The 247,970-nt window shown below is 55.2% G+C and overlaps 19 protein-coding genes, 1 long non-coding RNA gene, 1 other non-coding gene and 3 pseudogenes across 59 annotated transcripts; 9 read left to right on the top strand and 15 right to left on the bottom strand.

Moving 5' to 3' along the window:
- Positions 1-6,805: 6,805 nt before the first annotated feature.
- Positions 6,806-11,083, bottom strand: VPS28 (VPS28 subunit of ESCRT-I). Of its 2 annotated transcripts, none has more exons than XM_061122962.1 (10): positions 11,010-11,083; positions 9,755-9,856; positions 9,239-9,267; positions 9,083-9,120; positions 8,786-8,875; positions 8,056-8,161; positions 7,852-7,953; positions 7,518-7,571; positions 7,337-7,428; positions 6,806-7,054 (listed from the first exon to the last, which is right to left on the bottom strand). In XM_061122962.1, exons 2-10 carry the CDS (start codon positions 9,789-9,791, stop codon positions 6,937-6,939), a joined length of 666 nt encoding a protein of 221 aa, XP_060978945.1. In that variant the 5' UTR covers positions 9,792-9,856; positions 11,010-11,083; the 3' UTR covers positions 6,806-6,936. The 2 variants fall into 2 exon arrangements, with proteins under 2 accessions (XP_060978945.1, XP_060978944.1); XM_061122961.1 differs by lacking the exon at positions 11,010-11,083 and adding an exon at positions 10,051-10,223.
- On the top strand, positions 7,517-9,248 carry LOC133042426 (uncharacterized). Its single transcript, XR_009689495.1, has 3 exons — positions 7,517-7,633; positions 8,827-8,976; positions 9,112-9,248. It is a non-coding gene; the product is annotated as an uncharacterized LOC133042426 (long non-coding RNA).
- A 1,112-nt stretch (positions 11,084-12,195) lies between the features above and the next one.
- On the bottom strand, positions 12,196-23,188 carry TONSL (tonsoku like, DNA repair protein). Of its 2 annotated transcripts, XM_061122918.1 has the most exons (26): positions 23,073-23,188; positions 22,877-22,972; positions 22,594-22,736; positions 21,860-22,043; positions 21,403-21,532; positions 21,010-21,181; positions 20,822-20,936; positions 20,158-20,303; positions 19,917-20,069; positions 19,625-19,750; positions 19,334-19,511; positions 18,888-18,967; positions 18,710-18,799; positions 18,405-18,477; positions 18,145-18,308; positions 17,940-18,063; positions 17,064-17,824; positions 16,882-16,958; positions 16,415-16,565; positions 16,258-16,336; positions 15,605-15,906; positions 15,288-15,459; positions 14,497-14,672; positions 14,023-14,096; positions 13,619-13,752; positions 12,196-12,451 (listed from the first exon to the last, which is right to left on the bottom strand). In XM_061122918.1, exons 1-26 carry the CDS (start codon positions 23,095-23,097, stop codon positions 12,258-12,260), a joined length of 4,119 nt encoding a protein of 1,372 aa, XP_060978901.1. In that variant the 5' UTR covers positions 23,098-23,188; the 3' UTR covers positions 12,196-12,257. The 2 variants fall into 2 exon arrangements, with proteins under 2 accessions (XP_060978901.1, XP_060978902.1); XM_061122919.1 differs by lacking the exon at positions 12,196-12,451 and having other exon boundaries at positions 14,023-14,092.
- Positions 23,189-26,704: 3,516 nt separating this feature from the next.
- LOC133042419 (zinc finger TRAF-type-containing protein 1) lies at positions 26,705-40,440 on the bottom strand. 6 transcript variants are annotated; one of them, XM_061122947.1, is made up of 5 exons: positions 37,621-38,013; positions 29,728-29,966; positions 28,965-29,176; positions 27,567-27,649; positions 27,319-27,457 (listed from the first exon to the last, which is right to left on the bottom strand). In XM_061122947.1, exons 1-4 carry the CDS (start codon positions 37,996-37,998, stop codon positions 27,582-27,584), a joined length of 897 nt encoding a protein of 298 aa, XP_060978930.1. In that variant the 5' UTR covers positions 37,999-38,013; the 3' UTR covers positions 27,319-27,457; positions 27,567-27,581. The 6 variants fall into 6 exon arrangements, with proteins under 6 accessions (XP_060978935.1, XP_060978931.1, XP_060978929.1 ...); XM_061122952.1 differs by lacking the exons at positions 27,567-27,649; positions 37,621-38,013 and adding an exon at positions 39,963-40,383 and having other exon boundaries at positions 26,705-27,457; XM_061122948.1 differs by lacking the exons at positions 27,567-27,649; positions 37,621-38,013 and adding an exon at positions 38,184-38,247 and having other exon boundaries at positions 26,705-27,457.
- Positions 40,441-41,150: 710 nt separating this feature from the next.
- On the top strand, positions 41,151-48,406 carry KIFC2 (kinesin family member C2). Of its 2 annotated transcripts, XM_061122928.1 has the most exons (18): positions 41,151-41,264; positions 41,483-41,564; positions 41,675-41,826; positions 41,952-42,090; positions 42,227-42,351; positions 42,458-42,523; positions 42,609-42,737; positions 43,302-43,379; positions 43,495-43,609; positions 43,683-43,792; positions 44,196-44,304; positions 44,415-44,572; positions 46,275-46,379; positions 46,460-46,581; positions 46,679-46,802; positions 46,909-47,038; positions 47,122-47,378; positions 47,462-47,835. In XM_061122928.1, exons 1-18 carry the CDS (start codon positions 41,166-41,168, stop codon positions 47,714-47,716), a joined length of 2,355 nt encoding a protein of 784 aa, XP_060978911.1. In that variant the 5' UTR covers positions 41,151-41,165; the 3' UTR covers positions 47,717-47,835. The 2 variants fall into 2 exon arrangements, with proteins under 2 accessions (XP_060978911.1, XP_060978912.1); XM_061122929.1 differs by lacking the exons at positions 41,151-41,264; positions 41,483-41,564; positions 43,495-43,609 and having other exon boundaries at positions 41,686-41,826; positions 44,376-44,572; positions 46,679-47,038; positions 47,462-48,406.
- A 5-nt stretch (positions 48,407-48,411) lies between these two features.
- FOXH1 (forkhead box H1) lies at positions 48,412-52,315 on the bottom strand. 6 transcript variants are annotated; one of them, XM_061122953.1, is made up of 4 exons: positions 50,378-52,315; positions 49,833-50,233; positions 49,439-49,543; positions 48,412-49,335 (listed from the first exon to the last, which is right to left on the bottom strand). In XM_061122953.1, exons 2-4 carry the CDS (start codon positions 50,004-50,006, stop codon positions 48,532-48,534), a joined length of 1,083 nt encoding a protein of 360 aa, XP_060978936.1. In that variant the 5' UTR covers positions 50,007-50,233; positions 50,378-52,315; the 3' UTR covers positions 48,412-48,531. The 6 variants fall into 6 exon arrangements, 5 of the variants coding, with proteins under 5 accessions (XP_060978936.1, XP_060978940.1, XP_060978938.1 ...); XM_061122957.1 differs by having other exon boundaries at positions 49,833-49,938; XM_061122955.1 differs by having other exon boundaries at positions 49,833-50,527; positions 51,607-52,315.
- Positions 52,316-52,319: 4 nt separating this feature from the next.
- On the top strand, positions 52,320-90,989 carry LOC133042410 (alanine aminotransferase 1). Of its 7 annotated transcripts, XM_061122923.1 has the most exons (23): positions 52,464-52,642; positions 78,079-78,199; positions 78,371-81,890; positions 82,946-83,016; positions 83,093-83,238; positions 84,126-84,229; positions 84,308-84,432; positions 84,516-84,641; positions 84,720-84,795; positions 84,867-84,996; positions 85,157-85,322; positions 85,505-85,875; positions 88,099-88,264; positions 88,502-88,591; positions 88,666-88,774; positions 88,966-89,099; positions 89,188-89,431; positions 89,587-89,666; positions 89,755-89,891; positions 90,007-90,181; positions 90,257-90,412; positions 90,507-90,619; positions 90,690-90,989. In XM_061122923.1, exons 3-23 carry the CDS (start codon positions 81,647-81,649, stop codon positions 90,778-90,780), a joined length of 3,054 nt encoding a protein of 1,017 aa, XP_060978906.1. In that variant the 5' UTR covers positions 52,464-52,642; positions 78,079-78,199; positions 78,371-81,646; the 3' UTR covers positions 90,781-90,989. The 7 variants fall into 7 exon arrangements, with proteins under 7 accessions (XP_060978905.1, XP_060978906.1, XP_060978904.1 ...); XM_061122922.1 differs by lacking the exon at positions 52,464-52,642 and adding an exon at positions 52,320-52,440 and having other exon boundaries at positions 78,079-81,890; XM_061122921.1 differs by having other exon boundaries at positions 78,079-81,890.
- On the bottom strand, positions 62,427-65,311 carry LOC133042423 (zinc finger protein 829-like). Its single transcript, XM_061122959.1, has one exon. The coding sequence runs from the start codon at positions 65,172-65,174 to the stop codon at positions 64,206-64,208; it is 969 nt and encodes a 322-aa protein (XP_060978942.1). The 5' UTR covers positions 65,175-65,311; the 3' UTR covers positions 62,427-64,205.
- LOC133042938 (U6 spliceosomal RNA) lies at positions 76,688-76,794 on the bottom strand. Its single transcript, XR_009689634.1, has one exon. It is a non-coding gene; the product is annotated as a U6 spliceosomal RNA (small nuclear RNA).
- Positions 90,990-92,147: 1,158 nt separating the features above from the next.
- On the top strand, positions 92,148-94,406 carry MFSD3 (major facilitator superfamily domain containing 3). Of its 5 annotated transcripts, none has more exons than XM_061122937.1 (5): positions 92,152-93,254; positions 93,571-93,718; positions 93,802-93,926; positions 93,991-94,100; positions 94,303-94,406. In XM_061122937.1, exons 1-5 carry the CDS (start codon positions 92,279-92,281, stop codon positions 94,381-94,383), a joined length of 1,440 nt encoding a protein of 479 aa, XP_060978920.1. In that variant the 5' UTR covers positions 92,152-92,278; the 3' UTR covers positions 94,384-94,406. The 5 variants fall into 5 exon arrangements, with proteins under 5 accessions (XP_060978922.1, XP_060978920.1, XP_060978919.1 ...); XM_061122935.1 differs by having other exon boundaries at positions 92,157-93,254; positions 94,185-94,406; XM_061122939.1 differs by lacking the exon at positions 93,802-93,926 and having other exon boundaries at positions 92,148-93,254.
- A 58-nt stretch (positions 94,407-94,464) lies between these two features.
- Positions 94,465-101,039, bottom strand: RECQL4 (RecQ like helicase 4). Its single transcript, XM_061122920.1, has 23 exons — positions 100,903-101,039; positions 100,805-100,838; positions 100,583-100,683; positions 100,224-100,364; positions 99,321-99,922; positions 99,129-99,228; positions 98,933-99,059; positions 98,711-98,824; positions 98,481-98,612; positions 98,305-98,397; positions 98,091-98,227; positions 97,616-97,699; positions 97,363-97,536; positions 97,009-97,188; positions 96,796-96,937; positions 96,456-96,718; positions 96,090-96,375; positions 95,887-96,016; positions 95,641-95,807; positions 95,387-95,567; positions 95,152-95,305; positions 94,901-95,009; positions 94,465-94,813 (listed from the first exon to the last, which is right to left on the bottom strand). Exons 1-23 carry the CDS (start codon positions 100,984-100,986, stop codon positions 94,689-94,691), a joined length of 3,660 nt encoding a protein of 1,219 aa, XP_060978903.1. The 5' UTR covers positions 100,987-101,039; the 3' UTR covers positions 94,465-94,688.
- A 146-nt stretch (positions 101,040-101,185) lies between these two features.
- LRRC14 (leucine rich repeat containing 14) lies at positions 101,186-105,263 on the top strand. 4 transcript variants are annotated; one of them, XM_061122912.1, is made up of 5 exons: positions 101,186-101,236; positions 101,646-101,676; positions 102,961-103,314; positions 103,499-104,083; positions 104,179-105,263. In XM_061122912.1, exons 3-5 carry the CDS (start codon positions 102,986-102,988, stop codon positions 104,744-104,746), a joined length of 1,482 nt encoding a protein of 493 aa, XP_060978895.1. In that variant the 5' UTR covers positions 101,186-101,236; positions 101,646-101,676; positions 102,961-102,985; the 3' UTR covers positions 104,747-105,263. The 4 variants fall into 4 exon arrangements, with proteins under 4 accessions (XP_060978895.1, XP_060978893.1, XP_060978896.1 ...); XM_061122910.1 differs by having other exon boundaries at positions 101,646-101,777; XM_061122913.1 differs by having other exon boundaries at positions 101,220-101,310.
- Positions 105,264-105,644: 381 nt separating this feature from the next.
- On the bottom strand, positions 105,645-110,438 carry LRRC24 (leucine rich repeat containing 24). The gene is made up of 5 exons (XM_061122908.1): positions 110,334-110,438; positions 108,097-108,347; positions 107,666-107,944; positions 107,333-107,501; positions 105,645-106,658 (listed from the first exon to the last, which is right to left on the bottom strand). The coding sequence occupies exons 2-5, from the start codon at positions 108,262-108,264 to the stop codon at positions 105,742-105,744; spliced, it is 1,533 nt and encodes a 510-aa protein (XP_060978891.1). The 5' UTR covers positions 108,265-108,347; positions 110,334-110,438; the 3' UTR covers positions 105,645-105,741.
- A 252-nt stretch (positions 110,439-110,690) lies between these two features.
- C21H8orf82 (chromosome 21 C8orf82 homolog) lies at positions 110,691-112,275 on the bottom strand. Its single transcript, XM_061122909.1, has 3 exons — positions 112,024-112,275; positions 111,447-111,495; positions 110,691-111,167 (listed from the first exon to the last, which is right to left on the bottom strand). Exons 1-3 carry the CDS (start codon positions 112,258-112,260, stop codon positions 110,722-110,724), a joined length of 732 nt encoding a protein of 243 aa, XP_060978892.1. The 5' UTR covers positions 112,261-112,275; the 3' UTR covers positions 110,691-110,721.
- A 657-nt stretch (positions 112,276-112,932) lies between these two features.
- ARHGAP39 (Rho GTPase activating protein 39) lies at positions 112,933-168,523 on the bottom strand. 3 transcript variants are annotated; one of them, XM_061122906.1, is made up of 12 exons: positions 168,409-168,523; positions 149,444-149,607; positions 145,109-145,543; positions 139,783-139,866; positions 130,650-132,006; positions 128,163-128,724; positions 119,416-119,508; positions 116,408-116,481; positions 115,854-116,053; positions 115,149-115,240; positions 114,577-114,746; positions 112,933-114,500 (listed from the first exon to the last, which is right to left on the bottom strand). In XM_061122906.1, the coding sequence occupies exons 1-12, from the start codon at positions 168,436-168,438 to the stop codon at positions 114,306-114,308; spliced, it is 3,456 nt and encodes a 1,151-aa protein (XP_060978889.1). In that variant the 5' UTR covers positions 168,439-168,523; the 3' UTR covers positions 112,933-114,305. The 3 variants fall into 3 exon arrangements, with proteins under 3 accessions (XP_060978889.1, XP_060978887.1, XP_060978890.1); XM_061122904.1 differs by lacking the exon at positions 168,409-168,523 and adding an exon at positions 157,618-157,693; XM_061122907.1 differs by lacking the exons at positions 119,416-119,508; positions 168,409-168,523 and adding an exon at positions 157,618-157,695.
- Positions 119,526-127,697, bottom strand: LOC133042385 (nascent polypeptide-associated complex subunit alpha-like; annotated as a pseudogene).
- Positions 168,524-177,350: 8,827 nt separating the features above from the next.
- Positions 177,351-184,151, top strand: COMMD5 (COMM domain containing 5). Of its 2 annotated transcripts, none has more exons than XM_061122902.1 (2): positions 177,351-177,480; positions 178,538-184,151. In XM_061122902.1, the coding sequence occupies exon 2, from the start codon at positions 178,590-178,592 to the stop codon at positions 179,262-179,264; it is 675 nt and encodes a 224-aa protein (XP_060978885.1). In that variant the 5' UTR covers positions 177,351-177,480; positions 178,538-178,589; the 3' UTR covers positions 179,265-184,151. The 2 variants fall into 2 exon arrangements, with proteins under 2 accessions (XP_060978885.1, XP_060978886.1); XM_061122903.1 differs by lacking the exon at positions 177,351-177,480 and adding an exon at positions 177,508-177,803.
- Positions 184,152-184,572: 421 nt separating this feature from the next.
- On the bottom strand, positions 184,573-193,792 carry ZNF7 (zinc finger protein 7). 6 transcript variants are annotated; one of them, XM_061122899.1, is made up of 6 exons: positions 193,601-193,792; positions 193,076-193,128; positions 192,174-192,406; positions 191,570-191,696; positions 190,144-190,260; positions 184,573-188,844 (listed from the first exon to the last, which is right to left on the bottom strand). In XM_061122899.1, exons 3-6 carry the CDS (start codon positions 192,174-192,176, stop codon positions 187,061-187,063), a joined length of 2,031 nt encoding a protein of 676 aa, XP_060978882.1. In that variant the 5' UTR covers positions 192,177-192,406; positions 193,076-193,128; positions 193,601-193,792; the 3' UTR covers positions 184,573-187,060. The 6 variants fall into 6 exon arrangements, 5 of the variants coding, with proteins under 5 accessions (XP_060978882.1, XP_060978881.1, XP_060978880.1 ...); XR_009689493.1 differs by lacking the exon at positions 193,601-193,792 and having other exon boundaries at positions 184,573-186,485; positions 186,718-188,844; positions 192,174-193,594; XM_061122898.1 differs by having other exon boundaries at positions 192,174-193,128.
- Positions 193,793-199,542: 5,750 nt separating this feature from the next.
- LOC133042932 (U4 spliceosomal RNA) lies at positions 199,543-199,621 on the top strand (annotated as a pseudogene).
- Positions 199,622-201,571: 1,950 nt separating this feature from the next.
- Positions 201,572-212,448, bottom strand: LOC133042240 (endogenous retrovirus group K member 8 Env polyprotein-like). The gene is made up of 3 exons (XM_061122774.1): positions 212,376-212,448; positions 207,713-207,829; positions 201,572-204,413 (listed from the first exon to the last, which is right to left on the bottom strand). Exon 3 carries the CDS (start codon positions 203,353-203,355, stop codon positions 202,348-202,350), a length of 1,008 nt encoding a protein of 335 aa, XP_060978757.1. The 5' UTR covers positions 203,356-204,413; positions 207,713-207,829; positions 212,376-212,448; the 3' UTR covers positions 201,572-202,347.
- A 677-nt stretch (positions 212,449-213,125) lies between these two features.
- Positions 213,126-215,797, top strand: RPL8 (ribosomal protein L8). Its single transcript, XM_061122896.1, has 6 exons — positions 213,126-213,238; positions 213,462-213,608; positions 213,691-213,832; positions 214,062-214,280; positions 215,263-215,378; positions 215,606-215,797. The coding sequence occupies exons 2-6, from the start codon at positions 213,471-213,473 to the stop codon at positions 215,762-215,764; spliced, it is 774 nt and encodes a 257-aa protein (XP_060978879.1). The 5' UTR covers positions 213,126-213,238; positions 213,462-213,470; the 3' UTR covers positions 215,765-215,797.
- Positions 215,798-218,287: 2,490 nt separating this feature from the next.
- Positions 218,288-238,391, top strand: ZNF34 (zinc finger protein 34). 5 transcript variants are annotated; one of them, XM_061123067.1, is made up of 7 exons: positions 218,292-218,378; positions 218,997-219,112; positions 231,726-231,778; positions 232,043-232,179; positions 232,491-232,617; positions 232,986-233,096; positions 234,980-238,391. In XM_061123067.1, exons 4-7 carry the CDS (start codon positions 232,147-232,149, stop codon positions 236,341-236,343), a joined length of 1,635 nt encoding a protein of 544 aa, XP_060979050.1. In that variant the 5' UTR covers positions 218,292-218,378; positions 218,997-219,112; positions 231,726-231,778; positions 232,043-232,146; the 3' UTR covers positions 236,344-238,391. The 5 variants fall into 5 exon arrangements, with proteins under 5 accessions (XP_060979048.1, XP_060979050.1, XP_060979046.1 ...); XM_061123063.1 differs by lacking the exon at positions 231,726-231,778; XM_061123066.1 differs by lacking the exon at positions 231,726-231,778 and having other exon boundaries at positions 218,997-219,122.
- Positions 222,241-226,363, bottom strand: LOC133042466 (uncharacterized; annotated as a pseudogene).
- Positions 238,392-238,623: 232 nt separating the features above from the next.
- Positions 238,624-242,073, bottom strand: C21H8orf33 (chromosome 21 C8orf33 homolog). Its single transcript, XM_061123069.1, has 6 exons — positions 241,947-242,073; positions 241,813-241,858; positions 241,569-241,711; positions 241,295-241,379; positions 241,006-241,152; positions 238,624-240,648 (listed from the first exon to the last, which is right to left on the bottom strand). Exons 1-6 carry the CDS (start codon positions 241,950-241,952, stop codon positions 240,509-240,511), a joined length of 567 nt encoding a protein of 188 aa, XP_060979052.1. The 5' UTR covers positions 241,953-242,073; the 3' UTR covers positions 238,624-240,508.
- Between the last annotated feature and the right edge of the window lie 5,897 nt (positions 242,074-247,970).

The raw sequence follows: 247,970 nt of genomic DNA, 5'->3' as shown, positions 1-247,970 counted from the left end.
CCTAGGCCTTATCTCTGCCTAGTTGGCAATCTGGGGAAAGGGGCAGACCCCAGGGAGCCAGTCGCCTCTGCCCAGGCAGGTCTCGGGGCAGCCTTGCCTTCTAGAGGGAGTGTTTAGGTGGCCCCTTCCATACCTGATTGGACAGACCCCTGACTGACCCTGTGGGGTGTGGTTGGGGTGGGGGAGGAGAAGCTCCAAGGGAGCTGGGAGCCCAGGCCTCGGGACTCTGTCCCAGCGTTCCGTGCCACCCGGGCCAGGGCACCTGGCCAAGCAGGAGCCATGGGCGCAGTCCTGCCCCTCCCACACCGCAGGGTGACCTTGGTGGGCCCTGAGGGGGTATGGGGAAGTGGTGGGCTTGGGAAGAGCCTGAGGGTTCCTGGACCTCCGGTTCAATGAGGAAGGAAGCTGGAAAGATTCGAGTCCCCCTCACACAGTTGTGAAGTCCATGGGCTCAAAGTGTCCCTTTTCCTACCCCACCTTGCCACGGCCATTGGGCCGGCTGGAGCTGAGCCCACCTCATCCTGCACGCTTCAGGCCTGGAGAGCTTCAGGGAAGAGGTCTCAGCTCAGACATCTGGTCAGCCCCCCAGGTCCCATGTGCAGGCCTGACCCCACCAGCAGGCCCCCGGACCTCAGCGCCCGTCTGTGCGGGCCCACGTTTCTCTGCTTCATGTCTGCCCCAGCCCCTCCTTCCTAGCCCAGGGCTGCCAGAGCTTGTCAGCAGCTTCCCTGCATACCTGCCTATCCCCGCCCCGCCCCCAGTGCTGGGCAGACCCCCAGGTCCCTCCTGCATCAGCCCATCCAGCAAGCACCAGACGCCTTTGTTCACTGCATGATATTCACAGCAGCCCTAGAGCCCATCCCTGGGTGGAGATAAAATGTGCTCTAGACATTTTTAAAATATGGTCTGGATCATCATTCTCCATCTTTGGCTGCAAAGAATATAATCAATCAGGTTTCGGTGTTGACCATCTGGTGATGTCCATGTGTAGTTTTCTCTTGTGTTGTTGGAAGAGGGTGTTTGCTATGACCAGTGTGTTCTCTTGGCAAAAGTCTATTAGCCTTTGCCCTGCTTCTTTCTGTACTCCAAGGCCAAAATTTGCCTGTTACTCCAGGTGTTTCTTGACTTTCTACTGTTGCATTCCAGTCCCCTATAATGAAAAGGATATCTTTTTTTGAGTGTTAGTTCTATAGGGTCTTGTAGGTCTTCATAGAACCGTTCAACTTCAGCTTCTTCAGCATTATTGGTTGGGGCATAGGCTTGAATTACTGTAATATTGAATGGTTTGCCTTGGAAATGAACAGAGAGCATTCTGTCATTTTTGAGATTGCATCCAAGTACTGCATTTTGGACTCTAGTTGACTATGAGGGCTACTCCATTTCTTCTAAGGGATTCTTGCCCACAGTAGTAGATATAATGGTCATCTGAGTTAAATTCACACATTCCAGTCCATTTTAGTTCACTGATTCCTAAAATGTCAACGTTCACTCTTGCCATTTCCTGTTTGACCACTTCCAATTTGCCTTGATTCATGGACCTAACATTCCAGGTTCACAAGACCAGGAGCTGACTGTGGCTCGGATCACGAACTCCTTATTGCCAAATTCAGACTTACAAATGAAGAAAGTAGGGAAAACCACTAGACAATTCAGGTATGACCTAAATCAAATCCCTTACGATTATACAGTGGAAGTGAGAAGTAGATTTAAAGGACTAGATCTGATAGAGAAAGTGCCTGATGAACTATGGATGGAGGTTCGTGACATTATACAGGAGACAGGGATCAAGACCATCCCCAAGAAAAATGCAAAAAAGCAAAATGGCTGTCTGAGGAGGCCTTAAAAATAGCTGTGAAAAGAGGAGAAGCAAAAAGCAAAGGAGAAAAGGAAAGATAAACCCATTTGAATGCAGAGTTCCAAAGAACAGCAAGGAGAAATAAGAAAGCCTTCCTCAGTGATCAGTGCAAAGAAATAGAGGAAAACAATAGAATGGGAAAGACTAGAGAGCTCTTCAAGAAAATTAGAGATACCAAGGGGACATTTCATGCAAAGATGGACAGAAATGCTATGGACCTAACAGTAGCAGAAGATATTAAGAAGAGGTAGCAAGAATACACAGAAGAACTACCCCCAAAAATCTTCATGACCCAGAAAGTCACGATGGTGTGATCATTTGCCGGGGTCCAGCCTCGGCAGGATCCAGGGGATACCCTCAGGATGAACAGCATCGGCGAGAGAGAGAGAGAGAGAGAGAGAGAGAGAGAGAGAGAGAGAGCTCAGACAGGGGGTGTGCAGCTGGCAGAGTCTGGCAATGCTTTATTTTTTACCGTAGTTTTTATACTCTAAATTAGTACATTTCTAAGGGGAAGATAGTTTAACATTACATCAGCTTGTTCTTCACGAAACCAGGGTGTTCTCTGCATACTTCTTTGTTTATGAGGGTCTTGTACATTATCGTCTGGCCTTGGGGCCTATTAACATTTTATGCAAGTCAGGTGAATGTAAACCTATTTTCTGTTTCTCTGGTGACCTTACTGAAAGGTAGCAGTCTCATAGGGCAACAGTACAGAGTAGAAGTATAACCTTGTTAACACAAAAATTAATCCTTCTGCAGAAGTTGTCAGTTGCATTTATCTAAGAAGTTTACCCCACACAGACTCTGCGGCTTCAGTGAGGCAGCCTCTGCCTAGCATTCCTGGCTGACAATTAGCAACCATCTCATTGTTACCACACTAGGGCTAAGTTCTTATTTCTCTAGATCTTTAACTATATTAACAATGGTTTCTATAACACAACCATAGCACATTAAAAGCAAAAACACAGCGAGCAAAACACAGCAAGCAAATGTCAACCCAATAACCACCTTTAGAATAATTTTTCTTATGTTTTCTAATAGGACTCCTTCACCCCTCAAAAATGCTCTATGTCTATTAGGGCTTTTATATAATCAGGTTCTTTATGCTATTTTATGATTAGGATATTATAAGCAATCATGCATATTAGTACCAAGGGCATAAATGCATTTGGCTAACAAACTACCAGCAAAGGAGTTTAAATTAAAACATTCCTTTCACCCTGGATAATCTCATAAAATACCACCACCTGGGAAACTTATTGATTAAAGTTCTAAATTGATTCTTATTTGGAAAGAGATTGGGAAAGGCCTTCTGCCTGTGTCACAGAAATTAGGGAGTAGTCTATTGAGGCAGGCATCAGAAAGACAGATATCATCTTTAAGGTGAGCGCCGGGGGCAGCTTTTCGAAATCCCTGAAAACCTGATCTGCCTTCCCTGTCAGGCTTTCTCCTCGTGACCTTGTCATGGGTGGGATCTCGTGAGTTGGCCTTTTCAAAACCCCTGAAAACCTGACTTGCCTTGCCCGTCAGGTTTTCTCCCTCATGGCCTTGTCATGGGTAGGGTCTTGTGTGTTGGCTCCCGGCAATCATTCACCTAGAGCCAGACATCCTGGAATGTGAAGTCTGGTGGGCCTTAGGAGGCATCACTACGAACAAAGCTAGCGGAGGTGATGGAATTCCAATTCAGCTATTTCAAATCCTAAAAGATGATGCTGTGAAAGTGCTGCACTCAATATGTCAGCAAATTTGGAAAACTCAGCAGTGGCCACAGGGCTGGAAAGGGTCAGTTTTCATTCCAATCCCAAAGAAAGGTAATGCCAAAGAATGCTCAAGTGAGTGAGTGAGTGAAAGTCACTCAGTCGTGTCTGACTCTTTGCAACCCAATGGACTATACAGTCCATGGAATTCTCCAGGCCAGAATACTGGAGTGGGTTGCCTTTTCCTTCTTCAAAGAGTGCTCAGACTACTCAATTGCACTTATCTCACACCCTAGTAAAGTAATGCTCAATATTCTCCAAGTCAGGCTTCAACAATACGTGAACCGTGAACTTCCAGATGTTCAAGCTGGATTTAGAAAAGACAGAGGAACCAGAGATCAGATTGCCAACATCTGTTGAATCATTGAAAAAGCAAGAGAGTTCCAGAAAAACATCTACTTCTGCTTTATTGACTATGCCAAAGCCTTTGACTGTGTGGAGCACAACAAACTGGAAAATTCTGAAAGAGATGGGAATTCCAGACCACCTGTCCTGCCTCTTGAGAAACCTGTATGCAGGTCAGGAAGCAACAGTTAGAACTGGACATGGAACAATAGACTGGTTCCAAATAGGAAAAGGAGTATGCCAAGGCTGTATATTGTCACCCTGCTTATTTAACTTATATGGAGTACATCATGAGAAACGTTGGGCTGGATGAAGCACAAGCTGGAATCACGACTGCCGGGAGAAATATCAATAACCTCAGATATGCAGATGACACCACCCTTATGGCAGAAAGTGGAAGAACTAAAGAGCCTCTTGATGAAATCAAAGAGGAGAGTGAAAAAGTTGGCTTAAAGCTCAACATTGAGAAAAGTAAGATCATAGCATCCGTTCCCATCTCTTCATGGCAAATAGATGGGGAAACAGTGACAGACTTTATTTCAGTGGCAGACTTTATTTTTCTGGACTCCAAAATCACTGCAGATGGTGACTGCAGCCATGAAATTAAAAGACACTTACTCCTCGGAAGAAAAGTTATGACCAAACTAGGCAGGATATTAAAAAGCAGAGACATTACTTTGCCAAAAAAGGTCAAGGCCATGGTTTTTCCAGTGGTCATGTATGGATGTCCGAGTTGGGACTACAAAGAAAGCTGAGCGCTGAATTGATGCTTTTGAACTGTGGTGTTGGAGAAGACTCTTGAGTGTCCCTTGGAGTGCGAAGAGATCCAACCAGTCCATCCTAAAGGAGATCAGTCCTGAATATTCATTGGAAGGACTGATGCTGAAATTCCAATACTTTGGCCACCTGATGTGAAGAACTGACTCATTGGAAAAGACCCTGATGCTGGGAAAGATTGAAGGCAGGAGGAGAAGGGGATGACAGAGGATGAGATGGTTAGATGTCATCACCAACTCAATGGACATGAGTTTGAGTAAACTCTGGGAGTTGGTGATAGACAGGGAGGCCTGGTGTGCTGCAGTCTGTTGACTATAAAAAAAAAAAAAAAAAGATGTACAACTTGAGAGTTGCGAGTTAAGTTTTATTTGGGGTAAAATGAGGAATGCACCCCGGGAGGCAGCATCTCAGCTCTGAGAAACTGCTCCAAAGTGGCAGTGGGGGAAAGTCAATAAATAAGGTTTTGGTGAAGGGGGAGTTCAATACCATGAAGCACTCATTTTACAAAACATTTTTTGTTAGTCATGAGGATCTGATGTCACCATGAAGGGATTTATTTGGTGCTTCTCTAGATGTGAGGAGATGCAAGGATTGAGATCATAAAATCTGTTTCTAAAAACATACATGTAAAGAGCTGTCCCACCAGATTCCCTGGAGCTCAGAGTGCCTCACTCCACCCTGAATTCCTTCAGGGATTGTTGAAGGTCAACAGCTATAGCAGCATGGGGTTCAATCTCTGTAGAGGCAGATGGCAAATGCCTTTGTTGTTCAGTCGTTGGCAAGGCTCTTGGTAAGCACCAATTTGTAGTTAACAAGTCCATTTGGTCACAAAGAGTTGGACAAGACTGAGCGACCAAACCGAACTGATTCTTCATACTTAGAGGTCTCTAGAGTTTTCAGAATCCAGAATGGTAGGTGGAGGCGGCAGGAGCAGTGGGGGCCCATGAGAAGGGTTCTGGAGATGGGTGGAGGCAATGAAACCCCAAGGACCCTCCCTGGCCCTCTGCCCCTTGGGCTCCCTAGATAGCAGGGCTTTGGGGCTCAGCCCCACCCACTCTCTCAAGGTCACTGGGAGGAGCCCTGAGGGCCAAAGGAGCCTCGGGCCTCCCCAAGCTCAAGCCTGAGTGCAATTCCTGAGTTCTCTGGACCAGCGGCCGAGACTGTGGGCACCACACACAGCACAGTCCACACTCACAAGGTCAGCCACCAGCGGCCACCCTGCTCTCACAGACACATGGACACACACGCGTGAGCTCTGCTCCCTCTAACACACACACACAGCTCTGAGAGCCTCGCTGGCATCCAGGACTGCTGGGTTCAATCCTAAGCCCTCACCAGCCAGTCCCCACCCCCGCCCATCTTCCTGCACCCCTCTCCTCCTTTTCCAGCAGCCCCGCTCATTCCCCTCATCCTCTGCTCATGCTGAGTCCACAGGAAGCGCACCTCCTCACTGCCCCCTTGAAACACCACACTTTACCTTGTTGCCTTTAGAAGCCAGATACGAAGAACCACTAAGAAAATGTTACAGGGAAACTCTGGCTTGCCCCTCGTCCCAACACCATAGCTGCTGAGACTAACCCACCTTGGCACCCAGAGCCTTGGTCTCTGGTTTGCTGCTGTCTGCCTGAAGGGCACGGATGTGAACAGCACGGGCCTGAGGCCCTGGAGCGGGCACAGGAAGCAGGGGGTGCTTCCCCACCAGGCGTTGGGCAAGGCCAGGCCAGGGGTTCCGAGCTGTCCACTGGCTCTGCTCCTGGGTGAGGACCACCCTTGGCGGCTATCAGCTGGGTCTCCAGGGAGGCCTGTGCGAGGACGGGCCCTGCTGCAAAGGCATAAGCCTGCCCCAGCTGCCCGTCTCCAGGGCCGAGAGATGCTGCTGGGGCTGTGGCCACACTGCCAAGCCCAGGCAGCACAGCCTCCTGCTCTCAACTGGGGGTGGCTGTGGCTGGCAGATTTAGTCACCCCTGCCTGTTTGTCAGACTGTGCCCACCAGGGAGGCCAATGCCTGCTCCCAGGGCCCAGAGGACAGACAGGGAAGGGCTGGAGGGGGAGGAGTGCCCTCAGCAGCAGAGAGATCAGAAAACAGCTTTATTGGGAAGAGGGGACTCCAGACGCATGAAGAGACACAGACGGGTGGTCGTGGACAGCAGGTGTCCGGGGAAGTGGGACCCAAGGTGGAAGGCGGGTCTGGGGGGCCAGGGCTCAGGCGTGCAGGAAGCGGTTGAAGGCGTTATAGGCTGATTCCAGGTCGAAGAGCATCTGGCGCACCTGGGAGTCGTCCAGCTCATCTGAGGCCGACATGCCACTCAGGGTCTGCAGCCTGCAGGGCACAGGGTATAGTGTCTGTGTATGTGTGTGGTGCTGGAGGGTGCAGGCTATGGGGCTGGGGTGTGTGTGTGTGTAGGGCCTGGAGTGTGTGTGTTTATGTATATATGTGTGTGTGGAGGGCTATAGGACTCAGGTGTGTGTGGGGGGGGAGGGCCTATGGGGCCAGAGCATACGTGCATGCGTGTGTGTGTGTGTGTATAGCTATAGACCCAGGGGGCTGGGGCTAGAGTGTGGGGGGGTGGAGCTGGGGGGCTGGCAGGCGACAGGCACTCACCACTGGCTGACCGTCTGGCGGCCCTCAAAGTCAGGGGGCAGGTGGCTCATGCGGTGCATGGTCTCCATCAGCTCCCGCAGGTCAGGCTGGATCTGAAGGAACAGAGCCCACTGGGACCCGCTCCCCCGAGCCTGGCTCCTTGGACCTCCCCCTTCCCCCTTCCCCCTGCCCAGGGCCGCACCTCATCCATGGCTCGGATCTCCAGGCGCAGCTTGTCCATCACCGTGATAAAGAGCTGGGAGCAAGTGTGTGTGCGTCTGATGACCTCGACCGCCGGCTGAGACCCCCGACACCCTGGTTCCTCGCCCCACCCCACCCCTTGCCCGCCTCAGCTGAAGGGTCACGTGGCCCTCCCCCCCGCCCCCGCACCCATTCCTGCAGCCAGGGGGCTACTGGGTGGGAATGCAGGACACGTCCCACGTGGGCCTGGGACAGGGTGGGGCCTCGGGGTGGCCCCCCAGCCCCCATGCCGGAGACCCCCGCTGCAGTTCGGCACACGCGCACAGGGCCCGCACCGAGACCACGTCAGCGATGCAGCGGTTCAGGTTGCCTTTGTCATCCTTGATGGTGATGGGCCGGTCCTCCTTGATCCTCTCCATGGCCAGCGGGCAGTCCAGCTGAGGGGGGGATCACGGCTGGGCCTCACAGGGCAGCCCGGCCACAGTTGCAGGCCCCCATGCCTGCCCTTGTCCCTCGGGGTGAAGGAGTCGCTCACTCACGCGAAACTTGCGGCAGAATTCATCAATGGAGCTGATTTCTGAGCCCTGTACCTGCCGGAAGGCCGCCTTATACTGGACCAGGAGTCGGGAGCAGGCTGCAGTGTACCTGGGGGAAGAGGCCAGGCTGCTGCCCGCAGTGCCAGGCCAGCGCCTCCGGGTCCCTCCTGCTTATCCTCCGCCCTTCCAGACATGGGGCAGCTCGCATGGACAAGATGTGAAGGGCCAGAGACCAGCCATCGGGGGGGGGAGGCTTCCTGATGAAGCTTTGAAAAGTGCAGGAGGTGGGATGGAGGGGGGTAATGCCCCAAGTATGGCTGCCACAGAGGACCAGCCTGGATTATGCAAGTTGGCACCCAGCGCAGAGCCCCGCAGGTCCCAGAGCCTGTTTCCTGGGCTGTATTGGCTGTGCCCCCACATGGTCAGGTCACAGTGCTGCTGGGGGGCACAACCGCACTAGACAAAGGCCCCACATACCTCCAAGCTGCCAGGCCTGGCCAGCAGCTCCCCACGGACTGTCTGAGCCCCCAGCTCCCCTTCAAAGCGTTCTCACTGATGAAACTCCGGGGAGCGGGGTGGGGGCAAAACCCTGGAGAGAGCTAGGCTCAGCCCTGCCCGTGCGTGGGCACTGCCCCCGGACTGCCCGGCCTCCCTCCCCACTGAGCACCTGGCCCTGGAGGCCAGAGACAAGCTTCCGAGGGTAGGCCAGTGGTGTGGGGAAGTGGGCTCTCACTCGTTGGGGGTGACGCAGTCCTTGATATATGCCTTCTCCAGGGCCTGCATTGTCTTCACAACTGCAAACAGCTCTGCCATGTTGTCGTACCTGAGGGGGCGCAGACTTCAGGCGCGGCTGCCCAGGCAGGAAGCCGAGGGCCCGAGCACACCTGCCAGCCCTGCCTGGGTGCCACTGAGGCAGAACTCCTGGTATGGCCGCCTCCTCACCCCACCCTGAACAGAGGCTTCTGGGGATCTGTTTTCCTGGGCAGACCCTCAGGATGGGGGAGGCAGGCAGCCTGGGGGCCAGACTCACTTCTCTCGCTCACGGGCATTCTTGTACAGCTTCACTTCCTGTCAGGAGACCAGGAGGAGGATCAGCCAGCAACACGAGGGAGGCTGCGGGGCCCCAGTGAGGACCATGCAGATGAGAATCACAGCTGATGTGACCAGGAGGGTGCCCACTACTCACCTCATACAGCTCCGGCTTGTTTCCAGGGGCTGTGACAGAAAAGGCAGAGTGGAAGGTCACCCCAGCGAGCCTGGCCACCACCCTGGCCCCAGGAACTTCAGTCCCAGCCCCCCTCAGTTTGTGGGGGACCCAAGCAGAGGACAGGCCTCTGGGTCCAGGGGCTGCACGCCAGGCCTGGTGCTCCATTCCACCCCTGTTGCTCAGCTACTGCCCCTACAGCTGAGTGACCACAACTTGCTTATGATGTAGTTGTGGGCACACAATGTCTGTCACATGCTTTGCAACCATCCCCTTGACTTGGGGACTCCGGGATACTTGAGACACCCTGAAGTCCAGCCACACTACAGCTGTCATCTCTGCATCCAGCTGACCCCACTTGGAGGAGGTCTTTGGGCCCCTGGCTACCCCCTTGGACCTTGCCATGTCGGACCTTATAGCCTGCCAGCAACCCCTGGCCTCTGGAGGTTGAAAGCTTTGGCACTCTGGGTCCCTGGGCCCGGCATGCACCACACTCACCTCCCATACCAGGAGTGGCTGGGATCCCGTGAAACATCCTACCGGCTCTGAGTCAGGTGACCGGGAGAGAGAGGAAGATGCTGCAGCCACTGGAGGAGTCACCTGGGGAAGAGAACATACAATACAACCTCTTAAAAAACAACCCCGAGCATGTCTTCACACAGGAATAAATTTGGAGGAACAGACCAATGGGCCTTGGGGTGAACTTTCTGAGTGAGGACAGTCCAGGGGATGAGGACAGAGGCAGAGGGGGATGTGTGTGGGGGTGGTGGTTTGTCAAAGGATGCACCACTCACAGCCCAAGAGGAGTCTGGACTTATCCTGGCACAGCGAGCTGGAGTCACTGGAAGATTGGCGACAAGTCCTCGGGGATCCAGATGGGCAGTGAGCTGAGCAGACCGTGGAAGCAGGAGCCCTGCCCACTTGAGAAGCTGATGCAGTGGCTGGGGCCAGTTTGAGACGTGCTTTGGAGATGGACCCACCAGGTGCAATGGAGAATTTAAAAATGGGTAAAAAAACGACACCCTTATTTTCGGACCAAAGGCACCATGACCATGAGATGAGATGACACGAAGAAGGTGAACAGAGTAGGTGTGGAGAGTAGGTGGGTGTACTACGGCTTGGACGTGTGGGCTTTGGGAGGCTCCTTAGGCTCCAAGGAGGCTGCAGAGGCGCGTGGTCAGGGGAGAAGCCTAGACGGGCAGGCTGAACCAGTGGCACTGAGAGGGTGGGTGGCGCCCCACAGGAAATGGCTGAGGGTGAACCAAGGTAGCGGGAAGGCAGCCCGTGCTGAGCCCCGAGACCGGCGCGGAGGCAGTGCAGCGGAAAGGCGGGATGAGGCCTGCGGGACGAGGCTGTGAGTTCAGCAGGGCGCGGCGGGGGCGGGGTAGGGACACGGAGACCGCTCAGCAACCGTGAGGCGGTGGGACGGCCAGGAGCAATCAGGGACTCGGCTGTGGCCCTACAGCGGGACCCCACGCAGCCACGAAACGGGAGGCCCGCGGCCACACGCTGAGCATCGTCACCCTGCACGAGCAGGGCGGCGAGCTCCCAGAGGAAGCCCAGCAAGCGCCGGGCGCGCAGGCCCGGGAGACGGCCCCAGAGCCCCGGGCGGAGCCAGGAGACCCGGGGGCCCGGGACACAGAACTCTAAGACGCGGACCGAGGAGCAGGGGCGCAGAGGACCCTCCGCGGCGTGGCGAAGACCGCGGGTTTTGGTCAGACCGCCTTTTCCGCCCGTCCCTGGCCCGGAGTACCTGGACCGCCTCGCAGGTCCCAGCGACGGCGCGGGGGCGGGGCGCGTCAGACGTCTGCTCCCGCGCCTGCGCGCCAGGCCCCGCCGTCTGCGCCTGCGCACGCTACTCCTACGTCAGGCCCCGCTGTGTGCGCCTGCGCGCTAGCTACGCCCCGCCTCCTGAGAGCTCAGCCGTCGGGTGAGTCTGTCTTTGGGAGAGGGAAGGAAGCTGCAGAGTTGGCTTTGCGTTCCCCTGGAGGACCTCTAAGCGGCCAGCTCTTCCCTTGAAACTGCCCCGCAGGGTTAATAGAAACCTTAGAGCTTGTCTTACCGCTTGTTAAGAACCCCGCGGTAAACAAGGACCTACTGTATAGCGTGGGGAATTATATTCAGTCTCTTGTAATAACCTATAGTGGAAAAGAATCTGAAAATGAATGTGCACACACACATATATGAAACTGAAGTAACAATGCAAGTAAACTGTGTGAAGGTTTGCCGCCTCACGGACTATATACAGCCCACGGGATTCTCCAGGCCAGAATACTGGAGTGGGTAGCCCTTCCCTCAGGCCCTCCATTTGTAACCTGTCTTCACGAATCGAGCTTGTTTTAATTGTTGATACAAAAGCTTGCATGTCTGACGCTAAAACTGGCCCTGCTCCTGGGTCCAGTGAATGACCTCTTGCCTTCAGAGCCCCACCCCATCATGTGCCACCATTTTTAATGTGTCCCATGAAGAAGCAAGTAATTCAGATGTGCCTCTGCAGAACAGATGACCTCACCTCTTCCCTGCCTCCAAGGTTCTCTCCCCACACCTAAGACCATCCTGCTTTTTTGGAGTGGGGTGGTGGTGGTGGTTACTGAGGCTTGTAGGATCGAACCTAGGCCATTGGCAGTGAAAGTGCGGAGTCCTAAGCACTGGACCACCAGGGAATTCCAACCGGCTTCTTTATACTGTAATGTCACAAGCCCCTCGCCTTTGAGGAAGCAAATATGAAACCTGTCCTCTCATCACCTCACTTGGCTGCCTTGTGAATAAATCCTTCCTCTGCTGCAAACCTTGGTGTCTCTGGGTTTTGGCTCGCTGTTTGCTGGGCAGAGGAACCTGCTCCAGTAACATCCTCAGTTCCAGAGGGCTCTAAGCTTCACAACCCTGCCTTCCACCTCCCACTTGCCTTCCAAGGAGCAGCAGCAGAGAGGGGTGGAGGCAGCATTGGCTTTTTTATTAGAGGCCTGGGTGGGTGGGGAGGGCACACCATGGGGCTGGCCAGTCAGAGGTGCCTGAAGAAGAGCTTGGGGCCCTGGTCCAGGGTGCACACTCTGGGGCCCAGCTGGTTGGGCAGCAGCTGATGCAGGGCATCCCGGTCCTCAGAAGAGAGATGTCTGGTGCACAGCTGCAGCTCCTGCAGCTGCGCCACAACCTTGTCCCAGAGGTCCAGGCCCAGGGGGCCCTGGACAGCACAGCCTGCAGAGGGGAGGCAGGAGTCAGCCTTGGGGAGCTGCTCCTGGCAGGATGCAGTTTCTCGGGTCTCACAGGACTTTTCTCTTTACCAGCTTGGCCCTAGGGACGACACGCACTTCCCCTGAGGCCCCGAGGGCTGCAGTGAGGGGCATGAGCAAAGCCCAGGAGAGGCCAGATCATTCTCGAGGATGGAGGGTGCTCTCCCAGAGGCTGCCTAGGACCACAGACCCCTCCCACAGCCAGTGGTCAGGCAAGAGGGAGGTCGGCTGTAGGAGACACTGCATTCACATCTGTGCCTCTGACACTGTCTGATGATGTCTCGGTCCTTAAGATGGACCCAGCGTGGTTTCTTGGGAGTCTCAGGACACTGAATTGCCAATGCTCAATCCTCAGAGACCACAGAGTACCCAGCAGGGGGCTTGGTGAGAACATGCAGGTGCCAGCAAGCCAGATGTGTGAGGAGCAGCCCCACATCTGAGTGACGGTAGATTGCCTACCAGCCTGCCTTCAGGAGGGCCTTCCTGGAGGAGCCAGCCTGGCCCTGTGGGGCAGGGGGCGAGAAGCAGGAAGAACCCAGGGGTCCCCAGTGTGCACACCCACTCCCAGCCCTGGTTCTCCTGGAGGGTCCAGTCTGGCCTGCCCTGCCCGCAGCCCCAGCAGGACGCGCCAGTTCACCAAATGCACCTCCCTGGGGTTGTTCTCAAGACGGGGTCCTGCACCACGTGTGGCCAGAGAACCACCTAAGTCAGGCCACAGGCCTAGACGGTACAGTCAGGGCGCCCTGGCCAGAAGCGGGAGGGGCCCTCAGAGGCAGGTATCCACTCTAGGCTGACCTCCACTCCCTCCCTCCCTCTGGACAACAGGAACGAAAAAGTCCCTGCGGCAGTGGGTCCCCAAGCCATGGTCTTGAGGGTCAGGCTGACCAGGCTGGAGGCAGAGGCCCATGCTCCTCCCGCCCTGTGGTTTGAGGGCTGAGGCTCGCACCTGCATCTGGGCATGCTGGGCACTGTCCTCCACTCAAGCACCCAGGGGCCCAGCTCCACCCTGAAGCCTGGCTAGTGGCAGGACGGCCCCTTCAGAGGAGGCACCTGGGCCTCAGGCAGGTCCCTGAGCAGGGGCTGTGTCACCAGCTCCAGTTGGGCAGGTGTGGCTGCCACACCCAGAGCTCACCTGACAGGCCCAGGAAGCTGAGGCCTTGGGGCCGCTTTTGGAGGGTAGCCAGGAGCTCCTCCAGGCCAGCACCGCTGACCTCAGGGTTGGCAGACAGGTCCAGCGAGACCAGTGAGGGGCAGAGAGGGAGACATCTGAGACAGGGCAGAAGCCTGGGGGTCAGTTTCTGCCATGAGGGGAAGCTGCCCCATGTGACCCCACGGCTCGGGATGCACCAGACACTCCTGAGAGCCACTGAAGCTGGAGGCCATGGAGCAGTGGCCCTGGCATGGGCCGTGGCACACGGGTGACAGGAGAGGACCCAGCAGAGGGACGTGAGAGCCCGAGGGAGGCAGGTCGTGAGGCCCCAGCCTCCCCAGGCGCCCAGGTATGAGACCAGATCCGCAGGGTAGTAGTGGCGTTACCTGCTCAGAGCTCTCACGTCTGTGTCGCCCAGGTGGTTTGCCGACAGGCTCAGGTGCTCCAGGACGCAGCCTTCCTAGACAACGGAGGGGGACACACCTGCCCTCCCTGCCTCCCAGTAGAGGCCCTGCACCCAGGGCACCAGACACCACCCCCGTCCCTTGAGAATGATGGAGTGAAGCCTGCCCAGCCCCCGAAGCCAGAGTGGGTGGCATCTCCCCAAGTCTGCAGGTCAGAAGAACATGCTTCTCCCCAGAGGAGTGGGTCATACTTGGCACATCACGAAGTGATCTCAGGAGACCCGCCCTACCCAGGTACCTTTCCTGCTGGCCAGGACCTCAGAGCCCCAGGCAAGCAGGTCTGTAGAAAGCGTTCCCCACCCCTGTTCTCTGCCAACTTGCACCCTCTCCCAGCTCCCCCACTCCCAGTCCTGGGGGCTGAGGTGCCTCTGGCTCAGTGCCCCCTTGAATGCATACCTGGCTCAGGTAGCGAACCACGGGCTCCGTGAGACCTAGGCCACTTTTGCCGGTGGCCACAGAGCTCAGCTCCAGGCGCAGGAGGCTGTGAGCCGGCAGGCTCCCCAGGACCTGGGCCAGGGCAGTGGGGCCCAGGCCATTGTAGGACAGGGACAGTGTCTTCAGGCGCTTGGTGTCTATATGGAGGCCAGAACCTCCATCAGGTTCCTCCCCGCCCCCAGGCCTGGGCCCAGAGCCCCCGTAACCCTCGGGAGGCCGTCACTGTCCCGATGGTCTGTGCGCTGGGAGACGGGGTCTCCAGCCCGGGGCCTCCGCGGGGGAGGGGCAGCACAGGCTCATGAGCTCAGTCTCCTCCCGCCACTCTGGGGACCCAGCCTGTCCCTGCTTGTGACAGGGCGGCCCAAAGACTGGGACACCCAGCATGGTAGGGCAGGGGTGGGTGGGGGCACTCCGTCTACCAGCCAAGTCCCAGCCCTTCCTCCCCTCTGCTGCACTCCCAGCTCTGAGCCCCACTTCCTAGCTGGGCCTCTGTGGAAAACCCCCTGGAGGATGCCCAGTTTCCTGTCTCTCGGTGCTGGGACTATGGGTAGAATCGTCTCCCACAAACAGAATGCTGAGCTGGGGAGCCACAAGGCTGGACCTGCAGTGTAGCTGGGACTGGGTCTGGGTCCTGCCCAGGCCAGGCAAGCCACACCCATGTCCACCCACGTGCTCCCGAGGGCCAAGCTGGTGCCCTGGCTCAAGGCTCTCTGAACCCCTGGGGCCGGGAAGTGGACATGCCGGCAGCTCACCTTGGAAGGCGCTGCCCACAGCCGCCTGATGGCTCAGGAAGAAGCTGGGGCCAAAGCCACAGGCCTGGAGGTGCAGGGTGCAAAGCACAGGACAAGCCCGCAGGACGGAGGCCAGGGCCTGGCCACAGCCATCCCCGAGGGGGTTCATGCTCAAGTTCAGCTCTTCTAAGTTCTGTGGGAGACACAGGGCCCCCAGAGGATCTCGTGTTCGCCACCTGGACCTGGGTGCCGGCCAATGCTCTCAACCACACCTCCCCACCAGGGATGGGTTGGATGTGGACACTCAGATGCTGCCCGCTGTCCCCCACGCCTCTTACCTGCAAGGTGGTCTGCCCCAGGAGGCCCGCAGCAAGCTGGCGCAGGCCTTCAGGGCCCAGGTGGTTAGAGGACAGGTCGAGGAGGGTCAGGGCGGGCACAGTGTCCAAGGTGGCCAGTAGCTCAGCAACACACCCATCCCCCAGCCGGTTCCCGGCCAGGCGAAGCTCCCGGAGCGCTGAATGCAGCTTCAGGGCCCGCAGCAGCGGCGTGAGCTGGGCTTGGCGCAGTGCCAGGGAGCAGGCGCTGAATGCGGGGGCTGAGCCCTGGTGCTCCACGGCCTGCAGCACCTGCTCGTGCTCCCCTGGGGAGGAACATGGTGTCACCAGGACAGGCTCTGCCTGTCCCGCCCTGGGAGTCAGCGGTGGCCAGTCAGGCAGCACTCTGCCCCCCCACTCCAGCATGAGCTCCAGGGCAGCTCCCGGGGCCCCGAGGCATGCTGCAGAACCAGGGTGGGTGGTGCTGACCCCCCTCCGGATGGGGCCACCTCCTGCCCCCACTGCCCACACACTAGGGGGCCGCTAGGTAGGGGAGGAAACCCTGAGGCCAGGTGTGGTGGGGGGACCCTGGTCAATGCCTGGGGCCCTGGGACTGAAGGCCATGGGCCTGGCCTAGTTCTCTGCCCAGGCCCCCGTAGGGCCGTCTGGACCCTTACCTTGCTCCAGGCTCTGGCAGGCCCGGCGGTAACGGTCCCTCAGTGGGGGGAGGTCCCACGAAGTCACCTCAGCCAACACCTGGTGAGCAGCAGCGGTGAGCAGCCCTGACCCCAGTCCTGGAGGACCCAGCTCAGGGCCCTGGCTCTGGTCACTCACCTCCTCGTTGCTCTGCAGCACGTCGGGGATAGGGTCCTGAGGGGCCAGCAGGGCCCCCTCTTTTTGAAGGGAGAGCCGAGGCAGCAGCCCGGAGGCCTGGTAGTGACGCTGGGCGGCCTGCTCAGCCAGCCAGGCCACGGAGTGGGCCTCCCTGTGCGGGCACACACATGAGCTGAGTACTGGACCCAGCCAGGTTCCTGCCCTGCCACCCGGGGCTGTGTAGCCTTCCCTGTCCTCCTGCCCGCCTGCAACGTGCACACCGGAGCACCTCCGGGCCACTCCCAGGGACCCCAGGGCCTGGGGCACCTCCCCATGAGCAGTCCCCCAGGGGCGAGGGATAGGGCCAGGCGGGCTCTCATCACACGTCTCATCGCGACAACGAGGGCCCTCTACTGCCCCCGGGCACCACCCCTAGCACCGAGCCCACAGAGGCACAGCGAGCCGGGCGCCAGGAGGAGACACCTTACCGGTGTGGAACGGGAATGAGGAAGAGGTTATCCTGAACTCGGACTCGGACTCGGATGGGAGGGGGCAGGGCCTGGCCCTAGGGGTGGGGGCAGGGAAGAAGGGGCTGAGCTGGGAGAGACAGGCCCTTGCCTGTCCTCTCCCGCAGCCTGGGTGGCACTCTGCCCCAGGCGTGAGCACTCACCGAGAGCTGGCCTGCTGTGGGGTTTTCTCCAGCGGGCGCCACAGCCCTGGGGACGTCGGGGCTCCGTGCGGGCTCTGTGGCCGGGCTGTCGGCTCTGTCTGCTCTGACTGGCGTGCTCCGGCTCTCGAGACAGGGCAGCCGGCTCTGCCAGGCACGAACCCGGGCCCGGGGCCTGCGTGCCATGTCACTGCCTGGGCCAGAGGCATGGTGTCTGCCGCCATCTCCACCGCTCTGGGGGCGGGCTGGACGGCGGCCCCGGTGACCGGGGCTCATCGGGAAGTCTTCCTCCAGCCAGTCCCCAGCCAAACACTCCTCCTTAGGGATGAGTGCTGCTTGGGGGATGGGGGCCTCGCTGGGCCCTCGCAGTGGACTGGGGCCCAGGCGGCAGGTCTGGGCACTGCCCACTCCGCGGATGGCCGCCCGGTAGGCTGCCCAGCTGGCACTTGTGGCTGCCTCCCTATCGCTGGTGGGCCTGGCCATCGGGGCCTTGGTCTGCGGTGATGAGCCTGTGTGCCTGGGCCTCTTCTGGGTGGGCTGGGACGGGCTGGAGCTGTCCTCGCCTTCTGAGCTGCTACTGCTGGCCAATTTGTGCCTGCTCCTCCGCGGTCTGGCCACAGCGGACACTGCCAGCCCCTGGGACACCCTGGGGCTGGCTTCACAGACCTCTGGGGTTCCTGGGCAAGGACTTGAGGGAGGAGAGGTCTCAGGGTCAAACAGATGGTTACTTGGGAGGGTCTGCGGAGCCCAGGAGCTGTGGGGAGCTGCAGAAAGAGCAATCTCTTGTGAGACAGTGCCTGGCACGTGACCGCCACCCAGGGCCCAAGACTCTCAGGCTAAGGAGCGGAATTGCCAGGGGCAGAGGAGGCCCCCGCTTACCTTGACCCAAGGAGGCTGCTTGGAGCAGCCTCCCCATGGCAGCCGCCTTTTCCCGCGTCTCACTGTCCAGATCCTTGCCGTACAGCTTTACCCACTGCTGCAGTGTCTCCAGTGGGCTGTGGCCCTGGGGGTACCAGTTGGGCAGGGCTGGCGGCAGCAGCTTCACCCACCACCGCCCATGCCCACCTGGCTTGCGTACACTCACCTTCCTGGTGCGGAGGGTGACAGATGCTCCTCGCTTGATGAGCAGCTCAGCCACCTCAAAGTGGCCACAGTTGAGGGCATCATGCAGGGGCGTGATGCCGTCACAGCCCTGGCCGCCTGGGTCATCCACCGCAGCCCCATGGTCCAGCAGGAAACGGACGATGTCTGCGGACAGGCGCGTGAGCTGGCTTCCAGGCCCTCTCTCGGGAGGGACTCATCCCCTCTCCCCATCACAGGCCAGAAACCCCGTCCCATGCTCACCCAGATGCCCGTAGTTGCAGGCCTCGTGCAGGGGTGTCCAGCCACAGTAGTCCCGAGGGTTTAGGGGGTGGCCCTATGACCAAGAATGGGAAGGAGCCTGGCCCCGAGTGCCCCCACCAGCCTGGCCTTTCCCTGGCACTGAAGCCTGCGGAGGGCCCCACGGGCGCACCCCTCAGCCTGGCCTGGCCCAGATCACAGCAGTGAGATGCTCCCCACCAGGAGGGATGGGACCCCCAGTTCTGGCTCTGGCCCTCAAACCCTGCCCTCTCCCTTGGGGAGGCAGCCCGGCCTGCGGGGACGCCTACCTGCCTCACGAGGTCCTGGACACGGCCCAGCCGGCCCTCGATGCAGGCTCGGTGCAGCGCTGTCTCGCCCACGTCGTTGCGCCGGCCCCACTGTGGGCACAGCCCAGGGTGGGGGCAGGGGCATGAGGGCACTAGTGACCACAGGAGGGCGTTGCCGCTGTCCCTGGCCCATACTCACCTTGTTTACCCTCTGCCGGCCCAGGCAGCCTCGTAGCTCCTCGTCCTCCTCCGGCAGTGGGCCTGTGTCGGCCTCGTCCTCTGCAGCAGAGCCAAGCCCGCCGCCCCACATGAGCCAGTCCCCGTGCCGAGGCTGCTCTGTGGGTCAGTCTCCCCCAGCCCCAGACCTCCGCTCTTTCCCGGGTCCTGCCCTCGGTGAGAGCAGCTGGCCTGGGGCTCAGGGGTCCTCCACTGCACGACGCCCGCCCGCGCCCGCCCAGCCCCATTGCCTCCGGGGCACCCACCCTCCCAGCACCTGCTTCTCCACCGTGGGTTCCTCTCACCCAACTGCCTAGTGGAGAGTGTCCCTCTTTCCCCTGCCGGGTGCCCAATGTTCCCTCCTCAGGAGTCAGAAGCCTGTGAGCTGGCCCTAGCCACCCCAAACAGGCACCAGGGAGCGAGCCTCACCACTCTCGGAGAGCTCCAGCTCCACAGCTTCCAGAGCATCATCGTCCTCCTCGCCCTCCCTGTCCCCCTCATCCTCGTCTCCAGCCACTCGCAGCTCCTGCAGCCTGGCTTCGGTGCTGGGGGCCTCCTGGGGCTGCAGCCGCAGCTGCACAGCATGGAAGTGCCGCAAGATCTGCCTCTGAGGAGAGGGGGCACCCAGCTCAGGGCCACGGGCAAGACAGGGCCGTGGACAGTCGGGCTCCAGGGAAGCTGTGTGCGGGATCCCAGCGCGGGCGGGCGGGCGCTCCCCACCTGAAGCTGGGGCTGCCCGGCCAGCTGGGCGCAGCCAAGAGCCTCCTGGAAGCACGGCGCCAGCACCTCGTAGGCGTCGCCTGCCTCCTCACGGGACAGCGCAATGTTCAACCAGGTCTTGGCCTCCTGGAGGAGAAGCACGAACTTGATGGCTGCGGCCCCCTCTCCCAAACACGAGATGGAAGGTGGCCCCCCTGGGAGGGGCAAGGTGCCCCGGTGCCCCGGTGCCCCACCCCCGAGAGTGGCGGTCCTGCAATGGAGCCTCGGGCGGGACGGGGCCGTGACCGCTCACCTCCAGGGGGTTGCCCTCCTGCAGCCTCAGTTCTGCTTCATAGTGGTGCACTGCCTGGCGGTGGTCCTTCATGTCCCCCAGGGTGGCAGCCAGGGACACGTGGATGACGGCCAGCTCGGGCCCCGGCCTGCTGAGCAGCTCCGCAAAGCGCAGCTGCGGAGCAGCCGCCGTGAGATCAGGGCCGTGCCACCCCCCCGCCCCCCGTAGCCCCCGCCATCTGCCACGCCCGCTTGGCACACACCTGCTTCTGGTAGGCTGCAGCGGCCTTGGGGAAGTCGCCTGCCTTGGAGAACAGGTCCCCCAGCTGCTCACAGATGCCCATGGCGACCTCGGGGTCACTCTCCTCGGACTCCTCCAGCCGCTGCTGCAGCTGGACCACCGCCAGCACTGCCGGAAAGAGCCTTATGCAGGCATGGCCGGCCCGGGCCTGACCCAGCTCCACCACCCACCAGACCCAGCCTCCGCTCACCCCCAGTAAGGGGGTGGTAGGAGGGGCTACCTCGTGGGGTCGCAGCAAGAGAACCAACTAAGGTCAGCACAGGGTAGGGACTGGCCTGTGGCACAGACATGGGCAGGGGCCCTTGTGACCATTACTTATCAATGGAGAACACCAGGTCATACTCCCGCCATTAAGCAGGATGGCTTTTGTCTCGGGTCTGCCAGTGAAGATGCTGGTTTATGAGCAGACACTAGCCTCCTGACCACCCAGCGTGCCTCCTCCACTCCTTGCTGAATGGAAGCTCAGAGAACAGTGAGACCCCTCCCAACAGGAAGTGGGGGGGATGGGCCCCTCCCGATGGTGCCCCCTCCCCAAGGACGCATGCCCAGGCCTCCTCTGCTGAAGGAAGGAGCCCTCCCTACACTGTCTTGGGGGATCGAGCCCCCGGGGCCCCTCCTAGGCTCACCATACTTCAGGGTCCGGCAGACCGAAGCTTTCTGCAAAGGCTTCTGAGAGCCGAGCCGATAGGCCTTCTTCAAGGCTCTCTTGGCAGCCAGGAAGTCCCCGAGGTCTAGGAGGACCTAGGGGGCAAGGAAAGGTAAGCCCGCACGCCCCAGAAGGCCCAAGCCCACCCGAAGGCCGAGCCCAGGGCACCTGCGAGAGCAGCAGGCAGCACTCGCTCTCCAGGAAGCCCTGCTTCAGGACGCGCGCGCACTCCCGTGCCCCCTCCAGACAGCGCATGGCCTGCGAGTGCTGCCCCCGCCGCCAGTGGATGGCCCCCAGGTTGTAGCGGGCTCGAAACAGGTCTTCATACAGGTGGTTCTGCCTGTGGGGGGACAGGGCTGTCGGTGCCCAGGGCTCCTGCGCAGGGACAGCAGAGCAGGCACCCACTGACCCCACCGAGGGCTCCAGCCCACAAAGCCAAGCCAAGCCTCTGCTCCCAGGAGACTGATGGGGCACAGGGGTGAGCCAGCTGGCTACCCTCGCCTTGGCCACTTCCTCCAGGGGCAGGAACCCAGCTCCCTCTGGGGCCTGGTGGGGCCTTACTCAGCCAGGAAGATGCTTTTCTTGAAGTAGGCACTGCACAGGGCCACCTGCTGCAGGCTCTCGCAGGTGAGGCCCAGGTTGAGGTAGATTCGGGTCCTCATCTCACTCAGCTCTCGCTTGGGCAGTGAACCTGGAAGACACCCCTGCAGACACTCAGTGTCCCACCCCCATTCCAGGTCTCTGGCCTCTCCCTGTAGGTGCCAGGGATTCTGCTGCAGATAGAGTGGCGGGAATAGAGCAAAGGCAGCCAGATCTGAGGTCAGGAGTCAGGAGGAGCACGGGCTCTGCAGGGTCACAAAGTGGGGGGGTATGGGGGGGTTCTGAGAGCCAGGCTCAGCCTCACAAAGAGAGGAAGCTAGACAGGGGACCCGCCACATGGGTAGTGAGGCTGTAGCCTCTTCTCCCTGCAGAGCACAGGAGGCCAAAGTCAGGGAGGGCCAGGCCCAAGGGCAGTCACCCTGCAGCTTCTCATCCAGGATAGCCAAGCTTTTCTCGAAGGCATCCTGTGCCTGCTGCAAGGTGTCCTGGGACTGGTCGTGGTCATAGATGTCCAGGTGGGTGCGGCCAATGGTGGCCCAGGCCCTCTGCTGCTCAACGTGGTTGGAGAGGGCACATGCCAGCTCCAGGTAGCGGTGCTGGTGCTGGGGGCAAAGAAGTATGGCCGCTGTGAGCCAACCCCCACCGCAAGCAAGCCCCCCATGTCCCCCAAGCCCCCAGGTGCAGGCCGAAGCCGGGCTGCACACACACTGTTTCCTCTATGCCAAGCGCTGCCTGCGGGGACGGTGGCACCACATGCTAACCAAACAATCATGCGAGGAGAAACTGACTGGGAGTCATTGGTGCTGTGGGAACACAGAAGCCAGGGCAGCTCTGTGTGGATAAAGGGTCTGGAATCCCACCCAGCCAGCCCCCAGTGATTTCAGCTCCAGTAACATATTCATCAGTGGTTTCTGGAGCCACATTCCCAGGAGAGGCTGTGGTGCGTGCATTCAAGGACCAGGTGACCACTGCTGATGCAGGGCTCTCTGAACCATTTCAGAGAGCCATTTCAGGCTCTCATCGCACCATTTCCCACTCTTCCCTCCAGCCAGAGGCCTGGACGGCAGAGACCGGGCAGGCTCTGCCCCCAGGAGATGCGAGCCTGGGAGAGTAGACTGTAGCCAGCGTTGGGGTGGGCCGGTCTCCGCCCACCTGCAGGGCAGCCGAGTAGTCCTCCATCTCCGCCAGCCGTTCTCCGATCTTGCGGTGGGCCACGGCGCAGCCCAGGGGGTCGTCGGTGGTCTCCAGGAGCTGCAGCTCGTGCTGGTGCTCTCGCAGGGCCTCCGCGTAGCAGCCTGGGTGGGCGGGACAGGTTTCCGTCCGACTGGGCAGTGGGCCAGGGGCAGCAAGGCCAATGGGGTGGCGGCCGGCCGGTACTCAGGAAGCCCCTGCCCCCGGTCCCATGCCCCTACGGCCCCTACTCCACCCCACGCACCATGGCTGGCCAGGAGCTCCCCTAGCTGGTGGCAGACGGAGGCCTCCTCCCGCAGCCGCCCGCTCCTCTGGGCCTTAGCTTTGGCCTTGCTCAGCTCTGCAGAGAGAGAGACGAGGCCTGAGCGCTGAGCCTCTCCGCCCGGGAGGGCCAGGGCCGTCTCCAGCCCCCGAGCTCGGGCGCTTTTCCCTGGACTCACGGCGAAGCTCGCGCTCCAGGTTCATCCTGCACTAGGGGTTCCGGACTTCGCGCGCTCTCTGCTGGCGCGGCGGCCCCGCCCTCCCCGGCCCCGCGCTCAGGCCCGGTCCTGCCGCGGAGCATCTCGGGAAGTGTAGTCCAGGTGCCCAAAGCATCCTGGGAGTTGTAGTAGGGCTGCGCTGGGTCCCGAATCGCGGAAGCCGTCCTCAGCACCCGGGTCTTCCGCGCGCGGAGCCCGGGCCCCGCCCCATCAACGCAGCCGCCCTTGGGGTGAGGTCTCCCGGGCTCCGGCCGCTTGCTGCCGCTGTTCTGGACACCCGCGCGACCTGCCCTGAGGAACGCACTGCCCTCGCAGGGGAGGAGAGGAAAGCCTCGGGGACCACGGGCACTTGGGCGCTCGGATCTGTGTCCCCGCAGAAACTGCATCAGCCGCGAACGCGCCGCAGTCTTCACACGCGGGGACTCCGACCCCCAGTCCTGCCGGCGGGAGGGGGGTGTTGAGTTCCAAAATGAATTGAACTTCTCGGTGTGCTCGACCGTTGTATTCCTGGAAAACTCCGCGTGCGCTCGATAAAACTGCAAAACCGTCATGTGCTGAGAGGTAAAGGGGGCAGGATTCGAGCCTGGAGCGCTGTGGCCTCAGAGCCGGGAGATCCGGGGCGTGGGGAGCCCTGGCGGCCTCTACGTGCCCGTCCTCTACCCACGCCTGGAGAACCAAACACCTGCTAGGCCGTGTGGCTCTCTGTCCCCGCTGCCACTGCGGGCCCCTGGGCCCTAGGTGCCAGGGCTGACGCCCCAAAGGCCCTAGAGGAGGCCTGGAAGGACTGGGAGGCAAATGTAATGAAATGGGGCTTCCCTGAGACCATAAGGAATCTGCCTGCAATGCAGGAGAACTGAGTTTGATCCCTGGGTCAGGAAGATCCCCTGGAGAAGGGAATGCCTATCCATTCCAGTATTCTTGCCTGAAGAATCCCATAGACAGAGGAGCCTGGCGGGCTCCCCAAACAATCAGAAATGGAATCACACCCAATGGGGTAAAACTCTCAGTCAGTGGATGGGCAGCAAGGCCTGTTGGGGAGGGAGCTGTATGGAGGGCAGCTGGTCTGCAGGTCCAGGGAAGGTTGCCCAGGGCCAGTGGGTGGCTACAGGGCTGGGTTGAGGCTGAGCTTGAGGAGCTGCAGGAGGGCCTCCTCTCAGCCTCCTCTAAGGGTGTGCTGCTCTTCCCTGCCCCCTACCCTCCCCAACGTGGATCCCAGGGGGGCAGGAAACCAAGGTGGATGCTTGGCAGGTGGGCTGTGAGGTTCCAGGGGCACAGTGAGATGCAGGATGGGGATGGGGGGAGTCAAGCCGTGGGAACAGACTGCCCCAGCTGAACAGGCTGAGCGTGGAGGGCACCTCCTGACCCCTCTGTGCCTCCAGCCCTCCAGCACCAGCATCCTCAGGGCAGCTCAGGTTCTGGGCCTGATCCCATTTGAGAGAGGACCCAGCTTCTCTAGCCTTGGCCTTCCCCACCCATCAGACAGGGATGCGCATCCAAGGCACTGCCAGCAAGAGCTGGGGGCCTGGGGTGGGGAGACTGAGGGTTGTGGCCAGCCTCAGCCCCTGGCTGGGAGGCCCACTGGTGAGCCTGTCTTGTAAGGAAATACAAACAAAACTTGGCTTGGAACTTTTTAAAAACTATAGATACAGACAGAAAATATCGAGAGATTATAGACCACAAAAGCAACATAGTATGTTGTAAAAACACCTCTTGACTCCTCTTTTTAAAAAATTATTTTTTATTATTTTTGTAAATGTCTTACTTTGGGCTGAGAAATGTAGTGTTTAAAAGGAAGTGGGGTGAGAGGGGGAAGTGGGGCTTGACCTGTGCCCCCAGGCCTGCCCCCACATCTGCTGAGGTTGCACCCCCACCCTCACCAGCTCAGGATACTAAGATGGACTGGGATCCTGGAGACAGACCGCTGGTGCCTTCTCCTTTCTAACATGACTCGGACACCCTCCAGTAAACCAGTGACTCCGGGCGAGATGCCACAAGCAGGCACCAGCCTCTGTCGGTGGCCAAGAACACACTACAGTGTCCCAGGGTGCCCTGCTCCATAGGCTGTAAGGCTCAGCTGCTGAGGTGACTGTCACAGGGTGGGGCCGTGGGGTAGATTAGTAGTCTCGGGCATCCCCAGACACCCCTACAGGGAGGGCCTTGCCTGGGCACCAGCCCCCCACCAGTGCTGGCTCTCAGGCCGCTGGAGCTCCTGGGCTGTGCCCCTCCGTGCACAGCTGACCTGGGGCGGCAGAGTGCCGCTCCTCCCGGCCCTCTCCACATACACAGCGCGGCTCGCCCAGCCCTGGTTTCGCCTCCGTCACACACCTTCACCTGCCCACCCAGGAGAGCTGCCAGGCGGCCTGACCCTCTGCTGCCTCAGCTTCACACAGGCACCCAAACACACACGGACCAGGCAAGCCCGCCCTGTCCTCCCCCCACTCCCCATATGGTCACTTTGGAACCCACAGAGAGGGTGTTTGGCCCCAAAAGACCTGATATGGTGTCATGGCACCATTCCACACACAGGAGACGCAGCCTGCATGGACCTGAATGTCCTCGCCTGTGCCCACTGGCAGGTGGGGGCCGGCCCTGGAGGGCAGTGGGACCACAGCAGGGTGTGACTGGGGTGGAGTCTTTCTTTGTGGAGGGGAGGCAAGGCTGAGTTGGCCTTGCAGGAGTCATCTCCTGCCAGCACCATGCCCTGGGTGGGGAACAGGGGAGCCCTGGGTCTGGGAGAACTGCCTCAGCCACTAGGAACTGGGCTCAAGCTGTATGCCACAGCTCCTTCACCCCTCTGCTCAGCTCCCACCAGAGGGCCAGGAGAGAGCAGCCCCCAGAGACAGGCCAGGGCAGCCCTGCCCACCAAGCCTGCAGCGGGGGCCAGGCCAGCAGGCTCTGCTCCAGGCCCGGGTGGGCTGGCCTGGGGGGAGGGAACCAGCTCTTTGGTACTGAAGCCACGAGTGCGGGGAGCCTGGTCTCAGCAGGGCCCGCGCCCCCTTCACAAACAGGTCTTGGGGTCTCAGGCAGGGTTCCTCCCTCCGAGAGGGCCACAGGCCTGTGCCCCAGGGGACCACCTCCCTGGGGGAGGGACCACCTCCCTGGGGGAGGGACCACCCTGCCCAGCACTGACTTCCACTGGACACAGGACCAGCGGATGGTCCCTGAGAGCAGCCTGGGGGCAGCTGGACCACTCAGACCTTCAGCCAGCCAGGCTTACTCGCTGCCAGCACACCCCAAAACTCTCCTCATGGCCTGGAGACACTGAGTCCTTGAGACTGAATACAGAAGATAGATTCTCTTTTGCTAAATTTGTGTAATTTAGACAAGAACCCGTAAAGGGTTTATTTTCCTGGGAAGAGACAAAATCACCCTGCAATCCGAAGAGCCTGCTGAGCCCTGTGGCTAAGTCTTGCCTCCCTGGAGCAGCTGGGGGTGGGTGTGCTGGGGAAACTGACTGCTCACTCCCCCAAGCCTATGACAGAGCAGGCAGTGACTCCAAGTCTCTCCTGGGGGGTGGGCTCTGACCCTGGCCAAACTGAAGACCCCGTCCTGTCCAACTATAGCCACGCCTTCCTCTTGAACAAAACAGAAAGTAGGAAACAAGGGTGCCTTTTTAATTGCAATCAAATACGCTGTCTGTGGTCAGTGCCCCCGAGCCCGGCCCAGGAGCTGTGGGTGGCCTGCCATGCAGCCCAGAGCAGGCGTGGGGCCCACTGCACGCTGGGGGCTGGGGCCAGGCAGCTGAGCCACGCCACACCCCTTGGGTCCCCGAGCAGTGTCTCCTCTTCAGGGGCCCAGCCTCTGGCGCCCAGGACAGAGGAGGTGGGGCAGAGGGCGAGGGGGCTCCCACCTTCGCACACGCATGCAGACGTCCCAGGGTTCGCTTCCATCCCTTCTCCACTGAGATGGGCAATGGTGCGGTGCAGCCACGGCAGTGGGCGTGGGCAGGGCCGCCTACTTCTGAATCTGGAACAGGAAGAGCCGCAGGTTGATGTTCTTGGCGGCCAGCAGCTTGTTGCACTCCACAGAGTCGACGATGGGCAGCGGTACGTAGTCCGTCTCGTTGCTCTCGTTGGTGAACACGAAGTGGTAGATGACGGGGCTGATCTTCACATCGTCGTACGGGCCCTTGAGCAGCAGGAAGGAGCACTCCAGAGGTGCGGTGACCTTGCTCTTGAGCAGGAGCTGGAAGGAGAGGGTGCGCTTGCACGAAAGGTTGGGGTTGCGCTCCGAGTCGTTCACGCGTGCCTTCAGGACCCACGTCTGGTTCAGCACCGTGAACCGAGGCGTCTCATAGTACAGACGCGTGATGAAGTCGTCCGTGCGGTACGGCCGGAACTGGACCTCTGTGGAGACAGACAGGCCGGGGGCCGGCGGTCAGAGGGGGCAGGGCCAGGGTGGCGCCTTCCCGGCCGGCCGAGGAGAAGGGCTCGGCCAGGGAGGAAGGCAACTTACCCAGACACGGCAGCTCTACTTGTCACAAGGCAAATCAAACCCATTGGGGCAAACGAAGGCGCACGCAAGCTTTGGGGGAACAACTACAAACAGAAGTGACACTCGTTAGCGGCAGGGAGCCCAGAGGCTGCGAGGGGAGAGTGGCCGACGTGGCCGGACCCCCACTGGCCCCTCCTCTCCTCCCCGGGGCCCTGCAGGGGAAGCGGCCCCACCCAGGGGGCTGGGGTAAGCAGACACACAGACAGGATGCAGTTCTGTGAAAAAGTGCACTTTATTGGTTCCGATACAGAGCTGCCAGAAAAGCCAGCGGCCGGGCTGGCACATGGCCCCCAAGCCCATGCTGGGCCTCGAGGCGCAGCCCCGTGGCGGGCCCAGTCCTGGCTCCGCCAGCTGGCCGCAGGGCCCCCGGTCGGCGGTGACCGCCGCCACAGTCCTCACGGCAGAGCCCGCGGCCGGCAAGTCCCTTTGCAGAGGCGGCCAGTCCTCCCTTCCCGGCCACGCCGCAGTCACGCCGCCTCGGTCCACAGCGACTCTCCAGGCCTGGCCTGGGTGGTCTGGGACACGGTGCCCACCACGGCAGCCGAGGCTATGACTAACCAGGACCACAGCCTTCTGCTGCTGAGGCCAGGCCCTTGGCTCCCTGGGCCTCCGCAGGCCCGCACGGAGGCAGGCCCGGCCCAGGCAGCACGGTCTGACTGCTGCCTGACTGCCCTTGACGTGGAGCTGGCCGCCTGGCGTGAGCTCCAGCAAGCACAGGCTTCCTGCCATCCTCTGTCTAGAGCGAGCTCTGGCCTGACTCCTGCTCCCCAGAGTGTCCAAACGCAGTGGTGGTGACCGGGAGAGCCCAGGAGATCCAGCCGGCCTGGGCGCAGTCCAGCCTGCCCATCCCTGGGCGTCCACTCCCGGCTCTGCGGTTTGAGTTGGGCCCCCTCAGCTCGCTCTGGAGCCCTGGCCCTGCCCATCTTCTCACTGGCCTCAGGAAGCCTGCGGCCATTGCAGTAACTGCCTGTCGGCAGGACCCGACGTGACGACTGCTCTTCTTGCCCCTGGCTCCGCAGGGCAGGCCCTCAGCTCCCAGAGCCACCCAGACACACCCACCTTCCAGTGAGACCCCACCTGTCCCAAGGCCGTGCAGCCCCCCTCAGTGAGGACACCACGTTGCCAGGGTCATGGGACCAGGGTGGGGACGCCAGGGAGAGGGACCTCTGCAGAGCCATGCAAGGGCCCCTGGGGTCCTGCCCAGCCCCCCTGCTCGGCCTCCAGCCCTCTTCCCCAAGGCATCCTCCCACGCGCCAGGAGCTCGTCCAGAGCCTGGCCACCGGGTGCATCTGCCCCGGCTCCTGGCTGCCGGCCCTGCCCCAGCCCGTGTGGGGTGCAGCGGGTGGCAGGGCGCCTCACCTGTATAGCCGATCTTTTCGAAGCTGAGCAGGCTGAAGATGCTGTTGTAGAGCTGCATCTCCTTGCGGTGGCTTTGGTCCATCTCATCCAGGATCTCCATCAGCTCGTTGCCTGTCTTGGTTGGGTGGGCACAGGCGGCCTCGTGCACCGTCAGCTCGTGAAAAGGGCCATGCCACGGGCAGCCGATGCGCTTGTACTTGCACTGTGTCACCCTGGGGAGGCGGTGAACACTGTGGTCACACCCTGCCCATGCAAGGTGGCCATCCCAGGGGGCACCTCCACCCAGCCCTGCTCACGCAAACTGGCCCCTGGACAAATACCCTGTGTGCCGGCCCCAAGAAGGGGTCAGAGCTCAGGAATGCCTGGGAAGGAGCAGGGCATGTGTGAATTGTGGGTGTGCATACCACCTACACCCACCGGGGTGGGCCCCCCACGGTGGTCCTGAGCCCTGCATTGCTCCGCTCCAGGGAGGCTCAGTGGCCTGGCCCCCTAGGGGACTGGGGAACCAGTACCCCCTCACACCACGATCCCAGAGCCCTTGGGCTGGCCACACTCTACTGGCCCAGGAACACCAAGGACAGGCTCCAAGAAAGAAGTCACCACACGGCCATGAGGAACCCTGGAGGACCAGGGTGACTCCAGAGGCTGCCGGATGCAGATCTAAGCCCCGTCTGTGGGGCCTCCTGCCTGTCCCAGCAGCTTCCCACTGACCCCGCCCTGCCAGGGCCTGGAGGTGGGCAGGCCAGCCTGTCCAGATGCTCACCTGTCCTGGCACTCCTCTTTCTGGTGCCTCTCCAGGATGGAGCGGGGGAACTGGCACAGGCAGAAGCCACACTCGGAGGGCAGCTCGCTCACGGCCTTCTCCACGGCCAGGTTGCGGCAGCAGAGGCTCTTACTGATCTCGCAACGACAGTTGGGGCACGTGGCCTGCTCCTCCTTCAGCCGGGCATCTGCTAGTAGGTGGATAAAACAGCCAGCGCACATCAAGTGACCGTTAGTACACTGCGGAGAAGGAAAGGGAGATGAAGCTCACGGACCTGCGGGACCAGGCAGAGGCACACCCGCCCCACGGCCGGCCCCTCCCAGGGCTGCACCTGCAGGGGCTGTGGGCAGGCAGCGGTCTGACAAGCACAGGGCTGGCCTCTGGAGCCCACGCAGCCCCGTGGGGAGGGCGGGTCTCGAGGAGGCCCTTGCCGCCAGCAGAGCCTGACTCGGGGACGCCTTGAGAGCATGTGCTCTCGGTGAGCTTCCCACCCTCAGCAGGTGTGCCCTCACCCAGGCCCCGCCATACTGGCCTCCTGGGCCAGCACAGGTGGCAAGGCAGTTGCCGCCCCCTCGAGGGGCTGGCTCCTGCCAGCGGCTTTCTTGATGGCTGGCAGCACAGCCTGGGCAGATGGGGAGGCCCTCAGTCTGGGCTAGGCACAAGGGCAGCGCGTCTGCAGGGGGTTGCTGGCTTTCGGCCTCGGAGCTGGCCCCTCCCTTTCTGAGCCTGTGGATCCAAGGCCCAAACGCTGCGGTTGTCCACCCCCCCTCCAGCCTGGGGGCCTGGTGTGTGGACAGAGGGCTGTGGCTCAGCTCCCTCACTGAGGGAGGGTGCTCCACATATCCCCAGAGCACCCACTTGGTGCCGCTGACACACACAGGCTGTGGGCTGAGGTCTGCAGGGATTCACAGGGTTGGGGTAGAAGAGGCCCACAAGGGAACCAGAGGTGCAGGAGCAGACAAGCCATGTCCTCTGGGGCACAATGGGTGGTCGCTGAGCCTGGGAGGGAGTGTGGTGCCCCCGCCACCGCGCACCCACCTCCCCTGCGAGATGCCCAGGGCAGAGGATGAGCAGGTGGACAGTGTGCCCACCAGCTCCCCTGGGGCCCAGGACCCTTCTCCAAGTGGGATGCAACGCAGTTGAGACAACTGGGGCTACTACCAGGCCAGGCCCACAAAAGATGGGTCTTCAGTGAACACCAGCCTCCATCCCACCGCTCCAGGGTCCAGGCACGGAGCTGAGGCCTGCAGGAGGCTGAGTGAGCTCTCAGCACCCGCAGGCCATGTTTGGGGTCTAGTGGGTGAGGGGACTATGTGCTGAGGGCTGACAGAGGGCCAGGGACAAAGGCCTCAGACACAGAACTCAGGTCCACACAAGTGCCGTAGATCAGCCGCACTCAAATCTCAATTTCTAAGTCAGGTGAAAGGTTAAAGTGTGTGAGATGATGGGGGAGCCTGGCAGGGTCTGCTCTGGATATGCGGACTGGCTGAGGGTGGGGGTGAGGCTGGTGCCAAGAACAGACAGGGCAGAAAAGGAATCTGTTCCGTCCACCCCGAGTCGTGGAGAAGCCAAAGAGATCTGAGTGGAGAGAACAGTGGGGTCCGGGCACCACAGGCTGTTGCCGCCAAGCCCAGGTCGGGAGTGTTCTCCACGCCCCCACGCGGGTGGGCCCAAGGGCCTGGCTGCACTGAGCCACATCCACACAGACAGTCGCTGTGGCCTCCAGAGGCAGAGAGGCAAACAGGACCTGCTAACCTGACCGCTGACTCACGGGAGGAAGTGCCAGGCAAGGCAGCACACACCTGCCCAGCAACTCAGGGAGGGAGCCAGGCCAGCCGCTGAGACCCCAGGGCCTGGGTCCCCACAATACTTTGTGTGGCCAACGTTAGTTCTAGATGCCCTGAGGCAGAGCCCAAGGGTCTGAGTGGAGAGCAACAGCTGCTGCTAGGCCCGGCCCAGCTGACTTTTCTGGTCTCTGGTGGTCCAGCCAGGGCGTGGGCCTGAGGGCAAGAGACTCGGGATGGGGTCCAGGGACCTCGTGAGGGACGCAAGGCTGCCCAGTGTGTGACCGCTCACTCCCGGCCCTGCCCTGAAAGCCCACTGCTCGGGAGCAGACAGGGTGACCTGCAGGCCTCCCCTTAGAACCCGGGGGTTACAGGAGCAACCCTGTTCCAGGCCAGCTCCCGTCCGGCCCCCAGGAGCCTCCAGACCTAACACAGGCACCAGGCCTCTCCTGGCCTCTGGGGAGATGGGGTGACGGCCCCTCCAGCCCTAAGAGCTCAGCTCTCAGATGGAACACAGCACACCAGCGCTGCTGGCCTGGCTGAGGAAGAAGCACACACCCAGAGGTAGTCCCTTACCAGCCACCCGAGGGACACTCTCTGGGGGGACAACGGGTGACCTGCCTGCTGGTCTGTCTGCAGTTACCACACTTGAGCCCTCCCCACATCCAGGACCCCCTGGACCCCCGAGCAAGACCCGACTCTGAACACAGGCCTGGCCGAGGCAGCGGGCCTCTTGCCCAGCCAGAAGTTGGGCTTCAGAGGGCTCAGCCCAGCACTGGCTGTGTGCCAAGCCTCTGATGGACAGCACCAGCCAGGGCAGGCCGGAGTGCCCCACACAACTGCCAGGGCCAAGCCCCGGAGAGCCTGGGCCCGCCACAGAGCAGCTCCTGCCGCACCCAGCCTGGGCTGCTTGCCCACCACCTGCCAGGAAGACTTGAGAGACAGGAAGGGTTGGGGAGGGGGCTCCAGGCTGGCCAGACCCCACAGACCACCGGCAGGACGACCATAGACTGGTCACCTCCCTTTCTGGGCCTCAATTTTCTCAAGCACATAAGGCAAAGGAACTTCCCTGGAGATCCAGTGGTTAAGACTGTGCTTCCACTGCAGGGGGCACAGGTTTGACCCCCGGTCGGGGAACTAGATCCCATAAGCTTGTGCCACCCGCCCCACCGCAAAGAAAAACTGCAATGAGAACAAGCTGGTCTTACCATGTGCAGCAGAGGTATGACAAGACCACACGAGGGCACAGAACTAACTCTGCCACCACCAGCAGGCCTCTGCACACCCCTGCCCAGGAGCCTCAGGAAGGGCTCCAGGCACAAGCCTGCCTCAACAAAGGCCCTCCCTCCCGCTGGGTTCTGCAGCCAAGTTCCTCTGCAACAGCCCTGAAGGGGGGCGTTAGCACCTGCCCCCTAGGTCATCACCTGGCCAGTGCACCCAGGCCGTGTAGGTCAGGCCTCTGCTTGAACCACTCTTCCCGGGGGGAGCTGGAGGTAGTGTCTGCACTCCTGAGGAAAAGCCCTGGGCCCTGGGCCTTGGGACAAAAGCAGGTCTTACAAAGTGCCCTCAGTACTTGATCAAGTCCTTGATCAGTAGCCCTTATAGCCTGGAATGCATGGTCCCCTCAAACCCTTGGGTGCCCCCTAAACGCCACTGCTTACCAGTAAAGGCAGGCTCAGAACCCAGACTCACGAGACCAGCCCACCCTCCAAGCAGTGGAGGCATCAACCATCTAAGTGCCCCTCAGCTCAGCTGGAGCCTCACCACTGCCCCGCCCCCATCACCTGGCCCAGTAGGGCCTCATGGCCCCTCACACCCCTGCATACTCCATCCAAGGTCTCCTTGACCTCTCTCATCAAAAAACACAGAAGGCCCCTTCTCAGGGCAAGCCAGGACTCCAACCTTCCCCCAGGTTTCGGGGCTGAAGCTCTGGGCCAGCAGCCCCTGGACCCCCACCCCAAGGCTCGGGGACCTGGGTGGGGACCAGGAGTGCTGCCTGGACCAAATGGTAACTCAAGTGACAGCCAGCTCAAGCAAGCACAACTTCTTGTGTCCACAGACTGGCTCTTCCCCTGGTGTGGACGGCTAAGCAGACAGGGTCTCAAAGTGGGAGCTAGCAGTTTCGGCACTGGGCAAGAGGACCCCCAGCCACGTGGGTGGGCAGCCCCGTTGGAGACCCCTTCAACATCACCACGAACAGAGTCTGTGGCACCGGGCAGGTCAACAGGCGCTGAGGCAAGGCACTCACAAGATCCCCAAGGCAGGTACCCATGCTGGCCAGGACCCGGGCAGAGATGGAGCCACCCCTGCCTGACAGGCCTCTCACCCACACAACCGCCCACCAGGTGGCCGAGGCCCTGGGCTGACCTGAGGCCTGCTGGGGACAGAAGGCACAGCAGCACAGCCTCAGCCCTCCCCCGGGGCAGATGGTGCCACTGGCCGGGCAGGTGGGGCGGGAGAGGCATCCCGCAGCAGGGAGAGGATGGCCTCGGCCCGGGGTGCTGCCTCAGCAGGGCCCGCAGGAGCGGGAGGGGAAGGACCAGAGAGAGCCCCAGGCAGAAGGGGCGCCAGAGGAAAGGACTGGAGGGAACTCAGGCCGGAGGTAGTGGACTAGGCACCAGGCCAGCTGGCACCACAGCCCGTGACAGAGGCCCCAACTCCTCCACCCTGATGGGGGCACAGGTGTTCTCCTGGCTGAGAACTGAGTCAGGGTGGCAGAGCCTCTTGGGCCCATCCTCCAGAGGCCGGTCTGTGGCTCAGGGCCTTCGCTGACATCAGTGGGGTCAGGGACAGGTCTGCCTTGCGTGAAGGGTTGGGGAGAGCCGGGATGGGGGTCAGGGGTCAGCTGTGGGGGCAGCACCCCAGGCCCACCTGCTGAAGCTGTGTTTCCCCCGAAGATGGCAGAGGAGCCGGGTCACAGCGCCCTGGGGTCCCAGAACTGCACGCAGAGCAGGCGCAGCACCGCTGCCCACCGCACCCAGCGCAGAGCTCCTGTCCTGTCCCAGCTGCACCCCAGGCCTCCTACCCCCCACCTGGCTGCCCGCTGCTGTGCCTACCCGAGAGCCTGGAAAGCGGCTGCACGCCTTGTCAGGATGCATCTAACACCCACATAAGAACAGCAAAGCCAGCACCTGTCATACCTGCTGCAATCCTGACCTGACCCCACCTAACAAAGGCCACGGTAGAACAAGTTGCATGAGCGCCCTGGTCTGACTCCAGAGCAAGATTCCCAAGCCAGGTGGTGTGGCGGGCTGGGTGTGAGCAAGGGGCTCCCATCAGGGACAGGTGACCAGGCCCACGCATGCCACCGTGTCTATTCTCCGCACTACCCAGGCTTCCCCAGAAACACGGAGGTAGGAGCTGGCGGCCAGAGAGCATGCTCTCGAGTTCCTGTTTGCCCAGCCATATCCAGAGGCCTATGGAGACACAGTCACTCCAGCACCGGGCACTGCATGAGGGCTCAGCACGGTCACTGGCTCTTCTCCTCACCCCCAGAACTGGGCACCAACTGCAACAGCCCTCAGATGCATGGCACGGCTGGTGCCGGCCCCAAGGCATGTATCCTGGTGAGGTCAGGCTAAATGTTGCCTGTAGGAACAGAGAGCAAAATATACCACAAGACCAGAGGTGAGCACACCAGACAGCCCATCAATGTAACTCACCAAGACGGCCAGCAGAAGTGGAGAGGCTGAGCCCAGGCCAGGAAGACATGGCAAGCAGTGGGCCCCAACCAGGGACACGCAGAGAGCTCTGCGTCCACTCATTTCAAGGTAGTACATGCAGGACCCATGCCATCCTTGCCCAGATCCTCCCAGGAGAAAATGGCACAGGGCTCCAGGTCCATTTCAACCTCTCCCCCATCAATGACCCCATCCAGGGTGGCTGTGAAGGTGACCTGGAACACTGCTCGCAGCAAGGAGCGATCAAGAAACCTTATCTCAGGGCCCCACTCACCCCAGGCTCCAGTGTGGGCACAGCTGGGCATCCACACCAGGGGCCCCCATCCCACAGCAAGTCTTCGAGGAGCCAAAGTGAGTTCTGATCTGTTGCAGGGCTCTGGCCAACTCTTCCATAGCCAATGGCTCTCCCACTGACCACATGCTCTAAAGCTTTCTCAAGCCTCTAGAGATGAAAGGAAATTCACTCCCTGCCAAGGCCCGGTGTCACTGGGGAAGGATGGAGGTGGGGCAGAGGGCCAGCGCAGGCACCATCCGTGGCTCTCCTTGCTCAGCAGGCCCATTCCTGGGGAAGCACTGAGCAGAGCCCATGAGGTCATGGGTAAGGCCACCGCCCACAAGGCCGCAGTGCCTTCACCCTGCATCAGAGCTACTCAGCCGCCTGCCTCCAGCCGGGCCAGGACAGACCTCAGCTCCCGGCACAGTGTGGGCCGGTTTGAACCGGCCAGGCTCAGAGGCCCGGTCACCAGCAGCTCTAGCCAGAGGCAGAAATGCAGCTCTCTACACTGAGGGGACCAAGAGCCAGCACCGCATGGTCTGCTCTCACGCCAGGTCCAGCTCCAGCCACTCACATGACAAGAGACGATGCACCCCCAAACTCCCCTGGGACTCTGCACCATTGACTTGGCTTCCCAGTGTCTCACTCAAGGCCCAGGGAAGAGTCCTTCTGGAAGAATCAAAAGGTCACGGGCAACCAAAAAGGGTAAGAGGAAGGACAGGTCCTCAGGTGCACCCCGAAGCCTGAGGGGGTTATGAGAAGCACTACCCCCATTTGTACTTAGCCAGGAGGCCTGTGGTACCCGTGAGCTAGGACCTCTGGCCAGGAGCTTCCTAAAGCCCAGGAAGGTGAGTGGAAAACCAGTGTCCTCTCCCAAGGAACTCAATCCACTTCCCCACCAATGCCTCCTCTTTTCTCTCTCCATGATCCGGGCACACTGGGGTCATCCCAAGCAGCCACCTGCCAGAGCAAGAAGGAGCTGGAGATCCAGAGGCTGGGAAATGACAATCCACACTAGCCCTGCGTTATTTTAGCACAAAAATGGCCTTCTCACCACAGCCCCCAATTTGAGCGCAAGCAGGGGGCAAGGCCTCATCAGTCATGTCCAGCTCCTGTAAATGCAAACAAAGGTGACAAGAGTTCCTCAAAGCAGTTGTAGGAGGGAAATCAGAGATGGGGGTTGGAGTGTGGAAAAGACAGACAGCGGAGAGAGGACACTGCACAGTGACCCTGGGACGAGAGTGTGACCCTGTTGCTGCGTGTTGCATGAATAGGATCCCCCTGGGACAAGGACCCTCTCTGGTAGGCTTGAGCTGGTTAAGGATTCTGAGTCCAGCCACTAGGCTGCCTCTTCAGATGATATAAAGAAAGTCAACAGACCTCCTGGAGCGCCCGTAGCCTAGGAAGCCAGGCATGTTGTGGGTGAGGAGGGACCGGGCAGGAGCCCAGTCTGAGGCAAAGAAGGTCCAGAAGGCGCTGGGCTGGGCTGGGGAAGAGGCCCAGGCTGTGGGGCTTGAGGTAGGCAGTTCATCCATATCAGGAGTGAGGGTAGGGGTGGGCGAAGGCAAGGACGTGAGCCCTTCCCTTCTCAAAGTTTTTCCAGAAATAAATGACAGGGGAAGGGGATTTTTCCACTGCAAAGGGTAAAGGGATACAAGGCGAGCATGAGGACAAGTTTGTGGGCGGGCGGGGCGGGGGGGGGGGGGTGGTGTCTGCAAAGAAAGTGACAAGAAATCTTGAGGAAGAGCCAAGACCAGGGGCTCCTGGAGCCTACGGAGCTCAGGGCTGCGGGGAGCAGGCCGGGAAGTGGGGAGGAGCCCGCATCTGTCGCCAGCTTTCTCTGGGGTCAGTTTGAAGGTGGGCTGGGGAGTGCTGAAGAGAACAGGGGAAGCGGGAAAGAGAAGGGGCGTCTAAGTCGGAGACAGGAGGTTCCCATCAAGGTATAAGGGCAGTCACAACAAGGAGGAAAAAAAGGGGTTCTGAACAGGAAACAAAAAAGTTGCCAGAGGACAAGAAAGGAGCTTCCGAACAGGCGCCAGAGTCCCACCTCTGGGCCCCAGGGCTCCGGCCTGGCCTCCTAGGAGACGCGGTGCCGGGGGGCCGGCCGCGGCGGGGCTGGAGCCGAGCCGGGTCGGGGTCGGGCCGGCGGCCCTACCTGGTACACGGAGGCCTTGGGCAGGTCCAGGCAGACCGTGCAGCACAGAACCGAGTAGAGCCGCTCCTCCAGCTTCCCGCTGCCCGCCGCCGCCGCTGCCGCCGCCGCCTCGGCTGCCTCGGCCGCCCGTAGCCGCTTCTTGGGCGGCGCGTCGGGGTCGCCCGCCGCCTCCTGCAGCTGCCGGGCGCCGGCTAGGCCCGCCTCGTCTGGGAGCCCGGGCCCCGCCGCCTCACCCAGCGCCGCCGCCGCCGCCGGCCCCGCGGCCGCCCCGGGCCCGGCCCCGACCCCGACCCCGGCCCCGGTCCCGACCCCGGCCGGCACGGAGCCGGCTGGCCCCGCGGCCGGGCCGCCTCCGCCAGCCTCCTCGGCGCCGGACATCGCGGCCGGCCGGCCCGGCGGGCGGGTGCCGGCGCGCTCCCGCGGCTGGAGGTTAGGGGCGCCGCGCGCTCCCTCTGCCCTCTCGCCGCCGCCGCCGCCGCCGAGACCCCGCAGCCCCGCTCCCTGCGCCGCCGCCTCAGTGGGTCTGGCCCGCGCGTAGCCCCGCAGCCGCCGCGGCCACCGACCCCGGCGCGGTCGCCATCTTTGTTTTCGCTGCGCTCTCCCCCACCTTCCTCCACCGCCTACGCCCCCTCGTTCTCCCAGTCACGTGAGCTGCGTGAGACCAATGGGAAGGCCTCTCGGGCGAGACAGCGAGTCGTCCAGAGCCAATAGGCGCGCGAGGACCCACCCCTGCAGAAAGTGGGCGGGGTCTCGGGCGACTAGCAAAGGGGTGCTCACCAGGGCGGGGAAGTCCTGGCGTCAAGTACCAGGTGAACAAGATACTTTCCGCCACTCCAGGTCCGGACCACACGCTTTGGGTGCCCGGGCACGGAAGGCAACCTTGGACTCCCACGTCTACATGTCTCTGCGCTTTTGTCCCCAGACACCCAGGCTTGCGTGCGCCGGGCTCTAGCCTAGCTCACCGGAGTGAGAAACTGCCGGCCACCTCTCCCTCTGCCCAATCCTGTCTCCTAACCCGGGGGTTCGGAGGTGCAGAGCGGTCTACTAAGGAAAGCGAGGGTCTTAGGAAATCAGGACTTGACTTGTACAGGCCGAAGGGCAAACGGGTAGAGGTTGAGTCAGCCCTGGGAAGGGATGTACATTTCTGTGAACAGCTATGGACCTTGTTTGCCTTCATCCCAGCCGGCGGCCAGTGAAGGTCACTGCCTCAGAGGACCACCAGCCAGACCTTGTAAGGTCCCAGGAGAGCAAGGGCTGTATCTTCTCAGTCCAGGGGCCCTCCTGACAACAGTGCCGTCAGGCCAAGTTGAGGGAGACCCCCAGAGCTGGTTCCCGCACATTGCCTTCTTTTGCTCAGGAAAACCAGTTGCTGCCCTGGGAGCCTTACGAAGTTCACTGCAGGACTCCTCAACCTGGCTAAAGAAGAGGCAGAGTCCATATTCCTGCTAAATCCCTAAGGTTTATTGGAGACCAAGCCTCTCTCTGGATCCACAACCATGGCCTGCCCAAAATCAAGCCTGAGAACGTGCCTGGGACCCGGTCCCCCTCATTTTTGTTTTGGGCAAGTCCTCACACTGAGCCAGAGAGGGAGACAGTCAATCTGCAGAAAGCTGGCATTAGGAAGGAGAGTTTATCACTCGCAAGAAGGTGGTAGCTGGGCAGAAGCCTCGCCTTGCAGTCTCCAGCCATCACTCCCACTGTAGGCGCTGTGTGTGCAGGGCCCGGTGGTAGGCCCAGCTGCCCGCGGCCAGGGCCCAGCGACAGATGTCCTCCTTTGGCAGGAGCAGCAGCAGTCTGTCCTCCTCCAGCCGGCTCAGAAGACCTGCAGCACCCAGCATCACACCCCCCCACATTCCATAAGAGTTGGTTGTGAAAACGGCCACAATGAGGATAGTCACTGCGACCACCAGCACCACTGCCTGACCAGCCACAGAGCGGCCCTCAGCACCAAGGTGGTCGCCAGCCACTGCCAGCACCATGCCTCCTCCCAGAAGCAGGTTGGCGGAGGAGCAGTCCCCATTCACCCAGTGGAAGTCGAAGGCCAGAAGGGGCAGGCCAATGACAGTGGCCACCCAGGCTCCAGCAAGACAGTCTTCATCCGTGCCCAGCCCTGAAGCCAGCATGGTGGCAGCGGCCAGGGCCTGGAGCAAGAAACCAGCAGCGGCCCCTCGATTTGCCTGTCAACACAGGGAAGGGAAATGTGGGTAAAAGAGGTCAGGACCTCCCTTTAAGCAGGGGAGGGTCTGGGGGTCTCACAGAAGCCTGGCCCACACACTTACCTCCCACCACCCTCTAGGAATTTGGGAATAGGCTACGCCCCTGCCCTGCCCCAATGTACTCACCTGGGCAGTGCTCAGGGCTGCGTGCAGAGACACTGCTCCCAGCGCCAGGTGGGACAGGGTGGAGCTCCACTCGCCCCCTGGCCTGGGGGCCATGACACCTCAGGCGGTAGTGAGTTTAAGGGGACAGGAAAGGGATCCTCAACTTTGGAGAAGAATGTAGAAGCCGGCAACGGGGAGCCCTAAGGGTGTCTCTTCAGGACTCCCAGGTTCCAGAGTCCCATTTCTGAGTTATAAGCTCATCCGAAACTCGAGGGAGCCCTGACGCCACAACCTTGGGGAAGAAGGGCCTAAATCGGCCGGGAAGGGAAAATGCGGTGAGGAGCCGGGGCTGGGTGGGCGTTATCTCTGGCGTCCTGGAACCCAAGCCAGGGTGCAGGGCCCTGCGCTCTGGGAGGCGCCGTCCTCGGAACCCGGTCGGGAATGAGCGACAGCCCAGCCCTCAGGCCGCTGAGCCGCGCGACCAAGACGCAGCGGCGAGCTGGAGGCCCAGACCAGCCCACCGCACCGCCCTCGGGCTGCTGCTCCGCCTCTCGCGCCCGGCCTGCGGCGACCGAGCGCCGACCAACGAGAAGAGCGGCGGCTAGAGCGGTTGGGGGGGGGGCGGGGCCATGGAGTCTGGCCCCGGGGAGAGATGGGGCCAGATGGACGTGAGAGAAGGGCGGGGCTGGGAGGAAGTGGGTCTCAGCTTGGGAAGGGACGCGCAAGTCCATGGTTTGGGGGGAGGGAAGGGGCTCGAGGAAGGAGCAGTGAAGTGAGGGCCGGTAAGGTGGGGTTGAAGGAAGGGGCGGGGAGGGGCGGTGAGAGGAGGGGCTGAGGAAGCGGCGGTGAGGGGAGGGGCTGAAGAAGGGGCGGTGAGGGGCGGGGCTGAGGAAGGGGCAGGGGTGGGGGTGGGACCTTCGGGGGCGGGGCTAAGGAAGGGCGGGGGCGGGGCCTGGACCGGGCATAGGACGGGCCTTGAGGGGAGGGGCCGAGCAGGGGCTTCGCGGGTAGGGAGGTTGGATGCCTGCGGGAAGCAGCCTCGGAGGGTTGACGCCGCGCGTGGTCCTTCGCGGAGGAGTGGTAGGGATGCTGGAAGAGGGTGCGGGGCTGCGCCGAGGGGGCGGCCCCTGGAGCATGCGCGCGGGCTCTGCGGCGGGCGGGCACGGTGTCGGCGTGGGGACGCGGGGCGGCGTGAAGCCGGGCCCTCTGCCGCCCCGCGCTCCCATGTACGCCTTCTACTCGCTGCTCATCTACATCTTCTACAGCCTCTTCCGTAGGGATGGCGGGGCCGCGGCGGCCGCCGACGCTGAAAACCCGGCCCAGGTGAGCGGGGCAGCGCTCAGCTCGGCCGGCTACCCTCTTCCCGAGAACGGTTCTCAGGTCCCAGGGCGCTGACGCGGGAGAGGGCCCGTGCCGAAGATCCCTTCTCTGGTGTTGGAGGCTGACAGCCCGGCGCCAGCCCCCGGGCTCAGTCCCCAGAGGCAGGGACCCCACGGGCTGCCTGGCCTCTCCTCAGGGCCTCTCCCCTGCTGCCTCCCTAGAGCGCCCGCTGTAAGCCCGAGAGTCGCCGCCGCGCCGACCAGCCAACCGCAGAGCTGTGGACCGAGCTGACCGGCTTGGTCGGTAGGTACTGTTGGTGCATCGGGAACACTACTGAGAGATGCAGGGAGGGACCTGGCATGCGCCAGCTGGTGGCCCAGCGCGCCTCCCCATCCTGCTCCCTGGCTTCGCAGGCTCTTCGGAGGCCGAGGATGGGTCGGGAGGGGGAGCCGAGCGCTGTCTGGCGGAGGTCTCTCTGGAAGAGGCTCTCGTGCGTCTTGCCGAGTTCCTGTCAGTCCAGCTGGGGGCGGAAGAGAGCTTTGGGACTCCTCCCGACCTGAGCAAGGTGAGCAGTTGAAACTCCTCCAGCAACCTGTTCTGTCCCCGCAGGTCCTCTGACCACCATCCATTCCTGTTTTCCCTCCACCCGGCCCCCATTCTTCTCCACTTTGATATCTGTTTCTTTCCTAGCCCGGTGATGTTCCCCCACTGTTGACGGTGACTGGTCAACTCTTGGCTCTCCTGGCATGGATTCGAAGTCCCAGGGGCAGGCAGGCCCTGTCCCAGGGGATGCAGCCTGTCTCAGGGGTGCAGCACCCTCCTCCTGCTGGTGCGTAAGGAGTAGTGAGCTGAAGAGGGAATCTATCCAGGGGTTGATGCCCCCCAGAACCCGTGCGGCCAGATCTGAGGTGCCCCCTTTCAGGCCACAGAGCTCTTCTGTTCTAACTGGGTCCACCCCACCCCAGGATCCCCATTGCAAGAAGAAAGCCCTTCCCTTTCACCAAGGGGCGAGGCCCAGGGGCAGCAGCCTCCTCAGCTGGAAGAGGACCAGAGGGCTTGGCAGCGGCTGGAACAGCTCATCCTTGGACAGGTGAGGAGTCCAGAGCAGCTGGGGCCTGGGCGTCTGGGAAGGGCCTGGGAGTCTGGGAGGGGACTGGAAGAAGGTGTTCCACCCAGTGCCCCTCCCTCCTTTCCAGTTGGAAGAGCTGAAGCAGCAGCTGGAACATCAGGAGGAGGAGCTGGGCCAGCTGCGCCTGGGAGTGGTGAGGCTGCTGGATGGGGGCTGGACAAAGGCCCACAGAGGGTCCCAGCCTCCAGGGGAGTCCTGAGGGCTTCCTTCTCTCCCAGGGAGCAACAGACTCAGAGAAAAGGGTTCAGCATCTGACTCTGGAGAACAAAGCCCTGAAACAGAGCTTGAGCCTTACTCGGGACCTCTTGCTGCACTGGGGCCCTGCCCCCCACACCAGGGCCCCCCAGGTATCCTGCTTCTCAGCTGTGACCATCGCTGCAGCCTGGGGCTCCCGCACACCTGGTCTCTAGCACCACTGCCCGTGCTTTCTCAGGACTCCCCCTCTGACCCTTCAGACCTTGGCCCAGACTGTGGGCAGCAAGTGCATGGTAGCCCTGTTCAGGAGACAGATGCTGGGACCTTCTTGGTGTTCCCAGGGCTGAGCCTCTGCACTTGCCATGCAGGAGGCCCATTTCCATCCCTGGGCAGGGAATTAGATCCCACGTGTCTCACTAAGAGTTTGAATGCTGCAAATGAAGACCCCACACACCCTAATAAATATTTTTTAAAAAGGGGCGGGGGGAGGGACTTGAGAATCCCCTCACTTCACTCCAAGGCTCCTCCCAGTGGCTGACCCCAGGGGAGCAGAAGGACTTGGGGAATGGACCCTTGCATGGAATTGGGAGGCACGGATGTGTGACCAGCTTTACAACCCTCTCTTAACTTTCTCATCCGTAAAATGGGGCAGCTGGAGTGCACCCCCCAGTTGCCTCCTGCCTCCACAGTTTGACTGGCTCCCACTCCCCTTGCAGGAGAAGGCAGAAGCCCTGCTGGAGCTCCGGGGGCGGCTTCAAGAAGCCCAGGACACCACGGAAGCCCTCCGAGTCCAGGTGGGCACGGGGCCCAGGGGCTGGGAAGTCTGGGGCGCTGGGAAGGGGGTGTCTGAGGCAGAGCCTGGTAAGTGCCTGCTTCCTCAGTGACAGGGGTGGGGTTGGGTGGGGGCAGCTAGGGGTGCAGGAGGTGCAGCTGCAGGGCCTTCAGGGGGCCCTCCGGCAGCTCCAGCAGGAGACTGAGCAGAACTGCAGGAGGGAGCTGCAGCAGATGCGAGGGCAGCTGGCAGGTAAGCTCCGGGGCTGTGGAGCGCATGGCCAGGCATGGGGTCTCGCCTCCCCTCACCACGGCCTCCCCCACAGGACTTCGTGCTCGCATGGCCAGCTTGCGTCAGGGCTGTGGGGACCTCCGGGGACTCGTCAGCACCTTTACCCAGAGCTGCCAGGGTTCTCTGAGCGAAGCCCAGGGACAGGTCAGGACCGTTTGCTCCCTCCCTCGCGCTTGCTCTCTGGCAGCCTTTTCACTGGCCTTCCCTTGGGGAGCCCCTGTCCCTGCCTCCTTTCCAGTCCCAGGGTGTTATCTGCTCTGATGGAGACTAGGGGCTCTGGAGCCAGAGTGATTGTGTCCTGTGCAGACTGGGGTGACAGTGGATCTCTCACAGGGTTGCCAGGAGCCAGCATTCTCTTCAGGTCCCTGAGCTCCATCCCAGGTCACTGAGAGATCCCCCCCGCCCCCGGGGCCTGAAGCCACAGAAAGCAGTAGATCACTGCAGCTGGGCCTCGTAGTAGATCCTGCCCTCAGCACCGTATCCCCCAGCTGTTTCCACTGCCTCCCCTCCCTGTGCCAGCCCCTCCCTCACGTCTCTGTTCCCCCAGGTTTCCTGGGCTCTGGGGGCACTGTCAGCTGATGGGGCTGGGACTCAACTCGCGGAGGCGCCGCAGGGGCCTCTCCCCGGATGCCCAGGGCGGCTGCTGGAGCTCAAAGGTACAGCAGGTCTGGGGAGCAAAGGGCTGGAGTGGCAGAGGTTGGGGACGTGGAGGCTCTTCACACTTCAGGACCCAGGAGGCAGCGCCTGGACCTGATCTCCACCCCAGGAAACATCCGTGTGCTGTGTCGCCTGAGGCCAGGGACACCCTCCAGCCTGGTGAGCCTAGAGCCTGGCCCAGGTGGCACTGTTACTACCTGCTATCGAGGGCACCAGCGTCGCTTCCGCCTAGACTGGGTCTTCCCTCCGCACGCCAGCCAGGAGGAGGTGATGCTCCACACTTGGATCTGTGTCGACTGTCTCTCAGATCCCCTGGAGTCCTGAGGAGGCTCCTGTCTGTCCGCCCTCCTAGGAGAGAGGGTGGTTGGACTCCAGCAAGGAAGGGAGGGGAGCCAGGGGGCTTGGGAGCAGGGCCGGCATCCTAGCTGGGCACCTGCTTTCCTCCCAGGGTTTTTCCTTTGCATCTGCCCACCAAGCTCTTGCAGGCTGGGGAAGACAGATTATGGCTTAAAGGAAGATTAACATTTTCAAAAGTAACTTTGTGCCAGGAGAGCATGCGTGAGGTGACAGTCCCACGGGGCTGCAGGGCACAGCTGTGGCCCTGCTGCGCCCAGGTACCTCCGTCCCCCAGGCTTCCCTGGCTGTCCACTTCCCTGGCCCAGCATTCAGCTTGGCCCGCTCTGAGGAGGGTACCCCTCCTTGCTTTGTGGTTGTGGGAGTGTGGAGCACAGGTGAGCTTCCAGCACCAGGGCTCTCCCAATGCCCTGCTCAGATCCTGCCCTCCTCCCCTTTCCTGCCAGACCCAGGGAGCTGGAAAGCAGAGGCTAAAGTCCCAGCGCCTGCCACCTTGCTCCCCACACACCCTCTCCGATGCACACACCCTGTGCAGCTGGAGCTTCCCAGTAGCTCAGGAACGAGGCTGAGAGCCGGGAGGGCGAGGTGAGAGGCAGAGCTGTCAGACATCAGACTGTGGTGGCCTCACAGGGACAGACGGTGATGAGAGTGCCTGGCAGGTGGCCAGGGCTCCCTCTTCACTATTTGGGGCACCACAGCTGTTTGCCACCTACGTCCATTTACCTCACACCACCCCTACCCTGTCTTCAGCCTCCAAGCCATCTGCAGCCCTCAGGGGCCCCTTTGTGCACTGTCTTCCGGGTGGACAGGGCCCTCCGGTTCTGGAGGAGAGTTAAAGGCATCTGGCGCTGAGCCCCCTCACTTGTGTGCCCTGCCTCTGCAGGAGCACCCACAGGGCTCCTTTCTAGCCATGGAGTCTGAGCCACCTCACTGGCTGTTCTGGGTTCTGCTCTAGCGTCTGGCAGTCAACATTTCAGACAGCACTGGCTCCCCACTCAGTTATCAGATGCCTTCTGGGCATGGAAGCTGACCATGTCATTGCTCAGGAGGCTGCTGCTGATGTCCAGCTGCCAGCAGGATGCCAAGTCCCAGCTCCATGTCCCCTTCACTTGTCTCTCTGCATCCGTCCAGGGCCCGGCTTCAGGATCCTGGCTGCCGCCACCCCCCAGCCATGGGCCCTCTGGGTTCATCCTTCACATGCCACGTGCTGCACTAGCCCTCTTTCCACGTTCTCACTTAATCCTCACAACAGGTGCCACTACAGTCCCCACCTTGCAGAGGAAAAGATGAGTGATTTGCCTCCAATCCCACCTAGGGTTTGAACCTGGCGGTTGAGCCCAGGGTCTGGACCCTTGACTGCTACACCCCCAAGTCTCCCAAGCAGTCAGTCGTCAGGACCGTATTACTCTGTTCCTGCTATTTGTCATGTTCCTTCCCTCTTTGGCTGGCAAATTCTTGCAAATGCCACCTTGTCCAGGGAGCCTCCTCTGTTGGTTGGGAGATCCTCGCTTCCCCCACATTCCCCTAAAGCCAGTCTCCTCCCAGGAGAATCAAGTTATGGTCACATCTTAAGGGCCCCAGGCTTAGGGCCCTTCCAAACCCCTTGCACCCCTAGGTCTTCAGGGAGCTGGAGTCTGCTGTGCTGTCCTGCCTCGGGGGCTACAGTGTCTGCATTTTCACCTACGGTCAGACAGGGACGGGGAAGACCTACAGCATGGAGGTGGGAAAGGGTGCAGTTGGGGAGCTCTGGAGCCAGGGGCTGGGATGTGAGCTTGCTGAGGCACCCCACGCTGTCCCCAGGGCCCGCCTGAGGACCCCGGCATCACTCCTAGGGCACTGCAGTCACTGTTCCGGGAGATGGGCACAGGCGGGCAGCACCGCGTGACCCTCAGCATGGTGGAGATCTACAACGAGGCTGTCAGGTCAGGGGCACCTGGTGCCTCCCGCCTTGCCCCCAGCCCCAACCCCTTCTGTCTCCACCCCCAGGCCCCCCAACGGAGCCCTGCCCTTTCTCACCAGGGACCTCCTTGCCCCAGGGCCTCCCCAGCGCCTGACAGTGAGGCAGGGCCCAGCAGGCCAGGGGGGAGTCCAGGTGGCTGGCCTCACCCACTGGGACGTGCCCAGCCTGGAGTCTCTGCACCAGGTGAGGCTGCCCAGTGGGGCCCCGCAGCTCTCCAAGCCCCCGCCCTTACCCGCACCGGGGGGCGCGGGCCCCGCCGCAGGCCAGCCCTTGTCCGCCCGTCCTGCAGATGCTGAGCCTGGGGAGGAGCAACCGGGCCACCGCCGCCACAGCCATGAACCAGCGCAGCTCTCGCTCGCACGCCCTGGTCACGCTGACACTGCGCACAGCGTCCCCATCGCGCGGTCCCGGCACCGCAGGTACCTCGGTGCCTGAGCCCTGCGGGGGCCTTGCTGCACCCACGCCGGGCCTCCGTCCACGCCCGGCTCGCTCGCCCCTGCAGGCACGCTGCACCTCGTCGACCTGGCGGGGTCCGAGCGCGCCTGGAAGGCGGGGGCGGCCGGCACATCGCAGGAAGACCGGGACGGCGCCCAGCGTCTACGGGAGGCTCGGACCATCAACCGCTCGCTGCTGGCGCTGGGAGGCGTGATGGCCGCGCTGCGGGCCCGCCGGCCCCACGTGCCCTTCCGCGACTCGCAGCTCACACGCCTACTGCAGCCGGCCCTGGGCCCAGGCGCCAAGGCGGTGCTGCTGCTGCAGGTGGGCGGGACAGCCTGCGGGGGTGTGATTTGCATGCCAGGCGCCACCCACTAGGGCATGCCTACCAGCGCTGCTACCCGCAGATCTCCACGCGGCCCGAGGATCTCGGCGAGACGGTGTGCTCGCTCAAGTTCGCCGAGCGTGTGAGCCGAGTGGAGCTGGGGCCGGCGAGGCCCCGCAGGGCCCCCCGCTCTGGGACACCCTCCTCCTTGAGCACCGACACACCACTCTCCGGGACCCCCTGCACCCCCACGACGTCGCCCGGCAGCCCTCCAAGCCCCGGCTTAGACAGCGGCTCCAGCTCGGCCCTGGTACCGCCGGAGGACCTGCCTTCCTAGTCCTGCCCAAGGAGCCTGGGTCACATCTCTGCGGGCAGAGGCAGCAAAATCCCTATTCCCTCATGACTTCCTTGATCTCTGGGGGCCGCTGCCCCCCCCGTCCCCCCCCCCCCCCCCACTGCCGGAGCCCACCCTCCTCTCCCACCCTGGAGGAGTGCTCTGCCTGGGGTAATGATCACACCTCCCCCGCCCCGTTATCACCATCTGCTGTTATCGCAGCGCACAGCAGGGGATCCCAGGGCCGCAGATGCAGACCGCGGCCAAGTGGTCACCAGAGTCACCATCCCGTCACCACATTAGACTTGGGTTGAAATGTCTATTCCTTTACTGTTACCTCCCCACCACCATCACCAAAGCCAAGTAGTCTCCATTCTCGATCCCCTTCCCCCCAAAGGTGCTTCCTCTTTCCCAGGCAACAGCTGAGGGAGGACAGGGCTTTAGGCTGGAGCCCCATTAGGTTTCCCTCCCCCAGCCCAAGCCAGGGAGGGGAGGTGACAGCTGGTGATGGATGGATGGATGGATTGATAGATGGAAGGAGAGTTGGAGAAGGTGGGGCCAGGAAGGGGAAAGGAAGGGCTACTCCAGGTAGAGCCCTGCTCCATCCAGCCTTGCCTCTAGGGGTAGGAGAGGCTCGACTAACCACCAGGGCCGGGTGATGCCCTGCTGGGCCATAGCTCTTCTGGGGCAGCCAATAAACATGTGGACTCTCAGCGTGGTTGGTGCCTCTGTCTCAGGCTGCCAGAGTCACACAGACCTTGGTTTCTCCTCAACAAGCCTAAGGGTGGCAGAGGAAAGCAGCCCCTGCCCTGGGAGCATCACAGGCCATACCAGGAGAGCAGCCAGCCTGGGGTGGGGGTAGCCAGGTCTCGGGGGTGGCTAACCCAAACATCATAGATGCTTTTGTTGGGTGGCACCCCCTGGAAGAGAGCATCTAGATCCCAGAGCAGCCTTGTGGGGCCATGGGTTTCTGGGGCCACCCCCCAATAGCCTGTGCTGGTGGAGGGAGGGCACCGGGGGCAGGAGGTGGGTGGCAGTGGGGCCAAAGGCATCACCACGTTGGGAGTGTAAATGGGCAAGTAGGAGGTGGGCAGCTGCCCCCACAGCGAGGCCCTGTGACCTCCACCAGAGAGAACCCCGGGGTCTGGGGTGCCCTGCAGTAAGTGGAGAGGCCAGGCCCTGGGCTCAGGGGACAGGACGGAGGGTCTGCTGTTTTCCCCCTGGGAAGTCTTCCCCTCTTCCCTGATGGGCCTTGGGCGGGGGCAGACGGGCCACAGAGGCTTCTCAGAGGGCGGGAGTGCAGCAGGTACCTCTCCCTCCCCTGAGCGCTCTGAGCCTGACCGACTGGGGCTGCTCCGCGGCGTCCCCTCCCCGGAGCCCCCTAGCAGAGACTTGATGCTGAAGTCCTCGCAGGGCGGCGACTGGGGACTGGGCGGCTGGTAGGGCCGGCCGTGCAGCACGTAGGGGCCGAGGTCCTTGGCGAAGGCTCCCCTCGCGCCCCTGCTCTGCCAGCGCCGGCACAGGGCCGTGTTCTGCAGCCGCAGCGCCTCGGCCGGGATCAGGCTCACATCGACCGCCCAGAAGTTGCCCTTGGCCTGGGGCTTCGCGGGATCCTTGGGCACCTGGTGGGGGAGGGGAGCAGGCTTGGGTGGGGCCGCACGACCCCGGATATCAGGATTTCCGCCGGCGTCCCGCTCCCAGGCTCTGACCCTCGCCCAGCCCCACCTTGCGGAAGCACCGGTTGGAGGAGAGGTTGTGGCGGATGGAGTCTTTCCAGCCTTCGTAATCGTCCCTGAAGAAGGGGAACGCGGCCTGGACCTGACGGATGATCTGAAACCATCGGGTGGGCGGTGGGCGCCGTGAGCCCGGGCGCACAGGCGGGGGGGGCAACGCTGCCCTTCCCTTCGCCACTGTGTGTCCTGCCTCGCCAGGAAGGGGTCTGCCCGAGTACCTTAGCTCTCTCCCTGGGTGCCCAGGCCTGGACTGGCCCCCCCTGGTATGGCTGGGGACGGCCAGGTCGGGGTGGAGGCCGGAGCCTGAGCCTCAGGTCATTGGAGGACGCGTAGGGGCACAGGTCCGATCACCGAGTGCGAGGGAGAGCGGGCGAGGGTCCTCTCACCTGGGCCAGCTTCAGCCTGCGGGAGGGTGCAGCCTGGATCACAAGGGCGATCATGGCCAAGTAGGTGTAGGGGGGCTTGTCATGCCGCAGGTATCTCTTCTTCCTCCTTTTGGGGGGCTGGGAGGGTGAATCCCCCTCGGGGAGCCCCAGGCGGGGGTTGCTGCAGGGCCCCATGCAGGGGAAGCAGGAAACGTGGGCAGGGGCCCAGACGGGCAGAGGGTGCTGGGCACGGAGTAGTGTGGTAGTGTGGGGAGGCAGAGCTGGGACCTGAGGCCAGGCGGGGGCTGGCGGGCCAAGCCCTTTATCATTCGGATGGAAGGGGGAGGGGAGGGGAGGCAGAAATACGCGATGGGGGAGGGGAGCGTGCTGAGGGCAGCCACAATTAGCAGGTTTCGGTTAATCTGGAAGGGAGGGAAAGGGCAGGGAAGATTCCAGCGGGGGCTGCGGCGGCCACCCAGGCCCCATTCCTCACCCCTGGGCTGCCCTGGGCACCCCGCTAGAGCTGGAAAGAAAAGTCCGTGGAAGGGCTTATGACACACACTTACTTTATCCCACCCAGATCTCAGGCTCCCATTTAACAGAGGAGTGATTGGTCCAAGATGAGCTGCCAAGAAGGGGTGGGTCCTGCCCAGGGTTCAAGACCAAGCAGCTAGCAGGACTTGGATGGTGGTCTGGGAGGGCTTCCTGGAGGAAAACTCATAAATAAAAGACAGATACAGTTGACTCAAGGAATTTTCCCACAGGCTGCTGCAGGGCCCTAGCAGGCTCCCCAGGTCCTGGAGGCCATTTTCCTTCCCTCCTTGGTGCTGGTCAACAGTGGGTCCTCATTGTGCACTCAGTCTGCACCTCAGTGGCCCTGGGACAGCTGGACCTCCCTGGCCTGAGAGAACTTCATGGAAGCACGTTTGTCTTTCTCCCCCTCTTCTGGGCCTCTGGGTCCAGATCCTTTGGAAGTTTTCCAGAGGAGGAGGTCACTTCGTCCCCTGGGGCACTCAGGCAGTGCCCCTGGGTGGGTGTGCATGGAAGGGAAGGCCTTCTAGCCGTAGGGGTTTACTGGATACCTCTTGGGGCCACGCCTTGAGAATACATCCCTGTGGATCATGGTTCCTGCCCAGGGGAGCCTGGGAGGACCACTTGGCATCACCCTGGGCAGGAGTGAGGTCAGCTGTGTTATGTGTGGGTACACAGGGCTTCCCAGTGCCCTGCAGCTTAGGCTAGAAGGAGGGAGATGCTCCCCAGGCTGGTGGGGTCTGGCCTGAGTGGAGAAGGGGCACTCTGGGAGGAGTGGAGGCTGAGCCCCATGAAGCCTGTGGTGCCAGCACCCCCTGCTCAGGCCTGGCTAGAGCCTCTAAGTGCTTTAGCAGGCACAGGGCCTGGCCCAAAGGTGCAGCCCTGGAAAAGTGTGTTTGGCAGCAGCCCTGAGACATGGTTCTTCTGGTCCCAGACCCTTCTGTCCCCTCACCTCCTCCCTGGCCCGATCTGTGGCTCTGCCTCTCAAGTGCTCTGTACCCTGCTCTGTATGCTACCCCAAAGCCTCCCCCACCCCCAGCCCCCCGGAGGACTGGGCAAATTTGCACAAGGGATTTATCAGGCCCAGGACACCAGCAGTGGTGGGATGTTGCTATTAGAACCCCCAGACCCAAGGGAAGCCATGGAAGCACGGGGACACACTTTATATAACTTCACTCAAGATTTTTCTTGGGCAGGAGCAGCACTCCCCCTGCCCAGTCTGCCCCCAATTATACCCTTAGAGGGCTGAAAATCTGGAGCATACAGTGGGTGCGCAGCTCTCACTGAGGTGCTAAGAGAAGGGATGGGTGATGGGTGCTCTGGAGGAGGAAGCCTGGGGCCGAGATGCTGCTGTTGGGGTGCTACCACACTGCTACCTCCATTATCAGATTCTTCATATTTCATCTGGCTTCCTCTGGACTCCCATGTCACCTCTTCAAGTCCTGTTCGTTTCCAGGGCTCTAGCTGAGAGGTTCTTGTGTCTCCTAGCCCAGTTCAGTCATTGAGAGGTCTTTTTCTCCAACGGGTCTAAGGCACCGCTTCTCCTCCACTGTCCCTTCCTTGTTTGCAGGATAAAGCCCAGCTCTTGGTTTGGCGTTCAAGGCTCCTCACGTCCTGACGACTCATCGCTGACCGCACATACCCCACAGAGCGGGCCCCGCCCTCCTAAACCACCACCTTAACTGTTCCACCTTGGCGCATGCTCTCCCCGCGTAATGCCCCTGCTTTGTCGAGTGAACTCGGACCCTTCCTGAAAAGATCAGCGTAATCAGACGACCACCCTCCTGGTAAACTTGTGACTACTTGCGCTTCTCGCCCCGGCAGGCTTTCCCCTTGCCGGCCGGCCATCTCTGTCCCCTGCTCAGGCAGCGGTCCGCAGCCTCCCCAGTCGCTCTGGGCAAGCCCCGCCCCCACGCGCTTCGACTCCGCCCCCGCGCGGCGACTTCCGGTCCTGGAACTCGCGGGCCGGAAGTTTCGCGTTGCCATGGCAAGGGCCGGGCGCGGGCCCGCCCCCGCGGCGCCAGGAGGAGCGCTCGGCAAAAGGACCCGCGGACTGGCTCGGATCGGCTGCGAGGTGGCTGCTGGCGCGAGGCGGAAGGTAAGGCGCGGACTTCCGGGGCCTGCGGGCGGGCGGGGAGACCGGGAGGCTGGGATCCCGGCGGGAGGCCGCCCAGGCCCCGCTCGGCGCCGGTGCTGAGGGTCGGGAAGGCTCCTGGATTGGCGGCCGTGAAGGCCGGCCCGGGGCGCTGTTCGCGGCTGAGCCGAATGCAGGGTTTTCAGCCATGTAACCTGTTGGCCAGGTAGGCAGCACCGGAGTTACCTCCGTTTCAGCCGAGGACATTCGGGCCTGCAGAGAAGGTACTTGCCAGGCTTCGTGTGTGCTTTGGAGCGATGCCAGAGGAAAAACCTGAGCCTTTCTGGGCCAAATTCCTAAACTTCCAGGGGTTCTAGTGACCCTCTGTGGGGATACTGGGCTCCAGCCCACCGATGGGTGTCCGGACTGGAATAGCCACCGCTGTTCGGCGAGCGCTGGCCGGCGCGGCTTCGGAGGCGCTCGGGCCTGGGCGGGAAGGTCCGCGCCGGCGGGGCCCCTCCCTGTCCTGCAGTGGAAGCTGCGGCGACTGTGGGGTTAGTTTCTGTGGGTGCGGAGGCGTTCCAGGTGTGGGGGAGCGGGAGCCAGGGCCGAGCTCTGGCTAGCCCTCTCCAGAGCTCTGGGCCTTCCTTCCCCTCCCCCGTCCTTAGCTTGGGGGTGGAGTGGGGGCCCGCACTGCTCTTCTCAGCCCCTCTGCTCCCTGAGATGCAGCTCCCTGGGAGAGCTGTGAAGGGCCTCTGTGCCCCTGGCTGGCCTCCTGGCTTACTTCAGGGGCAGCGAGGGGAACCCTAGGTTGGAGAGAGTCGCCTTATGGGCGGATGGCTCCCTGACGGATCCTGGACCGCGTTGGCCCCGCGAGCAGCCAGCTCCCTGCCGGCCTCCGGTGTGCCGGCGGCTCTTGCTCAGAGCTGGGATGGAGCAGCATCAGCAGGTCTATCCCTCCTTCCTTGTGGGCTCTCCGCGGACCTGCCCTGGCTTCATCCCTCACCTGCCTGGACTCTGCTCTCCCAGAAGGTTCCTGGGCTGGCAGGAGCCCAGCAAGAGGCCCTTGGTACCTGTGGGCTCCACACTGGTATCTGTTTTCTAGGGATTTCTGAATCTCACTGGGCGCAGCTTTGGAACCTCAGTCTCAGATGAGCTTGTGGTGACCCAGCACAGCACCTGCGCCCCAAGAGTTCCCCACTCCAGTGCCTCTGCCCCGGTCCACCTGTTAGCCAAAGCAAGATGTCTGGGTGGTAGCGTCTTCTCTCAGACTTTCTGCTCAGTTGCCCAGATCCTGGCTGTCCTGTCCATCTCTTGTACCAGCAGCCTGCACCTCCTTCTGTGATGGGAGCCTTTGCTCCTGGCCACTCTTCTGGGCTCCGACTCAGCGCTTTGACTCCATTCTTCTCACCGTAGGCAGAGTGATGGGTCCGAGATGCAGATCTGATCCTTGTCCCTCCTGAACATCCTTCCTCAGAGACTGCAGGACAACATGCCTGTCTTTGCACACTCGCCCCCTCCTCTGCCCCTACCCCACTCCTAATCACCTTGCCCTGTGTGTCGGGTCTCCACCCTCCTGAACCCCTGCAGTAGTGGTGGAGGAGGCGGGGAGGGGTGAGAGTGAGCTTCCATCTCCCTTCCCAAGCTCTGTGTTCTCAGGAACGGCCCTGCCAGCACATCGGATTGAGAAAAAAGGACAGAGGGACAGTCAAGTCTAATTCCACAGACGTCTGGGACGACGGGTCAGGGAGGAGGAGGCGCTCGGCTGCCAGGCCCTGTACTGGCCATGTGGTGAGGCCCAGCGGCAGACAGCAAGTCTGGGCTGCGTGCTTCCTGGGGGGCTGTGCCAGATACAGATTGCCGGGACTGCCCGAGACTTTGGTCACTCTTTGATCTGACCACTGCTGTTGGGTGGGTTTTGTGTGGGGTGCTTTGTAAGACTCACCCCCACCCACCCCCAGAACCTCCTCCTGTTTTGGAAGGAGGAGCGGGTGAGCCCTGGGAGCCTCCAGGCCTCAGGTGAAGCTCCTGCAGACCGTCCGGTAGGTCTGGATGGCCCTTCTGCGCTGGCAGGGCATGCAGCCAGCCTCGCTGTGGCCGCGGGCCTCCTGCTTTTGCTCCGGGCTGCGCTCAGGGCGCGTGGGCACTGCATGTGTCACCATTGCAGGCTCTGCATCCCAGAGCCCAGCCCTGGCACAGCTGCACTCACAGCTGAGTGACAGTTCATCCACCCAGCGGCTCTGTCCTGGGCTGGGCTTCACCTGCGTCCACTTCTGCGCCATCCCTCAGTGTCGGGAACCCATCAGCTCCTGCGGTCGTGTGTACTTCCTCCAGGTCAGGCCCGGGGCTCGGGGAAGAAAACAGTGACTAGTGCCAACAATGGAAGCAGGGTGAAGACACAGCAGAGTGACGGGTTGACCGCAGGGGACCTGAGGAGGCAATGTTTAAGCTGGGATCTGAGCTGCAGGAAGGAGGAGCTATGCTGAGATCTTGCGAAGAACTTTCCAGACAGCTGACAGAAAGGGGCACGACGATGGGGTGGCAGATCGGGGTCGGCAGAGCTTTTCTGTGAAGGGCCAGAGAGTCACTGTTTCATGCTTTGCAGGCCACGTGATCCCTGTGGCAGCTATTCTGCTGTTTTGTGGAAGAGAAGCCACAGACAATATGCAAGTTAATGTGCTCTGTTTCCACAAAACTTTACATGACAGATGCTGACACTTGAATTTCACATAATACTCAGGTGTCACCAAATATTCTTTTTCTTTTTTTGCCAATCATTAAAGTCAGAACCATTTTCACCTCATGGGCCATAACAAAGCAGACAGTGGGTCAGTTTGCCAGCCCCTGGGCCAGACACCGAAAAGTGCTGTGTCGTAGCTCATTGAGCCCTCGTAAGAGCCTTATAAGGAAGGTGCTACCACTCCATTTACAGAGGAGGAGACTGATTCCCTCAGAGGCCAACAAACTTGACCAGTGCCCTCAGCTCCTGGCACTTTAAACACAGAGTGTGCTTTCTGAGCTCAACTCCCGGCCTCTGTGGTTTGGAGCCGAGGTCCCCAAGGTGCAGAAAGCAGGAAGCAGGCCAGTGCTGAGTAGGTAGTGGAAAGAGGTGTGGGAGGAGACAAGGCCAGGAGGGGCCAGATCACGTGGAGTTAGAGGCCAGGGGAAGACTTAGGTTGTATGCTTTTATTTTTTTACATCCAACTTTATTGAGGTGTAGTTTACATATAATAAAAGGCACCTATATAAAATAATTTGGTGGGTTTTGATAGATGTATGCTCCTTGTAAATGCCACCATAATCCAGACACAGAGCATTTCCCTCATCCCTGAAAGTCCCTTTCCCTGTGCTCAGTCCACTGTCTTCCCTGTCCCAGGCAACCACTGATCTGCTTTTGTTTTTATAGATTCATTGTCCCTGTTTTCTTTTCCTAGAATTTCACATAAGTGGATGCATAAAGGATGAAGACTTTTGTGTCTGACTTCCTTTCGCCAGACAGAATGTTTTGGAAATTCAGATTGCTGCATGTCTCCATAGTTCATTGTTTTTCTTGCTGGATGGTTTGGTATTCCATTGTATAGGTACACTGTTTACTCCATACACACACACGTGCTGATGGACATTTCGGTTCCTTCCAGTTTTCGGCTATTATGAATAAAACTGCTGTGAATATTCATGTTTACCAGTCTTTGTATGGACATACACTTTATTTCTCTTGGGTTGAGATGACAGAAATGATGGTTGTATTTCACTCTATACAAAAAGTGCCACAACTATTTTGTAAAATGGGAAATCATGTTACAGTCCCAGTTGTTCTGTGTCCTTTTGTCATTCTTTGAAAGTTTAACCCTTCTTGTGAGTGTTGATGGCTTGTTGTGCCTTGAGTTGGCATTTCCTAATGATGAATGGTGTTACACATCTTTTCATTTGCCTGCTCGGTCATTTGTATATCTTATTTTGTGACGTGTCCAGATGTTTTACCCATAAAAAATGGGTCGTCTCATCAAGCTTTAAGAATTCCTTATATGTTTAGGGTGCAAGTCCTTTGCCAAATACAAGTATTGAAAAAATGTCCTCAGTCTGTGGCTTGACTTTTAATTTTGTCACCAGTGTCTTAAACAGACAAATACTTATAATTTTGATGAAGTTCAATTTGTTATTTTTTTTCTTTATGGTTTATGCTTTCTTTAATGGTCAAGAGGTCAGGGGTCATTGTTTTCCTTTGGTAACTGGGCATTCCAACACCATTTTGAAAGGCCACCCTCTCCCCATTGTGTTACCTTAACTCCATTGCTGACAGTATGTGTGGGTGGACTTCTGGATTCTCCATTCATTGATCGTATTGCTCATATCCTGCAGATTTGATTATCTTAGCTTTAAAATAAGTCTTAAGGTCAAGTATAAGTACTTTTCCAACTTGGTTTTTCTTTTTCAAATCATTTTGGCTCTTCAAGATATGATGTAGTTCTATGTAAATGTGAGAATTGGCTTGTCAGTTTCTCAAAAAGAGCTTACTGGCATTTTGACTGGGATTGTACCGAAGCTAGGGATATGTCAGGGGAAGAATTGACATTGTAAGAATGTAGAGCATGGTACATATTACTCCATTTATGTAGGTCTCTGTATTAATTATCTATTGCTGTATAACAAATTACCCTTAAACATTATGATTTAAAACAATGAATTTTTGTTCTCTCACAGCTGCCATGGGTCAGGAATTGTACAGTGGCTTGGCTGAGTGGTTCTGGTTGCAGGTCTCACGGGCGTTGGGGATACTCCACTGGGCCGCTCCCGGAGGGCCAGCCAGGCTCTTGGTCCTGCCCTCCCAGCCGCTGGGCAGCCTCACCCCCAGGCCCGCGGTCCAGGAGAGAGCCCGCAAGCAAGAGGCTGCACCGCCCTCCAGGACCTGGTCCCGAGCTGGCGCCACCTGGCTTCAGGCTTTGTTTCCGTCTGTTCCTTAGAAGTGATTGATTAACTGCGTTCAAGCCGTATTGAGGGGGAAGTAGACCAGGCTCTGCCCTCAGCAACCAGTGTCAGCGCCCGTTCTGTTTGGAGACACAAATTTTGCAAATGATATATTTAACATTTTACATGTTCCAATCCTTTGTTACTAGTTCAGAGACATAAATTTGATTTTGGTGTACTGTCCTTTGTATCCTGCAACCTTGCTAAATATAGTCATTTGTTCGAGTAGCCCTACTGTAGATTTCTAAGGATTTTCTACAAATCTTTCTACATGCCTCCTGCATCTAAGGTGTTATCTTCCTTTCCATCTGTATGTCTTTTATTTCGTGCCTTAGTGCACTGCCTGGGGGTTGCAGTGTTGAGGAGGAGTGGTAGGAGTCGATGCTCTTACCTTGCTCTCAGTCCCAAGGGTTTTACCAGATTGAGGGGTTTTCCTTTTATTCCTAGTTTTCTAAGGTTTTTTTTTTTTTTTTTTAATCATGAATGGAAAAAAATAAAGAAAAGCAAAAATCATGAATGGGTACTGAATTTTTCCAAGTCTTTTCCTGCTTCTGTTGATTTTCTTGTTTAAATAGCAAACTATGGAGTTTCTTTGTGGGAAAGTTTTTAATTAGAAATTTAATTCCTTTAATAGTTATAGGACTGTTCAGGTTTTCTATTTCTTCTTGACTCCATTTTGATAATTTGTTTCATTCAGATAATTTGCCCATTTATCTAAGTCAAACATGGCAGTTTTTTAAAATATACGTATAAAGGGCCAAATAGTAAATATTTTAGGCTTTTCAGGCCATATGGTCTCTGTTGTGATTGCTCAGTTCTTTATCTAACACACAACAGCCACAGACAATACCTGAACAATTGAGCATGTTTTTTTCTAATAAAACTTTATTTACAAAAGAGATGGTAAGCTGATTTGGTCCATAGGCTGTAGTTTGTTGATCCCTGACTTAAGTTGTTAAGTTTATGATCATAAATTGTTCAGAACGTTCCCATTTAGTTGTCTGTAGGATCTGTAGTGAGCCTGTATTTCTTTCACGATTTTGGTCATTTTTGTCTTCATTTCTTGATCAGTTTGGTGAGAGTCTTATTGATTTTATTAATATTTTCAAAGGAACAACTTTTAGTTTTAGTATTCTCTTTTTGTCTGTTTTCTTTCTCTTTTTTTTGGTCCACAAGGCATGTGGGATCTTAGTTCCTCGACCAGGGGTTGAATCTGTGGCCCCTGCAGTGGAAGCATGGTGTCCCAACCACTGGACCACCAGGGAATTCCCCACTTATTCTGTTTCATTATTTTTTGTTCTTATTATTAATTCCCTTCACTTAGTTTGGGTTGAATTTTCTCCTTTTTTTCTAGCTTCTTATTAAGTTGGAAGCTTTGGTGATTGATTTGACCATCCCTGTTATTTATGCATTCAAAATTAGAAGTTTTCTTCTAAACCCTGCTTTGTTTTATTTATTTATTTTTGGTCGCTCTGGGTCTTTATTGCTGAGCGGGGGCTATTGTCTAGTTGTGGTGTGTGGGCTTCAGGAGTTGCAGCTTGAGGGTTCCAGAGCACAGGCTCAGTAGTCAGGGCTTACAGGCTTACTTGCCCCTTGGCATGTGGGATCTTGCCGGACTAGGGACCAAACCTGTGTCCTCTGCAGGGGCAGGTGGATTCTTACAGTAAGGGAGTGCTAAGCCCTGCTTTAAATGCATCTACTGTATTTGATGTGTTTTCATTTTCATTCAGTTCAAAATATCTTCTACTTCCCATTTTGATTCCTTCCTTAGCCTGTAGGTTATTTAGAAGTATGCTTTAAAGTTTCCAAATATTTGGGAATTTTTCCAGATATTTTTATGTTACTGAGTTCTAGATTAATTCTGTTGTGGTCAGTGAACATTCTCTATACGCTTTCTTTCCATGTAAACTCACTGAATCTTGTGTTGCATTCCAGCATATGGTCTGTTTACTTGAATAATACATTTGCAGTCTTGTGCAGCTATCATCATTCTTAATTTCCAGAACTTTTGAATGACCTGAAACAGAAACTCTGTCCATTCAACACTATTTCCTTACACCAGCTGCCCCAGCCCCTGCTTTCTATGTCTGAATTTACCTATTATATAAAAGGAAATCATACATGTGTCCTTTTATTTGATACATTTCTGGCATATGTCAGGATTTCATTCCTTTGTATGGCTGAATATTCCATTGTGTATGTATATGTACCACATCTTATTTCTTTATCTGTCCATTGGCATTGGGCCCTGGAGTTGTTTCTGCTTTGTAGCAATTGTGAACAGTTTTTCTGTGAACATGGGTGTTCAAATAGCTGAGTCCCGGCCTCCAGTTCTTCTGTTTATACAGCTGGAAGTGGAGCACGCCTTTGGTGTCACGCTGCATGGCTGGCAGAGTGACGTTTACTCTGCACGCGAGTGCACGGCCCCGTGGCGCAGAAGCTGGAGACATGTCAGTCTCTCTGTCTGCAGAGCCAGACACTGAGCACCGGCTGTCCCCTCACGGGACACCTAGATGAGCACTCAGGCTCACAGGGTTGGCAGCGTCGTGTTTCAGGTCTGCTGGAGAGTCTCTGGCCTCAGGCCGCTCCAGACGCCTCTCCCTGCCATGGCCCCCAGCCACGGGGCTCTCACCATTCTTCCCTCTCATGTCAGGCACCTGTAAACGGACCATCAGCTTGCCTTGGTTCGTGGGGACACGTGTGTGCACCCGTGGTCATGCAGAGCCTGTGCACCCATTCTTCTCAGGCCGAGCGTCCCAACGCTGCCCTCTCCAAATCCCGCTTCCAGTATTCTGGTTTGGACACTGCTGAATTGACAAGCCTTCGTTTCCAGACTGCACGGGAATCATGAGGCTCGCATGGCTGTGGGTGGCGGGGCGTCGAGCCTGGAACCTGGCCGCTGGGAAGGTGTGGTGCTCAGGCCTCTGGAAGCCGTCCTTTCTCCTCTTAGCTGAGAGAGGGCTGGGCTTTTCCCCCTCTGTTCTCTGTGGCTTGTGGGATCTTAGTTCCCCAACCAAGGATGGAACCCAGGCCCTCGGCAGTGAGAGTGGCCAGGGCTGGCATCTGTCCTTGGTTCTCCGAGACTCTTGACATGCAGGTGCCTCCAGTTGCCTAACTTTCATTTGGCCGTCTAGACTTCTCATACCTTGCTGTGAGTTGGGCTTTAGATTTCCTTAGGGGTGGGTGGCTGATGGAAAGGCAGTGGAGGAGGGAGCTTTGGGGCTCCCCTGGTTTCTGGTGAGGGACCCTTCCAGATTTTCCAGCCCTCACAACACTGCTGCTGAGCTTGCAGCCCCTTCCTCACATGGTCCAAATGGCCTCCAGTGCGTGCTCTGGCCCTGGGCCAAGGCAGCTGCCAGCATCATGTGTACACGTGTGCCAGCATCCTGGGTTCATCGTCCCTCACAGGATAGAGGCTGGGCAGTTGTAGCTAAGCCAAAGGAAATGTCACATTTATAGGTCACAGCTTTGAAAGGGCTTCACTTTCCTGTGGTTCTACTGTGGAGGGGAGTCTGAGAAAGGACTCAGATCTCACGGGTGGGTCAGAAGGGCAGCAGAGGCCAGAACGGGAGCAGGACTTAGCGCCCCCAGCAAGAAAGAGGGCTGGGGAGCCAGAGAGGAGACTCATTACAAAGTCACAGCGGGTAGGGTGTTGTAGGGACTGGTGGGATGGAGTCAGAAGTCTTGGGCTCACATGTATGTTGTCGTTCTGTCATTAAGTCGTGTCCGACTCTTTGCGACCCTATGAACTGCAGCATGCCAGGCTTCCCTGTCCTTTACTGTCTCCCGGAGTTTGCTCAAACTCATGTCCATTGAATCACATGTACGTATAGGAACTTAATTTATTACCAAAGTGGCACTGCAGAACAACATGGAGAGAAGCAACTTTTAAATGATGGTGCTGGGACAATTGGATATAAATACAGAATAAAAAGGGGCTTCCCTGGTGGCTCAGACGGTAAAGAATCTGCCTGCAATGAAGGAGACCTGGGTTCAGTACCTGAGTCAGGAAGATCCCCTGGAGAAGGGAAGGGCAACCCACTCCAGTATTCTTGCTGGAAAACCCCACAGACAGAGGAGCCTGGTGGGCTACAGCCCATGGGGTTGCAAAGAGTTGGACACGATGGAGTGACTAACACTTTATCACTTTTATGGAACAAACATGAAATTGGAGCCTGTACTAGTTATATACTGATGTCCAACAACTGCCCCCAAACACAGCGCTTCTCTCCCACATCTGCAGGCTTGACTCGGGGGAAGGGTCTGCTTCCGGGTGCCTGGCTTCCCCTGAGTGAGTAGCCTGGAGGAGAGCAGGGGTGCAGTCAGGGCGCCTTTCACACTCTGACCATAGGCATTGAGCAAGTGTGGAAGTGCCGCCACCCACACTAAAGGTGGGGGGAGGACTAGGTCTACCTTTTGAAGGGAGGCGTGTCGGTTACTCTGCAGGCATATTTTACAACTCCACAGATTTCCTTCTTCACACCAGACACAAACATTAGCTCCAGGTGGACTGCAGAACTAAATGTGATGCAGACTAACCTCCCTTTAGAAGATAATATAGGAGACTTGTTTTCAGAAAGATGTCTCATCTCATTAATACTCAGACAACTGCAAACTGAGCACTGCGCAAAGAGTGACAAAAAGAATAAAACCAACTGGACTGTTTCCCCTTCGCTGTTGGCAGGAGAAACTGGTATAGCTTTGGAGAGCAGTGGTACTGTCTGTTGACTCACGTCACAGCCTGTGGTTGGCGGCTGCACACCAGTGTCAGTGGATAGGGTGTTCACAGGCCCACACCCATCAGAGTGTGCCCTGGGCTGTGCAGACCGGCTCCTAGTGGGCTGTTACTCAGCCAAAGGGAGAAAGCCTGGAGTTACACGCTTTGGAGTGGGTGAATCCCACACAGTGGGGGTGAGGCAGCCCAGAGCATGGGGCACGGCTCCATGTGGAGCTCCGGCCTGTCAGCACCAGATTGAGCTCAGGAGGGGCGTGGAGGGTGTTGGCATGAAGAAAGGTGAGGTGGTGGTCACTACATGGAGGAGTGTAGGAGGGCTCTGAGCTGCTTGGTGCCATCCTGATGGGGTGGAGCTCACATGGGTTTGCATCTCCATTTTTTGTGCATTGTGATTTTTGCACTTTCAGGACTTGTATTACTGATTTAAAACAACCAGTTATTTTATCAGGGAAATGGATTTATTTCAGAGGAGCAAACAACTGCAAATCAGGACCTGTAGCCCATGGGGAACCACAGGCAAGCACCGAGGACACAGGAGGGGAAACTTAAGGAGGAGAAGGGGGGTGTGAGGAGCTGTTATGAACAGAGAGCCCTTTGGAGGAAACTGAGTGTGGTGCTTCTCACTGGCTGCGCTGTTGCCAGATGGGGAGAAAATCTGCTTTTGTTCTGCCAGGTAGTGTTGTAGTAGCCTTGCCCCTGTGGGACCTGCAGTTGAAGTGACAGGGTGTGAGAGTGCTCCCTTCTGGCTGCTGGACTCCCTCTTATTTCATTTGCTTTATTTATTTATTTATTTTTTTGCATGTAAAAAACTTTTTTAAAAAGGTTTCAAAGCATAAAAATAAGTTCATAATAGTGATTATGAGGGAATTGGGGATTATTGGCAATTTTTTACAGGGAGAAAATATTCATTAGTTATTTCAGCATTGAAATTAAATGTTTTGAAATTTCAAACAAAAAAGTACTAAAGTTGCATTTAGAATGCAACTTCTATAACTGCAAAAGTTTAAACAGGCACCAAAATGTTTATCAGTAGTTATTTAGCAAAATGAGAATCAACCACAGAAAAGATTATGACACCGTTAAAAATAATAATACATAAACACCTTTACTTAAACAGTAGCATAAAAGCAGGTTATGGTACAACATGTATGTCATGATTACATTAAGTAAAGCCTGCAAGGATATACTATGATAATCTGAAAGAAGTCATTTCTGTTTCACAGGCTTATAAATCTTTTTTTCTTTGTGCCCCGTTTTTTTAACAACAAGAAAATATTAACCTAACAAAAGAATAGAGCTGCCTTCAAATACAAATTTATAATTCCACCATGAATTCAAAGACAGCCTATGCAACACAATTTACAGTATAGTATTATGTAGGCCACGAAAATAGAAAAGATGGTCCTAAAACATAGAATTTGGGGGATAGAATTTTTTGAGGGAAAAGGGGGTTTAATTTAGACCTTGAATTCACATTATTAAATACATTTAAAAAATACATTTGATTAATGTTATCTATAAAATTACAAACACATTAGAAAAAATAGTGTTAACAGTGTAACGGGTTAAACTATGTTGGAAGTCCAAACCCCTGGTATGTTAATGTGATAGTACCTGGAAATAAGGTCTTTGCAGATAAAATCAAGTTAAGATGAGGTCCTTACTGTGAGCCCTAATCCAATATGACCTGTGTCTGTACAACAGAACAGATGCAGAGACACACAGAGAACGTAGTGTGAAGATGGAGGCAGAGATAGCAGCAATGCTTCTATAAGCCTAGGCATGTCAAAAATTGCTGCTATAAGAAGCTAGGAGAAGGGTGTGGAACAGATTCTTCCTGAGTCCCTGGAAGGAACCAAACTTGCCAACAACTTTGATTTTGGGTTTCAAGTCTCAAAAACTATGAGAGAATAAGTTCTGTTGTTTTAATCCACCTTGTTTTGTGGTACTTGGTACTTCATTACAGCAGCCCTAGGAAACTATTACACAGAAGAACCTTCAGTTTTTTTTCCTTGCTTTTTTTTTTTTTTTTTTTTGCATCACTTGTTTTAAAAATATTACTATCAAGTTTATCAAAAGGAACTATCACTTATCCATTATGAGTTCCTTCATGGCGGATGAGGTTAGAGCGACTACCAAAGGACTTTCCACATTCTTTGCAGTCATAAGGTTTCTCACCAGTGTGAATTCTTTGATGACGAGTAAGGTTTGAGCCTTTATTAAAAGCCTTTCCACACTCATTACATTCATATGGTTTTTCATCTGTATGGATTCTCTGATGTTGAATAAGTTCAGAGCTCTGAATAAAGGCCTTTCCACATTCTTTACATTCATAGAGTTTCTTGCCAGTGTGAATTCTGTGAGGGTTGGTAAGTGTTGAGGCACTACTAAAGGCCTTCCCACATTCCTTACACTCATAAGGTTTCTCACCAGTGTGCATTCTGTGATGTTGAATAAGCCTTGACTGTTGAGTAAAGGTTTTCCCACATTCCTTACATTCATAAGGTTTCTCACCAGTATGAATTCTCAGGTGTGGAAAAAGTTGTGAACTCTTAGTAAAGGCTTTTCCACATACTTTACATTCATAGGGTTTTTCACCAGTGTGAATTCTCTGATGATCATTAAGGTTTGAGCAATAATTAAAGGCCTTTCCACATTCCTTACATTCATAGGGTTTCTCACCAGTGTGAATCCTCTGATGTTGAGAAAAATACGAACTACAACTAAAAGCCTTGCCACATTCTTTACATTCATAGGGTTTTTCACCAGTGTGAATCCTCTGATGTCGAGTAACAAGTGAGCCACAACTAAAGGATTTCCCACACTCCTTACATTCATAATTTTTTTCAGCAGAACGAATTCTTTGATGTTGAATAAACTGTGAGTTTTGATTAAAGGCCTTTCCACATATTTTACATTCACAGGATTTCTCTTCATTAATAGTTTCTTGATGTGGAATGAGAAATGTGGGCTGAAAAAAAGTGGGTAGGTCTTCATGGGTAAATATTATTTGACTAAAATGTCTCTTCTTTAGAGATAATAACTTGGTCTCACACATGGATTCCAGATTTGTGATATAAAAAAATGTATCTGGTCTTTGTTCCCAGTTCTTCGAAGAGCTTCAAAAACCACTGGATTATCTTTCATTATTCACAACAAGTGTCTTCTGATCATATCTGACTTTATGATAAGGAGGTGATTCACAGCGGATCCTTTGTTTCAAGGGATGGGGCTGGTCACACTTGCCTGAACAAAGGCCTCTGGTCAGTTCTCTGTCAATCATCCAGGGCTCTTTTCCTTGTTCCAATAAGGAGATCACAGCCGGTTTAGAACTGGAAAGTCCCACTGAAACCAGGTTGCTGAAATTCTCCAACATCACTTCTTTGTATAAATTCATCTGACCAGAGTCCAGGCATTCCCATTCCTCCTGAGAGAAGTTTACAGACACGTCCCTGAACATCATTGACCCCTTGGACACTGCTTGCACAAGTTCATCATGCATTCTTTCCTTCTCTTTTGAGCCTCACCTGGAGAAGGGTATAACCGAAACGACTGCTCCTTCAATTCAGAGGTTAGCCAGGTCTCGGAGTTGCAAAATTCGCGATATCTCAGCACACTGGGGCTCAGCCACCCGATAGGACCTGGTTCACCCCCTCCCTCACACAGGAAGCGCCTGCTCCTTTCTCCATTTGCTTTATTTTTGTTTGTCTTTTTGGCCCCACCCGATGACTTGTGGGATCTTAGTTCCCCAACCAGGGATTGAGCCTGGGCCCCATGCAGTGGAAGTGTGGAGTCCTAACCACTGGGGAGATCCCCTGCCTGGATTTGCAAATGAGGTTTCTGTTTATTCATTTTCATAGTATCACACTTCACAATAAACAGATTTTAAGAGGGCACCCCGATACCCTGCAGGAGGCTGTATGCCCATCCCGGATACAGGCCCGATAGTGGGGCAGTGGGCAGGGCCGCTGAGGGCTGGGCTGGGAGCGGGCCTGGCCCGGGATTCGATGGGCTGGCTGAGCTGCACGGACCTCACGGGGCCAGCAGGGCTTTTGGACCATTTCAGGCGAGGGGTGACTGGGTTGAGGCTTGTGTTTTCAATGCCCCGGGGCTGAGTGTGGAGAGAGCTGGACCCCTGACCAGGGGCAGGGCAGCGGGCAGGGGCCTGTGAGGTGCAGGCCCAGTGGGGCTGGGGCAGGAACGGGCTGGAGGGAGCAGCCTGGGCTGGTACCCCAGCTTCACCTTCAGTGTGGTCACCACCCCTCCTGGAGGTGAGGGCCGGCCATGCCCTGCGCCTCCCTACACCTGCCTGCCTGCCCACCCCCCCCGCCCCCAGACCCGCCGGGAGTCTTTCTCTGGGCCTCTGTGCCCACACTTCACTTGGCCTGGGTGCTCCTTCCTTCCTGGAGGTGGGCAGCGGGTGGCTGTGTGGGTCTCCCCGCCCATCCCTCAGAGGTCCGCCTGGGGGGAGCGGCGGCGGTGGCGCTGTGGGTGGTGGCTGTGGGGGGAAGGGGCAGGCGCAGCGGGAGGCCCCGCCGCGGGGGTCCGTCACCGTTTGCTCCCTGGTCTACAGCCTGTCTCCTCCTCTGTCCCCGCAGGACAGAACACTGCAGTTGTGCTGAGACCTGTCTCATTCATCGAGTAGACTGTGCTTTTGGCGTCAGGTCTTTGTGGTCCCGGCTTCACCAGTCACATGTGGACGCCCAGCTTGGGTGGGGGTGAAGGTGAGCATCTCCTTGCACCGTGGGCCAGCCTGCCGCGTTCAGTGAGACAGCCTGCTCTGCCGCAGGGCACTGTCGTAGGCGAGTGTCTGTTTCTGGACTCCCTTCTGTCCCCTGGCTCTGTTCTCTAAGTACTGCGTGTTGTCCTTTTTTTACGGTTTTACTGACAAGTCTTGCTCTTTGGCATTCCCTGTTAAATGGAGAATTGTTTGAGTTTCAAATAGAACTAGTGGGATTTTAACTGGGATTGCGTTGAGTCTTGGGTAAATTTGGGGAGAAATGGCATCATTATGGTTCATAGTCTTTTGATCCCTACGTGCGGTCTGTCCCTTTTGGTTGTTCTCTTGTGAACTCCTTAAGAAGTTTCAGTGGTCTTCTGTGTGGAGGTCTTGCACATCTTTTATTAGATTTATTCATACAAATTGATGCTTTTGGACATAAATAGCGTCGTTACAATTTTATCTTCTAACTGTTGCTGGCATTTACAAATATAATTTATTTTTGTACGTTAGCCTGGTATCTATCACTATTGCTGTGTTCTCATATTCTCATAGTTTTTTAGGACTTTGCAGGTTTTTATGGTACACAATATGTCATTTTCAAATACTGAGTTTTTTCCTCCCCTTCCTGTTCTTTTATATACATGTGTGTGTGTGTCTTTTGGCTGCAGCATCTGGCTTGTGGAATCTTAGTTCTGCAACCAGTGACTGAACCTGGGCCCCATCGGTGAAAGCACCGAGTCCTAACCACTGGACTGTCAGGACGTCCCTCACCCTGCCCAGTCTTACTGCTTTTATTGCTTTTTCTTGCCCTGTTGCGTTGGCTAGAACCTTCAATACAGTATGAACAGAGTTAGTGGTAGCAAGCATCCTCGTCTCCTCCAGTGGGATTTGTTGTTTCTTGAATTATGTTGAGATCATCACTCTGCTGATAGGAAGGGGCTGGAGCAGGGAGCTGGTGCTGGGAGCCCGGGTCCTGGGTCCTCCCCAGGGTGCTGGAGGCCCGGGGGTGAGGGGCCTTCGATGCCCGGGAAGGCCCTGTGGTGGGCTCCGTGGTTGCTGGCTTTTTCATGGAGGTGGATGTCCTCTTCTGATGGCTTCTGTCTTGTCAGGAAACATGTCAGCAGCTGAATGTGAGGATGAGGAAGAAGGGAGTGGAAGGCTTTGGGGCTGTCAAGTCTGAGTGTGGTCTTCAGTCAGCAGCTTGGCTGGTATATTCCACCTCGAAGCCATTATGTTGGGCCAGGCAGGACTTTCCCACAAGCTCAGGGCCTGGGAGCCTGTGAGGCTGAGCTCGAAGCTGTTGTTTGAGGACAAGACAGGCTGGGGCTCTGGGGTGCTGCGGTCAGGAGTGAGCTGGGAGAGGGTGGTGGCAGAGAACCCGGCTGTGGAACTGAAATGCCAGGGCGGGTTTAGGGGAGTTCCTGGAGGTGATGGAGTCCAAGTTACCGCTGAGGCCGAGGATGAGGTCATCACCGAGGAGGGGCAGGGGCTGAAGGGTAGTCCACAGGGATATTGAGACCACCAGGAATTGGACCTGACACAGCGATGGGGCACAATGCCCATGGCAAGGGATGGGGTGGGTGGTTGGCGCAGCCAACGGACGTGTCAGCCAGGACTCAGGGGCTTGCAGGCTGCAGCAGGAACAGGGGGTGGCACTTCCAGGCCTGGGGGCGAAGTGGGGAGAGAAAAAGCAGCCCCCAGAGAAGGCTGGCCGGAAGCGGGAGAGCAGACTGAGCTGTACTTGGCTCTGGGGGGTGTCAGGGCGGGGAGCGGGGCCGCTTCTCTCCTGCAGCTTGCATGCTGCCTGCCTCGCGTGCCAGGAGAGGCTCTAGGGTGGCAGGGCCCTGCCTCGGGACTGCAGCCGAGTCACGTGAGGAGACCTCCTGCATGCCAGGCGGGCTGCCTGCAGGGCGGCACCTTGGCTGAGCAGGTCGAAGGCTCTCTACACTTCAGTAGGCACTCAGTAGGTATATCCTCCTGGCTGATGCCCTCAGTCTTTGTGACCCAGCCATGGATGCTGTCCACAAGTGGGCAGGGTCTCCCCGAGCTGGCGTGTCCTGCTTCCCGCTTGCCTGGATTGAGTGTCGGCCAGGTGTTTGCAGTGGAGTCCGTGCTCCATCTGTGTGCAGCTGTCATAACTGATGTAAGGACCACTTCGTCCTGTTTACTGCAGATGTTTTGCCCAGTTGCCCATCTGTCTTTTGATTTTATAGGCTTTGTTTTGTTTTCACAGTGCGGGCATTAAAAAAACCTAGCAGGATGGGATTTGTTTGGTTTTTTTTTTTGCTAACATTTGTTGAACATTTTTGTGTCTATGTTTATAGCAATACTGATTAGTAGTTTTCTTTTTTCTTTTTCTTCAATTATTTTTATTAGTTGGAGGCTAATTACTTCGCAACATTGCAGTGGGTTTTGTCATACATTGACATGAATCAGCCATGGAGTTACATGTATTTGTTGCAGGAAGGGGGACCCCTTCCAGGGTCCGAAACTGGGCTCTTGTCTAACACTCGGAAAAGAATTGTCCGAGGAGACACGTGCTGACAAAGCAAGAGATTTTATTGGGAAAGGGCACCCGGGTGGAGAGCAGTAGGTAAGGGAACCCAGGAGAACTGCTCTGCCGCGTGGCTCGCAGTCTTGGGTTTTATGGTGATGGGATTAGTTTCCGGGTGGTCTTTGGCCAATCATTCTAATTCAGAGTCTTTCCTGGTGGCGCACGCATCGCTCAGCCAAGATGGATGCTAGCAAGAGGGATTCTGGGAAGTGGACGGACAGGTAGTGTCTCCTCTCGATCTTTCCCGAACTCTTCCGGCTGGTGGTGGCCTATTAGTTCCGTATTCCTTATCAGGATCTCCTGCCATAAAACAACTCATGCAAATGGTTACTATGGTACCTGACCAGGGTGGGCGGTTTCAATCAGTGTGCTTCCCCTAACAACTCCCCCCTGAGAGACTTCATACTCAAGATGCTTCTTGGGAATTGGGGCGGAGGTCTCTTTCTTCTGTAACTTCTTCCTGCTGTGTCGGGGCGTAGGCCTGCCTAGCAGAGCAGAAGTCTCTCTCTACCTTTCCTGAAGCTTGAGGCCTCCAGGATGAGTGGAGCCGGTATTTTATGCCTAAGCATGCGGCTAGGTTTTGGGATATCGTGGCTGTAAATGAGGGCCCATTGTCACTCTGAAGTGACTGAGGCAGCCCAAACCTAGGCACTATCTCCTTCAGCAGAGCCTTACAGACTTCTGTAGCTCTCTCTGTCTCAGTAGGGAACGCTTCGATCCATCCTGTGAATGTGTCAATAAAGACTAGCAAATAAGAAAACCCTTGGGTCTTTGGCATGGCTGTAAAATCTACTTGCCAGTCCTCTCCTGGGTATGATCCCCGATGTTGGACAGGTTTAATTAGAGGAGGTGGCAAGGGTCTGGTTTTTGAATTATTTCTTAGACAGGTATCACAATTCTGTGTGACCTGTCTAACAACCTTAGCTAACTGGGGATGGTAGAGAATAGACTTAAGCAAGATTTCTAGATTATCTCTTCCAAAATGGATGCTCTTATGTAAGGGGTTAGTAATTTTCCAAACCTGAGAATCAGGGAGTATTATTTGGGCCTGATCAGTCTGAAACCACCCATGTGACCCAATCTCCCACCCCCGCTCAGCATATCGGGAATGTTCCTCTGGGGTATAATCTGGAGTCAGGGTTTCCTTGGGGAAAAGGGGGCAGATAGCAGTGGCAGAGGTAGCTTTCCTGGCAGCTCGTTTTGCCTCTTGATCAGCTTTCTTATTTCCCTGGGCCTCTTTTTCTTGCCCCTTTTGGTGACTCTTGCAGTGGATGACAGCTAATTTTGCAGGAAGTTTGACTGCCTCCAGGAGCCTGAGAATGAGCTCTTTGTGTTTAATAGGAGAGCTTCCGGCACTGAGCATCCCTCTTTCTTTCCAAATTGCTGCATGGGCATGCAGAATGAGGAAAGCATACTTAGAGTCCGTATACACATTAATCCTCTTTCCTTCTCCTAACTCCAAAGCTCTTGTCAGGGCAAAAAGTTCAGCTTTCTGGGCTGAGGTGTCTGGGGGAAGAGACCCACTTTCTTTAGTTTCTTTTAGGCTCACTACTGCATATCCTGCTTTCCTCTCTCCTTTTTCTACAAAACTGCTGCCATCTGTGTACCAGTTTTCCTCTGGGTCAGATAAAGGTGTCTCTGATAGGTCCGGGCGAGAAGAGTATAACTCGTCTATGATTTGTATGCATTGGTGATCCAGAGGGGAAGTAGGGGGATCTGGCAGTAAGGTTGCTGGATTTAAAGTCTGGCAGACCCTCAACCTTATTTCTGGAGTGTCAAGGAGGAGGGCTTGGTATTGGGTGATCCTTCCCCCTGTCATCCACCTGTCTCCTTTAGTTTCCAAGACTGCTTGCACCTGGTGAGGCGTATACACTGTGGTGGGCTGACCCAGGGTCAGCCTAGATGCCTCCTTAACCATAAGAGCGGTGGCTGCTACTGCCCGGAGGCAAGTGGGCCACCCTCTGGCCACCTCATCTAGTTGTTTTGAGAGATAAGCCACGGGTTGTAATACGGGCCCCATCATCTGCCCTAACATTCCAAGAGCAGTTTTTATCCTTTCAGAAACATAGAGTCTAAAAGGCTTTTCCAGGTTTGGGAGGCCTAAAGCTGGGGCTGTAGTGATGGACTCTTTTAGGGCATTAAAGGCCACCTTGCAGGTCTCATCCCAGTCGAGTGGCTCTTTTTCTTTTCCCCTTAACTTTTCATATAGGGGTTTGGCCAGATTGCCATAATTAGGAATCCAGATCCTGCAAAACCCGGTCATTCCTAAAAATCCCCTAAGCTGTTTTTTTGTTTGGGGGTACGGGGTATTTAAGATGAGGGATTTCCTCTCGGGGGTCAAGCATTTTTTTTTTCTTTTGTAATTATAAATCCAAGGTATTTTACTTGGGTTAAGCTAATCTGAGCCTTCTTGGGGGATACTCGATAACCCTTTTTATATAGGAAATTTAGAGTTTTAATAGTGTCCATTTGAGAGCTGGTAAAATCTGGACTAGCTATGAGCAAGTCATCTACATACTGTATTAGACTACTGTTCATTAAAGTTAATTCCCTTAGTTCTCTCCCCAAGGAAGTCCCAAAGATATGAGGGCTATCCCTAAACCCTTGTGGTAGTCGAGTCCAGCAGAGTTGTATGGTCTCTCTCGTTTCCAAGTCCCGCCACTCAAAAGCAAAGAGTTTTTGGGATTCAGGATGGAGAGGAATGCAAAAGAAAGCATCTTTAAGATCCAAGACTGAGAAGTACTTGGCTTTTCCTGGGACTTGGGATAGGAGGGTATACGGGTTTGGGACTATGGGGTGGATGGGAACCACAGCTTCATTAACAGCTCTTAGATCCTGGACGAATCGATAAGATCTATCTGGTTTTTTAACGGGCAAGATTGGAGTATTGCAGGGGGACTCACAGCTGATTAGAATTCCGGTATCTCGGTATTTGTTAACTAATGGTCTAAGACCCTCAAGAGCTTCTGGTTTTAAGGGATATTGTCTTTTCCAGGGGTAGGGAGCATTTGGCCTCAGAGAAATCTTTACCGGTGGAACATTTATGGCTAAACCAGGGCTGGAGACATCCCACACCTGGGGATTGACCTCATCTAGGAAAGGGACAGACTCTTCCTTTTTTACCTCTGACTGTAAATATTTAGACACTAGGCAAAGAAAATTATCGACTTCTACCTTTCTCCAAGTCACTTTGGTTTGGAGGCGGCAAAGAAGGTCTCTCCCCAGTAGGGGAGCAGGGCAACCAGGGATGTATAAGAAAGGGTGGGTTCCTTGCCAATTTTCCACCTTACAAGGGAGGGGCTTAGTAAAATTCCGGCTTTGGGGTTTTTCATCTACCCCTATCACCATTTTAGTCTGGGAGTCTAAAGGTCCTAATCGGAAAGGAAGAACGGAGAAGGCAGCCCCCGTGTCTAGAAGAAAGTTCACATCCTTACCTTCTATTTGTAGAGTCACCCAAGGGTCGAGAGGAGTGATCTGGATCTCACCATTCGCGGGGGTTTCTCGAGCCGCTGGGCACCGTCAGTCCTGGTCGCCCAGAACTAACACAGAGGGAGCAGGTGTAGGGGTCGCCATACGCCTTCTCTTAGGGCGATATGGACACTCCCTTTTCCAATGTCCATCCTCTCTGCAGTAGGCACATTGGGTGCGGCTCAGCCGCGGTGGATTGTTAAGATCTTTTTTTTCCTTGCTCTCCCCGGGACTCTCGCATAGTGGCAGGATGAATCAAGGCCAGGATTTTAGCCTGTTGTTGGGCCAAGGCCTGGGTCTGCCTCTCTATTTTCCTATCTTTTTGGACTTCTTTTTGCTCCCTTCTTGCTTCCTCCTCCCGGTCCCTGTTCAAAAACACCCTATTTGCCTCCTCCACCAAATCGGAAATTGGGGTCTCTGGTCCTTTTCCTAGTTTTTGTAATTTTTTCCTTATGTCTGGGGCTGCCTGGGTTATGAAGGAATGGGCCAACAGGACTCGTCCTTCCATACTTGTTAAATCTGTCTCGGTAAAGTTTTTAAAGGCTTCTGTGAGTCTGCCCAAAAAAAGAGCTGGATTTTCATTCTCTCCCTGTGTAACCTCTTTTATCTTATTATAATTAACAACCTTTTGCACACCCTGGGTCATTCCCTGTAGTAGGCAAGTAATGAGGTGTCTTAAGGATTTCTTTCCTGCCCTTGTATTAGGATCCCAGTCTGGCTCTGTCGAGGGAATTGCCTCTTCGGCAGGGGCCAGACTGACATCTACCCGCTGTCTTTCATCAGCCACTTTTTTAGCCTGATCTAGGATTCGAGCTTTTTTCTCATCATTACAACACCGGGTGAGGATGACCATTATATCCCTCCAGGTGAGGGAGAAGTTAAGGCTAAGACGCTCAAATTCATCTTTAAATTTTTGGGGGTTCTCGGAATATGAACCCAATTGTTCCTTGCATTGGGTAATGTCTTGCATAGAGAACGGAACATGAACGTGCATAGTTCCCCCCTCCCCATCTGGTACCTCTCTTAGGGGGCAGATTTTGTCTGAGGATGACCTTTCCTTCTGTAGAGGACAAAGCTTACTTCCTGATCGTAACCCCATGGGGGAGGGGACATATGGAGGAGGAGCCGAGGCGACTGGGAGTGACTCCCCTTCTGATCTCATGTCTTCCGGCCCCGGGCTCCTGACTTTCGGGCGTGTCTGACCCTCCCTTCCTCGTGGCCTCTCTGCTGAAGCAGGGGAGGTCAAGAGAAGGTCAAGGGGATCTTCTGTTTCAGGCCTTGCTAAAAGGATTTTGGAAGAGCATTTATCGAAGTCCTCAAGCTTATATTTTCCCTTTTTTTCAGAATCCTGGTAGAGGGCCATAAAGGCCTGAACATAGGGAACTTTCTTGTATTTACCCACACGTTTGCAGTATAGACTGAGCTGTAAAATGGTGTTGTGTCCAAGTGATCCTGACTGGGGCCATTTTTCCCCTCCTCCCAGGGAGTAAGTAGGCCAGTACTGAGTACAGTATTTGATAAGTTTTTTTTTTTTTAAACCCTCCCAGTTGGCCAAAAGACAACCGAGCGGGGTGTCTAGAGGGAAGCTAGGCTTATTTCCCATTTTAGCGATGGTATAGCCTATATCTCGTTCCCAAGGGACCAGTACTGGGGCGGATGCCTCTATATCTGACTCTAGAGAGATTGTAAGCTCTCTCCTGGTCCCAAAGGGCCTGATTGTATAAGCGCCAAAGGAAATGTTCGGTAGTAAGCACAATCAATGGGGCTGTAGGGCTGGCCCCAAAAGGTAAATTAACCCCTAAGGATGTATCTAGGGTGTTAATTTTCACCCAGGACCAGGTGCGACTATACTGAACCCCGTCAATCACTTCCACGTGGAAGCACTCAGCCAAATGCGCAATTAAATGGCTGAATTTATAGAAACAGGGCACCCGATGGAGGGCTTTTAACGCCCGATCGTCTCCCCAGGAACAGAAAGCACAGTTGATGGGGAGCAGAGGGCGTAGCCTCTCTGAAAATCTCTTACAAAGACCCAGAACTTCAGGCCCAAGTATTGACAGACAGAGTAAGCGGAAATAACTTGGGTCTTCAAAGAGAGGGAAGAGGGCCAGGTTGAGAGAAGAGGAGTGGGACGAGACAGGAGGTCTAGGAGTGGAGGAGAGAAAGAGAAAAAAGGGGTGGCCTTACAGACGTCTCCTGCCACCTGCAGACACCCAGGCGTTACGGGACTTTTCCCTGGGCTTCCAGAGAAGGGAGGACTGGAACTCGGCCCCACCAGAACCAGAATTCGAGTTCTCTGCCAAGAGGAGGTGATCAGTCTCCAATCCTCAGCTTAAGCTGAGGCCCTTCGACCAGATTCCTGCGTCCAGGACCGGGGGACTAGAAAAACGGGAAGGATAGGAAGGGCTAAGGAGAGGAAAGAGAGAGGGGAGGGGAGGGAGGTCAATAAAGTCTCTTGTTCCTTACCGGTTGGGGCACTCTGGCCAGTTGTCCGCGTCAGGAGGAGACCAGGGACAAAAGGGTCCCAGTTGCGGCCGCTGGGTCTGGTCCATTGGCAGGCAAGCTGGCCCCTGAGTACCCCGAGTGGTCAGGATGTCAGTCTCAGCGAAGAAGATGTCCCTTCGTGGTCGCCATTTGTTGCAGGAAGGGGGACCCCTTCCAGGGTCCGAAACTGGGCTCTTGTCTAACACTCGGAAAAGAATTGTCCGAGGAGACACGTGCTGACAAAGCAAGAGATTTTATTGGGAAAGGGCACCCGGGTGGAGAGCAGTAGGTAAGGGAACCCAGGAGAACTGCTCTGCCGCGTGGCTCGCAGTCTTGGGTTTTATGGTGATGGGATTAGTTTCCGGGTGGTCTTTGGCCAATCATTCTAATTCAGAGTCTTTCCTGGTGGCGCACGCATCGCTCAGCCAAGATGGATGCTAGCAAGAGGGATTCTGGGAAGTGGACGGACAGGTAGTGTCTCCTCTCGATCTTTCCCGAACTCTTCCGGCTGGTGGTGGCCTATTAGTTCCGTATTCCTTATCAGGATCTCCTGCCATAAAACAACTCATGCAAATGGTTACTATGGTACCTGACCAGGGTGGGCGGTTTCAATCAGTGTGCTTCCCCTAACATATTCCCCATCCCGATCCCCCCTCCCACCCACCCCCACCCCCCCCACCCCCCACCCGATTCCCCTGGGTCCTCCCAGTGCACCTGGCCCGAGCACTTGTCTCATGCATCCCACCTGGGCCGGTGGTCTGTTTCACCATAGATAATATACATGCTGTTCTCTCGAAACATCCCACCCTCGCCTTCTCCCACAGAGTCCAAAAGTCTGTTCTGTACATCTGTGTCTCTTTTTCTGTTTTGCATATAGGGTTATCATTACCATCTTTCTAAATTCCATATATATGTGTTAGTATGCTGTAATGTTCTTTATCTTTCTGGCTTACTTCACTCTGTATAATGGGCTCCAGTTTCATCCATCTCATTAGAAACTGATTCAAATGAATTCTTTTTAACGGCTGAGTAATATTCCATGGTGTATATGTACCACAGCTTCCTTATCCATTCGTCTGCTGATGGGCATCTAGGTTGCTTCCATGTCCTGGCTATTATAAACAATGCTGCGATGAACACTGGGGTGCACGTGTCTCTTTCAGATCTGGTTTCCTCAGTGTGTATACCCAAGAGTGGTATTGCTGGGTCATATGGCAGTTCTATTTCCAGTTTTTTAAGAAATCTCCACACTGTTTTCCATAGTGGCTGTACTAGTTTGCATTCCCACCAACAGTGTAAGAGGGTTCCCTTTTCTCCACACCCTCTCCAGCATTTATTGCTTAAAAATATGGAACGCTTCATGAATTTGCGTGTCATCCTTGCGCAGGGGCCATGCTAATCTTCTCTGTATCGTTCCAATTTTAGTATATGTGCTGCCGAAGCGAGCACAGGATGGGATTTGTTAATCTCCCTTTTGGTTTCTGGGTTTTGTCAGGCTAGAAAGGCCCACCCCTTACTGGGGTCACACGGATGGTCCGGGCCTCCTGCGGTTGTCCCTCCGCACAGCTGTGTCTGCGATGCGTCCCGCCCCGCGTGCCTCCTGCAGACCCCTCCCCAGCCCTGCATGACTCCTGCGCCTCCGCAGACCCTTCCCTTCCAGACCCTCTTTCAGGGGCGTCTGTGGCCCTGCTCACCTTGGATGCTCCCTGTCCCAGTTCTCAGGGGTCTCCCTCCTCCGTCTGCCTCTTGCTGGCCCTCCTCCCGAGGCGCTCCCCCCATCCCCACCGTCAGGTGGGGCTGTGGGTCCCCTCGTGTCTCCTGCCAGGGCCCTCTGCTCCCTGGATCTGATCACATCTCTCATGCATCTGGAAGCCTCTGTGGCTCCCACAGCCTGTTGGGCCTGTTACGTCCCCGCCCCCCAGGCTGACCGGATACCTGGCAGCCGTGCTCACACCTGCCCTCCCCAGACAGAGCACTTAACATTGTTTCGAGGAGATCTGCCCTCACGCGGCTCAGAAGCTGAACGGCAGGAGTGGCCCGAGCTCTCAGCCACCTGCCCCACAGCCCCCGGGCCTGCCTGTGCATCTCAGGTTTACAGGCGTGTTCGCAGCGAAGCCGTGTCTCGTGTTCAGAGTGTGAGTCCCTGGTTCTTCGCTGAACACTGCTTCTTAGTGACCTTTGCATGATGGCGTATAGGTAGCTCCCTCATACAGCCCTCAGGGCCTCACGTCATGACCCTGAAGTGGACGAGGAGGGCTGAGCGCTGCTGCGGCAGCAGGCCTGACACGTGTGCTGCGGCTGTAGCTCCTGGAGCCTTCCAGAGCAGGCCTGCTGGGGGCTGCCCTGCACGCGTGTTGTGATGATGGTGCCCTTGGCAGCACCCCCAGATCACGGAAGGTGAGCAGGCCTTCCAAGCTCGCCACGCCAGCCATCCAGCTGCTCGGCCCGGCCCCTGCCTTCAGCCGCTCACGGCTCCGCAGCCTGTCCCCCCGCGGCCAGCGCCACCCGTGCCCCCTGGGCCCGCCAGGTGGACCCATCACGGGGCCAACACAGGGTCCGGGCACCATGCCCTCTTCCTCGCAGAGCCCAGCCTGTGCCTGCACTAAGGCCTGTGCCCCTCGCCCCACCCAGGGCCCCCCAGAGCTGTACGGCCAGACAAGGGTTAGGAGTCAGGCCCTGTCTTGGGGCCTCGGCCCCGTGCCCGAGCAGCACTGACCCGAGGCCTCCCTCCAGGTTCCGGCTGTCGCCCTGGAAACAGACCCGGCGGGTGTGCAGAGGGCGGGGACGAGCGGCACCCCCGGCAGACTCGTGCCCTCGGCAGCTGGCCGTGAGGCGGGGATTGGCGGTGTCCCAGGTGAGCTGAGCAGGGGGCCGGGAGGCCAGAGCTGGGGTGGGATCGGGGGAGTCCTGCCTCCCAGTCCCTGCCTGCAACCGGGAGGGGTCAGCTCTGTCTCAGGGTTTTTTCCATGGAGCCCTGGCCCCACGGCCTCCCCTGCTGAGGGCGCGTCTCTGTGTGACTCTGCAGGTGGTGCCTCACACCTCACCCTTCCCAGAGCCAGGAGCACGCCTGCCCCACCATTTGCTCTTGTCGATAAAGCCACAGGGACCAGCCCCAGCAGCCAGAATGTGAAGCCCCAGAACCTGAGGGAAGGTGGGCACCCTCCCTCCCCAACTTCTCCTTCTCTGCAGGTCACGCACCCCCGCAGGTCATGCCCCCGCCGCCCACTCTGGCACTGGGCTCTTGCTGTGACCCTGATTCTCACACAGATGCTGGGCATGCACGTGAGGCAGCCTGGGGGAGTCTCAGCAGGACACCAGGGTTCAGGCCTGGCCTCAGTTTCCCAGGTGGAGGGTGGAGACACTGGAGCAGGGTGTCTGTGGGTGTGGAGGGGCCCCTGAGGCACTCAGGCTGGGCGTGGATCTGTCCACGCTGAGGGCCCAGGGCCACTCCCAACAGACTCTGAGGCCTTCCGGTGGTGCTGGCTCAGAGGAGGGGGGCATTCTCCGTGGTCCTTCCAGAAAGCTCCTCCCACCTCGTCCCACACCCCAGGCGTGGAGCTGAGAACTGGAAAAATTGTGCAGATTATCTCTGACATTCCAGGGAGGCTTGGGGCAGGATTTGTGGATGGAGGCTGCAGCTGCCCTGCTCAGCCCCCCTCAGCCTGGGTGTCGTGAGGTGGTCAGTTGCCGGGACTCTGCTGAGCTGTGCTGGCCTCTGTGGCTCAGTCAGGAGTAAGTCTTCGGCTCCAGGGGGCTGTTCCTGGACTATGGCTGGGGGAGGTGGCAGAGAGGGCAGAAGCTGTGTGGGGGAGTGGGCAGAGAGCTCAGACTCAGCCCGGGCGGGGCTGGGCACTGTGCTGCCCTCCTGGAGATGCTCCCAGGATGGACACCCACTGCCCGGGGTCCCTGGACGCCAATGGGTCATCTTTCTCTCTGGGGAGGCCGCCCAGAGGCCCAAGGTCACACTGAGACTGGCCTCAGGCAGCTTCCTGCAAGGAGCACTGCTGAAGGAACCCAGAGGGGACCTGGGGATTCAGGCAGGTGGGCCCCCAGAGTGGGGTGAGTGCCCAGCTCCACCACTGCAGCCCAGCAGGCCGACAGCATCTCCAGCACGCACTGCCTGGCGAGGGTGTGGGGCCCACAGAGAGCGGGTCTCTGTCGAGCCCCCGTCCTTCCTGCCCCCCTGGGCAGTAGGGGTAGGGCGGGGGCGAGGCCCAGGCAGAAGGCAGCCAGCCTTGCTCCTTCCTATGGTCTCGTGGGGCAGGCTCTTGAGGCTGGCCTCCCTGGCAGGCCCCGAGGCCAACTCCAGAGAGATGCACGTCCCACAGGTGGGCAGGAGGGGGTGCTCAGTCTCTCCAGGGAAGCATGAGGGACCTGTAAGTGGCCAGCAGGGAGGCAGAAAGCCCTGCCACACCTGGGTCTGGCTGGGGCCTCATGGGCGGGGAGCAGGCAGAGGCAGGACACGGGGCACCAGGAGACCCAGGCAGGCAGTCTGGGCCTGGGCAGCTTCTGTGCCGGCCCTGCAGTCGGCAGAGCTGGCCAGCAGGGGGCGGGCTGCCCGGAGCAGGGGTGCTACCTGGAAAGCTCTTTCCTGGCCTCACTGGTCCCCCATCCTGTCCCCAGGAAGCCTCTGAGGCCAGGCTAGCAGAGGGAATAGTGGAGTGCCAGCCAAGTCCAGGGCCAGGTTGACCCAAGAAGTGAGGCTCTGGGTACACTGGGGGTCCCCAGGCTGGAGAGGCCTGACCTGACCTGACCTGGCCCAGGACGGTTTCCTTCCAGAAGGAAGTGGCACTCAGTAGTACAAGTCTGGTCAAAGGAAGGCTGGTCAGTCTCCAGATGGCCATGAGGTCTGTCCGAGTGGGAAGGGGGCCTCTTGGTGGGCAGGCTGAGCTGCGGGGGCACCTTCTAGGTGGGGCCTGGCCACGGCCTCCTGAGCAGTGTCCTGAGACCATGCCCTGTGACCACACTAGGCGTGCTGGGCAAGACAGTCCATGGTGGGGACTGTGGGGCTGTGCCGCAGCCCAGCTGCTTGCCCGGCTATCTGTCCCGACAGCTCCCAGATCAGGCAGGCCACTGTGCTCATGTTCACCCAAGCAAGGCTTGCATGTAGCCCAGGACAGCTGAGGGGGGATTGAGTGGCCTGAACTAGAAAGCCTGGCAAGGAAGAGGCCCAGACTCGGGCGGTGAGCAGCTCATGGCCAGCACAGGCCATGCCCTCCACCCTCTGCAGCCAAGGAGCAGGGTGGCCTGGGCGCCCTCAGGAGTCTGGCAGAGCTGCAGGAGAAAGTGAGCTTGCCTAGCCCAGCCCGAGGGCAGACGGGTCAAGGGCCAACATGGGGACTTGAGGGGCCGCCTGGCCAGAGGCCTGCTGTGAGCGGGTGTGCTGTCTGTCTGCTCTTTTCTCTGAGCTGCAGAGAAATGCTGAGTGTGGGGCCAGAAAGTGGGCCGCACAAGGTTTTCTTGCAGGGTGGGGCTCTGGGGGGCGGGGTGGCCTGTCCCCATCCAGCCCTGATGACTTCCTACTTCCTCCTCTCAGGCCGGCAGGAGGGAGCACCTGCGTGTGCAGCTCGGCCGCTGGCTACTCCAAAGGGGGCCCTTCCTGAAGACAGTTGCCGGGCCCTGGGTGCCCTGCCTGCCTAGAGAGCATCAGCCCCAGGCGCCGGGGACCAGGACACCCGGACTCTGGACACACACCCGCCCAGCCCTCCCTCCTGCCGCACCTCCTCTTAGCACTGACACCCGGAAGGCTGGGGGTGCTGGGGGGTGGCGGGGGAGGAAGGCCCGGCCATGGCTGCCCCTGGACCCCACCTGGTCTCCTAAGACTGGAAGGCAAGGGCTCTCTGGGCTCCCAGGGGTGTGTGCCCTGCCCTGCCCTGCCCTGCCCCGCCCCTGCGTGAGGAGCCGGGAGCTGCAGCCTTGTCATCTAGGTGATTAGCTTCAGACCCTGGACTGACACTGGCCAGGTCCCGCCTGCTTCCTGCAGGGTGTCCTCCTGACCCCACGCGGGTGGAAGGCCCTGCCCATCGAGCAGCCAAGGTGCTCGGGCCCCGGGAGGCGGGCTGTAGGTGCCCTCCCACGCCGCCTTTCTGCCTGGGGCCCGTGGCCCTCACACCTGTCCTGGCCTGGTCACAGCGTGGGGCCTCCTGACCCAGCCTTGCCAGGCACAGAGGCCACGAACCTCGGGAGGGGATGCCCCTGAGGGAGCCAGTCCAGCCAGCTGCCCCCCACCTCAGGCCCAGCCTGGCCCCTGTGCTGCCCCGGTTGGTGCCCCCCGCACCCCCCCTGGCAGGCAGCCCCCGCCATGGCCGAGCACCTGGAACTGCTGGCAGAGATGCCCATGGTGGGCAGGATGAGCACGCAGGAGCGGCTGAAGCACGCCCAGAAGCGACGGGCCCAGCAGGTGAAGGCGTGGGCCCAGGCTGAGAAGGAGGCCCAGAGCCGCAGGGGCCCGGGGCAGCCGCCACAGGGCGCGGTGCGAAAGCGCGTGCTCTTCCCGCCCAGCGTCACCCTCCTCGAGGCGGCTGCCCGGAATGACCTGGAAGAAGGTGAGTGTGGCTGAAGGCCGGGCCTGCTTGGCCGGCAGCCCTGTCCCCATTACTCACGCAAGCCTCAGGAGCTGCAGCCTCCTGGTGGGAGTCCAGGGCAGCCTGCAGAGGGCCCTGCTGGGCCGGGGGCCAAGGCGGGGTGGGCTGGGAGCCGCTGTCTTCTCTGCCTCTGGCCAGGGTGCTGGGAGTTGCCCACGACGCCTGCCTGTCTGGGTTCTGAGCCTTCGCCTCCATAAAAGACATGTGCCACCGCCCCTGGCAGATTAGACCCAGGGTGCGGGGCTGCCCAGCAGGCCCCCCTCGACACCCATCCTCAGCTCTGCCTCTGACTTCTTCCTTCCCCCTCGGAGCCTTCCCGGAGGACAGGCTAGGCAGGACCCCCTTCCTGCTGCTGCCGTGTGCCTGCTCTCAGCCCCTCTGCCCTCCCAGGGAGGCTCCCGAGGGCTCCTTCTGTCTCCCTCCAGGGCGGGGCCTCTGCTGTGGCAGCTCGGGTGCAGAGGGCGAGGAGGGGCAGGGTGTGCCCAGAGCAGGGAAGCGGGGCTGGGCACGGTGGCTGTGGGTCAGACAGCAAACAGGAGCTGTGGGGCAGGGGGTGCAGCTGGGGAGGGCCAGGCCTGGGTACCCTGGGTCTTCAGTCTTGGCCACTGAGGTGCGGGGGGAGCTGCAAGTACCAGGGGAGGGGTGCGTGTGAGTGTGTGTGCGTGTAAAGCTGGGGGAACATGGGACCTGACCGAGGGGTGTCTGAGGGTGCATGCCGGCCCCCAGGCCTGGGGGGCCCTTTCTGGGAGGAGTTGGAAGGCTGGAAGGCCCTAACTGGGGAGGCATTCTGAGGCTGAGGCTGAGGCAGGGGGCTGCGTCTACACCCTGCCTGGGGGCCCAGCCCCGAGCCCTCAGCCTGGGCTCTGGGGTCCCTCTTGCCTTCCATGTGCTCTTCTGCTGTCCTGGCTACAGCACAGCACGCGACCCAGGTGCCCCGGGCAGGGGCCTGAGCAGGACGCAGAGGCCGCGGGCCAACTTCTGCTCCCAAGCCCTGACTGCCTTTGTCCTCCCCGCAGTCCGCCAGTTCCTCGAGAGCGGGGTCAGCCCTGACCTGGCCAATGAAGATGGCCTGACGGCCCTGCATCAGGTCAGCCCCGCTGGCGGTGGGAGGGGAGGCCAGGGCCGCGGCGGGGGCTTGGACACTCAGGCTGCACGCTCCGCAGAGCTGCATCGACGACTTCCGGGAGATGGTGCAGCAGCTCCTGGAGGCTGGGGCCCGGGTCAACGCCCGCGACAGCGAGTGCTGGACACCGTTGCACGCCGCAGCCACCTGTGGCCACCTGCGCCTGGTGGAGCTGCTCATTGCTCGGTAGGGCCCGCTGGGAGCGTGGGTAGTCGGAGTGGGCATCTCTCTCAGGCCGGGGCAGGCAGGACCTTCCCCGCAGGGGGGCAGCTCATGTGGAGACAGCCCAGGCTTCTCCCCTGGGTCTCCGTCTCCACTTGCACTGGTGTGCCCTGCCTGCACCCCATTGCGCACAGCTGGGGCCTGGCAGAGGCCACGGTGCTGCCTCCACAGGGAACTGGCACGCCTCAGGGCAGTGTGGCCCTCTGCCTGCGGGAGTTCCCTGAGGGCAGGCTTTGACCTCCCGCTTTGGTTGTCTGACCTTCCCAGGTTCTGCACAGAAATGCCACTCTGGTCAGAGTCACAAGGGAGGAATTGGCAAGGGGATACTTGAACACTGGTGGGGCTGTTAATGGGGAGGGCAGAGCAGGGCTGGGCTCCTGAACACCTGCCTTGGTGAATGGAAAAGGTGGTCAGCTTCGCCAGGATCCAGGAGCCCCCCCTCGGCTGGCCTTGGAGGGCGTCAGTGGTGGGTGTGCGGGTGAATGACTGTCCCCCCGTTCACACACAGATGCCTGGGCATGGGGAGGTGTGGGTGTGTAGGCCCCAGCCCCACTCCACTCCACTCCATAGAGGACACCCCGCTCCTTGCAGACAGCCCGGGGCATCCAGAATCCTGGCACCCCTTGGGGCAGGTGGACCCACTGGACACATTCATGGGAGCCAGGGGCTGGGAGCTCAGACCGCCTGACAGTCCAGCAGCCCAAGGACAGATGCAGGGGCATCCAGCAGGGCTGCCTCTCAGCAGAGGCCTGGGCCCCATGGACACAGCCCCACAGTGTGCTGCCCGAGGCGGGGACATCCCTCCTGGCACAGAGGCCCCGTGACCAGCACCCTGTCCGTCCTCTCCACAGCGGTGCCGACCTCCTGGCAGTCAACACGGATGGGAACATGCCCTATGACTTGTGTGAGGATGAGCAGACACTAGACTGCCTGGAGACAGCCATGGCCAGCCGCGGTGAGTGTACCCGCCCCCCCCCCCCCCCATGGGGGAGGCTGCATTGGGAGAGTGAGCGCTGAGTGCCCCGCCCCGCAGGCATCACCCAGGACAGCATTGAGCAGGCCCGGGCCCTGCCGGAGCTGCACATGCTGGAGGACATCCGGAACCTGCTTCAGGCGGGGGCCGACCTCGACGTCCCCCAGGACCACGGGGCCACGCTGGTGAGGACGCAGCACTGGACCGGGCGGGGGAGGGCGCTCCCCCAAGTGGAGCCGGGACTGAGGTGCAGGTGGTGTGCCTGCAGCTACACATCGCTGCAGCCAACGGGTTCAGCGAGGCGGCCGCCCTGCTGCTGGACCACCAGGCCAGCCTGAGCGCCAAGGACCGTGACGGCTGGGAGCCACTGCATGCGGCAGCCTACTGGGGCCAGGTGAGCGCCTGTGGGTGGTAGGGCTGACGAGCCCGCAGGCTCCGCAGGCCTCAGCAGCCTTGTCGCTCCGGCCCACAGGTGCGCCTGGTGGAGCTGCTTGTGGCACACGGGGCTGACCTGAACAGCAAGTCCTTGATGGACGAGACGCCTCTCGGTGAGCCAGGGGCCACGTCCTCGTGGTGTAGGGGGCGCGTGGCGGGGCCCATGACCCTTGCTCCTCCGCAGACGTGTGCGGGGACGAGGAGGTGCGCGCCAAGCTGCTGGAGCTGAAGCACAAGCATGATGCCCTCCTGCGTGCCCAGGGCCGCCAGCGCTCCCTGCTGCGCCGCCGCACCTCCAGCGCCGGCAGCCGCGGGTGAGTGCCCACCCCTCCCGCCAGGCCCCCGTGGCCCCGCCCCGTGGGCTGGGCCTGGGGCTTTGTCCCCGCTGAGGTCAGCTGGCAGCCCAGGGTGCCAGCGTGGGCAGAGTCCGCAGGGAAGGTGATGTCTTCCCCCACCCTCTCCTTGCGCTCCCAGGAAGGTGGTGAGGCGGGTGAGCCTGACCCAGCGCACCAGCCTGTACCGCAGGGAGCACGCCCAGGAGGCCATCGTGTGGCAGCAGCCCCCGCCTGCCAGCCCCGAGCCGTGGGAAGAGGATGAGGACCGCCAGACCGACACAGAGCTCCAGCCGCCGCCCCTGGAGGTGAGCCAGGCCCGCCCTCACACCCTGGTGGGGCCAGTAACCCTGTCCTCAAACACAAGAGCCACACGCTTGGGGGTCAGCTCCGCCCCCACCCTTGTTTTGGCTCCTGGACCACCGTGCTGCCTGGGGCCCCAGGCCAGAGGGCGCCTGCTGATGGCCTCCGGGCCGTGCTCCCCCCACAGGAGGAGGACCCTGAGGAGGCCAGGCCGCACAATGGCCGAGTGGGGGGCCCCCCGGGACGGCACCTGTACTCCAAGCGGCTGGACCGGAGCGTCTCCTACCAGCTGAGCCCCCTGGAGAGCGCCTCCCCCGATGCCCTGGTGCGCGCCAAGGCCCACCACACCCTGGCAGAGCTCAAGCGGCAGCGGGCAGCTGCGAAGCTGCAACGACCCCCAGCTGAGGGGCCCGAGGCTGCTGAGGCTGGCCTGCCTGTGGACACTGAGACCCCCCAGCCGGAGAGTGGCTGTGGGGCGAGTGGAGACCCGCCCCTGCTGAAACTCACAGCCCCCTCAGAGGCGGCCCCTGTGGAGAAGAGACCGTGCTGCCTGCTCATGTGAGGGCCTGGCGGCTGGGGCGGCCCCACTGCCCAGCCCCGGGCCCCCGCTCTGCGTGCCCAGTGCGCGTCCCGGGCCAGGCTGCCAGCCTCCCTGAGGAACAGCCCCGAGGCAGAAGCTGTGCCTGGGAGGCAGAGACCTAGTGTTGTCCTGTGACCCTCGATAAAGGGCTGTTCTGCCACTGCCTTGTGTGTCTCAGCAGGGCCTCTGTTGCCAGCAGGGAGCGGCTGTGTTGCTGGGCCTGGGTGCGCCTGCCCTGGGAGCACCCGAGGCCCATAGTGCACGCTGGGGCTCGCTCGGGGTGCCCAGCCCCGCGCAGGTGTGGGGCCCATGCCCGTCAGGCAAGAAACCTGGCCCTTCAGCACCCCGCCTCCCAGGCTCCTGGAGGCCCCTCTGTAATACTTTGCTTTCTTGAGCAGAAAAAGTAGCTTCGGAAGGACACTCCTTGGGGGCCAGGGCTGAGGGTGTCCTCGTTGGAGGGCAAGGACCCTGGCTTAGAAGAGAAGAGGGTATTTCCTGTAAGGCTCTTGGCCAGAGCCAGCAGGGCAAAGCGGTTCAAGGCTTGTGTCAGAAGCCTCCCTGTCGGGGGTGGGTTCCCCGTTCCTGGCATGCAGCCCCGGGGCCCTGGCTGCCAGCTTCCGCTTGGGCTGGCAAACAGGCTCTGAGCTGGCCAGGCATAATGCGTTGGGGTGACAGGGCCACTTAGGGGCCTCACTTGGGAGGGCTGGGGCCCTGCCAGCTTGTCTGTCCCCAGCAGGTTGCTTGGCCTGGCCATGAGTGCTGGGTGCCATGGGCTGGGGGTCACCCTCTCTGCTGGACACTTACTTACCTGGTCAGCCCAGAGTCCACGGTCCCTTCCCTGAGCATGAGTGGTTGGAGGGGTGTCCCCAGCAGAGTTGGGGGAGGCTGCCGGTTAAATTTAGCGTGTGGGCCGGGGCGGCTGCCCAGGGTCTGCTTGCCACAGCTGCCACTTGGGCCCTGCTGCCAGGGGGCGGGCAGAGGCGGGCTCTGCCTGAGGCTGGGGCCCTATCAGCCTGCGCTTCTGCCTCGGGGCCAGAGAGGCCTGCGCTCTGGGAGGCAGCGGTGGCCGCGGAGCAAGAGGCGCCAGGTGAGAGGCCAGCTGCCTGGGCTCCGGTTTCCTCTCCCGCCCGCGGGAGCCAAGGGGCCGGCGCGCCGCAGGCCTGCCCAGCTCCGCTGAGAAGGGCGCTCCCTGACCCTCAGTGTGGTGTCGGAGCCTGGGGCTGGGCAGGCCACACGGGGCCTATCGCTCCCTGCAGGGCCTGCAGAGGTGGGCCCCGAGGCTTATCACAGCTCCCTTCCCACTCTCTGCACCAATCAGAAGCTTCAGGGAGGGGGCGCTTAGGTCACCCTGCCCCTGGTGCAGCCCCAAGGGCAGCTCCAGGCTGGTACATGTTTGGCAAAAGGGCAAGACAGCAGCCCGGAACTGCAGAGGTGTCCCAAAGGCCCTGCGAAGGCCCAGAGCTGCCCTGCCCCTGCCCCTCCCAGCACCCCAACCCAGAGACTCCAGCCTTGCAGCACTGATGGGCGACCAAGGTCCAAACACAGGGCTCTTGCTGGCCCAGGCCTGGTCCCCAGCGCAGGAGGGCCAAGTGGAACCCGTGTCTGAAGCCTCGCTCCCCTCCCACAGCCCCAAGATTCCTGAGGCCTGGCTCAGTTACCCGGGAGACAGGCCTGCTCTGCTGGCCGGGAGCAAAGATGGGGGGTCCAAGAGGGCTGGGCCTCGGCCGAGCCCTACTGGGGTAACTATGCTGAGGCCCCGGGCCTCACTCCCGCTCGCTCGGGGCCCAGTCCTCCCAGCTCTGTGGACCCCTCAGGGTGCTCAGCCCCTTCCCCACCCCCAGGCCTCATCCCGCGGAGCCGCTGGCATGTTCCGCCTGTCCCTGCCCCATGTGGGTCTCCTGCCCCCTGTCCTGGGGACGCTGGGCGGGCACCGGGCCTCACCCCAAGCCCCGCCTGCCTTCTCACCCACTCCCTGTGGCTCCCAGGGCAGAACTGTGCCCAGGCGGGTGGGGCCTGGCAGCCCGGCTCCTTCTTCAGCCTCTTCTGTACTCTCAGTGGGGCCAGCAGGCTGCAGCCAACAGGGCGCCCCCTTCCCAGGCTTCCCCTTCCCAGCCCTGGCCCACCGAACCTCCACCGGCTGACCTCACCCCCACTTCTGGATCCTGCTGCCTCCTAAGCCTCCTTCCTGCCCATCTGAGCAGAGTCATGGCCCTGAGGGCAGGTGAGCACAGCCAGGAGGCAGCAAATGGGCTGAAGGAGAAAGTGCTGACACTGGACTCCATGAATCCTTGTGTCCGGAGGGTGGAGTACGCGGTGCGAGGCCCCATCGTGCAGCGGGCGCTGGAGCTGGAGCAGGAGCTGCGCCAGGTATGTTCCCACCCCCTGGGCCTGGCGAGAGGACCCCAGGCAGTCCCCTGCGCCCCTGCCCCCCAACCCCCCCCCCGGGCCTGGCAAGAGGGGCCCAGGCAGGTCCCCCAACCCCTTCCTGTCCCCTGGGCCTGGTGAGAGGGCCCCAGATGGGTCCCTCCCCACCCCCCACCTTAGGAGACAAGGCCTGTGGGAGTGATAAGCTCCCCCCTCACTGCACTCCCCGCCTCCCTCCAGGGCGTAAAGAAGCCCTTCACTGAGGTCATCCGTGCCAATATCGGGGACGCACAGGCCATGGGGCAGATCCCTATCACCTTCCCGCGCCAGGTAAGGCTCAGTGCTGCCCTGCACCCTCCCCCAATCAGCCCGTGGACCCTGGCCCCAGCACTCGCTCCTCCCAGGTCCTGGCCCTCTGCGTCCACCCTGATCTCCTGAACAGCCCTGATTTCCCCGAGGACGCCAAGAGGAAGGCAGAACACATCTTGCAGGCCTGTGGGGGCCACAGCCTGGGTGAGCACCAGAACCCACCCAACCCTGGGGGAGTTGGGGGGCGGGGGGTGAGCAGGAGCTGGAGGGGGGCTGTCCCGGGAGAGGGGTGGGCCTGCCGCTGGAAGGGGGTTGGGTTTTCTCACGTGGGCAGCGAGGGGACCTCACTTGTCCCACCCCGGCTGTCCTGCCCCGGCCCCCCCCCCCCGTCTCAGGGGCCTACAGCATCAGCGCTGGTGTCCAGATGATCCGCGAGGACGTGGCGCGGTACATTGAGCGGCGCGATGGAGGCATTCCCGCTGACCCCAATAACATCTTCCTGTCCACGGGGGCCAGCGATGCCATTGTGGTAGGCCGGGGCCAGTGCGGGAAGCCACCGCGGCTCCTAGTGCGCAGCCGGGAGGGTCTGCCAACCCCACTTCCCATCCCTTCCGCAGACGGTGCTGAAATTGCTGGTAACCGGCGAGGGTCGCACGCGCACGGGCGTGCTCATCCCCATCCCTCAGTATCCACTCTACTCCGCCGCGCTGGCCGAGCTCAACGCGGTGCAGGTGGACTACTACCTGGACGAGGAGCGTGCCTGGTCGCTCGACGTGGCCGAGCTGCGGCGTGCGCTGGGCCAGGCGCGTGACCACTGCCGCCCCCGCGCGCTCTGTGTCATCAACCCCGGGAACCCCACCGGTGCGCGACCCCACCCGTCCCCGCCCCGCCGCCCCGGCCCGAACAGGCATGCCTGTCCGCCGCGCCTGGGTCAGCCTTCCCCTCCGCCCGCCGCCCTGCGCAGAGCAGAGCGCCCCCTCCGCTGACCCCGGACCTGTCGCACCCCCGTGCCCCAGGGCAAGTGCAGACCCGCGAGTGCATCGAGGACGTGATCCGCTTCGCTTTTGAGGAAAGGCTTTTCCTACTGGCCGATGAGGTGCTGGCGGGGCGCCCGCGGGGAGGGGCGGCGGGCGTCGGCGCGCGCCCCAGTGACGTGGCCCGCCGTCTCCCGGCCGCCCGTCCAGGTGTACCAAGACAATGTGTACGCCGAGGGCTCGCAGTTCCACTCGTTCAAGAAGGTGCTCACGGAGATGGGGCCACCGTACGCGGCGCGACAAGAGCTCGCCTCCTTCCACTCGATCTCCAAGGGCTACATGGGCGAGTGCGTGCGGGTTGGGCGGGCGGGGCCCAGAACTCGGGCGGCGGCTGGGCTCTCGTCGCCGCCAGGCTGGCCCCTCCTTGCCAGCCCTGCCTCGACGCCCGCCTTCGCGTCGCAGGTGCGGCTTCCGTGGCGGCTACGTGGAGGTGGTGAACATGGACGCCGCGGTGAAGCAGCAGATGCAGAAGCTGCGGAGCGTGCGGCTGTGCCCGCCCACCCCGGGCCAGGTCCTGCTCGACGTGGCTGTCAGCCCGCCCGCGCCCTCCGACCCCTCCTTCGCGCAGTTCCAGGCGGTGAGTGGGCGGGGCCACGGGCGTCGGGGCGCCGCGCCCGGCCTGGCTTGACCAACCCTCCCTCCTCGGCCACAGGAGAGGCGGGCGGTGCTGGCCGAGCTAGCGGCCAAGGCCAAGCTCACGGAGCAGGTCTTCAACGAAGCTCCCGGCATCCGCTGCAACCCGGTTCAGGGCGCCATGTATTCCTTCCCGCGCGTGCAGCTGCCCCCGCGTGCGGTGCAGCGCGCTCAGGTCCGACGTGCGGGACGGGCAGGCCGGGCAGGGCCCGTGGGGCCGGGGACGTCCTCCCTGATCGTCCCTTCCCATCCTCCTCCCGAACCCCCAGGAGCTCGGCCTGGCTCCCGACATGTTCTTCTGCCTGCGCCTCCTAGAGGAGACTGGCATCTGCGTGGTGCCTGGGAGTGGCTTCGGACAACGGGAAGGCACCTACCACTTTCGGTGAGGCCCTGCTTGCGCAGCCCCTCCCCTTGACCCCCACCGCATTCGCTTACTTTCTTCCCCCTTTTAGGATGACTATTCTGCCCCCCATGGAGAAGCTGCGGCCCCTGCTGGAGAAGCTGAGCCAGTTCCATGCCAAGTTCACCCGCGAGTACTCCTGAGGACCCGTCAGAAGCCAGGGCCGGCCAGAAGGGATGACCTCCGACTGAGGGCACTTGGCCCTGGGGCCTCTGGAGCCTCTGGACTTGCTGCTGCTGCCTGTGTGGCAGAGCCCCTGCCCCTCCGCAGGCCCTAATAAAGCAATGGGCTGGCCGGGCTGCTTGGAGGCCATGTGTGTGCACCTTCGCAGCCTCGTCCACTCCTGACTGCCTGTCTGTCTGGGTTCTGTGCAGGCCTGGGGGCCAGGGCATGGTCAAGGAGGGCTTCCTGAGGAGCAGACATTCTTACAGGATGGAGTTGGCTGGATGGGAACTGGCGGAGTTGGCAGAGGGAAACCGAGCAGCCCTGAGAGGGCAAGGAGGGCGTCTTGGTTTCCAGACGGGGCAGGTGACAGCGGTTCTGCCGCTTTGACAGCTGGCGGAAGAGCAATGTCGGCCAAGGGGTGGGGGTGGAAGGGCACGTGGGTCACCTTTGTCATGCTCGTGTGGTGTGACATCCACGTGCAAATGTAGTCCTTGGGCTGGAAAACAGAGAGGAGGGCCCCCAGAGCTGGGGCAGGTTTGGGTGAAGAGAGCTCAGAAAATGGTGAAGAGGTGCCCTTTGGAGCACCAGCCTAAAGGACCCAGGCTGGGGGCTGACCCAGATGGACAGCCAACCGTATGTCCTTGACACTGGCCCTCAAGGACGAGCACCTACTGTCACTGTTGTGGGTCCTCTGTGGTGGGCACTTTAGTCCCCATTTCACAGAAGAGGAGACCTGGGCCCCTGAAATGCCTAGAAATGACAGGAAACTCACTCCATGTGGCCTTGGTAGCTGACCAAGGGTCTTGGCTCAAATGCCTATGAGTTGGTTTAAGGGTTGGCTGGCTTCAGAGACCCACGGGCTTGGGGAAACTACTGGCCAAGGTCCCAGCTCAGCTCGGGAGGGGGTTCTTAACCACAGTGCGGGTTTCACTGGCTCCCCTGGGCCTCAGGTGTCCTCAGGCATCAGCATAGCTCTGGGCCCGAGAGGCTGTGTGAGACCCTTGGTGGGGTGGGGACTCCCCCCACCACCACCACCGCTGAGGCCACCTGGAGCCTAGACAGGATCTCAGGGCCTCCTCCTCACTGGACACAAGAGCCTGTGGGGCAGCAGCCGGAAGTGTGCGTGGGATGAACGGGGCTCAGGCCTTTCCCACGACCCTCTTCAGCCACCGGCCTCCAGAGGGCGCTGAGACGAGTTCAAGGAGCTGAAGGGTACCGGAGCCAAGGAAGCAGCAGCGGACAGCGGAGGCTTGAGAGGACAGCTGCTCTGTGGAGCCGCTAGGCGACCCAGCGGAACCGGTAGCCACCAGGCCCCAGGTGGGACACCTGCTGCACTTCCGGAGGCTGAGGGGCGTCTGGGAGCCGGTCAGACGGCGGGGGAGGGACCTGGATGGGCCCCGGTTTCCGACGTTCGAAGCCAGTCGGCCACCGGGGGCGCGCGCGGGCTGTCGGCGCTCTAGCCCGCCCACGTCCTCTATGGCCACCGCGTTTCCGGGCTGCGCTGTGGCGCGCGAGGGCTGCCCAGCTCCGCCGCCGAGACGTCCAGCTCCTCGGGTGCTGAGCCCGCGGGACCCGAAGGCGCGGTCGCGGATGCCAGCTTGGCCACCCCTGACCCAGCCCCAGTCGTGCCTCTGTGTGACCCCTAACCCCATCGCAACTGGACGGATCGGACCCCCTGGGAACCGCCCTGCCCCTGCTCTGAGCGGGACCCCTCATCCTGCCCGTCTGGCCCTGAACGCGGCCCCCGCCCCAGGGCCGCGCCCCCTGGCCATGCGCGGGAAGCTGCTGCCCCTGGCCGGCCTCTACCTAGTGCAGGGCCTGCCCTACGGCCTGCAGTCAGGCCTGCTGCCCGTGCTGCTGCGCGCCCGTGGCCTTTCCCTGACGCGCGTGGGGCTGGCCAAGGCGCTGTACGCGCCGTGGCTGCTCAAGCTCTTTTGGGCCCCGCTAGTAGACACGTGGGGCTCCCCAAGGGGCTGGCTGGCACTCAGCACGGCTGCCTTGGGCCTGGTGTGCGGGCTGTTGGCAGCCCTGCCTCCTGCCGGCGCCGGCGGGGCCGCGCTGCCTGTCTCGGTGGCGGCGCTGCTCCTGCTGCTGAATCTGGCTGCGGCCGTGCAGGACGTGGCCCTGGACATGCTGGCCGTGCGGCTCCTGGAGCCGGCTGAGCTGGGGCCCGGCAATACCGTGCAGGTGGTTGCTTACAAGCTGGGGGCCGCCCTGGCCGGCGGTGGGCTGCTGGCCCTCCTGCCCGCGCTCTCCTGGACGCTGCTCTTCCTGCTCTTGGCCGCCACCTACTGGCTGGCTGCAGCCGCGGCCTGGGTGGTGCCCGCCCTGCGACAGCTGCCCACACCCCCGCCCTCAGCGCACCCCCGCCCCAGCCTGCACCTTCAGCAGGACTTGCTGGCAGTGCCTGGGACCCTGTGGACAGCGGGCTTCGTGCTCACCTACAAGCTGGGTGAGTCAGGCAGTAGCACGGGTGGGTCTCCAGGAACTGGCGCAGGACTGCCTTCCCTCTGTGGGGTCTGACCTGAGGCCTGGAGCACCCCCCACCCCCAACTGTGCGGCTGGGCCTTGTTTCCTGTGTGCAGGTCTAGCCCCAGCCACACCCCTGCAGGCCTCTCTGAGCTGCTTCGTGCTGACCCTGAATTTGGCCAAAGCCTAGCCCCACTTGTCTGCTGGTGCCTGTGGCCCAGCAGAAGGGCTGGGGGAGCGTGACTGAGGCCGAAGTGGAGAAGCAGGGCAAGCTGCCCCTACTGACTGTCTCTCCACAGGTGAGCAGGGTGCCAGTGGTCTGTTCCCACTGCTCTTGCTGGACGGCGGCATCTCCACCCCAGAGCTGGGGCTGTGGAACGGTGTGGGTGCTGTGCTCTGCTCCATTGCTGGCTCATCCCTGGGTGGGGTCCTGCTGGCCAGGCGTTGGTGAGTCCCCCCCTCAGCACACCCTACCCACCTGCTCCCCTCTCCTTCCCCGTGCCCTCTGACCTGCCCTGTCTCCCCCTCAGGCAGCCACTGCCCCTCCTGAGGTCAGTGCTTCGGTTCCGTCTTGGGGGCCTGGCCTACCAGACTGTCCTGCTCTTTCAGCTGAACAGCCCCAGAGCCAACCCCGTCCCTGGCACAGTCCTGAGAGGTGAGGGTGGGCCATGGGGGGCAGAGCCTGGGGCCCTGGGCCTTGCTGACCCTCACCCTCCCAGGGGCAGCCCTGCTGAGTCTGTGTCTGCAGCACCTCCTGGGGGGCTTGGTCACAACCACCACCTTCACCATGATGATGCGCTGCAGTCAGCTGGCACCCAGTGCCCTGCAGGTGAGAACCATGGTTGCAACATTGGGGGCCGTGGGCCTGGAGTCCAAGCAGGTCCTGACGTGACATCCTCCATCCACCCCGCAGGCCACACACTACAGTCTCCTGGCCACTCTGGAGCTGCTGGGGAAGCTGCTGGTGGGCACACTGGCGGGAGCCCTGGCTGATAGCCTGGGGCCACACCTCTGCTTCTCTCTCTTCTTAGCTCTCTCAGCCACCCCCATGCTGTACCTGGGCTTTGCACCCAACGCCCTGGCCTGAGCTGAAAGGCTGGACTCATCAATAAAGTGGAGTGTGCTTCTGGGACAAGTGTGCAGAGTCATCCCCAGACTATGGGGCTGTTCCCAGTGGAAGGAAGGATCCTGAAAACAACTCGAGCAACTTTTATTCTGCACTTTGGGGCCTCTCTGCCCCCATGCTCCTGGTGGTGGGCTGTGTTTGGGGTGGTGGGTCACTGTCCTGATCACTGCATCCCCTTCCATCTGTACCCTGAGGACCCACTACACCTGACACCCCCACGCTGTGGCCTTGCAGCCCCACTTAGGCCCCTGTCTGGGACAAGGGGGTGCTGGGTCCTCTGCAGAAGGGTGGTCAGCGGCCCCACAGCAGGAGCTCCTGCGTGGCCAGGTGCATGAGGGCAGGGAAGCTCAGGTGCAGGTACTTCCTCCAGAAGCGCTGGTCTCGCCCGAACACCTGGGCTGGATAGCAGGGGCTCCCTGGAGGGGGAGATGAGACTGAGAACTCCAGGCCAGGTGTGACCCCAGCCCCCACCTCCCTCAGGGCCAGGCCTCCCAGGTCCGCACCGATGCCATGGAAGACCCGGGCCACAGCCCTGCCCGAGAATCGCTGCTCTGGCCACGAGGACAGGAGCTGGCGGATGTCCCGGCGGATCTGGTCTTCCCAGTCCTGGAGCTGGGGGGGGGGGGACAGTCAGGCCAGCCTGGCGTCCACTGCTGGCTCTTCTGCATGGCCCTCCGCAACGCCAGCAGGAGGCGGTGTGTGCCCGCAGACAGGTGCACCCTCTGCAGCCACACCTCCGGGCCCTGACACTCACCCTGTCCTGTCCCAGCTTGGGGTCGTCCTCTGGCTCCAGGCCCCCCGGTTGCTCTGACTCTTCCTCAAAATACTGACTGAGCACGGCCTTGAGCCTGCTGCTGTGCTCCCAGGCGGGCTGCTCCAGGCACGGCCCGCAGCTGGGGAATGCCACGCTGCGGAGGGGAGAGCCTGTCAAGAGGGGCCTGCCTGGAGCAGGGTGGGGTGGCCCATGCCCTGCCGACCTCCTCTTGCACCTGTGAAAAGCCCGGAAGGTGTGGTGGAGGCGGGTCAGGGCCTCTTGCTCTCGGGCCTGCACACGGCCGTGCAGGAAGTCGCAGATCTGGTCCATCTCCTGGGCCGTCAGGTCCCCCGGGCTGTGCAGGTGGAAGGCCGTCTCCCTGAACTCCACCAGTACCCCCGTGCCCTGGGGCACACCTGCCAGATAGGGTGTCAATAACTGGCGGAGGGGCAGGGAGAGGGGGGCAAGCGGGGCTAGGGGTGGGCCCACCTGTCCCAGGCTCTCGGTCCCACTGCAGCTGGAGGAGAGCCCGCCGCACAGGGCCCAGCTCCCAGCTCGTAGAGTCCACCAGCTCGACCAGATCTAGCTCCACAGAACTGCACCCCCGCCTCATGTTGGGGTGCTGCTGGGCCAAGCACAGAGCCAGTGGGGGGCACCTGTGCCAGGGGGGGCGGCATGTGATTGACAGACCTGTCCTCTGTCCCCGTCGACGGCTCGGGTGGGACGTGTGCTCACCTGCGGGCCAAGGCCTGGAGCTGGGTGGGGCCCCCAGGCCAGCGCAGGTGGCAGCGGGCATGGGTGGGTGCGAGCAGCTTCAGCCAACGCCGTGGGTGCAGCTCCAGGTAGCACAGCAGCGTCTCAATGGCTGCGGGCAGAGCAGAGCTCACTTGGGGCCTGTGGGACCCCCTAGCCCCGCCACGCATGCCCCTGCTCCTCACCCTCCTCCGGCATGTCCAGGGCCTGCACAGTTGGCTGCACTGGGAGCACCCGCTCATGGCCTGGGCACCGGGGTGTGTGTGGGATGCTGGGCTGGCCAGGATCCTGGGCGCTCGCAGCTACAGGGGCCCCGGCCAAGCGCCCTTTCCCGCTCCCGCTGCCCTCCTGTTCTGGGGGCTGCCGGGGACAAGTGCAGGGAGAGAACACACGCTGCACCAGCCTCTTCACAGCGAGGAAATCCACGGCGTCGGCGTGCACGTGTCTGCGCAGCTCCCGCAAGTCCTGGCCCTGGGGCAGAGCGGTGTGAACGTGGGGCACAGCCCCGGGTGGGGCTGGGGGAACTGCTGGGGGCGGGGGTGGGCACCCACCTGGGGCCGAAGGAAGAGGTGGCAGTGTGCCGGCTGCCCGTCACGCCCCGCACGGCCCACTGCCTGCACGTAGCTCTCGAAGCTGGGGGGCAGGCCCAGGTGCAGCACAGCCCGCACATCCGGCCGGTCCAGCCCCATCCCGAAGGCCACCGTGGCCACCACCATGCGCAGCCGGCCCTCCATGAAGGCCCGCTGCACCCGCCGCCGCTCTCGGCTGCACAGGCCAGCGTGGTAGGCCTCAGCCACAGCCTCCGGTGCTCGGCCTACAGAGAAGACCAGGGCGGTCAGGTAGGGCGCGTGCCCGGGGTGCGTCCGCGGGCGCAGGCCTGCCTCGCCTCACCCTGGGGCCCTGGGGCCCGGGCCTCGCGCAGGCAGGTGCGCAGCAGGGCGGCAACACGCTCTGTGTCCTCTCGCCTGTGGCAGTAGATGATGACGGAGTCCAGAGCCCGGAAACGGTCACTCCGCAGCAGCGTCACCAGTGCCTATGGGGACAAGGGTCACTGCAGAGAGCTGGGAGGCAGGGCCGCCGCCAGGCCCACTCACGCACGCTTACCTGGTCTGGGTCCCTGTCCGAGGACACAGAGAGGTGCAGGTTGGCAGGGATGGTAGCTGGCCCTCTGAGCACGGACTCCTCTGTCACGCCCAGGTGCCAGGCCACGTCGAGGGCAGTGCTGCGTGTGGCCGTGGCTGTAAGGCCCAAGAAGCAGTGGACGCCCGTCTGGTCCCGCAGCGTCTGTGAGGGGGCCGTGAGCCAGCACCACCCCCTACTCTGCGCACTGCCCCACCCGCCCAGGCTCACCTGACAGGCATGCAGTGGACGCCCGGCCGGTCCCGCAGCGTCTGTGAGGGGGCCGTGAGCCAGCGCCACCGCCCTGTTCTGCATGCTCCCCCACCCACCCAGGCTCACCTGACAGACACGCAAGTAACACGGCCGGAAGTTGTGGGACCACTGAGAGAGACAGTGGGCCTCGTCGAGGCAGGCAAAGGCGATCGGCGGCAGCTGAGAGAGGAGGGTGCCAGCACCAGCCCCGACCAGCGCCTCTGGGGACAGCATCAGCACCTGCACTCTGGCCTCACGAGCCTGAGGAGGCCCGCTGGTCAGCAGCAGCACCTGGCTCCGCCCGCTGCTCCGCCCATCTGGCCCTGGGAGGCCCCCTCACCTTCTGCAGGGCAGAGTCCCGCTGCTTCTTGGTCATCCCCGAGTGAATGCAGGCCCCCTTCAAGCCGGGGGGCAGGCCAGAGAGCTGCAGGGACAGGAGCACAGCCTGTTGCATGCCCTGGCCCTTTCCCAAAGGCCTTCCAGCATGGTTTCACCTGACAACTGTTGGCTCCCTTCCAGGCCCTTTAGGGAGAAGAGGCCAGAGCTGCCTGTGGGCCTTGACTGAGGCGCACTGGGGACGGGTCCCAGTGGGGGCGCTCCTACCAAGCTGTTCCTCTGATGGGTGGGACTGGGTCTAAGCAGCCGTGTCCCTGTGCCTTTGGGCCACTGCCAACTTGTGGACAGAGTGGAAAGGGCCTGATAACTTGCAGCTCTGGGGTGGGGGTGGGGCAAGAAACAGCAGCCCAAGTGGGTCGGCAGAGCCATGGATACCAGTCCTTGCCTTCTGCGTGTGTCCACGGGCCCTGCCCACCTACCTGGTCATCCATGAGTGACATGAGAGGAGAGATGACCAGGGTGAGGCAGGGGCTTCTCCGGAAGTAGAGCAGCGCTGGGAGCTGGTAGCACAGGGACTTACCAGCCCCCGTGGGCAGCACCAGCAGGGTGGACACACCTGAGTGTGATCTACAGTCAAGACAGCCGTCCTGCAGCCTGGCCTCAGCCCCACCACTCTCCTGCCAGCCAACTCACCAGACAGGATCCGCATGACCACACGCTCCTGCCCAGGGTAGAAGGCTTGGTGCCCCAGTTGCTCCAGGGCCTGAAACACCTCAGCCGGTGTGTCTGTGGACACAGGTGTCAGTCAGCTTTGCTCTGAGTCATCCTAACCCTTCCATCCAGGCCTGGGCTGTTAGGCATCTGCTGACCTGCCACCTGACCCGAGGGCCCCAGTGGGTAGAGTGGAGGCACGGAAAGAGGTGAACAGGGCGTCCTGGACACAGACTGCCCCGTGGGCATCAGCAGCTCAGGTGCCCCAGGCTCAGCGTCTTCTTCATCTGCTGAGAACAGATGAACAGAACAGGAGCCCTGGGCTGGTCTGGCGTCATAGTACCAAGAAAGCAACTTGCTACAGCCTCTCCTTCACCTCTTAACTCACCAGAGAGTTGGCAGCAGGCTGGACCGGTCCTCAGGGACTCTTCCTGTAACGTGGGCTGGGTCTGTGCGCCATTCGCAGCCTTGACATCCTCCTTCTGAGGGGCCAGGAGAGGTTCTGGACCAGAAGCAGGAAATTAGTAGGGCCTTTACTTGAGCCAGAATTGCCTCCCCAAAGAGCACGACACCCCTGTAAGCAGGCTGGCATCCAGGGCAGAGGCCTCACCAGGCTGAGGGCATCGGGACGCCCAGTGGCTGAGCTGCCCATGCTGGGAGCAAGAATCCTGGGCTGGGGCTCTGGGCTGACCACCCCCAAAACACTCTCCTTTTTTCTGCCACTTCTGCTTCCATGCCTGGTTGGGGACACAAAGAAGGATCACAGGGCAAGCAACTGGGGGGAGCACCTGGTACCACCATCTCACCTGCTTGCGAAGGAGCCTGCCCCGCAGGGCCCGGCCCCGCACATAGCATCGCTGCTTCATGTTGAGCCGCACATAGTTCCCCCTGTCCTGGATGGCAGATCTGGAAGAAACGCACAGATCGGCAATGCCCACAGACCTCCCCACACTGGCTCAACTGAGGGCAGCCCTGCTGGGAGATTAGAGCAGTGATACCTGGAGGCTGGGGTCCTGCCTGGGGGCTGTGCCTTCACAGGCTGCTCTGGACAGTCCTCTGCAGGCCCTGCAGCCCCAGCTCCCTCAGGCAGGGGTCCTGCTTGGTCAGTGCCCTGCTGGGTCTGTGCAAGACTTCCCTCCAGCTCCCCACTCCGTCTCCGCTTCTTGCCTTGATGGTCACCAGGCTGACACTTCCCGGCACTGACACCAGCTGCTGGTAAGGCTGGAACCTCTGCGCCCTGCAAAGGCACCTCACGACCAGCACTGGGGCTGAGAACAGATGCAATAGCTGGAGTCAGAAGCTGTGAATCCTCTGCACCCAGGCCAGGGTGGCAGGTCCTGGGAACCTCCAGAAAATCGGGGGTCCTGTTGTGACAGCGCTGCAGCCAATCAGGGTCGAGGGAGCCCAGTCGCAGGCTCAGGGATGCCCTCAGCTGCTGGAGCCGGCCTGGCCTCAGCTGGGGCCTGGGAGGCTGAGGGAGCACCTCATTGACATTTTCTGGAAAGATGGGGGCAGCTGCTGTGCCTGGTGGCTCCGGTGAAGGGATCTTGGCAGAGGATCTTTGTGCAAGCCGGGGTATCCGGCCCAGGGCTGACCTAGCCTGGGAGGGAGACAAGCAAGCAGGAACTCAGGCCCTTGGGGTGCTACAGACTCATACGTGCTGGAGGCCCCACCTGTAACAGCTAGGTAAGGTGAGAAGCAAAAGGCTGGGACTTTAGGAAGCTGAGGACAGAGGCTGACCTTGAGCTCCTCTGTGGAGATGCGCTGGCTGTGTGCGCACAGGTGAACATGACTACCTCTGAGACACTTGACAGGGATGAGTATCTGGTAATTCTGCCTGGGGCCACCTGCAGCTCTGGACCCACGCTGGATGCACTGTCTGCCCGGCCCTCGCCCCTCACCTGCAGACTGCCCTTTAGGTTGGCCTTAAGCCTCTTCCCATAGTCCTGCGCAGACTCCTGAGGGTTCCACCCTGAGGAAGGACGGGGACTCTGGGTCGCAGCCCGATTCAAGTGGTGCCCCCAGCAACTAGGCTCCAACATCTGCAGGAGACAGTAGAGACCTAAACCACGGAGAAGCTGGTGTGTGAGGGGGAACCGAGATGTCTACACTCCCGAGAAACCCGAGGAGGGGCTGTCCTTCCTCCACCCTCTCACCCTTCCCCCTCTGCCCCCCGCTCCCGCCGAGGTTAGGAAACGACTCCTCCCGGCTCCGGCATACAGGATGTTGACCCAGGGATTGGGATGTCAAGCCCACGTACCTGCTCGGCCGCCGCGGGAAGCGACTGCTTCGAGCCGTGAGGCTCGACGCTGCCGGCCTGGCCCAGTGCTTCCTTCAGGGAGCGGTACTCTCGGTACAGCGCTGAGAGCGGGGTCGGGGGATCTGAATTGGAGTCAAGATTCCCCTGGGAGGGGGCGTGGAGGCCTCCCGCCTCCGGCCCACTGCCTTGGCCACTCCCTCCGCCCCACGCCCGCGGGCTCACCGCGGGTCTCCTCGGGCGCCGCTTCCACGTCTTCCTGTAAAGGGAACGCGTCAGGCGGATGCCGCGCCCTCAGCTCCCCGCCCACGGTCAGCCCGCACCTTGCCCGGCCGCCGTCCGCTCCGCCGCCGAAAAGCGAGCTCCCACGCCTGCAGCCGCTCCCGCACTTCCCGCAGCCGATCCATGGTCGCCGGAAGCTTGGCACCCCGCGAATTTCCCGCCTAGAGGGCGATGCCGGTCGCCAGCCAATGGGGACGCTCGGCAGCGTTTGAGGCGTAACACCGCGGCGGCCCCTGGGCTGGGGCAGCCAATCCGCGGGGCCCTGCTGCGGCAACCAATGAGGTGCGTTTACGACATCGCGGCGCGCGACGGCGCAGGCGGAGCGCGACGTACGGCGAGGCGGGGCCGGCGGCGGTGGCGGCGGCTTGGGTCCGGGTGAGCGCGGGCTGCCTGGTGGGGACGGAGCACGGCGGCTTGTTGCTCCTTCTCTGCCTGGCCGCACAAGGAGGGTGCGGGCTCTCGGGGCGGCGCCGCACCGGAGGCGGGGGCGGGGGCGGGAGCCCGGGCGGGGCGGCCGCGGGAAGGGGAAGACCCGCATCGGGTGCCGGGCTGAGCGGCCTCGGGTCCTGGGGGACGACGCTCCGTCTTCGAGAGGCAGGCCCTGCCGGAGAGACGGAGGGCGTCGAATTGACGGGCTCCCGCCGCTGGAGGCCCGGAGGAGCCGTGCGGGGGCGTCTTCAGGGAAACACTGGAGCCGTGGGCCGGTGGGAGGGGGCGGTGGCTACCACGCCGAGACTCCTTCCATAGTGACCACACTGGCTGCTTTCATTTTTTCTCGTGACAGGTGCTCGGTTGGTCTGTCGTCTCACAGCGAGGTATGAATCGTCCTCGCGAGATTTATCCTCAGGCAGAGCGAGACGGAGGGTTGACGTCCCGGGCTTCTCAGGAACCAGCGCCCTTAGGACTTGTGTATGAGGTCCGCAAGAGCTGGGGCTCTGGGGCCAGGCTGCCACCCTTCCCAAGCTCGTTACCTGGGCTGTGACCTTGAAATGGCAACCCACTCCAGTATTCTTGCCTGAAGAATCCCAGGGACAGGAGCCTGGGGGGCTGCCGTCTATGGGGTCGCAAAGAGTCGGACACGACTGACGTGACTTAGCAGCAGCAGGTCTTAGTTTCCTAACATTTTCAGGGAAGTGGCCCGGAGGCAGCTTTGAGTATGAGGTGCCTGGCACACAGTAAGTCAGCAGCAGAGCTGTCACGCACGTACCTTGTGGTCTCAGGCATCTCTTTTGTGCTCCTTGTCGGCTTGGATATACCTTTGACAGCCGCCTCTACCTATCTCAGAAAAGGCCCCTAGTTTGGGGTCTTTGAATCCCATGGGTTTGTTACTTGTTCTTTTATCATGGTTCTCCAGGGAAGAGAGACATTTACACAGGTGGCAAGGACCCTGATGGGTGAGGCATTCTTTCTTTGTAAATCTCCAGGGGTCTCCATGCCTGACAGTGCTTCTGGACAATAGTGGTTAGAACACGTTGAGGGCTTGGGATACTCTAGCTCTTCAGACTCAGAGTTCACTGGGTTCTGGTGCTTTCTACTTGTCCTGCTGTTCATTAAATTGTATCTATAGTTTCCACTCCTCTTTGCTGTGATGTGCAGAATCCAAGGGCAGCCTTCAGGAGCTTGTGAGGCGGCTGAGAGAGGGTGCTGTGATGCACCTTCCAGCCCCTGGGATTATCTCATCCTTCTAGTGCTTGGCCAGGGGTGGGGGTGGTGGGTGGGGGTTGGCTTTTTTCTATGTTTAAGAAGGGGAGGATCTCTTGATAAGTGGAAGGCCTGAAAAACAGATGGTGTGCCCTGCAGAGCAGCAGCCATCAAAAGCATACCTACACAGGCTGGTTGTCTCTGGTGCCATTGCTGTTTATATGCTGCTTGGTGGCTTTGTCTCCCTAGAGAGGCCCCCGTGCTTCTCAGGGGCCAAGACAGGGGTGGCCTTTTTCTCCTTTCTCCTTTTTTCAGCCTGTTGCGAAGTATCTGGCACTTGCTTGTCAGAGCCATGGTTCTCTGCTCTGTGCCAAGCACCAGGCTGAGCTTTCCCACTACCAGCATGGAGGGGGTAGGACTGGAGTCTGTCCTCCCCACTGAAGGGCACCTCCCTGCAGGTGGCCTCCTGCCTGGCCCAGCGCCATGCACACCCTCGTGTTCCTGAGCACACGGCAGGTGCTCCAGTGCCAGCCGGCCGCCTGCCAGGCCCTGCCCCTGCTGCCGCGAGAGCTCTTCCCCTTGCTGTTCAAAGTGGCCTTCATGGACAAGAAGACGGTAGTGCTGCGTGAGCTGGTGCACACTTGGCCTTTCCCGCTGCTCAGCTTCCAGCAGCTGCTGCAGGAGTGTGCCCACTGCAGCCGGGCCCTGCTGCAGGAGCGGCCCAGCACAGAGAGCATGCAAGCTGTGATCCTGGGCCTGACTGCCCGGCTCCACACCCCGGAGACTGAGGCTGGCACACAGCCCCTCTGCAGGTATGGGCTCACTGGAGGGACCTTCACGCCTGGTGGGGGGGATGCAGAGCGGGTCCCCCAAGAGGTTCCAGGTGGTGCAAGAGCTCAGTGCAGAAATAGGCATGTTGCTTCTGTCCCAAGGTGGCTGGGTGTGGGTGTGGGCTCTGTCCCCTTGTCTCCTGCCTCAGCCCACCCATGCTCCCAGGAAGCATGCGCTGCGGGTGCTGGATATGACGGGCCTTCTGGATGACGGCGTGGAGCAGGACCCTGGCACCATGAGCATGTGGGATTGCACGGCAGCTGTGGCCCGCACGTGCATCGCACAGCAGCAGGGCAGGACTGCAGAGCCTGGCCTGGCGCCTGTTCCTGTGGAGGTGCGTGTGGACCTGCGCGTGAACCGGGCTTCCTATGCATTCTTGCGGGAGGCACTCCGCAGCAGCGTAGGCAGCCCGCTGCGGCTCTGCTGTCGGGACCTGCGGGCTGAGGACCTGCCCATGCGCAATACCGTGGCCCTGCTGCAGCTTCTGGATGCAGGCTGCTTGCGCCGCGTGGACCTGCGCTTCAACAACTTGGGCCTGCGTGGCCTGTCCGTCATCATCCCACACGTGGCCCGCTTCCAGCACCTGGCCAGCCTGCGGCTGCACTATGTGCATGGGGACTCTCGGCAGCCCTCCGTGGATGGTGAGGATAACTTCCGCTACTTTCTGGCCCAGATGGGCCGCTTCACCTGTCTGCGGGAGCTCAGCATGGGTTCCTCTCTCCTCTCAGGGCGGCTGGACCAGCTGCTCAGGTGAGTGGACTCTGCTATGGCCCTGCCTTTCCCTTCCCCTCCAGCAGACCCTCCCCTGGCTCCCCTATTTGTGACCCCTTATGTTCTCACCCCAGCACCCTGCAGAGCCCCCTCGAGAGCCTGGAGCTAGCCTTCTGTGCCCTGCTGCCTGAGGACCTGCGTTTTCTGGCACAGAGCTCCCATGCTGTCCACCTCAAGAAGTTGGACCTGAGTGGCAACGACCTGTCTGGGAGCCAGCTGGAGCCCTTCCAGGGTCTATTGCAGGCAGCAGCAGCCACACTGTTGCACCTCGAGCTGACCGAGTGCCAGCTTGCTGATACCCAGCTGCTGGCCACACTCCCTGTGCTGACTCGTTGTGCCAGCCTCCGCTACCTCGGCCTCTACGGCAACCCGCTGTCCGTGGCAGGGCTCAGGGAGCTACTGCGGGACTCAGTGGTGCAGGCTGAGCTGCGCACAGTGGTGCACCCTTTCCCCGTGGACTGCTATGAGGGCCTGCCCTGGCCCCCGCCTGCCTCTGTCCTCCTGGAAGCCTCCATCAATGAGGAGAAGTTTGCCCGTGTGGAGGCCGAGTTGCACCAGTTGCTATTGGCCTCAGGCCGTGCACACGTGCTCTGGACCACAGACATCTATGGGCGCCTGGCTGCAGACTACTTCAGCCTGTGACCTCCAAGCTCTGGGTGAGAGACTGTCCTGGGGTCCAGGGCTGCCAGAGGCCCCTTGCCCCTTGGGTAGGCAGAGCCTATCCTGGAACCCTGCTGCAGGCCTGACACAATGGCAGTGGCCTGATTTCTTTGCTCCAGGGCTCGCCTTGAGCCTCCCCATGCTTTCTGCAGCACCGTGTGCAGTTTGTCCTGCGCCTGCTCCCCTGGCTCGCTGACCATCTGTGGGCCCAAGGGCTGGATTCCAGGCCTACATGGCCCTGCTTGGTTTGGCTGCACTTAGCTGCCCTTCAGTGTCCTGGGGTCTTCAAGCTGAGAGATGATCTTTTCCTCTAGGCCCTCCCCAAGAGCAGATTTCTCTGGGTTGGAAGTTGGGACAGGGGCCTACTTCACAGAGCGTTGGGAACCCAGGCACTCTGGGGCCTCTTACCTCTTCTGGGTTTTGGTGCCAGAGGGTGTCTTAAAAGGTACAAATGTGCAGTGTGCTTAGAACTTAAATCTGTGACTTTTTTCTGCCCTAACTGGTTAGAATGACTCGTCTCCTATTCTGTCATCCCCAGCCTGGTCACTGGGGACCATGTCTTTGGTTTGCTGCCCCTCCGTTTTTTTGGGCATCTCCGCAATCTGTCCCCTCTCCCCCACATCTCAGAGGTCCAGGCCTACAAAAGGCGGTGGGACCAGACGCAGACCCACAGAGCTGGAGGTCGGGTTAATTTGGGAAGTGGGGGGATCGTTTCTGGAGGGTCTCAGTGGGGTGTTGGGAGCCTATCCCCCGCACCCTGCGTTCACGTCCCAGGACTTTAATTTGCAGGGGTCCACAGATGCTCCCGTCCCGCCCCGCCCCGCCCCGCCCCGCGCCGCGCCCCGCCCCCTAAACCCGCATACACAGCTCGCTACACTGCGCAGCTTCCACCCTTTACTGACCACGCTGGGGCATGTGCTGGGTGAGTCGGAGCGCCCAATCCGCGGGACCTACGTCATCAGCCCGCGCCCCACCCCTCAGCAGTGGATCTCGTAGGCGGAGGGGGGCTGCAGCGGGAGGCCCTGCGCGACTCCAGGCGCTTCAGCCGCTTCCGCCGGGCCCTCGGCGAAGAGCGGTTTGGAGCGGTCAATGACGAACATCTCGTGGCCCCGCTCGTCGCGGAGCTCCTCGAGCTGCGCGAAGGTGCAGGGCCCGTCGGAGTAGTCGTTGACGAAGAGCGCTCCCTCCCCGGGAGGCCCCGGCGCCTTCTTACGCCTGCGCCGCCGGCGGCAGATCATGGTCGCCAGTAACAGAGCCGTGAGCGCCAGGAGCGCGATGGCAGCCGCGATGGCCGTCTGTGTGGCCAGGCCCAGGGCACGGAAGGCCATGCTGCCCGCCTCAGGCAGGGGCTCGTGACTGACTGGGCCGCCGGCCGGGGGTGGCGCGGGCGCCAGATGCTGCTGCCGGGACACGTTGACCAAGAGCTGGAAGGGTACGCGGGCAGCGCCGCCGGCGTTGGAGGCCTCACACTCGTACTTTCCAGCGTGGGCTAGGGTGATGTTGGTGAGGAAGAGCATGCCGCTGCCGGTGTCGGAGGCCCCGAGACCTCCTGGGCCCCGCCACCCAACTTCTGGCTGGGCCTCGGCGCGCGGCGCGCCCTCGCGAGGCTGCGCCACCTTTCTCCAGGTCACCAGGGGCTGCGGGTAGCCTGAAGCCTGGCAGGCCACCCGCAGGTCTTCACCCAGGTTGGCTGTCACCTCCAGCGGCTCCACGTGCACAGACGGTGGGATGCAGATGAGGCTACTTCCAGATACTTCCAGGAGACTCTGAAGTGCCAGGCGCGGGGGCTCTGCACACAGGATCTTCTTGTCCCTGGAGCTGAGCAGTCGCTGGCCTCCTTCTTTGATCCAGGCTCCCAGCCAGTGCAGGGCACAGTCACAGCGCCATGGGTTCTCTGTGGGTAGAGCAGCATTAGGCATGTAGCTCACGGGTGGCTCTGGAACACAGCCTGTGCGGTTGGGGTTGTTGGCAAGAGCAGGAGCCCCTTTCTTACCTAACACTGTGGGGGACCCCTGCCACCTCTCTCTGACGGGGCTCCTTAGAGTGGGCAGCATTCACCCACCCCACACACACAACCCAAATTCCGTTCTGTGATGCATGTCCAATTCATTTCACCAGTCTCTGAGAAAGCTCCTGTTCCTGGCGTCTCTCCCTGCCACAAGTTTTGCTATTTGAGGGGAGCCTCTGTGTCCACATAGGCATCCCACCAGCACTAAGACCTTGCACATCCTGCCAGCTTTGTCGTCAGGCGCTGTCTGGAGGGAATGTCCCCAGTACTGGTCATGTTTCCGTTTTTTTCGTGCAGGCCCTCTCCTGGCTCAAAAATGTGGAGGCTGCTTAGCTCTGTCTGGCTTGTTCATGGCCTTGTAAATGTTCTGTCTCCCTTAGGCAACTATGACCCTACCCTTGTTCCTAGCAGCTTTCTATCATGGCTGTGGGTAGGTAGTGCTGCCCCGCCCCCTAGAGCTGCCACTGGAGCCCTCTCCAGCTGGCTGGCTTCCTACTGCCACCACTGTGGCCAAGGAAGCTACCTTTGCACGAGAGCCCCTTGCCCCCAGAAAGAGCTACCTGTGAGGCGCAAGACCTGCAGGCTGGCCAGTGGCTGCAGGGCCTCCCGGCTGATGGTGCCCAGCTGGTTCCTGCTGAGGTCCAGCAGCGCCAGTGAGGAGAGCCCAGCCAGGGCCTGGTCCTCCAGCAGCTCAATGCTGTTTTCCTGCAGGTGCAGCTCCTGCAGTCGCTGAAGCAGGGACAGATCATCAGAGAAAGGGGCCCTGGGGGACAGGTCCCCTTCTTACCAGACTAGCCTGGGCTGCCTTTTCTCCCCTTCACTACTCCAGCCCAGTAGGGCAGGTGGCAGTTTAGGAGGACCTCTACCCTTCTTGCACACTCCTCCCACCTCACCTGCAAGTGTAGGAAGGTGAAATCCAGCAGCTGTACCAGCTGGTTGCCAGCTAGGTAGAGCACGCGCAGTTGGGCCAGGCCTGTGAAAGCGCCGACGCGCAAGCCGCGCAGCCGGTTGCCAGTGAGCGCCAGTTCCAGCAGGCGCGACTGCGCACGGAAGGCGCCCGACTCTAGGGTGTGTAGGCTGTTGTTGTGCAGGTAGAGATGGCGCAGGGAGGCGAGGGGCGCCAGGATGCCCGGCTCCAGGCGCGCGATGCTATTGTCCTGCAGGAACAGCGTCTGTGTCGGAGGGAGAGACGGCGCTTACCCCACTGAAGGCGTCTTTCTTTTCCCTAGGGCTCCCCATTCACCCACGGGGAGGCTCACACACCCGTCCCTCCGTTTTGCTGGCACCCCTTGTCCGCAGCCCGGCAGCCCCACGCGGTGCCCACCTGCGTCCCGGGTGGGATTCCAGGCGGGACCACGCGCAGCCGCAGAGCACCGCACTCCACCGTGGCGCTGTAGCAGCGGCAGGCGGCGGGGCAGCCGGCAGCGCGAGGCGGGAGACCCGGCAGTGACAGCAGCGACAATAGCAGCAGTGCAGGCGCCCCTGGGGCCATCTCCCGCGGGACCGGCCGCAGGCCACGAACCTGCAGCCTTTTCAGCAGCCTCCCTACAGTCCGGCCCCGATGGGATGCAACTCCTGAAACACAGGTTGGCAGGCCTGTCCCTAACATTTGAGAGCCAGCGAAAAGCATGAATGGAGGCACACACCGTGTCTGCATTTTGAAGCTTGAAATCGGTTTAAGAAACTGGTAAAATAAAATTTCATTGCCTTCCTTTATAAAAAGCTTAAAAAAAAAAGTCAAAGATCTGGAGCATCAGGTTTCAATTTAGAATTTTTGTCTTCAGAGTCTTGCCACGTAGGCCACAGGAGAGAAGCCTATGCCACCCCAACACTTTTCTCTCCCCATCCCCCATCTGCCTGGGACTGAAGGGTTTCCTGCTCATGCATGTGGACACATGGACTGAAGTGCCCTCTACAACCCAACATCCAGTCACTCCTTGGATCTTGGGTGCAAGAGGCTGGTATGGGCTTGGGAACACGTGGGAGAAGTTCAGGGTCAGTCACCAAAGCATGGACTAGAAGGGAAAAAACAGGCTCTGAGCAGACACGTCCCCTGGTCTGCATGAACTCACTCTTGAGCACTGGCATGAGACCTCAAGAAACACAGCCCAGACCAGGGGTCCTTTGCGTAACCTCAGGACAGGGCCCAAGTCTCCCTGCTGCTAGTGTTTGTCCTTGTCCTCACCTAATTTTGACCCAGAATTTATTCTCGTCATTTTTATCCCTAGAACTCATGCTGTGGCCCCTACACTCAGATTTTCCTGCTGTGACAAGGACATGGGCACAACTGGTCTCGGGGGGCACCAGCCACAGGAAAATGGAGGCATACTTTGGTCCAGCCTCTGGCCCTGCCCTACTTGGTGTGGGAGTGAGTAGAACAGCTTAGCTATAATTAGAGCTTTTTCCAGGGAACTTGCCAGGGTATTGGATGAGACAAATAGGAAAGCCAGTTCAGCTGTGGGGTCTATGTTCTCCATGCTGACTCCTAGAAAGATGCATCCATCTTTGGGGGTAGGTGGGTCCTTGGGATGACTGGGCTGTGAAAGAAGGAACCTTGGGTCACCAACTGAGTTTCTAGGGTAGTTTGCCAAGTAGGTTCTGTGCTCAGTGACCTCCTGGACTTTGAAGGAGTGTGTAGTGTTTTGTTTTGGGGGTTATACACATGCAGCTGTGATCCTAGAAAGAGAAGACCTGAGTCTAGTTCAAGGCACGATGAGTCCAGTTGGATGGTGGGGCTGAGGTGTGCCATCAGCTAGCCTCCACTTCAAATGGTCTCTGCTCTGAACACCTGCCTGTTCACCAGGTCTCCTACTAGGAAGAGTGTGTCACGTGGAAAGTTACCAAGTGGCCTTGGTATTTATTTAAATCTTGCTCTAAATTTAACTCACATGGTTATTTAAAATTACTGAAAAGAAGCAGGCACAGTGAAAGTTTTAATGTAATTGCTTTGGTCTAGGCAGAGGCAAGTTCCAGATGTCTCAGAATGTGTGTGAACCCCAAGAAGTTGGGGGGCATTCTCAGCCCCTGGGACCCAGTTCCCTCAGCAAAGGGGCTGGCCTAGGGTGCCCACCCATCTTTCAGCGGCAGGGCCTCTCAGAGAAGATTCTTGGCCTCCTCTTAAGGACTTAAGAGGATTGCTGCTCACGTGGACACCCCCTAGATGTTGATACGTGTGGAAGAGCTGGCCTGGGCATGAGGACTCAAGTAGGAAGAGGTCAGAAATACTTTAACCCAGCGGAAACCCTCCTAATCTGACTGGGTAGGAGGTGGGGTGTAACATACTGGATTTGGCAACAGCTGTCAGTCTCCAGGGGGCCCATCTGTGCGAGGAGGGCTGAGTGAAGAGATAATGGAGGAAGCCCCGCTTCGCTCTTCCACGCAGTGCGAGGCCCGAACCTTGATCTCCCGAGGCGCCCCCTGCATCCCCTCCGGCGCGGTCTGTCCAGGGCAGGGCGTGGTCCCCGTCAGGTCGCACGCCCTTCTCGGTAGTCGCCAGAGAGAGCCGGGATGGGCCCTGATCCCGCCCCATGCCCGCTGACCTTGGGCCGGGCGCCCCCTCACCTGACGCTCCCGCGGCGCGGCTCCCCCGCCGAACCCCGGCCCACAGAGCAGCACCCGGCGGGCGAGGGACGGGCGCCGCTCGGGCTCGCGCACTGGAGCCCCCGCGCCTCCCGCCCGGCCGTCCCGATCCGCCGTCGCGAGCGCCCGGCAGACCAGAGGACGAAAACGCCCCAGGCCGGGGGTGTGTGGAGGGAGTAGGGCCCCCGAGACCCCGCCCCTGCCGGCGTCGGGACACGGTCCGCGGCGCCACCTCGGACAGCGCCGGCGGGGCGGGGCCGCGGCGCACCTTCGCCGCGCACGCGCACTCGGCCAGCGCGCTCTCCGGGTGGCGCGTGCGCAGCGAGGCGGCCCGGGGCGCCGCGGGTGCCAGCGGCTGCTGGCCCGCGGCTCAGGGCGGCGGGGCAGCAAGCAGGAGCGGGGCCAGGTCCATGGTGAGTGCGAAACGGCGGCCCTGCCAGCGCACGTGCGAAGGCAGCTCGGGCGCGCCTGGCGCGTACTCGAAGCAAGCGCTGAGCTCGAAGGCCAGAGCCGATCGCACCAGGCCCACGCCGCCCGCGCGCTCCGGCGCTGGGTGGTAGAGACGCCCATTCGTGGCCAGCGGCAGCAGGCGCGCAGGCTCGAAGGGCACAGCCAGGGCCTCGCCGCCGCCGCAGTAGGAGAGGCGCTGGAGCGCGGGGCCCGCGGCCAGCAGGTGCGTGAAGACCACGGGCCGGTCTTCGCAGCGTAGGAAGTTGCGTTCCCTGCCGCAGAGCGAGAGGAAGGGGAAGGAGGCCTCGTAGCGCCCGCTGCGGTTGGGTGTCAGGCGGGAGAAAAACATGACCAGGAACTGCGGGTCTGTGGGGAGGAGGGGGAAAGGGCGTGACTGCTCAGCACGCCAGACCCCGAGTCCCCCGGACCCTATTGCCCCAGGCAGGCGGCTCGCCCTGGGTCACACCAAGGGCTTGCGCTGGCTGTCGGACAGCCGCCTAGTCCTCACTTTAGTTAGCGGGCTTTTAGGCACAGTACAGCCAGCCTCCTAATGCGGGCAGGACGGCTGGCAGGTTGGGCAACGCGAACCCTTAAGAGCCTTTCCCGAAGGAAGAGGGAAGGTGGGGGTGGAAGGAGTATCGGTACCTTTGAAGCAAGTGGTAAAGTTCTTCATTCTGGAGTCGTCCAGGAAAAGCTGCAGAGAAGCAGACCGTGAACCTTGAGTAGCAGCCCGAGAGAGCTGTCACAGGGCGAGAAGGCGCTGGTGGGCCTAAGCCCGGGCTAATGTCAGCTTTCTTTGCTCGTCTGTGCACACCATGTGCAGGGAGGCGCGTGGAAGATAAACCTGGGAGCCCTGCCGACCTCCCCACATCTATCCCTCGCCCCCCGCCTTACTTCCTCAAGCACAGATTCTCTCAGCTGGCAGGCCCTTCCCGCGCCTCTTCCCCCCTCCCTTCTAGTTGCTAATGAGATGTGCCACTTCCTCCGCAGAGCTGAGTTGTTTCCTTGTGTGTATGGTGGATGCCACCGCCAGGGCTTCCAAATCAGGCGCGGCGGCGTGGGACGCAGGACCGGGGGATGCAAAGCCCGCAGGGCGCAGCCACGAGTGGGACGTTGTCCGCTGGGGGCCTAACCCTTTGGGGCCATAGCCGCGCGTCCCAGTGTTTCCAGCGCGACCCGGGAGGCCGGGTTGTCTTACTGTAAAGACCCCGCCCCCGCCCACCTGGCCCTGATGATCCACATAGTAAAAGTACTCGCGCGTCCGAGGCTCTGGGCTCTGGCCCTGCGTGTAGGAGACGCCCCCGCCCCCAGCGTAGGTCCGGGCTCCCGGGGACCGGGCCAAGATTAGAGCCCAGGGCCGCAGCACCCCGCTCATCGCCCACATCCTCCTCCAGCGCCGGAAACGGCCGGAGGTCATGCGGAGCAGGTGCTGTGGGAACACCGGTCCCCCGGCGGTCATGGCCTGGTGCTTTGGGTTCCGTCGGCGGCCACGGAGCTCGGCCCACGCCCACCCCTACCCCCTTCCTCTCTCCTCCCAACCCCAGGCGTTCCCGACACTCTCCCTTCTCTGTGGCACGCCGCCCAGCGTTCCGGCTGGGGAAAAGGGTGGTGGGCGGGATCGCCCGACGTTGGGCTTCTAGTGTGAGACGCAGGTGCGGTCGGTTTCGGGAACAGGGACATCGGCTGGGCCTGGACTTCGCTGGGCATGCAGGCCCTGTCCCTCCGCCCGCAGAGACTGGCTGTCCTCACGTGAGCCAGGTACGTGCAGTGTACCCCCACCCTCAGGAAGCCGGCCCGGCTAGGCAGCCTGCATGTGAGGGTGGCTGCTAAGACAGGTGGTGAATAAACGCCGCCCAGAAAGCCTGTGCCAGCTTGGGCCGTAAGATGGGTCAGAACCCCGCCTGTGGTCCCCACCCCACCCTCAGGCAATCAAGCAGAGCTTACGGACTCAAGTGGAGTATCTCAGGTGCCTCGCCCCATCCCCAGGAGGTAACTTCCTCTCCTCCCCGAACCCCTCCCTGCTCCCCCTATTCTCCCTTGACCTTACGTCCACCCCGGTGCCCACACCGGCAACCGACTGGCTGCTGATAGCTGCCTCTGCCACTGGAAGAAATGGGAGGCGACAGACTCGCAAGTGTCCACACGTACTTTATTCACACCAAGTGTTTTCATCTCTCGAGTCCATGCGTCAGAGCGAGTCTTTGGCCGGGCTGGCGGTACCCAAGCCTCGAGACCACCGGACCGAGGACCTTCTCCCAGGGGGACACCGGGCCTCGGCAGGGCTGGGCTTTTTTGTTTTTAATAATAAATAAAAACTCAACTCTAAAAAATATATATATATATAAACTGGGGGTAAATTAGGTTTTACAACGATTGGAACTCAAAATTCCAAAATGGAAAATGTAGAGTCTAGGTACCTCCGCCTCCCTATCCTCACCCTGCCGGCACGCGCTCTGGCCTCGAGGAAGGACAGTCTCTGGTTCCCCTCTGGTCCCCCGCTCTGGGCTCCTGCCCTCTCATCTGCTGCAGGTCTTGGACAGGGGTAGGGCAGGATTCGCTTTTTGGTCAAAGCCAAGAAGGTGGAGAAGAAAATGAAGGAATGATAGCAACTTGTCTGCAGAGGATGGGGGAGGACGACTCAGAAATAAATAGCATTTGGGTTAAGATTATGTCATTAGCAAATTTAGTTCTTGTATCTTTCGCTCTATTTATATCTCTATACACAGGCGGGTTGGGATGCGGGATAGATTCTGAATTTATAGTTACACGAAGAAAAAATATTCTCGCCCCTCCCCCACCCTGCCCCAAGAATGCCTGCCCAACCCTGCCCCCCACCCCGGAGGACTTTGGCTTGGAGGCTCCTTCCCACCCAGAGAGCCTACTGGGCCCTGGACCGGCCGGACTCTGCTCTGGTGGTGGACAGCCCAGAGCCCTGGAGACCCAAAATTCCTGTGCAGTCACCACGCTGAAGCCACAGGAGGCGGGGGGTAGGGTAGAGGGGAGGGAGAAATTGGGGAGGGTGAAAGTCGCAGACCAGGAGACCCCCAGGTCAGAGAGAGGGCAGAGGAAGGGAGGGGTAGCCGGGATGGGCCCGGGCCAGGACCAGGTTGAGCGCAGCACCCCAGCGAGACAGCTTGCCCCAGGGAGGGCGGCTTGTGCTCTGGGGCCGGCCGGGAGGGGCAGTGTCACTTGGCTCCAGGAAACAGAAGGCACTTTCTCGCGGCCGACCGGCGGCTGGCGATGGGCGGGGCCGCGCCTAACGAACCAGCCAGAGGCCGGGGGCGGGGCGGAGGCGCCCTTCCCTCCGCCCCTCAGCCCCGGCTGCGCCTTCAGGCCGAGGGCCCAGGTAGGGGCGATGGGGGTTCCAGGGCTGGGGCGGGCATGGGCGGAGCCGGCATGCTACCTCCGCGTCTGGGGCATCCCCTCCCCCCTCCCCGCGTGACCCCTGCCCAGGCGCGCCCGGGCAGGCTCTGTCCCCACCCTCGGTCCCTCGGTGCCCGCGCGCTATAGCACGCCCTCCATGAAGCTGGTGTCCAGGTGCTGGATGAGCACGCGCAGGAAGGACATCTCCTTGCGAGTGTTCTCAAAGATGACCCGTGGGTCATCTGAGCGGCAGCGCAGGCAGTTGGGCGCCATCACCATGGCCAGGTTGCTGACGTCCATCTTGGTGATGGCCACATTGGCAGGCTGCACGAACACCTGCGGGGGAGCGGCGGGTGGGCACGAGCCGGGCACAGGGGGCGGGGCGTGGAGGGGGCGGGGCGCCACCGCCTACCTGGAGGAAGCGGATGAGGTAGCACAGCACCAGGCGGTTGATGCGGGGCAGCGCGTGCACCACGGCCACGGCGGCCTCCGGGCTCTCGTAGTGCGCGATGCACTGCTCGTAGAACTCGTGCGGGATCAGGGGCTCCTCCAGCTCCCGGTACCACAGCTTCAGCAGCGACGCTGGGAACGCAGTGCGGGGTGTTCGGCCGTGCGGGGCCGTCGGGGACCAGCAGCAGCAAGGGGTGAACGGGGCCGTGGGGGCAGTGTGTGTGTGTTGGCGCCGAGGGGGCAGGACCAGACTGGAGGTGTCCACACAGAGGTGTGGGCCGCCTGACTGGAAGCCAGTGGGCTCCTAGCCCTGACTGCCAGGACTGACCCCGAGCGTGGGGACACTGTCCTGAAGGACATGCAAATGTTCTAGAGAGGACTTATCAAGAGAGCTGTGCAGCCACTGTGAGCCACGGAGACTGACCAACGGCAGCGGATCTCTGCGCTGGAAATGGATCAGAGGGCTGCCCCTTCTCCATGGGAAGGGCTGAACCATTCCAGCTGCTCCTGCTGCTGAGGGGGCTGGGGGCTCACCTGGGACGTGGGGGTCCTCCAGGCCTGTAGGCACCTTCCACTGGTCCACTTGTAGCTTCAGGGCATTCACTTCATCGATGTCCCCAGGTACTCTGCCAAGCACATGGCAGGTCTCAGGGAGGAGGAGCTGGGCTTGCTCCAGGTCAGGGCTTCATGACCCCTCTCTGCCTGAATGACCTTCCTACCGGAGGGGAGGTGTGGCTGGGGTCCCCTGCCCCAGGCCCTCATCCTGCTGCTGACTACCCCCATGCAGATCCTTTTCTCGGAATGATCCCTGAGGCCCAAACCCACAAGCTTGTTTCCCCACCTGTCCTGGGCAGGTGAGTCATGACGGCAGGTGACTGGCCATGTGCCACCCCCTTGGGGCAGGTATCATCTCCACTCACAGGTGAGGACCCTTTGCTTAGAGTTGCTGCATTTTTCCAGACCCTGCTGTTGTCCAAGTGCCCTCTGGGGCCCTGGTGGCCATTTCTGCAGGATTACTGTCCCAGACCAGCTCCCCTGCCTGGGTTCGGGCATGATGTAGTTCAGGGGGAACAGTCCTGTGCCCAGCCTCTCCATTTGCTCCAAGGTGCCTCTCTCCATCATGCTGGCCTCTCGGAAGTGCTCCTCTGAGGCAGGGACCCAGTGCCCAGTGGCCCTGACTGCCCAAGACTGGTGGAGATACCCAAGGCTCCCACACCCAGGGCCCAGGTTGCAGGGCACCTGAAGATGCCTTCCGTCTGGTCACCGTTGAGTGCGAGCACTTCCTCTGACAGCCGGGTCTGCACCCAGGGCAGCTGCCGATCAGGGTAGCGCTCCTTCTGCATGCTCATGACCTCCTGCAGCGCGCTGCCAAACATGGACGGGCTGAAGACCGCGTTCTTGGCATGTCGGATCTCCTCCACGTTGGGCTTCTTCAGCCCCTGCAAAGGCAGCCCAGCGCTCTGTGCCAGTGTGGCCAAGCACCCAGCCCTCCGTCCCCTGACACCCCAGCAAGGCCTACCCCGGTTCACCTGCCTCTCCTGTGAGCCCCAGGCCTCTGCCTAGCCAGAGCCAGGGTACCCCAACTTCCTGGCCCTCAAGTCAACATGGTGGCTTCCTTCTGGGCCACCTACAGCACCAGAAGCTCCAAGTGGTGCCCTATGCCTTGTGAGCCATTCATTTCACCACCTGCCCCCTTCCCAAGTCTGCAGCCCCACCTCCCACTGGACTCTGTCTGGGCCTCATGAGCACAGGGTGCCCACCCACCTCTGCCCGGCGGTGCAGGGAGTTCATACCTTCTTGGCCCCGGTCAGGGCTGCCTTCTGCAGCTTGTGGTAACAGTACTTGGCATATGTGCTTATTGCCACCCCTAGAAAAGAATGGTACACTTGGCTTGGTGTGGACATGTAAGAGCAGGGGCTGCAGGCCAACCAGTGACTAAAAGAGTAAGCAGCAAGAGGGGCGAGGAAAGGTGGCTCTTGCAAGAACGTGGGCACCCAGGGCCTTACTCTCCTGGGCTGTGCTTTGAAGTAAACCTATGTGGAAGGGAAGGAGGCACCACCCTCCCCTCCGGAGGAGCCAGACTGCAGAAGGAAGCCCTCTGCCAACCCACCCAACCCTCCCCCTAGCAAGTAAGGGCAGTCTGGGGGTGCGGTGTTTCCCCAGAGAAGTGGCAGGCCAGATAGGGCAGGGCCTGGGGAGCCCCCGAGAAGGGGGATTTCTGTGTGCAGCAGGCCTGCAGGCACTCGGCACCCACTGCCCAGGGCCACAGGATGGAGCTCTGGGTTGGCTGGACTGCAGGCCTTCTTGTAGCCCTGATTCCAGCAGGAGGCCCTGGGCAGCCCAGGCAGAGGCCTTAGCCCGCAGGATCCCATGCCCATGTGGCTGAAGGCTGCCTGGGCGGGAGTCAGGGAGAGGGAGGCGCAGGGCCTGGCCCATGTAGGAGGGGGATAGTGTGGAGTGGATGCCTCAAGTCCTAAACCTGGGTTTCACTGGGAGGGTAATGCTGGGGAAGAACCACTCAGGACTCTGCCTGAGGGCTAAAGGTGATGGGAGGACGGGTCTTTTTTCTCAAGGAGGGAGGCTTTCTAACACCCCATCCCTGGCAGCAGAGAAGCCCTTGCCTAGCTGGTGGTCAAGGAGGGCGGCAGAGCAAGGCCTCAAGCACCTTGGCCAGGGGTCTTTCCAGATTTGAGGGGAGAGGGGCTAGGAAGAGACCTAGTCCAGGGACGGTCTGAAATGTGGGCACATCCTTCCTGGCCTAGGCAGGCAAGGGAAGGAGCAACAGGACAGTGGAGCCACCTGGGCCGGGCTGTCCCGGGCCACGAACAGAGGGGCTGGACCATGTGCCTCCAGGCTCAGGTCAGGCCCCTTCCCTGTAAGACTCTGCCTCTGCTGAGTGCCACCTGCCTAGGGGGCTCCGGACCCAAACCTCAAATCCAAACACAGAGTCTTTTTCAAAGGAAGCAGTTTCTTGAGATGTCGGAGGACATGGGGCTCCTTGAACCTCAGTGTGAAGAACACAAACATGTCTCATCCATGAAAACCTTTTCATTTCTAGTTATCACAGAACAGCTGCCATAACTGGTGACGGTGGTCTATTTTAGAGGAACCAAAATGAAAAATGTTTCTTCTAGATGTTTAAACCCTGAAGAATCTGTTTCAGGTCCCTGGGGACTCACAGACCCCTGGCAGAGATCCTAGCTGCTGCCTCCCATTAGTCCACTTGGGACACAGCGCTGGGGAACCTCCTACCCATGGCCCATGTGGCCCACGTGGGCAAACTCTGGGCTCAGGGAGAGGAGATAGTGCTTAAGCAAAAGGAACCTGGGCTGCACCCTGAGCACTGGGAGCACTTGGCAGCAGGCAGCAGCGCTCCCTTCCCCGTCCTGGGTGCAAGCCCCCCCACTCCCTTGGGCGACTGCTTCTGTCCCTGGGCTTGGGGCCCATGGGCAGACTTGCCCTGACCTTCTGCCATAGGGTCTCATGGGGCTTCCTGCACCTCTCACATGGTGGTGGTGGTGCAGCCTTTTCCAGCCTGATTCCCTATCCATAGGACGGGGACGGGTGCCCATTAAGGGCCGACCTCAGAATCTGGCACAGTGAGGACTTAGCTCAGAGCCACCACTGCTGGAGTCCCAGGGCACATCCTCCTGGGCCAGGACTATGGGGTGTTTGCTGAGTGCCCAGCATCCAGCCCAGGGAACCCTCTGGCAGTGTGGGGGACCCTGCTCTGAGCCCAGGGAACCCTCTGGCGGTGTAAGGGACCCTGCCCTGAGCCCAGGGAACCCTCTGGCGGTGTGGGGGACCCTGCTCTGAGCCCCGCATCCAGTGTCCAGGCCAGGGAACCCTCTGGAAGCATGGGGGACTCTGCTCTGAGCCCCGCATCCAGAGGCTGACAAAGCAGTTCTCCCAGGGCCTTGCTGCTGTGCCAGAGCCCAGGCCATGAACCTCAAAGACCACTAAGTATGGTCAGAACCTGCTGCCTCTTGGCACATGCTCTGCGGGGTCCCAAGGGTCTGGCTCCCTTCTCCGACCCACTCAGGGCTCCGATCACCCCCGCCCCCGCTCATGGCTGCATTGCTCTTGCGGACTGGCTCAGGCAGGAACTCAGAACCCCTCCTGCTCCTACCCCCGATGACAGTGGCCCAAGGGTGCCCTGGGATCCCAGAGGGCAGCTGCCCCCTTTCTCCTGGCATGGGCAGCAGACAGCCAGGCACTTCCCAGAGGAAGAAGAGTGAGGCAAGTGTGGGTAACTGGGTGTAGGTGGGCTGGAAGCTGGTCCCAGGATCTTGGTGCCAAGAGGGGCAGTTCACGGCACAGCAATGGACCACTGGCTCTCCTGGTGGGGGAGGCACAGCCTTGGGCTAACAGGGCTTCCCTGGAGCTTGGGCAGGGGTGGGGTTCCTGAGCCAGGGCCCGGGAGAACGGCAGGGATGGGAATGCTGGGGGAGGGAGGCTGGGGAACCCTTGAGTGTGCTGGGGGCCCTGCCAGGGAACTGAGGCCCGGCTTGGCCCCCAGGGCACTCCCGCACCAGGGGATGCCTCCAGCAGGCCCTCCGCACTGCGCGCCCAGCATGCACACCGGAGAGTGTACTGAGCACCGCGGAGGCCGGGACAGGGCGGCGCGGCCTCTCCCAGGAAGCCCTGTCGACAAGCAGGCTTTAGCCGCCTCCGGAGGAGGCCTGGCAGTTAGTGACCCCCGCGCCCCAGCCCAGAAGTGGTTAGAGAGAGGGGGCCAGGCGGCCGAGCCGGAGAGCAGAGCTGTGCAGCGCAGCACCCGGGGCTGCGGGAGAGGCCCTACCATCCGGCTCCTCAACATAAGGCTTGGGTTTCTTTCTCAACTTGGACTTCTTCTTAGTGTTCCTTTCCAGGAGCGCTTTCATGTGCTGGGTCACTGGGGAGCAAACAGAGGGTGAGGCCACAGAACACAGAGGAACACGAGCCCGCACGGCCCCACGCGGGGCTGACCCCGGGTGGCTGGGGTGACGGCCCAGCCTGCGGGGCTCCTCGAGGGGTGGAGGCGAGTGTCCTGCTCACACTCCTGGGACAGGGGTGGGTGTGAGGCCTGTCCTGGCCATGTGGCTGGGGAGGCGCCAGCAAGATGCCCGCGGGCAGTGGGGAGGGACTGTGGTCAGTTTCTGACCCTCTGGCCGACAGGACGGAAGGGGTGGGGAGAACCCTGAGGAGGCCCCAGGCCAGCCGTGGGGTTCCTGCATGGCTGAGGGGGCACTGAGCAGGAGGTGGGGCCGGGCTCCCCTCTCTGGCCGGTCAGGGCGCCTCCCACTTGGCACCGCTGACACAGCCCCTCCTCCCCGGTCCCACGCTCCGGAAGGAAGTTGGGGTACACAGTCCACACTGAGGTGGGAGCTCCCTCCTGTCACAGTGGACCCCCTTACCTACATAAATTATTTGTAATTCCCCTGGATGGGGAAGCCGTTATTTACCTAATTACACTTTGGGTTATAATCCAGTATGCTTTATTCTGCTGTTCAGTGCTCCAGCTTTGGCCCCGGGAGCTATGTTCTGTAACACAGCCCTGTGTCAACCCTCATCCCTTCCAGCACTTCCTCCCCCCAATGGACATCAGTGTGAGCAAACTCCCGGAGATGGTGAAGGGCAGGGAAGCCTGGCGTGCGTGCTGCAGCCCACGGGGTCACAAAGAGTCGGACACGACTTAGCAACCTAACAACAATATGTACATTCCCAACCCCAGCCTTAGAATCAGTTGCTTCTCTGAAGAGCTCTGGTTCCTTCTCATGGAAAATGCTAGAGACCAAGAGCTGTCGGTCAGGTGTGCTCAGTTCTATGGGGTGGCACTGCCCTTGCTGACAGGGCTTGGGCAGATAAACAGGTAGCTAGGTGGGAGAGGCTGCCTTCTCTTCCCAGTTCAGAGTTTTTGTCAGGAATGGAATGCTGGATTTTGTCAAGTGTTTTTTTCTCCACTAATTGATACGCTCATATGATTTTTTTTTATTCTGCTAATATGACGAATCACACTGATTTTTAGAATGTTAAACCAACTTTTCCTTTCTTAGATAAATCCCACTTACTCAAGATGCGTTATTGTTTTACTATATTATTGAATTCAATTAGCTAAAAATACTGTTAAGTTTTTGTACTATGTTCATGAGGGATACTATCCGTGCTTTTTTTTTTTTTCAAATTTTTGGTAATGTTACTAATTTTGATACAGAGAGAACTGGGAGACAGTCCCTCCACTTCTGTTTTCTGAGTTGGTAAAGAACTGCTGCACAAGCAAGCATTTGATAATTCTCTAGTGAGGCCATTTGGGCCTGGAATTTTCTTTGTGGGAGAGTTTTAAAGTCCTAATTTAATTTCTTTAGTAGATATATGATTTTTATGGTTATCTATTTCTTACTAAGTGATCTTTGGTAGTCTGTGTTCTTAGAGGAATTTGTCCATTTCCTCTAAATTGTCAAATATACTGACATAAAAGTTGTTCACAGTATTTTCTTATTATCCTTTCAACATCTGTTGAATCTGTAGTGATATCATCTCTCATTCTTGATACTGGTAATTTGTGTCTTTTCGTCCTGGTTAGTCCATATGGAGGTTTGTTAATTTTGTTGACCTTCTCAAGGAATCAGGTTTTTGTTTCACTGATTTTCCACATTGTTTTTTCTGTTTTCTCTTTCATTGATTTCTACTCTAATCATCATTTCTTCTCCTTACTTTTGGCATAATCTCCTCTCTCTCTTTTCTGAAGTTTCTCAATGTAGGAGCTACGTGATTTGAGATATTTCCTAGTACAGACATTAGGTGCTGTAAGTTTCCCTCTAAGAACTGCTTTAGCTCCATCACACTAATTTTAACATGTTTTGTTTCTATTTTCTTTCAGTTCAAAATACTTTCTGCATTCTCTTTTCATTTTTATTTGACTCATGAATTGTTCAATATCATGTTTAGTTTCCAAATACTCAAGGATTTTCCAGATATCTCTGTGCTGCTGATTGTCAGTTTAATTCCATTGTGGTTAGAGGACACACTTTCTTTGACTCATATTCTTTAACTTTTATTGAGACTTGCTTCATGGCTCAGCATATGGATTATTTTTAGTATTATTTTCATCCAACAAGAAGCCATAATTTTGTACTGTTTCTATCATTAATAAATTTCAAACCCAGCGGCAGTTACTCTTTTGAAACACCAAAAAAAGGTCCTCTTTTCAGATGGTTACATTGTTAATTCCATAATAGCATTTACAATATCATTACTGTTGTTCTTCAGGGCTCGGACTACATTTGCTCTGGACACATGTGCTTGTGACATGACGAATTCTATGTCCTTAACTTCCACACCTGTTTCATCAACCTCCTCCTTTTCACTCTCCTCTTGTACAGTTGGAGTCTGTGTGTTTTCTTGGATGTTTGAGACAGCTTCACCTTTAACTTTGAATTTCTCAGCAGCTGCTAACTGTGCTTGCTGAGATAAATCCTCAATCCTGGCTTCCCCCAAAACAACGTAGTTATCTAAAGCTGGGCTCTTGTACACATCTGGTTTTGTGATGACAAAAAGGATATTCTTAGATTTCTGGACAGTGACTCTAGTAGCCCCTGTAACCTGTCGATGACCCAGTTTGGACACAGCCTTCCGTGCCTTCTTTTCACTCCGGCTGTTTTGCTTTACTGACTGGCTCTTCATCGATTTCAGGCGCTGCCGCCAGCTGAGCTTGCTGTGTGGTTGCCTGTGTAGAATCCTGCTCCTCAAGCTCTGGGACTGAGTCATCACTATCAGATTCTGTTCCAGACCCTGTCTCAGCCTGCCGCTGTGGCAACTCCTGCTCTGCAGCAGGGACGGCTTCTGGCGCTTCACCCGGCAGTTTGTGCGGGGAACGCGGAACCAAGATGGCGGCAGAAAGAGAGCGAGCGAGCGAGCTGGATTACTTTTAAAAAGGGGCTGAGATGTGAGTCCAGATACTCTAGGCCTCTCTGGTGGTTCAGAGAGAACCTCTCCTGCAATGCAGGAGACCTGGGTTCGACCCCTGGGTTGGGAAGATCCCCTGGAGAAGGCAATGGCCACGCATTCTAGTATTCTTGCCTGGAGAATCCCAGGGACAGAGGAGCCGGGCGGGCTTCTGTCCATGGGGTCCCAGAGTCGGACACGACTGATCAAATAACACACCTGCTCTGGGGTCCAGAGTCTTTAACTTTGTCTGCGTGGTTGTAGGTGCTTTGTTTCTTAAACAGACCTTCAACTAGTCCCTCTGTTTTCCTTCCATGGTCACTCCCCCTTTCATACCACTGCTGGAGGATGCTTGCCCCTACTGCTGAACTTTTCAGGGTTTACCAACTGCTTCAACTTTTCAGCTTCCCAACCACCGGCTTGGGATCCACGTTTCTTGGTCTGCCAAGTGAGTTTCCAGCCACTTGTCCATTTGCTTTTCAGCTTCCAAAACATGATTGTTTTTCCTCTTCCCTTGCCTTTGTCCTGGTGGGTTTTAGTATTTTTTTATGAATATATATATATATATATAAATAAATATACACATACCATAAAACTTGCCATTCTAACAATTTCAATTGTACAGTTCAGGTTATTAACCACATTCGTGTCACTGTGTCATCACCACCACCCACCTCCAGTACTTCTTCCCCAAGTGGAAACTACAACTCAAACAACCCTCCATTTCTACTTCCCTATAACCCACGGCACCCCCGTTCTGTCTCTCTGAATTTGACTGCTCCAGGGACATGTGGCGCTAGTGGTAAAGAATCCGCCTGAAATGCAGGAGAGGCAGATTCGGTCTCTGGGTTGGGAACAGCCCCTGGAGTAGAAAATGGCAACCCACTCCAGGATTCTTGCCTGGAAAATTCCAAGGACAGAGGAGCCTGGTGAGCTACAGTCCACAGGGTCGCAAAGAGTCAGACACGACTGAGCGACTGAACACATGCAGGGAAGGACCTCATGGGTAGATTCACATAATATTTGTCTTTTGGGGTCTGGCTTATTTCACTCAGCCTGTTTTCAAGGTTCATCTATACTGTAACCTGTGCCAGAATTTCCTTCCCTATTTAAGCTGAGGAAGGCTTTCTTATCTCTCCTTGCTATTCTTTGGAACTCTGCATTCAAATGGGTATATCTTTCCTTTTCTCCTTTGCTTTTCGCTTCTCTTCTTTTCACAGCTATTTGTAAGGCCTCCTCAGACAGCCATTTTGCTTTTTTGCATTTCTTTTCCTTGGGGATGGTGTTGATCACAGCCTCCTGTACAATGTCACGAACCTCCGTCCATAGTTCATCACAGACAAGAAAGCCTTCTTCAGTGATCAGTGCAAAGAAATAGAGGGAAATAATAGAATGGGAAAAACTAGAGATCTCTGCAAAAAAAGTAGAGATACCAAGGGAACATTTCATGCAAAGATGGGCTCAATAAAGGACAGAAATGGTATGGACCTAACAGAAGCAGAAGATATTAAGAAGAGGTGGCAAGGCTCAGAGCTTGGAGTGTTAAGTCCTCTGGGCCCGCTGGCATAATAAACCTGAGCTCTCCAGCTCTCTGGAAAAAAAAAAAAGAAGAGGTGGCAAGAATACAGAAGAACCGTACAAAAAAAGATCTTCACAACCCTGATAATCACAATGGTGTGATCACTCACCTAGAGCCAGACATCCTGGCATGTGAAGTCAAGTGGGCCTTAGGAAGCATCACTACAAACAAAGCTAGTGGAGGTGATGGAATTCCAGTTGAACTATTTCAAATCCTAAAAGATGATGCTGTGAAAGTGCTGCACACAATATGCCAGCAAATTTGGAAAAATCAGCAGTGGCCACGGGACTGGAAAAGGTCAGTTTTCATTCCAATTCCAAAGAAAGGCAATGCCAAAGAATGCTCAAACTACCACACAATTGTACTCATCTCACACACTAGCAAGGTAATGCTCAAAATTCTCCAGGCCAGGCTTCAGCAATACGTGAACCGGGAACTTCCAGATGTTCAAGCTGGTTTTTAGAAAAGGCAGAGGAACCAGAGATCAAATTGCCAACATCCGCTGGATCATCGAAAAAGCAAGAGAGTTCCAGAAAAACACCTGCTTCTGCTTTATTGACTATGCCAAAGCCTTTGACTATGTGGATCACAATAAACTGTGGAAAATTCTTCAAGAGATGGGAATACCAGACCACCTGACCTGCCTCCTGAGAAACCTGTATGCAGGTCAGGAAGCAAGAGAACTGGACATGGAACAACAGACTAGTTCCAAATAGGAAAAGGAGTACGTCAAGGCTGTATATTGTCACCCTGCTTATTTAGCTTACATGCAGAGTACATTATGAGAAACGCTGGGCTGGAGGAAGCACAAGCTGGAATCAAGACTGCCGGGAGAAATATCAATAACCTCAGATATGCAGATGACACCACCCTTATGGCAGAAAGTGAAGAGGAACTATAAAGCCTCTTGATGAAAATGAAAGAGGAGAGTGAAAAAGTTGGCTTAAAGCTCAACATTCAGAAAAGATCATGGCATCTGGTCCCATCACTTCATGGCAAATAGATGGGGAAACAGTGGAAACAGTGGCTGACTTTATTTTTCTGGGTTCCAAAATCACTGCAGATGGTGCTTGCAGCCATGAAATTAAAAGACACTTACTGCTTGGAAGGAAAGTTATGATCAACCTAGACAGCATATTAAAAGCAGAGACATTACTTTGCCAACAAAGGTCCGTCTAGTCAAGGCTATGGTTTTTCCAGTGGTCATGTATGGATGTGAGAGTTGGACCGTGAAGAAAGCTGAGTGCCGAAGAATTGATGCTTTTGAACTGTGGTGTTGGAGAAGACTCTTGAGAGTCCCTTGGACTGCAAGGAGATCCAACCAGTCCATCCTAAAGGAGATCAGTCCTGGGTGTTCACTGGAAGGACTGATGCTGAAGCTGAAACTCCAATACGCTGGCTATCTGATATGAAGAGCTGACTCATTTGAAAAGACCCTGATGCTGGGAAAGATTGAAGGCAGGAGGAGAAGGGGATGACAGAGGATGAGATGGCTGGATGGCATCACTGACTCAATGGACATGAGTTTGGGTAAACTCTGGGAGTTGGTGATGGACAGGGAGGCCTGGCGTGCTGCAGTTCATGTGGTCACAGAGTCGGACACAACTGAGCGACTGAACTGAACTGAACTGATTTAGGCTGAATAATACTCCACCATATGTACAGATGACATTCTATTTTATCTGTTCATCCATCAATGGATACCTGGCTGCTTTCTACCTCTTGGCTGTTGTGAACATGGTGGTATGAACACAGGTGTGCAAATACCTATTCACGTCTCTGCTTTCAATTATTTGGGGTATATACTCACAAGTGGAATTGTGGGGTCCTATGCTAATTCTATTTTTAATCTTTTGAGGAACTGCCATTCTATTTTCCATAGTGACTGCAGTATTTCACGTTTCCTTGTGAGGTTTCTTTTTTTGTCTTTAAAAGATTCCTTCACTGTTTTTACCATGAACTCAAGGTGGGATGCAAGTAAATGCATGTGTTCAGCCTGCCATCTTTACCCGGAGGATAAATACCTGCTGCAGGCATGAGGCGCTTGCACTGAGCATCCCTCAGGGTACTCCTGCAGGAGCTGCAGTCAGTGTGCTGTCGCCAAACCCCTGGGACGCCTGTGCTGACAGCATGCTCAGGGGGGTCCAGGGCACACAAGCTGTGAGTCACCTGGGGGTGGTTGGCACAAAGGTGTGACCACGTCAGACGAAGTTAAGCCAAGGGGAGGGAGCTCACATGAACCTGGGTTCACTGCGGGATACCTTGGTCCCTCGAGGTCGTGACCACACAGCAGATGTCACACACATGCTGGCAGATGAACCTCAGCTTCTGAGGCCAAGGCAGGGTGCGGCTGGGGTGAGTCCCCGCGTGTGGGAGCCAGCTCAGCTCTGCCCTCACCACTGCTCCTGGGACAGACTGCATGTCCTTCCAGGCACAGGCTCGTCCCCCTGGGCTGAGGGGGCCTGTCTTCCTGACCAGCAGCCAGCACCCACATTCTCTCGAGGATGCTCTTCTGGGCTGGTGACGAGCAGCAGCTGCTCACCCAGGAGTGGGTCTCATAGCTGGAGACAGGGCTCTGACGGGAGGGCAACCCTGTGCTACTGATGTAAGACCAGACCCCACAGCCCAGACACAGGACCCAGCTGACAGAACCACACAGACCCAGTGTGGTCTGCGGACAGAGACCACCGGGGCTGGGAAGCCATGGCTGCTAGGCTGAGCCTCGATTCCACCCGGCTCCCATAGCACAGACATCAGGACAGAGGCTCAGTGACCTCAGAGCCAGCGGCAGTGTCCTATTGGACACGAGTGCCCCGGCGAGAGAGGGGCCGGCCTGCAGTCTCTGGCCTCCATCCACCGCTCACTCACCTGTCACTCAGCAGCACTGCTGGAGCCCCGCGGGCTGTGTGCTAAGCAGTGGGCACACACTTCCAAACCTCCAGCTCACAGCAGGGACATTTCAAGGCCTTTTTGGAAGAGGCTGAGGTGAACCATGAAGCTACTGAGGGCCCATCTGCTCCTGGGAAGGTCTGAGAGGACAGAGACAGACCCAGGCTGCCTGCCTCACCCCGGGAGCAACCTGGGGAGACCTGTCTGTGGTGTTCAGGGATCCTGCCTCCAAAGGCGCACACCTGAGTGAAAATGTCAAGGCTTCTGAGATCTGCTTCCGAACAGCTGGCATGCTGGACGGTCCCTGTGCTTCACGCGCCTCCCAGGACCCACACTGCCTGCAGCCCTCCCCACTGTGTGCATGTGCCTCGGCACCCACACCTCGTCAGGGGCAAGGCCCCAGCCAGACCAGGACAGGTGACATACTCCCAAGCCACCTACAGCACGGAGGACACTCAGGAGCACAGGGTGGCTGACAGCCACTGCACGGGGCCGCTGGCCCAGGCCCAGGACATGCACCACCCGGCTGGCAGGACTGTGGCCCAGCGTCCTCCCCACGCGGGTCAAGTCAGGGCCACACAGACCAGACACATGGCCTCCAGACGCAGCTTGGACTCAGCCCCAGGCAGCCGTCGGCAGGTCACTGTCTGTGACAGTCCCAGCCTCTGACCCCTGACGCAGCTCGGGGCCATCTCAGCTCACAGCACCACAACAGCCTGCTGGTCACCTCAGACCTGGTGCTGGGCTGAGTGCCCGGCTCCTTGCTGCTCTCAGAAGCCCTCCTGAAATGGCCTCAAGGGACAGCGTGAGCCTGGCCAGGGTGGATGCAGTAAGTGCCTTCATCAGGCAGGGCAACTGGGATGGGGCCTCAGAGGGAGCGGACGCTGGTTGGTGGGGATGCAGGTGCGACACGCAGCCACACTTGTCAGCCAGCGGCCGGGATGGCGGCACGCCTGCCGCAGCTCTCCTCAGAGCCTCCGTGCCGAGAGGGGCTCCCTGAGGACCCTGCATCCCCGCGGAGGCCAAGGGTGTGCCCTCAAGAGGCGGTGCCTCTGTGCACCTGCTGCCTGTGGGCCCAGCACTGAGCCCAGGCAGGGGCCCCGCCACAGCCGCCCCGAGCAGAAGGCAGAGCCAGTGCCCGCCTGGGCCGTCCTCACCTTTGGTGTCGTTGACAGGGTCCATGTGCCGGTAGATGTAGCCCTCCAGGTAGGAGTGGAACTTGGGCGTGGGTGGGAAGAAGGCCAGGCAGATGGCCATGAGCTCCCAGCCGCGGGCCAGGCTCTCGAGGCGAAAGTTCTCGGTGGTCTGCCGGCACAGCTGGATATAGAGCTCGTCCCGCAGGCCCTGCACGCTCCAGCCTTTGGTGGCGATCTCCAGGGCCACATGCAGCGGGTCTGCCTTGGCACGCCGGTCGCCCATGTACATCTGGATCAACTTGAAGACCTCACAGGCCTCTTTCTTCACATGGCGGTCGCTGGTCACAATCATGGGCTTCTTGATGGACTCGCTGCTCCAGGCCAGCATGTTGGCGATGGACACCTTCCGCCGGAAGAGGCCCTGTGTGTGGGTGTTGAAGTGCTTGGAGGCCCAGTTCTCAATGTCTGTCTCCGAGGATGGCTTGCGGAGCGTGAAGGTGGGGAACACGCAGCTGGCGCTGGGCATCACACTCCGGGCCTGCCGGCTGCTCTCGAACTGGGCACAGGTGCCAAGGTCCTCAGACTGGGGGACAGAGGGGCCCACATGAGCCAGCCAGTGGAGAGGTGTGGCCCCCGCCCCACACGGGCCCCAACACTGCTGGAGGAGAGAGGCCTGGGACTCAGCTCTGCCCGCCTCACCCCGTGTCTGTCCACCTCACCCTTGTCCACCCTCCTCACCCCCATCTGCCTGCCTCAGTCCATCTCCGCTTTCCTCACCCGTCTGCCTGCCTCAGTCCATGTCTGCCTTCCTCACCCGTCTGCCCTCCTCGCCCTTGTCTGCAAGCCTCAGTCCGTGTCTGCCCACCTCACCCCATCTGCCCACCTCTCCCGCCTGCCTGCCTCAGTCCATGTCCGCCCTCCTCACCCATCCGCCCACCTCACCCCTGTCCACCTGCCTCATCCGTCTGCCCACCTCATCCCTGTCTGCTCGCCCCAGTCCATGTCCGCCCTCCTCACCCGTCTGCCCACCTCGCCTGTCTGCCCGCCTCAGTCCATGTCCACTGTCCTCACCCCGTCCACCCCCTCACCCGTCTGCCCGCCTCAGTCCATGTACACCCTCCTCGCCCCTGTCCACCCGCCTCACCCGTCTGCCCGCCTCAGTCCATGTCCGCCCTCCTCACCCCTGTCCACCCGCCTCACCCATCTGCCTGCTTCAGTCCATGTCCGCCCACCTCGCCCGTCTGCCCACTTCGCCCCTGTCTGCCTGCCTCAGTCCATGTCCGCCCTCCTCACTCCTATGTGCCCACCTCACCCATCTGCCCGCGTCAGCCATGTCCGCTGTCCTCACCTGTCTGCCCACCCGCCCAGGGTCCGCCCTCCTCACCCTGGTCTAAGTGCCTCACGAGGCTGAGACGGGACCAACTTTTCCCTGGGGGCTCGGCCTCCGGGAGGCGCCCGCCCTGGTCCAGAGACCGAGGGTTGAGGGGCCAGCACAGTCTGGGAGTGGGAGGTGCTCGTGCGGCCCAGTGGGGAGGCCTAGGGGACACTGTGTCCCGGACTCACACGGCCCGCCAGGCAGGGGGCCGACCGTGCATGAGGGTAGGCTGGGAGGAAGGCGCTGTGGCTTCTGCTGGTTCAAGTGGGAAGGGCAGCCCCTCAAGGACAGAGAAAGCCCCAGATGCCAACCATGCTTGACAGGAACACAACCTTCTCTGGGCCGCCACTGCCGCACCCCTCTCCCCAACAAAGACACAACAAGGATTCCCAGGCATCAGAGGCAGGGCCGGGATGCCCATGGCCCCCCCCTGCTCTGCACAGCGCACTCACTCGGTACTCTGGGGGGGCCCCTGGCAGGTCGTGCCCACACCTGCATAGCTTCAGGCCCTCAGTCAGGCCCTCAGAGCCCACGTGTCCTTCCGTCCAGATCAGGCTAGGGGCTGGGTGCCGCAGGACGCAGCTGCCCACACTCCACCAACCACCCGCCCCTGCCCTGCCCATCTGTCCTGATGCCCTCCTGTGTTACAAGCCACAGACAGAGACGCGGCTCTGAACTCTCCAGTCTGGAGGGCACTAAGGTGGCCCTGCCCCAGGGCACACTGGCCACCTAAGATGTCCTGGTTCCTGGGCATGGCGTGTCTTCCACATTAGGGCTGGGGGTGCATCTGAGGAGCCAGGCCCCGGGAATCTCTGGCCACCAGGGAGCGTCCGGCACCCCACCTGCACAGCTCCTCACTGTGCCTGTTCACAGGTGGCAGGCAGGGGCTCAGGGAGCAGAGGGCGGGTGACCACCTCTGCACCCTGGTATCGGGACCTGCCTTAGGCCCCTGCTGGCCAGGCAGCGCCGGCTGGGCCGCACTGGGAGCTGAGGGGAGAGGCCTCTGTGCTGGCGGAGACCCCGACAGCCATCTACCATCTGTCCTCAGGCCTGCCAGGAACCGTGAGGCCACACCACATCTCAGGGTGCTGACCTGCCCCACCCCTGCCCAGGACCCACCTGTGAGCGCCTACCTGAGAGGGGTGCAGGTAGGGCTCCGGGGAGGCCAGGCTGGTCTGCACAGAGACGCTCTTCTCGAGCAGGACCTGCGGGAAGGCGAGCCTGTCCAAGGCACCCCTCTGCCAGTGCTTGCTCTCCTGCTGGGCCAGCGCCTCATCCTCACTGAAGGCACGCACCACGGGCCCAGGCATGGGCAGCGGCACTGCCCCGTCACTCTCGTAGCCCGAGCCGTCCTGCTGCGAGTCCCAGCTGCCCCTCTGCTTCATGTGCAAATGGGCTTGCTGTGCCTCCCAGGCCAGCCGGGCCTGCGCCAAGAAGGGCTCAGCCGGGCCCCGGGGGCCCTCCCCGTCCCCCGCCTCCCCCTCCGTGCGCTTCGTGGGCATCAGGCCGGGTCCACACAGAGGCCGCTCCTCCGTCAGGGGCTGCTGGCCTAGCGGGTCGCAGTCCCCGGGGCCCTCGGCAGGCGGGGCGCTGGGAGCATGGCACACGGAGGGGTTCCTGCTCTTCCTCTTGCGCGTGCCGGGGGAGTAGCCCGTAGAAGACATGGTGTCCTGCTGGCTAGACCAGGACATGGCATCATCCTGGGCCTGGGGCAGGGGCGTGGGCGGCAGGGCGGGCCGCAGCTCAGGCCCCTCCATGCTGCTGTAGTCCCCAGACATGACCCCCAGCGAGGACGTGGCCCCCAGGCGCTGGTCGCGCAACAGGCAGGGGCTGGGCTGCAGGGACAGGGAGCCGCCCCCCGGGTGAGGCGTGTACTTGTGCCGCGGACCTGCCCGCAGCTTGGGGCTGGAGCCGGCCTGCTCCACATACACCAGCTGCCGCACGTACTCCTTGCCAGCAGGGCTGTACTCCAGGCTCAGGTAGCGCTCAGGGCACTTCTGCCTGGTGAGCACCAGCTGCTGGTAGGGCGACGCGGAGGCTGGCTTGGGTGGCTTGCGGCCAGGAGACCGCCGGGGCGAGCCGGCCTCAAACTGCACATCCATAGGGGGTTCGTCGTAGAGCGGGGCCTGGTACTCCACAGGGGGCTCCTCATAGAGGGGAGGCTCGTAGGCGTAGCGTGGTGAGGAAGGCTGCGAGTCTCCGGCTGGCCGGCGGGGCTGGGCCAGGAGCGGGGAGCAGCTCCCTAGCTCAGCCCTCTTAGGGAAAGGCGACGGCCTCCTCTCTGGGAAGAAGACGGGGCTGTCCGCGTCAGGGGTGAAGGTCTGCAGGCTGGGCGAGTGCTGTCCTCCAGAGGGTCTGCGGGAGCGACCCCCAGGCTGGCTGTCCAGGGTGTAGCCGTTGCCCTGGGGGGAGAGGAAGCTGGGCTCCCTGTCGGCAACTTTGATGAGCATGCGCTCCTTGGTGCCCGAGTTCCAGCGGAGAGAGGAAGTCCTGGTAGGGGGTGGGGAGCAGGTTACCTGAGAAGGTCCTGGGGGGGCAGGTGACCTGGGGAGTTGGCCAGGGGGCAGGTGACCTGGAGGGAGCCCTGGGGGGAGCAGGTTACCTGGGGGGGTCCCGGGGGGCAGGTTACCTGAGGGGGGGTCCTGGTGAGAGGTTACCTGGGGGAGCAGGTTACCTGGGGGGGATCTTGGAGAAGGTTACCTGGGGGGGGTCCTGGGGAGAGGTTATCTGGGGGGATCCTGGGGGGAGCAGGTTACCTGGGGGGCAGGGGGTCCTGAGGGCAGGTTACCTGGGGAGCTGGCCAGAGGGCAGGTTACCTGGAGGGAGCCCTGGGGGTAGAAGGTTTCCTGGGGGGTACCTGGAGGGGGTTCTTGGGGGGAGCAGGTTACCTGGGGGGGGTCCTGGGGGGAGCAGGTTACCTGGGGGGCGGGGGGTCCTGAGGGCAGGTAACCTGGGGAGCTAGCCAGAGGGCAGGTTACCTGGAGGGAGCCCTGGGGGTAGAAGGTTACCTGGGGGGTACCTGGGGGGGGTTCTTGGGGGGAGCAGGTTACCTGGGGGGGCTCCTGGGGGGAGGTTACCTGGTGGGGGTCCTGGGGGGAGCAGGTTATGTGGGGGCGGTCCTGGGGGTAGCAGGTTATGTGGGGGGGCCTGGGGGGAGGTTACCTGGGGGGGGTCCTGGGGGTAGTAGGTTATATGGGGGGTCCTGGGGGGAGTTCTGGAGGGAACAGGTTACCTGAGAAGGTCCTGGGGGGGCAGGTTACCTGAGGGGAGTCTGGTGGGGGCAGGTTCCTGGGTTGGGGTGGAAATCTGACCCCTTCGCCAGCCTGGACCCATGACCACCCCCCTTGACCTCACAGGTGTGTGAGGTCAGGCCCAGAAGGCCTGGTCGTTTCTCACTGTCCTCTTCACAGCCACCCCAGGGGCTGTAGGCTGTGGGCCCTGGTACTGCCGGGTGCTATAATGAGCTATTAACCTTTCACTGCTGAGGCCCTGACCCCGGGTCGTGCAGCCTGGAGCAGCTGCCCCCTGGCCTGGGAGCCCCCCTCACACTTCCCGGGTCTGCCCGGCAGCCCTCCAAGGGCTCTCCTGCTGCTGCCCACGGGGACGCTCCTCCAGGGCCCCTGTGAGAGGCTCTGTTCTGTTCCCAGGCCAGAACCGGGCACAGAACTACTCCTGGACGGAAGTGCCGGGGGCCGGGGGAGCTCCCAGAGGCCTCTGTGGCTTTGGAATCCTGGGCTCAGCACCCACCCTGCTCCCGCAACACAGCCGATCATCCCGCAGCGCAGCACTTCTCAGGGCCTGGACTCCAACCACAGGCCCCTGTGAGTCCAGAAGGGCTGGCTGCCCTGCTGGCACTGCCCACCGCCGGGCTCAGCACTCCACACCTGGACCAAGATGGTAAAACCGCTCCCCGTTCCTAAGGGTGCCCGTGGCCCTGGGGAGCTGTGTGCCCAGATCCCGGCCCCCCACCTAGCAGGGGGCACTGGGGGCATTCAGGCTCTTCTGAGTCTTACTTGCCTGATGACAACACAGAGACACTGCCCCTGGAGATACAGGGACTTGATCACACACCATGCCCACCAACTAATGGTCAGCCCCATGTCCCATGGCTGTACCAGCCACGACAGGGCAGACCAAGAGGCCCAGAGCAGTGCGTGAGGCGCCCCGCTTCCGCCTGCCCCCTCAAGAAACTCCCCAGCTGCTTTAAAGATTTCCTTCTAAGAATCCACCTGCAATGCGGAAGACCTGGGTTCAATCCCTGGGTTGGGAAGATCCCCTGGGGAAGGCAAAGTATTCTGGCCTGGAGAATTCCATGGACTGTATAGTCCACCGGGTCGCAAAGAGTCAGACATGACTGAGCGGCTTTCACTTTCTACATTTAGTATCTGGAACATTTGTGTCAGTGTCTCTGCTTCATAGCACTTCTTCAGTCTGTGGTCTGGCCTATTTTATGATTTCTGGAAACTCCTGACCATATCTTTTAAAATATTACTTCCATCCCGTTTCCTCTCTCCTTCTCTGGGAGTCCGGTGCTGTCTCCTGCACTGAGCTCCACAAGGTCTTGGGCTGTGTCCTGTACTTTCCATCCCCTGGCCTCTCCACACTGTTGACTTTTTTCTGATATACCGTCTAATTTACTAACCTTTTAAGAACCCATCTACTGAGTTCTTAGTTTATTATGTTTTTTTCAGTTCTAGAATATCTATTGGTATTTAACTTTTTTTTAAACAGTACTTTGAGGTTCACAGCAAAACCGAGGAGAAAAAAATGTACATTTCCCACGTGCACCTACATTTTCCCTGCACCTACTCACACGCAGCTTCCCCGATTATCAGCCCCGATTATCAGCATTTCGGAAGAGACAGAACATCTGCTGTCAGCTGATGGACCAGCACTGACACATTGTAATCAACCAAAGTTCTTAGTTGATATTAGGGCTCACTCTTACTGTTGTACATTCTGTGGGTTTGCATAAATGTAGAGACACGTATCCACCATTGTAGTGTCGTACAGAGCATTTTCTTTGCCCCCAAAACCCACACGCTATGTCTGTTCATCCCCCTCCCCAAATCCCTGGCAACCACTGATCTTTTCACTGTCTCCATAGGAGGCAAATCTGAAGCCAAATCAATGAGCAAATCTTTGGCCTCCAAAGAAGGCAATCTGAAAACCTGCACGCTCTTGACTCCAGAATGTCAGGAGTGGAATCACACAGTGTGCAGGCTCTCAGGCTGGTGTCTTCGCTTTGTGACATGCTTTTCTGTGACTCTTCACGGCTGACAGCTCATTTCTTTTTAGTGTTGTATAAGCCATTGTCTGGATGGACCACAGTTTTCTTCTCTATTCACCTACTGAAGGACATCTTATTTTGGCAACTATGAATAAAGATACTATAAACATCTGTGTGCAGGATTTGATACGAACATAAAATGTCAACTCCTTTTGGTAAATACCAAGGAGCAGTACTGCCAAATCATTTAGACTATATTCAGGTTTTAAAAAAATATATTTATTATTTATGGGCGAGTCGGGTCTTAGTTGCAGCACATGAAATCTGCATTGCATCATGCTGGATCTTTCCCTGCAGTGCGAAGGCGTCTCTCCAGTCGTGGCACACGGGCTCAAGTATGGGTGCACTTGGGCTGCATGGGCTTAGTTGCTCTGTGGCATGTGGAATCTTAGTTTCCCAACCAGACACTGAACCTGATTCCCCTTGCCTTGGAAGGGGGGATTCTTAACCACTGAACCCCAAGGAAGTCCCTGTGTTCAGTCTTAGGGGCTACACCCTCCTGCACTCCCACCAGCACTGACTGTGGGTTCCCCTACCCCGCACCCTCGCCAGTGCCTGGTGTCAGAGTGTCCGCCTTCTGGCTCCTCTAATAGGCGTGCAGAGGTATCTCACTCTTGTTTTACTTTGCATTTCCTGCTGACAGGTGATGTGGAGCATCTTTCACATGCTTTCTGTGCCAACAGTATAGGTTCTTTGGTGAGGTGTCTGTTCAGCTCTTTTGCCTATTTTAAAAGAAGGTTGTTTTCTTACTGTTCCATTTTAAGAATTCTTTGTATATTTCATATTACAGTCCTTTATCATTTGTGTCTATTGCAAACATTTTCTCCTAGTTCGTCTTTCACAGAGCAGAAATTTTTAATTTTAACACAGTCCAGCTTATCAATTGTTTCTTTCATGACTCGTGCCTTTAATGTTGTACCTAAAAAGTCACTGCCAAACCCAAAGTCAACTGGGTTTTCTCCTCTGCTACCTTCTAGGAGTCAGTTTTGTTTCACATTCAGGTCTGTGACCCATCTTGAGTTAATTTCCATGAAGGGTGTAAGGTCCGTATCCAGATTCACTTTCTTGTGTGTGGACGTCCAGGTGTTCCAGCAGTGTCTCTTAAGAGACCATCTTGGCTCCACTGCATTGATTTTACCCCTTCATCAAAGGTCAGCTGATGATATTTATGGTGGTCCATTGGTTGTCTCTCCATTCTATTCCATTAATTGATCTATCCTCTACCAATACCACCCTGTCTTGCTTACAACAGAGTTATAGTGAGTCTTGGGACTCAGGTAGTATTATTCCTTCAACTTTGTCCTCCTTGAGTATTGTGTTGGTTGTCTTCTGCCTCTCTGGAGAAATCTTATTATCACTTTGTCAGTATCCACAAAACAACCTGCTGGAATTCTGGCTGAGACTGCATGGAATCTATAGGTCAGGTTGCAAAGAGTGGAGTCCTTCCTCCACTTGTTCAATGCTTCTGTGATATCTTTCATCAGAATTTTAAGTTTTCCTTATACAGATTTTGTACATATTTTGTCACATTTACACCTAAGTATTTCATTCTGGGTGATACTAATGTAAATGCTACTGTTTCTAACTTCATATTCCACTTGTTCATTGCTAGTATATATGAAAGCAATGGACTTTTGCATATTTAGCTTATGTCTTAAGCTTATACCTACCTAGCTATACAACCACTTAGTTCTAGAAGTTTGTTAGTTCTTTAACATTTTTTACATAGGTGATCAAGTCATCTGCAGGCAAAGACAGCTTTATGTTTTCCTCCCCAACCTGTATACCCTGCATTTCCTTTTCTTCTGTTACTGCATTAGCAAAGAGCTCCAATATGATGCTGAGCACCAGAGGTGAGAAGAGAAACCCTTGCCTTGCTTCTGATCTTAGTGGAAAAGCTTTGAGCGTCTCACTACTAAGTGTGATGCTAGCTGTAAATTTTTTGTAGATGTTCTTCATCAATATTCTTTATCAAGTTAAGGGAGTTCCTCTCTTTTTGGGTGGCACTATTGGTAAAGCACCCGCCTGCCAATGCAGGAGATGTAAAAAACACAGATTTGATCCCTGAGTTGGGAAGAGCCCCTGGAGGAGGGCATGGCAACCCACTCCAACGTTCTTGCCTGGAGAATCCCATGGACAGAGGAACCTGGTGGGCTACAGTTCATGAGGTTGCAAGGAGTCAGACAGGACTAAAGCGATTTTTTTTAGGACTGAAGCGATTAAGCACACATATATTCCTCCTTTACTAAGTTTGTTTGTAAATTATGATTGGCTGTTGGATTTTACCAAATGCTTTTTTTGCAACTGTTGATATGATCATGTGAAAGTGAAAGTCGCTCAGTTGTGTCCAACTCTTTGCGACCCCATGGACTGTACAGTCCATGGAATTCTCCAGGCCAGAATATTGGAGTGGGTAGTCCTTCTCTTCTCCAGGGGATCTTCCCAAGCTAGGGATCAAACCCAGGTATTCCGCATTGCAGGTGGATTCTTTACCAGCTGAGCCACAAGGGAAGCCCAAGGATACTGGAGTGGGTAGCCTATCCCTTCGCCAGCAGATCTTCCCTATGCAGGAATTGAACTGGGGTCTCCTGCATTGCAGGTGGATTCTTTACCAACTGAGCTATGATTTTTCACCTTTGGTCTACTGATGTAATGGATTATATTGACTCTCAAATGCTGAACCAACCTTGCATACCTAGGATAAATCTCACTTGGTCATGATATATAATTCTTTTTATACAGCGGTGATTTCCTAATTTTTTTTTGAGGACTTTTACATCTATGTTCATGAGAGAGACAGGTCTGTAGTATTCTTTTGTGTTTTTCTGATTTTGATATTAGGGTAATACTGGCTTCACAGAATGAGAAAGTATTCCCTATGCATCTATCTTCTGAAAGAGATTGCAGGGAACTCAAAAAATTTCTTCCATGTATGTTTGGTAGAACTCACCAGTGAACCCATTCAGAACTTCTGCTTTCTTTTTTGGAAGATCATTAATTATTGATTCAATCTCTTTTAACAGATACACACCTGTTCAGATTGTGTATTTCTTCTTCTATGAGTTTTGGCATACTATATCTTTTACAGAACTGGTTTATTTTGCTGAGGTTAACAAGCTTGTGTGCACAGCCTTGTTCAGAGCCTTCCTGGCCCCTCTGAGACTCCTGAGGGAGTCTTCTGGACTGCACCGACTGTCAGACCACGGTCACAGGTCTTGGCTCCTCTGTGGATCTCTGATGCCTACAGAAATTTGGTCTATTTTGTTCTTGTACAGGCTGGTCTCAGGTAAGTGAATCCACCATCACAGAAAGTAGAAATCCCAAGCGTCCTAAGAAACCAATTGTGCAGTCTGGTCCTGTGCCTCTGTCCTCTGATTGAGCCACGAGTCCTAATTGTTGGCCGTGGGTAAGGCAAGACTGAGAGAACCAGGGTGAGAGTGAGCAGGGCTCGGGAGGCAGGCTCCCTTTGGGATTTCAGCTCCTGGTTGCCCAAGGCTGCTCCTGGCCAGCCGCACAGACCAGCCAAGCAGAGCGGAGGACGGCAGGCAGCATGCCTGCAGACCTGAAGAACCAACTCTGGAATCTGAGAGATCTGGGACTGAACAGAGAATGTGGTTCCTGGGCTGTGGGGCATCACCTCCCACTTCCACCCTGGTCCTCAGGAGTTCTCACGAGGACTAAAAGCAGGACACGTGGAAAATCACAGCCTTGGTTCAGAGGGGCACACAGGAGACACTGCACATGGTCCACTGCCCAGCAAATGCAGGCAGGGCTGCAGCAGCCAGATAGGAGGGTGGGGTGGTGTCCCGACCCAGAGCACTCCAGGAGCCGGGGCAGAGGCAGGCACGGGGCAGCAGGAAGGCGGGTGCCGGCCCGTCTCAGGGAAATGCACCCCCAGCAGCACAGAGACGGCCTAGGTCATAGAGAGCCGATGCCCCTCAGCGCCCCCAGGCCCAGCCAGAGTCCTGTCCTTCTCTCCCAGCCCCTGATCACCTCCCCTCCCACAGGACGACCCCCACAGCCCCTCACCACCACCTGCAGACCCAGGAGGAGGTCTAGCCTTCTCTCTCAGCCCCAATTCCTTGTCGGCTCTGCTGGGGAGGAGGCACTCTGGGGAAAGACTCCCTCCCACCGCCTCCTGCCTGTTTCTGGAGGCGCCTCATCAGGGAAGCGTTGCCCCATGCTCAGTGCCCTGGAAGAGCGGCAGGAAATGGGACGTGGACTAGCTCGGAGGGAAGCCTCTGCCCCCAACATGGGCCCCGCTCACAGGCCGCAAGACCACATCAGCTCTCTGCCCATAAACCCCAGTCAAACCCGAGTCTCCCAGTGACCAGCGAGGACGCCCGTGAACACAGCCACACTGCTGGCCTAGGCAGGCTTAGATCCCTCCCTGTATCAACAAACCCAGTCTCGATCTCTAAACTGAGCAAACCGCCAAAGGCCCCTTGCGCTCCAAATCCCTCTCCCCAGGGGCCCAGCACCCCGTCCGGCCCCCATCAGCTACAGGACGAGGTGCCTGCTCCAGCCTGGACACATGAGCTGACCCAGGGGACGCCCCTGCTCAGCCTGCTGCTGCTGTGCCCAGGGTCCTGGGCGTCATATCTGGAAACCCCAATGCCCAACGAGGCCAACCCAGGCCCGAGGGCGGCCAGCCTCCCCGCCCCACTTGGCGGGCACCAGTCTTCCCGACATGGCCTGGAAAACACTCCGATGCGCCTGGAGCTCCGGGGGGGACCACAGGCTAAGGAACCTCCAAGGGATCCATCAGGGCCAGTACCGTGGATACAACAGTACCTCACACCACACAGCGGCCCGACAGCCTCTCCTTGTGTCCCACAGGCCAGGGCAGGGCCTGGCGCGCTCTGCACATCCAGCTGGTCACTTCCTGCTGGGCCAGACCCTTCTCCAGCTCACCCGAGAACTGCCAGGAAAACCACCCCCGGCCGGGAGAGGGCCAGGCCTGAGGCAGGGCCTACCTGCAGTGGAGAAGGTGGCCGTCCGCGCTGTAGTCCCGGTAAACCTCGTAGTCCTTCTCGAGGAGCGCTCCTGACGGTGAGGAGCTGAAGTGCAGCAGAGTGAGTAGGAGACATGAACAGAAGTACAGCCACTTAGAGACACTCCTCGGAACAAGGTGCGGCCCTCTGGTTCCCACCACAGCTCCTGCGCGGGTCTGCCTGCACTAGGGCAGGGTTTCTCGCACCCTCACCACCCCCTCCCACGGTGCCCCGATGGAACCCACTGTCCTCACCTGGGACAGCCCCAGGCCCAGCGAGGAGCTGGAGCTCTGGCCAGTGGCCTCCGGGCTGGGCTCCAGGCTGGGCTGGGACCCAGGGGACACGGAGTGGGGCGCAGAAGGGCTTGGGCCTGGTTGCCAGGCCCCCTGGGCTGGCCATGGTGGGGAGCCCACACTCCACTTCAGGCTGGAGAGCAGCTGACTACAGCCAGTGGGCCTCATCCAGCTCCAGTGCCTGGTGTTGCACAGCAGGTGGGCAATGAATGGTTTATACACTGAAATTTATTTGTGTGTGAAATTTACATGCGATTCAAATTCCAGTGTCTGTCAGCAGCACGTCATGGGAACACAGTCCTGTGTGGCCACAACAGAGGCCAGAGACGGTGGCTGCACCACTCAGCACACCGCAGGTCCCAGGTGTAGCCACAACTCAGTGACCTGAGTGCCCCCACACAGCTGATCTGCCAGCCACAGACGGAGGCCTGGATGGCTCTGCCTCTGGCAGTGTGCAGGCTCTGTGCCGCTGGGCCAGGCAGACACACGGCCCTGCTGGAGTGTTGCAAGGTGCACAGTGATCAGAGCCCAAGACAGGAATCCCGTCGCAGCAGAATTACTTCAATGAAAACGGAAGGGGCCTTCACACCACACGTGCTTCCCAGCGGCTCATCTGTGAGCCCAGCAGGGAGAGCAGCCACACTGTTCACAGGCAAGAAGCATTAACCTGTGCCGACAACAGCAGCTGAGGGCACATGTCCTGAGGAAGCAAGCCTGCTCGACCAGCAGCCTCGAGGCACAGACAGTGAGAGCCGCTCGGCAGCGGGGCCTGGGGGGTGCCAGGGCTCCTGGCACTACTCCACGCTGTCACTGCACTAAGGAGTCACAGCTGAGCTTGACAGGACTGGGCAAGTGGCCTTCACGAGTCATCTCTGCAGAACGACTACAGGTGAAACTACTACCAAAGAAAATGAGGAAACACCTAATTCAGTCCAGCCCGAGTGCAGCTGAGATGTGTCACGACGGCCCGTGCCTAAAACATGCGCCGGGGACCAGCACGGGGCGTGGGCTGGCGCCGCGGGGGTGCAGCGGGCCCCGGCAGCAGGCCGGTGCTCAGCAGCCGCCCAGGCCACCAACAGCCTCCGCCCTCCTGGATTCAGCCGCTACTGGTCCCGCAGGTCTGTGTCAGAAACAGAAGGGAAGTATCCCAACTTGACCCACTACACAGCAGTTTAAAAGCTTGAAAACAGAAAGCTTTGCTGCAATTTTTTTAAAACTCACAGCCTAGGTGGAAATTTTCTGTTTGAGAAAAGATTCTACTCAACTACTATCATCAAACATTGTGAGGGGTTTTTAGATTTGACAAGGTTTCTCAATGAATTCAACCTAAAATTATAAGGCAAACAGTGCTTATATGAGACACTGAGACTGCAACAGTCATTTTGATGACAATGGATGTCTGAGTCACAAGCAGTATCAAGCTGCTTTAGCATCTCCTTTGTGGGCCTCAGAAACTGGAACAAGAAGCAAGATCCCCATTCCCACACAGGAGACACGCTTTCTGAGCTACAATACTAGTTCCAGACCAGTGCAATAAAGCCAGTCACATGAATGTTCTGGCGTCTCAGTGCAAACAAACATTACGTTCACACTGAACTATAGTCTATTAAGCATGCAAAGCCACCTGGGTTTTCTGAGGATTTTGAACTCCAGGCCTTGAATGGTAGAAGGAAAGCCCACAACTAGCTAAGATGGCTGTAAATACAAAGGGAGACAGGATTGTTTCCCAGCACTGAGGCTTGAGAGGCAATGGCCCCTGAGAGAGCACACGGACAGCGTGACCGGGGTACAGGGCCGCACGTGGTGTGGGCGGATGCAGGCTACAACGTGCAAGAAACCACAGTTAACACAAGACCCGTAAGCAAATACCTTTGGACCAAGGCCAGGAAAGAACTTTTTAAACAAAACATTAAAAACAAACAAGGTGAAAATTACAGTTAACTTGCTTGCATCAAAATCAAGGGCTCCAGGGACCCATCAGCAGGCATGAGGGGGGTCTGTAGGGCAAGGCCACCCACACACTGAACAGGAGCAAGTCTACAGAAGCAGCCACCTCGCAGCCCTGAGGCTCTGCCTGCTCAGCCCGAGGCCCCCAACAGGCCCCAGGTGCAGAGTGGGGGTGCAGGCTTCCCCAGGCTGCGGGGTGAATGCAGCGTTCTGGGGGAGCACCCAGGAACACGCTGGGCAGCAACGCATGTGTGGAGCACATGGGAACGCACAGGAGGAAGGGGTGGGAAGGGCCTGGCCTAGAGGAGCCGCGGTGACAGCACATCCTCCACTGAATCAGGGGTCCCCAGGAAGCGCCCCACAACCACCCCACCACACCAAGGCCAAGTGCTAGAAGGGATGAAAGTGACCAGACCCTAGGGGTCCCTGAGGAGGAACACATCTAACACACGTGAGAAGGCCGGCTGTTCAGGGGCAAATACGAACCACCGGGAAGTGGCTGACCCTGGTTCCAAAGCACAAGTCAAGGCAGAAAGCATTAGCGATATGACACAGGGAAGCATGCTGGGAACACCGACTGCAAACCTCCCTGCAGCTGACCCACAGCTTCCAGGCAGGACAGCAGCAGCGCGAGACAGGAAGAAAGGACAGACCACTCCCACCCCCTGGGGGGACTTCACCTCCCCGAACCCAGGTGTCTGGGCAGATCAAAACTTAGTAAAGAACTCAACTGATACAATTAACAGATCTGACCCAACAAACACACAGAGAACCCTAGAGCTAACAGAGAAGAGAAATTGTCTGCCTTGGCCGGCAGGGTGTCATCTTGTGCATCTCCGTATTCTTGCAAAGACAACAGTCCTGAGGGATCAGGGCCCTGCCTACTGCAGGAGGGCCCATCTCAGCTTAACCAACAGTGTCCACAACAGCCCTGTGTCTCCAGAAGGTCACATTCACAGATGCTGAGAACAGGACGGGGCAAATTCAACCCACAAGACACAGAAACATACTGGATAGGATTCCCCATCCATTCATGCTGAGAAGCCTAATAAGAGAAAGGGACATCCCAGCCCGACACACAGTATCACAGGGCCAGTGGGCCTGCCTGCCTCCCTGGCCCCGTCTCCTCAGGGAGAACCGGCCAGCTTGGGACAGCTGGCGGAGTCACAGGCAACTCTGGAGACAGTGCGCTCGACTGTAATGAGAGCTCAACAAGTGTAAAAACAACTGACGTATAAATATAACATCTGGGGCCTTCCTTGGTGACTCAGCGCTAAAGAATCTGCCTGCTAACACAGGAAACACGGGTTCGATCCCTGGCCCGAGAAGATCCCACGTACTGCGGGGCAACAAAGCCCTTGTGCCACAACTACTGAGCCTGTGCTCTAGAGCCAGCAAGTGCAACTATGAGCCCGTACCCATGACTACCAAAGCCCACGTGCTCCAGAGCCTGTGCCCACAAGAGAAGTCGTGCAATGAAAAGCCTGCGCACCACTACCAGACAGTATTCCCTCCTCACCAGAACGAGAGAAAAGCCCGTGCAGCAATGTCAAAAATAAATAAAATTAATGAAATTAATTTTTAAAAAATAGTACCTGAATACCAGTAATGATCGCATAATATGACTTTATATGGTATCTAAAAATCTTTAAAAAGTGCAAGTTCTTTGTGGAAAAACATATAAAATGTACTACCTTCATGAATGGGAGAAGATGACACAAGCAAGGTGCCTAGTCCCCCAACCTGCCCCACAGTTTAAACACAATTCTAATCCACCTCCAACTAAGCTCCTCGTGGGAGGCCGATCCAAAGGCAACACCATGATCCGAGTCACCATACTGGACACCTCTGGGAAGAGGACAACCCCTGCCCCCAGGACGTCTGCCAACATAACCTAAGAAGAGTCCAGCCCCTCACCGGCCTGCAGGGAAGAGCCAGCAACCACCACCAGCAATGCCGCCGCGGGGGACCTGGGCCCAGAGGCTGTCACGTCTGCTGGACAGGCAGCAGCACCGGTCTGAGCTCACCAGAACATCAGAGGGATGCAGGGCTATCTTTAAACTTCACTCGCTAGATTTTTTCCTTGGGGACCATCCCAGGCTCTTCTTCATGAGGACGACTCCCAGCAGCCTCTCAGGCCGCTCCAGCCCGCGTGCCCAAGCCCTGCCCACAGCCCTGCCCTGTGCGTGCCAGGCTCTCACACACCCTCAGCACAGGCGCTGCACTCCCAGCCTGGCATGTCACCCTCCCAGGAGCAAACAGACCCACAGCCTAAGCCCGCTTTCGACTACTTTGTGACTTCCACTGTCACCAGGCGAAACCCAGCCTACCTGGTCTCCAAGGATCATGTCCCACACCTGCTCCTCCCTGGCTTCTTTCTGGTAACTTCCAGCCTGTCTGGGTTTATCCAGGTCACATGCCCTCCAGCCATTTCTTCTGGACTGGGACCCTTGAGTGCCAGCCCTGGGGAACAGCTCCCTGGGGTTCAGGGTCTGCCATATGGGCACTTGGGGGGGGGGGTGCATAAGCAGCGGGGGGTAACATCCAGATGTGAAGCCAGCAGGAGGTGGGAGCCCAGGAGTCCACGGCCTCACTGTCTGCAAGACCAGGAGCGAAAACAGCCACAGTGGCTGCTGGACAAGGCAACACCCCGGGGGCTCCCAGGACAGTGCTCTGCCCAACCGCGGACAGCCTCAGTCCTTCCTTTGCAAAACAGGGGTGATGCCCTCACCTCCCTCCCTCAGTGCTGGTGAGGTCAGTCAAGCTCGGGCAGGGAGGCCTGGAGTCAGGTGGGGCCAGCCAAGGGACCCCCATGGATCTGCATCCAGAGAACAGGCCGGCGGGCCTGGGGAGGGCACCCCTCCATCACAGGAGCTCTGGGGGCCAGCTCTGGGGTGCCCCCATCACGGGAGCACTTCCCACAGGGGAGAGAACCAAACAATTTCACGATTAGCCAGAGAAACTCCAGCCCCGGCAGGGCCCGGCAGGCCTCGGCCAGCTCCGCCCGGGTGGGCACAGGGGAGCGCGCGGATCCCCCAGAGGCGGCAGGGTGCAGGGGCCCACCTCACCTGCCACTCTCGTCCTTCACCACCCCTGGCGCGGCCTGCCTGCTGGCGCGGCCCACCAGCTCCTGCGCCCTGTCGCCGGCGTCCAGCTCGGGCTCCAGGGACGAGCTGGTGCTGCCATCGCGGCTGACGCTGCTGCCCCGCCCGGGGCTGTTCTCTGCTGAGGCGCGCGGCGACTCCGTGTTCTGCTTCAGGGTCTGCAGCTTGGCCAGGGGGATGATGTCACAGTCCTGCGGCCGGTGCCACACGGTGCGCTGGGTGCTGGCGTTGTAGTAGTAGAAGCGTGACGTGTTGGGGTCGAAGAGCTCCCACCACTGGTTCTCGCTGGTCCGCTTGATGCGAACGCCGGCCGGCGGGTCCCACACGCACTCACCGGTGACCAGGTTGGCGTACATGCGCTCTCGTGTGCGCGGCTCGATGATCTCCACCCACTCCAGCCTGGGGGAGGGGGCAGCGTCAGGCGGGGCTGGGGAACCCCACCCACCCCGAGACCAAGGATCCCGCCCGTCAGGCCACCTGCTCTGGGCCCCACGTCCGCGGGCTGGCATATCCAGCACCAGACCTTCCTCGTGTCTGCCAGCCTCAAAAGCAAGAAATCTCTTCACATATAAGAGTAAAACCAAAGCTTACCTAAATTCCATCCACTCCCGATTTTCTAAACGCTCATCAGAGCCCAGCCCTGGGCGGCGGGGTCTTCGGCCCAGCCCCACATCAGGGACGCCCTGGGTTCTGGCTCCCTGTCCGCAGGGGGCTGGGCCACGGGCACTGCTCACTGTCCTCCCAGACTGCGCCATGTCCCTCCCGGATGCCTGGCTGCTCTTAGTAGCAGCCACCACTGGCTGCCAGCGCCACCCGTCACCCGCACTGGGAGGGGACGCCAACATCGCTGTGCTGCCCCAGTCCAAAGCAGAGCTGGTTCCCCCCAGAAGCCCCCAAGCACACCCCACCCCAAGGACAAGCCTGTCATCCAGCTAAGATCCTTAAAAAAAAAAAGTGTAAATTAAAACTATTCAAAAAAAAAAACTATTCAGAATAAGGCAATGTGAATGCCAATGTGTTGGACATCACAGTGTGCTCCAGCTGACAGGTAGGGAGCATATTTCACTCTGCTTCCAAGTTTCTACACAAGTAACAATCCCTTAAATATCACTTCTGTGATGGGCCTGATCCTCACCAGCACTGGGATGGTCAGAAGCTTCCAGGACCTGCAGAGAAGGGGAGCACCCCGCTCCTTACCCTCTGCTGAAGCCCAGTTTTCCAGGCAGGAGCACAGGTGGGCTTTACCAGAGGACTGAGGGGACAGTGCTGACAATCTTCTCTGAGAACCTCATCCCGCCCTTTGAGGCCAGATATGCTCAGGGAGGGGAGGAGAGAAGGCACAACCCTGCAGGGCGATGAGCCCCCAACACACACACACACACACACACACACACACACACACACACACACAGAGGCCCTGCAGCAGCCCTGCACACACACACACACACACACACACACAGGCCCTGCAGCAGCCCTGCACACACACACACACACACACACACACAGGCCCTGCAGCAGCCCTGCACACACACACACACACACACACACACACAGAGGCCCTGCAGCAGCCCTGCACGCACACACACACACACACACACACACACACACACACACAGAGGCCCTGCAGCAGCCCTGCGCGCGCGCACACACACACACACACACACACACACGCCCTGCAGCAGCCCTGCAGGCTTGGGGGTCTCTTTTGGATGCACAGTGTCTTCTGGAAGCTCTCAGAGCCAAGGGGCAGGCTGGCCAAGTGGGCAGGGTACAGCAGCTGGAAGATGTGGAGCCAAGAGGGGGCAGGAGGTGAGGGAGCAATAGAGAGGGAGAGCCCTGAGGATGCTGAGGGCTGGAGGAGGGATGCAGGAGGGAGCCACCTCGGGGCTCGGCCACGTCTGAACCGCAACCCCTGCGGCACGGTCACACTAGGCAACCCGGTGGGGGAGGGTGCGGGGCTCTGTGCTTGCAAGCGTGGGACCATTGCCTAACCCGCCATCCTGAAGAAGGTGGGGCAGAGCTGGGGAGGCATCATGGGATCGGACGGCTAGAGGGACAGGGTCATGAGAGGTTGCAGCATCTCTGCGCCCCGCAAGCCTTGCGTGGCGTCTGATCTCTAGTGACCCTGCAAGGCCAGTGCCTGTGGAAGGTGGGCAGGGGGCCTCACGTGTGCCCACTGTTACCCGTGTCCCCGGAGGCCCCTCCCGGGCCCAACCTCCACTGCCATCACCCTGCCCAGCGGGGGCGGGGGCAAGGCCCGACTCGTCCTCTCTTGCCTGCTGGCTGGCCATTCTCCACAGAGGACAGAGCAAAGTTCTAAACTGGGAAGCATCGTGCCCCCTGCCCCCCCAGGATGGAGATCCCCCCAACACAGCTCAGCGGGCGCCGTCCACTCTCGGCCTGAGGACACACCTGCCCCCACCCTTGGCAGCCAGAAGGCACTGCCCGAGGGCAGTCCTCACAGGGACAGAAGGGCCTGGAGACCTCGCTCCTGTGAAGAGGGAAGCTCTCAATTCTGCGGTCACCCTCAGCTGATGGCCTGCATGCCCCTCGAGCTGCGGCATGGGATCAGCCGGGACAAAGGGCAGAGGTGCCCAAGGAAGGCCTGGCCCAGCAGAGATGCTCAGAAAGTACTGGACTGAACACTGTGAGCCCCGGGGAAGCAGTAACAACTCCTTTTATAGCTCTAAATACACTTTCAAATGAATTTACTGGTGGTAATTCTCTCTGAATAAAGAAAAGAAAAAAAAAAAAAGAAAAGAAGCTGGTTCCTTTTCAGCACACTACTGTGTGCATGTGGGCAGGACCCCGTTTTCTCAGAATGTTCTGGGTGCCCCCCACAGCACTTTTAATGAAGACCCCCAGGGAGCCAGGGGGCAGAGAATATGCTGGAACCCGGAGTCTGGTCAGGGTCGGGAGCAAGGTTGGTCGCAGCAGACCCCATGGCTGGGAGGGAAGGCAGGCCCTGTGCAGACCCCGAACCCTGGTCAGCGGGAGCGGCAGGGCACAGGACGCTCAGTCACAGGGCACGTGGCTGAGAAGGGTCAGAGCCTGCGGTTGACGGGCTGACCACCATGGCCCAGTCACACTGTGGAGGCTGTTGAGTCTGAGGGAGATTCATCTGGCGACAGTGTCTGGCATGAAGTGGGAGAAGACTCAAGATGATGGCAGTTTCTGGGTATGACCGGCTGCGGCCTCTCCCCAGTGCCCAGGGTGCTGCGTGGACAACCGCCCCTCTGTTCTCCAAGTCCTGCAGACTTTCACTTCAGACAGTGACCTGGTCAAAGACTCACTTCCAGAAGAGCCTAATGGGTGCCAAGTGTGTCCCAGGCAATCTACCAGGAGAAAGGGGGGCAAGTGTGAGTAAACGTGTGCCCTGTGACACGGGGCCCTGCAATAGGATCCAAAGTGCGGAATAAACGACAAACCACGTAAAACAACAGAACTCGTGATTCCACAAGAAGAGGTTCAAGTGAATGCAAGACGCTGGGCACTGGCCCCCCGGAGTAGGCCGGGTGCCATGGCTAGGAGGCTGGCCGGTTCTACACTCACCCCAGGAAGGCCCAGAAAGGGTGGGAGCCCCAAAGCTGGTGAGGAGCGCAGGGGCAGGAAAAACAGCCACTGTCCCGAGAGCAGGGGTGGCAGGTGGCTGGGACCCTGCAGAGGGACACAGTCCACTCAGAAACCCTCAGACAGACCAAACCAAGGGGCCAGTCTGTCCACTGAAAAGATGTTGATGTCACAAAAGGCAGAGACAGGAAGTGGAAATGTTCTAGGGGATATGCAGCAGCCGCAGGGTGAGTGGTGCTGGAGGGGCCACAAATGCCAAGAAGGAGGCAGGGAACCAGGGGCCAAAGGCAAACAGCGGCGCAGGAGACTGGAGCCTCAAGCCGCATGGTGCCCCCCTGTGCTGGGAGACGGGCCCCATCCCGCCGGTGGCCCAGAGCAGGCTGGGGGGAGCAGTGACCACAGAGCCGCCAGAGCATGAATCCGGGTAAGGGGCCTGGATATACACTGCACTCTTCTTCTTTGGGCAACTTGTGGAATTACTCCCGTTATGCCATAAATCACACAAACGAAAGTGACCATCTGCGGCTGCCTGCCTCGGCATGGGTGTCCAGGGAAGGCCTAAGGGGCAGGGCCCAGCTGAGGGCTGGCAGGGTGTCCACTGCCCACGGAGAAGCCCCCCCTGGCCTGCAGTGCAGTGGCCGAGGGACAGGGAGCGGGCCGGCCCCACGTGCCTGCTGCCGAGCTGAGCAAGAGGCTCTGGCTCTGCCGGCCCACAGTCAGGCGCCTCACCTCGTGCTGGGCCCGGACGCCCGGGACTCCAGCAGGCCGGCATGCTGGCTCTCGCACTCGTAGTCCTGTGCCTGGGACATGGCAGCCTCTCCTTCAGCACCCGGGGGGGCGGCCGTCAGCCGGTCATCAGGACGCCCTCCAGCATCAGTCAGGAAGGCGTCGTCCTACAAGACAGAAGAAGCCACACTGCTATGCCTCGGGGTTTGGGGCACTGGGAACAGCCAGCCCAGCCCTCTCCATGGCCCAGGTCGCTGGTGTGAATGGAGTGCCCGACCCTGAACCCAGCCGGGGTCTGGCCCCCAGGGAGGGCATTCAGACCCCTTGCCAGCTGGCTCTGGGTGAGCTGCCTGCCCCTCTAAGAGCAGGGCCCTTGCCTTTGAACAGGGTCAGCACCACCCACTGGTGCTTCCAGGTGGGTATCCATGGTGAGAGGTTGGGCAGCACTTGAGGGTAGTCTATGCACACACAGGGCCCAGATTTACAACTGAGGGGCTGTTCTGAAATGGTCCTGCACTGGCACGGTTTACACATGGGAAACAATGAACCTCGACCCCTACCTCATCTGATACATCAAACTCAATTCGAGGTAAACCACTGCTCCAAACATTAAAGACAAAACAATAAGGTGACTTCCCTGGTGGTCCAGTGGTTGAGAATCCGCCTTCCGGCACAGGGGACACGAGTTCCATGCCTGGTCAGGGAACTAAGACCACACACACCTCGGGGCAACTGAGCATGCATGCTGCAACTAGAGAAGCCTGGGCATGGCAATGAAGACCCCCCCAGCCAAAAACAGACAAATAAAGTGAAACAATAAGACTTTTAGAGAAAATGTGGAAGAAAATTTTTGTGGTCTTGGAGTAGGTACACTTAATCAGACACAAAACCACTCACCACAAAAGAAGCATTAAAAATTGGACTACAACACTAAGAACCTCTGTTTATAAATCTTTACCATCATGGATATTACTCAGGCATAAAAAACAGTGCAATAATGCCACTTGCACCAACATGGATGGACCTGGAGATGTCACACTAAGGGAAGGAACTCAGAAAATGACAAATCCCATGTGATATCACTTTTACGTGAAATATAAACTACAACACAAATGACCTTGTCTGTGAAACAGAAACAGACTCACAGACAAAGAGAACAAACTTGTGTTGGCAAAGCAAGGTGTGGGGGAGGGAAGGATAGGGAATTTGAGATTAGTGGACACAAACCATATATAGGATGGATAAACTACTGTATAGCACAGGGAACTGAATTCAAGATCCTGTGATAAACCATAATGGGGAAGAATAGGAAAAAGAACATATATGTATACTGAATCACTGCACTGTACATCAGAAATTAATACAACATTGTAAATGAGCTATAATTCAACAAAATTTTAAAAAATAAATTTTTTTTCTATTACATGTAAAAACACAAACCCTGGGTGGGAGATATTTGCTGCACAGAATATGTATAATGTATTACATATGCATGTGTACCTATCTGACCTAACAAAGGACTATTTCCACAACTCATATAAGGGTCCTAGAAATAAATAAGAAAAAACAAATACTCGACAGAATAAAAGACAAAAGACTTGAAAACACACTTAAAAAAATATCCAGTAAAGGCAGAGAGAATTGTGCGCCACCTCTTTCGTCACTGGGAAATGCTAACTAAAAGCACCCTAGGACACTGGCGTGCCCACCCAAGTGGCTGCACATGGGGGCTGCGGGCACGGGGGAGCCCTGCCACCGGGGGCCCGCAGCCCAGCCTCAGCGCAGGAGCCTGCTGTGGCCACCCAGACCTGCTCACTGTTCCCAGTGGTGCATGGGTGTGGCTCCCGGGGGTGAGAGACAGAAGCCTGACCTGGAGTCACCAGCGCAGTGGGCTGCCATCGCACGTGTCTTGGTTTATAAAACCTCTCCGGGTTCCACGCCATTGCTTTCACACCTTTCCATTCACATGCCTCCCACTTCAGGGAGACATCTGAAGGAGTGGGGAGCAGCAGCATTGGACAGTCAGGAACCAGTGAGGGAGGCATCCAGAACAACCTACGAGGTGATGGACTGGAGGTGGAGTCCTGCGCCCGCCTTCACTGTAATGTGAAGATCTGCACATACGTGCGTGTGTACACAGATCAGTTCACACAAACACACGAGAGGGCCTAAGAGCAGCAACAGGCAGAGCAGCTCCCACACTCATGCCCAGAATCTTCGGAGACTGCAGAAAGCAAACAGACACGATGACCCTGGAGGGAAAGTCCTACAGAGTCAGAAGGTTAGGAAGACTTAAGACAAAAACGCAGCCCCACAGTGAAGGGGCCTGTCAAAGGGACAGCAGTGTCAAATAAAAGAGCTCCCGGTGACCAAAGCTGCAACATTTTGACAAAAAATAAGAAAGCCATACTAAATTGTTTAACGCAAAGTATAAAGTTAATGTCCCTAAGTCCATGTTGATATAACGACACAGAGTAAAAGATGGGAAGAAGAGACAAAGATCCCTTGCAGAGTACCATTGTTGCAAACACTCCAACTCCAGGACCCTCCTCCCAAGGGCACCCCCAGGCCCTGCCCACCACCACCCATGGCCCCGCCTCTGGAGCAGAGGGCTCTGTCTGGGTACTATGGCCTGGGCTGTGCTGTTCATTTCACACCCAGTTCTTCCCAAACTCGACTCTCAATGTGCAAACCAGCCCTCCAACCCAGGGCATCTCCTGCCCTCCCTGGACGGCCTTTTCTCCAGACTCCAGCACCAATCACAGCTCCCCGCCCCCTCTGCTGTCTCTGTGCGGCCGTTCTCTCCGACCAGAGCAGCTGTCCTGGGGCTGCAGGCCTCTGTGCCACGGCCACCCTGTATCTGCGTTGCTCATGGGCGCTCGTGGCTGCCATGGCCCTGTCCTCCCTTCTCGGCTCTGCTAGCCCCCCGCCCCCACTTCTTCTCCCAAGTGCTCAGTTCCCTGCCCTCCTCCTCCCGGTATCTGCACAAGGCTCCCACTCTGGCCCCTGGTCACTGTTTGTCTGTAAATGAGAACAGGGACAGGCCAGACATGGGGAGCCCCTGCCAGCTGTGCTGCTCCTCAAAGTTTGATCACCAAATTTCTTTACAGGCTCCACTCTGGAAATGAGTTTCTGCTCCTAGGACATTTTTTGGTTCCAAGTGACAGAAACCCAACTCCAACTGAAGACAGCGTTGCACCTGCACCGTCAGGCCGTCTGGGTTCCCAGGACGCCCCGCGCGGCTCGGCTCGGCTCTGCGCAGGTTGGCGCACTGCGCGCAGCAGCACCACAAACACAACCAGATGTTTCTTCCTCTGGTCCCAGCAAGAGTCTCCTGGTCTCTAAGGACAGGGTCCCCGGCCTCTGCAGTGCTGCAAGGGGACGGGCTGGAAGCTGGCTCCACGGGCATCTCAAGGCCCTCCTGCCAAAGCTCCTCTGAGGTGACCGCCTGCCCACCTGCAAGGTGACTCACCAGGAGGTCTCTTCTCAGCCCCACCATAAGGGGGATGAGGCCCAAGGCCCTGCCAGCATGTCCCCGGGGAGGGCCATCTCCCTTCCCTCCCCCACCTCACCCCATAAGAATCTGGCTCTTGTAGAAAGCGCACTTGGAACACCTGGGCCTTCCTCCTTCAGCTCATCTCTCACCAGACACCCACCTACATCTGGTTTACCCCAAGGCCCACCCAGACCACAGACCCCTTTCTGCCAAGTAAATGTCATCAACGGTCCCTCCCAAGTGCTCCAGTGGGGAAACTGCACGCTGCTCGAGGCTCTCTCTTTCTCCTCCTCCCCGTCTGGCCGACACCATTCTCCGGCTTCGCTTATCCCTGATTCACTGGAGATAAAATCCTGTTATCCAGTTTTCATTCTTTTTGTCCATTTCAGTGAGTTTCAGAGAGGGAAGAAGAATAAACAAGTCTCTGCTCAGCCATCATTTCCAGAAGGCCTACGTTCCATTCTCAATGCTGTTTTTAATAAGTTTTCCAAGTTCTAAACAATGAGCCCAACTCAGTCTCGAGCTCTGAAAGCCTTGCTCTGAGCTGGAGGCACAAGGCCCCATTCTCCCACTCAGAACAGGCCGGGCTGGCATTTCCGCCTCCGCGCCTCCCGCCCAGCTGTTCTCACTGACTCCCCTCCTCCAGCGCCCGGCCACGCTGTTATGCTGAATATTGTGACCTAACCCCTCAGCAAGTTATAGAATCGACCTATAGGTCAGAACCAGCTTTTCAGACCCTTCTGGGAAAGGATGTCTGATGCACCCACACAGAAAGGACACGGCTGTGCGGAGTCAACTGGACATGCATGCAGTTAATCTCGGAGGCTGGTGCTGCCCTTCAAGGTCCCAGAAAGCTGCCGTCGTGGGGCCAGCACCCGGCTCCTGCCTGGCCTCAGGGTCACGCACAGGCCATCAGGACACACAGACCCTGCTCCGCTCACCCACAGGGCGCGTCCCTCACCAACAAAGCAGACACGGGGCCCCTGCAGGACTGTTCAGAGAGAAGGGTCTCTGTCGCTTACTCAGCAGCCAGGCCCTTGCACACAGTCTGGAGATGACGGGAACAGCCCCACACGGCACCCCAGCTCTAGGAGGTCAGTGAGAGACGGCTGTGGTCTGCATGGTCATGGGGGGCCAACGCTGACACTCCTGTCACCCCAGAGACCAGAGGGCAGCCAGTCCCCACCCCTCCAGGCTGAGCCCCCAGCTGCCTTGGCCCACAAAACCCCGTGGGGGCTTCAGGGAGGGGTGTGGGGTGGTGCAGTGACCCGAGGCAGCAGAACAGGACAGGATCCCCACAACGGCAGGGTTGCACGGAGAAGCCACTTCTGACTCCATGCTGAAACTGTTTCTTGGACTTGCTTTTCGTTGCTCTTGTTATTATAATCACACATAGTGGCCTGCCTCAAGAGAATCGTGCCCCTCTCCCTGACTGTTAAATTAAAGTGCCTTTGTTCAGAGACCTGTCTACCTGTAGATGGCACGAAGGACGAAAATGACACAACCCCCTGCTGGAGGCTTGCCATCCTAGTAAATGTTTGCAAGATTAATGGCCTTTTTACTGTGTTTCCTCACCTCCCACCTGTCTCTGATGCATAAAAGAGCCTGGCATCCAGACCCCGGCAAGATGGTCACTTTGAGACGTTAGTCTGCCATCTTCTTGGCCACCCGGCCCTCTGAATAAAGTGCGCCTTGCCTCAGCATCTCACCTCGCGGATTCAGTGGCCTGCTGTGCGGTGAGCAGAGCGAGCTGGGGCGCCAGCGGGAGGAGCCAGTGGCACCGCTGTAACAGGACGGCCTCCCCGTGACGCCAGAGCACCGCCCTCCGCCAGTGCTCACCGAGCACGCAGACCTCCACCTCCGCTCAGCGAGTCCACCGCACTCACTGCCGTGGGAGGACCTGAGTTTCCAGTGAAACTCAGCAAAGCCAGTGTCAGACTCTCTCGTGCTCACTCCTGGACCCGTCTGCCCCACCCAGGAGGGAACAGAGCACCCCTGAGGGAAGGGAGCCCCGGAAACACTGCAGGACAACAGAGCACGGGAGCGGCAGCAGCGCCGGCACTCGCCGCTCCCTGGGCGCTTCTTGCCTGCCCAGTCCTCTGTCAGGCTTCCCTGGTCCAGACTGGACACAGGACACCCTTGCTGCCCTGGCCTGCGGCTCCGTCTCAGGTCTGGCCTTCTCCAGTTGCAGGTGTGGATGTTCTGTTTCCACGGGTGACTGAACGGAGGCTCACCGCTGGCCACCCTCACTCTGTCCTGGTCAGCTCCCCAAAATGCTCCACATACACCCCACATCTGAAGGAGGTTTCTTACCTCCCTGCCCGCCAAGAACCCTTAAGACGGCCTGCGCACAGGCCCTGGAGCTGCCAACGGGAGCCCTAGGCCGGCTCCACACCTGAGCTCTGCAGCCCCACCTCTTGAAAAGCACCTGACTGAAGGGAAAGTAGAGACACATGAAAAACTCACAAAAAATGCACTGGGACATGCCGACAGTCGCCCTTGGCTGAGCGCCTGTGGTGCAGCTGCGGGTGAACTCACTGGGTTCACTTGCAGGCAGAGCTGCCCCTCCCTGTCCCTCAGACCTGCCAGGCCGAGGCTGCAGTGGTGGGGACTGCCGCCCGCTCCTCAGCACCCCGCTGCAGGAGCGCTCCGGTCACCTGTGGCTGAGCAGGTGCTTGAGCCCAGCTCCCTCCATGGGCTGCAGAACAGACATGCTCCGTGCTGGCTCCTGATGGGCTCCACCTGGAGCACGAGCCCCAGGCGCAGGACCGGCTGGTGCCCAGCAGCACTGCCCCCAGCAGGCTGGGGCTGAGCCGGACCCTGGCCCACAGCCAGGCCTCTCTGCCCCTGCAGCCTGCGTGGCACGGGGTGTGAGACTGCTGAGCGTGTGAACACATGTGACCGCAGCGTGCACCGATAAACCAAGAAGCCAAGTACCAATAACAGGAGAGACAGTGCCTTCCTGGCAGGGCCAAGCTGGCCAGGCCGCCGGGGAGACTGGGGTCCCCGTGCTGCAGACACGCCCCCCTCCACACACACACACACACACACACACACACACACACACACACACACACACACACACACACACACACACACGGCTAGCCCAGGACCTCCTGGGGGAAGAGACTCTGGAGAACCCTGCCATTTCTGTCACAATAATGAAACATATAGCTCTGACCAAGCCTCTTAAGAGAGAACACACACTATTATGACAGTTTTAAACTACGGGGAAAAAAAATTTTGTCTGCTGATGAGACAGGAAGAAAGTTCAGAATCCCGGAGGGCAGAAGCCAAGTAAAACCAGGAATGGGGATCATTCTGCTGTGTGCATCTGAGGAGCATTTGTACCACTCAGGAGAGGCAGGGGAATGGACAGAAAGCCCTGGACATGCCTAGGTGATGACCCTTGGAGACACCCCAAGGTTGAGACCCTGAAGGCATCAGGTAGGAAACACAGTCCTCCCACCCAGAGGAAACAGGACTGGGAGGAAGTATCTAAGAGCTCCAGACTGTTTGGAGGGGAGTAAAAATATAAATTAAATTTTGATAAATGAATTCTCTGTGTTAAAATACCCAAGACAGCCACAAGGGAAGTCAAGTGAGTGAATTCCAGTTTAGATAAGAGAGAAAAAAAATTAGTCCAAAAGGAGAAAAGAGGAATCTGTTCTCAATGACAGGACAGAGTATGAGGTAAGATGGTAGAAATAAATTCAAACACAGTAATTTTCATAAACACAAACGGGCAGGTGGTCTAGGTAAGACAAAGACCATCAAACCATATGTTTAAAAATCCAGATACATTCAACATAAGGATGTGAAACTGTGATGGTCAAGAGTGGATAAGACACCCTGGTCCGCGAGAAGGCCGTGCAGCTCCAGGGGTGGGGGCCTCACATCCGTGAGAAAGAAGAGTCAGCACGTGAACCAGGCTTCATCTCAGGGACCACCCCAGGACCATCTGAAAACAGACTCCATCGGGGCATAGAAGTCAAAGGTCCCCACAAAGGCCAAAGGAGCAGCTGCTCAGTCACTGCCCCAGTCCTGGGGCACAGTGGTCAGTGAATGAGAAGACCTGACCCCAGCAGTTGTCTGGGGTCACAGTTCACAGGAAAAAGGAAGATGTAGGCGGTGTTTCCAAAGGCAGCGGCCTGGGCGGGGATGGGGCGAGGGGTGGGCGTCGGGAGGTGCCTCGAGCAGGTGGGGCTGAAGCTACTGCGGGATGTCACCTCTGCGGGAACCTAGAAACCTAGAACCGCAGTCACCCCGATGCACGGGTCTGCACCTGAGCACCGCCCCTGCCCTAGCTGTTGGGGGGGGCACCCGTGCTCCTCGGGCAGCACAGCCAGGACAGCAGGTCAGGACAGAGACAGCCTTCTGGCGGCACAAGAAGACCACATGCAGTCACCCCGCAAGCAGCTGCAAGGCTGAGGCAGGGCAGGAAGTGTGGAACCCAGAGCTCAGCAGGTGGCTTGAGTGCAACGTGCCACTGCCCCAACCAGACCTGGAAGATACACTTCCTCCACAAAACTGCCTCAGTTTCAGCATCTAAACAGGCACAGCCCTCGCCCTGGCTGCATCACTTACTGAGCAACTACTGTATACAGCAAACACTTGGCAAGAGCTCTAAAAGCATGATCACATTTCCCCTTTCACCCAGAACACAACAGCTGTGTCTCACCTCACAGGATAGAAAATGAGACCCCCGTTTTAAAAAGGCCAGCATCTGTGCTCACACCCCGCAGCTGGGCCAGGCTGTCCGTCCACACTTCTCTCCCTCCTCTGCTAGCAGACCCTTTCCCTGAGGCCTTCCAGGTGTCTGAGCCCAGGCCCCGCCTGCACCCCGCCCCACGTGACGGATGCAGTGAAGTGGCAACGTCCTAGAGGACCACAGGGGAGGACGTGGCCTGCCTACTTAAATCCCAGCCTGGTTTTGGGGCCTGAAGCTGCTGGGTGCTTTGTCCTCAACAGGAAGAGGCTTCTCAAAAAAAAAAAAACAAAAGGAGGCAGAAATAAACAGTAGGAAAAAGGTAAATGACAACCTGGCACCTGGATCCAGCCACCCCGATGCAGGCAACTCTGGGAGGAGCCAAATGAGAGGGCGATTTGATGCCTTGTCCCACAGTTGGGTCACACTGGTGATGAACAGAGCCCTCGCGGGGCCATTTAACACCCCTGCCCCGCACCCGCCACACCTGCCGCTGTCACGGGGAGCAGGGAAGGGTGAGCAGGGGAGCAGGAGCTGGGGCACAGCAGAAGGGCATCTCCAGTCTGTTCCAGCCCCAAGGGCCTGGCTTCCGGCAGGCAGGCTGCCCCTCCCAGCTGCAGCACAAAGTAAGTAAGGAGGGCTAACCAAGGCCACAGTAAGAGCTGGCGCTTCAGGAGCAGTGACACGGGTTGGGGACACATAGGCTCCCACCCAGCCTTTGTCACACTGGCCTCAAGGTGGATGTCATCCAGGATGTCATCAGTAACGTCCAGCACGGAGCAACTGTGGGAGCTCGTGAAGGTTGGGACGCATGATGGGGAGATAACAGAGCTGGACAGCAGGCCTGGAGGGGGCAGCGGCGTCCAGAGGTGGACACTCCCACCACGAAGGGCCAGCACAGGGAAAACACAGGCATGATTGCCGGGGCGGGAAGACCCAAACCCAGCTGTGGCAGAGGAGCGGAAACCTCCCCCAGATCACCAGCAGCCTGAGCAGAGGACACTCTCAGGCCCCCAGCCGGCCCGAGCAGAAGCTGCCTGCAGGCCCGGGCGCCGCCAGCCCTCCCCGGTGTCACCCTGGCTCGGCCACCAGCCCCGCATGCACACTGCCACATCCTGAGCCACCAGCCCCGGTGTCTCAACGGGACCTCGTCTTCCTCAGGGTCACGCTGGTGCCCAGACACCAGAGCTGCTGGCTCGCCCCCCACAGGCTCGGAGCCCTGGAGCAGGCTCCCTACACTCACCCAAAGGGACAGACTGCGTGCCCCCGCTGTGCGGCGCCCTAGCCAGGGAGGGCTCAGGTGACCCCCCAGTGGCAGCTCAGGGGTGCACCGTCCCCCAGGCTCAGTCACATCATGCTTCCCATCCCGTCAACTCTGTGCTGTTCTCATTAAACTCCTTTCATCTAGTTCACAAAGCCTCTCTTCAGCTGCTTATAATCTGACATCTAGCCAGTGGGTTAGGGTTGTTTCTACAGATTCCATGTGGTCTGTCCCAAACGTCCCTGGCCCTTCCTGTCGGCCTCCCGTCTTCTGCTCCTCACTGTGGTCTCTCCTCGCTGCCTTGAGCTCCTGGGAGACTTCGGATGAGCCTGGGGTGCCAACAGGGTTAGTGTCGGCTTTCCTGCCGCAGCACAGAGCCCGGCGTCCTCAGGCCCCCTCGCGGCTCCCAAACCACCCTGTTCTCCTCCTCTTACTCGCCCTGGCCCCGGGAGTTTTTCTACTAACTGTCACCTTTCTGTGCATTCGGCAGGTGTTTGGGAGCCTGAAACTGTACGCATGGGTTCAACCTGCCATCCTCACCTAAAAATCAATATGCTTTCTCTAAAATATTATCTTTACAGGAAAAGTAGGAGCTGGATTTTAGAAATTTTAATTAATTAAAATTTAATTTTCACCATAGAAATTATTTCAAAATACAGAGAGAATACTTTCCTAACCTCATCATCTATTAACATTAACCACTTTACAAATACAGGCATACCCCCATGGAAATCATCCTGATTAACATTTTTTGGTAGAATATCTTTTGGGTTTTGATAGGTTAAAAGCTTGTAGAGTATATATTACATATATATATATGTATAACTGAACCATTTGACTGTACAACAGAAATTAACACTGTAAATCAACTAAATGTTGACACAATTTTTTAAAGGTCATAAATCATATATTTATTCTAATATGTATTTCAGTTAATGGTTATTAAAGGGGCAAAATTTAACTTATGTCGAAAAACTAAATCAAACATTTCCTCAGAACAACATGCAGGGAAGAAACCTCAGGTTGGATTTGAAATTCAGCTGGGAGAAGCATCCCTTAGGGCTCAGTCGGGAAAGAACCCGCCTGCTGCGTGGGAGACCAGGGCTCGACCCCTGTGTCAGGAGGACCCCTGGAGGAGGAAATGGCAGCCCACTCCAGTGTTACTGCCTGGAGAACCCCATGGACAGAGGGGCCTGGCAGGTGACGGTCCCCGGGTCACAAAGAGTCGGACACGGCTGAGTGACTAGCACACTTGCTGTGCACGTCTGAAGTGCCCTGGGCCCGTGCTGCTGGGGCACGGGCCGCGCAGGCCCTCTTGGCAGGTGGACTGGGCAGTGTCCAGTGTCAGGCAAAGGTCAGCCCTGTAGTCAGAAAACTTGGGCTGGAAACCCATCCCCGCCAGCCTGCTTCTGACCCCACAGGCGCTGCGCCTGTGCTGTGAGGGGAGTATTTCTGCTCCTGCTGCACCCAATCTCGGTAACCTCAGGGCATGCCGTCCCTTCCCCCCGAACACACCCCACCTCCTACTGAGCCTCACCCTGACCCCAGGACTTCCTGGGGGCCGTGGCCCCTGCAGACGTGCATCACAGGACCACCGGGCAGGGTGGGGTTGTTCCTCTGCCTCCTCCTCGATGGAGCACAGTTGGGAGTGTTTGTTCTGATCCTTCTTATGTGTCAGTGTGGGGAAGAGGGGGGAGACACTCTGTCCACGTGTTAAACCCCCATAACTGCCACTGTCCTCATTCTCACTGCTACAGACACCCATGGATGTTGTCCCCACCCCCCAGTGCCTGAGCCCCTGCTCACCATCCCCAAGCGACCTCCGACACTGGCTCTCAGCAGCCTGGTCTCCCACCCACGGGCCACGGCTGCCTGTGCATCATGTATCTGAAAGCAGACTATGGTTATTCCTCATAAGCAAAACAGCAACCTGAAAGCAACTTTAAATTGTGTCAGGTTAGAAGTGCTGGTGCACAAGGCAAAGAATTACCTACTCAAAAGCTAAGTGAACTAGAGGACAGGACTGAAATTCATGCTGAATGCCTGAGAAACAAGCAGGGAAGCACTGTGCCAGGGAGAACAGACTGGAGTCCCCATTATGTTCAAGAGAACCCCTGAAGAAGACACAGCGAGAGCGGCGCCGGACAATGATTTCTGGAGCAACAGTACTACCTGGTGCATGTGTGTACATTTTTGTTGTAAATAAAACAAACTCACAGCCAGGCTCACCACGTGAAGGACTGAATGACCTAATACCTACTACCGAAGAGAGCAAGATCAGTGGTCTGAAAGGACACCAGCAGGTTCCTGGACCCCAGGCCTAGACAAAAGGGCATAGTCTAAGCCACCTTCCTGGACCACAGCTGGCCAACCTGACTCCCCCCAGTGGGTGTGGTGGGGAGAAGTGGCACTGACCTCGGAGACCGGGCCTCGAGAGGGGCCGACGCGGTGACCGCGGAGACTGGGCTGCCAAAGGGGCTGCAGCTCCACGGCCAGCTCTTGGGAGGCACGCTCTGGCCACCAGCGAGGCGTCAGCTGCAAGGTGCTGTGCTGGGGAGCCCTCCAAGTGGGTCCTGGCTCCTCCTCAGTCAGACTCCCGTGCACGTGAGGGAGCTCGGAGATGACCCCTCCCTAGCCCCGTCTGAAATGCAGTCACACAATATCCCCATGCTGAGTGTCTCCTGAATTCCTAACACACAGAAACCATGAGAGGTGATAATACAAGACTGTTTCAGGCCCCTAAGCTGTGGGGTGATTTGTTAACGAGAATAAAATAACTAGAGCTATCATCTACAAAGGAACACCAATCAGGGACTTCCCCAGTGGTCCAGCGGCAAAGATTCTGTGCTCCCAATGCAGGGGACCCAGGTTCAACCTCTGGTCAGGGAACTAAAGATCAGGGCAGCCAAATCAACGCATACCAGAGAAAGGTGACAGACAACGTGAAGTCCATGGGCTGGGATATTTGTATTTTACGTGTTTCACACAATCCCAGTGGCTAGGAACACATGCTGGCCACCAGAGAAGTCACAGCAAGTGGCTGAAGGGGCTGTCATGGAACCACCAGCAGTATCTCAGGATGACAATCCTGTGAAGTTCAACCCATGAAGGAAGCCCCCATGCCTCTGGTTCATGCCAGGCCTGCAGGAACATTAGGAAAGGACTGAAAGAGACAGCAGAACAAAGAAGAGCAGCCAAAGAAGCACACAGGCCCCAGCGGTGGAGGCCAGAGGAGGCGTGCCAGGCCTGGGGCAGCACCCTGCGGCCACACTCGGGGTCCACCAGCCTGCAAGAGGACAGGAAACATGCTCTGCTGACTTGGCCTCCTGGCGTTGAAACTAACTTCTTAGAACCGTACACACGTGAACACTCAGTAGTGTACAGCATCCTCTGAAATTCAGTCATGCTCCAGCCCAACACCCCTGGAGGCCAGATGGAGAAGATGCAACCCAACCCTCAGACACGAGCCAAGGCTTGGCTGCGAAGTGATGTGACCGATTCACCTGTGCTGGACCGCACCCCTCAGGGCGGCGGCAAGGCCGGACTCACGGCTTCCGTGCGGCAAACAGTGCTGCGTCCCCTTGGCCAGCCCCTCAGGGACTGACGGGGTTGTCGTGCCACCCACCGGACTCCTCACCACGGCTCCGGGATACAGTCAACACTAAGGCCTTGGCCTCCACCTTGGAAAGTTCCCTCCTGAAAAATCCTAGTCACTCTTATTTTTAACAGCTTTATTGAGATATAATTTACATACCCTAAAATTTACCCACTTAAAACATAGATTTCTGGAATATTTTAGCACAATCTCTGACATGCACAACCTTCAGCAACGTCAATTTTAGAATACCTTCACTGCTCCAAAAGAAACCCCATACACCTCAGCTGTCATCCCCCAGGCCTGGCACCTCGAACCCACTTCCTGTCTCTACGGATTTGCCTATTTCATAGCGACGGAACCATACAAAGCCAGATCTTTGTCTAGCTTCTTTCACTGAGCATAATATTTAAGATTCATCCATGTTGTAGCATGAATCAGTACTTCATGTCTTCTTATTGCCAATCAATATTCCACTGTATGGATGGAACACACTTTGTCTGTTCACCTGTTGATGGACTTTTGGGTTGTTTCCCCCTTTCCCCCTTTTCTCCCCTTTTTGACGGACTTTTGGGCTGTGAATGATACTGCCGTAAACAAGTTTCTGTGTGGATATGTTTTCCGAGTCTCTCTTACCAATAAGAGCACATGAAAGGTGAGCCAATTTCCAACTGAGAAGCTCATTTAGGCTGACCATACTATATTATTTAAACATAAGATGGATAACTGGGAGAAACAAATGACCAAAGAAAGTACAGAGTTAAAGACATAAAGAAACAAAAGCAAGACCTGATCTAACAGAATAAACAGCGATTAAAGACAGAGGTGTTACTTCTAGGGATGGGCCCTACAGCCACATCCACATGTTTGCACCGTGCTGTACCTGTAGCCTTATTTTAACTGCACAAAATACAATATTCACCAGCAGTGGCTGGTTAAGTTACAGTCACAATGAAAATATGATATTCACAGTAAATATACAGTGAAAATACAATATCCACCAGCAGTGGCTGGTTAAATTACAGCACCGCCACACAGCCAGTCATGAAAAGGAATGAACTGGAAAAAAGAAAAAGAATAAACTGAAAAATGTACTGATATGGAGTGACTTCCCAAACACATTTGGTTAAAAAGGCAAAGTTGAGGAACTTTTAAAAGAAAAGAGCAGGAAATAATACATATACATGTTTCCTTGCATAGCTACAAAGCATCTAAGAGGAGATGTAGGGGGTGCCTCCACCAGACCAGGCCAGTAGGGCAGAAAGCAGAAGCAACAGCCAGCTTAACTACACACCCTCTGTATCTTCACACCCTGAATACACTATCGAGCCGAAAAAGTGTTTAACCCTTCGGGGAGCGAAAATAAAGAGAATCTAAGAGAATTAATACATTCATACTCAGGAAAGCAAGAAATGAGAGATCTTGGGTATCTGGAAGCAGCCAAAAAGGGCAAACCAATAAAGGCATCTTGCCTATGACTGTGTCAACCTCAAGAGCACCTGGGTGACCCCCACCCAAAGCCACTCACCCCTGCTGATGCCAAGACACAACGGAACTGTCACGTGAAGCCCTGAGACACAGCAGTGAGGATGCCCTCGAGGGCTCCCTGTGCAGAGGGGGATGGCTGTGTAGAGACTGTCTGGCACGGGCCAGAGGAGCTCCCCGTGCTTCAGGGGAGGAGGGGATGCAGAGCGGGGCTGGGCCTGGTGGCACTCGGCAGGGTCGCCGGAGAACAGGATGCCAGTGGGGTCATACCAGGCCATGGAGGGTGGTCTCGGGCACCAGACTCAGGAGATCCGAGCAGCGGTGTGACTGGCGGACACGCCCTGAGCCTGTTCCTTGCCCTGGAGCATCCAGGGTGTCACAGCCTGGTGACCTCCGCATGTACACTGCCAGCTTCACCCCCTCCCAGCTGGAACAACCAAAAAATGTCTCCAGAGGCAAACCACCCCTGGATGAGAACCACTGTCCTGACGCATCCCCTGAAGACCTGCAGGAAGACAGAGGGAGGTAGCCCACCCAGGAGGCACAGTCACAGTGCCCACGGGACAGCGCACAGGCCCACTTGGCAGGTGGACCGGACAGAGGAAGTGTGAATTCATTAACTACCTGGGAGGTACAATGAGCAGGACGTGGAGGGCAGGAGATGGTGGCTGGGGGAAGACCCAGAGCACCAAGCTTCCAGGCAGGAACCTGGAGATGACAGTCCCAGGGCACCCATGGCCAAGGCCAGAAGTGAAGCAGGAGGCAGGGAGGCCAAGAGAGGAAGTGAGGCTGGCCCTGCCACCCAGACGGGGCACTGAGCAGGCTCACTTCCTCCCCAGGGGGTCCTAATCCTGTCTCCAGGTGTGAGCCCACCCTCGTCCTGGAAGAGGGCTGTCCATCCTGCAGCCTCCCACTCCCTCCTTGGGAAGAGCATCTGACCCCTCTCCAAAGCTCGGCCAGGTGACCTGCTCTGGCCACAGAACCTGAGTTGCCAGTTCTCCACTGAAGCTCAACGAGACACAGTTTCTACCACTCTCTTGTCATAAGAACAGCATGTCCCAAACAAGGGCATGCCCCTGAGTCCACAAATGAAGACTTGAGAGAAAAGTGCCACAAGCAAACATAATGTGAGCTTGAAATAAACCTCTATTGAGTTGTTACCGCAATCCTTCTAGAGAAAGCTGGCCAATAAAGTCTCTGATTTCTTCCTTCTCCAATCCATCCTATGTGTCACTTGCCAGTCACACGTCCTGAACCATTTTACCAGGACTTCCCCTACTCACAGACCTGAAGTGGGTCCTATAGCCAGAGAATTAAACTCTATAGTCCTTCAGCTGAGTTCAGACATCTTCACATTATTCTTATTTCCTCTTATTTCTCATATAACCTTCTACCCCCCAAACCACACATAACTCACCTTCTTGCCTTTGCTCGAAAACCTGACACAACCTCTGTCTGTGCTGCCGCAAAGTCCTCACTCCTGGCCCCCACGCACCTGCTGTGAGGGAGGTGCAGCTCAAAGACCACCTTCTTCCTTGAAGCCTTCCCTCACACTGCAGCCCCTGCAAGCCTTTTCCCTCTGAACTTCTAGAGCAAACTTTCTGGAAATGGGCCAGAAAGTAAATGTTTAGTTCAGGCATTGTGGGCCATAAAGCCTCTGTTCCAACTAGTCAATTCTGCCAAAGAAGCCATAGATGATATAAAAATAAATCAGTGTGGCTGTGCTGCAATAAAACTTTATTTACAAAGACAGGCAGCAGGCTGTCAGTGACTGCAGCTTACAGACCCTCGTCGGGAGCAGAGTGGGAAGGTGCAGACAGGAGCACAGCAGAAGCAGAAGTGAACCAGGGCTGCAGGAGGAGGTTCTTCTCCACAGGGTGGAATGGTGTGGCTGCAGGATGGCAGGGGGCAGGCCAGAGCTGCCAGATAACATCAAGGGCAGTCCCAGGGGCTGGCAGAAGGCACAGAGAGGCAGGTGCAGGAGGCAGGAGGCAGAGCCAACAGCTGCAGGTGCAGAGTTGCCAGAGGAGCAAGGAAGAATGAGAAGAGGGCTGGGGGCAGGCCCGTCCAGTTCAGCTCTGCCAGGTGTCGCCAGGCCTAGGGCTCTGCACCCCCAGGCTGTGCTTCTCAGACAGGACACCCACAGAGCTGACTTTAAGAGGGAACGTATAAGAGCCACAACAAATGGCCATATGGGTCAGTCAACAAGCAGAGCAAAGGCACTTACTACTAAAACTAGCCATTTCACTGAGAACATATTAAATGGACATTTTTCTCAAAAGCACCAAAGAACCAGGTAGAAGCTTCATAAGACACCGTGTTCACTGTTACTAGTGCTGGAGGGCAGCCCATTCAGCACACACGCGGGAGAGAAGGCAGAATGGACCTTCTTAAATCTATCTTTAGATACTTTGAAATTTGCTCACAGAAGCTGTTTCATTACCGTTTGTTCTGAAAATCAAATGTTCTCAACCTTAAACTCCACAAATGCCAAAAGACTCCATTTAAAGTGGGGGTTCCCCCTTGTCTCAGTGTGACAGAGACAAAGGGGACGAGATGAAGTGATCAGAGTTAATCTAGGATCTGGGAAGGAGAACCATCTCCTTGGGAAACATGACAAATTTTTCCGCTCTGTTCTGAAGCAAGTTAAGTTATTCCTCCCAACACTGAGCAAGACAGAACATCACAGCACTGGCAGTGGCAAGTCTTTGCTTTCTGGTGCCTATGCCCTCACTGTTACTTAGAGTTGGTTAATAAAGTATCTTTTCTGTCGCAAGTGTAACACTGAAAAGTATAACAATGGCTCTGGTAGTTTAACTCAAGAAGAGAACTACCCAAGAACTGCTGGGCATCTCATTTCTGTCAGCAAAAATCCTACCTAAACCCTAGGACAATAAGTACTGCAGGATTCTAGATTAGTTCATCAGAAGCTTTTCTCTTCTAAAAAGTTTTTTTAACAGTTCTGTATGATAATCTAAGCACGTGGGATTTGTTCCTTATTTACCTTTATGAAGACTTGCTTCTCTAAATATGCTTCTCCCCAGCTTGTGCAGGAAAAAAGAGCCAAAGACCTCAAGTTAGTGTTAAACTAAGACAAAACAGCTGACCCAGCAAGTGCGTCCTGAAAATCAGACCTTGGGAGCCATAATAAATAGCTCCTGACTTTTCTCAAGAGGGACACAGTACCAGGCACGATGAATTCAGGGAGTCCCACAACCACCCATTTTACAGATGAGTAAGCAGAGGGGAAGTACAAAGCCAGGAAACAGAAGAGTTGCCACTCAAAGGCAGGCAGTCTGGCTCCAGAACCCACCCTCTTCTCCCCTCTGTTCTCCAGCCTCTGGGCAAGACAGCTGACTAGACAAAGTGTGGGCAGGGAGACCCGGGCCCTGCTCATTCCCCAGCTAGGGCTCAGGTCACAGAGTCCACGCCAAGCTGCTTTACGGAATGAGTCTCCTTGCTTTACAGACACAGCTATCAAATCTCCTTCCCCTCCCCCAGCGAGGAAAAACACACCTTGCTCACTGTGAAAGGGGAGCCGCTGACCGGGAACCACCTGCTGTTTACAGAGGCACCCAGGATGTACAGGGTTCAATTCCCCTCGCTGGCCTCAAAGACAAATCTCCTATTGTCTGCAGCAGGGGAGGAAAACGAAGCCTTGCAACTGTAGGTTTCTGCAAAGGTCACAGAAGGCTTGCTTGAACCCTACGACACCGAAGCGGGTGGAGGGGCGCCGCATTTCAGCTGCTGAAGGCTGCGCAGCGCCCACAGCAGCTGCTGGTGGGAGCAGCATGTAACACACCCACAGTTGCCACGGCCTCGCAGCCAGCTGCACGTTTTAAAATAAAAGACGTCCTGACCCCCAAGATGCGCGCAGCCTGCCTCGATCTCGGCCCTCGCACGGAACACCGCCTCCACCCACACCAATCCCGCAACCCGCGGGCAATCGAGCAAATTCCAGTTCCGGGAGGGCGACCCGGGGGGAAGGCGGGGACACCCCTGCTCGCTCCGCTCCAGAGGCCCGATCGGCGGCGCCGGCGGCCACGGCCGGCACTCGGCCACGCGCGTCCAGACTCCCTGGCCCCGCAGCGCCCCGACTGCGCCCCGGAACCGCACCCACGCCCCGCGCTCAGTCTCCGCACTCCACTCACGCCCACCCTCGGCCGGGCAAGCTCACAGCCCCGGGCCGGGCACCCTCACCCGCCCCCACCCCCAGGCCTGACCCCACACCCACTCGCACCCTGGCCCCGGCCCCCGCCCGGCCCTGGGGCCCCCCCCGGCCGCAGCCCGCCCGCCCCTCGGGCGGCTCGGGCTCAAATCCCCACGGGCTGGGCCGGGGGCCTCCGAGAGGCGGGGCGGGGGCCGCAGCGCCGGCCTCTCCGCCATCTTCCCGGCCCGCGCCGCCCACCGCCCGCGCTCTCACCCGCAGGCTGCGCGCGGGCCGCGCCGCCATAACGCCTCATCCCGGCTCGCCCGCCGCGCGGGAGCTGCTCGCAACACTGCAGCCGCCGCCGCCGCCCGCTCGGCGCGCGCCTCCTCCGCCGCCGCCGGCCCTGTCCGCCGCCCCGTCCGCCGCGGCCGCGCGTCCTCCCGTCACCAGCGCAACCCCCCGCCTCCGGCCCCGCCCCCACGCCGCGCGGCCCTGCCCGCCAGGGGGCGCCGCCGCGGGGCTCTGGCGCGTGCGCCGCGCGCGGCACCTCGGGAGCCGGGGTTCGGCGGGGGCGCGCACGGCCTGCCGGGAGGTGGGCGTATACTCGCGCTGGCCCCGCCCCCAAGGTGGGGTTGCGGTCCACTGGAATCCTGGGCTGTGGCGGGCGGACGAGTGCGTCCCCGGCGCGGGTACCCCAGGGTGCAGCGGGTGCAGAGGGGCGGCAGCTGGCCAGGTGACGCCGAAGCGCCCTCTCCGCCCTACCGTCTGCACCGCCGCCGACCTTGCCTGTGCGTTCGCCCATGAGAGTCTTCCGATCCCCTTCTGTACGGTGCGGTTGACATTTCCTACGTGTCAGTGTGGATTTGGTGTAATTTTACCTTCCCAGGAAAGATTTCACTTTTCCTCGATTCTGAGAAGTTACCGACCATTGTCTCTAAAATATCGGCTCTTCCATCCTATGGGACCTTCCTATGTGTCTGTCAGATAAACTGGACGGCCTGTGTCCTCCATGTCTCTAAGATTTTCTCTGTTTGCTCTGTCATCTTGACCTCGTTCGGTTTCACCACTGTTCTCTTTAGCGTTTTCTAACCTGCGTTTAGCCTGTTCTTCAGGCTTTTAAAAAATGGTTATTACATAGACAATATTCATTTCCAGAAGTTGTAGTATTTGACTTCCATGTTGGTACGGATAGATTCTAACCAGCCTGAAACTCTCACAACAAAACACAGAAGCCCACACCACTCTGTGGCCACAGCCCAGATCCTTCAACACCAGGAACTACAAAGGCTGAAAGCTCAAGCTCAGGAGCTCTCAGCTCACTCCCACCCACCTCCCGCCCGCAGTTCACTCCCTCAGTGCCCTGCTGAAGCAGTTCTCTGCCTCCTGGCCCCCTGATCCCGACTCTGTCACCACTCTGGCTTCCCTTTTGGCCCATCCTCATGCTGAACTCCCATGGACGGGACAGTGGTCCTCCCCTGTCTCTAGTTCCTCTCCATTGTGTACACCTGAGAGCCCAGTCTGGATGAACCCCGCGTTCTCCATGACAAGTACTGCAGAAACCACATAACTAACCTGGCTGGCTTCACTTTAAACTCAGATGGAGCACTATACCTCCTTGGCAATTCTGTGATTTTCCTACAGAGGGTAAGTCTCCCACCCTCCAAAGTGAACATAGGTATTTCTTAGGCCTCTCTAGTAGAGCCTCCTTGCTGGCTCAGATGGTAAAGAATTCACCTGCAATGCAGGAGACTCAGGTTCCATCCCTAAGTCAGGAAAAACCCCTGAAGAAGGAAATGGCAACACACTCCAGCATTCTTGCCTGGAGAATCCCATGGACAGTGGAGCGTGGTGGGCTATGGCCCGTGGGGTCATAAAGCGTTGGCTCTGACTGAGGAACTCAGCACAGCTGAGCCTCCCGGACACGAGAAAAGCCTTTTCACCAAACCCAAAGGCCTGCCCACATCCATCCCTGCCCTCACCTTCCCTCCTGAAAATGGGCAGGCAGTGTTTCCCTGCTCCCATCCAAGGCAGGCACTCCTCTGATGAACTGGAATCTACTCCCTCTTCCATTCTCAAAGATTTTGTTCAGCTGTCTCCTCTCCTGCCTTATCTGTTTGTCTCTCTGTGTTTTATTAATATTATTTGGATGTGCATACAAAGACACTCTGATATTTTTCATTATAAACACAGAACCCGTAACTTCCCTGATGGTTCAGTGACTAAGACTGCACTACCAAAGCAGGGGGCCCAGGTTTGATCCCTGGTTGGGGAACTAGACCCCTCATGCTGCCACCATGATTTCCCACTCTGTAAGTAAGAGGTCACAAGCTGAAATCAAAGATTCCACATACGGCAATGAAAATAAAAGATTCTGCGTGTTGCAGCTAAGACCCGGTGCAGCCAAATAAATAAAAATAAATATTTAAAAACAAAGCCCCTCCTTTGACTCCACTTCTTCCTGCCAGGTCCTCAGGCCCCCAGACAACCGCTCTCCACAGAGACTTGCCTAAACCTCAGCATCATATCAGGCTGCCCTGGTGGCTCAGATGGTAAAGCATCTGCCTGCAATGTGGGAGACCCAGGTTTGATCCCTGGGTTGGGAAGATCTCTTGGAAAAGGGCATGGCAACCCGCTCCAGTATTCTTGCCTAGAGAATTCCATGGACAAAGGAGCCTGGTGGGCTACAGTCCAAGGGGTCACAAAGAGTCTGACACAACTGAGCAACTAACACTTTCACTTTCATCATTATATTGTTTTATTTTATTGAAGTATAGTTAATTTACAATTAACTATGTTAGTTAACTAATAATATAATATAATATATAACTAATATATATATATAGTTATATATATATAACTAATAATATAACTAATAACTATAATGTTAACTGTAATGTTAGTTTCAATTGTATAGCAAAATGATTCTGTTATACAAATTTTTGCAGATTTTTTTCCATTATAGGTTATTACAAGATATTGAGTATAGTTCCTTATGCTATACAGTAGGTCGTTGTTGTTTACCTATTTTATATATAATAGTTTACCTATTTTATATATAGTAGTATCGGTTAATCCCACACTATTAATTTGGGATGAATGGATAAAGAAGATGTGGTATACACACACACACACACACACACACACACACACACACACACAATGGAATATTGGTGCTGTGCTAAGTCATGTCTGACTCTGTGTGACCCTATGGACTATAGCTTGCCAGGCTCCTCTGTTCATAAGAGTCTCCAGGCAAGAATACTGGAGTGGGTTGCCATTTCCTATTCCAGGGAATAGAATATTATTCAGTCATAAAAAGGAATAAAATGATGCCATTTGCAGCAACATGGATGGACCTAGAGATTACCATATTATGTTAAGTAAGTCAGAGAAAGATACAAATACCATATGATATCACTTATTTGTGGGTCTAAAAAACTGATATGGGAAAATTAAATAAATATATAAATGATACAGGGAATTCCTTGGTGGTCCAGTGGTTTCAACCTGGTGCTTTCATTGCAGTGACCCAGGTTCAATCCCTGGTAAGAGAACTAAGATCCTACAAGCCACAAGGTACAGCCAATAAATAAGCAAATAAATATTTTTAAAAAATATATAAATGAACTTATTTACAAAACGGAAACAGAGTCACAGACATAGAAACAGTATTATGGTTACCAAAGGGGAAGTGAGGGAGGAATGCATTAGTAGGGATTTGGGATAAATTAGGCTCATTTTATTTGTAATCATATATGTGAAATTCCTACATAAAAACTGTTAACTGAATGTCAAAATACAAAAATACAGAAGTATATGCAAGAATGTAAGAATAATATAACATCAGAAAAATCTATCAGTGTAATTTATCATATGCTCAGACTAAGGATAAAATCACCTCCTCTTTATTGTTGATAAAAGTGAGTATCTCTGTATGATTAAAAATTCCTAGCTGAGAATAAAAAAGAAACTATGAACTGGATAAAGGCTACCAAAATACCACACAAATTATTTTCAATGAAGAATATTTGGATATAAACCCTTTAAGATCAGGAGCAAGAGAGGATGCTAACTGGGGCTTCCATGGTGGTCCAGTGGCCAAGACTTTGTGATCCCAATGCAAGGGGCCCAGTTTCAGTCCCTTGTCAGGAAACTACATCCCACATGCTGTGGCTAATAAGAGTTCACATTCCCCAACTAAAAGTTAGCATGCTGCCACTAAAGATCCTGCATGCCACAACAAAAACTGAAGATCCCAGGTGCCACAAGTAAGACTTGGAACAGCCAAATAAATAAATGTTAAAAAAAGAAAAGCTGCTAACTAACAGTTGAGGGTTTGGGGGGTAGGTGGGTGTGCTCAGCCAATGCAACAATGAAAGAAAAAAAAAAAAGAGCCTAAAGATTAGAAGAGAATAACCTGAAGTATCAAAAATTGAAGATACTTTGAAATTCTACACAGAAAATATACAGACAACAAAGTATCAGAATCAGTAAGTTCAATAAGATCTGCTCACAAAACCCAACATGGTTCTCTACAGTTGAGAAACCACCAACTGGAAAATATGATGGAAAGTGAAATGCCCTTCACTTCACCAACAGAAGCTATAAACCATGTGGAAATTAAGCAAATTAAAAATATATAAAACCTTTACAGATGACACTTAAAAACTATATCAAAGTATCTTAAGAGAAAGCCTAAATAAATGGAGAAACATACTATGTTCATGGACCGGATGGCATAAAACTGTAAAGATGTCAATCCTCACTAAAGTGGTCTAAAAAAACAAAATATTAAAAATCCAAATTCTACTAAGATTATTTTCAGGACTATGAAAAACATATTTTAAAAATACACATGGAAGAATAAAGGTCTACAAATAGCTAGTTCAGTTTTTTATTTTTTTACACTATTTATTTAGTTGCAGCAGGTGGAATCTAGTTCCCTGACCAGGGATCAAACCCAAGCCCTCTGCATTGGGACCAAACAGTCTTAGCAACTGGACGACTAGGGAAGTTCCTGCTAGTTCAGTTTTGAAGGAGGACATTCAGCAGGCAGGTACTCTACCAGATGTTACGAGCTACTCCAAAGCAGTGGTACTTGATAGGCCCAGGAACACAAATAGACAAATGGGACAGAAAAAAAGAATCAGAATCTCACTAATGTATAAAAACTAATGGGGAAAGATTGATTATTTAATATATTATTATTATGATTTTAATATGTGACTGTTTATTGCAGCACTAATTTTAAATAGAAAAGAGACAATCTGAAATATCACAACTGGGGAAATACTGTAGTTGAATAGGTATCAGTACAAGCAGAGTGTGGAATATACTCCAACCATTAAAACAACTAAGTTCAGTCATCGTTTACTGACTCAAAAGAATATCCAAAATGTACAGTTGAATGTAAAAAAGAAAATTACAGAGAAATGTATAAACTATCATCCACTTTTGGGGCAAAAAATATACTAAAATAATTTGTGTTAATGTTTAAACATCAAGAAATATATGGGGGAGATACACGAGGTGCAGACATTACTCAAAAGGAAATGGACACAGAAAGAGGGAGTGAGGAATGGAGAGAAGTAGAGATACTAAGTTTTTTTTTTCTGGAACTCTCTTGCTTTTTCGATGATCCACCGGATGTTGGCAATTTGATCTCTGGTTCCTCTGCCTTTTCTAAATCCAGCTTGAACATCTGGAAGTTCTCGGTTCACGTACTGTTGAAGCCTCGCTTGGAGAATTTTGAGCATTACTTTGCGAGCGTGGGAGATGAGTGCAATGATGCAGTAGTTTGAACATTCTTTGGCTTTGCCTTTCTTTGGGATTGGAATGAAAACTGACCTTTTCCAGTCCTGTGGCCACTGCTGATTTTTCCAAATTTGCTGGCATATTTAGTGTAGCACTTTCACAGCATCATCTTTTAGGATTTAAAATAGCTCAGCCAGAATTCCATCAATCTCCATTAGCTTTGTTCCTACTGATGCTTCCTAAGGCCTACTTGACTTCGCATGCCAAGATGTCTGGCTCTAGGTGAGTGATCACTCCATTGTGGTTATCGGGGTCATTAAAACATTTTTTGTATAGTTCTGTGTATTCTTGCCACCTCTTCTTAATATCTTTTGCTTCTGTTAGGTCCATATCATTTCTGTCCTTTATTGTGCCCACCTTTGCATGAAATGTTCCCTTGGTATCTCTAATTTTCTTGAATATTCCATCACACAAAATGTGCCTCTGCATACTAGGCTTGGCTTAATTTTTCCTTTTCTGTAGGCATTGTCATCATTCTGTCTTCCAGGTGGAGCTGGGCACAGAATTGAGAAGCTTGGCCCAAGTCACCCTGCAGTCCTCTGACAGGGCCAGGGGCTCAGCTCCATTGGTCCTAGGAAGTTTAGAGGTGACTGGTGGCACCCACACCCACTCTTATTCCTCCCCTGCAGAAGGCTGGCTGCTGAGATGTTAAACAGCCTTCAGACATCCTTTGATTTTTGTGCCTGGAAAATAAGACAGCCTGACTTAAAAATTTTTTTAACAGCATTATTGAGATACAATTTATTTATTTGCTTGTTTCTCCTGACTCCATGGAATTTGCTTCATAAGTATGGGAACAGCAGCAGGTGTTGTGGTATTTGTATAGCTATCTTCTGCAAGTCCATATTTCTTGCTTTTGGATCACATAGATTTAGTTGTGTTTTTTTGTGTGTTTTTGGCTGCACTGGGTATTCATTGCTGTAGGTGGGCTTTCTTTCGTTGCAATGAGTGGTAGCTTCTTGTTGCAGTGGCTTCTCTTTTTTCCAAGTGTGGGCTCCAGAGCACAGGCTCTGTAGTTGTGGTACACTGGCTTAGCTGCTCCATGGCATGTGGCATCTTCTCTGACTAGGGATTCAACCTGTGTCCCCTGCATTGGCAGAGAGATTCCTTTTTATTTTGAAATAATTTAAAATTTACAGATAAGTTGCAATAATGCAGATAACTCCCAGATAACCTTAATTCAGGTTAATCAATTTTTAACTTTTTCCACATTTATATTTCTTGTTTTTTTCCTGAACCATCTGGAAGTAGGTTGGATATATGGCTTGAAAATAACTTTTTAAAAAGTTCCCTTCCTTCATTTGATCACTCATTGCATTTCTTCCTTTTTTTTCTCTTTTTTTTTTTTTTTTTTGAGGGGGTTCATTTTCATTTTTAGTTTTGAAAGATATGATTTTAAGTTTTTGTTATCTCCAAATGCTTGTTTGTGAATGCTTGATTCAGCTTGCAGTATTAGTAGTTTCTTCTGCTCTCTTTGAACTCTAGTTACCTTGGCCTGCCTGCACTCCCAGCTCCATCTCCTTTGTTCATGGAGATGCCCAGCATCTCTGTGCAAGGAAATGGAATGTTTTCTCATTCATCTTTACACAGAGGATAAGGGCCCTCTGGAGTTCCAGCGCTGGAAGAACCTCAGTTCCCACCACTATCCTGGAGTCACTTGGGCCTAATCTGTCGTTTCCATGTTGGCCAAGGCCCCAGAGCTGCCACAGCATCATTTCCAAGTTTGAAGCTTTGGTTTCTATTTCTCTCCTCTTTTTTAGCCCTGGGGGTGCTTAACTGTTAATTTTCCTACTGACATTCTTGTCCCAGTAAACCTGACATCATTAATTTCAATTTTCAAAACTAGGACCACTTGAAACCTCCTGCCTTGCTAGCTCCTGAGGTACCCTCCTTGGCTGAACTCTAGAGCTCTTTGAGATTAAAAAAAATAAATAAACTTTCATTTTACAAATGCAAACACTAGGGCTCCAACCAAGACCATAACTCCCATCTGCAGACTCTTTACCTGTGATTTGGTAGGGAAGGTGAGCCAGACCATGGTGGAGAATAAGGCTTGAACATGCCCCATTCAGGACTACCCAGGTGGCGCTAGTGGTAAAGTAGCCACCTGTCAATGCAGAAGATGCAGGAGACGTGGGTTTGATCCCTGACTCAGGAAGATCCTCTGGAAGAGGGCAGCTTTTGGTTGTATCCTCAGAGTCGACAGGGCTAGTCACCACTCTGTCTCTTCTTAAAGGGCTGTCAACTACAAATTGGCACTTGTCATCTACCTCTTCAAGGATTAAATCATGTGCTGCTGGAGCTGCTGATTTTCAACATCCTCTGAAAAGAGCTGAGAGTGGAGAGCAGAAATGACACTCTGTGCTCTGGGAAAAACTGGCAGAACATGTCTTCAAGTAGATATTTTCAGAAGATGATTTCATGAGCCCAATTCTTGTATCTCGTCATATCTAGAAAAGCATTAAAATCCTTCATGGTTCACAAGTCACTACTGCTCCTTGTGACTAGCAGAAACCTTCTGCAACAAATATGTGCTTTGTCACATATACTCCCCCTTCACCAAAATCACATATATATATTGACCTCCTCTCTTCCTCTTTGGAGCAATTTCTCAGAGCTATCTGAGATGCTGTCTCCCAGGCTGTACTCCTCATTTTGCCCCCAATAAAATTTAACTCACAACTCTCACATTGTGTAATTTTTTTTTTTAAGTCTGCAAGACACTAATCCCACCCTAACCTAAATACTTCCCAAAAGGTTCAATTTCCAAATAGGGTCACACTGGGTTTCTACATAAGAGTTGAGGGGTGGGGCACATTCAACACATGATTTGTCTGACTGTATCCACACTGATGGTATGAAATGGCAACTCTGTGTGGCTTCCATTTGCATTTCCTTAATGGCCAGCAAAGCCCAACATCTCTTCAGGTGCTCATCAGCATTTTATATTGTTCTTCTCTAAGATGTCTATTCAACCCCCTTGCTCATTTTGCGGACTTGTCTGCCTTGTTTTCATTGACTTTTGGGGGGCCCCACCCCGCGGCTTGCAGAGTCTTGAACCTGAGCCAAGGCGGTGAAAGCGCCGAGGTCCAACCACCAGAATGCCAAGGAACGTCCCTCATTGACTTCTAAAATATCACTCCATGGAGATAAATGCACACTCCGTCACTCAAAGAGAACAACTGAGAGGCGAAGCTCGCTCACATTTTGTGCAGGCGAGCCTCGCGACCCAGAGCCTACACTCACCCCCTCCCGCGCCCCCACACCCCAGAGCCGACAGCGTCTCTTCGGTCCACAGCCGGCCGCGGAAACCTCAGAGCTGGCCGCGGAAACCGCAGAGCTTCCCGCGGACGCGGCGCCTGGGCCTCGCCCCTCCGACCGCGGAGCACCAAGAATAGTCCTCCAGCAGCCCTAGAGCGGCCCGTGGAGAGGGGTAGGGCGTGGCGAGCGTCGCCTCCCAGTCGGTTCCGGGAACCAGGCCCTGCTTCTGGCTATTCGCGGTGCTACACCGGGCTCGGGATCGGGCGTAAGGTGCGGAGGCGGCGCGGGGAGCGGGCTGCGGGGTGGGAGAGGGCTGCTCTGCCCGCGGAACGGCGAGCGCCCGGCAGGCAGGAAGCCGATACGGCAGTTCGGGGTGGGGCCGAAGGTCGCTGACCGCTGGTGGGGCGGTGGCTCCGGCGAAGCTTGGAGGCCGCCTCGGGGGTTCCTTCCTCCGAACCTGGAGGCAGCGCACTGGCCTCCCGGCAGTGGAGCCCGAGCGGCCGGCGGCGGGGCAGTGGAAGGTTGTCCCGGCACAGACCAGGCCCTGAAGGAAAACCCGGAGTTCCGGCAGTGGCTTGTCGCTGACTGCCAGGGTGAGGGGCGCTCGGCCTTCCCGGGAGAGTGGGGTGCGAGGAAGCCTGGAGAGCCCCCCTTTCCCCCGGGCCGCCTTACTGAGGACGGCTCTGCTCGGCACTCGGTGCGGCTGCGGTGCGCGGGGTGCTCCTGCAGGACGAGGGGTGGGGCGTCTTGCCGGCCTTCAGGTAACCTCTCAGAGACTGCCCCCACCTCTGCTGCCGCGTGCGCCTTAGCCCCTTCTGCCTGAGAGGCGCCATCTGGTCCCCCAGTGCTGTGCGAAAACCGAAGGGACTTCTGAGTGAACGAGCCTGAGTTCTGATCCTCGACCTGAGTGATTGTTTGCGCCTGATTTCTTTGTTGGTGGCAGAGCCGCGCGAGGCGCGGAGGCAGAGTAGATGAATGGCTTCAATCGGCAGTGACAGTGGCTGTTGTGTCCTTGCGTTCTCTGGACCTCGCTTCTCTTTCATTCTTTAATCCGATGTTTATTTGAAGAACTAATGTGTGCTCTCCTTTTCCTGGTTCTCTTCCTTTTCTTATTCTCACCTCATTTCCATTTTCAGCTGCTTTCTGCCTCCCCTCTTTCAGGGACTAGAGAGGGCCTTCTGCCACGTGTTTCCGGGGCACCTCCGGTCACACTGACTGTCCTCAGTGGTTCATACCATCAGCATCTGGGAGGTGGAGACCCTGTCAGTCCTCATTCACTGGCCCAAAGGGTGTCGGGGTCACTGGGCTTCTCTCGCACCCCTTCCAGGCCGGCTCGGCTGAGACCTACTAGGCTGCCTGTCAAAGAGCAGGAAGCATCGATGTCTGCTGTGGGTCCTGCCGCTGCACACCTGCATCGCCCTGGTGACAGTCACAGTGACTGCGTGAGTTTCCTGGGGGCCCAATTGCCCCCAGAGGTGGCAGCAATGCCCCGGCTCCTGGGGGACTTGGACAGGGCCACATTCAGAAAATTGCTGAAGCTGGTGGTCAGCAGCCTGCAGGGAGAAGACTGCCGGGAGGCTGTGCGGCACCTCAGGGCTGGCGCTGACCTGCCTGAGGAGCAGCTGGGTGCCCTGATAGCTGGCACACACACCTTGCTCCAGCAGGCCTTCCGGCTGCCCCCAGCCAGCCTGAAGCCCGACACCTTCAAGAACCAGCTCCAGGAGCTTTGCATCCCCCAAGACCTGGTTGTGGACTTGGCCAGTGTGGTGTTTGGTAGCCAGCGGCCTCTCCTTGACTCTGTGGCCAGGCAGCAGGGGGCCCGGCTGCCCCACGTCGCTGACTTTCGGTGGAGGGTGGACGTGGCCATCTCCACCAGCGCCCTGGCCCGCTCCCTGCAGCCCAGTGTCCTGATGCACCTGAAGCTCTCGGATGGGTCTGCCCTCCACTTTGAGGTTCCCACGGCCAAATTCCAGGAGCTGCGGTTTGCTGTGGCCCTGGTCCTGAAGGAGATGGCCGAGCTGGAGAAGAGGTGCGAGCGCAAGCTGCAGGACTGAGCCTCCCGCCAGTGCCTTCTGGTCGCTGAGGCGGCTGTCTCAGATGGGCTTTCCAGAGCGAAGCCTGCCCTTCTGACAAGGCACTCCAGTGAGGGAGTGTAACCATGTCTTTCTCTAAATGAAGTAGACAGCTGTGTCTTTTCCTTTTTTTTTGAAAGTAAAGCAACTGTAAATAAAAAATAGGTCCTCCTGGGTAGGCATCAAACCACATGCGCCCTCTCCACAGTGGTCGGTCGGTCCTGCTGCCAGGTAAGGGCACCCACTGCGCTGGTGGGCCCACATGTGGTCTGGGGTTCAGGCCAAGGCCCTTGTGAGGACACAGGCTGTTCAGCCTGCCCCGTGCAGCATTCAAACTGTTGCTCCTTTGCTCTTGGGAACCCTGTGTTTCAGGGTGCACATTTCATTCCCCATCTTAAATCCCTGACCTTAAAGTGCATTCTAGTGGAGGGGGTACGGGGAGGAATGTATAATAAAAACAAGCAGTGTAGCCCAGGAGAGGGTGGGTGCTGCAGGAGGTGCAGCAGCCTCCGGAGATGGGAGGCAGGACGGTGGGAGAGCTGGGCTGCACTTTAAATTGGGTCTTGGGGCGGGTCTCCTGAGGATGTGGTTCCAGAGCCAAGAGGAGGCAGGGATGCTGCACGGAGGGAAAGCCTGTGGGCGTGGGGCTGCGGCCAAGTGGGAGGAAGTGAGTGGACGCACAGGGGCAGGCCCAGGGCCTCTCTGGGAACTCGGCTCAACTCTGAGTGAAATGCGTGTGATGGATAGTCGTGTTAGAGGATCACACCGGATACTGTGTTGACTGAAGAGGGCAGGCTGCAGAATGGGGGTGAGGAGTCTGGAGTTGGTGGTGGCGGCAGAGAGGGGAGTGGGGGCCTCGCCCAGGTGTCTTGTGGCTGGGTGGCTCAGGCAGCTCAGACCGCCATAGACCAAGTGGCTTGAACAACAGAAATGACTTGCTTGCAGTTCTGGAGGCTGGGGTTAGCGTGCCAGCACGGTCAGGTCCTGGTGAGGCCTCTCCGCCGACCTTTGGACTTCCCTCTCTGCATGTGTGTGCATGTGTGTGTGAGTATGTGACAGAGTGTATGAGTGTGTGTGTGAGAGAGAGAGAGAGAGAGCGCTCTTCTCCTGTTAAGAGGGCACCAGTCCCCTCCAACTAATAAAAATAAATGGGGGAAAAAAAAAAAAGAGGGCACCAGTCCTGTGGGATCAGGGCCCTATGTTTATGACTTCATCCAACCTTAATCACCTCCCTGGAGGCCACATATTTAAAAACTTTTTTTATTTATTATTATTTTTTTGAGGCCGCATTTTTAAATACAGGCTCAGCAGGGGTTTGGGCTTCAGCAATTGAAGAGTGCTGGGGAGGGGGGTGCACAGGCCTCTCCTGAGTGCCTGTCGGGCAGCAGTGTGCAGAGCTCTTGACCAGCCCTGTCCCCTCGGCATAACTGCACCCCTGGTAGGGGGCCTGGCAGTGTCCCTGCCTCTCTGGGTCGCTCTACCAGGAAACCAGGTCACAGCTTGGTAGGATTAATAGGCCCAAGCATCAGGCAGGAGCTTCCTCTGAAAAATAGCAATTGGGTTTGGGTGCCCACCTGGCATCCTGCCATGTCTGTGTTGGAAGCCCCTGACCTTCCCAGCACCCTCTTTCTGTCCCCACTCTGTGCCAGAACCCATCAAAAGCAGCAGTGTTTACTCTGTGCTGTCTCCAGAATGCTCCCATGATCTTGATTAATTAGGCCTTTCCCTGAGTGAGGGTCCCAGCAAGTTGGGCCAAAGGGACAGAGAAGAGGAGGTGCCCTGGGGGCTGCACTCAGAGCTGGGGTTTCCCTAGCCAGGCCCCACATGGGGCTCAGTCCTAGCTCAGCCGAGGGCTGAGGACTCCCCGTGTCTCCAGCATCAGCCAGCAGCCTGGGCCCTTCTTCCCTGAGGACAGGAGCTGGGCTGGGCCATCCTCGCTGCTGCCTAGGCCTGCCCACAAGGACCTGCACAGTAAGCTGAGCACCACATCTCCCTCAACCAGTGATGGAGGCTCTCTTTGCTGTGACTTCTTCCTTAACCGTCAGGCATGTGTCAGAAATATGTACTTGTTATGTATGATATGTTTGGAAAAATCCTAAAAAATAAAAACAAACAAAACTAAAAAGAATCAAAAAGCTCCTTTGCCCATAGACAGCCATGGAGAAACCCTCTTGACCAGATTTGAACTTAGCCTTTAGTGTTGGCGTTTTACTTAGCATAATGTTGTTTTAAAAAAAAAAAAATAGCGACCATTTTAAAGCCCTAGGGGCTTCCCTGGTGGCTCAGATGGTAAAGAATTCGCCTGCAATGCAGAAGACAGGAGTTCGATCCCTGAGTTGGGAAGATCCCCTGCAGAAGGGAATGGCTACCCATTACAGTATTCTTGCCTGGAAGAATGCCACAGTAGACAGAAGAGCCTGGCAGGCTGCAATCCTGAGTCCCCAAAATTCGGACATCACCTCCGTAACTTCCCAAAGCACGTCCTTGCGCGCCCCCTATAGGCCAGGCCCTGACGACGCAGCCGAGTGGGGAGAAGGTATAGATGGAAGGAACCACCAGGTGCAGGCACTCCGCCAGGCTCGTGTTAACCCGTTAACTCAAAGGCATCGACATGGTGACGAAGTGCAGAGAGGTTTGAGTTTTGCCGAAGGACACACGGCTTATGGGGGAGCTGGTGGTCGGTTCTCCGCCAACCTTCCCTTCCTACCTGTCCCTCCACGACTTCTCTGGGCATGTGAACCTGGTGGCGAGAGAGGCGCTCCATGCTGGCTCCCACCCCTTGAGGCTGCTGGCTCCAGAGTGAGGACACGCATTCAAGATAGAAGTCCACAGGCTGGGGAGTGTCTGTTTTGCTGGTTAGCATAGCAAAGTTCACTGGTGCAACCAGGAACAAGGCCTGTAGTCCAAGCCTGGCCCAGGTGCCCCAGCTGTGAGCTCCACTGCCACAGAAGGACCCTGTGGCTACGATTCCATTATTTTAAGGCACGTGCTTGGCAGGAACACACACAGGGTCCCTTCCCGAGGGACCCTGGAGGAGGACAAGAGCTCTCAACTGAAGCCCACCTCATCCTTTCGGCTGATCTGGCAGGCAGGGGTGCTTTTCTAACCGAGGCTCGGAGCCCTGCGCATCAGGACTATGGTTTGCACACCCTTTTGCCTGCCAGGCTACAGAGACCTCTTTGTCCCTGTGCTCCCGGCCAGGGAAGTCCAGCTGTCTCCCCAGTCAGCCGTGTGGGTGTGTCCGTCCACCTTGCTAGTCCCCTCCCCAGGCCCTGGAGGATCAGCAGACTCAGTGGGTATGGGGCCCCTCTGAGGCTCTGTGTCTATACATGCTGTCATCTCCACCCTTGAGGGGTCCAGGCCGCTAACTGGGGGTGCAGAGCTCTGCTTGCTCACCTGCTTCTCTCCCCCATCCCCAGAAGGCACTGTCTGTGCCTTTTAAGTCACTGGTCAGGAATGCCTGAACCAGAACATTGACCTCCATCCTCGGGAGGCTGGATGTGGTGGGCCCTGACTACGCCGACCCCTCGCCTTGGTCTCTGATGAGCTCTTGACAGCTCTAATGCTGCCAACCCCAGGTTGTCCATTTGTGAGCCCTCGTGCTTGTCTCAAGGAGGCGCACACGGGCAAACAGTGACACAGGCATCACTGTACAGAGAGAGAGGTTTTCGTGAGAAGCAGAGGACGGGCAGCTGGCTGTTCCCAGGACTGCTGGCTCCTGGTGCTCAACGGAGCCAGGTAATGAGGGCCACCAGCCTCGAGACCGTGCACAGCCTCTGGCCTTACTGTGTGCGGGGAGGTGGATGTGATCCAGCTGGAGAAGGTCCCTCCAGCTGTGGGGCACAGGCTTGCAGGCCAGCAGAGGTGGTCCTCCTCACCTGCATTGGGTGTGGTGACCTTTTCTCTAAATGGTTAGAGAATATTTAAGCCTTTCAGGTCATGATTGTGTCAGCTCTGCCACTGTAGCTCAAAATCAGCCAGAGAAAACAATGTGCATGATTGTATCCCAATAAAATGTCCTGTGGACACTGAAATTTTGATTTCACGTCACAAAATTTGTTCCAACCATTTAAAACCCATTCTTAGGACTTCCCTGGTTGTCCAGTGTCTAGGACTCCACACTCCCAGTGCAGGGGCCCCGGGTTCAATTCCTTGTCGGGGATCTAGATCCTGCATGCCACAACTAAAAGGTCCTGTGTGCCCCAAATGTGACCCAGTACAGCCAAACCCAGAAAAACCACTCTTAGCTCCAGGGCCATGGAAAACCAGGTGGGGTGAGGGTGGCTCTAAATGCCCGCCTCCCTGCATGCCTGCAGGGCTCCCCCAGGCTGCAGAGCGCTGGCCCGCCGCACTTGTGCTCAGTCTCCACTTGGAGGCAGGGCTGGCCCTGCCCCCTTGTCCCCAGATAAGAACAAGACCTGGCAGACAGCAGATGTTTGACCTCATGTAGACCTCTGTGGAAACTCTTGGCGCTGGAGCATTTTCTGTCATCTGTGGGCCTGTAAAGCTTCACCTCAAACCCTGGATGTACCTCAAACACAGCATTCATTCAACAAACTTTTCCTGGGCTTTGAGTGCAAGCCACATCCACCAGGGGACACACGGATGTGAAAACCCACTGGGCTCTGCACAGACACCCCACTTTATTAGTGAAGCTTCCAGAATGCTCAAAGTATCATAAAGCTTATCTGATAATTAAGACAAATTTCAGGTTAAAACTATGAGTTTAATTTATTGTCTCCAAAAGAGAAATCCAAAGTATTTTAGAATCTATTCTGTAAGTGTTCTGGAGATTTTCTTTGGCCATGCTGGGCGTCTTGTGGGATCTAGGGGAAAGCTGAGTCCTGACCACTGGAGTGCCAAGAAATTCCCAGAAATTCTTAAAATGAGTTTACTGTTCCTGAAGCCCCAACTGTGAAATACAGCTTGGAAGTAGAATAGTCCAGAACTCCCACACCTGGCAGGCAGCCCTCTCCTCTCCTCCCAGCACACACACACGTGTTCTGGGATCTGAAACCCATGCAGCAGCAGTTTGAACGCAACGTCGTCAGGCGACACACTAATACCACAAATCTTTTTCATGCAGCTAAGGAGAGGCCTCACCCAATACTTCCGCAGCCAGTATTCCCGGCTGGAATGTAGGGCTTGAGATTTACTTCTATTGAATTTTTGCTTTTCCTGGGACACTTAAGTGAATGAAACACACTAAGAACAGAGGGAAAATAACCCCTCAAAGGCTGGAGGCAGGACTGCCAGGCGGTCAGAGGCGCCCTGCAAGCAAAGGGCCAGCTGTGTTCTAAGAACCTTTATTTGGTCAGACTGAAATCTGATTTCAATATAATTTTCAAATGTCACAAAATAGTCTTTCCCCACGCCACCCCCAACCACTGAAAAATGTAAAAACCATTCTTAGTTCTTACGCCTGTCACAAGGTAAACGGGGACATGAACACTCTGAAGGTGATTCAAGCACACATGGCTTGTGAGCAGCACCAAGCCCACGCGGTCAGCAGCCCTGCCGACCGGCCTGGAAGCAAAACCAGGAGGCTGTCTGATCAGAAGCAACTGCCGTATTGGTGAAGCCTCCTTGGCTGTCTGTGATTAATTTCTCAGACATGCGTGCATTTACAGGACTGACTCCAGCTCAGGTTTTGTGGAGGTCCCAGGCCACTGTCCTCAGGCTGATCACCAGGCTTCACAGACATGGGCACAGGCCTGCATTTGGCCCACGGGGTACACAGTGGGCCAGCCCCCAACAGGACCATATTGATTCCAAGTCTAGGTGCTAGAGTGCGTTTAAGGCTGCGTCCTCTGGCCCTTTTTGGCTGGCCTGCAAGTGCTGTCAGGAGAGACAAGCATCCTGTGGTGCAGACCCTGGAGTCCAGAGGCCCTATACCCCTTTGTGCATCATTACCAGGAGTGGCCAGCAGGACTCCCTTATGGACCCCTCCCTTATGGGACACTTTCCTAGCACCAGCAGAGGGTGGGGGTGTGGCATGGCCACCCAGGACCTTGATCTTGTCCCACTGTTAGGTGGCTCACAAGGCCTAAGATATCGCCCACTTAGAGGTGCCCACCTCGCCCGGCTCTGAAAGTACTGACCACCTGGCTGAGCACAGCAGCTGAGGTGGAGACGTAACCTCTGGCGTCTGGAGAGGTCCCTGCCCTCTTGCACAGACTTTCAGACACAAGTTGCGGGTGGAGCGGGGGGTTACAGCTGCCGCAGAGCACACTGTCTGCATGGTGCACCCCACCCAGGGCAGGAGCATACCAAAGCTGCAGGCGGGGCAGTCCTTGTCCCGAGACAGCGCTGCGACCTCCACACCTTGTGCCAGGGAAGCAGCCAATCAGGCTGAGCTGCTGGGGAGTTGAGTCCCTTCTACTTGCTCAGAACATCTGGACTCTGCTGTCCCAACCTCTCTAGGCACCTGGAGCGGCTGGCACTTGTTCTCGAGAGAAACCCACAGGCTGCTACTGGGCTATGGCACACAAGGCGAACCTGGGCTTAACCCAACCTGTGTGACGTAACCCAAGTCCTGTTGCAATAAAAGTCCTCAAGTGACCTCAGGGTCACGTGTCGGACACGGGAGAAATGGCCCCTCCATGGGAGACAGCCCTTTGCCCTGTGATTATGAGCAATGGTGCCAAAGATCGCCAGGTCTCTTGGGGTGGTCCTGGGTAGCAGCTGGTGACACTCCTCATCCTGAGTCCCCCTGCAGAGCCCAGGGCCCTAGGCTGTGCGGGCGCCACTGCTGCACCTCATCCTGCGGCTCGCAGGCCCTGAGGAGCTGTTCCAGGAGCCGCTCTGCAGCCCAGCCTGTCAGTCAACCAGAGCAGTGATGTTCCCTGCACGTTCCTCCTGCCGGTGACAAGATGGCCACGTGCTCTGACCACTCGACCCAAACCAGGCCATGCTGGCAGAGAAAACCTGAGCAGGAGGCGATGCCAGGAGAGCGGGCTTGCTCACTGGCACCCAGTGCTCGGCACCCACAGGCCCTCTGCCCTGGGACCTGTGGGGCCCGTGGGGCCACATCCCAATGCTGATCCTGGTGATCAGGCGTCTCCACCACCCATCGGCCTGGGCAAAGGCACCGGCTCACGCGTCTGCTTGCAGACCTTCCAGTTCTGGTGGTCCATGTGGCTGGTGTTTTGAGGATATGCCTCTGGTGGCGTCCTCAGGGCTGCTCTTTCATTCTTGTAACCACTGTAAGACAACGCTCGGGGAGGACACTGGGTTCTGGACTTATAGCAGGCCAGGGACACTGTCCCCTGGCCTGGGTGCTGCTCCTGGCGTGCCTGCATGGACCCAGCACCTCCCTGAAGAGAAGGGCTGCTCTGCGAGGCGTATCCGGTGGGGAGAGCAAAAGGGGAGCCCGGGTCCCCCTCCAGCAGCCCTGCACAAACACATCCCTGCTGCAGAAGCCAGTCTTGAGTACCTGTGGCCTAAGGAAGACGTCCCGGGAAACTTCTTTCATCCCACTCCTCTGGTGGGGCTGCTGGGGCTCTTCTCATGCCTCTTCTGCAAGGCCCAGGGTCATCCCTTTGAGAACTCAAATGCTACACGTGTCACCCTGATGTGAGAGACACGAGCTTTATTGAAGGGGATAAGGTCAAACGTGCCAGCAAAAACATACACCACGTATGAATCTCAACACTCCCTAAGAGAGCAATTCTGAATATTCCCCGGTGTTCTAAATCTTCAGTGTAAAAGATCCCATGTCAAATAAGTTAAGGCTGTAGGTTTATTCACATTTATACACATTTGTAAAGGTAAGTGGTCTAGCCCATGTGAATTTTCTGATGCTGAGTAAGCCTTGAGCTCCTATTAAAAGCTTTGCCACATTCATTACATTTGTAAGGTTTCTCTCCAGTGTGAATTCTCTGGTGGATAATGAGATGCGACCGCCATCTGAATATTTTCTCACATTCATTACATTTGTGAAGTTTCTTTACAGTATTAACTCTCCTCCGACTCGCGTGGGTGGAAGCCTCCAGGGTGCCCCCGTACTCACGGTACCACTGCGCACGAGTGTGGATCCTCTGGTGCTCGATCAGGTATGAACTCCGGCTGAAGGCCTTCCCACACTCGCTGCACCCGTAGGGCTTCACCCCAGCATGAATAATCTGGTGCTGGAAAAGGGTGGAATTCTGGCTGAAGGCCTTCCCACACTCGCTGCACTTATACGGCCTCTCACCCGTGTGCACCCTCTGGTGTATCGTGAGCTGTGTGCTCATGCTGAAGGCTTTTCCACATTCGAGGCACTCATAGGGCTTCTCCCCCTTATGGATCCTCTGATGGTAAATGAGGCTTGAGCTCTGGCTGAAGGCCTTCCCGCAGTCACTGCACTCGTATGGCTTCTCCCCAGTGTGAATTCTCTGATGCTGAATGAGGTGTGAGCCCTGGACAAAGCCTTTCCCACACTCATCACACTTAAACGGTTTTTCTCCAGTGTGAGTTCTCTGGTGGCGAATAAGTCGTGAGCTGCAACCAAAGGCTTTCGAACACTTGTTGCATTTATAAGGTTTCTCTCCAGTGTGTGTCAGTTGATGCTGACTCAGGCGGGAGACCCACCGGAAAGCCTTCCCACACTCGTCACACTTAAATGGCTTCTCGGGAGCATGCATCCTCTGACGTGCACCCAGGCTGGGACTCTCCGGGGTTCTCGGGAGCTCAACCTTCTCCCCAGCGTGCATCCGCTGGTGCTGAGCTAGGGTTGAGCTCTGGCTGAAGGCCTTGCCACACTCTGGGCATGGGTAGGGCCGCTCTCCCGTGTGGGTCCTCTGGTGCCTGGCCAGCTGAGACTGCTGGCTGAAGGCCTTCCCGCACTCCCGGCAGCCATAGGGCCTCTCTCCCGTGTGGACCCTCTGATGATGGATGAGGCTGGAGCTCTGCCCAAAGGCTTTTCCACATTCTTCGCACCTGTAGGGCTTCTCCCCAGTGTGAATCCTTTGATGCTGAATAAGTTTTGAGCTCAGGCGAAAGGCCTTCCCACAGTCGGTGCACTTAAACGGCTTCTCTCCAGTGTGGATCCTCTGATGCTGAGTAAGCTGTGAGCACAACCTGAAGACCTTCCCACACTCCCTACATTCATACGGTTTCTCTCCAGACAAGGTACTCGGATGTCTCCCCTGAAAGCAATCAGATAACTTTTTTTGGCACTCTTGGCATCTGTTGGGTTTCTGCTGGGTATTCATTTCCTGGTGCAGAGCAACATCTGAAGGAGATCGCAAGCTCCTGCCACATACATCACACCTTCGGAAGGACCCCTGACTTTGATCAGGCTGACAACCCAGGCAGCCACTGCTCCCCCGCTCACCATGACCCTGGAACTCGTCCTTGGTGAAGGCCTTCCTGGGAGCCGTGGTCCCCATGTTCAAGAAGTTTTTATGGAAGAGGGAGCTTGGCTGTCTCTGTGAACAGACTTCAGGATCTGAGGTGTCTCCAAAGCCAGGACTCTGGGGAAAGTCCTGGGGCAAGGTTTTGACTGTGACCCCCCCAGATTCTGCTTTAAGACTGTCCATGTCCTCACAGGCCTGCTCACCATCAGTCCCAACTGTAGAATCTGAAATGAACAGGAAGCAAATTGCTGCTAATCCCCCGTCAGAGAAAGGAGCCTGGGGTGTGGGGGTGCATACCACCCTTGGGACTGAGCCCCCTCCCAGGAGAGGCTGTACTGAGCATTTGGAAAGATGCGATGAGAAGTCAATGCCTTTTGACAGTGGTCAAAATCTGGTTCTGTTCATGCTTAATGCATTCATTCAGTTACTATATACCTGGAAGACTGCAAAGAGCCACTCTCCTACGTGGAGGAAAGGTCATCTCACAGGGAATGAGTACAAGGAAAACCCACAAAAGAGCAAAGTGAGCCCAAAAGGGTGGAGGATAAGAGGCAGGGTTAGGGTGCCTGTGAGAGTAGAGTGAGGAGGAAAGAGGGACTGAAAACTGAACAGAGGGGTGTTATGTACTGAGAAAAATGAGGCACCAGAGCTGCTAAGGGGCACACAGGGGTGAGTCCAAGAGAGGTGGGCCTCAGCTGTCCACTAGGTGGGGTTCTGAGCAGGGCGCAGAGCCTGACCTCCACACCCTCCAGCCGCTGCCAGTCATGCCCGCTGACTCACACTGCTGTGTCCATCCCTTGCTGCCCTGCCCCTCAGCTTCCAGGTGGCCACAGTGACTGCACTGATGCCTCCTTCCTGGGGGTTTCCAGAGGGCCCACCTCCCTGCTTGCCCTCCACATGGAGGTATGGAGGGATGTGGCCACCAGCCAAGGAATACCTGGGGCCACCAGAAGCTGGAATAGGCAGGTAGGATCCTCCCCTCTAGGTTTCAGAGGGGACACGACACTGCCTGTGACTTGATCTTGGACATGTGGTCCCCACAATGAAGGAACAATGAGTCTCGGCTGTGGTAAGCCTCTAGTCTACGTGCTTTGTTACAGCAGCTTCAGGACACCAACACGGCCCCAGAACTTCATCCGAGAGGCTGGGCTCACCCAGACCCCATGAAACTCTGGAGGGAGCGTGGCAGTGGCAGATGAACAGCTGCTCAGAGTCACACGTGTGCCTTTGCTCAATAAGAATGTTAGTAAAATTAAAACTCAACAAAATGTGGTTCAAAAACAAATTGTCTTGCCATAATGCAGAGGAATGCTATGCCCTTGCTTTTCTGTAGTTTAGTCTTTCCTGAGGCTGCCCCATGACTGGCCTACGCCCCATGACTGGCCGCCTATGTGCACCCCACAGCATCCCCAGGCAGCTCAGCAAAGCTGCATGGATGGCCTCTGGGGTCCCCCTCTAGCTTCCCACCTGAGCCCTCGCCGGGCATGGAGATCCTGAATCCCTCCTGTGCCCAGAAGCCTCACCTGTCCGGGTGGTCCTGGCTGCCTCTCTCCCCTCTGCTCCTTGCAGGTCGAGGACCCATGGCTCCTGCCCCTGTTCTAGCCGGGAGATCAGCTCAGGCTTGAAGACCAGGAATCCTGCTGTGGGGGCAGCAGAGGAGGACACGGCATCACTGTGGCTGGGAGTGCTGCTCGGGGCTCAGTTCTCCCTGGTCCCCAGGAGTGAAGGGTTGGGGCTACTGGAGCACAGGGGCCTCCTGTCCAGACCTGCTGCCTCCTGAGGCTGGACAGAGAGGAATGCGTGGACTCCCAGTCTGGCCCTGCTGCAAATGGAGACAGGGCCAGGATCGCCAGGGAGTCCTGTCACCCAAGTCTGCAGAACACAGGCCAGCTCTCCCCCATGGGGAGAGGCGCAGGCACAGCCAGCACTTCCCTCAGTCCCCTCAGGGATGCTCCAAGAGGTAGGGTTGCTTAAGAAACAATACAACAACAAATCAACCAACAAAATGGATTTTAAATCAGAAGGTGTGAAGCCCAATCATCAGCCAGCAGCCCCAGCCTCAAGTCCTCACACAGAGCCCACGGCCTCAGCAGAGGGCTGGAGACCAGCAGGTGCCCCCAGGCAGCTGCCTTCTGGGGCCAGTAGCCCTTATGCTGTGGGGCAGCTGTGTGAAGTGCTCCCAGCCCACCCAAGGGCTGGTCAAGCCCTCGGGCTAGAGCACTCCTCAGGTTTTCAGCCATGGGATGGAGAAGGCAGCAGGCAGAGAAGGTCAAAGGCTCAGGTGACAGCAGGACCTCACACTCAAGAGGAAATAGGTTCCTGCCAAGCACACGTGTGCTGCTCACAGAGAAACGTCCCTGGGCAGCCAGCAAGGGGGTCGGGCAAAGGCCATGAAACAATACCACAGACTGCACCTGATCTAAGTGCAGCTGGACACAACAGCGATCACAGTGGGTGGCTCTAAACTATTACTATCCAGAAACTATGTGATGAATTAGTAAGTGGCAACTGTATTTACTATGAGTCAAAATCTGTAGGATGCAGCTGAAGTGATGTTTATGCATAAAATTTCATGTTTTTAAATACACCAACTAGAAACAAAAATGGTAAACACAGAACAGGTAAATACTAAACTCAAGAAACAACAAGAAATCTGACTGAGTAGCTATTTAAGCTATTTCAAGTTTGGATTCTATTTCTATTCACTCAGGCAGAAAGTCCACCTACCCTGTGAGCACTGAATCACATGATGTATGCAAACCTGGGAGCCTGCTTGGCTCACCGAGACTCCTTCTGGGGTCAGCTTCTGACCCACAAGGACTCACAGTCCCGAGCCCCTGCCTAGCCTTTGACCACATGGCCTCCAGATCTGCAGCCTCTAACACAGACCAAAATAGGTGGGTGCTGACCGATGACGGAAGGGGTAGGGGTGTCCAAATAAAGCCTCACCTAGTCCAGCCACACTGCTGTGGTTCTCAAGCATCACCTCCTTGTAGAGAGCCCTCTGGCCGGGGTCCAGACACTGCCATTCCTCCCGCGAGAAGTGCACGGCCACATCACCAAATGTCACAGCCTCCTGAAAGGACACACACCAGTCTCCTGGCTGTCTCAAGCACACAGACCACAAGGTTGAGTGAGACAGTCACCAGGCCCCTTTGGTTTTAAAATCGAGGGGAGGAAGGAATTCCCTGGCTGTCTTGCGGTCAGGACTCTGCTTCCACTGTAGGGGGCACAGGCTCAATCCCTGGTCAGGGAAGTAAGATCCTGCAAGCTGTGCAGTGTGGCCAAAAAATAAAATAAAATCAAGGGGAGGGACAGTATGCAGGACAGGGAGGGACCCAGACCATGGGGATCTACAATCCTCCCCCAAGAGCCTCAGGCAGGCCCAATCTGAGCAGGATTTGCTCACTACCTTGGAGACAGCCGAGACTGGCAAGGGGTCGGCAAGAGGCCGAGGGTCTAGGTCCAGGCCCATTGGGCACAGTAGGTGCCCAGAGGAGCAGGTAGGGGCCTCACAAGATGAGGGAGGGAACAGGGGAAGTCAGACTCCTACCATGAGGCTTGGTGGGTGGGAATCCACGTGTCCTGGCTGAGAGCCCTGTTGGCAGTTACCAGAGTCAGAGGTCACGATCCTGGAGGTCCCAACGTCTCACTTCCAGACTAATCGAGGGGGTACCGTATCCTCCAATCTTTTACTTCCAACTCCAAGTGTTCTCTGGCAGGGACTTGCAGTGGGGCCAAAATGGCGGTAGCACTACAGTATCTGCCTTCCGAAGCTTCATTCATCTTTCAGAGAGTGTGACATGGAAGAATTACTCCACAAACATGTAATGGGTAGTTGCCACGTGTACCAGGCACTTGGCTACGCAATAGGGATGTGGTACTGAACAACGCACAAGGACTCTACCTTCTTGGAGCAGCCTAGTGGGGGAAAGTTAACTGACCATGGAAACAAACCAAAATTACAACTGGGATGACAGCACAAGTACAAAGGACTCAGAAAGCATTTAACTAGGAAACCCTGACTTAGTCTGATGGGTCACTTCCCCTAGGTGTTAACTCGGTGCTAATGGGGGTGGGGAGGGAACTCCTGGCAGCAGGAACAGAGTGTGCAAGGGCCAGAGGCAGGAAGGACCCTCAGAGGCAGGAAGTACTAGGGCTGAATGAGCCAGTGGGGCAAGATTTCAGGCAGCAAGAGGAGTCATGATGTGACTGGCAGCTGGAGTAGACAGGAACCAGCAGGATGGACTGTAGGGAAAAGAGGAGGGGACACCTGACCACACCCCAACCCTCGTACAAAAACCTGACCCCTCCCCTAGCATCCTCCTGGGATGTCAGAAAGAGAAAAAATGGACTTCCTAGGGGATATTTTGACTCCAAAAGCGGCTTGAGGGAAGAAGCTTTAGGCCATGAGCTGATTCAGACAGCAGTGACCACTGTCAAGCGGTTCCCCACCTCGGCCTGGCCAGAAGCAAGCATGTGCCTCCCAGTGCTGGATCCTGGGTCCCCTGTAGAGAAGTACAGACCCTAAGTGGCAGCCAGAATTAAGAGAAAATACATAGCCTACCACCCCAAGACATAGCCCTTTTGGCCACCTTCACGAAGTCTAGGTCTTGGAGGAGCAGTGAAAGAGGGTAAAAGAGTGCCCCCGAGGGAGATGATGGGTATGTAGGCTGGAGCATGCCTAGAACCGGAGGGGAGGCTACGAGGCTGCTGCGAGGCCGGATCTGCGGGATGACCCCTCCCGCTTCTTCCCGGCCAAGACGGTCAAGGCTCGACCACGACCACCGCCCTACCCGGCGCCAACGGGCTCGCAGAGCCGCCCGCTCCACTAGCGCTCCCGCGGAGAGGCCGGGGGAGCGCGGGACCCGCCGCATCCGAGGCGGGAGGACGCGGGGGCCGGTGGGAGACCTCTAAGCCCAAGGGGGAGGAGCACGTGGGCAGCCCCGACCCTAACCAACGCCCTCATCACCGACTCACCCTCCCGGGGCCAGCGAGAGACTCTAGCAGCGCGACGACGCCGGAAACGGGCCTCGGCCGCTCGCGGCCGCTCGCCCCGCAGACTTCCGGTTGCTCTGGGCGGTTCGGAGGCCCAGCCGACTCTGTGGTTCCCAGCCGGGCCCCCAACCCAGGGAGCCGGAGAGGGGGCGGGGCCAGGTAGCTTGGGAACCGACTGCGCCCGGAGCGGGCGGGGGTCACAGTTGAAGGAGGGCGGGGCCACAGGTCAAGGAGGGAGGGGTCACAGGTCAAGGAGGGCGGGGCTGGGGCCGAGGGAAAGTGAGGGCCGGGCCCGCTGCTGTGTGGCCTGGGGCCAGGGAGCAGACCCGGACGAAGCCAGAGGAGAGCGGCCTGAGGGTCGCCCGGGCCGTCCCCGCGCACCTCTGGTCACACTCCGGGCCGCTGGTCCCCGCATTGGGTCTGTGTGCGGGCTGCTGCCGGCAGAACGCGCCTGTTGGGCCTGTTCCAGGCTCCAGGACTACAGAGACGCCGCTGCCCCAGCTGTGCCCAGTGTAGTACGGGGGCGAGCGGCCAGGTGGGGCACAGAGGAGCACTGTGGAGAGAGTAGGTGTTCCTGTCCTTGGTGTGGAGATGTCTCGGGCTGCGGGCACCGCAGAATGTGGAGGGGCACCGACAGCCCAGAGATGAGGCTGGGAGGGCTGCAGAAAGGGTGAGGACCACCAGGAGGAGAGGCCTAGGGCAGACATCAACCGGGACGTCTGGCTGAGGTCATTGACTGCGTCGCGGGGCTCGAGGCAGCGGGACAACCTAGGGCCCGCCGAGAGACCTGCGGCGGTGGGCCCTCAGCTGAAGGGCGGCGCGCCCGGGTGTCAGGTCAAGACTGCTCCTCACTGTGCTTTCTCCCACCCCAGCTTCGTCTGGCTCCTGGGGCAGCCCGTTCTGGGTGTTCTCCCAGACCCACGCGGTCCTGTGTGTAGGGGAAGGGAACCCCAACTTCTTTGGGACTCGGCAGAAGCCTCCCCTTCGGCGGCCCAGCTCAGCTTTGGGGAGGTCGCTGCGCGCGTCTTCGGAGGCCACAGCTTCCCCTGAGGTCTGGGCCCCTGGAACTTTTCACACTGGACAGCCCTGGAGTGGCAAGGTCGGGGGAAGGGCCCTGACACCAGCCTCACTGATGATCCAAACCCTGGGGTCCCTGGCAAATCCATGGTGAATGGGTGCAAGCCCAAGGAAGGTGGACAGAGTCAGTTCCTGGACAGACTCCTAGGGGAGGTGGAAGGGGAAACTTAATATGCTCAGAGGAACCAGCTCTTTTCTGTGGGCGCCTGCGTGATGTGGTCTGGGTCCCCCACCCCATGCCTCTAGATGTCTAACAATTCTCAGCTCTCCCGTCTCCACATCCTCCCTGATAACTCTGAAAGCATCTGTGCAAAGGATGAATGGATGAAGAAATGGGGAATGGGAAAGGACTGGGTGTACACCTGCTTCTTAACCCTAACCCCTAGCCAAGTACTCAGGCACCCTGAGCTCACTAGTGTCCTGACCTACTGGGTCCCCCTTCTGCTGGAGTGTCATCACACTGCACCATCTTGAGCTAGGAGGTCCTGGCAAACTTGGGCCCCAGCCTAGCCCCTCAAGGTGAGGGGAGAACTCCTACTCAAGGTGAGGCTGATCCAGGGAGCAAGAGGGGGAGCCAGGGCTGACAGTGGGACTTCAGGCCGATGACAGAACCACCTCAGCTGCCACAAGAGTCTGGCCCAGAGCGTCCACCTGGCAGACACCTGGCAGTGTGGGAGGTGTGGGGACCAGGGTGCTGAGGGTGCTACCTGGGTGAGGGGTGAAGGAGACTGTGTCTGTCCACTGCAGGCCATTCCAGGGCCTCCACACCTGAGTTCCATACTCCTCACTGAGCCTTGGACCCACTGAGCAAACAGACTGCATGGTCCCCTAAGTTAACAGCCTGCATGGTCCCCTAAATGGTCACAGTGCCTCTTCTCTGGGCAAACCCAAATCACTTTCCAGCTATTTCCAGCCTGGGATTAGGATTCTGAGCTGTAAGTGTTCCCAGGGGAAAAGCCAAGCTTGAAAGTTATTTTTGAGGACTTCCCTGGTGGTGCAGTGGATGGGAGTTCACCTGCCACGCTGGGGACACAGGTTTGATCCCTGGTCCGGGAGGATTCCACATGCCTCGGAACAACTAAGCCACAATCACTGAACTGGGGTACAAGAACTATTGAAGCCCATGTGCCTAGAGATTGTGCTCCGCAACAAGAAAAGCCACCAGAATGAGAAGCCCACATTGCCCATGGCAATGAAGAGTAGACCTCCTTTCTGCAACTAAAGAAAGCCCACGCAAAAGCAAGAAAGACCCAGCACAGCCAAAAATCAATCAATCAATAATTAATTCCCTGGCAACCCGGTCATTAGTTCTCCACACTGTCACTGCCGAGCACACAGATTCACTTGCTGGTTGGGGAATTAAGATCCCACAAGATGTGTGGCCAAAATGTGTACATAGATTTTTAAAGAGATGTGTTTCCAAGGCCACTTTCTGTAGTTTAGTAGATGGCACAGGGAAATAACATTTTCAGTGAAGTGGGACAGAGGCGCTGAAGGCTGTCACTATCCCCGAACACTCAGGAATCTCCTGATGAGTTTAAAATGTATGTGGATTTTGTTTTAATCAGGGATGGTAAGACATCAGAAAAAGCAAAAGAGTTCCAGAAAAACATGTATTTCTGCTTTATTGACTACGCCACAAGTTTTGACTGTGTGGATCTCAATAAACTGTGGAAAATTCTGAAAGAGATGGGAATACCAGACCACCTGACCTGCCTCTTGAGAAACCTGTATGTAGGTCAGGAAGCAACAGTTAGAACTAGACATGGAACAACAGATTGGTTCCAAATAGGAAAAGGAGTACGTCAAGGCTGTATATTGTCATCCTGCTTATTTAACTTACATGCAGAGTACATCATGAGAAACACTGGGCTGGAGGAAGCACAAGCTGGAATCAAGATTGCTGGGAGAAATATCAATTACCTCAGATATGCAGATGATACCACCCTATGGCAGAAAGTGAAGAAGAACTAAAGGCCTCTTGATGAAAGTGAAAGAGGAGAGTGAAAAAGTTGGCTTAAAGCTCAACATTCAGAAAACTAAGATCATGGCATCTGGTCCCATCACTTCATGGCAAATAGATGGGGAAACAGTAGAAACAGTGGCTGACTTTATTTTTCTGGGCTCCAAAATCACTGCAGATGGTGCTTGCAGCCATGAAATTAAAAGACACTTACTCCTTGGAAGGAAAGTTATGACTAACCTAGACAGTATATTGAAAAGCAGAGACATCGCTTTGTCAACAAAGGTCTGTCTAGTCAAGGCTATGGTTTTTCCAGTGGTCATGTATGGATGTGAGAGTTGGGCTATAAAGAAAGCTGAGTGCCAAAGAATTGACGGTTTTGAACTGTGGTGTTGGAGAAAACTCTTGAGAATCTCTTGGACTGCAAGGAGATCCAACCAGTCCATCCTAAAGGAGATCAGTCCTGGGTGTTCATTGGAAGGACTGATGTTGAAGCTGAAACTCCAATATCTTGGCCAACTGATGCGAAGAGCTGACTCATTTGAAAAGACCCTGATGCTGGGAAAGATTGAGGGCAGGAGGAGAAGGGGGCAACAGAGGAGAAGATGGTTGCATGGCATCACCAACTCAATGCACATGGGTTTGGGTAAACTCCAGGAGTTGGCGATGGACAGGGAGGCCTGGCGTGCTGTGGTTCATGGGGTCGCAAGGAGTTGGACACGACTGAGCAACTGAACTGAACTGTAGACGTCAGAAATGTGGGTGGACTTTTATATTCACAGGTGTCTAGAAATGGAAGGAGGCAGGGCACACCATGCGGGGCCACACAGGGAAGCACTGGGTTGGTCAGGAAGAGAAAGAGAGGAGGGAAGGGTTGGCCCAGAGCCTTTACTGGGATTTCTGCGAAAGGAATGGGCAAAGCAGGGCAATGACACTGAGGAGGATTAGGGCCGTGTGCTTGAATAATTTCAGCAGGCTACTGGGTCATCTCCAGTGGTCTGATACCTGCCCCTGCTGTGACTTAGGGCAGGGAAGCACTGGTGTGATGTGAGTCTTGTAAAGGAGATAGTCGGGAGTGTGGGCTCTGGATTGGTTGGTTTGTGTCAATGCCTAGCTCTAAGGGTTCCTTTGCTATCTCTAGGAATGCCTTTTGGACTTAGCCTTGCTTGGCTTGAAAGCTGGCAGGAGGAACCAGGAGACCCTAGAACCCTAAACAGAAGCAGAATTTCCCCAAGTCTCCCAGGAGAGTATATCTGAGGTCAGGGTGCCGGGAGCCAGCACACGAGACCCCACCCATGACAAGGTCGTGAGGAGAAGACCTGACAAGCAAGGCAGATCAGGACTTCAGGGATTTCGAAAAGCTGCCCCGGCGCTCACCTTAAAGATGATCTCTGTCTTTCTGATGCTTGCTATATTAGACTACTCCCTAATTTCTGTGACATGGGTAGAAGGCCTTCCCCGATTTCTCTCCAAACAGAATCAACTTAGAACTTTAATTAATATGTCTGCTGGGCGGCGGTATCCTATAAGATTATCCAGGACGAAAGGAGTGTTTCAATTAGACCCCTTTGCTGGCATTCTAGCCTGCCTGGCAAATGCGTACTAATGTACATGACTGCTCACAACACCTTAATCATAAACAGCATAAAGAACCTGATCACACAAAAGGCCTAATAGGCACAGAGCCCTTTGGGGGGTGGAGAAGCCCTATTAGAGAACACAAAAATATTATTCAAAAAGTGGTTATAGTTAAAGATTTAGAAAAATAAGAGTTCAGAATTGTTAATTTTAACCAGGAATGCTAAACAGGGGCTGCCTCACTGGAGCTGCAGAGTCTTTGTGTTGTAAACCTTTTAGATAAATTTAACTGATAACTTCTGCAAAAGGACTGACCTTTGTGTTCATTAAAGAATAGATGACAGGAAAACAGCTTTGCATTCACCTAGGTCATAAAATGTCACTAGGCCCCAAGGTCAGAAGATAATGTACAAGAATCTCACAAAGAAGTATGCAGAAAACACCCTGGTTTCATGAAGGATAAGCTGATGTAATATTAAACTATCTTCCCCTTGAAAAATGTACTAACTTAGAATATAAAAGCTAAGGTTAAAAATAAAGATTTGCCAGACTCTGTTGCACCCCCTGTCTGGTCACTCTCTCTCTCTCTCTCTCTCTCTCTCTCTCTCTCTCTCTCTCTCCCTCGGAGACTTGGCCCCATCAAGGCTGGTCTCACGTGTCTTCTCTCGCCGACGCCGTTCATCCTGAGGGTACCCCCTGGATCCTGCCGAGGCAGGGTCCTAAGAGCAAAACGAACGAGGTGCTGGAGGTGGCCTGAGGAGGTGGGCCGCGGGCCCAGGTGACAGGCGTGTGCCGGCATGCAGAGGCCTGCTCACCACCCATCCCTGTCTGGCCCAGCCCCTGTACTCAACCTTTTTTCCCACTCAGAACTGAATCCCTGAAGGCAGGGCCCATGAGGTTTCCATTCTGCCTCACTCTCCTGGGCTCAACAACAACCTCACATGCTCAGTAGAAACTTGTTTGAAAGACCAACTAACCTGTGGATCAGCAATCTTAACTTTTCTTTAAATGAAGATAAAAGCTGAGAAACAGAATTTCCAGAAATGAAACACTTCCTTTGCTCAGGACAGGGATTCATGCTTAATCAAGATGGAGCTGATAAATGGAAAAATATGGCTGAAGTGGGATTCAGAAAGGCACTTTTCAAAAAAATTTATTCACCAGATTGTCACTAGTGCTTTTGGGTTCTTTTCCCAGAGGAAAGCTGCTTCCTTTCAGTGTCCTGCAAATTAAAAAAGCCAGGGCTCATACCCATTAGGACAGCTACTGTAAAAAAAACAAAAACAGAGAAGAAAAAGTGATGGCAAGCTTTGCGCAGTGGCAGTATCGTAGCCAATGAGGTTTATCCGAGGCGTGATTATTGCTAATTGAAAGAAAAAGAAAAAGTGATGGCAAGGATGTGGACAAACTGCAACACTTTTATGCTGCTGGTGGGGATGTAAAGTGGTGCAGCCACTATGGAGAATAGTATGGGGGTTTGTAAAAAGATTAGGCATAGAATTACCATATGACCGCCCAAGTTTTGCAACATGAAGTGTTCTGGAGATGGATGGTGGTGATGGTTGCACAACAGTATGCATATACTTAACACTGATCTTGGAAACAGCAGTGAGCCATTCTGAAGAGAGATCTTAGTTCTTTGCCTCAGAATTGGATCTGGGTAGCCTGGATGAAAACCAGGAATCCTAGCCACAAGACCACCAGGGGCTAGAGGCTAGAACTAAAGAGACCCTGGCTCTTTCCTCCTTTTGAAAGTAAGAATGTTTCAAGGAGGTGAAAACTGTAAAAACAAGTACAAAATTTATTAGAGACACAGCGAAATGTATGGGAAAGCACACAGAGAAACAATGTTTATTCAAGACAAAAGCAGAGCAGAAATACACACTTGGAGAGAAAAGGTATGAATATGCTCTCTAATGAGGAGGAGCGCAGTAAGTCAGAAGCTAGGCAGAGACACACACCTAGAGAGGAGTGTGGGCATCCTGAGTGAGGAGGAGCACAGTAAGGAGTGATGTAACTCCCTTATATAGGCCAGTCCTTCTGGGTCTTTGTTTCTGTTCAGTTCAGTTCAGTCACTTGGTCGTGTCCGACTCTTTGCCACTCCATGGTCTGCAGCATGCCAGGCTTCCCTGTCTATCATCAACTCTTGGAGCTTGCTCAAACTCACGTCCATCTAGTCGGTGATGGCGTCTAACCATCTCATCCTCTGTCATCCCCTTCTCCTCCTTCTTTCAATCTTTCCCAGCATCAGGGGCTTTTCTAATGAGTCAGTTGTTCACATCAGGTGGCCAAAGTATTGGAGTTTCAGCTTCAGCATCAGTCCTTCTAATGATTATTCAGGACTGATTTCCTTTAGGATTGACTGGTTGGATCTCCTTGCTGTCCAAGGGACTCTCAAGAGTTTTCTCCAACACCACAGTTCAAAAGCATCAATTCTTCGGTGCTCAGCCTTCTTTATGGTCCAATTCTCACATCAGTACATGACTACTGGAAAACCATAGCTTTGGACCTTTGTCGGTAAAGTAATGTCTCTGCTTTTTAATATGCTGTTGAGGTTGGTCATAGCTTTTCTTCCAAGGAGCAAGTGTCTCTTAATTTCATGGCTGCACTCATCATCTGCAGTGATTTTGGAGCCCAGGAAAATAAAGTCTGTCACTGTTTCCATTATTTCCCCATCTATTTGCCATGAAGAGATGGGACCAGATGCCATGATCTTTGTTTTTTGAATGTTGAGTTTTAACCAGCTTTTTCACTCTCCTCTTTCAGTTTCATCAAGAGACTCTTTAGTTCTTTGCTTTCTGCTGTTAAGGGTGGTGTCATCTGCGTATCTGAAGCTATTAATATTTCTCCCTGCAATCTTTTTTTTCCCACCATTATGTCGAGTTTATTATTTCAACGGCACTATTTACTCAGTGATGCTGTGCAGGCAGGATTTCCTTCCCTGCAATCTTGATTCCAGCTTGTGCATCTGCCAGCCCAGCATTTCGCATGATGTACCCTGCATCATCAGTTGAAGACTCTTGAGAGTCCCTTGGACTGCAAGGAGATCCAACCAGTTCATTCTAAAGGAGATCAGTCCTGGGTGTTCACTGGAAGGACTGAGGTTGAATCTGAAACTCCAATACTTTGGCCACCTGATGCGAAGAGCTGACTCATTTGAAAAGACCCTGATGCTGGGAAAGACCCTGATGCCGGGTCCAGCCTCAGCAGGATCCAGGGGTACCCTCAGGATGAACGGCGTCGGCGAGAGAGAGACGTGAGACCAGCTTTGATAGGGCCAAGTCTGCGAGGGAGAGAGAGAGAGAGAGAATGACCAGACGGGGGTGTTTGCAGGGTCTGGCAGAGTCTGGCAATGCTTTATTTTTCACCGTGGCTTTTATACCCTAAATTAGTACATTTCTAAGGGGAAGAAAGTTTAACATTACATCAGCTTGTTCTTCACGAAACCAGGGTGTTTTCTGCATACTTCTTTGTTTATGTCTTATACATCATCTTCTGGCCTCAGGGCCTATTGACATTTTATGACCTAGGTGAATGCAAAGCTGTTTTCCTGTAATCTATTCTTTAATGAACACAAAAGTTAGTCCTTTTGCAGAAGTTATTAGTTGAATTTATCTAAAAGGTTTACAACACAAAGACTCTGCAGCTCTGGTGAGGCAGCCCCTGTTTAGCATTCTTGGTTAAAATGAACAATTCTAACCACTTTTAAAATAATATTTTTGTGTTACATTAATACACATTTGCCAAGCAGGCTAGAATGCCAGCAAAGGGATCTAAATTGAAACACTCCTTTCATCCTGGATAATCTTATAGGATACCGCCGTCCGGGGGACATGTTGATTAAAGTTCTAAGTTGATTCTGTTTGGAGAGAAATCGGGGAAGGCCTTCTACCTGTGTCACAGAAATTAGGGAGTAGTCTAATATAGCAAGCATCAGAAAGCCAGAGATCATCTTTAAGGTGAGCGCCGGGGGCAGCTTTTCGAAATCCCTGAGGTCCTGATCTGCCTTGCTTGTCAGGCCTTCTCCTCATGACCTTGTCACGGGTGGGATCTCGTGTGCTGGCTCCCGGCATCTCCCCCTTTTTTATTTTTTAAGACAGCCAGATGGATCTCAGTCGCGAGCTTTTGAGTGCTCTGCTGGAGAGTTCTGACAATGCAAGGAAGGATTATAATGAGAAGTAAAATTAGGGCTGCTACAGCAGCATAACTGAAGATAGTTGATAGGATATTTTTTCCAGTAATAAAGTTGGAAAAGGTATGGAAAAAAATCATTAGCAGCCCCTGCAGCAGTAAAGTCCAAACGGGAACGTTCTAAGGTTTTTATCTGACCGTGAAGCTTTCCAAGATCTAAAGTAATGCTGGAGCTATTCCATACACCTGAAATATGATTTTTAATCTTTTCCCAATTATAATCTGTATCATTTACTTTTAGAGGTGTTACACAAATCCACCAATAGTCGGCGTGACAGGATAATGCTAACTTTACTTTTAAGGCTTGTAATTCAGTTCCAATATGCATGACTGCTTCTTCTAGGGCGTCTACTCTTACTTCTAATTTCCTATCTATAATCTCCTGCGTAGCTAGAGCTAAAGAAACACTTTTTGACATATCATTGCCATATTGAGCAGTATGTACCTGTTGAGTCAATGATATCGCTGCCACAGTGACAGAGGTAATTGCGGTAATTAGAGCTGAAATCCCTAAGATAAGTAGTCCTACAAACCTTTGGGAACGCATTAAATCTTGTAGTTGTTGCAGAATGGCTAAACCGTAATTGTCATACCAATAGGCATTCACTGTGACAGGCACCATAAGGTAGGGCGGACGTTGCAGCACCACAAAAGAACAAATATTATATTGAGGGGTTAAACAGGATGAAAGCATGCATTGTTCACAGTAGACTATATTTGGTCCACCTGAATAATTCATTTGTATATGAAGCCTTTTTGAATCATTAGTAAACAAAAAAAAAAAAAAGTAAGGGGAGGGTAAACAAGCCAGCACAGAATAGGTGGAATCGTTTTCTGGCCGAGTTAAAGTAACAATGGAGGTGGCAGCAAGGGCTCTCCAAATTTCTGGTTGCCAAAAGGTTTTGCCCTTAGTAGTATAGGACAACATGGGGGGAACAAGTTGATTATAATGCCATCTGCTGGACACCAATGGCCAAGGGAGGGAATCACCTTTCCAATTGCTAAACCTGCTGACATGGTCAGAAACAGATCCTGGATTCTGACTTGCATTTGGATTGCTCCAGTCTTGTACCGAATAGTTTCCGCCTCCCGGTATTCTATAATCTATTTTTGAATTATAAGTACAAGATTTCCATACTGGATATCCAAGGTGGTTGTCTATAGTTTTTCACATGACATCTGATGGAGCAACATCAATATAATTTGGATATTTTGGTGGAGCATTAAGGAACAAGGATTTATAGGGGTCAAGGACCCCGGGCATATGGGCCTGTAATATCCAAACCAGCCGATCTCCTGTTTTGTCTGAAAATTTTGATGCTGGAGAATCTGTTAGAATTGCTTTCTTGGAGGCTCCAACACACCTCTCCTTAGAGGGAGTGATAAGATCACTTGTATGACGATGGGCGAAGTTAAAGCAAAGGGGAAGGTCATCTGTTAATCCCCTAAAAGTATAGTTAAAATTGATGGGGTAGTGATCTTTATCATAAGAAGTATAGGATCCTCCCAAGAGATGAGGCTGGTCTGTGTTGACCCGTATAGGGTCATTGTTCCAAATAACTACTTGGAAGGTCAGGGGATCAGGGAAATATGCCCAGTATTTTTCTGATGTAGAAGAGGTAGCACTTGCCTGGCAGGACAGTAAAGCAAGCATAGCAATAAAAACCCTTTCAGGAGAGGCTGAAGATCCCTGTAGAGAAGCTATTCCCTGTGCTAGATGGCAAAGTGACTTCATTTGCCCCCATGTGGGTATAGAGCCTTGTTGAGTTGCCCGCGCAGGATATCCTGGTGGTTTCCATTTGTTCTTCTGGGATCTCCATTGCTGGTTGTTTCAGAGTCTGCTGGACCTTCCAGGTGGGCGGCGGAGGCAGGGGCAGAGGAGTGTCCTTCTTCATTTGTGGTCGAAGCAATGGGGGAACCGGATGTCTGGGGGACTGCGACATGGCGAACCAGTCTGCCCAGGACCAAAATTGGCGACTCAGCACCCTGGGGGAAAATATAAGCACACCCTCGGCCACTGGTTAGCAATGGGTCAGGACCCCTCCATTGTCCCGAAAGAAGGTTTTTCCATTTAACCAGAGGTTTTGTACTCTGCTGCTCTGGACTCCAATGTCGGAGCATTGCTGTAATCCCAAATGAATGAGTGTTTAGATTGTATATCACAAAAAGAGCATGTTGTAGAATCTGGTGAGGGGAACTATACTTAAATTCATCTTTATGTAGTTTTAAAATTTGAGTTTTTAGGGTCTGATGTGCTCTTTCTACGATGGCTTGTCCCTGTGGGTTATAAGGGATACCTGTGCTATGTTTTATATGAAACCTTGTACAAAAGTCTTGAAAAGATTTAGAAGTGTAAGCAGGGGCGTTGTCAGTTTTAAGACATTAGGATAGCACAAGTCTAACAGTGAGGGGTTATTTTTGATAGAAGCAGAATGAGCTTTTATATGTACCATAATCTTAAATAACACTTATGTACTTTACTAAAGTATCAAAAGGTTTTAAAAACAAATATAAATCACTTAAAGGCAAAGAAATTCATAATTTGTTATTGAAAGATTCATTCTAAGAAAACTTTGTTCTCTTAACATAGAGAGTAGACTAAATTCCAGTCTGTTACCAACTTACCTGATAGCAAACAAAATTTTTCAGTTAATCTTAGAAAAGTCTTTTTATAAATCTTGAAGAACTAGCAGTATTTTTTTTTAAGGCATGAGAGTGAACCCATACAAGGCATGTTTAAAATCTAATTAAATTGTAATTGACAAAGTAGCCTGGTCATTGTTGTGACTTGTAACACTTTAACGTGATAACTAAAATTATAACTGACATTTTACCAGGACATATCAGATTTTCATGAATTTCACATAATTTCTAGGGTATCTGTATAAGTAACATCAACCATACAATATAACCTGAGAATATTTATCACTCCTCCAACAATAATTCCCATGCAATTTAACATGTCACATGAACTCAGGTAGTTTAATAGCTCTTTGGGATGTCTCAGGGGCCCTCTGAAGCATCCCAAAGTCAGCTAGAAGTCAAGCTATTTAGGCAGTTTTGTCAATAAATATCAAAAGAGTTTATGGTACTCTGTCAGGTAGAATCATATAGATCACTGTGAAATAATATATTTGCACTTTCCATCAAACCTTTTTAACACTTTCTGTACTCATTACCTTGTTCTCCCATCCTGAAACAGCCACCTGTAAGTCAGACTTACTCCCCCCTGCCTTTTTTTTATAAAATGTAACTTCATTTTTCATACCTTCTTTACTGAAGGCACACATCTTACTTTCCTTAAGCAGCCAAGAATTTACCTTTATATTAGCATTCTATAGATTGGTGAACATAAATACCAGTGATAATTTCTAAAAAAATTCTAGCAAACATCTCAGGATGGCATCAAACATTATTCATTTGTAGTCCCAACCAAATCTCTTTAATTTTTCTGTAAAGGGAAATCAGTGTTTAGTAGTGAATGTTTCAGAATCTTATTATTATTATTATTTTAAATGATCTAGCTATTCAATAAATCAGTCACTCAATTTAGCACAACCCTAGAAATTCAGGTTACCAAAATCTAAAGGGACTGTTTTAGAGAGCCATTTCTAAAGTATGATGATTTTTAATAGCTTATCTAAAAAGTCCTATCTCATTTACATTTTTTTTTTGAAGTTTCTTTACTTGAGGTACTTTCCTTGTTGACAAACTTGTAACAGATATTACAATATAACAATATTTAACTTATAATAAGCCTACGCATAATGAAAATATTTTACTTGATGTTAATTACTCTAAGACATGTCTATATTAGATAGGTCAACAAACAAACATTAATATCAGGTATTTAATACTGAATATTTTCCAGTTTACCTGAACCTGGAATTTATTGTTTAATTTAGAATTATTTGATTTGTAAGTGCTTACCTTTTTTTTAAAGCCAATAAAATAGAGCTCATTTACCAATTAACCTAAAAAATATCACCCAGAGACAAAGACATACCAAGACATATTTAGACAGACACAGTGCAAGATCTAGCTTCATTTTTTAAGTTTGGTCATGAATTAGATATTACAATATAAAATTTACTAGTTTATAAAAAAGTTGAAATAAAAATTTTAAAGGCTTTTTCCCTTTTTCCCTCAGTCTCAGGATTTAGAGATGGTCTAGGTAAGTGTTCCTGAGAGCCCTGGTCTCAAGGCACAGGGAAAGAAAATCAAGTTCTAACAAAAAGCAAAATGGCCATCAAAAATCACAACACAGAACACAGAGTTAAAACACACACATATAAACCTGGCAGTCCTCATCAGACACTCCCTTAAATACAAGAATACAGTCTCTCAGAAAACTTTCTATAGAGACACAGAACTTCAGATGTCTTCAAAGATTTTAAGAGGAGGAAAGGAAAAGAAGGAGAAGGCGGGAAAGGGGGGCAAAAGGGGTGGCCTTACAGACGTCTCTTGCCACCTGCAGACACCCAGGCGTTACGGGACTTTTCCCTGGGCTTCCAGAGAAGGGAGGACTGGAACTGGGCCCTACCGGAATTCGAGTTCTCTGCCAAGAGGAGGTGATCAGTCTCCAATCTTTCTGCATCAGGAGGAGACCAGGGACAAAAGGGTCCCAGTTGCGGCCGCTGGGTCTGGTCCACTGGCAGGCAAGCTGGCCTCTGAGTACCCCGAGGGGTCAGGATGTCAGTCTCAGCGAAGAAGAGTCCCCACCAGAGTCGCCATTTGTTGCAGGAAGGGAGACCCCTTCCAGCGCCCGAAACTGGGCTCTTGTCTAACACTCGGAAACGAATTGTCCGAGGAGACACATGCTGACAAAGCAAGAGACTTTATTGGGAAAGGGCACCCGGGTGGAGAGCAGGAGGGTAAGGGAACCCAGGAGAACTGCTCTTTTCTGGAAAACAAGGACATTGCTCTTGGACAAAGGTAGAAAAAGACTGAACACTGGTCTTTTTAACTTTAATTTCTCTGCGGTTAAGGAGTTGCATTATGATTCCAATAAAAAGCTGCCTTTCTTTTGACTAACTCTTACCATTTTTGTTACTAATTAGAAGAAGAAAAAAAGAGAAAAAAGGAAGAGGCTTAATTTAGAGAAGAAGGAAAGAACCTGAAACGTACCCACCTTTCTTACCCTATCTTTCTTATGTAGGGGGGCCTGTAGCGTCCTAGTGGGGTTCCTACCCACTTTCCTCACCCTGCCTATTTTATGCAGGGGGGCCCGCAGCGCCCTAGTGGGGTCCTAGCTGTCCCGAAGACTGAACAATGGGGGGGCTTACCTTCGGGTTCCCTGTTCGTGGCGCCACTTGCCGGGGTCCAGCCTCAGCAGGATCCAGGGGTACCCTCAGGATGAACGGCGAGAGAGAGACGTGAGACCAGCCTTGATAGGGCCAAGTCTGCGAGGGGGACAGAGAGAGAGAGAGAGAGAGAGAGAGAGGGGGAGAGAGAGAGAGAGAGAGAGAATGACCAGACGGGGGTGTTTGCAGGGTCTGGCAGAGTCTGGCAATGCTTTATTTTTCACCGTGGCTTTTATACCCTAAATTAGTACATTTCTAAGGGGAAGAAAGTTTAACATTACATCAGCTTGTTCTTCACGAAACCAGGGTGTTTTCTGCATACTTCTTTGTTTATGTCTTATACATCATCTTCTGGCCTCAGGGCCTATTGACATTTTATGACCTAGGTGAATGCAAAGCTGTTTTCCTGTAATCTATTCTTTAATGAACACAAAAGTTAGTCCTTTTGCAGAAGTTATTAGTTGAATTTATCTAAAAGGTTTACAACACAAAGACTCTGCAGCTCTGGTGAGGCAGCCCCTGTTTAGCATTCTTGGTTAAAATGAACAATTCTAACCACTTTTAAAATAATATTTTTGTGTTACATTAATACGCATTTGCCAAGCAGGCTAGAATGCCAGCAAAGGGATATAAATTGAAACACTCCTTTCATCCTGGATAATCTTATAGGATACCGCCTTCTCCTCATGACCTTGTAATGGGTGGGATCTCGTGTGCTGGCTCCTGGCAGACGACAGAGGGTAAGATGGTTGGATGGCATCACCAACTCAATGGACATGAGTTTGGGTGGACTCCGGGAGTTGGTGATGGACAGGGAGGCCTGGCGTGCTGTGGTTCATGGGGTCGCAAGGAGTCGGACACAACTGAGTGACTGAACTGAACTGAACCCTGCATATAAGTTAATAAGCAAGGTGACAATATACAGCCTTGACATACTCCTTTCCCAACTTTGAACCAGTCTGTTGTTCCATGTCCAATCCTAACTGTTGCTTCTTGACCTGCATACAAGTTTCTCAGAGACAGGTAAGGTGGTCTGGTATTCCTATGTCTTGAAGAATTTTCCACAGTTTGTTGTGATCCACACAGTCGAAGGCTTTAGTGTAGTTAATGAAACAGAAGTAGATGTTTTTCTGTAATTCTCTTGCTTTTTCTGTGATCCAACGGATGTTGGCAGTTTGATCTCTGGTTCCTCTGCCTTTTCTAAATCCAGCTTGAACAGCTGGAAGTTCTCGGTTCATATACTGTTGAAGTCTAGTTTGGAGAATTTTGAACATTACTTTGCTAGCGTGTGAGATGAGTGCAATTGTGCAATAGTTTGAACATTCTTTGGCTTTGTCTCTCTTTGGGATTGGGATGAAAATTGACCTTTTCCAGTCCTGTGGCCACTGCTGAGTTTTCCAAATTTGCTGGCATATTGAGTGCAGCACTTTTGCAGCATCATCTTTTAGGATTTGAAATAGCTCAACTGGAATTCCATCACCTCCACTAGCTTTGTTCATAGTGACACTTCCTAAGGCCCACTTGACTTCACACTCCAAGATGTCTGGCTCTAGGTGGGTGATCACTCCATCGTGGTTATCTGGGTCATTAAGATCTTTTTTGTATACTTCTGTGTGTTCTTACACCTCTTCTTAATATTTTCTGCTTCTGTTAGGTCCATACCATTTCTGTCCTTTATTGTGTCCATCTTTGCATGAAATTCTCCCTTCTTATCTCTAATTTACTTGATGAGATCTCCAATCTGTTTGTTTTTTTTTTTTTTGATGAGATCTCTAATCTTTCTGACTCTATTGTTTTCCTGTTTCTTTGCATTGATCACTTAGGAAGGCTTTCTTATCTCTCCTGGTGTTTGGGGTCTTTGTTTACATTTGGCCAATTATTTTGTTTCTTTCTTCACACCTGACTGGTCCTTGGACCCTCTCCAATATGTGTGCACAACTTTTTTCTAAGATGGATCCCAAGGCAGAGGCCTGTGGATGCATGTCCACACTTGTAATGGTGTGGGGCTCCCTTGCTTTTTGACCCCCATGAAGCCTTCCTGTGCAAGTGCAGACAGAGAAGTCTTCCTTAACCTCAGGAGTGGTCATCTCATTTCTTTAACAGAGCTCAGTTTTTGCCACTAGCTTTGTCCTTGAAGTGTCAGGGTGAGAACAAAGCTTGACTTTTACTCCTGTTGACAAACACCAGGTGTCCAGCCCCGGGGCCCTTCTCCTAACCCTAACCCTAATACGTGAAAGTCACTCAGTCATGTCAGACTCTTTGTAACCCCATGGACTATACAGTCCATGGAGTTCTCCAGGCCAGAATACTGGTATGGGTAGCCTTTCCCTTCTCCAGGGGATCTTCCCATCCCAGGGATTGAACCCAGGTCTCCTGCATTACAGGTGGATTCTTTACCAGCTGAGCCACAAGGGAAGCCCAATACCACTAAACTGCATACTTATAAATGACTAAGATGGTGAATATTATGTGTATTTTACCATGCTTTAAAAAGTTGGAAAAAAAGATGTCAGGGCTAAAAATGCACTTTGTTTGGGAAAAGGGTATTTCTTTAAGTACATTCTTAGCTTATTAGTGGGAAGACCACATTTTGCAAGTACTTCAGAGATTTGCTAATATTTTAATATATTTATATATATATATTTGGCTGTGTCAGGTGTTAGTTGCAGCATGTGGGATCTAGTTCCCTGACCTGGGATCAAATGCAGGCCCTTGCATTGGGAGCAGACAGTCTTAGCCATTGCATCATCAGGAAAGTCATTAATATTTTTTGAAAATCAGAAGAAAATTCCCATTATGCTTATGTTAATCAGCGGCAATTAACTCAAAGTGAAAGTATAAAGGCTCTATTGTGTGTGTTTTCTGGACAACTCCAGAACATTCAGTTTTTCTGTAGAACAACAAATAGGAGAGCGGATGAGACAGTTTCCAGATAAATGACACAGAGCACATGGGCAGAACACGGGAGAGAACAGAAGGGCTATTTGTCCATGGAAAGGGACAAGTAAGTTAGGAAGGCCCCATACACAACCCCTAAATATCCAAGAGGCCCCCAGGAGGCCCCCAAATGCAGATAAAATCACAGCGGCCGGCCTGACCTGCAGTGTGGGACCAGACGGTCACTGAGTGGTGTGTGTGTGGGGGGGGGGGGGGGGGAGGGGGCTCTGGTGTGGGGTTGCAGGAGCTCTGAAGCCAGAGGGCCCACTGCCTGACACAGCTCAGAGGCAACGGCCTGTCTGCACCTCAGGCCAGCATTTATCACTGTAAGTGGGTCTTTCAGAGAAAGTTTTTTAACTTTTCTTCTAATATTTATTTATTTATTTGGCTGCACTGGGTCTTAGTTGTGAAATGCAGGCTCTTCCATCTTCCTTGAGGTGTGTGGGCTCTTTAGTTGTGCCATGTGAACTCCTAGTTCGCAGACCAGGGATTGAACCCTGCAGTGGATGTGTGGAATCCTATCCACTGGACCACCAGGGAAGTCACCCATGCACACTTTTAAAATAACACCATTTTTAGAAGTAGAATACACAGAAAGGAGATAAAAACACCTTCAGCATGCAGCACAACTCTTGTCAACAAGCTGATCCTGCCCAGGACCTTGAAGGCTCCCTGTGTTCACTCTCTCAGGCCACCTCTCCTGTCTGTGCCGGAGCTTGGCCCCTCTGACTTCTACAGCCCTGGTGATTTTTGTACGCTTACTTTGTATTCTTCGTGCACATTTACTCATCTAACCCTCACAATGATCTTATGATAGGTAGTATTATTGTTCCCATGAAAGACAGCAGGAGTATAGGGTTCTGTTATTTGCCAGAGGTGCTAAGCGTGGGGAGCATAGCTGAACAAGACAGAAGCAGGGCATGGTTACTCGAGTTTATTCCAAATTACTCACGTGTGTAGGTGCGAGAAGAAATATTTAAGAACAACTTTTAAAGGAAATGGACCTCGGTGGTATTAGAGGGCACCCTGGCTGACCAGTGTGAGCAATGGCACTGTGTGGGGAGTGCCTCATCTGGGGACAGAGGCAGTTGGGCCCCTCCTGAAGACCTGAGAACCCCATGCCCAGGGAGACTGTCCTCACCACCTTGAAGGACCTGGATCTGCAGCGACCGGGCTGTATGTCAGACTCAGTGGCCTTATATGGAAGCCAACATTCAGACCGGTGAGGGGAGCTCAGGCACAGATTTCAGGACTGTGGGAGCTTCGCCAGCCAGTACTATCATCTCTGCATAGATGCACCAAGCATGAGGCAGGGGTGTGCACCTTCCAAGCCCCACCATCAGCTGCCCTCCCTTGAGTCTACACACGTGCCTCAAGGTAGGCCTTAGGGAGGAGTCCACAGGAGCAGACCCCTGAAACAGCACGTCTCAAGCTTCCCTGGGCCCATGGCCCCCAGTGGGGTCTCACAGCCACCAGACACGTCCTGGCTCTTGGGCTTGCACTGCTGCCTCTGTCGTACCCAGACTGTGGTGAGAGCCTGGACACAAGCCTGGAGTGGGCTTGGTCAGCCTCATTCTGGCTGCATCCACAGCTTGGGAAGCCAGTTTAGGGTCAAAGGGAGAGTAGAGGGCCGTGTGTCCCGCCCCGCCCCTCCCCCATACTCCATCCCAGGGACCCCACAGCACACAAGTCCAAGCACTGTCCTCACCTCCATCCCTCTGACCTTCTGGTCCTCCAGGCCTTCGCGGAGCTGACCCCAAAACCCCTCAACCTGCCCCAAGGAGATCCAGGTGCCCCTCAGCTCTGGCCCTGCAGTGGGCAGTGCTGCCCCCTAGTGGGCTCTCCCTGACAAGCCCAGCTGGCTGCCTCTTACTGGGCCTCGTGCACAGTCCCCTCTGCTCCCTCTGGCTTCAGAATGTGGCCACATGGCCACTTCCTTCCAGCTCCTGTCATCTTCCGATGTCTCCCTGGCATCCACCCCTGCGAGGCCACACTGGAGCAAAAACTCCACCCTGGAGTCCCGAGAGCAAGCCCCTCCGCTCCGTGAGCCCCCTGCCCTCCCTCTCTCCCTACCTCGCCTGCTCTCCCCACTCAGGCCTAATCTGCACACCCAGGGTCCTGATCACTAAACTCTCCCCGTCTGTGCCTACTCTGTTATCATTCAGGGGTTCCACCTCCTCTTCTGCTAACTCCAGGGACCTTCACTGGAAGGACTCCTCCCACTTCTCCAAGAGACCCCTCTCTGAAAGAAAGAATGATCTATCCTGCTGGAGACTCCCTGCCAGGTAGCCTTGCCTGCCGAATCCGCGCCCCGTCTGCTAAGGAGCAGCCTCGCCGCCAGACCCGCCGGTCTTAAGTGCCGTGCCTGCCCGTCTAACTCAGTGCGCCTGCGCAGAGGGCCGGGCGCGCGGGATAGGCTACGGGCGACCGCCATAGAACTACAAGTCCCGGTGTGCATTGCGGCGGCGGCGGCGGCCCTTGACCGGAAGGTTGGGGGCTCTCGGCCCCACCCCGGAAGATAAGGCGGCTCTCAAGGCCCCTGTCTCCTTTTTCGGCCGCGCTCTGCAGCAGGTAGGACGTGTTGGTGCCATCCGGCGCCATCCGGCGCCCCCCGTTGTCCTAGGCTCCGCTAGGGACCCTAGCTGACTCTGGAAAAAGCGCCGGGGCGCACGACTGGGGCTGGAGACGCGGAGGGTCCTGAGGGCGGGAGGGAGGAGCCGAGGGAGCGGGGCCCCTGAAGCCCGCTGGTGGGGATGCCAGGGCCGGACGGCCCCTGACCGTGAGCTGCCTCCAGACCGCCGCCATGGGCCGCGTGATACGTGGGCAGAGGAAGGGCGCCGGCTCCGTGTTCCGCGCACATGTGAAGCACAGAAAAGGCGCCGCGCGCCTGCGCGCCGTGGATTTCGCCGAGCGACACGGATATATCAAGGGCATCGTGAAGGTTCGGGGCGTGGGCCGGGACGGGTGGGGGCGCGGGGCGCCCAGCGGGACCCCTGAGCCCCTCAAGCTGCCTCGATCCGCAGGACATCATCCACGATCCGGGCCGCGGAGCGCCCCTTGCCAAAGTGGTTTTCCGGGATCCGTACCGTTTTAAGAAGCGGACAGAGCTGTTCATCGCTGCTGAGGGAATCCACACCGGCCAGTTTGTGTACTGCGGCAAAAAGGGTGAGCTCCGCGCCGAGGTGAAACGTCTTGATGGGGAGGGACTTGAGGTGCCTGGCGGTTTACAGCTTGGGTCGAGGGAGGAACGTTGAGGCTGTAGCCTTCACTTGGGGACACTTGGCTTGGCCAGGTATCCCGGTGAGTGCCCGGAGAGCTGTAGGAGGAGGCTGGCCTTGGTTTTGGCAAGCAGTGTCGGAAGTGGCGAAGACACTGCTTGACTTTTCTCTTGTAGCCCAGCTCAACATCGGCAATGTGCTCCCAGTGGGCACCATGCCTGAGGGCACCATCGTGTGTTGTCTGGAGGAGAAGCCTGGTGACCGAGGCAAGCTGGCAAGAGCCTCCGGAAACTATGCCACAGTCATTTCCCACAACCCTGAGACAAAGAAGACGCGAGTGAAGCTGCCTTCGGGCTCCAAGAAGGTCATCTCCTCTGCCAACAGAGCTGTGGTCGGTGAGTGGAAGGCAGCGGTTGTATGCTGTGGGTCTCCTGTGGATAGCCAGGAACCCAGTTGCCTGCTTCACTCAAGTTTGAACACAATGTGTGGTCTAATTCGGGAGACTTATTAAGTGGGTGTAAGTAGTTCCTGTTTAACTCCTGGTTGGGTGTTGAATGAGAGTGGGTTCAACATGCTGGACTCTATAAAGTAAAGGTAGCCTTAGCTGCACTCTGGGATAACCTAGATTTAGGTGATTTTTGCTTTTGTGGGCCACCTGGTTAAAGCCACACAGTGTGTTGAAATGCATATACTCAAGTTTGTTGGCTGACAACATCTTTGAATCCGTGTGGCAAATCCAGTCCTGCCTGGGGGAGGCTCTGGAGGGTGTGCTCACAGAATAAGCAAAACAATGGCAGAGAAGTGGTGGGCCAGGTCAGCTGTCCTGTTTGGGGTGGGGAGGAGCCTAGTGTCAGACCGTGCACAGGGGAGGACTTCTGAAAAGCCATGGTTCAAGGTGGGCATTCCAGGTGATGTTGAGTAAAGTCCTGGTTTAGCTACCTTGCAGCGGAAGAACCTTTGTCAGCCAACAGGCTGTGTGTGTTAGTCGCTTAGTCACGTCTGACGATACCATGAACTGTAGCTTGCCAGGCTCCTCTGTCTATGGAATTCTACAGGCAAGAATACTGGAGTGGGTTGCCATTCCCTTTTCCAGGGCTTCGCAACTCAGGGATTGAACTCGGGTATCCTGCAATGCAGACAGATTCTTTACTGTCTGAGCCACTAGGGAAGCCCTAGCTGACAGGCTGTAACAGGATTTACTGCTTGGTGATGGTTTCCAGGCATTTTTGAGGCTCCTGGGATCATGTGATCCTGAATGACACATGGTGGTGGGGCACTGGCAAGGACATAGCAGGGGATGCTCTGCCTGATGGGAGTGTCCCCCAGTGCTGGGTGGGGTGGGTGATACATCTCCCTGAGTCTTGTGGTCTCCAACAGGTGTGGTGGCAGGAGGTGGCCGCATTGACAAGCCCATTCTGAAGGCCGGCCGTGCCTACCACAAGTACAAGGCAAAAAGGAACTGCTGGCCGCGGGTGCGGGGTGTGGCCATGAATGTAAGTAGCCCAGAAGTGGACAGTGGGGTCAGTATTCAGTGTATGAGGGCTGTGAGACTAGGTGGACAAGTTCCTGCCTGGAGTGTCTCCTGTTTATGGTGGGAGATCTGTGGTGTGAGGTGGCTGATAGTTTGTAAGCACAGGCCAATTGATTCTGCGGGTTCCCAGGCCTTCCTGAGGTAGATCAGGGTCAGCCCCACCTCACCATCACCTCCTTCTTCCTGCAGCCTGTCGAGCATCCCTTCGGAGGTGGCAACCACCAGCACATTGGCAAACCCTCTACTATCCGCAGAGACGCCCCTGCTGGCCGGAAAGTGGGTCTCATTGCTGCCCGCCGGACTGGACGTCTCCGGGGAACCAAGACTGTGCAGGAGAAGGAGAACTAGGGCTGTGGCTCAATAAAGCTTGTTTCTTCACAACCGAGTTGTGTGTTTCTGTGGTTTCAGAGGGAAAGGTCCCCTCTCCAAGGAGTGCTGTGCGCATCAGGGAACAGTGGAGGCTCTGGATGGTGAGGCTGCTGGGTGGCTTCACACCTTGCCTCTTGTAAATCCCACCTGCCCGCCTCCCCCCCTCCCCCAACCTGACATGTAGAGCAGAGAAGCCCACTCACAAGGAATGTAATCTCTGTGAATCCCGTTCATTACCTTCAACTTGTCTTGAGGGTTTGGGTGCTATTGGGTGTGAGTGGTGCCCCTGATGCCACAGGCTGAGGGCCAGGGTGTTCTGTCCTGCAGTGGAAGGACCAGACTGACTTCTCCACAGACGAGCTTCCTTTTTGGTGATAGCTCACCTGCACCTTGTCTGGGACTTAAATGATGGACTGGTCAAAGCTGATAGGGCCATGCTGGCTTGGGCAGCAATGTGGAGTGGGGGCCCATCAGTGACAAGACCATGTACTTACACAGGCCAACTAGAGTGCCCTGCCCTGGTGGATCTGCTTGTGAGCTGATGTCAAAGCAAGAGCTGCAAGCCACTGTGGGTAACTGACCACAGCAGTGAATGGAAAGCAGGCTAAGGGGTAAGGTAATGGTAAGGGGACAGTAAGGGTGGGTGGTGGCTGGCTGGCTCAGGAAGGATGCTCTATAGCCTGGGTGGAAGGCACTGGCAGCCACCTTCCTAAGGGGTGCACAGCAGCTGGTCACCTTGGCTGTCTTGGGATGCTGTGTGGCAGGGTCCCTCCTGGGTGAGAGGGTGTCACTGGTTCCAGGTGGCTCTGTTCTCATGGTCCATGCCTGTTGCTAGTGTGAACTTCAGTTTTGGTCTTGCCTTTCTGGGGCCCCACCTGCCCTCAGCCACCCACGCCTAGATATTGTTGCTGAGACCTCTGTGATGAGAGGACTGTAAGCTTCCTGGAGAAAAGGGCACTGGACATGTTTGCCAGGACATAACTTGCTTTACTGGGTAAAGCCTGTGGCTTTGTCCAGGGAGCTGGCCAATAGGGAGGGTTTGCTTCAAGAGCATTAAGGCCCCATTTAAAGGCGTTGGTGCTGGGGGCAGTGGTTTGAAACAAGGTCTACCCTGACCAGTATGTGTGTTAGTCGCTCATTCGTGTGAATCTTTGCAACACCATGGACTGTAGCCCCCCAGGCTCATCTGTCCATGGGATTTTCCAGGCAAGAATATGGGAGTGGGTTGCCATTCCCTTCTCCAGGGGGTCTTCCCAACCCAGGGATGAAACCGCTTTACAGGCAGACTCTTTACTCTTTGAGCCACCAGGGAAGCATTTTCATTTTCTGAGTGATCACATGGCCCTGAAGAAAGGTGTACTTTTCTGCCTTTCAATTCAGTCGTGTCTGACTCTTTGCAACCCCATGAACTGCAGCACGCCAGGCCTCCCTGTCCATCATCAACTCCGGAGTCCACCCAAACCCATGTCCATTGAGTCGGTGATGCCATCCAACCATCTCATCCTCTGTCGTCCCCTTCTGCCCTCAATCTTTCCCACCATCAGGGTCTTTTCAAATGAGTCAGCTCTTCGCATCAGGTGGCCAAAGTATTGGAGTTTCAGCTTCAACATCAGTCCTTCCAAGGAACACCCAGGATTGATCTTTAGGATGGACTGGTTGAGTCTCGGTGCAGTCCAAGGGACTCTCAAGAGTCTTCTCCAACACCACAGTTCAAAAGCATCAATTCTTCTGCACTCAGCTTTCCTTATAGTCCAATTCTCACATCCATACATGACCACTGGAAAAACAATAGCCTTGACTAGATGGACCTTTGTTGACAAAGTGATGTCTCTGCTTTTTAATATGCTGTCTAGGTTAGTCATAACTTTCTTCCAAGGAGTAAGCGTCTTAATTTCATGGCCGCAAGCACCATCTGCAGTGATTTTGGAGCCCAGAAAAATAAAGTGAGCCACTGTTTCCCCATCTGTTTGCCATGAAGTGATGGGACCTGATGCCATGATCTTAGTTTTCTGAATGTTGAGCTTTAAGCCAACTTTTTCACTCTCTTTCACTTTCATCAAGAGGCCCTTTAGTTCACATTCTGCCTTTAGCTGTAAATAAAACGGCCTTCCTGATCTTAGTTGTCTAAGGAGTCTGTCTAGGGAGAGTGTCACTGAAAAGAATTTTTGGAATCTTGAGCACCAAAAGCCTCTGCCTAGCTTTCTTTTCTTTTTTTTAATTTATTTTTATTAGTTGGAGGCTAATTACTTTACAATATTGTAGTGGTTTTGTCATACATTGACATGAATCAGCCATGGATTTACATGTATTCCCCATCCCGATCCCCCCTCCCACTCCGCCTAGCTTTCATTGCAGAGTCCGGGTCGTGAGTCCAGACTGCCAACTGGCGGCAGCTTTTGGACCTAAGGCTTAGCTTTTATGTTCCTCTAGACGGCCGACCACCGAGACGCGAAGTCCTGTTCCCAGAGCGACCGGAAGGCGCCTCCTGCCTGGATCTCGGAGGAAGGATCGTCACTTCCGGTCAGGTTTAGGTCTTTAGGGCCTAAGGAGCAGGCGGGGCCTGGTCTGTCAGCCGCTGTTGGGCTGCGCTGAGGTGAGGGTGGGCGGTTGGGTGCGGGGGCGGCCGCGGGGCGCCCGGGACGCGGGGCGGGGACTCCAAATCTCCTCGACTCCAAATCTCCTGCCGAGGGTCCCACCCGAAGGCCTCGAACCCCACGGGTCCCTCCCGGCTGGGGTCGTTTTTCGCCGGGCCCCTCTACCGCGGTGGAGCCTCCGTCCCCGGCCCCAAGCCCGTCTTGGTTTCTCCACCGGAGTTCCCTTCTGGGTCGCCCCAAGGGGCTGCTTCCGCGGAGTGAGATGCTGCCGGTAACCAAGCGCCGCGCGCGCCGGCCTCACCCCACCGTGGCCCTTCTCCACCTCCGCCTCCTGACTCGGGGGCCTCCAGCTGGCCAGGGGTGGTTCACACCCGCGCGCAAGCTCCTGTCACCTCCCGCAGCAGCCCCCTGCCCATCCCCTCTGCGGGCCCCGCCCCCCGCACGTTTCTCCTCCCCACCCGTTTCTGCTTCAACGCTCTGAGACCTTTCTGCCCGCAGCAAGGTTTCTATTTCTCTTCTCAGAGGCTTTTATTCAAGGTCTGAAACCTTTTTATTTGCCCCATAGGTTTCTGCTTTTAATATGTCGCTTTAAAAAAATACTTTTTGCTTGTACACAGATATGCAGGAACATCCTTGTGCGTCGTCTTTGGTGCATTAGCAAGAATTTCTAAAGGGCACGTACCTTCAATTTGGTTTCCTGTTCCAGGGCTTCGAAGAGTTTCAGCTCTGCCAGGTAGGGCCAGGTGGGTCTCCAGAGTGACTAGCAGACTGTCGCGGGACTCTGGGAGTCCCTGTTTCTCAGGCCTTCGTGTGATCAGTCTCCCAGTCGTGTCCTGACTCTTTGTGACCCTATAGACTGTAGCCCACCAGACTCTTCTGTCCATGGGATTTTCCAGGCAAGAATACTAGAGTGGGTTGCCATTTCCTTCTACAGGGGATCTTCCCCACCCAGGGATCAAACCTGCGTCTCCTGAGTCTCCTTCATTGCAGGCAGATTCTTTACCACTGAGCCATGGGGGGAAGCCCAGCGGTAGATATTGTGAAGCATTTTATATATTTTCCCTTATCTGTGATGATAAGTCTTGTTCTAATTTGCGTTTTCCTAATTCTTAATTACATTGACAATCTTCAGATGTTTATTGGACAGTTTGATTTCTTCATCTGATTTACTAGGTTTCATCCTGGCTTATTTTGTGTGTGTTGAATGGCCTTATTTTTTATTTTTAAATAATTATTTTTGGCAGCATCGGGTTTTCGTTGTGGCATGCATGATCTCTCAAGGGAGATCATGGGACCAGATCTCAAGGGACCAGCCGGCTTCTTTTTAGTTGAGGCGAGTGCTCAGTAGTTTTGGTGCTTGGCCTTAGTTGGGCAGCGAATGTGGGCTCTTAGTCCCTTGACCAGGGCCCGAATTGAACGCAGGCCCTCAGCGGTGAAAGCATAGTGAAACCACTGGATCACCAGGGAATTCTGGTTTAAATATTGATGTTTGCTTGTTTCTTTTTGTATTTTTAAATATATCCTATGTATATCTTTTATTGTTGCTGCTGTTTAGTTGCTTAGTTGTTTCTGGCTCTTTGTGACCTGGTAGACTGTAGCCTGGAAAATCCCATGGCAGAGGAACCTGGTGGGCTGCAGTCCATGGGGTGGCGAAGAGTGAGACACGACTGAGAGACTTCACTTTCACTTTTCATTTTCATGCATTGGAGAAGGAAATGGCAACCCACTCCAGTGTTCTTACCTGGAGAATCCCAGGGACGGCGGAGCCTCGTGGGCTGCCGTCTATGGGGTCGCACAGAGTTGGACATGAGTGAAGCGACTTAGCAGCAGCAGCAGCAGACTGTAGCTCATGAGGCTTCTCTGTCCGTGGGATTTCCCAGGCAAGAATACTGGAGTGGGTAGCCATGTCCTTCTCCAGAGGATCTTCCTGACCCAGATCAAACCTGCTATGTCCTGCACTGACAGGCAGGTTCTTTACTGCAGAGCCACCTGGGAAGCCCATAACTTTTATTATTAAGTATGTTTGAAAATATCTTCTCTCATCATGCCATTTGCTTTTAATTTTGTGGTGTCTCATACAGAAGTTTTTTTTGATAGAGTAAAATTAAGCAATTTTTTCTGTTTGGATAGTGTGTTTTCCATATTATTTTCTTATAATAGCTATAAACATTTTTAAGAACACAGGCCTTCAACCTGTCTGAAATACATTTTTGTGTGCTGTGGAACGCAGGATCTAATTTTACTTGCCTGTGGAAAATCAGTTGTGCCAGTCTCATTTATTGAATGGTGCACTGCTGTTAACATTGCAAGTGTGTTGTAGTATATGCATGGAGCTTATATTGTATTTTGTAGGAGATTATATTGTATTTTGATACCCAGTTGAGCATGATCCTGGAATCAGCTCCCTATGGACAGTTAGGGACAACTGTATTTCACTTTTATGACCACAGCCCTATGATAAGACTTGATATCTGGTAGGGCATGGCTCTGCCTGAGTTCTTCTTTGGCATTTCCTTGGTTAATCTTAGGTCATGACTCTCAAGATAGTTAGTCATTGTGCTCAGATATCATGATATGTTGTTTTTTATTTTGGCTGCACTGGGTCTTCCTTGCTGCTTGGACTTTCTCTAGTTGTGGTGTACAGTCTTCTTGCAGTGGCTTCTCTTGTGGAGCGTGGGCTCTAGGGCTGGTGGCCTCAGTAATTGCAGCTATTGGGTCTAGACTGAGCAGGCTCAGTAGTTGTGACACATGGGCTCAGTTGCCCCGTGGCACTTGGGATCTTCCCAGGCTAGGGATTGAACCCATGTCTCCTGGGATCACCAGGAAAGTCCTATTGCAATTTTGATTGTATAGAATTAATAGATTCATTTGGGGAGAACTGACATTTTTATATTGAGTCCTGTTTATGAACACTGTCTACTTTTCCATAGGTGTTTTTTTTTTGTTTTTTTTTTAGTGTCCTTCAGTAAAGTTTTGTTCATAAACATACATGTTTTTTGTTAGGTGCTGTGTAGTTTTCGTAGGTTTTGTAAAAGCTGTTTTTTGGTTGCTGATTACTAGTACACAGGAGTGATATTAACTAGTTTGTTGACCTTCTATGTGGCAGTCCTGTTGAACTTTATCATCCCAACACTTGGCTAATACGCTTGCATTTTTTATGTAGATGGTCTTATCATTCTCAAATAATGATGATTTTGTCTATTCTCTTCCAGTCTTTATGGCTTGTGTTTCTTTTCTTTTCTGGTTAAGCGATAGCATTCAGGATCTCAGTTCCCTGACCCAAGATCGGACCTGTGCTCCCTAACCACTGAACTATGGCATCTGCTTCTTTTTCTGTGACTTAATGCGTTGACTGGGGTCTTTGGTGCATTGTTACAGCAGCAGAGTGAGGAAGCAAGCATCCCCATCTTGTCACTGACCAGTGCAGACACTTCTCTTGTGTTACCTTAGGGTTGCTACCAACCAGACTCGAGTGCTGGGACTGCTAGGGGCTAGGCTTACACTCTGAAAACCACTGCTGTATGTGTTATATGTAGAGATGTGTTCCCTTTTTTGTTCTTAAAATACTGTGTCCTTTTCCATCTCTTCCCCTTCGCCACATTGGACTTGCCAGATGTTATTAGCATTTTCAAAGAACCAAGGTTGAGATTATTTTCTGTTTCTTTAAATCATGTTTATTTGCTTCATCTTCTTTCCTTGAGTTGCTTTCTTATTCTGTGTCTGGTTTCTTGTTTAATGCTTAGATTATTCTTTCAGTCCCTTCGTTAAAATAAATGTGTTAAGGATGCACATTTTTCCTCAGGTAGGCTTTATTTCCATTTTCCCTTCAGTCTCTGTTCTTACGTTTTTCTTGGAGGGGTACTTTTTTTTTTTTTTTTTTTTTAGTTCTACCACTTTATTGCTACCAACCCATTTCCCTCCACCCTCGTGCACACATGCTCAGTCATGTAATCCCATGGATTTCAGCCTGCCAGACTCCTCTGTCCATGGACTTTTCCAGGCAAGAATACTGGAGTGGGTTGCCATGAAGGGGTACTTTTAAAAAATTAATCGGATAGTAGAACCACAATATGAATGTTTGCCAAAAGATACCAGTCTTTGGAATTTTTTGAAACTTTCTTTTTTTGCTTGGTATGTGATATTTCTTATAATGTTCAGCGTACATTTTGAAAAAAGAATGTGTATGTATTCTTTATCCTTTAAGTAGGTATTCTCTCCTTGATCCACTCACTTCTGAGGAAAGTGTGTTAAAATCTCATTGCAGGGGAGGGTTTGTATGTTTATTTATATATTTATTTTTTTGGATTGTATGTTTCTTATTGGCACTGCACTTAGCTCTGACTATACTTTGAGGATTTGTTGGTAGACACATGTGTTTATAATTACAGCTTTTTGTTGGATTTTTCCTATTATTAAAATGCAGTGTCTGCTTTTATTCCTAATAATAATTATTGGTTTGAGTTTTGTTTTGATTAGTATAAATATTGCTAAACCACATGCAGCAATGCATATTAAGTTTGCAAATAGTGTGCTAAAGGGAGGAAGCCAGCGCAGAATGTAGAAGGCATAGCTAGTCTGATGGAGTCCCCAGGGCCCTGGTCTGTGCTGGAGAGAGGAGGGTAGCGGCTCTCCCTTGGGAGGTCAGGAAGCAGGCAGAGCCCACAGCTGCCAGAGGGCTGACGGCTGGTTCTGTGGGCTGAGCCCCTTGAGCGGTTGCCGGGGTCCAGCCTCAGCAGGATCCAGGGGATACCCTCAGGATGAACGGCGTCGGTGAGACAGAGAAGACACGTGAGATCAGCCTTGATAGGGCCAAATCTGCGAGGCAGAGAGAGAGAGAGAGAGAGTGACCAGACAGGGGTGCAGAGTCTGGCAGAGTCTGGCAGAGTCTGGCAATGCTTTATTTTTTACCGTGGCTTTTATACCTTAAATTAGTACATTTCTAAGGGGAAGATAGTTTAACATCACATCAGCTTGTTCTTCACGAAACCAGGGTGTTTTCTGCATACTTCTTTGTTTATAAGGGTCTTGTACATTATCTTCTGGCCTTGGGGCCTATTAACATTTTATGCAAGTCAGGTGAATGTAAACCTATTTTCTGTTTCTATGGTGACCTTAACTGAAAGATAGCAGTCTCATAGGGCAACAGTACAGAGTAGAAGTATAACCTTGTTAACGCAATAATTAATCCTTCCGCAGAACTTGTCAGTTGCATTTATGTAAGAAGTTTACCCCAGACTGACTCTGCGACTTTGGTGAGGCAGCCTCTGCGTAGCACTCCTGGCTGACAATTAACAACCATCTATCTCATTGTTACCACACTAGGGCTAAGCTCTTATTTCTCTAGATCTTTAACTATATTAACAATGGTTTCTATAACACAACCTTAGCACATTAAAAGCAAAAACACAGCAAGCAAAACACAGCAAGCAAATGTTCACCCAATAGCTACTTTTAGAATAATTTTTCTTGTGTTTTCTAATAGGGCTTCCTCACCCCCCGAAGAGCTCTATGTCTGTTAGGGCCTTTATATGATCAGGTTCTTAATGTTATTTTATGATTAGGGTATTATAAGCAATCATGCATATTAGTACCAAGGACATAAATGCATTTGCCAAACAAATACCAGCAAAGGAGTTTAAATTAAAACACTCCTTTCACCCTGGATAATCTCATAAAATACCACCACCTGGGAAACTTATTGATTAAAGTTCTAAATTGATTCTTATTTGGGAAGAGATCGGGGAAGGCCTTCTGCCTGTGTCACAGAAACTAGGGAGTATTCTATGGAGGCAGGCATCAGAAAGACAGATATCATCTTTAAGGTGAGTGCTGGGGGCAGCTTTTCGAAATCCCTGAAAACCTGATCTGCCTTGCCTGTCAGGCTTTCTCCCTCATGACCTTGTCATGGGTAGGGTCTCATGTGTTGGCTCCCAGCATCTCTCCCTTTTTTTTACTTTTTAAGACAGCCAGATGGATCTCAGTCACGAGCTTCTGAGTGCTCTGCTGGAGAGTTCTGACAATGCAAGGAAGGATTATAATGAGAAGTAAAACTAGGGCTGCTACAGCAGCGTAACTGAAGATAGTTGATAGGATGTTTTTTCCAGTAATAAAGTTAGAAAAAGTATGAAAAATATCATGAGCAGCTCCTGCAGCAGTAAAGTCCAGGCAGGAATGTTCTAAGGTTTTTATCTGACCGTGAAGCTTTCCAAGATCTAAAGTAATGCTGGAGCTATTCCATACACCTGAAATATGATTTTTAATCCTTTCCCAATTGTAATCTGTATCATTTACTTTCAGGGGCATTACACAGATCCACCCGATAGGCGTGACAGGATAACGCTAACTTTACCCTTAAAGCCTGCAACTCAGTTCCAGTATGCATGACTGCTTCTTCTAGGGCATCTATTTTTACTTCTAATTTCCTATCTGTAATCTCTTGCATAGCTAGAACTAAAGAAACATTTTTTGACACATCATTGACATATTGAGCAGTATGTACTTGTTGAATCAAGGATATCGCTGCCACAGTGACAGAGGTAATTGCTGTTATCAAAGCTGAAATCCCTAGAATAAGTAGTCCTACAAACTGTTGGGAATGCATTAAATCTTGTAGTTGTTGCAGAACGGCTAAACCGTAATTGTCATACCAATAGGCATTCACTGTGACAGGCACCATAAGGTAGGGCGGACGTTGCAGCACCACAAAAGAACAAATATTATATTGAGGGGTTAAACAGGATGAAAGCATGCATTGTTCACAGTAGACTATATTTGGTCCACCTGAATAATTCATTTGTATGTGAAGCCTTTTTGAATCATTAGTAAACAAAAAAAGTAAGGGGAGGGTAAACAAGCCAGCACAGAATAGGTGGAATCATTCTTTGGCCGAGATAGAGTAACAAAGGAGGTGGCAGCAAGGGCTCTCCAAATTTCTGGTTGCCAGAAAGTTTTACCCTTAGTTGTATAGGACAACATGGGGGGAACAAGTTGATTATAATGCCATCTGCTGGATACCAATGGCCAAGGGAGGGAATCACCTTTCCAATTGCTAAACCTGCTGACATGGTCAGAAACAGATCCTGGATTCTGACTTGCATTTGGATTGCTCCAGTCTTGTACCGAATAGTTTCCGCCTCCCGGTATTCTATAATCTATTTTTGAATTATAAGTACAAGATTTCCATACTGGATATCCAAGGTGGTTGTCTATAGTTTTTCACATGACATCTGATGGAGCAACATCAATATAATTTGGATATTTTGGTGGAGCATTAAGGAACAAGGATTTATAGGGGTCAAGGACCCCGGGCATATGGGCCTGTAATATCCAAACCAGCCGATCTCCTGTTTCCTCTGAAAAATTTGATGCTGGAGAATCTGTCAGAAATGCTTTCTTGGAGGCTCCAACACACCCCTCCTTAGAGGGAGTGATAAGATCACTTGTATGACTATGGGCGAAGTTAAAGCATATATGGGGAAGGTCATCCATTAATCCCCTAAAAGTATAGTTAAAATTGATGGGGAAAAAAAAAAAATTGATGGTGTAGTGATCTTTATCATAAGAAGTATAGGATCCTCACAAGAGATGAAGCTGGTCTGTGTTGACCCGTATAGGGTCATTGTTCCAAGTAACTACTTGGAAGGTCAGGGGATCAGGGAAATATGCCCAGTATTTTTCTGATGTAGAAGAGGTAGCACTTGCCTGGCAGGACAGTAAAGCAAGCATAGCAATAAAAACCCTTTCAGGAGAGGCTGAAGATCCCTGTAGAGAAGCTATTCCCTGTGCTTGACAACACAGCGACTTCATTTGCCCCCATGTGGGTATGGAGACTTGTTGCCGTTTGTTCTTCCAGGATCTCTGCTGCCGGTTGTTTCAGAGTCTGCTGGACCTTCCAGGTGGGCGGCGGAGGCAGGGGCAGAGGAGTGTCCTTCTTCATTTGTGGTCGAAGCAATGGGGGAACCGGATGTCTGGGGGACTGCGACATGGCGAACCAGTCTGCCCAGGACCAAAATTGGCGACCCTGGGGAAAAATACAAGCATACCCTTGGCCGCTGGTTAGTAATGGGTCAGGACCCTTCCATTGTCCTGAAAGGTCTTTCTATTTAACCAGAGGTTTTGTACTCTGCTGCTCTGGACTCCAATGTCGGAGCATTGCAGTAACCCCAAATGAATCAGTGTTTAGATTATTTATCACAAAAGAGCGTGTTGTAAAATCTGGTGAGGGGAACTATACTTAAATCCACCTTTCTGTAGTTTTAAAATTTGAGTTTTTAGGGTCTGATGTGCTCTTTCTACGATGGCTTGTCCCTGTGGGTTATAAGGGATACCTGTGCTATGTTTTATATGAAACCTTGTACAAAAGTCTTGAAAAGATTTAGAAGTGTAAGCAGGGGCGTTGTCAGTTTTAAGACATTAGGATAGCACAAGTCTAACAGTGAGGGGTTATTTTTGGTAGAAGCAGAATGAGCTTTTACATGTATTTACTAAAGTAACAAAAGATTTTAAAAACAAATATAAATCACTTAAAGGCAAAGATATTCATAATCTGTTATTGAAAGATTCATTCTAAGAAAACTTTGTTCTCTTAACATAGAGAGTAGACTAAATTCCAGTCTGTTACCAATTTACCAGATAGCAGACAAACAATTTTTCAGTTAATCTTAGAAGTCTTTTTTAATAAATCTTGAAGAACTAGCAGTATTTTTCTAAAGGCATGAGAGTGAAACCATACAAGGCATGTTTAAAATCTAATTAAATTGTAATTGACAAAGTAGCCTGGTCATTGCTGTGACTTCTAACACTTTAACATGATAACTAAAATTATAACTGACAACATTTTACCAGCACATATCAGATTTTCATGAATTTTACATAATTTCTAGGATATCTATATAAGTAACATCAACCATACAATATAACCTGAGAAGATTTATCACTCCTCCAACAATAATTCCCATGCAATTTAACATGTCACATGAACTCAGGTAGTTTAATAGCTCTTTGGGATGTCTCAGGGGCCCTCTGAAGCATCCCAAAGTCAGCTAGAAGTCAAGCTATTTAGGCAGTTTTGTCAATAAATATCAAAAGGGTTTATAGTACTCTTTCAGGTAGAATCATATAGATCACTGTGAAATAATATATTTACTTAGCCAAAGTAAAAAAGAAGATTTTAAAAATAAACATAGAACAGATCACTTCAGAGGTAAAGAAACTTAAAATCCATTATCAAAGGCATTTCAACGTCTCAAGAAAACTTGTATTTATGCACAAAACTCTTCCCTTGGAGTGCACTTACCATCAAACCTTCTTAACACTTTCTGTACCCATTACTTTGTTCTCCCATCCTGAAACAGCCACCTGTAAGTCAGACTTACTTCCTTTTTTTTTTTTTAAATAAAATGTAACTTCATTTTTCATACCTTCTTTACTGAACACACACATCCTACTTTCTTTAAGCAACCAAGAATTTACTTTTATATTAGCATTCTATAGATTGGTGAACATAAATACCAGTGATAATTTCTAAAAAAATTAGCGAACATCTCAGGATGGCATCAAACATTATTTATTTGTAGTCCCAAATCTCTTTAATTTTTCTGTAAAGGGAAATCAGTGTTTAGTAGTAAATGTTTCAAAATCTTATTTTATTTGGAAAAGACCTAATTATTCAATAGACTTCCAATACTTAAAGGTAGTTTAGCACAACCCTTAGAAATTTAGGTTACCAAAATGTAGAGAAACTGTTTTAGACAGACATTTTTAATCTTAATAAAGTTCAAAAGCTCATATCTCATTTACTTTTTTTTTTTTTTTTTGTAGTTTCTTTACTTGAGGTACTTTCCTTGTTGACAAACTTGTAACAGATATTACAATATAACAATATTTAACTTATAATAAACCTAGGCATAATGAAAATATTTTACTTGATGTTAATTACTCTAAGACATGTCTATATTAGATAGGTCAACAAACAAACATTAATATCAGGTATTTAATACTGAATATTTTCCAGTTTACCTGAATCTGAAATTTATTGTTTAATTTAGAATTATTTGATTTGTAAGCACTTACCTTTTTTTTAAGCCAATTAAATAGAGCTTATTTACCAATTAACCTAAAAAATATCACCCAGAGACAAAGACATACCAAGACATATTTAGACAGACACAATGCAAGATCTAGCTTCATTTTTTAAGTTTGGTCATGAATTAGATATTACAATATAAAATTTACTAGTTTATAAAAAAGTTGAAATAAATAAAAATTTTAAAGGCTTTTCCCCTTTTCCCCTCAGTCTGAGGATTTAGAGATGGTCTAGATAAGTGTTCCTGAGAGCCCTGGTCTCAAGGCACAGGGAAAGAAAATCAAGTTCTAACAAAAAGCAAAATGGCCATCAAAAATCACAACACAGAACACAGAGTTAAAACACACAGATATAAACCTGGCAGTCCTCATCAGACACTCCCTTAAATACAAGAATACAGTCTTTCAGAAAACCTTCTATAGAGACAGAACTTCAGATGTCTTCAAAGATTTTAAGAGGAGGTAAGGAAAAGAGGAAGGAGGAAGAGGCGGGAAAGGGGGGTAAAAGGGGTGGCCTTACAGACATCTCCTGCCACCTGCAGACACCCAGGCGTTACAGGACTTTTCCCTGGGCTTCCAGAGAAGGGAGGGCTGGAACTGGGCCCTACCGGAATTCGAGTTCTCTGCCAAGAGGAGGTGATCAGTCTCCAATCCTCAGCTCAAGCTGAGGCCCTTCAACCAAATTCCTGCGTCCAGGACCAGGGAATTAGAAAAACGGGAAGGATAGGAAGGGCTAAGGAGAGGACAGAGAGAGGGAAGGGGAGGGAGGTCAATAAAGTCTCTTGTTCCTTACTAGTCAGGGCACTCTGGCCAGTTGTCTGCATCAGGAGGAGACCAGGGACAAAAGGGTCCCAGTTGCGGCTGCTGGATCTGGTCCATTGGCAGGCAAGCTGGCCTCTGAGTATCCCGAGTGGTCAGGATGTCAGTCTCAGCAAAGAAGAGTCCCCACCAGTTGCAGGAAGGGGGACCCTTTCCAGGGCCTGTAACTGGGCTTTTATAAATGAACTGTCCGAGGAGATACATGTGCTGACAAAGCAAGAGATCTCATCGGAAAGGGCACCTGGGTGGAGGGCAGGAGGGTAAGGGAACTCAGGAGAACTGCTCTTTTCTGGAAAACAAGGACATTGCTCTTGGACAAATGTAGAAAGGGACCGAACACTGGTCTTTTTAACTTTAATTCCTCTGCTGTTAAGGAGTTGCATATTCCAATAAAAAGCTGTCTTTCTTTTGACTCACTGTTACCCATTTTTGTTACTAATTAGAAGAAGAAAAAAAGAGGGAAAAAAAGGATGAGGCTTAATTTTAGAGAAGAAAGAAAGAACCTGAAACGTACCCACCTTTCTTACCCTACCTTTCTTATGTAGGGGGGCCTGTAGCGCCCTAGTGGGGTTCTAAAACCTGAAGCCTACCCACTTTCCTTACCCTGCCTATCTTATGCAGGGGGGCCCGCGGCGCCCTAGTGGGGTCCTAGCTGTCCCGAAGACTGAACAATGGGGGGGGATTACCCTCGGGTTCCCTGTTCGTGGTGCCACTTGCTGGGGTCCAGCCTTGGCAGGATCCAGGGGGTACCTTCAGGATGAACGGCGTCGGCGAGAGAGAGAAGACACGTGAGACCAGCCTTGATAGGGCCAAGTCTGCGAGGCAGAGAGAGAGTGAGAGTGACCAGACGGGGGGTGCAGAGTCTGGCAGAGTCTGGCAATGCTTTAGTTTTTACCGTGGCTTTTATACCCTAAATTAGTACATTTCTAAGGGGAAGATAGTTTAACATCACATCAGCTTGTTCTTCACGAAACAGGGTGTTTTCTGCATACTTCTTTGTTTATGAGGGTCTTGTACATTATCTTCTGGCCTTGGGGCCTATTAACATTTTATGCAAGTCAGGTGAATGTAAACCTATTTTCTGTTTCTATGGTGTCCTTACTGAAAGGTAGCAGTCTCATAGGGCAACAGTACAGAGTAGAAGTATAACCTTGTTAACGCAATAATTAATCCTTCCGCAGAAGTTGTCAGTTGCATTTATGTAAGAAGTTTACCCCAGACTGACTCTGCGACTTTGGTGAGGCAGCCTCTGCGTAGCACTCCTGGCTGACAATTAACAACCATCTCATTGTTACCACACTAGGGCTAAGCTCTTATTTCTCTAGATCTTTATATTATCAGTGGTTTCTATAACACAACCTTAGCACATTAAAAGCAAAAACACAGCAAGCAAAACACAGCAAGCAAATGTTCACCCAATAGCTACTTTCAGAATAATTTTTCTTTTCTTTTTTTTTTTTTTTTTGGTGGAGATGCGGGGGAATGAACCCAGGGGCCTCATACAAAAGTCACTCAGTCGTGTCCAACTCTTTGCAACCCCTTGGACTGTATAGTCCATGGAATTCTGCAGGCCAGAATATTGCAGAGGGTAGCCTTTCTTTTTTTTTTTTTTTTTAGTGGGTAACCTTTCCATTCTCCAGGGGATCTTCCCAACCCAGGGGTCGAACACAGGTCTCCTGCATTGCAGGCAGATTCTTTACCAGCTGAGCTACAAGGAAAGCCCTCTTGTGTTTTCTAATAGGGCTTCCTCACCCCTCGAAGAGCTCTATGTCTGTTAGGGCCTTTATATGATCAGGTTCTTTATGTAATTTTATGATTAGGGTATTATAAGCAATCATGCATATTAGTACCAAGGACATAAATGCATTTGCCAAACAAATACCAGCAAAGGAGTTTAAATTAAAACACTCCTTTCACCCTGGATAATCTCATAAAATACCACCACCTGGGAAACTTATTGATTAAAGTTCTAAATTGATTCTTATTTGGGAAGAGATCGGGGAAGGCCTTCGGCCTGTGTCACAGAAACTAGGGAGTATTCTATTGAGGCAGGCATCAGAAAGACAGATAGCATCTTTAAGGTGAGTGCTGGGGGCAGCTTTTCGAAATCCCTGAAAACCTGATCTGCCTTGCCTGTCAGGCTTTCTCCCTCATGACCTTGTCATGGGTGGGATCTCGTGAGCTGGCCTTTTCGAAACCCCTGAAAACCTGATCTGCCTTGCCTGTCAGGCTTTCTCCTCATGACCTTGTCATGGGTAGGGTCTCGTGTGTTGGCTCCCAGCAAGCGGTGTGGTCAGGATTTATTGACCTTGCTGTATAAATGGTTTACTCCAACAAAGAGCTTTAAAAATACAGAGAAGGTAAATATAGCTATTGTAGCTTTATTTGAATTACTGTTTCTTTGGTCCGCCTTATGTTTAGCCTTTCTGTGTATTTTATTTTAGGTTATATAGGTGCACTTTGTGTATCTACTTGGGGAGTTTTTTGCATCCAGTAGGTGAGTTTAGTCCGTTTGCTTCAGTTACCCATCCATTGGACTTACTTCTGCTCATTTTGTATCTTTTGGCTCCTAATCTTTGTCTTTGCTTTTCGCCTTCTGTTGATTTTTTTTTAACTTCCCTTTCCTTCTCAGCCCTTGATGTGTTATCTTTATTCTTTCATATAAAGTGAATGAGTCGCCATTCTCCACCTGAATGAGACAACTCTGTGCCTGGGAGGAGGTAGAGGGGCAGATGATCTGAAATGTTGCCCATGTCTGTAGGGAACAGAGTCTACCTGGGAGGCCAAGTGCTGAGGCCAACTGCGGGAGGGGCCGGCCAGTGACTGGCTCCTGCATCCATCCCAGGAAGCCCAGGGTACCAGGGGATGGCAGCTTTGCATCTGTGTGCCCTGCCTCAGGTGAGCATCTGTCTTCCCTGGGAAGGGTGAGGTCTTCTCCCAGGGCTTCCCTGTCTGCGCGGCCTTAGCAAACTGTCAGGCTTCTCTGGTATGGGATGTTGAGGGGTGCTGAGCAGAGGGAGGCTGACCTTGAGGTTGCCTAGCCTCCCTGAATGGGTTGACTCAGAAGCTAAAGGGTCAGGGCCCACCCCTCCCTTCACTACTCCTGGCCACACATGCAGGGTCAGGCCTGTGGTCACCCCTGTGCTACTTCTCTAGCCCAGGGCCCAGCCTGAGCCACGCCTGGGTCTCAGCAGCTCCTGTTGTTACAGGCTGAAGTGACCTTCGAGGACGTGGCCGTGCTTCTTTCGCAGGAGGAGTGGGGCCTTCTGGGCCCTTCTCAGAAGGGCCTCTACAGGGAAGTGATGCTGGAGACTTACAGGAACCTGCTATCGCTAGGTGAGGCCCCTCGCTGGGATACAACTCAAGGAACAATCCTGGGGGCTGAGGACTGAGCAGGGGCTGGGCTGGGGGCCTCATCCCTTGAGTTCAGAGACATATCACTGACTCTGGTCCCGGGCAGGCCTGGTCTGCACAGCAGAGGGCCCCAGATGAGACTGCCTCCCTTCCCCAGGCCCAAGGCAGATGCGCCCCTTGGTGGAGAGAGCCCTTGTGCTCAGATCTTCAACTGCATGCCCACACCCACCCCTCCAGGGAGTATCCAGACTTCCTGTCACCCCCGCACGTGTATGTCCTCTCCCTTGGCAGTTCTGGGTGAGCCCGCACTGTGTCTGTGGCACCCACCCCAGGCCCCGTCTCCTTCCCAGGAGCTGGACTCGCAGATCCCAAGCCGGAGGTGATTGTACAGTTGGAGCGAGGGGATGAGCTGTGGGTGCTGGACATGCATGGGGCAGAGCAACCAAGCGTGGATGGCTCAGGTGCGTGGGGGGCTGCCACCCCAACTCACCTGCTGAATAAGCATGTGTGGGGGCCCACAGAATGTGGTACCAAACTGACTCATGGGTTTGGAGGAAGATGGTCAGTGCAGTGGCCCTGGGAATGGCCTCTGCCAAACCTGGGTGCTCTTTCTTTTAATTGAAATATAGTTGATTTACAGCATTGTGTTAGTTTCAGGTGTACAATTTAGTGATTCAGTATTTTTACAGATTATATGTCTTTTATTTATTTATTTTTTTTTAGATTATATGCCTTTTAAAATGATTACAAAATAATGACTGTTTCCCCCATGTGGCACAGTATCTTTGTTGTTTAGTTATGGGGTAATTCTTGAGCTGAATCTTGTAGAAGGGTAAGAGGGGGCTGTGTTGATGGAGCAGAAGAGGGGAGGACACTTGGGCACGCCCTGAGGGACCCCGTGGAGCCCTGCCCTCCAGAGTCCTGCCTTCCAAGGAACATCAGGTGGTTAGACGGGGCCACAGTGAAGAACATCACTTCGTCACCCTCCTCTAAGTTAACCTACTGGATGGTTATAGACTTTTACAGGAAAGGGAGGGGGCACACATCACCCTGGATTTCAGCACCCAGATACAGATGTGTGCTGGTGTGCGCCTGCTGTCCCTTTTCCAGTAGAGTCTAGTCCACGCCAGCACACAGTCGTCACTTCCTAGCAGGAATGCAGTGATCTGTGTGCATTGCTGGGCTGCTGATTTTTCACTGAACGTGTTTCTGTTTCTGTGTCCCTGTGCTCACTGGAGGTACTTGGGAAGGGTGTTCTCTAGACTCACTGCTGTGGATGACCTGAGAGTGTTATCCTGCAGGTGTCTTCCTAGTGTCCCTGGAAAGAACTGTTGGCTCAAAGGACTTGAATTTCTCTTTTGTAAATTTGTTTCTTCAGATCTAAATACTTACAGAAGTGAGACAAATCCTATTTACAGCTCAGTGAATTTATACAAACAGTCCACTCACCAGATCAAAATAGAGAACATTACTAGTTCCCTGGGAGACCACAGGGCCTCTGTCATCTCCCATAGCTCCCCTGGGCCTTCTCTCTGACTCCTGCAGGGCAGGGCTGCTGTGTTGCATGGAGTTTGTTTGGTCTCATTACCATTTGCTGTTCTGTCATGAACACACCGCAGGGTATTTGGTTGTCCCCAAATCTCGGGCCTGTTGTGTGTGTGTGTGTGTGTCTTGGCTCACAGAGAACAAGTTTCTGATGAGCATGTTCCCACATGTGGAGTCACTGTGTGTCTTGTCAGGGAAGGAAAGGTGGAGACAGGGCCTCAGATGAGGGCATCCTCTGTGGTGTCTGGAGTGTAAGTGCTGGTGGCTCATGGGTGGTCTCTCAGGACCCTGGGGGGAGCCCTGAGAACGGACGTGGCCTGTGTGCTTGTCCCCCTCATCCTCAGTTAGCACAAGCTGTGCTCTCTGTGCTCCTGGGGAGGCAGCCAGTTTCCCCCCATGGATGTTGGGGTGGATCAGCTGCTGTCAGGCAGCTGTAGACTTGTTCAGCTTTCACTTCTTCATCAGATATCCTTAGTGTCCTCTGGGGCCCCTCCTTGCTCTGGTTTTGGTGATGCTGTGAAGGTTCCATCTTCCTTCCTTTTGGGACGAGGACGGGTATCCTGCAGTCTCACCCAGTAGGCTCTGTGTGCAGGAAAGGTTGGGTATTAAGAATTGGATGGATGCTTGCACTGCCCTGTGATTGCAGCCCCGGGCAAGGCTTTTAGCATCTGACTGCCAGGCTCTCGTGTCTGCATGACATTGGAGATGGTGGAGCTGGTAGTCCACAGGTGGTTGGCAGCATCTTCTACCTTCCTTCCAGAGTCGGAACAGGTGACCCCAAGGTGTTCTGTTGTTTCAGCTCATGGGACCAGGACTGAGAACCAGGAGGTGACTTCAGGCGAAATGCTGTTTGGGAGAGAACTGGACGCACTCAGGGGGAGTGTTCTCCAGGGACCTGAGCCAGGAGAAGTCCATGAGCGTGTCGGGGAGCCAGAGGGGTGCCTGGACAGGCCTGGGGAGCAGAGAGGCCCCAGGCTAGTCACACTGGCCAATGAGGAATGTGGCCTGGAGTCTGGAGGAAACCTCAGGTCGGGGTCAAGGCCTATCCCTGATCAAAGACCTCACAAATGTGATATATGTGAGCAGAGTTTTGAACAGAGATCATACCTTAATAACCATAAACGTGTACACAGGTGCAAAAAAACAAATATAGTTCACGTTTCAGGGGAAATTTTCCCTGTGAATTTAGTTGTTAAAGAAGATCAGAAAATTCCTGTTGGGAAAAGATTGCATTATTGCGGTTGTTGTGGGAAGGCCTTCAGGTACAGTGCTAACCTTATCAAGCACCAGCGACTACACAGTGAAGAGAAGCCCTACAAGTGTGAAGAGTGCGGGAAGGCCTTCCGCCAGAGCTGTGAGCTCATCAGTCACCGGAGGATGCACTCTGGAGAGATCCCCTACCGTTGCAATGAGTGCGGGAAGACATTCAACCAGAGGCCCAACCTCATGAAGCATCAGAGGATCCACACTGGGGAGAAGCCCTACAAGTGCGGCGAGTGCGGGAAGCACTTCAGTGCCTATTCCTCCCTCATTTACCACCAGAGGATCCACACAGGGGAGAAGCCCTACAAGTGCAGTGACTGCGGGAAGGCCTTCAGCGATGGCTCAATCCTCATCAGGCACCGTCGGACCCATACTGGAGAGAAGCCATATGAGTGCAAAGAGTGTGGCAAAGGCTTTACCCAGAGCTCCAATCTGATCCAGCATCAAAGAATTCACACTGGGGAAAAACCCTATAAATGTAATGAATGTGAGAAAGCCTTCATCCAAAAAACCAAACTTGTTGAACATCAGAGAAGCCACACTGGAGAGAAGCCCTATGAGTGTAATGACTGTGGCAAAGTCTTCAGCCAGAGCACCCACCTCATCCAGCACCAGAGGATCCACACAGGAGAGAAACCCTATAAGTGCAGTGATTGTGGGAAGGCTTTCCATAACAGTTCCAGACTCATTCACCATCAGAGGTCACACCACGGAGAGAAGCCATATAAGTGTGCTGATTGTAAGAAGGCCTTCAGCCAGGGCACATACCTCCTGCAGCACCGGAGGATCCACACTGGGGAGAAGCCTTACACGTGTGGCGAGTGTGGCAAGGCCTTCCGGCACAGCTCCAACATGTCCCAGCACCAGAGGATTCACCTCCGGGAAGACTTCTCCCTGTGACTGTCTGTGACGTGCTTCCCCCGTGTGACCGCCCTCTCTTTACTTACTGTTCACATGGTGTCACAGGTGAACAGGCACTTCTAATTTTAAAAAGCCTCTTTTCTTAAAAGCAGTGCATGTTCATTTTAGAGAAGTTGAGTAGAAAAAGGTAAGCAAAAGGGAGAAGCCCTGTGGCCTACCCTTAGAAAGAGAACTCACCACTATTGCGATCAGTGTAGGTTGTGTCCAGACACTCAAACAACATCCACAAGAGAAGTACTGTGGAACTTGTGAGTGCAGCTCCTGTTTCCTCAGTCCTGGAAAACTCACACTGGAGAGTTCTATGTGTTTATGTGGTTTTACACCTTGTAAATTTAAAAACAGCATGTTGTTCATACTTTCCTATGTCACTTAATAGAGTCGATACTGCCTTTTTTATTGTGGTAATAACATTGTATGTTAGTCACTCAGTCGTGTCTGACTCTTTGTGACCCCATGGATTGTAGCCCATCAGGCTCCTCTGTCTATGGGATTCTCCAGGCAAGAATACTGGAGTGGGTTGCCATTTCCTTCCCAAGTGAAAACATTACATTTACCATTTTAACCATTTTTAAGTGTACAACTCAGTGGTACTAGATACATTCACAGTGTTGTATGACCATCAGCAAATCTGTTTCCAAAACTTTTTTAATACAGACAGAAACTCTGCACTCTTCCCCTTTTCCTTATTCTCGCTCTTAAGAATTTGCTTACTCTAAAGGACCTCGTGTAAGTGAGGTCACACATTAGCCTTTGTGTCCTGGCTCATTTCACTTAGCGTAAGGTCTCTTCATGGCTGAAGCGTACTCCATTGTTTGCAGACACCATGTTTTGTTCACCCGTGGTCATCTGTTGATGGGTTATGGGTGTTTCTGCTTGTTGACTTTGTGCATAATGCTGCTGTGAACATTGGTGTACAAATCTGTGCTTGTACTTTCCATCCTTCCAATACTTTGGGATATAATCCCAGGAATAAAGTTGATGGATCATATGGTAATTCTTTTAAGTTTTTGAAGAATGACCAAACTTTCCCACAATGGCAGTGTCATTTTACATCCCCACTGTCAGTTCGTGAAGGTTCCAGTTTCTCCATCTCTTCCTCAGTACTTGTTTTCCATTGTTTTGATATTAGTCATTCTGATGAGTGTGAAGTGGTATCTCATTTGCTTTTGGTTTGCATTTCCCTGATGACTAATGATATTGAGCATCTTTTCATGTGCTTATTGACTATTTATTTTTATGTCTTCTTTGGAGAAGTGCCCATTTTTGAATTGGGCTGTTTTTGTTGTTGAGGTTCTTTATGGAGTTCTTTATGTATTTTGAAGGGTAATCTTTTTAATTTTCCCTTTAAAAAAATATTTTATTGAAGTATAGTTGACTTACAGTGTTTCAGGTGTACAGCATGGTGATTCAGTTATACAGATACACATATTATTTTTGAAATTATTTTCCATCAGAGGTTATACAAGATGTTGACTAGTTTCCTATGCAGTAAACCTTTGTTGCTTGTTGCATGTGTATTTTTTAATTAAAAATCTAGCATTCTATTCAAATGAAAGGGGTAATCTTTATCAGACTAATAATACTTGCAAATATTTTCTCATTCTGAGTTTTCTGTCTACTCTCTTGATAGTGTCCTTTCATTCACAAAAGTTTTTAATGTTTATGAAGTTCAGCTTATCTAGAGCATCTCTGGTGGCTCAGTAGTAAAGAATCTGCCTGTCAGTGGAGGAGACGTGAGTTCAATCCCTGATCCGGGAACATGCCCACATGCCCTGGAGCACCCAAGCCTGTGCGCCGAACTCAGAGCTTGTGCTCTGGAGCTCACTAGCCCTAGAGCCCCTGCTCTTCGACAAGAGAAGCAATGAGAGATGCCTGTGCACAGCTGCTCGCTCCAACTAGAGAAAAAGCCCACACAGCAGTGAAGAGCCAGCACAGCCAAAACAAAAACACTTACCTGTTTTTTCTCTTGTTGCCTGTGCTTAGGGTGTCATGTTCAGGAAATCATTTATTAAATCCAATATTATGAAGATGGGTCTCTCTTTTCTTCAAAGAGATTTATAGTTTTAGGTCTTATGGTTTGGTCTTTGATCTGTTTTGAGCTAATTTTTTATATATCTTAACAGGTACAGGTCCAACTTTATAATCGTTTGCAGGTGGATATAGTTTTCCCTATAACATTTCTTGAAAAGCTTTTTCTCCCCCCCACCCACTGAATGGTGTGTTAGCTCAGGCTGCCATAATGAAATATCACAGACCAGGTGGTTTAAAATCCAGAAGTTTATTTCTCACATTTCTGGAGGCTGGGAAGTCCAAGACCAGTGTGCTGGCTGATTGAGCTCCTGGTCAGGGTTCTTTCCCAGGTCTAAATACAGCCACCTCAGTGTGTCCTCACTTGGTGGAGAGAATTGTCAGGTGTTACTTTGCTGGCAGGAGAATGAAGCCTGTGGTTAGAGGGTTAAAAACTTCCACCTCTAGGGAGCGGGGACGGGCTGGAGGTTGAACTGATGGTGTCTGTGAAGGAAGCCTCTATAGAAACCAACAGCGCTTCTGGGTGGTGAGCATGGAGTTCCATGCCTTTCCTCATGCCTGGCACTCTGTATCTCATCTGCCTGTTATTCACATCCTAGTGATAAACTGATAATCTGGTGAGTAAACAAGTTTTCCTGTGTTCTGGGACCCACTGTAGCAAGTTAACTGAACCCAAGAAGTGGGTCACGGGAAGCTGATTTGTAGTCAGTTGGTCAGAAATACAGGTAACAACCTGGACTTGCAACTGGTGCGTGAAGCAGAGCTGGGTCTTGTGAGGTTGAGCACTTTCCTGTGGAATCTGACTCTGGGTAGATAGCGTCATAACTGGGTTGAATTTTGGACATGCTGCCGACATCCAAGAATTGCTGTTGGTGTGAGGAAGCCAAGGTGCGCACACATACACAGACACACACTCACTCACTCTCTGGAACTGGATCGAGGAATTCCTTTTGCCGAGATGACATAGATTTTGGGCCTAATCAACTCAGTGGGCAGTAGTGCCATTCACTGGAAAGTAGAAGACAGATTTAGGGACTAATCAGATGTTGTGGACATGTCAAGTATGAAATATCTGTGAAACACCAAAGCAGAGATGCAGGCAGGTGGGCTCTGGGTATCTGTCTAGTCAGTTTGGGAGACACTACCAAAGATGGCATCACAGTCACAAGGGAATTAAGCCATCGTGAAAACCCAACTTAATGCAGAAGTCCTGGGACTATCACCTGGAGCAGCTGACATCAGAGCTTGCCCAGAGATTCAGTGCTGGTGTTTGGCTGGGATTCTTAGGGCAGGAAGCTACCTGCTCCTCAGAACAAAGCCTGGGCTGCTGGGGGATACACTGGCTCCTTGAGGATGACACCTGCTCGGGAATGAAGGCAATACAAAGGACCAAGCCCTGGGATGAGAGCCTGGACCCAGCAGCGCCTGACACCACCTCATCTACATTTCCTGTAACAGCATAGTTAGCACACGCTTTTGCTTATCCACGTTTATAAGAAACAGTTTTATTACAGCAATGGGACTAAATGGTATGGAGCGCCATACCCCTTGAGGACATCCTTCCATAAGTGAGCACCAATGTACAACTGTACAGCTTCCCCACTAACCCTTATTAACAACACCTACTTAGTCTGCTCCTGAGACTGTTGAGAATCTTCTATAACAGGGGTCCCCAACCCCTGGGCCAGTACTGGTCTATGGCCTGTTAGGAACCAGGCCACACAGCAGGAGATGAAAAGACAGTGAACAAGGGAAGATTCATCTGTATTTATATCCACTCCCCATTGCTTGCATTATGACCTGAATTTCACCTCCCACCCTCTCTGTGGAAAAACTGTTTTTCATTAAATCTGTCCCTGGTGTCAAAAAGGTTGGGAACAGCTGTTTTACAACACACTGTGAACACTCACTTCAGTCTACTGTAGAACCATCTAAAGGAATCTCCCTCTTCTGGCAGGAGGGACATCTCTGCTGAAAACCTGCAAATGGGGTCCTGGGCTTGTCAGCACCAAACATGCAGGTCTCCCATCTGCCCCACAGCATTCCTGGAAAAGTGCTGCACTCCAGAGAAACCCTGCACCACTGCAGAGGTGGCCACTCTAGAATAGGGAAGAGGCTAAAAGAAATTAAACCTAAACTCTTCATCACGAGTATCCAAGGTGCCCTTAGACCTTCCTTCTGGACGAAGTCTGCAGACCCTTCGGCTCTTCTTTCTGGCCGCCTCACCTACAGGCTGCACCTGGGCTGAGTGGGCAGCTGTAAGGGAAGAGAAGGACAGTATCAGAATTGAATAATAATAGCAAACATTAACTGCCCTGACAACTCTAAGCTCACTGTAAAAATTAACTTACTGGCTTCTCAAAATTATAAGGTAAGTACTATCATCACACACCCTTAAGAATCACAGATTCACTAACTCTGCCCCTCCTTGCCTCCCTAGTCCAAGCCGGAGTTCTGTGATCGGCCCCCCACGCTTTCTCCCCGTGGCTTTCCTGAGCCCCCTCCTACTGTGGCAGCCCCGCTGCTCAAGGCTTCCCCCTTTCACTGCCCAAGCTTTTCCTCCTGCCCCCCTGAACTAGGGAGTTCTTCATCAACCAGTTCTCAGCTTCTCACCAGTCCTGAGAGCCTGCAGGGCCTCGCGCCACTCGGCTTCTATCTGAGCCCTGTAGTCCCCAAACAAAGAGCGCATCAGCTGCCTCTTCCGGGGTAGGGGTGTTCTCTGGCTGCGCAGGGTTCGGATTGCCCCAAGAGCTTGTTCTTCTGCAGATGAAAACAAAGGAGTAACCTCTATCCTCACTTCCAACTGTCCTACCGCAAAGGCAACAATTCCATCCCTTGGCAGCATCTGAGGCCATAGGACTGTCACCGTTTCCCTCCCCCAACTCTACAGACGGGCCCTCACTCTGCTTAGGGGTGGGTCTCTGCATCTTCAGTCCCAGCTCCAGCTTTTCCACGCACCAGGCCAGTTCCCGAGCCAGCTGCTCAGCCTGTGATGGATTGTGGATAGTGACTGTGAGCGGGCATAGGGGCGCTGGGGCCTCCAGCCTCATCCCACAGGAACCCAAAACGCCGCATCTCATCCACTTCCGGCTGTAAATCCGGGACCACACCACAGGCGGGCTCCCGTCCAGAAAGCGCCCGGGACTTCACCCTTCCCGACTGAAGCCCGCCCTTGCCTGGGCCTCTGCGCTTAGGGGGGCTTCCTCGGGGGCCTGCTTTTCTGGGGTCTTCCCGCCTCCATTGGCAACAGACGCTCCATCCCGGGTTTTCTTCTTTTGCTTCTTGGTCCTCGAGTTAGCGTCACGGCACGTAGAGCGCCCTAAGCAGACGGATTGGATGAGGCCTTCCAGTGAGTGGAAGGACTCGGGGCTTTAGGAAGCAGCCTGGGGAACCAGGGGCTGCAGGGTGCACGGGCAGTACCTGGGCCTGGGGCTGCCGCTGTCTCCTGAGCAGGATGTCCTGGAGCCTGGGGAAAGAGGGAAAGAACGAGGGTCATGAGGAGACGCCGAACGCCCAAAGCCCCGCCACGCGCTCCCCGCCTGCACACAGCTCACCGCCATTCGCTGCCGCCGGGACCGAGGAGGGCTGCGGTCCCATGCCGAATGCGCTCCCAGGGAAACGAGTCTGCGTCGTCCTCGCCGAATGCGCTCCCAGGGAAACGAGTCTGCGTCGCAGAGTTCCGCGGGGCGCGGGCGCTCGGAGCACCGCCTGGACGAGACCCACTCAGTACCTCCTAGGTTGAAGGTGGTCGTGGTGGGTTAGTCGCTCAGTCGTGTCTGACTCTTGCGACCCCGTGGACTGTAGCCCGCCAGCTCCTCTGTCCCTGGGATTCCCCGGGCAAGATACTGGAGAGGTTGCACGTACTGCTCTGGATGAAGGGACGCTACTCAAGGGAATGTACCTTTAAGGCTCACCTGCTAGTGGGGCGGGAACAGTGGGAAAACTGGAGGCTTCCCTGGAGGCCCAGCGGTTAAGAACTTGCCTGCCAACACGGGGGACACGGGTTGGATCCCTGGTCTGGGAAGAGCCCGCGTGCCTGGGCAGCAGAGCCCCCAGTTGGCAACTGCTGAAGGCGCGGAGCCTAGACCCTGAATCTGCAACAGAAGAAGCCTCCGCAGCGAGAGGCCTGCGGCTGCAACTCGAGAGTAGCCCTTGCTGGCCATAAGTAGAGAAAGCCCGTGTGCAGCAACAAAGACCCGGGGCGGCCAAAAATACATAAATAATAAAATAAAGAAGAGCCGTAAACAGACATGAATAACTGTCATTGACAGCGACGCTGTAACTGGCCCCAGCACGGCGGGGAGTGGTCAGCAAAGTCCTCCGAGGAGCTGCAGCCCTGACGGGGCTGGTCTGGCAGCAGGAAGGAGGGCGGGGGCGAGCAGCTCGGCGAGGTGGGCGGGTCGCGGGGCCTCGGACCGCAAAGCAGGCGGCTGCTGTTTCAAGAGAAGTGGAAGAGGGGTGGGAGGGGGTCCGGGGGTTGAGGGAACCCCCTCACCCCTCGGAGGAGTGTCGCAGTGTCGCAGTTTCGCGGCCTTCCCCGGAGGCTGCTGTGTGGTCGGCACCATCTCCGTGCGCTTCGAGGCTCCCGGCCCAGGGCCACCCTACTGCACAGCCGCTGTTGGCCCCGCACGACAGGAGTCAGGGACTTCCCTGTGGCTCAGGCGGTAAAAGCGTCTGCCTACAATGCTGGAGACCCGGGTTAGATCCCTGAGTTGGGAAGGTCCCCTGGAGAAGGAAATGGCAACCCACTCCAGTATTCTTCTTGCCTGGAAAATCCCATGGACAGAGGAGCCTGGTAGGCTACACTCCATGGGGTCACAAGGGTCGGACACCACAGAGCGACTTCACTTTCTCTTTCTTTCACAGGGGTCAGGAGGATGGGAGTACGCGGTGCAGTTCATCATTCCTGTCAGTGAAATGTGGGTCGCTTCCTGAGGCAAGAGGATGGGCGGTATCAGAAAGTTGAGTTTGCTCATCCCGATAGTTCCTTCAGTTTTTTTTTTTTTTTTTTTTTTTTTTTTACCATTTTTTAATTTATTTTTGGCTGTGCTGGGTCTTCATTGCTGCAGGGGCTTGTCTCCAATGGTGCTGAGTGGGGACTACTCTCTAGTTGTGGTTCATGGGCTTCTTATTGTGGTGGCTCCTCTTGTTGTGGACCATGGGCTTTAATAGTTCCGGCTCCTGGGCTCTAGAGCACAGGCTCAATAGCTGTGGTGCGCCGGGTTAGTTGCCCCAGCGCAGGTGGGATCTTCGTGGATCAGGGATTGAACCTGTGTCTCCTGTGTTGGCAGGCAGATTCTTTACCACTGAGCCACCAGGGAAGCCCGTTTCTTTAGTTTTTAAGCAAAAATAAAAGACACATTTTCCATTTTCACCGAGAACTTTATTGAACAATTTATTCAACGTTTTGTTCCACTACCGTCTGCCATTTTTCAGGCAACTTCATAATTTCATCTTTCTGAACATTTTATGTTTTGGAGCAAAGAATTGTTCCAGGTGACTTTTTTTTTTTCCAGGTGACTTTTACAGTCTTCCAAGGAATAGAAATTTTTTTCCATGAAGAGAATATTGTACATCTGTATACCTATGACTGATTCATGTTGATGTATTGCAGAAAACAACACATTGTAAAGCAATTATCTTCCAATTAAAAATAATAAAAAAAAATAATTTTGTAAAGACCAAAATAAATGGAAATCTGAAGGTGCAATGTCTGGTGAACACGGCAGATGAATCAGAATGTCCCAGCCAAGCTCTAACAGTTTTTTCCTGGTCATCAAAGAAACATGCAGTTTTGAATTATCCTGATGGAAGATTTTGCATTTTCTGTTGACTAATTCTGGACACTTTCTGTCAAGTGCTGCCTTCAGTTGATCTAATTGGGAGCAGTACTTGTTGGAATTAATTGTTTGGTTTTCTGGAAAAATCTCATAGCAGATGACTCCCTTCCACTCCCATCACATACACAACATTACCTTCTTTGGATGAAGACTGGCCTTTGGTGTGGTTGGTGTTGGTTCATTTTTCTTGCCCCAAGATCTCTTCCATTCCACATTAAAGTATAGTATCCACTTTTAATTGCCTGTCACAATTTGTTTAAAAACAGAAAGTTTTCATTATGTTTAAGTAGAGAATCACATGTGGAAATATCGTCAAGGTTTTTTCACTTATGTGGAACCCAAACATCAAAGTGATGAACATAACCAAGCTGTTGTAACTGATTTTCAATGCTTGATTCGGATATTTTGAATATGTTGGCTATCTCCCCCATGCTGTAATTTGCTTGTTCTCAATTAATGTTCTTAATTTGATTGCTGTCAACTTCAACTTGTCTACCCTACTGTGGAGCATCATCCAGAAAGAAATCTCCAGCACGAAACTTCACAAACCACTTTTGACACATTCAATCAGTCCCAGTACCTTCTTCATAAACTGCAAACAAATCTTTTTTTTTTTTTTTTGTATTTCAGTTGTATTTTTACCTTTCTTGAAATTATAAAGCATAATAGGCCAAAAATGGTGCTTTTCCCCTAACATCTCTAATATTAAAATGGTTACACAAAAAGTTACCGACTTCCCTAGTTGTCCAGTGGTTAAGACACCATGTTTCCACTGCAGGAAGCACAGGTTTGATCCCTGGTCAAGGAAGTAAGATCCTACATTCTGCTCACAGTGGTTGAATAGAAAAAAGAAAAATTTACGGATTTTGGTAAGTTGTTTTAAATGCACACCAATACAACAGCTGTCACAATGCAATCTAACAAAATTGCTTACAATGAAGTTAAAGACAACTAAGCACTACTAGAGCCATCTTATGGAAAAAACTGAATGAACTTTTTGGCCAGCTCAAAAAGCTAGCATATTAGGTATTTATTGAGGGGTAACGAATTACCAGGAAACGTAGCAGATTGAAAATATCAAACATTCATTAACTCATAGTGTCTGAGAATCAGGAATCTAGCAAAGCATAGCTGGTTGGTTCTAGCTCAGTCTTTCTCTTCAGGGAGTAATACCAAAGATGTTTTAGGTGTTTTTTATTTTAATTTATTTTTTGGTAGACATATTATAAAATAACCACAGTTAGGATGTCTTTAAGTTCTGGGAAACGAGAGTTTTGGAGGTGAGTAAATTCCAGATCCTAAGGGGGTTTCCCCTGCTTTCTTTGGCTGTGAACTCTCTTTATGACTTGGCCAGGACTACTTCCTGCAGAAGCCTTCTTAGCCCAGACATGTGTGCCTGAACTTGAGCCTCACTCCAGATGATGATGCTTTTTTTTTTTTTCCATTTGTTTTTATTAGTTGGAGGCTAAATACTTTACAAGATTGTAGTGGTTTTTGCCATACATTGACATGAATCAGCCATGGATTTACATGTATTCCCCATCCCGATCCCCACTCCCACCTCGCTCCCCACCCCATCCCTCTGGGTCTTCCCAGTGCACCAGCCCCGAGCACTTGTCTCATGCATCCAACCTTGGCTGGTGGTCTGTTTCACCCTTGATAATATACATGTTTCGACGCTGTTCTCTCAAAACATCCCACCCTCGCCTTCTCCCACAGAGTCCAAGAGTCTATTCTGTACATCTGTGTCTCTTTTTCTGTTTTGCATATAGGGTTATCATTACCATCTTTCTAAATTCCATCTATATGCGTTATTATACTGTATTGGTCTTTATCTTTCTGGCTTACTTCACTCTGTATAACAGGCTCCAGTTTCATCCATCTCATTAGAACTGATTCAAATGAATTCTTTTTAATGGCTGAGTAATATTCCATGGTGTATATGTACCACAGCTTCCTTATCCATTCGTCTGCTAATGGGCATCTAGGTTGCTTCCATGTCCTGGCTATTATAAATAGTGCTGCGATGAACATTGGGGTGCACGTATCTCTTTCAGATCTGGTTTCCTTGGTGTGTATGCCTAGAAGTGGGATTGCTGGGTCATATGGCAGTTCTATTTCCAGTTTTTTAAGAAATCTCCACACTGTTCTCCATAGTGGCTGTACTAGTTTGCATTCCCACCAACAGTGTAAGAGGGTTCCCTTTTCTCCACACCCTCTCCAGCATTTATTGCTTGTAGACTTTTGGATAGCAGCCATCCTGACTGGTGTGTAATGGCACCTCATTGTGGTTTTGATTTGCATTTCTCTGATAATGAGTGATGTGGAGCATCTTTTCATATGTTTGTTAGCCATCTGTATGTCTTCTTTGGAGAAATGTCTGTTGAGTTCTTTGGCCCATTTTTTGATTGGGTCATTTATTTTTCTGGAATTGAGCTGCAGGAGTTGCTTGTATATTTTTGAGATTAATCCTTTGTCTGTTGCTTCATTTGCTATTATTTTCTCCCATTCTGAGGGCTGTCTTTTCACCTTGCTTATAGTTTCCTTTGTTGTGCAAAAGCTTTTAAGTTTAATTAGGCCCCATTTGTTTATTTTTGCTTTTATTTCCAATATTCTGGGAGGTGGGTCATAGAGGATCCTGCTGTGATTTATGTAGGAGAGTGTTTTGCCTATGTTCTCCTCTAGGGGTTTTATAGTTTCTGGTCTTACATTTAGATCTTTAATCCATTTTGAGTTTATTTTTGTGTATTGTGTTAGAAAGTGTTCTAGTTTCATTCTTTTACAAGTGGTTGACCAGTTTTCCCAGCACCACTTGTTAAAGAGGTTGTCTTTTTTCCACTGTATATCCTTGTCTCCTTTGTTGAAGATAAGGTGTCCATAGGTACATGGATTTATCTCTGGGCTTTCTATTCTGTTCCATTGATCTATATTTCTGTCTTTGTGCCAATACCATACTGTTTTGATGACTGTGGCTTTGTAGTATAGTCTGAAGTCAGGCAGGTTGATTCCTCCAGTTCCATTCTTCTTTCTCAAGATTACTTTGGCTATTCGAGGTTTTTTGTATTTCCATACAAATTGTGAAATTATTTGTTCTAGTTCTGTGAAAAATACCATTGGTAGCTTGATAGGGATTGCATTGAATTTATAGATTGCTTTGGGTAGTATAGCCATTTTGACAATATTGATTCTTCCAATCCATGAACAGGGTATATTTCTCCATCTGTTTGTGTTCTCTTTGATTTCTTTCATCAGTGTTTTATAGTTTTCTATGTATAGGTCTTTTGTTTCTTTAGGCAGATATACTCCTAAGTATTTTATTCTTGTTGTTGCAGTGGTGAATGGTATTGTTCCTTAATTGTTTTCTCATTGTTAGTGTATAGGAATGCAAGGGATTTCTGTGTGTTAATTTTATAATCTGCAACTTTACTATATTCATTGATTAGCTCTAGTAATCTTCTGGTAGAGTGTTTAGGGTTTTCTATGTAGAGGATCATGTCATCTGCAACAACTCTGCAGAAAGCAGGAATAGAAGGAACATACCTCAACATAATAAAAGCTATTATGACAAACCCACAGCAAACATTATCCTCAATGGTGAAAAATTGAAAGCATTTCCCTTAAAATCAGGAACAAGACAAGGGTGCCCACTCTCAACACTGCTATTCAACATAGTTTTGGAAGTTTTGGCCACAGCAATCAGAGCAGAAAAAGAAGTAAAAGGAATCCAGATAGGAAAAG

This window comes from Dama dama, chromosome 21, assembly GCF_033118175.1.
Source record: "Dama dama isolate Ldn47 chromosome 21, ASM3311817v1, whole genome shotgun sequence".
Lineage (NCBI taxonomy): Eukaryota > Metazoa > Chordata > Mammalia > Artiodactyla > Cervidae > Dama > Dama dama.
This window is presented reverse-complemented; position numbering and strand designations above follow the sequence as displayed.

Bases quoted from the DNA above. Each gene is read 5' to 3' on its own strand.
- RPL8 (XM_061122896.1), top strand. From the start codon at position 213,471: ATGGGCCGCGTGATACGTGGGCAGAGGAAGGGCGCCGGCTCCGTGTTC. The intron at 214,281-215,262 runs GTGAGTGGAAGG...GGTCTCCAACAG, and splicing joins TGCCAACAGAGCTGTGGTCG to GTGTGGTGGCAGGAGGTGGC. The intron at 215,379-215,605 runs GTAAGTAGCCCA...TTCTTCCTGCAG, and splicing joins TGCGGGGTGTGGCCATGAAT to CCTGTCGAGCATCCCTTCGG.
- LOC133042240 (XM_061122774.1), bottom strand. From the start codon at position 203,355: ATGTTGTCCTATACTACTAAGGGCAAAACCTTTTGGCAACCAGAAATT.
- LOC133042419 (XM_061122946.1), bottom strand. From the start codon at position 37,998: ATGTCCGGCGCCGAGGAGGCTGGCGGAGGCGGCCCGGCCGCGGGGCCA. The intron at 29,967-37,620 runs GTAGGGCCGCCG...CCTTCTCCGCAG, and splicing joins CCAAGGCCTCCGTGTACCAG to TGTACTAACGGTCACTTGAT. The intron at 29,177-29,727 runs GTGAGCATCTGG...CCGCCTCCCCAG, and splicing joins AAAGAGGAGTGCCAGGACAG to GGTGACACAGTGCAAGTACA.
- LRRC24 (XM_061122908.1), bottom strand. From the start codon at position 108,264: ATGGCCCCAGGGGCGCCTGCACTGCTGCTATTGTCGCTGCTGTCACTG. The intron at 107,945-108,096 runs GTGGGCACCGCG...CCTCCGACACAG, and splicing joins GAATCCCACCCGGGACGCAG to ACGCTGTTCCTGCAGGACAA. The intron at 107,502-107,665 runs GTGAGGTGGGAG...TCCCTGCTTCAG, and splicing joins TCACCTTCCTACACTTGCAG to CGACTGCAGGAGCTGCACCT.
- MFSD3 (XM_061122935.1), top strand. From the start codon at position 92,279: ATGGCCACCGCGTTTCCGGGCTGCGCTGTGGCGCGCGAGGGCTGCCCA. The intron at 93,719-93,801 runs GTGAGTCCCCCC...TCTCCCCCTCAG, and splicing joins GTCCTGCTGGCCAGGCGTTG to GCAGCCACTGCCCCTCCTGA. The intron at 94,101-94,184 runs GTGAGAACCATG...TCCACCCCGCAG, and splicing joins TGGCACCCAGTGCCCTGCAG to GCCACACACTACAGTCTCCT.
- RECQL4 (XM_061122920.1), bottom strand. From the start codon at position 100,986: ATGGATCGGCTGCGGGAAGTGCGGGAGCGGCTGCAGGCGTGGGAGCTC. The intron at 99,060-99,128 runs GTGAGATGGTGG...GTCCCCAACCAG, and splicing joins GCAGGCTCCTTCGCAAGCAG to GCATGGAAGCAGAAGTGGCA. The intron at 95,306-95,386 runs GTGCAAGAGGAG...TCCCCTCCGCAG, and splicing joins ACCTTCCGGGCTTTTCACAG to CGTGGCATTCCCCAGCTGCG.
- FOXH1 (XM_061122953.1), bottom strand. From the start codon at position 50,006: ATGGGGCCCTGCAGCAACCCCCGCCTGGGGCTCCCCGAGGGGGATTCA. The intron at 49,544-49,832 runs GTGAGAGGACCC...CGATGGTTTCAG, and splicing joins GCAGGCTGAAGCTGGCCCAG to ATCATCCGTCAGGTCCAGGC. The intron at 49,336-49,438 runs GTGGGGCTGGGC...CTCCCCCACCAG, and splicing joins CCAACCGGTGCTTCCGCAAG to GTGCCCAAGGATCCCGCGAA.
- LRRC14 (XM_061122910.1), top strand. The intron at 103,315-103,498 runs GTATGGGCTCAC...CCATGCTCCCAG, and splicing joins GGCACACAGCCCCTCTGCAG to GAAGCATGCGCTGCGGGTGC. The intron at 104,084-104,178 runs GTGAGTGGACTC...TTCTCACCCCAG, and splicing joins CGGCTGGACCAGCTGCTCAG to CACCCTGCAGAGCCCCCTCG.
- C21H8orf33 (XM_061123069.1), bottom strand. The intron at 241,380-241,568 runs GCAAGGGCGGGC...AATCCATCACAG, and splicing joins CCCTAAGCGCAGAGGCCCAG to GCTGAGCAGCTGGCTCGGGA. The intron at 240,649-241,005 runs GTGAGAAGCTGA...CTTCCCTTACAG, and splicing joins CCTGCAGGCTCTCAGGACTG to CTGCCCACTCAGCCCAGGTG.
- VPS28 (XM_061122962.1), bottom strand. From the start codon at position 9,791: ATGTTTCACGGGATCCCAGCCACTCCTGGTATGGGAG. The intron at 9,121-9,238 runs GTGAGTAGTGGG...GTCTCCTGACAG, and splicing joins ACAAGCCGGAGCTGTATGAG to GAAGTGAAGCTGTACAAGAA. The intron at 7,572-7,851 runs GTGCGGGCCCTG...ACTTGCTCCCAG, and splicing joins GCATCGCTGACGTGGTCTCG to CTCTTTATCACGGTGATGGA.
- LOC133042423 (XM_061122959.1), bottom strand. From the start codon at position 65,174: ATGTGTGAGACCAAGTTATTATCTCTAAAGAAGAGACATTTTAGTCAA.
- ZNF34 (XM_061123065.1), top strand. From the start codon at position 232,147: ATGGCAGCTTTGCATCTGTGTGCCCTGCCTCAG. The intron at 232,618-232,985 runs GTGAGGCCCCTC...TCTCCTTCCCAG, and splicing joins CAGGAACCTGCTATCGCTAG to GAGCTGGACTCGCAGATCCC. The intron at 233,097-234,979 runs GTGCGTGGGGGG...CTGTTGTTTCAG, and splicing joins ACCAAGCGTGGATGGCTCAG to CTCATGGGACCAGGACTGAG.
- LOC133042410 (XM_061122922.1), top strand. From the start codon at position 81,647: ATGGCCGAGCACCTGGAACTGCTGGCAGAGATGCCCATGGTGGGCAGG. The intron at 84,433-84,515 runs GTGAGGACGCAG...GTGTGCCTGCAG, and splicing joins AGGACCACGGGGCCACGCTG to CTACACATCGCTGCAGCCAA. The intron at 89,100-89,187 runs GTAGGCCGGGGC...TCCCTTCCGCAG, and splicing joins GGGCCAGCGATGCCATTGTG to ACGGTGCTGAAATTGCTGGT.
- KIFC2 (XM_061122928.1), top strand. From the start codon at position 41,166: ATGTACGCCTTCTACTCGCTGCTCATCTACATCTTCTACAGCCTCTTC. The intron at 41,565-41,674 runs GTAGGTACTGTT...CTGGCTTCGCAG, and splicing joins CGAGCTGACCGGCTTGGTCG to GCTCTTCGGAGGCCGAGGAT. The intron at 46,803-46,908 runs GTGAGGCTGCCC...CCCGTCCTGCAG, and splicing joins GCCTGGAGTCTCTGCACCAG to ATGCTGAGCCTGGGGAGGAG.
- TONSL (XM_061122918.1), bottom strand. From the start codon at position 23,097: ATGAACCTGGAGCGCGAGCTTCGCC. The intron at 21,182-21,402 runs GTAAGGCCCCAC...GTCCCCCCACAG, and splicing joins AAAAGCATCTTCCTGGCTGA to GCAGAACCACCTGTATGAAG. The intron at 14,673-15,287 runs GTGAGCTGCCGG...GCCTCCATATAG, and splicing joins TGTGGGCAGCGCCTTCCAAG to ACACCAAGCGCCTGAAGACA.
- C21H8orf82 (XM_061122909.1), bottom strand. From the start codon at position 112,260: ATGACCGCCGGGGGACCGGTGTTCCCACAGCACCTGCTCCGCATGACC. The intron at 111,496-112,023 runs GTGGGCGGGGGC...GCTTCTCTGCAG, and splicing joins ATGTGGATCATCAGGGCCAG to CTTTTCCTGGACGACTCCAG. The intron at 111,168-111,446 runs GTACCGATACTC...TCCTCCCCACAG, and splicing joins CTTTACCACTTGCTTCAAAG to ACCCGCAGTTCCTGGTCATG.
- COMMD5 (XM_061122902.1), top strand. From the start codon at position 178,590: ATGTCTGCTGTGGGTCCTGCCGCTGCACACCTGCATCGCCCTGGTGAC.
- ZNF7 (XM_061122898.1), bottom strand. The intron at 190,261-191,569 runs GTGAGGCTTTAT...CTGCCCCCACAG, and splicing joins CAGCAGTGTGGCTGGACTAG to CAGGATTCCTGGTCTTCAAG. The intron at 188,845-190,143 runs GTGAGGCTTCTG...TGTTCATTTCAG, and splicing joins AGCCAGGACCACCCGGACAG to ATTCTACAGTTGGGACTGAT.
- ARHGAP39 (XM_061122904.1), bottom strand. From the start codon at position 157,662: ATGCTGGCCTTTTTAAAACGGGGGTCTCATTTTCTATCCTGTGAG. The intron at 132,007-139,782 runs GTAGGCCCTGCC...ACCCCCTACCAG, and splicing joins GGCCACCTTCTCCACTGCAG to GACTTCCTCTCTCCGCTGGA. The intron at 116,054-116,407 runs GTATGAACTCCC...CTGCCTTTGCAG, and splicing joins CCCTGACCGGGGCCAAGAAG to GGGCTGAAGAAGCCCAACGT.